The 264,024-nt window shown below is 32.3% G+C and overlaps 11 protein-coding genes and 1 long non-coding RNA gene across 17 annotated transcripts; 4 read left to right on the top strand and 8 right to left on the bottom strand.

Annotated features, from left to right (window-relative positions):
- Positions 1-7,741: 7,741 nt before the first annotated feature.
- Positions 7,742-11,969, bottom strand: ntc (nutcracker). Its single transcript, XM_088231703.1, has 2 exons — positions 11,661-11,969; positions 7,742-9,200 (listed from the first exon to the last, which is right to left on the bottom strand). The coding sequence occupies exons 1-2, from the start codon at positions 11,758-11,760 to the stop codon at positions 8,452-8,454; spliced, it is 849 nt and encodes a 282-aa protein (XP_088087829.1). The 5' UTR covers positions 11,761-11,969; the 3' UTR covers positions 7,742-8,451.
- A 6,338-nt stretch (positions 11,970-18,307) lies between these two features.
- Positions 18,308-29,535, bottom strand: S6k (Ribosomal protein S6 kinase). Its single transcript, XM_088231701.1, has 10 exons — positions 29,250-29,535; positions 28,962-29,002; positions 28,615-28,873; positions 28,294-28,427; positions 25,291-25,482; positions 23,394-23,484; positions 23,060-23,308; positions 22,871-22,978; positions 21,751-21,980; positions 18,308-18,696 (listed from the first exon to the last, which is right to left on the bottom strand). Coding segments are annotated over exons 1-10 (1,413 nt in total). The 5' UTR covers positions 29,358-29,535; the 3' UTR covers positions 18,308-18,695.
- LOC148278252 (uncharacterized) lies at positions 26,474-28,554 on the top strand. Its single transcript, XR_015823241.1, has 2 exons — positions 26,474-27,799; positions 27,917-28,554. It is a non-coding gene; the product is annotated as an uncharacterized LOC148278252 (long non-coding RNA).
- A 2,008-nt stretch (positions 29,536-31,543) lies between the features above and the next one.
- Ripalpha (RPA-interacting protein alpha) lies at positions 31,544-36,032 on the top strand. The gene is made up of 3 exons (XM_088231698.1): positions 31,544-32,016; positions 32,554-32,774; positions 35,142-36,032. The coding sequence occupies exons 1-3, from the start codon at positions 31,927-31,929 to the stop codon at positions 35,473-35,475; spliced, it is 645 nt and encodes a 214-aa protein (XP_088087824.1). The 5' UTR covers positions 31,544-31,926; the 3' UTR covers positions 35,476-36,032.
- A 14,353-nt stretch (positions 36,033-50,385) lies between these two features.
- On the bottom strand, positions 50,386-129,960 carry Mondo (MLX interacting protein mondo). Of its 3 annotated transcripts, none has more exons than XM_088231708.1 (15): positions 129,395-129,960; positions 100,212-100,318; positions 83,142-83,215; positions 62,515-62,640; positions 62,274-62,424; positions 62,095-62,190; positions 61,240-61,863; positions 59,076-59,440; positions 58,179-58,434; positions 57,289-57,401; positions 56,422-56,619; positions 55,490-55,617; positions 55,249-55,372; positions 53,839-53,968; positions 50,386-53,035 (listed from the first exon to the last, which is right to left on the bottom strand). In XM_088231708.1, exons 1-15 carry the CDS (start codon positions 129,721-129,723, stop codon positions 52,905-52,907), a joined length of 2,952 nt encoding a protein of 983 aa, XP_088087834.1. In that variant the 5' UTR covers positions 129,724-129,960; the 3' UTR covers positions 50,386-52,904. The 3 variants fall into 3 exon arrangements, with proteins under 3 accessions (XP_088087834.1, XP_088087832.1, XP_088087835.1); XM_088231706.1 differs by having other exon boundaries at positions 59,076-59,437; positions 129,395-129,938; XM_088231709.1 differs by lacking the exons at positions 50,386-53,035; positions 53,839-53,968; positions 55,249-55,372; positions 55,490-55,617; positions 56,422-56,619 and adding an exon at positions 56,653-56,744 and having other exon boundaries at positions 129,395-129,938.
- Positions 129,961-132,935: 2,975 nt separating this feature from the next.
- Positions 132,936-149,062, bottom strand: LOC148278248 (cGMP-dependent protein kinase 1-like). 3 transcript variants are annotated; one of them, XM_088231710.1, is made up of 11 exons: positions 148,539-148,848; positions 148,055-148,141; positions 147,344-147,558; positions 144,162-144,445; positions 142,555-142,724; positions 139,676-139,917; positions 138,831-138,928; positions 136,632-136,851; positions 136,288-136,519; positions 133,214-133,563; positions 132,936-133,134 (listed from the first exon to the last, which is right to left on the bottom strand). In XM_088231710.1, the coding sequence occupies exons 1-11, from the start codon at positions 148,632-148,634 to the stop codon at positions 132,993-132,995; spliced, it is 2,136 nt and encodes a 711-aa protein (XP_088087836.1). In that variant the 5' UTR covers positions 148,635-148,848; the 3' UTR covers positions 132,936-132,992. The 3 variants fall into 3 exon arrangements, 2 of the variants coding, with proteins under 2 accessions (XP_088087836.1, XP_088087837.1); XM_088231711.1 differs by lacking the exons at positions 139,676-139,917; positions 147,344-147,558; positions 148,055-148,141; positions 148,539-148,848 and having other exon boundaries at positions 144,162-144,300; XR_015823242.1 differs by lacking the exons at positions 132,936-133,134; positions 133,214-133,563; positions 136,288-136,519; positions 139,676-139,917 and having other exon boundaries at positions 136,715-136,851; positions 148,539-149,062.
- A 5,224-nt stretch (positions 149,063-154,286) lies between these two features.
- Positions 154,287-173,184, bottom strand: LOC148278247 (cGMP-dependent protein kinase, isozyme 1-like). Its single transcript, XM_088231702.1, has 10 exons — positions 170,872-173,184; positions 169,020-169,318; positions 168,659-168,942; positions 168,349-168,518; positions 167,956-168,197; positions 167,451-167,554; positions 166,996-167,212; positions 164,413-164,644; positions 162,381-162,730; positions 154,287-160,878 (listed from the first exon to the last, which is right to left on the bottom strand). Exons 1-10 carry the CDS (start codon positions 170,977-170,979, stop codon positions 160,719-160,721), a joined length of 2,166 nt encoding a protein of 721 aa, XP_088087828.1. The 5' UTR covers positions 170,980-173,184; the 3' UTR covers positions 154,287-160,718.
- Positions 173,185-176,835: 3,651 nt separating this feature from the next.
- Sur (Sulfonylurea receptor) lies at positions 176,836-218,236 on the bottom strand. The gene is made up of 22 exons (XM_088231696.1): positions 217,727-218,236; positions 209,286-209,531; positions 208,257-208,613; positions 207,081-207,338; positions 205,788-206,088; positions 202,050-202,228; positions 198,828-199,173; positions 197,955-198,060; positions 196,696-197,083; positions 196,002-196,229; positions 194,016-194,323; positions 192,854-193,021; positions 192,668-192,768; positions 192,286-192,518; positions 191,978-192,199; positions 191,733-191,890; positions 191,444-191,639; positions 189,630-189,867; positions 186,430-186,557; positions 183,760-184,051; positions 180,835-181,034; positions 176,836-179,925 (listed from the first exon to the last, which is right to left on the bottom strand). The coding sequence occupies exons 1-22, from the start codon at positions 218,138-218,140 to the stop codon at positions 179,773-179,775; spliced, it is 5,220 nt and encodes a 1,739-aa protein (XP_088087822.1). The 5' UTR covers positions 218,141-218,236; the 3' UTR covers positions 176,836-179,772.
- Positions 218,237-234,409: 16,173 nt separating this feature from the next.
- Positions 234,410-237,564, top strand: LOC148278245 (INO80 complex subunit B). The gene is made up of 3 exons (XM_088231704.1): positions 234,410-234,669; positions 234,750-235,117; positions 236,967-237,564. Exons 1-3 carry the CDS (start codon positions 234,621-234,623, stop codon positions 237,507-237,509), a joined length of 960 nt encoding a protein of 319 aa, XP_088087830.1. The 5' UTR covers positions 234,410-234,620; the 3' UTR covers positions 237,510-237,564.
- Positions 237,565-242,542: 4,978 nt separating this feature from the next.
- On the bottom strand, positions 242,543-244,742 carry LOC148278244 (BTB/POZ domain-containing adapter for CUL3-mediated RhoA degradation protein 3). The gene is made up of 3 exons (XM_088231705.1): positions 244,318-244,742; positions 243,814-244,073; positions 242,543-243,705 (listed from the first exon to the last, which is right to left on the bottom strand). Exons 1-3 carry the CDS (start codon positions 244,481-244,483, stop codon positions 243,253-243,255), a joined length of 879 nt encoding a protein of 292 aa, XP_088087831.1. The 5' UTR covers positions 244,484-244,742; the 3' UTR covers positions 242,543-243,252.
- Positions 244,743-245,303: 561 nt separating this feature from the next.
- Positions 245,304-246,349, top strand: IFT20 (intraflagellar transport 20). 2 transcript variants are annotated; one of them, XM_088231694.1, is made up of 4 exons: positions 245,304-245,435; positions 245,539-245,693; positions 245,972-246,084; positions 246,219-246,349. In XM_088231694.1, the coding sequence occupies exons 1-4, from the start codon at positions 245,312-245,314 to the stop codon at positions 246,241-246,243; spliced, it is 417 nt and encodes a 138-aa protein (XP_088087820.1). In that variant the 5' UTR covers positions 245,304-245,311; the 3' UTR covers positions 246,244-246,349. The 2 variants fall into 2 exon arrangements, with proteins under 2 accessions (XP_088087820.1, XP_088087821.1); XM_088231695.1 differs by lacking the exon at positions 246,219-246,349 and having other exon boundaries at positions 245,972-246,214.
- Positions 246,350-252,550: 6,201 nt separating this feature from the next.
- On the bottom strand, positions 252,551-262,503 carry LOC148278242 (putative protein phosphatase CG10417). The gene is made up of 8 exons (XM_088231693.1): positions 262,279-262,503; positions 261,149-261,383; positions 259,713-260,029; positions 259,090-259,384; positions 258,381-258,602; positions 255,178-255,318; positions 253,346-253,752; positions 252,551-253,266 (listed from the first exon to the last, which is right to left on the bottom strand). Exons 1-8 carry the CDS (start codon positions 262,387-262,389, stop codon positions 253,078-253,080), a joined length of 1,917 nt encoding a protein of 638 aa, XP_088087819.1. The 5' UTR covers positions 262,390-262,503; the 3' UTR covers positions 252,551-253,077.
- Positions 262,504-264,024: the final 1,521 nt, after the last annotated feature.

Genomic DNA, 264,024 nt, shown 5'->3' with positions numbered 1-264,024 from the left:
AAATCTCGATACACATGCAAACGTCCGCGGGAGAAAGAGGAGTTTATATTTCCTTAATTTATATTATTTATTAGTGAGTACCTTACTCGTTACCACAGTTACGATATTAACTGTCAGCGTTAATATTTATGTAATTTCAAAAACAACTATTGGTCTTTATATTCAAGAAATTGGAGTATTAAAAAAAAAATAAAAATGTGGCATTTTGTAATTATTCGATGGAAAGTTGTTCCAAGTTGCGTGTTTTTATTTTTTTACACGTGTCTAACTAATAAACTAGACGATCGATATCGAATCCACCACCTTTGGTTAGAAGTTAAGACAGGTGTGTGATAACTTACCTAGTTTACCATTAGTCAGGGAGGGATCTGGAGCATCCGCCTTCAGTCTACTGTGGGCGGCGCCCTTGTCGTCTTCATCCGCCTTGCTTTCACTTTCTGCAAACCAATCAACAGCGTATGGAGTGGTTGGCTTTTTAATGATCATGTCAAAATCTTTGTAGACAAGTACTGAGATTAAACCTCAATTTTTTTTTCAAGTTTGAGAAGGGAATATGGAAGTCTAGGCATTAACAGTGAAGATGTATAAAAAAAATGAAATTCAGGGGATTCCAAGGACATTTTACATCACTATCCATTTGGGTGGATCGATCTTGTATGGATAAAAAAACCGTACCGTAAGGCATTTTTTAAATTTATTTACTACGAGTATATAAGATATTTTGTCTACAAAAGTAATTTAAGAGTCCCCAGGGAAACGTGTTCGGGGAGGGCTTTACGGTGTTCAAAAAAAACACTTTTGCCATTCAAATATTTTTTTATTTCATCTTCCCTAATTCCCTTCAGCCAGATAATGATTTCCATTTTGAAATATTGTATATGTGGAAGCATACTCAACAATTTGGCAGAAAAATAATTTTATATTTGGTACAATTTTTATATAAATTTCAGATTATCATTAAAACCACAGAATTGTAATTTTTAAAAGAATTTTACTGATAAATTACAACTAAGAGAATAATATAAAAACAACATTAAAAGTCTAATCCTGCTCCATATCTAAGATAAAAAAGAAGGGGCGTTTCAAATTACCTATTTGGAATTGGATTTTTGTTAGACCGTTTTTGTTTAATTAAATCAAAAATATCAAATTAGTCACTTCAATTTTCCCAAAAATAGAAAGAGCGCTAAAAGTAAAACGTTTTCAAACCATTCCCGACATGAGGGCCACGACAGAGCAGCCGAAGGTCCTTCCGAAAGAAGTCTTCCAGAAATGCTTCCAATCATGGAATCGACGTTAGGATCAGTGCATCGCTAACCAAGGAGAGTACTTTAAAGAAGGCTTATTCAAATTTAATGTAAGCTTATTACTTTGTTCGTAGTCAAATTATTCATGTTCCAAATAACCCCAAAGTTTGTCTCAAATAGCCCCACTAATGTAAGAGTAGATTACATGACGTTGAAACATAAACTCAAAAGCATAGATTTAAGAATAGTCCAGAAACCGCATACGCACATCGAACAGAAGGCGACTCAACTACTCATAAATGAGTAGGTTTACGTTTTGACCCATTAGTTTCTTTGTAGACGTCGCTCAGTACGAAACTCCCGATTTGAATTCAACTATGCCGTGTTGTGTCCTTTTAAAGTGTAGAAATAATGCTAGGATCTTAAAAAAACAGGATGGTATCACATTTCATGTGTAATTAGCAAACGAATATTTAAGTAGCAAATGCATTACTTAAAAATTGAATTATTTTTCCATCTGTCAGATTGTCGAAGAAACAAAATGGAAATTTCGTTAGTGTTGCCAGGATAGTATTTTTTTTACCCTACTTTGCTCATCTAATGCAAGAACTAATGAAAATTAGACCTCTGATTAAACAGCGCCGTGGGGGACATTTGAACGATATTATCTTTAAAACATCAAATATTATTTAACATGATATAAAAAAAAATAGTAAAATAAAATTTGTTTTATATTTTATGTTCAAAGTTCATAAATTCAATTACTCTTATTAAATGACCCTTTACTTATCTACTATGTTGTGTCAATCAATGTTTTCGCGTGCACAATAAAATTTTAGAGAAATTAACAGATTGATTTTTTTTTACCTTACATTTGTGTTATGATTATTTTTTTCCCATCAAGCAACATTACGCGGCGACATCACGAATGCGCGCGGCGAAAGTAGGCCATAGTGGGGTGATTATTGGACACAGTCCGATGTATTCAAATATGATTCTGCGCTCCTTCTGGACTATTCTTAATTCTATGCTCAAAAGCTATTTTCATTTGAAAAACTGATTTATTAAAACAACAGAATATATCTATACAATGAAAGCAGATTTTTAATTACTTAATAAATATTTCAGAATACCAAAAAGTTATACGGTGAAAATTTTGTCAGATTTTTTTAAAAAGGAAAAAAAAATAGACGCGAAAACATTTAGATGGCGGGGTTTGACAGTGACGACCATAAACAAAATAAGATGTTATTAGCGGTGATGGAAAAACAACTTTAAAGAATTATTATTCATGGTGATGAGGATCAAAATATTTTTTTAGTTGCAAATAACCCCCCAGCTTGCGGTTAACATCACGCTAGTCCACCAAGATCAGGTGGAAGTTCTTAAAATAATTATATTAAATAGCGGACCCGACAGATGTTGTCCTGCTCGAACGTTGGCAAAAGACTTTTCATTGATAAGTGGGTACCTAGGTACTTGCTTGTGATTAAATTCCAAAACTAAACATTTTGAACATTCAAAAAATATTGAATTTAAGTAGGTACTTGTTTATGGTTGGTTAATATTTTTTCAAATATGGCATTCTTTTTGCAAACGTCAAACTCCGGTCGTCTCACCAACAAAGGGTTGCACTTATGTAGGAACACGATTTTTAAAAATGTATTGAATTTAATATTATTTTAGTGTTACCAAAAATCAAATAAAAATAAATAAATGGGTAGAAATTATAAGGAATTTAAAGGAAAAATCTGAAAAAAAAAAAAACAAATACTGTTTGTAAACATTCAAAAACAAACTTTTTTTATACACAAAAAACAACATCTTGCCATTTTTTGCAAATGCATTCTCCTCGAATGCAACCCTGGTAGACCGATGAATAAAACATGTATGCTCCTAACTTCTTTTTTTACATATTCGATTAAAGATTTTAATATCTACGAACACGCACAGCGCAAAGATCCATATTTTACTGAAAACCGCACGTAAATCGGTTAAGCCGTTTAGAAGGAGTACGGTGACATCACACGTACAGAGGAATTATATATATATATATAAAGATAATTTGAACAAATGGAATAATTGAAGAAATACGAATGTTTAAACAAAGTCAGAATGGTGTATGTTTTACGTGTTTAAAGTAGTCAATTGAATCAGCCAATGACAGGTCATAAGCCCTGTAAATATCTAAACTTCCATATTCCCTTTTCAAAAAAGACTTTTTAATGTTTCGGTACAGAAATAATCGTAAGTATCGAGATATAATCGGCAGAACAACGCAAGTGACACTTTTGGCGGATTGTGTTTTTTAAGGGAAGTGTTCTTTATTCCCCCGTGTGAGAAGTAGAAGTGTATACTCGATGACGCAAATTTAAAGATTTTTCCGTTTTTATGATTAACCAATATATTTCAATTTTGGGGCTGTTTTTAACGATTTGTAAAGTCTCAATGATAAAATCAAATCTTCTCCACCTCTGCTGTAATATGTTAATCCATATTTAAAAGTATGGTTGTGGGTGCCTTCCCTAACGGTATGAAAATACATAAGTTTAATTCGGGAAATAAATAAAAGTCGTCACACATTTTACTTTTATTTTAATACAATAAATCAATAAAAATAATGTATTCAATACATAAGAATAATCGCATGCGTTTATTTTCGTATCACCAGAAAGCAATCGCCGTATGAACACAATTGAGGACCTCGCATGAAGAGGGGCCAGGTCCAGTTTGCAAAAAGTTTGGGAAATAAAAAGTGTTTTCAAAAATTATGGACGTTATATCTGAGATTACTATTTATACACAACATTAAAATATACGTATTATAGAACAACATGGATAACATTTTAGAGAAGGAATCGTATAGTAACTATATACATGAAGTTCTTTAAACCCTGTCACATCCGAAACCACGATGATCAGTATAGGCAAGAAGACATATTGGCAAATTAAAAAAAATTATTTAGAACGCAGAATTTTTTTAAAAATAAAATATTTAAAAAAAACAAATGGTTGCTTACTTCTGCAGGGGAGAAACGAGGGGGGCATCGCCGCGCGGTTGACGGTATATAAGACTCCCCCTCCCCCTTCCTCGTTTCTCCCCTGCAGAAGTTAGCAACCATCTGTTTTTTTTAAATATTTTATTCGTTCTAAAAAATTATTTTAATGTGCCAATATGTCTTCTTGCTCATACTGATCATCGCGGATTCGGATGTGACAGGGTTTAAAGAACACCCAGTATATATACGGTGAGACTGGACCGCTGTGCACGTGAAAACCAAGAGCCCACGCATGATTGGCGCATTTCACACCACGGCATGATAAAATACAATACGGTGGATCGACATTTATTGTTTTACAATTATTTATTTATTTAATGCCTGGCAAACGCAATAACCACTATTCCATGACACCAACTAATCTCCAGTCGATTTCCTTTTGCAGGACTTTACCTGAGAGCACTGGCTAAATTCAAATAATGATTTTGATAAAATTATCATTAAAATATCTTTTTATTTGATTAATTTATTTATTCACAATCCTCAATTGACGTTGTAATAAAACAATAATGTTTTTCATAGAATAGAATCCTCTCTTACAAGACACCGCCAACACACGTTTCAATAATTTGTCCCACTCTGTTGAATATTGCGTATTGTATCTCTTTCAACTTATTTTTTAAATGTACCTACACTTAAGATAATATTTCGTTTTAGAAATTATCTTTACACTGTATAATATTCACCAGTCTGAAGATATCTATTAAAGGGTGAAAGCGTTAATTGGTCAAACAAAAAGGTGGAAGTGTACCAGGTATTTTTAAATTAATAACTTATATGTAAATAAAAATATCTTTTGTTAAGTTTTACTATATTATTTGAATCGGGTTGTGGTCTCGTGGCTAGTGTTGCGGACTCACGGATCAGAAGTCTGGGGTTCGAACCCCATTCTACCCCAACTTGATTTCCATATTTTAATAGTGACTAATTTATAACTCGTTGAAAATGGCCACCAAAATTGAAATATTTGGGTAAATTATAAGAACACTAATATTTTTTTATATAAAATAATATATTAGCCAAGGCGATATTATTGATAATTTTATTTAAATCACTAACTGTGGAGTTTTATTTTAGAAAAAAAAAATGAAAAATACAAATATTATAAAATTTAAATAGGTACAAACGAATCTAATAAATGTCGATCCACTATAATTTTACCGTGACGTTTAGATTAAGATGATATGTGTGAAATAGGCTATTCTCTGTCGGATACACGCGACTGTTTTATTTATTTGGAAATTATTGTAACAATGAACAGACTTTAAAGCTTAATCAAAAATGTTTTGAGTATGTCCAAATGCTTGAAGACAGGCTGGATTTCCTCTCTAGGGAGTAATTAAGATCTAAATTTGAAAAAATCGGATCTTACTAACTCCCTAGGGAGGAAATCCAGCCGCGTCCACAAACATTTGGGTATACTCAGAATATTGTTGATTCAACTAAATGGTATAAAAAGGAGTATGAACAATGAAAAGTGTTTTCAGGCGTTGCCTAGTAGGTGAAATAATTCCCTTCTCAAAAATGTTTTCCCTCATTGTTGCAACTATAGCATACTAAAACTTTGGGATAGGTTTAAATTTTGCACCTGCCCCCCCCCCCCCTTTTTCCTCCCAAATGTAGAAAATTACTGCCGTGTTAAGGATTATAGCTAATAAAACAGACAAATGTTTTTTTATTTAATCATATGTTCATTCTACATTAATCACTTGTTGCAAACAGGCGGATTTTTTCCGTATTGCATAATGGCAGATAAAATTTTCGCAATAGCTCGCTTGTTTTTCAAAGGAATTGATTATCTCGCCAAAAAATGTGACGGCAAAATAATGGATCTGCTTCCCTCTTTATGCAAAATCCTAAATTACAACTAAAAAAATCCTTAATAACAATTTTAAAAGTGTCTTTTAAAGTTAAAATTCTGAACGTTTAGCTAAATTTTTTTTGTAAATTTATTTATTTATTAATATAAAGATACATACATACATATAACTGATAAAGTTATAGTTATATTTGAATAATAACGTATCTTAAACTCTATGAGGCCAAGAGCCCTGTGTTGAGTTGGGATACAATATAAATCGTTTTGTGGGATAGCGATGATTATGTTTTATTTTATAATACTGTGAAAATATAAAAATAAATAATTGATTTAATAAAAAAACTTTTTTTTTTTAAGTAAAGAAAACTATTTGAGGAAAACCAAAGCAAATTTTTGTGAAATTTTTATGTATTTATGAAAGATTTTATACTAAACTAAAACACATATTTTCATCAAGAAAATTAATTTAACATAAACAAGTGTATGAATAATTCTAATTTAATTATAATAGAGAAACGTAGAACGGGAATAGGCCTTATATTATGCACTTTCAAAATTCTTGCTATAAATTATGTCCCATCTCTATCGCAATAAACAGTTTTATGTTCCCAAACTTGTTGTTCTTCAAATAGCAACTTTTTTTTCCCTTCCAAAATTTGATCAGTCAATTCTTCGCATGACTTGAGAGTATTTGGGATAGATCTTCCCGCTTTTCCTAGATCTCTTCGTCACAAACACAGTGTGGGATAACGAAGTATTGGCGTGGCTTATCTCGAATTCTAATATCGTCGCGATCGTAGAACAACGACGAATGTGCGAAAAAAGTGATATTGACTTTTTTTTTTTTAATATTTGATCTTGAAAAGGTTTCATAAAGGCTTCATATTCCAGCTTTGAAAAAAATAAAACGAATATAATACCCAAGAATCAAAGGATATAATTTTGTACTTATGACAGTGTAAAAAAAAATTTAAACCGCTCTCTTAAAGTTGAGGAAAATCACATACGTCGTTGTTGTACGATCATAACGACATATAGATTATGTTTTGAATATACCGTATACGCATACCATACTTTTATTGTCTTTGTTTATCTTTGCTAAATGTATTTATGTTCTGTTTGTGCAGTTTCTTGTATACATATTTTTTTTCGTGTAAATTTAATAATTGGCTTAAGCCGTGAATGCAATAAATTTAATAAAATCAAATAATCAACACAGGTAAAATATAGCATACCTAATAATAGTACAATATTTTAAGAGATAAGTAAATATCGAATTGATACAACATGTTGCAGCTCCGATAAAATAGAGCCATAGCTTGAAATATTCAGATTTATTATTAAATACGCAGAATGAATTATGAAAATAACGCTATGCTAAAAATAGGCATAACTCTAAAACGGTTAAACCACTTAATGGCGTACATTAACACGTCTTTAAACGCGTTCATTCTTAAACAGTCATATTTTAATTATTTTCTATACGACAATCGAAATTGTATTTGAAAAATGTAATACAATTTCTCGATGAGAGAAATCTAAATATATATGACACATTGGCATTGCTTCGAAGGGTGAAAAGAAATATAAAAACTAATAATGAAAACACGGTATTAAGACAATATTTTATTTTAGTTTTTAGGCTCTCCTGGAAATTCTGCTTTTGAGTTATGACTCTTATGACTCTTCGGATGTGCGCCCAAAATACACATTAATTCTCGGTAATTAAGTATTTACAATGTTTGACACCTTACTCCAAAAAACTAAAGTTGGGGGAATTATTTATAAAATAGTTAACAGTTCAGTATGAGCACATAAAAAGTCTAGAGGTCGAATTTTTAATTTAATATTTCGATTACGTCCAAGTCTTTGTAGAGAAAATAGAAAATACATACATACAAATAAAATGAAAATTCCATCGACACTGGGCATCCCATAGGATAATCATAACACGGGTTAATCACTACAACTAAATCATTTCAAAATCAGAATTTTAGTTAACCAATAAAAACAGTTATTTATTTCGTCGTGCACTTGTCTATTTGTAGCATTAATGGAGGAGGATACAAATAAGTGTTTTTAGTAGTTAACTAAAAAATTCCGATTTTAAAGTTACCTAGTTGTAGTAATTACCCCACGAATTATTATGTTCATTATTAACATAATAAATATTCAATAAATAAATATAATCTACCTATTTACAAGTATTTGTCATTTACCTTTTCCCAAAAATATGATCCGAATGTCACATTATATGCTTTAAAACTTGCGGACTTGAGCGATTTGATATTAATTTATCAACTCTAATAGGTATAATTATTCGCGTTTAAATTATATCATCCCATACTGAACCGAAATAATGTGGCATATAAGTAAACCTATGATGTGGGCGTTTTTCAGCTTTCGGTCTATTTTGTTGGAGTTTGGCCGTTTTATACGACGAGAACCAATCGAGCGACGGTTCCCTAACAACGCCGGGGAAATCGTTACGATACAGAGTTTCCCAAAGGCACGGATCTTCAGCGGCACACCGCAACGCGTGGCACGCGCGCGACACGCGACACAACGAGAGCCAGTCCAAGCGACGGAAGATTTTCAGGAGCAGCTCTCTCGGCAGTCCGGTCAGACTGGCGTTGGCTATTCCCCGGCTGGTCAGCGCAGCTCCCTTCGCCGGAGATATGACAGCATCCTTGAGCTTGAACGTTAATTCTCGGTATCTTTCGAACGAGCGGGTCTCCGGCGATACGTGGCGCGGGATCGGAAGGCACGCGCAGTACGCGGCCATGGGGTCGGCAGACGCGCAGTTCGCCAGCAGGCAGTCGCCCGTCGGGACCAGGATGAGCTGGCAGGAGTAGTCGGCGGCGGGCGGCAGGCGCAGGCGCGCGCTGTAGGCGCCGGGGCGCTCTGCCCTCCAGCTCCCGGGCAGGGCGGAGCCGGCCCCCTCCTGGAGGGCGAAGCCCTCGTCGAGCATGAGCAGGAGGGCAGAGGCGGCGAGCATCTCGGCGGGGCTGCCGCCCGAGGGGCCCAGCAGCTCCTCGCACCGCGCATACATGGCCGTACCGGCGGGATCCCGGACTGCAAGGAAGGGACAACATATTCAAGCGTGTGGAACATACGCGGATATGTAAATAATATGATTAATGAAAAAGTAATAATATTCTCATGCATCTAAACAGTAATAAATGATATAATATGTACAAAGTAAAAGTAAAATGAACCATAAAACAATATTTTTTCAATTCTACGTCGGATTAGGACAATGTTTTCGAAAATATCAAATTAATGATCGTCAAACATTTAATTATTTTTTCATTATAAAACATAATATAAATAAAAATATAGGTGATGCACAAAAATGTCAATGGAAGAAACAAATTTGAGTATTATTATTATTGATAAATTTAATTAGTGGTTCAATACACTTTTTGTTGAGTAGAGAATCTTATCCGAAACAAATCTTTTTACTCTACTGAAGCACAAGCGTAAATAATAATGTAATTCGATACTTTGAAAAATATGTTTATTATATACATATTTATTAGACCTACATATTGTCTTGTTATAACCATGAAACGTAAAAGCCCTCTTAACGTGTATAATAAATAAATAAAATGAATAAATAAATTGATTCGTTTTCAATATTTACATTTTAAAACTTAGTTTACTCTAGATGGTATGTACGTGAAGCAAAGTGGCCCAAAATCAAAACATATACCAAAAGTAATAATATTAGCAGAAATACATAATATATAGACTATTGTCCCTGAAGACACACAGATGCAAAAAGAGCAGATAACAATGAAATTGAAGCTTGGTATTTGCTCGTAAATGCCCCAAACATTATCAAAACACATTCAAATATCGCTACAAAAAATGCAGATAAGGACCTTTTAAAAATCGAAGTAATGTGACTGTTTTGTGTTACTTATATACACAGTAGGCCTCGTGGTGTAATGGTCAGCGCATTCGCCTACCATGCGAGAGGTCTCGGGTTCGATTCCCGACATGGTTGATATTAAATATTTATCTAAAAAGGGTGTTTTTGCACTAAAAATATTTCATAGTCCCTGGACTGGTACCTGAAGCGTGAGACTGGTCATCTTACATTCATGAAACAAAAATAATCAAGATATGCTGCGATTGGTGTACCAATGCAGTGCTCAATGGACCATTAGGTGCTAAAAGGGAATGACGATGATGTGTGGATAGGTTCCAGTGCATTAGATGCATATTTTGGTTTATATGTGGAGCTACCCACAGAGGCAACGTAATATAATAAGGCAGTGAAATAGGATCTCTTCCTCTTTCCTGTTCCTGCCTTGCTCGCCTAGCTCCCGAAACAACAGTCGCGTTCATCGGTCTACAGAGAAGCAACGCCTTCATCACAAGCTACAGTCATATAAGAAATAACTATTCAGCAGTATTATTCCATAGTATAAAACGGAAAAAATCATCCTGAAATATTCTAAATTCTGATAACATATATGAATATTTAACATAGGTGGAATGATGAATGTTTCCATATTACCTAAAGAAAACGATTTTTTTGTCGATGTTGTTATTGTTGAAGGCTATGGATTACCATAGCCTTCAACAATAACAACAAACCATCACGCCGTTTCCCCGTAGGGATAGCAAGAGAGAATAGAACGCCATATCAGTCTGTCTTTGAATTCACACCTCCTATCCTCTACATTCATACATCTCATGCACGCACACCGGTTATTCCTACTCGACATGTTGTCCATTCAAGGATTTGATCGTGCCATGTCTTTCTCGGTCTTCCTCATTTTTTGTATCCATCAACATTCGTATCGTAGATCCTTTTAGCCGTTCTTTCGCTGTCCATACGCTCTAGATGTCCAAACCAACGCAGCACCTCTTTGTTGATTTTGACGATAATGCTTTTCTCAGCCTTCGATAGAGCGCGGATCTCGACATTTGTACACCAATTTATTATATTACAGAAATAGCGCTATATAAGTTATCCATAATAATAATTGACTACAATGATTCGATTTTTAAAATCCCTTATTTCTTGTTCCTGGCTAAAAATGTAAGTACTAAGTAGGCATTTTATTGGAATCTTCATATCATTAACAAGAGATTGAACTAAGTGTCACTGTGTGCCATACGCCATATTATAATACATATGAATATTTGTTTAATTATGTGGGTATATTAGTAGGTACTTTAAATATATTAATAACAAAATGTAGCGAGTAGCGATGTTAAAAAACTGTACGTTAGTTTGGTTAGTCACTTCATTGATTATGAGTCATAGGATAGTATTTAAATATCATAATTAATATTTAGAATGTACATACCTTTTGGAAGAATTTATGAAACGGTGAATGCAATTTCCAAACGAATAACATATTCAAACCAAAATGTGTTTAAAATATAAACATTATGAACGAATTTCGAAATGAATGAGCATGCGGAAATGAATTGTCAAACGTAAAACATAACCACAAAACTTGTAATTTACAAATAACAAAACAACGCACAATTTAAATAATACAAACTTCTAACCTTCGGCACCCATCGCTTCTTCTTTGGAAGACCCAGGAATCGTTTTATTAGAAGTCACAACATTTGATATTACATTTATTTCACTACGTAATTCAGCCATTGTTTTCACTTGATGATTTTCCACAACATAAATCGCAAGAAATACACTTCGCCGGAATTAAACCGGTTAAAATTTCAATGCTCCATTATTGAAATATAAAAATAGAGCGAATTGAATAAGATTAAATTAGCTAAAAGAAAATAAATGACATTATTTACACACTTGTTGACTTCCGACACCGTCAACTGTCAATTTGAAAGGTTATGTTTAATTTTAATGTGTTGGTATCCTTGTGGATGAAAAATTACATATTAAGTACCTACTTGAATCAGGCAATATATCTGTACCTTTGAGCAGCGGCTCCCAATGTTTTTCGGCTATAGAACCCTTATTGATCTACCTTTTCTAGGCAGAACCCTATCTTGACAATGAAAAAGTAAATCGACAAAAATGTTATTTTTACCACCACCGATCACCACCCCACACCTTATTGTTTGCATGTTGTAATGTTCAATTTGTAAAGAAAGGCTATATTTTAAATTTACAATCTTTACCGCGCGTATTTAATGTGAAGAATGAAATTTATTCACTGTTTTACTTATAATACGCCTTAACTCTCGAAACCCCCCTGACCCTTCTAGGAACCGCTGTCTTGGAGGATAAAACACGGGAGTCCACTTAGGCTAAAATTTTTAAATGTCCGAGACATTAATTAATCGAGGACCGAAGTTTCTAACATGTAACAGTCGGCGATAGCCAAGCTAGAAGTAAATTATTATCACACTCTCAAGTAGAAAACAAACGGGTATTATTGGACAAGAATACCGAAAGCTGTAAAAACATATTTTTAACCGAAAACTGTTAACAAAATGTTTAAATTTTTTTGTACAAAAAGCAAGCTAGTCTTATCAACGATATTTTGAGCATGTCCAAATGTTAATAGACAAGAACTGGGTTCCGCCCCCTAGGGAGTTTTCAAGTCTGTCATTAATTTATCAGAACAGAAATAAAGAATGTTTTCAAAGGGGGGGATATAAAGGTCTAAACTTCTAATATTAGCAAATTATTTTAATATCTTTCTTTTCAAAATTCATAGTCAGGTTTAATTTTTACTCTTAAGCGTAAGTTAGCCCTGAATTTTAGAGGAAGTTTACAAAAATAAATATAAAAATGAGCATACGTAAATTTTTTCAGTGCTTTTGCACTAAATTCTTGTACAGACGATCTTTTTTTTAAATTGATTTTTTTATACTATTTTTTGTTCCAGCATTTACTTAGTGGAATAACATTAAAAATAAATTTAAGTTTTTATATTTGATTTCCCTGTCAGGATAATAGGCTTAAATCTTAAAATATTGACTTTGGATCCTGACCCTAAATTCCAAAGATTCTGTAATTTTTTTTAAATCAATAAAATATTATATACGTAATTGTAAGGCCGCATAATGCACTCTTATGCTTGTCCTGTGTGAAATTAAACCAACTATAAAACAATAAATTTTATGTTGACTATGTTTATTTGAATGGTACTTGAGATATTCATTGAATCGTGTAATGCATTATAGTAGGTACTGAAAATGTTAGGGGAGGTGTAAATAAAAAAATGACAACTAGCACATATTTTTTGTTTTTATATAAATGAGCCTTTATGATAATACAATTACAGTAATATCAAAACTTACCAAATCTATTTTACTGCTTAACAATCACGGTAATATCTGTTCAAAGGCAACACACATTGTGCTCATCAGTTGAAAGTATAAGGATTTTTTACATGGAAGCCAGAAGCAGTCTGTGGAAGGTTTTGTTAGTGTATTCAGTAAACCACTAATTAGTACACTTTTTATGATAATCCATTCATAACAAGCTTAATTATTCAGCAATAGACAAAGAATACATAAATAAAAAACAAACTGCAAAATGTTTGTATTAGCAAGCGCAAAATATAAATTATTTGATTCATTAAAACAATTAAATGTAGTAAATATAATAAAACTTTTACAATCATTTATATATTTAATATTCCTTTAAATAGAATGAGAGAAATTTTGAACACAAGTTTCCAAAATAATTCAAAGATGCATTATCTGATGACCGGATTATGATACAGATTAGTAGGAATTAAAACAAACTTCCAGTACAAAATCTAACTTCCAAAATGCTCTTATAAAGATTTGATATTAACAGTTTGTAAACAGTTGCTTAAAATATGAATTTATATTGAAAACCCACAGAAGGATTGGTATCATAAATGTACTCATTTTAAAATTGAAATAAGAAATAATTTCTAACTAAAAACTATCAACTTTAGTGGTAACCAACAAGAAAGTTAAATATATGACTATACGTTAAATTTAAATAAATGTTGGTTAATCAATTCAACTAAAGTCACACCACTCGGGATCCTTAATATTATCTGCTACCAGTGACGTGCGCGTCCATTTCAATATGAGCAAAATAAAACTTATAACTAACTTAATATAATCTGACAAGAATGACCCTACTGAATTCGCATGAATTGGAAAAAATACAGAGATATAAACACAAGTCGAAGTAAGAGAACGATATTATGTATATAATCAACATTGAAACAAATTAAAACACTGTTGTTATTTCAACGGATCGCTGCGAGAACAAACATAACTCTAATGAAGGTTTCTTGGTATACAACACATTTTACTAAACACAGATATATATTTCTTTACACATTATAGCACGCCACCTACTGCATTACACTATTTATTTATGCTATTGAGGAATTCAAATTAGAAAAAATATAGCGCGATAAACTATTATGTAAATAATAGAATTTGTATATGCAAAGTAAAAATCAATTAAACGACACAGCGTCTTGTTATGGTAACATTTTCTTACTGAAGTACATGTTAGCGAATAATACACAATGAAAACCATTAAGTAAATAAATATAGTTATAATACCAAATGATTAATATGTTTAGTCTATTTAAGTTACTCTGCGCAAATTCTGTTGTGATATTAGGGATTTAAAATGTTACATTATACATAGGACATGATCATCATTGTTATAAAGTTACAAAATTATGCTTATTAACACAATGTATATAATAATATGTTCTTATCATATTTTTAAAATAAAATAAATAATTAATTTTAAAGTATCAAAAGTGTTCTTACGCACCAACAACAGGCCTATTTTGTTGAAAAGACTTCTCTTGTTACCAAATTGACATATTATCTGGGCCTTTGGATACAACTTTAAAGAACTGATAATCGTACAATGGTCCAGAAAATCTATACAACGAGGTAAATTAATCATGTGACAGTGTTCATCCCTATAATAGAATTGGATGCAAGTAAGAATATAATTCATTTAGTTTGTAATAGATATAAATTTAAGAAAAGCAAGTCCATATATCAGACAATACAAAGAAATTCCTGTATATACGAGATAAGAGTTGCAATGTTTTAAAGCAGACAAATCAATCCACTTTTTACTTAAGGACAGAAAAAAAGTCACAGGGGGGAACTCTGACACTACAAATGTGTATAACTGAGTTTTTGAATTAAGGCCAGGATCAGTCTGATTCATCTATTTGGAACTTGCTGGAGATACAAAGAATGAAATCAGCACATTTGGAAATGTAACTCAACAGGGGATACAATAGAGGTGTATGGATTCTTGGACACAATTGAACAGGGGAGAAGACCTTCGTATCGAACAATATTTAATACTGGCAAAGCAGAAAGTTGGGTAACTAAAGACTTATAATTATGTATACTTAACACAGAATTAACTAAACGAACCACTATAACCTTTATGAGAGGGTTATTAAAGATATTTTATCTTATTAAAATAGGATTGTAAAAAAATTACCAATGAAGAGCACACAACCTATTCAGCCGTCCAAATGTAATAAAATAATCAGTTAATGTACCATGATTTGAACACTTTTTCAATTAACCGTAATCTGTGGCATCAAAATATAAATACACAGAAAGTAAATGCTCTACATAAATAAAAAGACATAAACTTGTCGTTAAGATCATTTAAAAAAAAACAAATAGTGCAGAGAAAATAGATATACATGTTTTTGAAAAAAAGTTTGCAGTTCTTAAATAAAAGTGATAATATGTTATTGAACAGTTATTCGCCATTCAGTGATAAATCATGGTGTAATTACTATCTTTCGATTTCCAAGGCCATTCAGACGTTGATAGTTTTCTTTTGTCGTTAGTACTGCTGCCGACATTTCAGAAAACGTTGCCTGGATGATGGACGCTGTATATAACATAACAATCCAAATAAATGTATTCGGGAATAAAGATATTGTAAATAAACATGTACATCGTAAACATTGTTTTGTGGGAAAACATAATATAATACAAACTGATTTAAAGTATATTTAACTAAATAATTGCACAGATGTATTTCACACGAGGCAGAATAAAAATTGACTAACTAATCTAAAATTGTTGATTAGAAAACATTAGTCTAAAATACACAAAAACCCAATTTGCCCAAAATCATTTTTAAGGATACTCATTTGATTTTCATGGTGTCATGTAAGTTGATTTTATTATTTAAATTAGAACCTTAATAACACAAAATTACAAAATGCAAAGAACGTATGGTTGGTATTTTAGAAAATAATAGTTGCAAGAAGTCACAAAACTATAATTATAATTTTGAAAAAAAAAAAAAAAAATTCAGCCTCTACTTTAGCCTCAGTTTTTTACAATAATAATAATATGACATAGGTGTGTACTTAAGGTGATAAAACAGTAAACATTAATTTAATATGGTCGAAAAGTTGATACTCACATCCGCGATATGTATTTAACACTTAACTCCGCACCTTAGTCTATGGAGCTTAAATTGAGACATGTTATTTAAGATTCCAACTTATACAGTCTAGAATATGCACAGGACATGAAATAATCGAGAATGGTCCACTAACATTCTAAACAATTTTCCCTCTAGATTTGGTAGAATCAATAATTTATCCTATGGACTTACTTAAAATAGTGCCAAGTTTGACCAAAAATTATCACTTTCACGATAAACTCAAATGTATTGAGTTTATTTAAATTAGTACATGTGTACATAAATATATTGGTGAAAGTTATAATTGAAGGTTTATGACAGCATCAAGTATAGTAACATTTTAGATAACAAAAAGAAAACATCAATGATCAATTAGTAATGTTACCGCAAATGATATTGTACATAACCAGATTACCTTTCAACACAAGAATGAAATCCTATTTGATTTGCACATTATGTGACTTTTATTTAACAATTGTACAGCCGACAATTGTTTTGTGTTGTTTTGTATTATGTTATAATTAGCCTAGAATATAAGACAGTGAAACAGTCAACAGGATATAGTGTGTGCGTATTACTCTGGCTTGATGCAGATGGCAACAAGTCATTTTCTTACTTTGTATAAATCTTCAAACATTTGAAAGTTAATAATATTCTTCCAATTGAAGTATTTACAACAAAAAATATTGACAATCAATTGAAATTTCAGTCTTTGTCATATAAAAAATGTATAACACCCATACTTATGACGAATGGAAGCAAATAATAGGTTTTATTTTCCTTCAGATGTATTTATGTACAGTTATCATCTTAGATTCATTGACTTGTTTCAAAACAAATAAAATATATACGCTGGAGGACGTATTTGAATTAGGGGTATGTACTCCATTTGCAGAAATTTTAAGAAAAAAATTTAACATTAATTTAACATGAGAAATATCTTAAAAACTACAATATAATAATATGTATATTTACAACATATTGCTATCAATCGTGTTGCAAAACAACAGGGATTAAATTAACTTTACTTTGCAGGAGTATTCGCAACATTTGTAGACGGACATAGCTTGATTTTTAGACATCATATTTAGTTTTGTCCTTACAATAATTTTACCTTTTATTTTACATACACCACAATTTTGATTGTTTGTTAAAACTATATTTGATTATAGCGGAACATGAAATCAAAACTTTTGTCATTAATAAAATCTCAAGCGGCGATTCTATGTATGTAATTCATTTCCTTGCAATATTATACAGCAATGCGGTTTCTGTTTTAGAATAGAGATACGAAATGTATTTATATTTTTAGAGAGCACAAGAGACAACCATCTGAAGTCGAAATTGGATAAAAGATAAGACAATTGAATAAAATAAAGAAATAGTGAAACAGATTTTACGGAAATAATGAAGTATGTAATTTTGTACAGTTAAGTAATAATAGAACTATTCAATCAAAGTCACTGAGGACTTTGCAATTATAAAATTTTACATAAAAACGTGTAAAAGATTATCGATACATATTATTCTTCCAACATAAAAGCAATAAAGCACTTGACATAAATATTATTTGAGTATGCAATATTTATTTACAAAATATCAATATACAACTTATTTTATGGTGTAATATCCTATCTCTTTACTTGTTTCTTCTTTGATATAAATTAGTTTTACTATAGATTATTAAGTTTGGGTTATTTGAATATGTAAAATACTGACAAAATAAAATAATAATAGTAATTTATAAGCAATATATTTATGTAATTACTTTCTGGAAAAAGAATGTACGTCATTTTAAAAATTTATTTATTTCACTTACGTAGCTTAAGGCGTTGGCTGCGCGTATTACTTTCAAAATAGGTTAGTTTTTGTTTAACTCAAAAATAAAAACTGTTAATCACTACTACTTTCATTTCACCATAATATGTTTGTGGAATAAATCTATGTTACAAGGTTCATAATATGAATTAATAGAACTGTATTTATTTGGGGTGAATATAATATTGTTGGGTTTGAACACATCTGGCAGTCTGGAACTTACATCGGATAATATGAATCAGTTGTTTATATTCTAGTATAGATATACGATACTCTTTTTCTCAGCAAATATTCTCAAAAGGCGCGCTGGCGGTAGGGGGGGCGACTGAGATTGAACTCACTTCTGTTTCATATTTAGCGCAAAACCTTGGCCTGGAAAGGAAAGAGACATTAAGCTTTCTCTCGGGCTGTAAAATGGTGAAGGCCAGAGAGAGGTGTAAAGGTACGGTGAAGATGATGTGTCGGTGCCACCCTCCAAACAATCAAACAATTGAATAAGATAAATGCTAGGTTCTGACGTTTAAAAGGTTTTCATTTTCTGTCCGACCAAGTAATGTTATAAAATGTTTCACAACGGCCTAAAACTTTAGTAATACATATCATAATTGTTATGTTGTACATATAACTTATATGTAACAGTTCTTCGATGTAAGCTATAGGAACTTAAACTTATTAATTATAAAGGAATTACAAAAATATAAAAATGAAAGATCTTAGAACTCACAAGAACTTAGTGACGAGCCATAAGATGCATCCGAGTACAGCCGAACGTAATCGGACAAATCCCGACCGCAGGTTTCACTATAAATTAACCTTGATTATTGTTTTTGTCCACCTCATGGTTAAATGGTCAGAGTATTTGCCTACCATGCAAGAGTTTTCAGGTTCGATTCCCGACATGGTAGAGGCGGAAAATTTATTTAATAAAAAAATATTTTTACACTAGGATATATCATAATCTCTGGATTAGTAACAAAACATGATCAAGGTTCACATTATTAACCATTATCTATATATATGTAAAAATAATGTGACCTCACAGGGGTTACCCGTGCCGAGGTGCACCATTAGGTGCAGAAAGGGAATGATGGTGATGATTAACCTTGATACGTTTCATTTCATCATCATGATTACTGGACTTTAAAGGATTATAGCTAATAAAACACAGAAATATAAATATACATAAATAAAAAATAAAAAATAATCATAATATGTTTACTCTACATTAATCATTGCTTGTTGTCAAAAAGAGGGCAGCTCCGGATCTGCTTCCGTATTGCGCCATGCATGGTGGCAGATACAAATTTCGCAATAGTTCGCCTGTTTTTTGAGGGAATCCACTCTTGTGGATTAAACAATAACATTTTATTTTCACAAATAGGTGACAAAATCTACAATGGCAAAAATTTCAACTGACCTCCTCTCATGCAAGGTCCTCAATGAGGAAGTTCAGTAGTTTAAAAAAAAAAAAAATATTTATTAATCTATTAAAAAAAAAAATTGGCATCTGTAGTCTATATAGACGCAAATTTTTTTATTTTTTTTATGTATACATATCTGTACCTCAGAGGCAGACGGATGCAAATCCAAACGTCAAATGTTCAACAAAAGCCTAAAGAATCTACTTTCTTTAAGTGATTTCTAATTATTTATAGCATTAATTTGTATTTTTAGTATCTTAACACATTGGTTCTTTCATAATAAGACTTACATTGCTTCAATCAATGGACATGATCATAAACTGGATACGAAAATTCAAATGTTATTTCATCAAATTCTGGATTTGCATCCGTCTGCCTCTGAGGTACAGATATTATTACATCACAATGATTTTTTTTTAATTGGAAATTTTAAAAATCCCCACAGAAATTTTGAAATTACACTCGCAACATCACACGTTCAAGCCGGTGTGTTTTTCTGACATTTAAATGCAGAACCCCGTACAATTCTAAAAACAAATTATCTGAACCAGCTAAGCGTCAAAAAACATGATTTCCCCCGGAAACTGTAAATCTGTCAACGGTTGTTACAATAATATAAGATTCATTAGTTATTGTAAACATGTGTTCACATGAACCTGTGATGTTTCAAAGTTGATGCATTTGTATTTTTTTAAAGGGATAACCCTCTATTGTCAGCAGGTGGTGGAAAGAGGGGATATTGAAGGAGGTAATAAAAATACACAATATCCTGACCAATTGAGAAAATAATCTTTCTTGGATTTTTTTTCCAAATGGCGGGAATCAACGCGACACCAGTTTCACAGTTGGTCATCTAACCAACTGCGCCACGGCGCCTGTCTTTCATTTATATTTAAACCATTTTTATTAATTTTTAAGAAATTTTGTTTTACAACCAAAATTTTATTAATTTAATTTTGTTTTACAACCAAAATTTTATACTCAATTTCCCGTATAACTGAACCTCCTTCTTTTGAAATTGTGAATATGAGGGGCTGTCCAATAAATACGCGAACTGATCCAACATGGCGGCTATGACGCGATCTATAGCCCCGCCCACTAGCTCACGTGTTGCCTAACAAGCCAATGAGCGGTCAGTACTCGTATGACAATGAAGCCGTACGCACTGTGCCTCTAGCGTTTGTTTCGGTTGAGCGTGTTTTAGCTGTCCATTGAAATGGAAATTGACGAAATCACTGAGCAACGACCCAATATCAAGTTATTGGTAAAGCTTATGAGAAGTTCGCAAAAAATTACCAATATCTTGAGAGCTGTTTATGGTGATAGTGCTCCGAAGAAAACATTATTTTTTAAGTGGATAAAGCGTTTTAAAGATGGTTGAGAAGACGCCAAGGATGTTGCAAGATCTGGACGACCTTTAAACTCGTGTTGATGAAAACATTGAGAAAACATCGTGTGAGGTCCCTTGTCCCTTCTGATCGTCGAAAAACTGTGGGGATGATTGCTGATGAACTAAACTTAGGTAAATCAAGAGTGCACACAAAAAACTTGGGTTTAAAAAAACTCCGTGTCAAAATCGTGCCCAAGTTACTAACGCTGGATCAAAAGTTGAAAAGGTTATAGGTGAAAAGGAAATAGGTTATCATGTTATTTACTGGAAAAATGCTGATAGATTCATAAGAAGGGTGATAACTGGTTATGAATGCTGACTTTTTCTGACTTTTTCCTTTCCCAAAATGCAAAGTGGTAATGACACCACTGGGAGGATGTGAAAACAATAAAACAAGTAACAACGAGGAAACTAAAAAGCCTAACTGCCGAGGACTTTCAGGGGTGATTTAAACAGTTAAAAAGACGATAGGACAAGTGCCTAGCAAGGAAAAGAAAGTATTTTGAAGGAGACAAAATGAATGTAGCTGAAATTTTGTAAAATAAAGTTTTTATGACCCTAGTTCACATATTTATTGGACAGCCCTCGTATGCTGATAATTCTAGAGGTACTCACTATAGCAGCGAGCCTCCTTGCACGTCCATCATCTCATCGGTGCGCGGCGGTGGCTGCGGTGGGGGGGGCAAGTGGTGGTGCAGGGGAAAGCCAGGCGCCAGGCGGGGGGATGAGTAAAGCCCCCGGCCCAGTAGGTGGGGGGCCCCGAGCGGGCGGCGGGGGGAGCGGGCGTTCACTACCCGCGGCTGATGCATCTCTTCCAGCACAGAGGGCGCCACATAAGTGAAACCCTGTAATTTTTGCACATTTCACCTACCTTATAAACAATATTTAAATATTGATAGATATATGTATTTTAAACGGAGAACCTTTTTGAGAAGTGTTTTGAACATTTCGCCGGTTGAGAATCTTAGTCCGAAATTCATAATATGGATAAAAAAATAGTGTTGCAAAGTTTTACATAACTATGAATTTAATCAGCAGGGCAACAACCGGCCTTGTCAACTTTTTTACCAACAATATTTTGAGTATGTCCAATTTTTTTTAGACTAAAGCTGAATTATATATAAATTTCTTTTGGATATTTGTAGCACTAACTTTGTGGTTTGTTATATTTTAGAGGTATAATATAAATATAACCGAATTAAACCGCCATAGGAGTTATTAATATTGATATACAATATATCGACAGAGATGCAGAACATTTTATAGAAGGGAACATAGAAGTCTAGGCATTTACAAGGCTTATGACCTGTCATTAGCTGATTAAGTGGCCACTTTATATACTGTGTAACATTCACCATTCTGCCTATGTTTCAACATCTATATTCCTTCGATTCTTCCATCTGTTGATGTTTGTGAAGTTAAATAGCTGAAACCTTTATTATTTCACCTACATACTAGCCAACGCCTGAAAATATTTTTTTAATTTTATGCTTCTCGGACCAGCTGGTTTTTTTTAACAATATATTGAGTCTATCCAAATTTTTGTAGACAAGAACTGGATTCAATCCCCTCAGAAGTTATTAATATTAATGTATTACAACAGAGATGAAGAACATTTTATATAATTCTCTTCTATAAAATTTTCTGTAATATATTGTTTTTTTTATTTTCTTATAATTTTAACACTTGGGTAAAAATTCTATTCCAACATTTTGTTGTGAAAAATAAGGTTTACCTTAAATATCATATTGGCACTTTCACTCAAGGTCGACTCATCGGGAGAATCAATAGGAGTCTGATGTGTGAACCGTGTGTCGAATTGTGAAACATCATCATCACTTGACTAAAAAAACAAATATTCATTTATAGTAAAAAGTAAATTAAACGTCATTCAAATTTGAATATATTTTTATTTAATGCTCACCAGTATTGGTTCAATTGGTGGTTTGAGTCTTCTCGCAAACACGTCCGGCCAACAAACTTGTTTAAAGAAAGGATGATTCCTAATCGGTTCAGCATCGTCCAATCCACCTCCCAGTCTATGCTTTACTTGCCTCTTCATAAGGCGACGTATTAAGTCCTGAGCTTCGGGAGTCAAGTACACGGGAAGATTCAGTTTAGCTGTCAATATTTTCTCAATAGTCTTCTTGCGGTTGCTACCAGTAAATGGTGGCTGAAAAGCAAAGGCAGTAAGAGTGATTATTCCGTTTTTAAAATGGTTAAAATTAAATTATATATTTTTTTTAAATGTTTATTACCTGTCCTGTTAGCATGTCGTACATGAGAGCACCTAAACTCCACCAGTCAACTGCTTTTCCATGTCCACTACGTGTTAAAATTTCTGGAGCCCTGTGAAAAACATAGATAACAATGGATTGTTATTCCAAAGTTATGTAATAGGTGGGACACATATCCAATTGCGTATAACTTTGCATGCATTTGCATAAGAATATTTTGTTTTAATACATAAGTTATTTTGATGTCAATAACCAAATAAAATCTATCAAAAATTATTTTGGATATTTGTAGCACTAACTTTGTGGTTCATTGTTATATTTTAGAGGTATAAATAAAACCACTTTGTGAAGATGGCAACGTGTAGTTGCCGAATCTAGTTGGATGTGTGAATAAAAAGTGGTTCATAAAACAAAGTTATTTTATTTATACCTCTAAAATCTAACGAAATTGTTCAATAATTTTAATTCGGAATTGCAATTTTTCATGCACTGTTTTTTTCATCCACAAACTATGTTTAGTTATTTGTTTCTTGCTTTGAAGCTTTAACTCTTTATAGCATCATGTGACAGTTCTGTTACAAACCATTTCGGAGCTTACAAAACCCAAAATAAACATCAAAGTTAATTTTAAATCAATATTACACCACAGGTACACACCTTACAATGCAATTAAACTATAAAAATAGAGGAACAGAACTAGATCTCAAGCTCACTACACAATATAATGTTTATTGCATTAATAAATTATTATTTTCTATTGCCACTATAAATAATGTAGTATAAAAGCAATAATATTTAAATGACCGCAAAAGTCATAAATTATTTCATGAAGAATACTTCGGTATGATAAATAATTGCTGGAAATTCAACAAAATTAATAACTTATGCATTCAATTTAAAGGTAATACATTTTTCGTAAGACTTGATTAAAATGTAATAAATAAATTGAATAAAAATTCCAAGAAAGAAGTACCCAAAAGAAAAAAAGGGAGGATTTTTAAACTAATCTATAGAATAAACTAAATTATTTAACTCAATCTTGTAAAAAGTTTCTTCAGTAGGTACAGGACGTCCCAGTAACGAGACATAAAAAAAATGTAACCCGATTAAAAAAACTATATACCTTGCAATAAAGATGTGAAGACTGCACATAAACAAATAAATTGTGTAACTGTGGGCTTTCCTTAATCTTACTTTCTTTAACTTGTCTTTCCATTCTTTTTTCTTCACCTATTTTGTATTATATTTTCATACCTAATTGTTCTCATGAAAAATCAGTATTTTGACATTGCTTTCAATTATGTACGGCCGTGATGATTTTGAAAATAATACGGCGGCCCCTGTGGTGAAATGACTAAGATGCTTTTCTCACGCATGAAGGTTTCCGAGTTCGATTCCCAATGAGATCACAATAATTAAATGTGATTTTTCTCAAGCGTGAGTGTTCTGTGCTGTAATTATCCATTGTAATTTGGCCTTCTTAGCCTGTTGCGGTGCAAAAACAAATATATAAATAAACAAACTTTTTAGATACTGTTTCTTATTTGGTTGTTTTTATTTTCAAATTTGGTGGTGTAAATTATTCTCTGTGTCCTTGTGAATGAAGAATACAAATATGCGTGTGAAATAGAACCCGAATCATGGATGAGTGTTTTGCTCGTTGGCTACTCAAATTCCTGAAAAGGGAAATAAAGTGAAGAAAAGTCTGCGTCATTGTGTAGTGGTTGGTACATTTGCCCACTATGCTTGAGGTCCTGGGTTCAATTCCTGAGACAATATCGAAATATCTCATTGTCGCTGAGGCGTAAGACTGATCATCTTACCTTGCAGTGGCCATGCAGTGCCCTATGCACCACTGGGTGTGGATAGGGAAATTACAAGAAATAAAGAACAAACGATACAATACATACAAACTTACATGTATTCTATTGTTCCGCAGAAAGTGTGTGTTACAATTCCAGCTTGGATGTGTTCTTTACAAAGGCCAAAATCGGTAAGTTTGACGTGTCCTTGGGCGTCCAGGAGAACATTTTCTGGTTTTAGATCTCTGTATATTATACCGAGACTGTGCAAGTGTTCTAGAGCTAGGATAATTTCCGACAAATAAAAGCTAAAAGAAGACAAAAAATATTACACAAATCAATGGTATTTCCTATATTCAATTAAGTACAAGGATGTAATATTTTGTTTGCAGGTTATAAGCGAATAAGAAATATTCTAACAGAGACGGAGAAAGTATTTAGGAGAAGAATATGGAAGTGTAGGCATTTACCGGACTAATAACCTGTCATTGGCCAGTTTTATAATTGATTTATTTAGAAATTTATTGCTTATACATGGATTATATTTATTGACAGAGAATCTATATAACAGTAGAGCATTTTAACATGGATATGGAGTATCCTCTAATTAGGTTAGTCTCCATCTAACATCTGGCTCAGCCTGATCTAAGATGAAGATTTTTTGTGTTTGAAATTATAAGAAATAGCAAGGTCTCGGATGCGATGAGGAAACATAAGTTGACGTTTATGATTTACTTCTACGAGATACTTCTCGGACATACCAGACAAAAATATTGTCAACAATTGCGCAAAAAATCTTTAAATTGTTTAAAAACACAAATTTTGAAAATAATAATCTAAGTAATAAAATCCGAACGGGCAGCTAACTTAAGGGACTGATGCCGCTGGGTATTGGCATCGAATTACGTTTACATAACTATGCAAGTGTCTAAGTACGGTCAAACCTGAATATAAGAGAAACCTCTTTGAAAGAGAGCTGGCTTAAGATCCTGTCACTTTACCCCCGAAAACCTCAATAAAAGAGAGAAGGAAAAACTCTGTATAAGAGAGTTGTTCTATCGGAACTGAACTCTATATAAGAGAGCCGAAACCGTGACCTATATGAAAAAGAGTTTGATTTGCTGATGTAGCCGTAGCGTGATTGCTCGGGCACGTGCTGACAGGTCGTCATGTACATGCACCCGAATATGTCACTGCTTCGGAATTCAGCGTAAGTGATTAATAGATCGTTGTCCTTTAGCGTGAGTGGTGAATCGCAATGAACTTTTGTAGCCTCTTTACCTAATACATACGTATGTATTTTTTATATATTTTTTTGTACTTCCTATACATAGTAGTGCATAGATAATAGGAATAGGAAGCCTGGTTATGTCTGCAGATCTCAGTAAAATACAAGAAAAATGTCCTGGAAAAATGTCTTATTTCCAGGTTCGATTGTACCCAATTGGTGTTTTCAGAGGTAACATTGAAAAAGTATAGCTAAAATTGCATTTAAAAAATCCAAGCTTAATGAGCTCAGTAAGTACGGGCTTAGCATGTCATTTTAATTTACAATTTCTTTTGTAGTTTACGAATGACATGTTTCTTTGAGGGTTTTTACTGTGTTTTTTAGATTTTTTAATTTTCTATGATAACATTGGTCAGTTATTTCAGAAAATGTATGTGTAAATAGAGTCTGCCTCGTGGTGTAATGGTTAGCGCGTCTTGGGTTCGATCCCCGACACGGTTGTTATGAAATATTTATTTAAAAGGGTGTTTTCACACTAGAATATTTCATAGTCCCTGGTCTGGTACCTGAAGCGTGAGATTGATCATCTTACCTTCGTGTAACGAAAAATGATCAAGATACGCTGGAATTGGTGCACCAATGCAGTGCTCTATGCACCATTAGATGCGGAAAGGGAAAATGAGGAAAAATATTCTAGTTGTGTATTTTTGTTTAAATTATGACTTTCAGTGTTATGCGACAGATACATTGTTTTCATGTGATAGGTATGTTTGTAAGTTATTTTTTTATTCTGTATGTTTTATATAACTATACGAAGTAGAAACATGGATACTGAGAGTCAGAAAGAAAAAAAGATAAGACGCCTTCAAAATGCGGTGCTGGAGAAGAATACTCCGGATTCCATGGACGGCAATGCATTCTAATGTGTCCGTACTGAATGAATTAAAGATTGAGGATCGACTGTCAACTGCATATTACGGCGACTCCTACAATACTCGTATTTTGGACACATTGCCAGGATAGAACCAGACAGCCCCGAAAAGCTCATCGTGATGGGTGGAATGAAGGGAAGAAGATCCGGAGTTATGATTGAGTGCAGCCGCCATCCTCAGGCATGAGGGAAAGGACGAGAAAGAAAGATGAATTGTATTGTTTTTTATTTGTTTACTTAGTGGCAATATGCAATGGTGATTCTATGTAAAAAATAAGAACCTTTCTCTGGCATAACAAATAATGTTTATAACGAGCTAATTTAGTAGGTCCCATCTTCTTTATAATCACCCAGTTCGACTGCAGTTCTATACCAATATTGAAAAACAGGTATTAAGAAAACTAAAACTACTTAATTATAAACAATAATTAACTAAATATATGTTTCAGTGAACAATTTACACACTGTAACTTTCACTATTTTGCCTATCGTGGGTATACTGGCAAAAGGCTTTAACTCTCAAATCCGTTTTGAGAAATCAAGCATTAATTTTTTTTCTTTTTTATATCTTATTTAAATATAGTAAGATGTTAAGTGCTCATTTAAGAACACGTTTTTGATTTTCCATTTCTTTATTTTATATTAAGTAAATATTAAGTTTTTTTAGCTTTTAGCCAGAATAAAATAGCGGGTATACGACTTAACCTTAAATTTATTTTTAAAACTTCAGATTTATGAAATTTAATATGACTTAGTGTATTTTGCCAGTTTGTAGAGCGTTAAAAACTTTACAAAACTGCATTATTAAGTCAAATTGCATATTTTCGAGTTAACGTTTTTTGTGAGTGTACCCATGCTATGTTTGAGCAGCCATATTTCTTCAGTTCTTCCATCTGTTGATTTTTGTTAAGTAAAAAGATTCGGGCATACACAAAATATTGTTGAATATGAAATACTTGCCATGTTGTATCTTCTAAGAAAATTCCCTCTCGTTCTAAGTGCATAAAAAGCTCTCCACCACTTAAGTATTCTAAAATGAGGTATAATTTTCCACCAGTTTGAAAGGCGTACACCAATTCTACTATGAAAGGATGCTGAAAATAGTAAATAAATGTAATATTTTATGTTCTCATGTTTTACATTGTTAATATTAGTTGCAACCGATAAATAATAAAAAATAAACACAGATGAAAAAAGCGTCAATAAATTACACAAATAAATTCAATAAACTCAAGTAAAAATTTGTAAATATGCATGACCTTCAAGAAATCCTAAAATTACCTTAACAGCTTCTAATATATTTCTTTCAGCTCTAGTGTGAGCTGTATCCTTTTGGTTGCGTACAATAGACGCCTTTCTGAGAACTTTCATAGCAAAATGAGCCCCAGCATCTGTTCCAGTTGTCTTTCTCACTTGAAAAACTTTTCCATAACCTCCTTTTCCTAAAACTTTCCTTAATTCGAAGTCTGATGGACCTAAGCAATTCCTACCGGGGTTAACAGTATCTTCGCACAATTGAATAGTTTCGGAACCCTCGACCCTGTAAAATAATAAATATTTTAGTTCGCAGATATACAAACGCATATTACGAAATCCGTCAAGACACGAAACACAAAATGAATACTCACTCTACTATTGCATTCACGTGGAGTTCTGGTTCATAATCAACCTAAAATAATATGATTACTTATGAAATAAACGTACATTTTCATGCAAAAATAGAAAAACATAAATAACGCACATATAGTATTTTAAAATAGATTATTAACTCCATATGACAAGACCAAAACAATACCAAGGTGATCTTTAAGAATCCCCTAATCAAATAATTAAACGCAGTTTTAATAGCTCAAATATTTAATACAACGCTAAGCGAGATACTTCGTGGATTTTAAAAAAAATATTGTTGATTTTACCTCAACCTCATCGACTTCAATCACATCATCGTCTTCTGAATCATCTAGGGTCACTGTGTCGACATCGTGAAGTTCCAAATCGAAAACACCTGCCATGGCTGATGACATGTGAGAATAAATCTTTACATTTGATTAATGGTATTCCGTTTGATATTTTAAAATGTCTCTTAAATTCTTAAAACAACACCAAAACTTCACAAATATTGAAATATCTAACACAAGACAGAAGACAGGTGGGCTTGTGATGGTTATGAATTGAGCTTGCAATAAAATCGGAGATGCAAGCATGGATATTCATGTCTACCAACACAAAAATAAAATATGCGTTTGTTTTTGAAAAGGTGGGTGAATTTTTTACCATGTAGGTACTTTTAAACGTGGGAGGAGGCTAGAATGCTGGCTTGCGATGGGATCTCCGGAAGCATAGAAATGTCCACATGCACCATATAGGAGCAAATGTGAAAAAAAATAAGAAGAAGGTACTTATAATTTCATTAAATCTTCCATTATAACAGTTAACCTAATCGTGTTTATTAAATTATTACTTTATTGGAGACGGTCTTCGTGGTGTAGTGGTTAAGATGCTTGACTCCCATATGGCAGGTTCCGGGTTCGATTCCTGGTGAGAACACAAAAAAAAGCGATTCATCTCAATCCTGGGTATTCTGTGCCATTGTAATTTGGCCTGTTGTGGAGTACAACAACTATTAATCATTACTCCTGGTTTAAATGTAATAATTTTACTGTTAATTGAATCGGCATTCACTTCGTAACACCTCATTGTAAATATTATGAAAATAAAACATTGTTTTTAGTGCTACACAATTTTTCTTCTTTTACAAGAACACTACTACAGTTTCGGGAAAGCACTCCTCCCATCGACGGGCAAAATAAAACTAATATAGTAAACACAGAATATTGGAAACAGTAGTAGTGTTCTTGTAAAATAATAAAAATTGTATAACACTGATGACAAAGTTTTATTTTCATAATAATGTTTATTTTGCATTTAAATAAAAAAGAAAAAATAGTAAAATTACAATTTATTAAATGCATATATTTTATAACACACACGAACGGTTCTAGACATAACAAATCTTAATCGACGACTCGAGACGAAAGTGATTTTGATGAAAAAAATATTTCTGTGTAAATCGGGGGTTGTATTTTTTTTCAGTATGTAACATCAATTAGTATACTGCTAGGCTCCCGTTCGGGGCCGATATTATTCCTGTCTTATATTTGAAGGAATAGGATACCTCATTTTATTTGCAGACGACTTTAAAATTTTAATAAAAAGGTAAAGGCCCTGCTTTATTTAGCTTTTTTTTATATAAAATTTATTATTATCATTTAAAGTTTTTTCAACAATTGAAATATTCTACAATCAAATTTAGATAAATATGGTGTAATCAAAATAATCTCTTCATATATGTGTAAATATTTTATATCGTTTCATAGAAATTCATTTTATTATTTGCATTAATAATAAAAAAAAATTAAAAATCACAAAAGTTAGATATATTATGGTGATCTTCGTATCCTCTTTGACAAAATATTTATATTCCTCATATTAATGAAAGGACTATTAAAGCAATTAAATGCTGAGGTTTTTTATATTCAGAACGTTTAAATATTTCAATTTATTTATTTATTCAGAACGTTATTTGTTAGATTATAACAAAGAATTATAGTAATATATACGGAATTATATTCCGCAATCTGATCTCAATTTTATAAGTTTCAGCAGTATAATGACATAAATTAGAAAAAGTTCGACATAAACTGTTAATTTATTAAATTTAAACTATCAATTCCCCTGCTCGAACAAATCAATGAAATAAAAAATATTATCTAATATATCATGCTGCGACTTGATGATTTTTAAAAAAAAAAAAATTTGGACGTCCTTGATTTAACAAATCTCATAACTTTTAACTTCCTAGAACTTTATCACTTTAGACAACCAAGGTTTTTTGTAACATTTGGTTTAAGATGGAAAATATGTTTACCCGGCCTTGGCTTGGAAGGAGGCTACCCAATACTTTTCTATGAAATTGCTTCTCCTTCAACATAATGTGGAGATCACCTAGGGGTAGGAAATTACTATAGGCACGATCCCCGAAATGGACGGCCTCCTTTGCTAACACATTCACCTTTATGTTACCGGGAATATTACAATATCTGGGGATCAAAGACATAACATCACTTTTATTGAATGCCTTCGATAACGAAAGATGAAATCGAGTTTTAACGCAGAGCTCGTCCTCGGGATAAGAGTATGTCAGTGGATCCGATAAAATTATCTATTCTAATGAGTGAGCTTTATAATATTTTTGGTTATCTACCCATTCATTATTATGTGGCGGGAAAATACGGGAAACACATAGACAAAAGACAAATTTACTCTGTGCTGGCCAAAACTCAAAACAATACTTCCCGTCAAAATCAGGAAAAAAAGTACTATTATTAATTATCTTGCATTTGACTATTGTTGACTTGTTACGCCCGTTTTAGTTTAGTGTAATTGTGAATTTGTATTTGTATTTTGCAATTTCATAACATTTAATTTGCAACAGCTTTTAAATTTCTGCAGTCAGTGGCCAGGATTTGTTTGCCATGTGTGAATTTTTGATTGTTTAACGAAACAATATACTTAACAATCAAATTAAAAATAATGTCAGACATCACATGCAAATTAAAAAGTAAGGAATCAGTTCTTAGATTCAAGAATGGATCACCAAAGTTAAAAGATGTACTCCGAAAGGTAAATGAAATATATTTTGTTTGTCCTTGTAATTGTAACAATAAGCAGTGATACAATTTTAAATCATAGGCATGTCGATAGTTAACCTTTCTTTTGCTGAGCAAATAATATCCCTAAAGTTTGATATGTGGTTTCTAAGTATAATAGGCGTGTTTACTCAGAAATCTAAACACAAGTAAAGGTTTATGTCTGTCTGGTAAATTTTGCTTTATTGTGTCAAATTGCCAGGATGGTCATTCAGCGATTCTTAATCACGGTTTATTTAATTGATCTATGAACTATGTTAAAAATATTGTGTCTAAATTTCACGTCACTGCGACTTACCATTAATGAGCTTCCTCCTATGCTGAAGCAGGCATGTTTTGTTTGAAAACAGCACGGTTGATCTATATTTGCCATTTATAACATTGTGTCTAAATTTCACGTTGCTATTACTGTTGAGTAACTCAACTTTAATTGTGGGTTAAATTCCGATGTCTGTTTGCTTTTGTACATTTTATTTGGGACTAAAAGAAGTTTCGTATTTATCAATTTCAGAAGTGTAAAGAAAGATTGCGACAAAATAGGGAGAATTTCATAGACAAGCTGCGTAATATTCCGACTGAAGTCGATGTCTTAGACACCCTCACCGACTTCATTAAGGCGGATCTCAAATTAGTATATCATCATGATATCCCTAAGGAGTCTTATTACAAACAGAAATACCAACCCCGGGTCACAGATACAGAGGAGGAGCCCATTGATGAAGAGTTAGAATGGTAAATAAAATGATTTTGCATTTTCTTTTGATATCAAAGTGTGCATAAGTATATTATAATTATTTGATAATAAGGAAAGTTAGTGGTTTTAAAAATGTTTTACAAGCCAGCAAATTGCTGAGCAATTTTTTTGATATCAAACCACGAAGCCAGTGATTTACTGGTTTGTCTTCAAATGATATTTTCATTAAAAAATTTATGCAAAATGCATAAAAATGTATAAACATCTCAAAAGACCCTGTCAGAATTGCTGACAACTTTTGTTTATTACAAATGGCAATCAATATTTTTTCTTATATATGTATTTTATCCCTTTTTTCTTTCCTTGGTTCATTTTTCTCTCTTCTTCCAAACACAGTATCTGATTCCGCATTCCTTATCATTTAACATGATGTATAACATAATGTAATTTTTTTTTATTAAGGTTAATACGTACAAGCCTTATCTCCCAATTAAAAAACAGCTGTTATTTTTAATTAATTAGGTTTTTTAAAAATATTTTATGTACTTACCTATCTTTTGGTATATATTTATGTTTTTTTTAGTAAAACATTTTGACCAATCTCTTCTTTTTGATCAATCTATTTTTTGGTTGGCTGGAAGATGTTGCTTTTAGCAATAAGTTCGCCAAAATACTTAGTCTTTGTACTTGAAGTTTTAGCATTGTTTATCAAGAAACTGTTAATCTCTACTTCTGAAAAGCCTCTGTTTGGAAAAAGGCTTAATGGTAAGCCATCTTCAGGGTCAAAATCTTCCGCATCTTGGCTGGAAATGTCACCCGATTCAAATAACAAGGGCCACGGAGGCTGCATAGATGTTGGGGGGTCATTCGGATTATAGATGCATTTGGATTAGCTGGGGTTTGGACTATCGAGGCCCTGCTGTTACATTGTTCAAATCATTTTTTCATTATTTTTATTAAAAAGGTGATAGTTTTTAAGATGCTCTGTAAAAATGTGTTATCCCATCCCACTTTCTTGCTAATTTTTTATATTAAAAAATCATCATCATCATCATCATTCCCTTTCTGCACCTAATGGTGCATAGAGCACTTCATTGGTACACCGATCGCTGTATATCTTGGTCATATTTTTTTGTTACATGAAAGTAAGATGATCAGTCCGCTTCAGGTACCAGTCCAGGGACTACGAAATATTCTAGTGTGAAAACACCACTTTAAATAAATATTTTATATCAACCATGTCGGGAATCGAACCCGAGAACTCTTGAATGGTAGGTATACGCGCTGACCATGTTTTTGTTCTATTAAGTAAATTTGGTATATTGAACTTAAAAGCCAAGCTGAATAATTCATTACATTTTTGAAATATGCGCCTAATGTTACACATTAATTATCTCAGTTTGAGGTTGATGTGGCTTAACACATTTTTGCATAACACCATCCATTTGTTACTATATGCTCAGTAATAATAAAATGAAAACATTTGTAAAATTATTATTTAAAGTAATAAAGCCCAGGCAAATTAGACCAAAAAAGGTGATCGAGGGAAAAAAGCCTAGAGTTTTAAAACTTGGCATGATTGTTTGTTGGTGTCTACTACATAATATACTAAAAGTCCCCGTGGGTGGTGGGTCCGCTGAGGGTCGGAAGGGGGGGGGGGGTCATAAGCCCTGTAAATGCCTAGACTTCCATATTCCCTTCTCAAAAATGTTTTCCCTCTCTGTTGAAATAAAGTTAAACAAAGCACTGTGTTGCACCTGACTATCTTGAACACCATTTTTTGTGTACGCTGTGTCTGGTTGTGGAGGACGATGTGGATGTTGAAAGGCCGGGATAAAATGCACTTTAGTCTGGCCACTGTCAGGGAACTTGTACAAAAAGAATTCCGCCTGAATATGAGGAACTCGATGCAGAGTTTATGCCAGTAGAAGATGAATTTCGAACTTAAAATTATTCAGATTTTTAGAAAGGGTGCAATTATTTTCATAATAATTATATACACCAACTACTTATTGCAAAAAATATTTTTTTAGCTGTGTACTAGGACAAAATTCTTCCATTTTTTATTTTCCTTGAAATTTTTGTATTTCCTAAAATATTACTCCTGTAAAAAAATACATCTGAATCTTTATATAGATAATTTCAATTACTTTAATGAATTTTTTTCTATATTTTTTGCTAGAACTGATATTTTCGGAGATATTTGTGAAAAGCTACCTTTAAAACCCCCCCCCCCCCTACCCATAGTGGACCCCCTGCCAAGGGGACTTTTAGTATGTTATGCAGTAGATACCAACAAACAATCATGCCAAGTTTCAAAACTCCGGGCTTTTTTTCCCTCTAAAAAAGTCTAATTTGCCTGGGCTATAAGTTGAAGAAATTATTAATAAAGTTATATTTTTCAGGTTAATGAGTAAATATGATAATATATTTGAGGACGAAGAATGTCTCGCTAGTATGTTGGAAGACTTGAATCAAGTTATTTGTCCCATTTGCCAGAAGAGCTCATTAGAAATAAAGACATTGTCCGACGTTGGGGCTGTAGTAAGCTGCAAGTGTGGACTTTTAGTCCGGACGACTAAACATTTGTTAGAAATTAAAGAAAACATAATGTTTTGCCTTGATAATCACAATAGTATGTGTGTCGCCAATCCTCAGTTTTGTATTTTGAATGAAGTAGGAGAAAATCACATTTATTTAATGTGTTATAGCTGTTCCGGTTTCTTTATTATTCTGTGATTATTCATTCCTAGAATTCATGTAAGTTATTATTATTTCATACTTTTAGTTTATAAGTTTGTCTTATTCATAACTTCGGCCCATTTAAACGGATCGTTCATGTTTGTTTATGTGGTAGTCATAAAGAAAACTCAATCCGAGGGTGTAGTGATAGTATGATTTTATTATTTATTTCCCCTTTTAAGGTTGATTTGTGAATTTAGTTAATGACTTAGTCTGTCTTCTGTTTGCTGTTGTTCATTAAACCTGAGCATTATAACATGTACACTTTAAAAAAAAATTATAAAATTCCTTGATCCCTGGAAATTACCTCAAATCTGTTAATCTATTGGACCACAGAAATGTGTGCTTTCATTATTGTAATTTTATCCATGCATACTTTATTTTTATTTAGTAATAGTATCTCAATATTGTCTTTTTTGTCCATTGACTCTAAATATTATTATTTGTATTAAGTTTTCAAATATGTTTTTGATTAATGGTGATATTTAGATTGTCCGTTTGTTTTTGTTTGTTCATATGTACGCAAGTATTTTATTAAACTATGTTGATGTTAATCAGTTTATTGCCATTCGGCAAGACTTTATTTTCTTTAAGATAATAACTAGGCCGGTGGAATTTGTATTTTGTAAGAGAGCGAAAACAAAGATTGATATTTTTTTAAACCACCGTTTAAAACACACGTTTTAAAACACTGATTTTACAAAATGTGTTGTGATTATAATAATAACAGTTTGATTTTTCTTGATTACTAAGCATTATTCTTTTTATCGTGAATATTGCCATATCTGTCGATAAAGCCCTATTTTTAATCCGTATTTAGTTTTGACTTATTCTTAATTTAAAAAAGACCTAATACGTAATTCTTAAGACAACTTTTTCAGTATTTCTGGAAATGATGAGTGCCAAATACATAGTTATTATTTTTTTCAATATATTTAAATATATATAGATAAATAAATTTAATTGAAGTTTTTAAATTTGTAATTTCATTAAAACAACTTATTTTGTTATCACAAAAGTGTCTAAAGGATGGCTAAAATTAAAAGATGTCAGCCATTCATCACATTGCGTGCCGTACGTCCACCAATCACAACGTCGCTCGCCGACTAATCACGGCTGAAATAATGTGTCTACTGCTGACTCGTTGTCAAGCGCGCGTAACTCTTAACAAAGTTACAATACTACTGAAGCTGTTAAACCTTATAACTATGATTCTGATACTGAAATCACTGTCGAAGAAGGTGATGAAGCTTTGTGGATTGCTGGCCCTTTTATACCTATAATACACGAATTTGATGATTTCAAATCAATAAAACAAAATAAATCAAAACTTATAACACGTTGGTCAGTTTTCAAAACTTTATTTACAAAAAACAATGTTAATATACACAGTAAAGTGACTATGTTTGAACAGTTTTATATACACAGTTGGCTACACAGATTTGCAATCTCTGAGTTTACATTGAACGTCTATATTGCCCGGTGATTTATGGCTTTATCCTGGCCTGTTAGTTGGGATCTGAACTCGTGGCGTACAGCTTCACAGACTTCAAGTAGCAGTAGATATTTTTGCACCCCCCATGTCAGCAATCGTCCAATGGACCAAATAAGGTTGCGATTGTACTAATTACTACTAGTAGGTACTCAGAAGCCCCTCTCTACTTTGAGTTGAAAGGGTTTCCCGAGAGATCGAATGGGCTGTTGCAGGCTAGGAATTGGACTAACAGACGACTCTCCAAGATACCCTCAGAGCTGAGAACCAGTTATTTGTGACCAGAATGTTCCAAATAAGGATGACTGTCTCTAGGGCGGTGTGGGGTGTGAGACTGGGATGCCAATAGGTATGGCAAAAAAATATGTAGGCACATTGGGCATGCGCTACAAACTTAAAATTTAAATCTAAAAAAGATATTGCAGTTAAAAGTATTCAGATTAAGATCCAAAAAATATATAAGCAAAAAAGGTAAAAGAAAAAAATTATAAAATTCTACAAATGAATGATAAAAATATACCTTTTTTTTTACTAAAGTTGTAAATAAAAAATAATTAATCAGTACAGAAACAGTCTGTCTTCAAAACATAATTTTATTTCTAATAAGACTCGTTTTAAAGTCAGGCGGTAGCATATAAAATATTTTGGGAATAACCGAAATGTATTTTTTAATAATTTTATTACAATGGTGTGTTTTCTGAGTACGTTTGAAGGAATTGCGCTAGGAGGCGCATACTGAGATGGGGTGTAACCCTAATCCGTGGATACGAGAAACTTCAAAACAAAGCTTCAAACGTTCAAAGTTCAAACGTCAAAACATTGTTTGGCTCTAACCAAACTCTGAACTCCGTGCTAAAAATATTTAATTAAAACTTGTGAATTAATTAATATTTCTTACATTACTCAATTGTTGAATTGACAAAGATGGACAACAATAATTATTACGGAAATTGGTCTATACTCAAATTGAAAGAAGAATTGAAAAGTTGTAATGCCAAAGTATGCGGTAAAAAGACGATCCTCCTTACAAGGTTAGTAAAACATTAAAAAATAAAATTAACTCTACACCTTATTTTTAAATAATGTCAACATTGTCTCATTGTATTTTTTAAAAAGGTTTTACTGCGCAGCAACTTGCCGTGCGAAAAATAACATAAGCTTTTTAAATAAATTTTAAAGTTAAAGTAAAATGATAATAATGTGTATACATTCTCTTTATAGTAATTTCTTAAATGACTTCACTAGTTTCGAAGATACATAAATAATAATAATTTATTTATTTATACATCAACGGTTCAAAGAACCTTTTACAAAAAAATAATAATTTACAGAAATAATCACAGCAGTGCACAATATATCATCTCATGGACAATAGTCATCATTCCTTATTTTAAACCTATATAGATAACTTCTCATAGCTCCGTGTCCGGTAAAAATTTGGGTCGTTTCGAAAGTACTTTGGTGATGATGACGGAAGTTTGCTGCATCAGCCAGCGTTGGGAAAAACATTTTAGTGATTTTAGCTGTAGAAGAAGCGCGGTAATGATCTGCTAATGCGCTGCTGCGTATTTTGTTTTATACAGCGTTTAGCAAAGCTAAGGGGAAATTCTGAGAAGAAAGGTGCCGTTCTTTTACAAGTTGCGGCTCTTGCTCGTTCATCCGCTCTCTCATTTCCTACGATACCAGCATGTCCTCTTATCTAGCATATTTGAATGATCATCCCTCTTATTTTTAGATACTTAATTTTACTCTGAATATCTACAATTAATGGATTTACCGACCGAGTATCAGTTATAGCTAAACGCCCGAACGACAATCTGATAATATTTTTGCAATAACCCATCTCTCTGGTGGTTTTTTTAATAACCATTCGAGAGCTTCTCGTATTGCGAGTAGTTCAGCCTGAAAAACTGAGCAGAAATTATCTAATTTAAATGTTCTGCCTGGTAATTCTTTATCACTCTCAAAAGGAACGAATGCCGCTCCCACTTTGCCGTCGAGCAGGCTACCATCCATAAAGATTCTTATTTCATTGGGAGTATAAGGAGGTATATCTTTGTCAAGTAAAATAATACTTTCGGGAATTCTTTCACACGGATGAGGTAAATCGAAATAGTTTGCAGTTCCTTGATACTTGCGATCATCTGGAATGGAATACAGCTTACCAAATTTCTTGACATTATAAATGTCCTTATGTCTAACAGTCGCTCATGTGTTGTCAAGGAAACGGGGTTTCGACTTAAGTAATCTACATGGGCAACTCTCTTACCAGGTCGGTACTCAATGTCAAAATTGTAGTCTTGCAAGAATATTCACCAACGTGCCACACGTGGATTAATGTCTTTCTTGGTCATTGTAGACCTGACAGCATTACATTCTGTGACCACCTTAAAGTGAATACCTATTAGATAAACACGAAAGTGTTTCAATGCTTGGGTAATTGCCAACGTCTCTAGGTCATAAGAGTGATACATTGACTCATCTGGTGATGTTCTGCGGCTATAATATGCGACAGGGTGCATCTTACCATCCTGATCGCGTTGCAACAAAATGGCTCCATGACCCTTGGCAGAAGCATCGGTGTGAACTTCTGTAACCGCATCTGGGTCATATATCTTTAATATCGACCGATCAGATAAAGTTATTTTTATGCCATCAAAAGCCTTTTTACATTCAGGAGTCCAATTCCATTCAATATCCTTTACTAGTAAGTCGTATAGTGGTTTAACTCGTGTTGCAAAGTTTGATATAAATTGCCTGAAGTAACTGGCCAGTCCGATGAACTGCCTCAGCTGTTTAACTGTTGTTGGAACCAGAGCTCTTACTAAACATTAAATTTTTTTAGTGCCTGGTTTTACAGAACCTGCTGATATTTCTTTGCCCAAGTAATTTACAGAGGTTTGAAAAAATGTACATTTTGCCAAATTTAACGTCAGCCCAGATTTTCTGAGGCAGACAAGCACTTTTTCTAATTTTTCAAGTTCTTCTGCTTCATTTCGTGATGGAATAAGTATATCATCAATGTAAACGAGCACATCATCACCCAGTTCTGCCAATACCTTATTCAATAACCTCTGGAAAACTGAGGGAGCATTAGCAAGGCCAAAAGGAGTTCTCAAGAATTCGAATTGTCCATCAGGGGTTACAAAAGCTGTCTTTGGTATTGAATCATTGTCAATGGGCACCTGATAAAATCCAGACATCAGATCGAGTGTTGTAAAATAAATACATTTTCCCAGGGTATCAATGTGATCCTGAATTCTTGGCAGTGGATAGCGATCTTTTACGGTAATCGAATTTAGTGCACGATAATCTATGCATAGACGGCTGCTGCCATCCTTTTTTTTCACCAGTAAAATGGGACTGGCATATGGTGAAGAACTTGGTCTTATAATATTAGCTTATAACATCTCTGTTATCATGCATTTGACCATACTCATCTCTAGCTGTGAGAGTCTTCGAGGTCTCACAAAAATTGGGACATTAGAAGTAAGATAAATTTTTAAACATTCTACCTTTGAACTGCCTATGTCTTTCAACGAAGTTGAAACACGATCCCCATAGGTCTTCATCAGGGCTCGAAAGGTACCAATACCCTCTCTGGACAGCGCTCCAGTTGAAACACCAGACACGGAGGTGTCGGAGGAGGCGTTGGCGGAGGCCAAGTTGCAGACTTCAGGTGACTGGACTTCAATGTAGGTGATGCGGATTCCAGAAGCATCAGCGATAACTTGGATCCCTGGGTGACGGAGAATGTCCCGCCCAACAAGTAGATCAATCGGGAGATCTTCGTCTCTCATGACAAGTGGCTCTATGCCAATACCCAGTCCAACGGTGCCATTAATACCACTCATCAGAGCAGTTAATGGTTCCAGGTGTAGACCCAAGGCTCGAGCATTTCTCTCTCTTACGAGGGTGCACAAGCTTTCCGTATCAATGATGGCATCTTTCCGTTAATGCAGCACTTAGATGACATTGTCACTAGCTTGTCTACACAAAGATTGAATGGCTTCAGTTTTTTGTAGCAAGTATCTTCAGTATGTCCTTCCCTCTTACAATGATTGTATTTAGACCGTGGTTTACTCTGAGTCGATTTGCACTCGTTTCTTTTGTGGTCAGGCGGCCTCCATGGTGTAGTGGTCAAGACACTTGATTCACGCACGGAAGGTTCCGGGTTCGATTCCCGGTGAGAACACAAAAATTAAAATGTGATTTTTCTCAAGCCTGGGTGCTCTGTGATGTAATTCGCCACTGTAATTAGGCCTCCTGGCCTGTTGTAATGTAAAAAAAAAAATGTAAAAAAAAAAATGTAAACATTTGAAGTGATAGAGGTCCTAAATCCTTGGCCTTTGTCCGTCACATCAGTCTTTTTGTAGTTTGAAGGCACGATGCTGTGGGAAGCCATCGAATGCCGCGACATTTGCGTGACTAGATTTTGCATGGTCTCACAACTTTCAAGTACCAGACTTATTCGTTTGTCTGATATGCCTCCCAGAATTATGTCCATCTGTTGTCTTTCGGGCAAATTTGACCCCAGTCGCTTAATTTTAGCAGTCATGCGTCCAGCATATAACACTAGTGACTGGGCCTGCCTGCTTTTATATTTAATGATGTCTTCAATCATCGTGAAGAAATTTGGTTCATGTGGATATGACAACTGGAAGTCAGTAGTGAAATTTTCCCAAGTGCGCCTCGAAGGTGCCCAGAGATTGAACCAGGCCTTCCCTTCTCCCTCAAGCGCCTGTGTAGCTCGGTAGAGCTTTCGACGCTCGCTCCAGCCCCAGGCATCCGCAACGCTATCTACTTGGCGTATCCACTCACTCGCGTAGCTGTTTTCTCGTGCAGGATTAAAATGTGGAATCGATCCTAATTCCGGGGTTTCAGATCTGCCGCGTTGGTATCTTTTTCGCGAAGCACTTCGAGATCGAGATGGATTACGACAGCGGCTTCGAGATCGAGAGGGATCACGATGGTGGCTTCGAAATATTCTCGGTGGGGTATATTCATTTTGATAGGACAGATTCTCGTCAGAACTGTACCGCGGCATTATTTTGTGGGTTACCATTGCACATTTTTAAATAAACACTGTAAATGTAAGTGTTCCTGTTTACCTGCACTGGGGGGTCTGTAGTGATGCCTTTGGGCTCATTAGGGACATCTTTAGGAATATTGATGATAACCGAATCAAATTATTAAAGGCTAGGTAATAAAAACATTAAAATAATCATAAAATATTTATTTCTTGTAAGAATTTACAATAATGTCGTTTGTAAAACTAACCTCCATAATGTTTGGTGCAAATAAACTCGCCACTCAAAGCGTTAGTAGCACAAGTAGGGCAAGCTAATTTTTGCACACAATGCATTTCATCCATCCATAACTCCAGTTAGACATCTTAGATTTATAACAATCAACGTAATTACATGCACAACAGTATTGCCTATTTAATTAGAGGATATTTGGTTTTACATTTTCTTGACCTTGGAGAGCAATATTCTTGCATGATTTGCTGCCACTAGGTTTTTGTCGTCTTTATCCACAAGAGAATGAATTTCGTCTTCCACTTCCATTGCCTTTTCTATGCCTTCTTTATTAAAATTATTTTGAATTAGGACTTTTAATGGTTCATGATGTTCTGCTTGATAATGTTCTGCTGGAAGATATTCTATAGGTATTCCATCAACTAATTTGTTGATTTTTTGCCAATTTGCATCATATATTTCAATGATATCATTCTTACTGGTACCAGCAAGACGCTCGTTGTTTGCATCAGCTTGTTGCAAAATAACACCAGGAGCCTTCATATGTGGTGATTCTATATTTTTCAAGAATGTGCTGCTATTGAAATTATTTGTTTTTTTTTTTCGTCTTCATATTTTTTTTCTGTTTTTACAGTGATTGTTTTCTGTGTTTGACCTTTTTTTTTTGTGTTGCACTTACGGCTTGTTTAAGACTCGCTTATACATCTTTCATCTACACTTTTTCCCGCTTCCAAAGAAATTTTCATTTTCTTTTTGTCTTCTTTATTATTGGAATCAGGATATCTCAGATCCTTCAAGAGGGACACTACAGATTCAGTAACTTCCTTGGCACATTGATCATTTTGACATTCTTTTGGAAGTAGATCTAGCACAGCATTATGATTCAGTGGGTGTAAACCAGTCTTTTTAAATCCTGCAATTATGTTGTTTCCTGCATTCTGTGATATTTTTTCCGCCAACTTTTTCAAAAGTCTGGGAAACATACTTTTTGGTATGGAAGTTTCTTTTCGTCCATCAGTCGCCTTCCAAGTAGCCAGCAGGTCTCGCCAGGTCATTTTCAATGGCCGAAAAAAAGCCACGTCCAGCGGTTGAGTCAGATGTGTGGAGTTACTAGGTAAAAATATACAAGTAGGGAACGACAATAGTATTTACCCAATCTTCGAAAGTATCTCCGTCAAACCAACCTGATACTGTACGATTATATCTTGCAAGTGGGGGGCCACCTTGGGTCCAAGTGTCTCACATATTTGTAGCTTTGTACACTAAGTATACAGGTAAGATTTCACCAGCTGCTGATCTAGCGGACATGATGGATGTTGAACTTTTGCTGAAATGAACGATTTTCTTTTTCTTGCAGCCTCTTTTTGCGATATATTTTTACGACCTGGATCATCACTTAAATTAGTTTCGTCGTAGTTGACAATATTTGCCGGATCAACATCATGCAAGGAAGCTTCCAAATTATCAAAATAATCAGAAATAGTCCTGAAGGATATTTGGGATCTGCAACATTTAATATTTTGACTTATTCTTTGAGAAATCTTTGATTTGTGGCACTTTAAAAAAACTTCCTGCAAAGTCACGCCCTGGGAAGTTATTTTTGAATCTGGTTATATTTTCCTCACGTCGCACATACGGACGAATGACTAATTTAGGGTGCCAAAAATATAATATAGGGTTTTATTTAATATTCTGATCGGAAAAGGATATAAAATGCCTTTTTAAATAATTTTCTTACACAAAAATGCCCAATTGGGGTTATTCTCAGAATTTCTAATGAAAAAAAAACAATTTAATATAAATTTGATTCTGTATTCTAAAGTGTAATGTATATACTATAAAATTTTGATAAAAATTCTACTGGACATCTATGTACATCATTAAATCGTGCTTGATTTTTTTGAGCTTTTTTCGCTTACTTCTTACAACAGGGTCTGAAGAGACCAGCATCCAGTTAAATATGTCAATATTTGTGTTAATTCTAGATGTTTTTCTAAAGTGACTACTTCTTAGTTTTTTATATTTCTTATGTCCTGCCTCAATAATGTCTGTAGACAGTTGGCCTACTGGTAATGGTAGATATTTCATGATATCTGCCCCGTGTAATAACAATTTATGAACACTGGCACTCATTTTATACCAGCCATAAAGAGAAACAGCCTTTTGAGCTGCTTCAAAACAGTATTTTTGGAATAGCTCTTCATTTACGTAATGCCCACAAGAAATAATGGAAAGCGCATTTGAAAATCTTTCAATTGGTTGTTTATCAATCCCAGTTATTTGGGAAACGAGTGGCGGATTTTTAAGAAACCATGCCGTGTTACCGCTATTACTATTGCCTCCACCTTGTTTTGGTTGGTCGACGACTAGGCCCATTTCTTTGTTAAAATTAGTAGCTATTTTGCTTTTCCTCTCTTTTACTTTTTCTTTTGCGTTTATACCTCTTGCTTGCCACTGCTTTAACTCTAATTTATATGCTATGTGTAGCAAATATTCATAGCATCTAACACAGAAATACCATATTTAAAGGTATTTTCATTACAGACTCTGTTTTTTAAGATTGTTTTAATCATTAGAAGTAGCTAAGCGTCTAATGGGTAACCCCTTCAGCACAAATTTTTCTATTATGAAATTTTCTGTTTCATCGGAAAGAACTTTTTGGCCACATTGTTCTTTAGTATGGCGCAAATTATGACGACTAAGTACACTCTTGGGAAATCTACTTTCAGAAGCCACTTCGCAATAGCTTTTACCACTCTTCAATAATTCCAAGGCATTTTTTATATCATCATCCTTGTATTTTTTGTATATTTTACTATTCCTCGGGTCGGGCTTATAGGTTCGTGGCATTTTCTGTAATTAATAAATAGAATTTTTACTTTTAAATAAGACATTAAAACAATGAACACATTAGAGGATTCAATTTTTAAAAAAAAAACTGAATTTATAAAATCCTGTCCCTTTTCCCCCCATATGGCGTCCCGATTTATTTTATAAATTGTCTGCGAATTCACTTTTTGTTCTAAAATAAATACAAATTACAGAAAATTAAACTCACCAATAGATACTCCTGATGAAAAAATCTTATTCTTCTCACTGGGAAAGCCCTTTTAAAGATTTTCAAGCGTGTTTTGCAAATGAATGATTTTGAGGTTATGAAAATGACACTTTAGACCAATGATACTCAACCTTTTTTTTCTTCGGGCCACATACGTATATTTGTAAAGCTACGCGGGCCGCAACACTATACTGGTATGACAAAAAATATCATGAAACCCACCACCCCTGTTTTTTTGGAAAACCATTTGAGATTTGTAAAAATATAAACAAAACAGAATAATAATAATAATACATATTACTTATCAGCATATGGTTCGTTAAAAATTACAATAGTGAAAAAAATAAGCTTGTTTAGCTTTTATAACAGTTGGAAAGTTACGCAATACTCGGTTCTCTATTTCTTAGTGGTAGATGTTCAATTTCTCTTCAAAAGCAAAAACTTTATTCGCCACCTGCGAAATGATTTTATTTTCGCCCTGTAGGCCACGATTGAGTTCATTAAGTTTTTCTGTGATATCACACAGAAAAGCTAAAAGACACCACCATCCGTCATTATCAAGTTCGCTGTAAATTTTATTATTTTGTTGTAAAAACAAAATAATTTCATGCCTCAAAGAATAATACCGTTCCAGAACTTTACCTCGGCTTAGCCATCTCACCGAGGTAAGTAAAAGAATGTCACTATAGTTACTGTTCAATTCTTCCAAAAGACTTTTAAACTTCCTGTGGTTCAGTTCTTGGGCTCTAATATAATTAACTATACTTATTGCAGTCTTCATCACGGCGTCTATTTCGGCAATGGAGATACGTGCTGATAAGTTCTCTCGGTGTATGATACAGTGGAAAGATAAGAGATTTGTTATATTTCTCTTTCAATTTATTTTGCAACAAATTGCTTTAGCAACAAATCCTTTTTCGGATCCGATCATTGAAGGGCATCCATCCGTGCATACACAAACCAATTTTTTAATATCTATATCATTGTTTTCCAGAAATGTACTGATAGTATTGAGATAGTCCGTGCCTCTGGTTTGATTTTTCATAGGAAGAAATTTCAAAAAATCTTCATGAACTGAATTGTGTCCTGTACAATATCTAACAAAAACGGAACATTGTGAAGTTGCTGAAATATCGGTGCTAGAATCAAAAGCCAAACTAAAATATTTGCATTTTTTCAGATCTTCTATGATGCGATTAAATATGTGTTTTGCAATATCTTCAATGCGTCTAGTAGAATCAGAGTGCTGCATACTTTTGATCTGAGATATTATTTGATTTTTATTGCTAAATTTATTAAATAATACGTTTGAAGCCCTGAGGAAACATTCACAACCTCTGCGTCGGTAAATGGTTTCATGTAACAAATTTCATACGACGCTCTTGTCACAGCTGCGTCATGTGATACCCCCCATTGATATAATATTTTGTTGATGTTGTAAGGGCTTCTTGAAGAATGTTAACTTTTCACGTCTTATTAAAGAGCCACGAGGAAAGGTATCACTAAATGTTTTGTGCTTCGTGGTATAATGACGAAGAATGTTATATTTTTTTAATATAACACTTTCACGACATATCAAGCATGTGGTTGAACCATGTTTATTTGATACAGCGAAATACTCTTCTTCCTATTTGTCTTGAAACACTCTTTTTTCGTCGGACATTTTTCGATTGCATTTCGAAGACACTCCCGCCATTATGGGTAATTAAATTATACAGCAAAGACAAGCAAAAAAAGCTATCGTATCCGTGTTCCGCGTAATGTTTACTTGAAATAAAGCCGCAACACTGTGACTGATGCATTCAACTTTGGAGCTGTCAAAAATTTATGCGTTGCCACGAGCAAAATTATTTGCGCGCATATTTGTCTGTCAAATGTTTGTTTTTTGGGAATAAATCTAGCATGTGCAGTAGCAACACTCTTATACCAGATCTGATGTTGACACGACAACGACCATCCTCTTCGGGTTTCCATGTCTGTAGGTCAAAGTTGAAATTAATCTCAAGATATACGAAATATAGAATGCCAGATTTTGTAAATCATGTTCCAGATAATAAATGTGTTAAGGGCCACACAAAAAAGCTTGGCGGGCCGCAGGTTGAGTACAACCGCTTTAAAATGTTTCCAGTGTTGCTATTGTAAAAAAATATATTTCCCTATGAAATAATGTTGCGGTTTTTGACATATAATAGAATAGTAAAAAATAAATATGTTGCCAAAAGTTCTACCTATATAGGCAGACAGATATCTGTCCCTATTTAGACTTAAGTCCCTATACACCCCGTTTTACGGTATTCCAGAATTTTCAAAAAGCACGAAGATTTTGGTCTTTCACCTGTTTGAGTATTGGAATTACAATTTGCTCCTTCCAAGAGACAGTAATAGAGCCAGAGGTGAATATAAAATTATGGAAGTCCAAAACATACTTCAGAAGTTCATTTGGAAAAAAACAAATGGGATCTTGTCTTTTCCCGGGCAGTTTTGTGGACGGATTTAAGAACTATTTTCAACCCTTCCTGTTTAAATGGAGCATCAAGCCAATGATTTGGAAATGTACACAGCGACGGAATGTTGTCCTCTGAGAATGATACTTCATCCTCATTGGGAACATAGGGAGGAGCCAATTTATTGACGAAATCCTGTAACCAATCTGACCTAGGTGGCTTCGGCGAGGGCTGAATAAAAGAGGACCGAAAGCGTTTTATGTTTTCCCATACTAAAGTCAATGGGGTATCTGGACTTAATGAGGAACAAAATGTGTACCATCCTTAACGTTTCTTACCGCGGAGAAGTTGTTTGCCTTTCGCTTGAATGTTTTTAGCAGACAAAAAATTATCCAATGACATATTTTTCTTAAAGGTTTTCATTGCTTTTCTTTCGTTAACAACATGAGTACAGTCCTCATCCCACCGAGGCGGTGACGGGCTGCACTGCAAGGATTGGTTTTTGGAATACTAGACTCCGCAGCCGCAACTATTGTGTCCCAACAGCGAGGAAAAACAATCGGAGGTACTTTTAGAGTCCGAGCTAGGTTTTAAGGAACTCTCGAGGAATTCTGAAAATTTGTGCCAATCATAAATTAGATTGTACAATATACAAATGTAATTTTAAAAACCGTTTATGCCTATATTATTTTGTTGTGTCATAGAAAACTGTTATGTTGAATGTATGTATGTTTATAAAAGGCATTTGTGCCGTATGTCACAATGTGATAGCATTACTTTTTTGTCAAAAAATTAATTGCTCTATATTCAACTCTTCCACTAAGGTTTGAATATAAATGTTAGGTTTATACTATTGTAAATAAAATATCTTCACCTTGTTACGATTGTTGGGCACGATAAAAACATTCAAATTGTGCATGTTACTGTGTGTTATCTTTGTTATAGTTTTTATTTGGCGTGTTTTTGAAAATAAACTGAACTATTTAGAACTATGCAGAATTTTTTTATTCACAAGCTTATAAAACTATATTAAATAAGATGTATTATTATTATTATCTTATCTCTTTCTCAAATTAATTTTTATCAAATATTTTTGTATACCATATATTATATTATTATCTTGTATGTACTTACTGTAAACTAATTTTTATTATTTGTTTTTAACATTAATTTTTTAGTACCATTTTTTTGCTTAAATTCTTTACAAGTTCTTTACAATTTGCTTTTCAATTCATTCAACATTTTTCTTATATCCATATTTTTTTTATTTTCTTTTTTACTATGCAAAGTTTCACTTTATGAAAATATATCAAAACGCAAAGCATTGCAGCATGCTTTTTTGTTTCTACAGGTATACAAAAAAAAAGTGTTTATTTTTTAAATAATTACTTACTATGTTTGTACTTACCTGTATAATTTTTGTAAATGCCCCTTGGTCGTATTGTAAAATTAAATAAATAAGTCTCAAAATGTTAACAAATTTATGCCATAAAATAGAAGGTATTGTTGACCTAATGCGGTACAGAGTGTATTCAACAATTTAATGTACTTACCACGTAGTTTCTCCTCATCCTTTAACTGGTAAATGGGCAGTGTTGTCTGACATAAAACTGTTTTACACACTAAATATTTTTAAATGTTTATCTCAAATTAAAATTAGTTGTACCTGATGTTCTCATTTCCTTGAACTTATAAAAAAGTAAATAATTTTCCAGTCTTGAAGATACATGCTTAGCGAAGCGCTCATGGTCAATAAAGGACAAATTAATCTAAATCAAGCAGTTTGATGGGTACTTGGCTTTTTATAGCTTAATCATCTGATTTTTTTTTTTTTCGGCTTCCTATAATATGGTAATACTGAAAGCAGGCCCAGGAAGCGAAATTATAGGGATTTTTTTTCATATTTTATTTTATATTTTAAATACTATAAATATATACATAGTTAACAATAACATTTAACAATTGAAAACTCTATATTACTCTATTAACAGTTTTTCAAATTTTAATGAATTGAGACAACAGTGGAAGTATTTATATGTATTATATTTTACCGGTAACTAATGCTTTCAGGATAAATAATACTGTAAAATGTACAATTTACAAGAGTAAAATAATATTTACCAGAGGGAACTAGAGAGTTTCTGATTTCTGAACCAGGTCCGTACTGGTTGAGGTGCTTTATTTTTCAAAAATATTATTGAGTGTTATCAAGCGGAGGCGATACGGTTGGCTGTGGGCCATATACTGCAGATGCCTCCAGAGAGCCTCAACTACGCTCCCCTACTTTACAAGGGATTAGGTTCGCCGAGTCCACGCTGACTGTCAGCAGTTCATTTCAGAGCTAGGGGATGCAAACCCTGACTTAGAAGGATGCGCAGGAGTTGACAGCCGACACAGGCCATCAAAATACTTTATCTTAATTTAATTTAAGATCAAGACAAAACTCCATCTGTGTTTCACATTGTACTGCCCTTCCCGTGTATTAGATTTGGATGGATTATACTAATCATAGATTGAGAAAGTGAGAAATTTACCCATCCATGAGAGAAAATGTGGGTACTAAAAGGTGGGTCATTAGTTTAGGTACTACATATTTAAATTACTATATCCTGGACCATTCAGTATTTAATTACAAAGAAATCAAACAAATTATTGTAAAGATTATTAATTTATATTTTAACAATTTTGTATAAAATCCAAGCCACAATTAAATATTTAAAATAAAAACAAAATTATATTACCCTCTGATTTCAAAATAAAATATAACATCATTTGTTTTCCTATAGTTCGTAACTTACACAATTATAATGGTTGGACGTGACACTAATGAGAATGCTTAAGTAGAACTAGGAATTCCAAAAACATAACTACAAAAACCTTTTAAAATTAGGAAATTTGCAAAGAGAAATAAATATACATATTTATTTCGGGATATAAAGATTCTAATAATTCTTTCATGAGCAGATATCGTAAAACTTTACTTAAAAACGTAAACATTATTATTTACTATATTTTTACAAATACAATTATAATTTTTATCAAAACTTTTGTACGTATGAAATTGCACCTTAAATAATGTGTGGCCTTTTGTGCTACAAGAAACCAAGTTTAACAAGTATTGAACTAAATATACAATGAACAAATCTTAAAACTACAAGTACACATACTGCCGTATGTATAAACATATATTAAAATTTGATATATACTCCCTTTATATTCTTTCAAAATTCTCAGTAAACAAATAATGTGTTTATTTAACACATTTTATGGCACAAAAAAAACATGTCTAACTTTTCTGACTGAATTTTTTAACCCATTTGGAAGACAAGTAATATTAGGATTATGGAAACAAACGGGGCTCGGTGATTCATCTTATGTGTAACTACAATAAGACTATCATACAAATAATTTATACACAATAACATATTTTGGCTAAAACAATATGTGTGCATTTAAATTTTAACACATTAAGTATAGTACGCATACGTTTGAGAAGACCACATTAATTTCTTAAATGACAGTATTATAATTATAATATGTATTTATGTGAGATCTCTAAGGGCTTCTTATATTTTCTAAATGTTTCTGTGAAATTATGAAAATATTTTATTTTTAAAGAGTGAATCGACATTATTATTCAAAGGACTAAGATACCATTTTTTTACTATTAGTTTCAGTAAAAACTTCTCTGGTCATGTTATGAATAAAAAAATGAGTCCAACCAATAAATTCACCACAAAATATAATCAATTGAATCTCTGGATGTAAAAAATAAAATACACTTTCTTTATAACAGCTATTTGCATATAAACTAAAATTTTAAAAAGTCAATTTAGCAATATCAAAAATATAAATTTGTAGTAAAATTTCAAATGTAACATATTTTTCATTTTAACAAGCTATTATTTACACCCACACTTAGAATACTTAGTGTTATCAAACTTAATGTGAAAACGGGTCAGTAAATTTAGGTATATATGCATATGGAATACCAGTTGAATGCTTGTTGGACCTTTTTTGTGAATCAAAAACATTTTCAAAAGTTTCTGTGAGAACTCATGTTAATTTTAGCATCATGATACGGCATGGTCGTAACTGGCTCACCCTAAAAACAGACTCCTCGACGCGATTGTAATATGCGGCGAAAGGTGGGGCATTTGTATTATACACATATGAGGTAGAATAAGGTTTAGTGAGGATACATGTGACTTACAAGATTTGCATACTCATATTTTGCAATATCAAAATAAATATTATTTTGGAAATGCTTTTCAATGGAAACATTCTCCTAAATTGGACACAATAAATTGCACAAATAAACACATGTACTCCAATATTTGGTATATCCGTATGAATATTTTTTAATGTTTATAAAAATATGGGAAGAAAAGATGACTGGGTGAAATAATAGCAAAGTTGTGATTAAGAAGGCTAAGTACAGAGAATGGTGATATAGATTTTAATAAAACAGCATATATCAAGAAAACTTTAAAAAGAACAGGAAATTTGATTTAATTCTGGAATAAATAAATAAAAATTAATATTAAATAATCTCCCAAATAGAGCGTAGACAAAATGTACTTCACTCTTATTCACAATTAATAATAGTTCTTAAAGTGTTAAGGATTGTAAAAATATATATTTGTATTTACAGGGGGTTATGCATATTAATTACAATATAATCATGTATTTAAACTATAAAAAAATATTTAATTTTCAATGATATTCCAATAACATAATTATATTACCTAAATTATATTATTAATATGATAATTTCCAATTGGTACAATTTTGAGCTGATTTTATTTAAATGGACAAAACTACATGATAATATGATCTATAGATTGTCCGATATAAAGTCTTTCCGAATTTTCCCTAAAATTCCCCTCTAGCATTTTTGATAACGCTAAATTTTTCGGAAGATTTACCATGTACTTAAATTTAGCATTTAAAAATTCTTAGGCACAAAGGTGTTGTGTCTGTTAGACATACATACAAACATTCCTATTCGTAATGGTACACATACACACAAATCACAAACACGTCTAAATATAAATCAGGTCACTTAAACATTAAGAACATCTGAAAAGGGCCAAGAACATTTGCGTCTGCAGAAATATGTTTAGTATCTCATACACAAAATGTTGGGGCACTACAGGTTTCATTAGACACTATTTCTTATAACTAGAACTTGGTTCTTTTTTTCTCTTATTAACAGCGGCGCAGGCTTCTTCGGGCAATCTTTCCGGATCTGCGAGGATATCTGTAGAAGTGCAGAGAGCCCTCAGGGAATTTAGGACAGCTAAAATAAAAAAAGTTAAATGTTGTTAAAATGTAAATTTCCACACCAACTTGAAAATGATTCCCAAAATATCAAATGCTCGACCGATTTTTTTATGACTATAATTTCAATAAAAACGCATAAGATTTAAAATATTGAGACTTAGCGTAAAATTTATAGCGGAGTAATTAAAAACTCAGAATCATTTTACTAATACAGTGTTTCATAAGGTTTTTTAAAAAAAAATAATTGGAAATACATAACAATAAAGCTAAATATACAATAATATGGTTACATAATAATAAATATAGTGGTAATATAATAAATTTAAAACAGTATTTTTTTTGATTTTATTTTTTATTTGGTAATTATCAAAATGGCTGGAAAAATAGCAGTATTTTACGGTCATTGATATAAATGACCGTAATTTTACCCCGAAACATGGAGACTTTATTAATTTTATCTAACCCAATCACACAGTTTCAAGTTATTCGAACACTAATTCTGTTAAGTTTCAAATGACCTTAACTGTTTTTATTACAAAAGTACCCGATCACTGGATTTAGAAGGTAAACATCGCAGATAGATATAAGTAAATCTGGATCGATCTGGTTTTCACTGTTTTGTAACGTGTTCTATGAAAAAGCTATTGGTATTAGTTTCCTTGAAGAGTAAAAAGTTATTTACTCAAAATAACCATTCTTTATCATAAATTATGGTATTTAAAAAAAAAAATGTAAATTATCGTAAAATACCAGAGTAAACATAAGAGATGCATAATAATAAAGTGTGTATTAAAAATAAATTAAATGAATATTTGTTACCTGGCCTCATTTCTACTAATGAGCAATGTTGCTCTGCCCACAGGAAAGTGGATCTCTTGAGTTCCTCAGTGCTGGCCTGAGATACACTGTTGTTAAATGATGTTAGTAGAGGCTCCACCAAAAGACTGAACTGTGATTACGAGTTAAGGAATTCTCAATATAAATTGTGTCTATTCTAACTACTGGTGCGAAAGGCTAATATAGGCTGAAAATAGTTTCTAGGACTTGGCGACCAAAACCATCAATAGAAGACCTACGTTGTTTCCTGTTCTGTGAACCCTTCATGTTAAGCACCCTAGCCATATAAAATCTATGCTGATGTCTGAATAGACAAAAGGCTGCTCATCTTTAAAGCCCACTTGTGCAGTTATGGTGTATATCTAACTTACAACTTATACTTGTGAGTCTGTATATACAATTATCAACAAGGCTAGCTTAATTTAAGTTATCAGTAGAAAATGAGTTAGTTATGAATTTAATATAAGAGTAGAAGATAGGCCCTAGAATGGAAGGTTCTGCAGGGGGTTGGACCTACCCCAAACGCCAATCACCGATGCGAGAAGAGAAGCTGAAGGCATAGACACCGACCAGTGGAAGGTGACGTTGGAAAGTAATTAAATACCCAGCGACACCGGGGGATGCCTCGCTATCCCCGCAGCCCAGACCAGAAAAAAGAAAAGCTGCCACTATAGCCATCACAATCCAGACACCGCCGCCCAGGAACGCCGCGCCCACAAGCACCCATCACGATTACACAACACTCCAGTCGCTTCCGGAAGAGCCACCTACGTCGTGCTAATGTCCCAAGATGCCCATGCCGCGCCACTCGCCGCAGCTGGACGCTGCCAATCTAAGCAGTGGCACATTTCACGTTTTGCACCACTACACATCAGCCGCCCTGCGGATGCCGACGCTGCACTCTTTAAAAGCCCACGAAGTAACCGCCTATGTGTGCCGCCGCCCTTAGCATGTCCGGTTGATTGTAAGAGTACTTTGTAAGTAGTTTAAGTCTAGTTCTTGGTTAGATTAGTTCTTATAAAATTGGTCACATATTATTATTTTATTCATTAAACCCAGCCACTTTATTATAGTTAGACTGAATGCTTAACATCATAATTATTATTCTCAATTGAATAGCTGGTGCCCTGCAAAAACCGTAACATCGCTCTTTCAATTTAATACAAAATTTATTTCTTTGATTTTATTAAAAAAAATATATTTCAAATCATATATTTTTGGTTCCAAGACTCAAATTGCTGGGAAATGAGCCCAGGATTTCAACCTTAATATAATGTCAACACATCAAAAATACCATATGAAATGGTCAGCAACGTAAAATTCAAATTTATTCTTCAAAAAAATTAACTCAATAGATAAGGTAGCCCAGTTGTATTCAACGGCAAAGGATACAATCCAGAATTTCCAGTTTTCGTTAGTGCGGTGGCAGACATATTCGTCAAACATTTCCTTCAGCCTTCCTGAGCGCTGTCGCGAAACGGGAGCGCCCGTAGCAGGCAGTAGTGATTGGCAATTTCTGAAAATAGATCCAGGATAAAGGTATTCCATTCCTTATATATCGTTAGTGAAAAGTTTGCATATTTTTGTTTATAATGTGTTTTATATAATATATAGAATTGTACTTCTAGCTTACCCTATGGAATTGTTCAGACCCTCAATCTGCTGTTTCAACGCTTCCATTTCTTCCTTCATTTTACTTCTTTCTATTTGTAACTGTCGAATGTGTTCTGCGCCTTTCTGTAGCATGGCTGCTTTACTGACCTGAAATAACACCCTAAATATAGATAGATAGATTACAGAGAAAACTTTACATAATTTGATTTTAGAAAAAAAAAAAAGAATAAATATAATTTTGTATAATTTACCCCAACATTTAAATTTTGGTGGCAATTTTCAAAGAGTTGTAATTAACTCACTATTAAAAAATGGAAATCCGTGAGTCCGCAACACTAGCCACGGGACCACAACCGGATTAAAAATATTATATATTTATAATATTACAAATTGTCTAAAAAAAACACTAAATTTTTTTTTATTAGTTGGTTGGAAGATATTTCTATTTAATAATAAGCTCGCCAATGTACAAACATATATTATGTACAAGCAGTTAAATAAATATACAATTGAGAATATGTATGTATAATTAAAAAAACATCAACAATGCAATATTACAATGTCCCCTTTTTTTATATCAGGGCTATCCATTGAAGAGTCATATTTCAGAGTCCAAATTTATGAATTTCAAAGTAAGAAGGCCATTGTAATTACAAATAAAATTGCATAACTAGCAAGAAAATTTGTTCACTAACTGTTACTAAATCCGATACAAAAAGGCTTCAAAATGTCACATGCCCTCAAAAATCCTTATTTTAATAAGAATTTGGATGGTGGCAATTTAATTTAAGTGCATTGAATTAATCTGATTGTATGAATCCAGTCTAAAATCACTTTCGACAGGTCATGTAAAAAAAAACACTAATAACCATTTTTCTTCTAACAATATTTTTTACTTCGCTTTGAAAAATCACTCTTCAATTTACCCTACGATTCTCAGCTTAAACACACCTTTGCATTAGGGTTCTGTGATAGCTGGGGTATGAGTGACTGCAGCAGGTCAAATCCGTTCTTTATATTGTATCTTCGTTTCTGTTCCGAGTGTATGTGGCCCGCCCTCCTGTGCTCCCCCCCTCCTGAGGGAGATGGGGACATGGGGGACTGAGGGGAGGGGGCCCCCGTGGGGGAACTGCTGCCAACAGTTATCAGCTGTGAAAAAAATTATATTTATAACCTATTTCACACATATATGAACACCATTACAGAGGAGATGGGGACATGGGGGACTGAGGGGAGGGGGCCCCCGTGGGGGAACTGCTGCCAACGGTTATCAGCTGTGAAAAAAATTATATTTATAACCTATTTCACACATATATGAACACCATTACAGATTCACTAATTACAATGAATCAAAATTTCGAGGTTCAAATCCCACTCTGCCACAACAGGATTTCTATTTTTCCAGCACTAGTTATTTACGTCTTCTAGGAAATGGTCGGAAAATTGAAATATTTGGGTAAATAATAAGAGCTCATGTTTTATTTTTTTTAAAAGTACTTTTATATATTCCAAATATATTGGTATCATAATTATTTATTATTAATGTCATTGTACAATCTAAAATTTAAATTTCATCAATTGATAAATTAAGTTTTGGCACTGTTTTGTTTTAATCACAAGGGCGAAGATAATGGTTACAATAATTTTACTAATATTTAACAGATTTAAATGATATGTATTAGCAGATAGGATATTTTAGTTGTAGTACTAAAGACACACGGGAATTTCTGTAAAAATTATGTGTCTTTTGCACCACCAGGTGCAGATGAGGGTAAAAGAACATTACAATGGGTCATTATGTACAAGGTCTGTTTTTACCTGCGCAGGAATAGAAACGGAAGGAAGGGCTTGTATGATGGCCACAGGGTGCGGAGCCTGCTGCTGATCTTGGGTCAAAGACTGGGCACTTGTCGGCTTGTAGAGCCCTTGTCCTGAAACATAAAACTCTTCTAGATTATTTCCTCCTTTGTTTAGGATTCAGGATGATAATAATAATATTAAAAAAAATATGAGGAAATTCAGTGGCTTTTTAAAATTTATATTTGTTAACAGACTATTAAAATAAAAAATAAATCAATTATGTAACGTATTATCATCATCTTAATGATTTTTAAAGTTTTGTAATTTTAAAATTACACCGTCATTGACATCACGAGTTCAAGTTGGTGAGTTTTTCCAACATTTAAAAGTAGAACCCCGTACCTGCCAAAATAATCTAAACTTTGAAAAACATGGCTATTGATTGGTAATTGTTCACCTAAACCTATTATATTTCGAAGTAGTACATTTACACATTTCACCAACAAGCTACAAAAAGTGGCTTGGTGGGATTTTTATTTTTAGTAAAAATATAACAAGTGCAATTTTTTTAAATTGTAAAAATGTATAATTATGCTATTAAATCAAATAAATTTTTTTAAAAATATATAAATTTACATTTATTACAATTTAGATTTATTACAATTTACAGGGCTTATGAACTGTCATTGTAAACGCCTAGACTTCCATGTTCCCTTCTCAAAAATGTTCTGTGGCAACAAATTTTAATCTGTGATTATTTTAATGTCATGTCATTTAAGAAAAAAAATTAAGGTACAATAAACAATAATAATTTCGTATACTTTTTTTACGCGGTTCTGCTGAGTGGTATGTATACCCTGTATAAAAAGAGTATTATTTTTCAATGATATTAAATGTTTTAGTTTTACCTTTCGTATTGAGCAGGTGTGCCAGTAAGACGCTGGACTGGCTCAGTAGGGGCTCGCTGGCGGCGGCCACCAGGGGGGCGGGGCCCCTGCGGGGGGCAGGGGAGGAGGAGCCACTACGGGGGCGCCGCCCAGTAGAGGGACTGCTTCTCCCCGGGGCTGCACCCAGCACAGTGCCCAGGGTGGCCCCTAAGGGTAAACTGTTGCTGCGGATATTCTCCCCTTTGGCTTGCTTCTGTTGTATGCTGCCTGATGATTGCTGAAATTAAAATATAAAAAAATCTTATTTCTGTGTTTAAAATCCACAATTTAAATTTTTTTAATATTTTTTTTTCCAACATTTGGAATGCCTAAAGTGTTTCTTTTTTTCTGTATTCTCCACTTAATGTTTTTATACACATACTGTTATCTTCAATTTTTTTTATTTATGATTTTAAAAAAATATATATATAAAGGGTTATATAAACAAATTATAAGGTCAAGTCATGTTTTATATCTCATCTGTATGTTGTTTGTGTACAGTCCACTCTTTAATAACCTCTGTTTTATGTGCATGCAACAATAAGTTTTCAAAAGTAATACATAAATTGTAAAAGAACAAATAAATAAATAAATATGAATCATTTTGTGTACACCAAAGGAACTTGGTTTATTTGGTTCACCAACAGGTACTAACTCATTCTTCTTGGATCAATTGGTTTTATTACAATATTGTCCAAATGCTTGTAGACAAAAAACTGGATTTCACTCCCTGATTTTGATCACCAAATGATTTTTCGTTTTAAAAAATAAAATAAACAAAATCAGTAGACTCAAAAGTGTTTTGATTTCATACTAAAATTACAATATGGAGTTCTACAAAATAAACACCGACTCATAAAAAATTTATGATATATTTACCCTAAGTTGAGAACTATTAGCAACTTGTGGCGGTGGTGAAGGCATCTTGAACCTGGTATTTCCTCCCACAGACAAGTTGGCCGCCGTGTTCTGTTCCACATTGCTCACGTATATCCCCGCCTTGAGGCTGATGTGCTGCCGGGTGCTGAGCCCCCGCTCCATGCACTGCTCGTTGTAGGAGGACTTGTCCGCCACCGGCTGCGGGGCCCCCTGGAAGGGTCCGTGCTGGCCGTAGTGGGGGGCGGGCGAGGGTGTGAAGTGGCCCGGCCGAGGCCTGGCGCCCCCTTGCTGCCGCTCCTGTGCGTACGATGTCCTGCACCCCCTGGGAACATTGTAAGAGTCGGCGCGGCTTTGGTGCATACCTGCTGTAATAAGTCATGATTATCAATGTACAACTACAACCTTTATGAGTACGTACATATATATATTTTTGTGAAAAAACTTAAAAATGATGCTCAATAATTTGTAAATACAATGCAAGCTTGTTTTACGCCATTTCGAAATAACACAGTCCAAAAATTCAATAAATTAAAAACAAAAAAAATAACTATGCGAAAAAGTAATAAAACTGCTCTTTTACTAACTTGGCGTATATTATAATATGATAGTAAATAATACATATTTGTTACGATTTTTCAAAAGTATTTTGATTGGTACTGGTGGTGGTGATTTTATTTGAAAAATTAGGGTACAATAAATAGTGAACAATTTATTTTTTTTGAAATCCCAAATTGATTTTTTTTACATGGAAACCTATCCAGCATTGTTCTTTTATTAGTATACTTTTTTTAAATGGTACTGCATGGAACGTATCCCCCAAGTAAAAAGAGGTTCCAGCGTAATAGAGAAATATATATATTTTTTTTACAACTTTAAATTAATAAGGGCATATGAAATCATTATTTTTTAAGAATTTACTATTTGAAATTCCAACAAAAACAGTTCATTGCATTGGCTATGCCCCTAATACGTCACAATTCGGTTAAATTTTGAACACTGGTTGTGACCGTTTAAATTTACATTGAACATGGTCATGAATCTTTACGCCACAATTATCAAGGTCAAAGATGTCGCGGTTTTGTACAGACATAATTACCTTTTCTAACATTAATTTTTCTAAATCCATTTCATATTATCATATTCGTAGTATTTGATATTTCCCTATTATAAGGTTTTTTTATTAAAAAATGCCATGTAATATTATTTTTGAATTATAAAATTATTTAAGAATTAAATTACACATTTTATTTACATGATCTTAATATTGCTACGACTCTGTGTTGTTAAATTACGTATTATATTTTATGTATGTATATGATTTCAACATGGAACTTTCTAGCAAGTGGGAACATGAAAATTAATAATTGTTTAATCATGGAATTGCAAATATATATATATATATATTTTTTTAAATGACGAGTATGTGGAAATTGTTTTAGAGGCGAAGATTACACTTTTTGAAAATAATTAGTAAAAATAAATCTGCTATCTGCATGTCTAGACAGTACTATGAATTTACTGCATAAATAATGGGAATGCTTAGTTGATTGATTAGTATAATACTTGCCTTAAAGTTGACAGATATGCTAAGCTATGATAGGTAGATCTATTGATAAGGAATATTTTATTACATGTCTAATAGGGTACACAATTTTGTTAATTATATAAGAAATTTCATGGTCGACTATAAAACGGATGGCTAATGGAGTTAAGAGAACATTGGGTTGTGGTCCTGTGGCTAGTGTCTCGGACTCACGGACCAATGGTCCAACTTTATTTCCATTTTCTAATAGTGAGTTATTTACAACGCGTTGAAAATGGCACTCAAAATTAAATATTCGGGTAAATCATAAGAACGCAAATATTTCTTTAAAAAAAAAAAAAAAACATGCAGATTGTTACAAGACCCAAAAAAACATTAGAAATATGAAAATAATATTAATTTGTTCTTAGATTTTTTTATTTAATTAAATTATTCACCTTTTGTTAGGTGTCAACTTTGATTCTGCCAGTTTTTTTCCGAAATTTGAGTTGGTTTAACATTTATGATTTAAAGAGTTGTCTGTCTTATTAGGTCTGCAAGTTTAAAATTATTATATAATTGGTTTAACTCCATTAGCATTCCCACATCAATATTGACATAAATGATTAAATGAAAACTTACTCTGAGTTGGATAATTCCTATCTTGAAAACCCCCGACAGAAATATGTGGGTACATTTTTTGATTTTGCATATATTGCTGCTGAGAAGCTTTTTGCATTTGGAGTTGGTTATTGGTCAGCACACTTTGCTGTCCCATCATTGTCCCACTCGACGTATTTTGTTGGGCAATCATATTAGATGGGTGAACACCGTACGGCTGTTGCATCATCATGGATTGTGATTGCCCCGCCATGTTCGATATCACGTTCATGTTGATCTGTTGAGATCCGGCGTTCTGATTACTCACTTGAGGAGGGTACACTTGGCTCTGTCCCCTGTGACTAGATAGACAGTTGTGGGCTGAGGAGTGACTGTCCAAGCTGGAAGTGTTCTGCCCAATTTGGAGTCCCGCGGACAACGACCCCTGGGTCATTATTTGTTCGGGGTGTGCGGTCTGAAGGTGCGGGGGAAGATGCGGAACGTGCTGCGTTTGCATCTGAGTGTTTTGGTATTGGGTAGTTTGCTCTAGAGCTTGCTGAAGGTTAGGGTCCATAAGAGCTTGGGAAAAGTTGTTCCTATACACATGGTCATCAGCTGTTATAGTTTCTTCAGGCACCGAAGGAAGTTTTACACCGGGAATCAAATCTAAAAAAAAAAAACATTTATTACATGCGACAAGAAAATATAAAGACTGCAGTATTTTTTTATTTCCTCAGCAATCACCAGGGCCTCAGCCTTTTTATTATTTAGAGCAAAGCTTTAAATTAATATTTACATAATACACAACAATGTTGTATGGTATTTCATATCCAAAGGCAGACTACATTACATTAAGTAAAATAAAACTGACATCTTTAGCCTTATGTTCGAGCTTACCTAGTAATGGTTCAAAAGTGTCCATAAAATCCTCCAAGTTTGGTTGCAGTGGCCCTAAGCTCGGTTGTATGAAATCAGCAAGACTCGCTCCTCTGGCTAAAATATATTATTTAAATAAGCATATTTAAAAGAAGAGGGCATACTTAATTTGCGATTGAATCGATTAAATATAAAATTACCAATTTCTCTCGTGTCCGGAAAGGCAAACGGTTGATTGGACGTAATTGTAGAAAAAAGAGTATCACTCATAAATGATATGTAGTCTTCATCAACTAGCATATGTGAACTATCTCCGTGTGAATGCCAATCCAACACCTCCATGTCCGAAATCTAAACAGTACATTAAATTATATTCATGAAATGCAAAATTTTCATAACAAAATAAATATGTTAAAGGATCAAGTAATTGTTCATACGTACAACATCGGAAACATCTTTATTCCCACAGCCTAGAGTCCTGTTCCTATAGTACATCCGCCATTTCTTGTACTCTGCAGTCACCGTCTCTGCTCGCCTCTTCCAGTACTTTCCCTCGAGAATAGTAGCCTGAAAAAATATATAAATATTATTGATTGATTTGGTGTTTATTTTGTAGAACTCCATATTTAAACTTAAAATATTATTCAATTATACCATTCGGAAAACTGGGGTTTCGTACTAATAATAGTTGCCACATCATGTTTAACATAAATTTACTGAAATATTTCATTTTATTGCATATTGTCATATTACTGTAGCATCAAAAAATTTTTTTTTTGAACAAAAAGTATTGAATTTACTTATTATTATAACTGAGGTCATTACGCATCGATGCTAAGGTTAAGTTAGATATGGGGTACTCTTATGGGACCTTTCAGTATAAGATCAAATTATTAATTTAAAATGTACTATCAATTTTAAAAAATAATTTACAATGTAAATTTATAAAATAAAAATACATTTACCCCTAGTTTACCGCAGTTGTTAAGTTAGTGTTAAATAAATAAACATAAAAAAGTTTAATAAATATAAATTTTTAAACCATCTTAAATTCAACTACTAAGCAATTTTTTTTTATACCAAGTAAAAAAAAAAATTTGTAATTATGCTTTTCTTCAAAAAACGACCAAGGACTGTTGTTACATTACTTGTCGAGACAATGACAGAGAGTGACATGGCGTTCTATCCTCTCTGCCTACCCCTACGAGGAAACGGCCTGACGGTTTGTTGCTGTAGTTGTTGAAAAAGTTATGTTTGAAGCAAAAAAAAATGTTTGTTAAATTCGATTTTATTGGGACATTTATGCCTATCTTGTCTAAAACCCACAGAGACATAAATTTGGCAAAAAATAATAGCACGGATTGATTCAAAATAAAACAGGCCTGAATGAAAGTTTTAATAAAAAGAAATAAAGTTAGTTAAAAATATAAATAATGTATGGAATTATTGCAAGTTTAACATGAAGTTTTGATAGATAAAATCACCCCAGCTTTAATTTACCTATAAAGGTACGTAATACATACTTATCGTGGCTCCTAATTCTAATAGACGCTGAGTACCTACATTTCAGGGTAGTGGCGAGTTTAAAAAATGATAGGAATCATAACGCATTAAACGACCGTCCAAATAAGATGGGTATAAATTGAAAATCTTTCAAAATCGGGCACTGGAATTATTAGATTAATAATCTCAAAATTAAAAAAAAAAGTATATTCGCCGCATCGACGTCGCGTCGGGCCTAAGGCTCATTTCACATGTATCGTCCCAATCCAGCACGGCGCGGTAAAATTAGGGTGGGTGTATACAATTTTTTTTTTCTTTCATTTTATTTATTTAGTACTCGCGGGTGAAATTTTTTCAAAAGGAAATCGAGTGGAGATTAGTCGGCTTCATGGTGTACTGGTTAGTGCGTTTACCTTCCACTGAGTAAATACAATTTAAAAAAAAAAAAATTCGCGCCGCGCCGGGTGGATTTTTACTGTGGCGTGAAAACGGCCTGAGAGGTGATGCAAAAATAAATTTGCGTTTTGCGTAAGTTTTACAACATGCATGAGCCAAGAAATGTTGAATATTTATTAATAAAAATTGATTTATACTTTAGATGGTGGATAATTTCATTATTTATGGTCGATTTATTCAGAAAATTAATTGGTTTAAATTGAAACAAACATGTAGACGATGGAGTAATAATAATAATCACGCGCACTAAAGCTCTGGAGTGCGATTCTGAACGCTTTCTAGGGGATAGAGAAAGCGTTGCTAGCAGATGATTAGTATGTAAATTACGTGCTAGCAACCCTCTAGAGAGCGTCCAGAATAGCACGGCTCGCCATGGTATTTTCATAGAATTTATAACATTATACACACGCATCTTCAAACACTAACAACTTTAACCTCGCAAAAAAACCCCATGGTGTGGGTAACGCAGCCTAAGTTCAGGCGATCGCAGTACCCAAACAAGTATACAGATTTAATACTGAGTGCTTCTTTTCTCTCCAAATTTTGTTTTATTTCTTTAGTATTATTTATTAATATTTTCTTTTATTTTAAATAAACTTCACGAAAGGCCTTCTACAAAAATAAAAACTATATAAGTACACAAAAATATTTATGTGTTTATTTATTTCATTCAAAAGTATTCACGTTTATTTATTTATCTAATTAAATTTGTAATATGTAATGAAATGAAACATTACATAGTAACACGTCAGATATTATTTGTCTTAGTGATAAGATAGGTTGTTAAGGTTAAACGAAACAGATTTGAAATGTACAAATCTTTGCATTTACGTAAACGATTTAAAATTAGCTAACCGCAAACCAATTTTCGAAAACGCAGTTTTTTTAAATATCTGTTATTTCGATGTACAAATTAAAAAAAAAACTTCCTTCTGTATGTATGCGAGAATCGGTATTAGAAAAACTAAACTTTTCGTTACAATAAAGAAAAAGAGAGAAATAATGCTTTTTACTCCATTTTAACACTGTTAGTTGAAAAGAGGTGTCATTATTACAGTTAAACTGCAAAAAAAGTGTATTCAAAACATAAGATATGTGGGTTCGGTGTCGTTATTACTTATTACGTTAATAATTACTCAAATTCTTTTTTTCCCTTAGTATGAATTATTTGTCCAAAACTTGACCTAGAACAAAGAGAGGTATAAAACGGCAACTCCGAATATTATGAATTTGAGTTATTTCTACCTATGCTGCCTATATACATGTTATTACTAAAATGCACAGTACAAATTATATTGGAGAAAATATGTATACACACTTATTGATAAACAATAAACATATTGATAAACATTTGGTTTAAATTTAATATAACGTTTTTTAAATCAACATCCTGTAGATTTGAAATGCGTTTGTATGAGTTTTGCGAATGCGCCAGCTTTAGTTAAATAACCAGTACGTATGCGTATTTCCTATATCAACATACTGAATATTAAGGTACCTTGAAGTTGATAGTATTTGTAAGATACGCTGGAATCTGTATACTACTCTTCATTTTGAGTCCAGTTCTATGAGAAATGTTCCAATTTCCGCGCACGCGCATTAAGGTTCATAACGTTGTCATATTGTTTTACGAGATAAGAGTATCCAACTCGTGTAATGTAAGAAAAATTAGACAGGTTCCGTGGCGCAGTTGGTTGACAGCCAACTGTGAAACCGGCGTCGCGGGTTCGATTCCCGCCAGTTGCAAGAAAAAGATCCAAGAAAGATTTTTTTCTCAATTGGTCTGGGTGTTGTGATGTATTTTTCATTACCTTCTTCCATATCCCCTCTATCCCACCTGCTGACAAGCCTCAAGCCGGGTTATTCCTTAAAAAAAAATAAAAACGACTCTAAAGCTAGGGTTTCCTAGGACAGCGGTGCCCGTATCTTAACGGCCGTAGTGAACGGTGATGCGGTGGACAGCCGTCGTAGTGGTGACTAGAGAGTGGTTTTATTTTTTAACGGTGTTATCAACACCATTTTTATAGGAAACCACTCTCTAGTCACCGTTACGACGGCTGTCAACCGCATTAATGTTCACTACGGCCGTTAAAATACGGGCACCGCTGTCCTAGGAAACCCGAGCTTAATCGTGTTTAGCGTAACGTTTTCAATAGCGTATTATTGAAATTTGGCCAAAATTAAGGAACATCTAGAGTTTTAAGTACTGCCCTAATGTTTACAGCTTCACCGCTAGACGCATCTGCTCCTGTGCAGCGTTAATTTATGTATGATCAACTATTATCATTATTATTATTACAATAGAAAACATATATAGCATCATTTTCGTAATATAATACTTCAAGCGCTCTTCACAAAGGTGATTCTATGCAATATTGTTTTTGATTAGATATCTACCTATATCTGTTATCATACCAACTAACTGTAGGAACATTGTTAATTTTGCCAGCATCCCTACTAATACTATATTCCCCGCACGCGCCTGCGATGTACGAGGGCGGATTGATAATGAAGTTACCTAGCGCTAGATGGCAGCACAAACACAAACACAAAAAAAGATTTATTTTTTCCAAATTGCGATCTGTCAAACGGCAGCTGTTAAAAGGTCACCCAAATTCATCGATTAGTTTATTTGTTGTAGTCGTTTGAAGTAAACAACTTTTGTGTTTCTTGAAAAATGGAAAAAAGCGAATTTCGTACAGTGATTAAACACTATTATTTGAAAGAGAAAACGGCGAAAGAGACAAAAGAAAAGCTCGATAAACATTACAGTGAGTCTGCTCCGTCAGATTAAATGGTAAAATATTGAAAAATGTATTATGTAACTTAGTAGACATTATAATAATAAATATGTACATCTCCCCTCCCCTCCTTATCCTCTCTTCAAGCATTTTTGTCCTTATCCCGTCCAATTTACAGTACCTTAATGTTCTTAAAATAAATATTTAAAAAATCTTTGATTATTGAGTACACGAAAATAACATTTTTATCTGTATGTATTTATTTGATATGTAATATATTTTCTTTACTAACTTTGTATACTATGTGGAAATCTGTTATTAGTTCTGAGTTTATACACTATATCTGTTTGTTTACTAAAAATATGTATGTAGAACTGTTGATTTCTTAAATAAAATAAAATAATAAAATAAAATAAAAACATTGGATTGCTGAATTTAAACGCGGCCGAACAAGCACTGCAACAATACCATCAACAGGAAGGCCAAAAGAGATGGTTACTGAAGAAAATATCAAGAAAATCCTCGATATAGTTATGAATGATCGCCGAGTGAAGTTGCGTGAGATTGTTGAAATGGTAAACATCTCATATGAACGTGTGTTCAACATTTTGCATGAACATTTGCATATGAAACATATATGATAACATATGAAAAAGCTATCGGCAAGATGGGTGCAGCGTTTGTTTAGTGTCGAACAAAAACGATTTTGAGAGACCACTTCACAGCAGTGTTTGGACACGATAAAGCGTAATCCTGTTGATTTTTGGCGTCGATAAATAACTGTTGATGAAACGTGGGTGCACCACTATACACCTGAACCAAAAATCAATCGAAACAATGGGTGGAAGCTAGTGGAAGTGCTCCAAAGAAGGCAAAGGCAGTGAAATCGGCTGGCAAGGTTATGGCCACTGTATTTTGGGATGCACTTGGAATATTGCTCATCGATTATCTTGAAAAAGGATCCACAATCACAGGAAAGTATTATCGTGCATTATTGTATCAATTGAATGATGCAATCAAGGAAAAACGACCACATTTAAAGAAGAAAAAAGTGCTCTTTCTTCAAGACAACGCACCGGTTCACACAGCATTAGATACGATGCTAAAATTAATTAAAACGAATTGGTTGATCATCCACCTGTTAGTCCAGATTTAGCTCCTAGTGATATTCTCCTGTTTCCAAACTTGAAAAAATGGCCGGCAGGAAAAAGATTTAGCTCAAACGAAGAAGTGATTACCAAAACTAACGCGTATTTTGAGAGGTTCCCGAAATCGTATTATTCAGACGGTATAAAAAAGTTGGAATATCGTCTTACTAAGTGTGTCGAAGTAAAAGGAGACTATGTTGAGAAATAAATGGTTTTTGAAAAAAAAAAAAGTTTTTTTCCTACTTAGATAGCTTCATTTTCAATTCGCCCTCGTATGTACGCTTTGTACTTATGGCGTGATTTAAAAAAAAACAATAATTATTAATTATTTTTCTTTATTTAAAAAAATCTAAGCATTAAGTTGAGTGAGTATGCGTCTAGTAATTAAAAATTAGAAAAGTATAATGTCATAATAATGTAAATACGTATGCTATAGGAACGGATCATTCTCAAGCGCGCACATAAATTGAAAAGGCGGGAAAAACTAATAGTTAAAGATAAAGTTAATTAACAAAGGGATAATTTGGACTTACAACACCTATTTATTGCGTTTTCTGAGAAAACTAAATGAATATTAATTTGAAGCTAAATAAATAAAAAATTAAAATAATTTGTTTGTAAAGCATTATGTATACCTACTAAAAACAAAAGTATAAGATAAAAACCATTGTTATTTAGGAAACATTTATTCAAAGTAATTTATTTACGGCAATATTTATATGTTACTGTTGGCCACTAAAGAAAGAATAGTATAGAAATGATAATATGTTTAATCTCCCAGCAGATAAAACAAAAAGCATAAAAATAATATATTTCATAATATTTTATTTAAATTAATTCTTGATGGAATTCCATTGTAATGATGAAATATCTTGTATTTACATACAAGTTATTAATTTAAAAATACTCGGTGCACTTCCACTTATTTATTTGACCAATTAGCGCTTTCACCCTCTAATGGGCATCTTCAGACTGGTCTAAGTTATTACATCATTATTTCATAATAAATAAAGATCACCCTTTAAGCGGAATCATCATTCCTTTTCCGCACCTAATGGTGCATAGGGCACTGGATTGGTACACCAATCGCAGCATATCTCGATCAATTTTGTTACATGAAGGTAAGGTGGTTAGTCTTACGCTTCAGGTACCAGTCCAGGGATTATGAAATATTCTAGTTTGAAAACACCCTTTTAAATAAATATTTCATGTCAACTATGTCGGAAATCGAACCCGAGACCTCTCGCACGGTAGTCAAACGCGCTGACCATTACACCACGAGGCCGACCGAATAACATATTATACTCACATTTAACTTATAAGGTTATATTTATGTCCAATGAACGCCCGTATTGCTATCACACACACTATTGTATCCTTCGGAAGCCTGTAGAGACACACAGATACTTGGCTATGTATATGTATTTGTTGGGCTCAACTAGAGTTTAGTTACCTATCAAAACATGGCCCAGAATTTTAGAATAAACATTACGAAATATTCTCGGAAATATGGAAGTAAATATGTGTTACATTATGCTCACTCGAAGAGCTTAACCATTTATTGCATCAATTAAGTTATTCGTCCTCGTCTATAAACAATAAAACCATTATGTTCGCTGGCGTTATCTACACAAAATTTTACGAGATTTGAAATGATATTAATGTTTTATTAGCAATAGTTTTTATTCTTAGTGATTAATTAATTTACGATTCACATGATATAAACCGATGTCGTTAAACAATCGTGGTCAATAAACCAAAAGACCAAAACGAAATCGATACTACTCAGTATTACGACTTTAGTTATTCGGTACTAGAGATGAGCATTTCGGTTTTTTATGAGAGTAGCAGAAACAGTTACCGTTTCACAAATTAAGCTGTTGTGTGAAGACGTGAAAACATTGTTGAACAACACTGGTTTAATAAAATGCAGATTTTTTACTCCAAGGTTTGAAGTTCTCAATTCTCAATCCAAGTAGGTATATTAAATCACTTTTATGGCCATCTTATCGCTTAAAATATTATGTTCAAGAATAATTAAAAAAATAATAATTAAACTTTTTTCGTTGCTCAATTTTTGTTAGTTTAGAAACACAAAATTACTAATTTTCCAAAACGTTTTTATAGTTATAACTGATTCATTTTATAGGAACCTTACTTTATGGAATAAAATAAATATTTTTTTGCTTTAAACTTTTATTAAATGCAAATAGAGACGTTTAAATTCACAAATTGTTATTTCATTTATACCGATGATTATGTTTTTATTCGCATTATACGCGTATTATACTGTAATATTATTATAATTAGACATTTATAATAAACTACCCACGTTAAATTATCAATATTGTTTTTAATAAATAAAAAAACTTGAACTATCTTCATCTATTGCGTTTATAAGCTGCAAATAATCATGGAGCTGATTTACCTCATTACCACATGTGAAATTTTTTATATGGAGTATGGATGCACGTGTCAAGAAAATAAACAATTGTTTCTAGTTAAATTGGGCGAGCTTCTTTACTTGAATTATGGGAGACATATATTCAATCGAGAAACTAAATTTGTTAACTTAACTGTTATCATGTAAAACATGGTATCCATTATTAAAGGCATATGTGTTTATGAGGTGCTAATTATGAATTATTATCAAAAATGATTGAACGGCAGCGCCGGCATTTAAAATAAATTGGGAGCTGATTAAGTGCCTCATTGACATTTAAAACTGTAACGACTTCGTGCTGTATGGCTGGACAAGGGCACGGGATTGTGCGGGTGGAGTGGAGACGGACCGAGGAGATTTCAAGCGTAGATGTGTATGTATTTCTTCCTTGAGAGATTATAATACGAGTAGGTAGGTATTAAACAGTAAACAGATTGACAGCCCTTCCGATTGTTCACTATTACAATCTGATTTACTGTCTTTTAGCACCTGGTGCTCATCCAATAATCTTCATCTCAATTTAAGTAGGTGCAAGGTTATGAGAATTTTTCGTCTGGAAAATCCAAACATATACGACTACTCACTGAACGATGAAATATTATCATATGTGTCTACGAGATTTAGGTATTATACTTGACACTAAACTAACTCTTAAAACTCCTTGGGTTTATTGACAGAAGCACAACTGACTTCAAAAATATCAATTCCCCTAAAACTCTCTTCTGTATCCTACCCTAGTTCGCGCGCACATAGTGTATTCCTCTGTTATCTGGTCTCCATATTATGACGTTCACATCAAAAACATTTAATCAGTTCAACATCGATTTTTAAGAAAGATAGGCTGGAGGTTGGGCTTATCCAGAGACCAATATACGTATAATTAGTTAGAAACTAGCTTAACCCTTATACTGCTAAACAACGATATATCGTTGTTGTTAATCCCTATCATAAAGTTCTAACTAGACTGATGCTGACGTCATAATCCCCAAAAGGGTAAATGAATTCGGGAACTGCTTGTTGCACTTAACCGTCAGTGGTATAAAACATTTTCAAAACATAAAAATTACTTATTCGACGGGTTATTATTTACTTTCGTACCTATTTCAGCCCTACGGAAATTTTATACAAAAAATGTTTTCTTACGCGCTGTAAAAATTTAAGCATTAAATTGTACGGCAAAGTTTCTTGAAAATGAATAAAAAATCATTAAAAATATTTTAATGAAAACGAACAACTTTGAACGACGTCACTTGTTCATATGAATCAATCAATGATAAGAGGGTTGTGTAAGATTTCCGGTTTGCTAATCGTCAATGGACCAATCAACAGAACTAACCGAGAAAAAGCGGAAGAGAACTTGCGACGTCACACGCGGATTAATGTCAGAAATACAAAACTTTAAAATATCGTAGCGCTGATAAAACGATACTTAAAAATTGAAAAAAAAAGCTTTGTCTATTAACAATTTTTTTTTTTAAAACCACTAAACATCCTCATTATAAATTTACTTATGTTGTTCAAATTCGCAGTGCTTTTAAGAAAAGAGACGACTAAACACAGGAAACTTCTAGCTAGTCGGGACCTTAAACAGTGAACTTTTTTACATTCCAAAAACAGTGAAATAAAAAATAAATCAATGTTAAAAGTTAGATTTTTAATCACTTATATGATATTTGTGGAAAATAATTATATTTGGTGTTTTCCCCGCTATTAAACCCGATTCAGTGATTACGAAAATATATATGTATTTCCGTAATGAATAACTAATTGAATACTTTACCTTTAATATAATAACTCTTATCTAGTGAGGTCCCTATATCACCGGAAAACCCCATAATTAAGAATATAAACAAATAAGTAAAGAGCCATAAAACATAAAAATAATTCACCATGGAACCTAATGATTGTCAATTAGGACGTTTGAATATTTAAAAAATCATTTGTTAATTTATTATAATGGGTACCCACTTACCCACAGTAATGGGAAATCAAAATGTTTTAGCTGTTCATTAGGTAGTAATTATTAATCTACTAACAAAACGTAATTATTAGTATACAAACTCTATTCTACAAACAAAACGTAAATGAGGTATATCAGCTCTATATTGATCCAAAAATACTTCATAAAAAGCTTCTTCGATTTCGTGCTCTTCGTAAGAGTCATATTATAAATTATTATCACTATCACTTAAAAAAATATCGTTATTGTCATATTCACTTTCGGAATAGGTTGAGCTGCTAAGCCTCCGAGTTTCTCGGCGAGGTACTATTATTTCTTTATCACTTTCACTATCCGTTATCAATTTGAATGATATATTTTGTAAATTTATGCATAATAAAAAGGACGCTTTGCAGAGTTAAATTGTTAGTTAGAGTAACAAAGTAAGATTAAAATATATATATAAATTTAAAAAATATGTAATTTACCTCAGTTGTTTGTAATTTCGGCAACTGTTGTCTATCTCGCTCAATCCATTATGCGTGAACTAGCTATTAGCGAAACGGAATATTTTTCTTAGAAGAAATATCAATTTGTGAGACAGTTGTACAAAAACATATTTTTTTTAAATTTAAATTATATTAAAACAACTACCAAGAAATAATATCACTTCTTTGTACATTTACCGGTTACCTTTAGGTTTCAATCTAAATAACTCCCTACAAACATTTGGACATACTCAAAATATTGTTGATTAAAATAACTTGCATAAAAAATTTAAAGTAATTTTAGGCATTACCTAGGAGGTGAAATAATTTATCCAGATGAAACTTACCGACATCAATAAAGGTTTCAGCTCTTTTAGTTTGCAAAAGTCAACAGATGAAAGAGTTGAGGTAATGTAAAAATAATCATGAATATGTATGTGTAAACATACCCAGAATAGTGAATATTTCACAGTGTGTAAAGTGGTCATTTAAACCAGCCAATGACAGATCATAAGTCCTGTAAATGCCTAGACTTCCATATGATGTTTTTTAATGTTTTTCCTCTCTGTTGCAACAAATTTCAAGATATATTTTACTCAATGTTTGTTTAGATGCATTGATGGAAGTGGTGGGTTTGATAATATATAACAGAGTACTTTGCTCCGCAATCAACAAAAAAACTATAATAATTATTTCGTTTCAATAATAACAATGCGCCTTGAGATTGCAGTACGAGATCAGTTTGTTTGTTTTTATTTTCAATTAAGAAAGGGTTTACAACCGCTGTACGAAAAATTTATATTTGCGGCACGAAATGTCTATCTTGCTCACTCCATTAGGCTTGAATGAGATATTTATGAAATGGAAGATTTTTCTTGGAATTGCTATTAATTGATAAAACAGTAGTGTGTTTGGAAAACAACGTATTCGATAAAATATTTTTTAAATGTATAAATAAGAGGGTTTCTGATTAGATTCTTGAAAAACTGCGTAGCAGCGTAAGGGTTAAATATATCTTCTCTTCAAGACCGGCGAAATAATCCGACCTTCAAGTCCTAATTAAAATTCTCAACTCACTCTTTGATGCGCCTGAACTACTGAGCTCAATAAAATGAAATATCCCAACTAGAAACCTCAGACAAAACTAACTCTTTCATACCGATAACCATAGAACTAACCATGGATTTCATTATCCTATGCCCAGAGTTCTTAGGTCTGCCAAAAAACATATCAGTTTTGATTTTTTTGATAGCAAGTTGTCTTCTTTCAAACGATCACTGAATCAAATCAAATTATAAACACCTCTCTCCCGCTTCCACTCCCACCAAGTCAACTATATACCATTGTGTCTTTCTTCCTTTATAATAATTTTCTAAGTATAAATATGTCAATAAAAATGCCCATTGGGCGTATAAATAAAAAAAAAATAATAACAAATTACGGATAAGGATTTGAAGTTGGGGCGGAGCGCGGTACGGAGTGCGGCGGAGCATTGAATTTGTTTTTTTTTTAATTTACTTCTGCGCCTGGTGATTTGGTTTTTGTTTTTTGGAACGATTTATTTATTTCCATGAAACTGTTTTAGGTGTTTCGGGAGGGTAACTGTTATAAACAAAAAACAGCAGTTACATTTTTTTTACCACCTCCAGTATACGCACGAAATCTCCTCAGTCCGTCTCCACTCCACCCCACACCTACGCAGTCTCATGTCCTCGCCCATCCGTATCTTGAAAATGAAATTTTAAAGAGCAGAGGTCGTTACCGCTGTATAAGAACACCAAAAACTGAACCTAACACGCAAATATAAGAAAAAACGTCTTCGCTCTCAGTCGAGTTTTAAACGGAAAAAAAATTTATGTTTTTCACAAATTTCGTTAAAATTATTAAATGAATTTGAACGGGTGAATTAAAAAGGGAAATGATTTTTAGTTAAAAATTCCAAGATTTAGCGTTAAAGTTATGATTGAAAAAAACACATAAAAAGCATGAATTTTTTGTTTTTTTAAATGATTGATCATATCCAATTTTTAACTATATTTAAATGAAAGAGTCCTAATTGGGACATGATTGTAGAATTTAATTGAAACTTACTCAACTTATTTTGACATATAGTACTTCCGGACATGGCACCAGTTTCAAACTGGATAAAAATGTGATGTTTTGCATGTCCCAAGCATTGATTATTATAAATAAGCTTATTTAATTAATAAAGGCGTTCAATCGTCTATATCCACTGCCATAATCCAAACTAAACCTGTAATATTGGAGGAGAACTATCTGGAAATATGACACAATAACATGTGTCCATGGGCTGAGGATAAGCCGCATGGTATCAGTATTGGAGATATGATATATTATTAGTAGAAGATGAGTTATGCACGGAAAGAACAATAACCAATCAGATTAGACCGGAATTTTCGAAAGTTGGCGATATGGTGCCACGGAGAAATTTAGGGAGGCAGCGGATGGCATAGACACAATTATTGAGAGATACAAAAACAAAAAGAAAATTTAGAAAGTACGAGTTTCAAAATTAAATAAAATGGCGGTTATTTAAGAATGTTTCTAACAAATTATAAAAAAAAATTATAAAGTCGGTAAACTGGTAAAGTATCAGTACATATATTAAGTATTCGATGACGCATTCTATATCAGACTTATTTTTATCATTATAATTACACATTTCAACTACAATATTTTGAGTTTGTCAAAATGTTTGTAGACGAAAGACTGGATTTCACCCCCTAGGGCAGGGGTGCTCAAACGGTCGATCGCGATCGACCAGTCGATCGCGATCGACCGTGCGGAAAGCTAATATCTATATATGCTACGGTACACCCTACCTAGGTAGGTAGGGTGTATCGTGTATGTACGACAACCCTGCATCACACATACTTGCAGCCTCTCAAGTCGATCGTAAGTAGTCTAAAAATATTGAGGTAGATCGCCAGCAGTTCAAGTTTGAGCACCCCTGCCCTAGGGAGTCATTACAATACAATTACAACTAAGGCTGAAGCACATTTCAGAGAAAACTCCAAGAAGAAGTTTAAAAATTGGAAAATTGTTTTCAGGCGTTGCCTAGTATGGGAAATAATTCCGTCAGATGAATCTCTTCGCAACATTAAAGGTTTCGGGTCTTTAACTTCACTAAAATAAACAGATGGAATAATTGAAGAAATATGGATGTTCAAGCATGGGCAAAATTGTGAATGTTACAGTGTGTAAAGTGGCCACTTAAACCAGCCAAAGACAGGTCATAAGCCCTGTAAATGCCTAGACTTCCATATTCCCTTCTCTAAAATGTTCTCCAACCCTGTTGTTAACTAATTTGTGTAAATATACGAGTATACATGGCCGCGTTTCTAAATCTTAATTTACTTCGTTTAATGCGAATACCGAGCATTTTTACAATCGTTATCATGCCTTTTCCGCACATAATGGTGCATAGGGCTCCGCCATTGGTAGATTAGTAGCATCGGATCTTGATTTTTTTAACATGAAGGTAAGACGATCAGACTTACGCTTGCCAGGTGCAAGTCCAGGGATTAAGAAATACTATACTTAATATTTCATTCAACCATGTTGGGAATCGAACCCGAGATGTCTTGCATAGTAGGCAGACGCGCCGACCTTGTTTTCGTTGTTTTCCAACTGAGGACATTGGCGGGCTTATTGCTTGTCACAAGGGCGGATTGCGGTCAGGTGGGTAGTGTCGCGGACTTCGAATCCCGCTCTATACATATATATATATTTGAATAATTTATATAGCGCCGTTTTTGTGAAAATCACCTCAAGGGCGCTGTACAATAAATAAATATCCCACCACGTCTTGCAGCTACAGAGCGCACAGACAGTTGGGATTCTTGTTCCTCGTCTCCAATTATGATATACAGGAGCTAGATTATAGCACGTCTTTCAGCTACAGAGTACATAGACAATAAGAAATCTAGCCCCTATTTACATTTTTTATTTGACAATAAAATTTAGAGATTTAGTGATATTAAAAAAAAAAAAACAAATTTATATAAATAGAAGTTAGATTACGACAAGTCTTGCAGCTACTGAGCGCATGGACGGTTGGAATTCTAGATCTCATTTACTAAATTTGGATATTTGGTAGTTGATAACATTTACCTATTGAAACTAGATTACTAATCGTCTTGCAACTACAAAGTGCATGAACGAGTGATATTCAGGCAACTTAAAATTATCTATAAATTTACAAAAACAAACAAAAACTACCACAAAACGCTCGGGTAACTCATAAGAACGCAAATATTTTTTTTCTAAAAAAAGTTATGTAACCAACCCTAACATTATGTTTAGAATACTGTGTATATTTCTCATCATTTAAAAAGAAAACAATTGATTGAATAAATTTGGCGATCTACATAGAGCAGCTCGTCAGAATATTGCTGAGATTTACCGATATATAATTTAAGTACTATTATTCAATCATACATATACTAGGGGTACTAAGAACATAGTATCTACATATAATGTAAATACACAAGAGTCTAAATTGATTTGCCGAAGTTGTAATAATTGTTAGGCGGATAGGTAATCACACAATAAACTTCGTGGGTAATATTATTAGTTATTTCGACGACCTATTTATTTATTACAAACCGGATAAAAATATATGATATGAAATATTATAATACCAGGATTTTTTTGAAATATATATTACGTGTTATGGACAAGGCTAAGGTACTCGGAAAAAATCGGTTTTTGTTTGTCTTGGAAATGGGATGTTCGATCGCTGATTTTGGGTTATTACCTTTATGAGTCCAATCATCATTGTTGCAAAGTTCAAGAACAATGGCGCGTGATAACTACTTTTAACTACAGTGTGGATATCTGTTAAGGATATTCCATCTTTCCTGCACTTAGCTTCAAGATTATGGCGTTGTAAACTAAAAAATGGGCACTGAAATAACAGATGTTCGATACTCTGTGAAGAAATATCATCGCATGGACAATAGTCATCATTTCCTTATTTAATACCAGGATTGAATAACTAACCCTCGTGCGGATTGCGAAAAAAATGCATTAAGTTGAGTTGATTAGTTCTAAATCTATTGCAACAGAGAAGGAAAACACTTCTAAGGAAAGTGTGCGAGTGTATAAAGTGGGCACTCAAACCTGTCAATGACAGGTCATAAGCCATGTAAACACCTAGACTTCCATATTCCCTTCTCAGAAATGTTTTTTTTTTGGCTCTCTCTAGCAGTAAAGAGTTAAATCCAGCCTGTCTGCAAACATTTGGAAATACTCAAAAATACTGTTGAGTGAATTAGTCCCTAAGGAAATTGTTAATAAAAACGAATAAAATTAGCGATTTTTCATTCATCTTAAATAAATCGATTCTGAATTGCATTGACGTAATATTACTTCAAATTGGCAATATGAAATTAATATAGAAAAAAAACTAACCTTATGCGATAAGAAATAAAATATAATTTAATATCAAGCAAAACCTTCCTGTATCACTATGCCTGATTGACGTCACCGACATTTCGTACACTATCTATGAAAGCTCAAAGCCCGCTCACTACGATATTACAAAACTTCATATTTTATGTTGCTAAGCGAACTATGGATTCATAAAAATATATTTCATCATCATCATTCCCTTTCCGCACCTAATGGTGCACAGGGCACTGCATTGGTACACCAATCGCAGCGTATCTCGATCATTTTTGTTACACGAAGGTAAGATGATCAGTCTTACGCTTCAGGTACCAGTCCAGGGACTAAGAAATATTCTAGTGTGAAAACACCCTTTTAAATAAATATTCTATATCAACCATATCGGGAATTAAACCCGAGACCTCTTGCATGGCAGGCTAACGCGCTGATCATTACACCACGAGGCCGACAAATATACTTACATATTAAAAAAAACATGTTTTAATTTGTAAGGAACGTAAATATAAAACAACGGACCCAGCAACTTTCGGTGGCAACTTTACTGTCATCAAGCGGAGGCGACACGATCGTTTCTTTTTGTCTTACTTTCCTTCTTTACAAGGAATCAGATTCTCGACGTTTTGGATGTTCTATGCTGATAAATCGTCGGTACTTCAAGAACTACTCCATCGAGTTGATAAATCAAGAATAAGGTTATTTTTATCTTTCGTAAAAAAGACTGGTTTTTAAAAATAAATAAGAAACTTAAATAACGTAACATAATTGCGTATTTATGATAATAGATTATCATATAATCTTTACAGATTTTAAGTAAAAGAAATAATGAAATGTCGATAAATGATATAATGATAGGGTACACGTTTTTTTTTATTGATAAGAACAGTGAAAATAATTAATCTCAAAACTGCACGACCGAAAAGTTATAAATCTATTTATTAATTGAAATACTTAATGAGTTAGTTTGGATTTTTTAAATGTTTAAATAAACCAAAGGACGATACGGCGGAAAATTTAAAAGTTAGTAAAAACTAGAATTTCTCTTGTAATGGTACACGCGTCGCAATAATGGAATATTATATATGCCCAGACTAATTAACGCTTTATTAAAAATGGTGTATTTGTTCTATTAAAAGAGATTAAGATTCCACAGCAAAATTTTCTCAGATAGCTGTGTAAAGGTTTTCTTACAGCAATGGCAAGTATTCAAGAAACAAGCAATATTCCCATTATTGGACTTAACGTTATTAGTTATTACTGATATCATCTACCCGTACCACGTGTCACCGGTATATTTCAAACTATTATTATTATTATTATTTATACATTATTTTTTTAAACAGAAATATTTTAAGTTTGTACAAATGTTTTTAAACAAATATAACAAAACGATAAAAAAAACACGTGAGGCCGTAAGTCGTCGTGGTGTTAATCTTTCTTTTAAATGTGTGGATTATATTATTATATTACTTGAAAAATTAAACAAATTTGGTTTCACTTCCAACCTTTTGGAATTCATGCTATTGACATTATCGTCGATAGTATGTCACCTACGGGAACAACACATCTTATGATTACAACACAAATTCTGGAATTCCCCAAGGATCCAACCTGGGCACACTTTTTTTTACTTCTATTTATAAATGATATTAGTGACTCGATCAAAAACTCCGACTACCTTCTCTTTGCTGATGATGTGAAAATTTTCAAATCTATTAAAAGTGCTGAGGACATCTTGCCTCTAAAATGATTTGAGTAATTTATGCCATTGGTTTGTAATTAACAAATTACCTTTTAGCATACCAAAATGCTGCCTTATCTCGTATACTCGCTCCAAAGAAAAATCTCTATTTGCTTACGACATAAACAATGGAGTTTTACCACGCAATTACCAAATAACAGATCTTGGTATTATTTTTGAAGCGAATTTCACGTTTAAGTCCCATATTACTGGTGTTGTAGATAAATCTAGTAAAATGCTCGGATTTATACTTTAAAACTCTAGATATTTTAATAATACCACTGCAATTCGCACATTGTATGATACACTAGTCCGCAGTATCCTAGAATACTGTTCCATAATTTGGGACCCTTCTGAATCGAAACCACATCCTTGAAATAGAGAAGGTTCAAAGGCGATTTTTGCGATACTTCTATCGTAAAAACAAGAATAATTATCCATTCTTGTATCCATCATTGTTTCTAGCAGGGATGCTGGATTACAACACCCTCGAATCTCGTCGTATTTTTTTTTCTTGGGAAACATTTCTATAAGCTGATTTCTGGAAGTATATATAATTCAAATATACTGAAAGAGATCAGTTTGTATGTTCCCAATAATTATACTAGAGCGAGATCTCATGCACTGTTTTACACACCCAGAAGCCGTACAAATGCAAGTCAGACTTCACCCATTAATAAGGCAATTCGCTTCTGCAGATAATATGGATCTATTTTTCTGTACATATCGGCAGTTTAGCAGCTATCTGCTTTCTATTCATTAACTTCTAACTTATATTTCCAGTCTGCATTGCGTAATGGGTTAAACAGTCCGTAAAGTAATGCAGACTACCATTTGTCAAATAAATAAATCAATATTCTGGCTTTATATGACTCTTGTTTTGTGTGAAGTTGGCATTCAGTTTACTAAATGCACAAAGGTGTCACCCGATCTGTTACGTTTAGTGTATTATTATAAGAGTAATATTTTTATGATTTATCCAAATTCGCGAGAGATTTTAGCTGTTGATTCGTTGATCGGTTTCCTTTTGTTCGTTGATAAATTGGAATATCGCGCGGTTACAATATTTTAAAAACATTTAATGGTTTCTCGCAAACGGAAATTCATCCAAAGTTGCTCAAGCTTCAAATGAGTCTGCTGTTTCATATTCAACAGTAAAGAAATAGGCGGCTGAATTGACGTGGTCGTACCTCTTTTGAAGGATGACTTCTATACTGTATCAAATGAATTAAAATAATCGTAAAAGGCTCGCTTTGCGAAAGGTCATCTATCGTTAGGACAGCGTACCTGCCTACGAGGATCTTAAGCAATTAGAAAACTAGCGGAATTTTGAGTACAAACGATTGTCAGAACATCAAAGCAATTCATCAAGTTTAGCACCCTCTGACTTCCATCCTTTTACAAGCCTAAAGAAATTTTTGTCTGAAAAAAGTTCTTAATCAAATGAAAAGGTAAAGAGGACGGGTATTTTATAGACCAACAAGAAAAAAATTCAGTGAGGAAATTTGTTCACCGGAGAAAAATAATCTCATTTTTAAAAAGAACAGTCTTTTATAGCTTAAGCTAACAATTTTACATTGTATCAATAATGTTAGAAAATAATCAACAGAGTTTACTTTAAAACAACAGATCCGACGGTAGCATACTCGTATTAAACGCCAGGACCGAGTTAAGCTCACTTGTACAGCTCCGAAAGAAACGGTAAGGTGCTTCACGAATCCTATTAAATTTTGTCTCATGTTAATAACGTGGTTTAAAATATTTTATTATTTAACACCGTATTTGGAACAAAACGTGTGATAAAAGTAATTTGATGATCGCATTGAGTGTGTCTATTTTAAGTTTAAGCGTCACTGATTCAGGATTCAGAAAACAAAAATAGTAATTTAGAACAATATAGGGAAATATCACTAATTTCTTTTTTTGTTTTTAAAGTAATAAAGGTCGATGAAATACTGTCTAGTGATAAGTTTTTTTCTAATTATTAGTAGCACAAAAAACATTTTTAAATTTGTAATTTTGAATTCCCGCAAAAACGGTCATTCCATTGGCCACGTCCCTAATACGTCACGATTAGTGTTTTTTTTTTTTTTTTTTTTTCAAAAAAAAATTGCTCCTGGCCATTGAAATTTGTTTCGAACATTACCACGAATCTCGACGTCACAACATCCAAGGCCAAACACGTCGCGTTTTTCTAGTAATGTATTTTTATTAAATTTCTTTTTTACATTTATGTATGAGAACATTTCTTCACAAAATCCATATTAATTTTGAAAATACAATTAATTATTCTAAAATGTGATATTTCCCTATTCTCTGTAAGAATTTATTGGTATGTTAAAAAACCGCAAAAGAAAAAACTATAATACACGTAGAGAATAATATTACCTAGCTAAAAAAAAATAAAAACATATTTGATACAAGACATTTCATGATGTTCGTTTAAAAAGTTTTCAGGTATTTGTGTAGGTACTTGAAACAAAATCATTTTGTGTATATTTTGTTACGTAAGATATAATAACGGTAATGAAATATTATGTTAAAGACATCAAGGCTTGAAAAAATAAATATTGATAATTATTATTTAAACAGCTTATTCGAAGAGTACGAAAAAATAACAAAAACGTATGTGTTTATAATAATCGGCATGTCATGTCTGATGTCACGCGGAAAGCATGCTGTTCGTGGATGTAAACCTACTTGAAATAAATAATGTGCCGTTTTATGCATACGTATAATACAATAATTATAACATAATAATGCTAAAACTGTGTTCGAGTTACATCAGTAAGTCGGTCAATAATATTACTAAGCAAATATAAAAGCTGTACCAATCGTAAAGAAGTCATAATATACATATTTGTGCATTGTCAAAATCAAGAGGATGCGAGGAAAGAGGTGTATTTCTCGGGTGCCAACGAGATTTTTAAATACGGTAGTCTGGGCATATACTTTTTTTGGCATTTTGAAAACAGGATGAAATACAGATATCGGGCTATCAAGAAATGAATGATACCACGAGGACCAAGTTCTCGAGAGAGACAATATCTATTGCGGAAGTCCACTTCTTTGCGATTGGTAAACACAAATACGGTGTCGTAGATCGTAGGGATGATTAGACAAATGATATCGGCAGTGCGAGTCTGAGTCGGAAAGGAAATAAATAAAGAATAGCTCACCTCCGGTTTGATGTGCGTATCGACGTCCAGGGGTGATGCAAACTGGCACACCAGGGTGTTCTGTTTCATGATAACTGAAACAAAAACAATCGAATGGGTCCAATTGGCAACGGCACTCGCGCGTTGCTGCAATTCAGCGTGTCTTCACAACCGTAACGATGGGCGGCCATCGCTGCAGCCGCTATCATCCCTTCTTCCTGTGCTCAGCACTTGACCTTGGACTTGCGACCCCAAGAGACCCGGGGCAGCTGGAAGCGCTTGTACATAGTGCCCTACGCGGCCCTCCGCCCTCGCGTGCTGCTGCCCTCGTGGCGGGCCGAGTCCCCTTCATGAACGCTCCTCCGCACCCCGCGCGCTACACCGCGTACCGTGTGGTGCTGGCCGCGAGATGACAACTGACCGATACCCGACGACGATAGGCGACACGGCGACACGGCGAGACGGGACACTTCCAGAGCGTAGCTCGCTCACATTATATTGGTTCGATCGAATGTCTGAAAGTTACACGAGTACCCCCCGAACTGAACCCGAACCCGACTGAAGACGCGAATACTATTGTATTATAAACAACGCGCGTTATGTGTGCCCGGTCTTGGCTCCTTCCTTCCTCCCGTTTGCGCGGTTCGACGAGAGGTGAGTGTGAGAAAATGTCGCGATAATTATTTATACGATTCGGGAGATTTGCGAGAGTGATGCGGAAAGCTTAGGCAAATTTGTAATGTATATGGAGCGCGTAATAAAACGCTTATTAGTACTCGTTTGTCGGTTATCTCGCTACGTTAATGGTTTTATAGTCGGCGGTCGAGCCTCTCTGGAGGGGAGCCAGAGGCGGTGTATCTCTGTATGAATGTGTGTATTTTTGGAATTTACTATTACTTATAAATCCGAGTATATACGCATATTACTCGCAATGATTTGCGTACTCGTTAATTAATCGGCTACTAACCATTGATATACTATTGTTTAGGTTAATAATCAATACATAAATTATTATTTTCATGATATACGTTTAACTAAAACAAATGTTTTACAAAAATAAACTATATACACAATATTATATTGGTTCGCTGTTTTATTAAAAGTGCATAAACTATAAACGTCAGAGGTGTTTTATAAAAACTCGATTTGGGCCCCTTTAAGAAGAATCGAAGACTAGATATTCATTTATTTATTTATTATTCCATTGACTAAAATAGGTACGTCGATGAATTCTAATTTGAGTCAGTTGATTATCCACGTGAATGGTTCGTGTTGCTCTTTAATATTTATATTTCAATAAAATGTATAAAATAAATGTCGTTATCATTTAGCTGATAAAGAAAGCACCGTAAATGTATTAAAAGATGTCGCGATTATTATTCTGTTAGTATTTGTGTAAGTAATATTATAAGTGAAATAACCAACACTGGTGAAACAATTTCATAGCAGTAAAACAAAGTATGACAAAATAGGATTATGGTTATATTGTTGTTTACAATTTACATGATTTAAATCGCTTTAGGATCGCTTTAAATTAGTGTATTTGTTAATGTGCTCACTTCACTTAAACCCCGGTATAATTATGATACTTAACTTCTGCCAAATAATATTTGTACTTATAGGTGATTTCTCAGCACGTTCTTTTTCTAAGGTCTCTTAATTATAGCATATTTGCCAAAGATAGACAATCTATATATATAAAAGGCAATGTTTGTATGTGTGTCCTCGATAGACTGAATAACTACTGGAACCGATTTACTTGCGGTTTTCAGCAAAATGATGAGCTTTTCCATTGGCATATTTATAGCTTTTAAAACCTTCAAAAAAGTTAGGAGCGTAAATTTTTTTATTCACCCTTCACTAGGACTGCATTCGACGAGAATGCATAAATAAAAAAATGAAGGATGTTGTTTATTTGTGTATAAGAAGGGTTGTTGAAATATGTTTACGAACAACATTCGCTTTTTATGGATCCTAATCAGATTTCTTCCTTAAATTCTTTATAATTTCTACCCATTTATTTCTTTTTAATGGATTTTCAGTAATGATAAAATAATATTAACTCACATTAAATACATTTATAAAAATCACATTCCTACATAAAGTGCACCCCTGTTGGTAGAAGAGCGGAGTTTGACATTAACAAAAAGAATTCTATATTTGAAAATGAATTATTTTATGTTTTGGAATTCAACCATAAACAAGTACCTAGGTACCTACTCAAATGAAATATTTTAATATTAACAATTATTAGTTTTGGAATTCAATCACAAAAAAGTACCTAGGTACCTACTTATCAATGATGAGTCTTTTTCCAAGATAATAGCAGGCAAGCCAATGTTCGGGCAGTACAACGTCTGTTGGGTCCGCTACTTTAATATATACGAGTATGTACGCAAATCTAGCAAAAGCAAAGCATTTCCGGGTTCAGCTCATATGATATAAAAAATAATAAACAATGATAAAAAAACCTTTCTTCTAGTAACGCATTTGCAATATTTTAAATGACATTTTTTTGGTGGGTTACGGTAGGTAATATTGGTCTGTCAAATTAAGTACTGTCTATTAATGTAAAAAAAACCTCTGGGTGTAATGTTTAAAAAAATTATAAACGCATATGAAGGTAATGTACTTTTGAATATCAATCATAAAAAAATATATTACAAAACAGAATTATCAAAACGGAAAGAGCAAAAGTCATATTTGTTTCGATAGAAATCGAAAAAAATATTGATAAGTCAAGTGTAAAATGAAATAAGATGGATCAAAGGCCGAACCTATAGTGAACCGGACACATGGAAATTGGTATTCAGAGCATCATTCCTCAACCTTTTAGATCCTACAAAATGTAAAAAAATAAACTAACTAACGTAACGGGATTAGTTGGCGTAAGTAGTGTTACGAGTGTTCGAGAGCGAAATACAATTTTGATAGCGTTATGGGCCCGCCACACACTCGATGAGTGGCATGGGAAGGAGGAAGAGACGTAGTGTGGCAACGTTACTCGTCATGCCGCACGCCATGCTCCTCGTCGAGCCCACCGCTCCCTATTTTTTCGGTTTTTGAGTGCGAGTCAAAGGACCGGCAATATGAGTGCGAGTGGTTGGCCACATAATCGCGCAGTCGCAGTACGCATCAAGCGCTCACACAAGACGCACGCGTCATTTTTGAATGAAGTATATTTCTTTGTATGACATTCATACAATTAGCTATACTAAAAATGCATAGCGCGCACGCTGCCACAGTTTCACCGTCCATTGTATAGCAAAGACAAATGACAAGGGCGGAGCGTCGCGATTAATTGCGCGAGTAAAGCAGCGTGTGGGCAGAGAGGGTAACATCGGGCGGGAGGGCGGCAGCGCGAGAAGCAAAGTGAGGAGCAGAGCAAGGAGCATAGTGTGGCGAGGCTATTAAGCTAGGGTTTCCTAGGACACCGGTGCCCGTATCTTAACGGCCGTAGTGAACGGTGATGCGATGAACACCGTTTTTCTAGGAACCACTCTCTCACTCTTTAGTCACCGTTACGACGGCTGTCCACCGCATCACCATTTACTACGGCCGTTAAGATACAGGCACCGCTGTCCTAGGAAACCCTAGCTTTAGAGAGATAATAGTTGCATGGGATACAAACGGATTTCTGCTTAGGAGTCTGTAACCACCGACGGATAATCGTATTTTCTACAAAAGTTTAACATTAAACTGAAATCACAAATAACTTGGTCCATTGATCAGAAGAACTGAGATTTCAATTCCAATTAACGTTGTTATTTAAATTGAAAATTCATACAATCCAAAGTATTATATCAGTTTATAACTTATTCTGGGACTCTCAAATTACAAAATACAGATTTATAATGATAATAACGAAACACCTACAAAAAAACAAACATTGCCACATTACTAAATACATAATCATAATATTTGGCTGATTTGTATAGCGCCATTTTTGTAAAAAATCACCTCAAGGGCGCTTTACAATTGTATACCTAAACTAAAGTGATATATTATATTTCCAGATTTGAAATTGAGGGTATGATAGCCTAAAGAAGTGGGGTTTTAGTTCGGATCAGAACTGACTGGGACTGTCGATGATTCGTAAGTTTGAAGGCAATTGGTTCCAGGCAGAGGGGCCGGCGGTGGCAAAAGCACGATCTCCAAATCTAGTGTTTGGGGAGCGTCGGATTTCGACAAGTTTTCCTCTTCCTGAATCAAATACTGACCTAAGAGTAGATTTTCTTTCTAAGAGTAGACATCACATAAAATAACCTTTATTGGATATAATAGCACATAAAATAGTTAAACCCTTTCAATAAGTAAGTAGTCTTTGGGAAAGTTTGTTTTTCTTTTATTTTATGCAAATACCGAGAAATGTTTTTTAGTGACTTTTCACCAAACTTTGTTCATCGAAACTAAAGTTAAATAATACATTTTAGAAGGAGCGATTATCGTGATTATGAATGTCAGAGTTAGAACTGTGGCTAAACTTTGGTTGAATTGAGAAAATTCAAAATTCTGATTGACGATAAAAAATATTGTTTTATTGAGTAGATAAATATCAAACGCAGGTATGTCCACAACGTTCACCACAGTGTCCATGTGGACCCTACTGGTTTCTGAATTGAAACAGAGTTTTTTAACAGTATAATAATAATGACATGTTTTAATTTGAAAAGTACTGAAATTATCTTTTTTTTTCTCTACGTTTTGTACAACAATTTTTATTTTTTTAAATGTGTGGACATACTGGCGTTTGATATTTATCAACTCAATTGTACTATACATGTTAAATGAATAGGAGCCTAGAACCCACTATATCAAAAGGCAAATCAAGAATATTTCTTGCCTAACTCTCTGTTCCGAAGAACCTAAATCTCAGTAAAAGTAGAAAAGCTTTTGTGAAAAACAAACCCACATTTTGAAATTATTCAATTAAATACATTATTACTATTTTAATTTTAAGCGAGTAGCTTAAAGACGATACGGTTTGATCTATTCAATGAAAGTTGATTGTCGGCGTATTTCAACTTTTCCAAAACAAATCTAGTCCATTATTGGAGGTATTGAGACTGCACGTTGAGATCTGCCCTTGTGGCAGCTTATTCATCTTTAGTTACGCAATTCAATGTTATCGAAGTAATAAAAATACCAACTAAATGTTTTTTATTATAATTCTTTAATTAATTAAATAGTTGATCGTGATCCCAGAGTTGGGAAACAATGGCTTGAAGAGTATTGTGCAGTCGGATGAGGGCAAAAGGGCCAGGCGTTATCATTGTCATTAAAATTGGAGAAAAATATATTAATGTCTATTTTATTTAAAGGCATACTTCAAATAACATAGACTTAATAATTACCTAAGTAATGCAAGAGCGTTGTTTTCTAAAACTAAGAAAACGCTCAAAAATTTTCCGCTAGATGTCTAAAAAATTTAAACTGTCTTGACCAGATGAACCTAAAATCTAATCAAGCATCGCGGCGTCGCGTCGCTAGATTTAATAAAACATTTAAGTTTGTAAGTGAAAATTCTTGATGGAAGTTCATTGTAATTTATTATATAAATAAAACACGAATGATACTTTAATCCGCAAATTTGGAATATCCAGTGACCGGTTTCATCGCTTTCGCGACATCTTCGAGACTGGTAGACTAGCTAGATTTAATGTTTTAAGAGGATATGTGGTGCCTGACAATTTTAGTGAACTGAACTATAATAGGTATTTAGACATGTCTATTTCCTGTCACTCTCTCGCAAACGCCCCCCCGATACTGTGCGAAAAAGACAGCTGCACGTCGGACTGATTATACCTAACTAACATCGACGCTTCGTTGTCCCATTTCTCTCACCCCAAAACTGAACCGATTTTGTATTTTTAGAAAGAGTATCAGAATGGAATGTTCTGTGCCGGCACCTTTTCGGTTTTTCAAAATTATTTGTGTACCGTACGCCCGTTTTTTATAGGTTTTTGGATGGTCCTAACTCCCACAGGAAACAATTTATCAAAAAAGCAAAACGATAGACACGCCACGCCTATGGTAAATATCTATAGAGTGTAAATCACTGCTCTAGTGACATAATCCAGGGAGAAAATACGGGCATACGTTTGTATTAAGAACAGTCAGACCGCGTTTCCTCTAAACGAGAAGTCTGTGTAAAGGGCATGTACGTACATATGTATAAAAGTAGGAGCAAGGATTTACGAGCGCGTCTAACGCGTGTCGTGTGTAAACTCATAAATCTTCTCTGCCTATCCCTTAGGAAAAATGTGAGTTGAGATGACAGTAGTAGTATATTTACTTATAGAAAAAGGTAGAAAACTCAACGGATTCAAATAGTGAAATGAAAAAGTCTAGACCTCCAAAAAACTGAAAAAGTAAAATGGGCACCCATAGCTAGTGGTTTTTCTGGCATTTTCTTTATTTATTTTTTCCTCTTGTTAGTCTTTTTTTATATTTTAAAAATTTATTTGTTATTTTTGAAAACCAGTTAGGGTTATTTATTTATACATCAACGGTTCAACCTTTTTTTCAAAAAAATGTTTTGCTGAAATAATCACAGCAGTGAACACATTGTGTAATACACAATATGAAATATAATAAAATAATTAAAGCTAAACCATTTAGTGAAAATAAAATATTAAAAAAAAAAAACAAAAAAAGTAAGAAGAAAAATAACATATCTAAATAAAAGATAACAATTAAAGTAAGAAATTCTAATGTTCTAAATATTTATATAACAAAGTAAAGTTGAGAATAATTTAACATAATAAAAAAGTGGTTAGTATTCGACTAGGTATTAATAAAAAAGAAAAATAATGCAACAATAATGCTATATGAATAATAAGTTTTTTAGATCAAGAAGAAAACTTAAATTATCTAAAAGACACCTTTATTTTACCAGTTGGTTGGAAGAAGTTGCCATTTGGCATTAAATCCACCAATGTACAAGTTATATTATGAACAATACGTTAAAATAAAGAAATAAAAAATACGTAAGGAAACAAAATTGATTTTGATAATATATTTTAAAATATTTATTTAAAACTTCAAGTACAAATAATAAGTACTTTGGCGGACTTATTGCTAAAAGCAATATCTTCCAGCCAACCAAAAAACAGACTGGTCAAAAGAATAGTTGGTCGGAATTTTGTACTAAAAAACCATAAATATACTGTATCAAAAAGACACGTACATAAAATTAAAATAATCTAATTAATTAAAATTAACAGCCGTTTTTTTCAATTGGGAGATAAGGCTTTGCACATATTAACCTTTTTTTAAAAGTACATTCTGTTATACATATTCAATAATGAGGAATGTGGAATCAGATAATGAGTTTGGAAGGAGAGAGAAAGAGGAACCAAGGAAAGAAAAAGGGATAAAAATATATATGAAAAATAAAAAACAGTAAAAATTCAGGGAGTTCAGGATTCTGGAGATGTATAACAATGTTTCAGGCGATTCCATCAGACAATACAATTGCCGAGACAATACGAAAATTCGGTAGCAGTTCACAAGTGAGCGCTGCGAAAATGAATACACGACGGCGTTTGTTACAAGCGCATTCACGAAAAATATTATTAATTTTTTAACAAGGTGTATTGAAATTGTTTAAGTACGAACTAAATAATAAAAACGATTTTTTTTGCCGTCATTTTCAGCAGAATTTTTTTTGAGCGACATGTTCACGAGCAAATCGCTATTATCACAATGTCCTGACCGTACTTATTCACACGAGGACAATATGGCACGTGGTGGTGGAGGGGTAATCATTGTTCCGCCGATATAACCTGCCCGTCTATCTCGGTAGCGATGTGACGGGACAATTTTATGCTCTACGAATTCCTGTTTACACGTGGACAATGCTCCTGTGACAAAATAATGTTGTATTTACTTTAAGAGTAAAATCGATCACCTAACGTTCATGTAACAGACGATCGAAATACGCCGAATTCGGTTCACCAACGCAGTACCCTATGCACCACTAGATGCGGAAAGGGCAAGGTGATGATATAATTAATTATGATAGTAATTATTATTAATTATCTTTCACAGTAGTAGCCGCTCGATTGTGGAATAATCTACCCACTAATGTTAGAGACGCCCCTTCTTTATTTACATTTAAGTCAACAAATGTCACTATCTAAATATTAGAATTGTTCCTTTATCCTTCTTCTTTCCTTCCCATCCCCTCTTCTCTCTTCATAGCATAGTGTTAATTTTTTTTAAATATATTTTTATTTTGTTAATCTTTGTTTTTGATTTCTGTATAAAATTGTATGATTCAATATGTCCATGTATTTATAATTTTCTCAAACTGAACGGTTTGGGTAGGTAGGAAGAAATAGCCTTAAGGCAATATGCCTGCCCTTATATGTATATATATATATATATATATATTGTATATGTATATAAAGTGTCAAATAAAATAAAATAAATCATTATCACATTTACTCGTTTGAACATTTAAATTTACATGTAATGATAAAAAAGGCTGAGAGAATAATAAAAAAATATGATTGCGCAGTAAAAGTTATAATTTATATTTAAGCGTAAAATTATAAAATATGATAAAACGATGATTGACATAATCGCTATCAACGGGAAAACAATTTGTCACTTTATCGGACTTTGGATCAGAATTGATTTATAACATTATCTCCTGCTAATTGCACATACTCACCTGCTTGGAAAACTCAAGAATAGAAAGCTTTTTTTAAGACAAATATACAGAAGCATGTCGACCTCGTGGTAAAGTGGTCAGCGCGTTTGCCTACCATGCAAGAGGTCTCGGGTTCGATTCCCGACATGGTTGATATGAAATATTTTTTAAAAATAGTGTTTTTACACTAGAATAATTCATAGTCCCTGAACTGGCACCTGAAACGTTAGACTGATCATTTTACCCTTACGTAACAAAAACGATCAAGATACGCTGCGATTTGTATAACAATGCAGTGCCTTGTGCACCATTAGATGCTGAAAGGGAATGAAGATGACGGTGCAAACTACGGATATAAATGGAAAATCAAAAATCGAGGAATCCCAAGATTTCAAAATTAGATTTGAACATTCTTAGATTCTGGAATAGTAATTATTGTAAGTAATAGCAAAAAAAAACAATTAAACTATAGACACGAGAAAGGCAAATATAAAATATTCGTCACAATTCCCATATCCGCAACGAATGGTGCATAGGACACTGCATCGGTACAGCAAATGAAAACTGAAAATGATCGATATTTGAGTTTGTCCAAATGTTTGTAGACAAAATACTGGATTTCACCCCCTCGGGAGTCGTTAAGTTTAACAATATGGATGTTCAAACATAGGCAAAATGGTGAATGTTACGCAGTGTGTAAAGTGGCCACTTAAACCAACCATTGGCAGGTCATAAGCCCTGTAAATGCCTAGATTTCCATATTCCCTTCTTTAAGGTATTCTCCATCCCTGTTGTAATTTGTTAAAATGATCAGTTTTACGCTCGTATTTCTTATTTCTCTACATCGGTGTGACCTTATATGAAGCAATGTGTAGTTACACTCAAAACATAAAAATCCGCAAATTTCTTTCTTCTCTACCCCTGTGGGAAAATTCAGAATAGCATTCCAGGGCTGGTATTCCGAACGCGTTTACAGCGCGCTATAGTGCGTATTTAGTGCGTATTTAGTGCGTAAAAACGCGCTATACCGCGCTATAATTTCGTTTGGAATACAAGCCCAGGGCTGCTATTCTGAACGGAATTGCGCGCGAAGAGATCGCTCTGTTAGCATGTATTTCGTGCGTACGAGTAAATACCATGCTTAAGTTATCGCGGTCATAAGCCAACGCGTGTGTAATCTCTAAAGGCCGTTTTACATTGGGCATAAAATGGTACAAGATCTTGTGCAAGGTCTTGCTCAGTTTTTTTAACAATAATTATTTTGCCAAATCTTGGGACATTTTGTTAGCTGTTTTACATTGGGCAGTTTCTTGCGCGTAAGCATGCGCAGTACGTAGTGTTCAACGCCATTACAGACTACGGGCTCTATGACATTATTTGACAGTAAAGATCGCAAACCGATCAATTTAGTGACGACGCCGTTACTAAAAACTAACAATATATTATTATTTTTGCGATCAACAACCAACATAAGGCTTCTAAATCAACATGGATTGTGAACATTTGCTCCTAGCAGCTTTTGCAGTATCTGCAGTCTACCCAAAATGTTCTTCCTAAAAAATGCCAAAAAAATCAATGCCAAAAAAAGATTTGATCTAAACTATTTTAATTGTTTTCTTAATGATTATTTATTGAAGGCATAGTTTAACATAGAATTTTAGAACAATGTTAGACTTTTTAAATATTTTAATAACTTTACTCTTCAATCCATTATCCTTAAAATCATTGGAACATATATTATTTAATTGCTTTGTCTTTATAGGAGGTTAAAAAGTATCCGATTTTTATTCATAAAAACAACATTTATTGAGGTACAATTAAATGACACTAATCCCCTTCAAAGTAGTCCCCTTGAGCTGTTACACACTTCTCCCAACGGTTCGGCCACTACCGGAAGCAATGCTGGAAAGACTCTTTTTGGTATGGCGCGCAGGTGGTCCGTCGCAATGTTCATGATGTCTTCCCTGGTCTAAAATCTGGTCTCTTTCAAAGGCATTTTCAGCTGGGGAAAAAGCCAGAAATTACAAGGAGCGAGATCAGGAAGTTGGGATCATTGATCACTGTCTCCAGCATGTCCTGTGCGATCTCCACACGAAGTTGCTTCTGCTCAATTGTCAGCAACTTTGGCACACATTTTGCTGAGACCCTTCTGAGGGCCAAATCTTCAATTAAAATGAAATGAATGGATTCAACACTAATGCTCACTTCATCAGCAAGTTCTCTGATCATTATTCGACGAGCCTGCATGACCAGTGTCCTTACTTGATCAATGACAACATCAGTTTTGGTTGTTGAGGGCCCACCGGATCCCGCTTAACTCTCATTTTGTTAAAACTAAAATCCGACGTTTACCATCTCTTCAACTCCCTTTTAAATAAAACGCATTTAAAGAAAAATGCCGTAAATTTACATCTGAATTAATAATGATTTTTTTTTTAATTTCACTAATCAATTATTCTCTCATTAGCTTTGGTTTATATCCCTAAAAAATAATCAAAATTCTAGAAAACATACAAAAAAATCTCTACTTGTTTATTTAGTTTTTTTCAATAAATAAATCATTGATTTGTTCTGTATTAGTTTTTTTCTCAATTTGTGTATTGGATAAAAAACATCACACAAACAACAACAAACAATTTAATGCGTCATGAAAATTAAAGTTGACAGATGACAGTTAACAATACAACAGTGGGATGCGCGCGCAGATATTGGCTCAAATATTGTATGAAAAATAGGACGTGTTGTATATTTTTGGAATTGGACCATACATTTCATCAAATTTGTGTATTTACAGCACAATATTTATTGGTATGATCTCTTTAACTGCCTTTGAAATAAAACGCATTCAAATATAAATTCAGTGTTATTTGTATTATAATCAATAGATTTTTATCTGAATTTAAAAAAAAAACAATTCAGTTCGGCAGTTCAAGTGAGAACTACGGGACGCGAGAGCTGACAGAAATGTCCGGAGCCACCTTGTGGACACCATATGATCCAACTAGGGAACGAATTTATTTATTTATTGTGGATAACTTATACAGCGCCATTTTCGTAATAAAATACCTCAAGGGCGCTTTACATGGTGATTCTATTGTTAAGTTAATTTAATTGAAGCTTTTAAATTTGTAATTTAATTAAAATAATTTATTTTGTTGTCACGTGCTACGGATTTATTCAAATGATTTAGAGAACAAGTGGGTTTTAAGTTTTTTCCGAAACATCACTTCACTTTCACAGCCTCGCACCTCTGCTGGGAGAGCATTCCATGCCATAGGGCCTGCGACCGCAAATGCGCGCTCACCAAATTTAGTGCGCTGTTTGCGTAGAGGTATAATAACTTTTCCTCTCGCCGTAGACGTAGCTGATCTAAGCGTGAGACGCCTGTCAGCTAGTTCATCTGGAATGCATAGTTCCCTTAGATATTCCGGAGCCGAGTTGTGCAGTGACTTATACATAAGCCAACAGAGTTTGTAAATGGTACAGTCAGTAAATGGTACAAGATGTTTGGTATAGCGTTTTTGTTTCGTTTGGTACAATGGTACAATGGTTTTTGGAATATGGAGTGATGATGAATAGTATTATTTGGTATAGCGTTTTTAGATTATTGTTTTAAAAAATCAAAAGGAATGCTCCGGTATAAAATCCCCTTTTTACATTTTTTGCTAATTGTTCTCTCACTACCTTTGAATTATATTAATATCTAGAAAATGATAAAATTCAAGAAAATATTAAAAAAACATTATATGGGTACTCGTCGATATCTACATACTTATTTGGTTTTTTCAATAAATAAATTGTTGATTTTATAATAATATTTCTTAGTTTTCACTCAAATTAATTAAATAAAATTACACAAGCAACAACAAATAATTTAATACGCCTTGAAAATTGAAGTTGCCAGATGACAGTTGACAATATAACAGATATTGTCTCAAATATTGTATGAAAAATAGGACATGTTTTTGGAATTTGACCACATATTTCATCCAATTTGTGTATTTACTACACAGTATTTATTGGACTAAATTCTGCACAAAATCTTGTACCATTTACTGACCAATATAAAACAGGCTTAAGTCAACACTCGTGTCGGTTTGTTTTTTGTTATCCTCTTAAATAAATACAGTTCATTGCCGAAAAATCGGCGTTTATTATAAAAATAATACAATATATTGCATTTGCAAAATAGTAAGGAGTATTTAATACAAAAAAGTGAAAATTAAATTACAGTCAATAACCATGGCAACTGCTTTTCTTGATATTTGGCTTGCCGACCGCTGCCGCCGGCTAAATGTAATAAATAGCATGATACGTTGTGAACAAACAAATAAAACTTTATAACAATAAATTATTTTACTTTACTAACAGTTTTGGAATATTTTTCATATTTTCACCGGTGAAATTTAAATATGTGATTGCGCAGCAGGATTGTGCGTCGCGAAACGTAAATATTTTGACATTTAATATTAGGTGTTGCCAAGCATCTGGTTGAAGTGTGACAATTAAAAAAAATATAATAATAAAACAAAAATATAATCGCTTATTAGCACGCCGATAGTCATCTGTGATAGAGCTACAGGGGTGGTATTCCAAACGCTCTCGCGTATTTACATACAAAATACACAAGAAAAACTGTTTTCTCGTGCTGCGAGAGCGGTTTAGAATAGCACCCCAGGGGTGCTATTATGGATCTTATCGCGGCGGTAGTGAAAAAAAATGGAATTTTTATTTTTTGCATGGGAAAACACTTTGCTTCATATATGGCCTCACTGATGATGTCAACTGATGTATAAAACTGTTTAAAAACCGAATACAGTTAAATCTATTCAACCTAATTGAGTGTTTTGGGCAATGCTCGCAATAATGTTCTAAATGAAAATCATGTTTGATTTCACGTGTTCATATTTATTTGACGTTTAATCAGCAGTGTGGCCATATATGAAGCAAAGTGTAAACGCATGCAAAAAATAAAAATCGACAAATTACTCCCTAGAGGGTAGAGAAGATTCAGAATGGTGTCACTCCATAGACTATGAAATATTGTAGTGAAAGCACTCACTCCCCTTACCTGAGAACCGTTTTTAAGGCCGTGAGTTTTCCTATCGGTTTCGCGTATACTATAAAATAATTCTTTTCAATTTCATAAATCGCGATTTTTAAAACAGTGCAGTGTAAAAAACATTCATTAAAATAATAATTTTATATCGACCTTGCCAGGAATCGAACCCGGGACTTCAAGCATTGTAGACAAACGCGTCAACCGCGAGGCGGGCTAATCTCATTTCCCTTTTTTAGAAGTTTTACCTAACCGAGAAGAAAACACCCTTCTAGTATTTTGTTTCTATCTTATAATATACGAGGGGTGGTCTCAAAATTCGCGGAATGGAATGGTTGGTTGGTGGAGGGTACTAATATTCTTATGGTGCCACTCCACGGTGGAGGCGGGCTACCGGCATTTTGTCCGCAGCCGCATTGAATAAGGATTTGGAGCTACAGTGGAACCATTCCCTTCAAGTTTTTAAGCCAGAGGTGCGCGAGTCTTATCTCGCGTATTTTGTATGTAAGGTGTTTTCTACGGCCGCGAGAGCGGTTCATCAGAATAGCACCGCAGGAGCCTTTCCATGTAATATGATACCGACTATTTCGTACTTCACTCTGCATATATTTTAAAAAATACTCTAGCTTTCTTTTCTTGATTGCATTTGAGATTTGTTTTTCTTTTTTCATCGTATTTCTGGCATTCTTCTATAGCACCACATTCCAAATGCTTTAATCCTTTCTGTGGTAGCCTATAAACGCAGTAAAAAAAGTACTATATAGCATCGTACAATTCGTATACGCAGATTAAGGTGGAAGTCTCTATTGTTAAGGCTGTAGTCTGGTAAAACGCACGCAAAATGATGAAATCATAAGATTTAGCCATTTTAAAACGAATGTTTTTTTTAATCGCGCAATAATAAAAAACAAAAAACATAAATTAGATAAAAACAATAATTTCTAAATATAATTACTTTTAGACCGGCAGATAACGCCATTTTAAATTTAGACTAAACTTAGTTGTCTGGGATCTCAATAAAGACTAAGTATCGAACTAAAATTTGTTGTAATAATTTGAAGTTAATAAATTGAACATGAAAGTGGCCGAATCAAAATCTTATTTTTTTGTTTTTGAAAATAAATACAAGCATTTTAAATCATATACATTTTTGTGACATTTTCCTTTATTTCTGCGTAAAATTATGCCATCGGTTATACTTTAAAAAAAAAAATATTGGAATGTTTTAGTTGAAACCTTTTTTTATGGAATTGTATTCTTTTTATTTAAAAGAAGATAATTCTGATAATATAATCTAATTCGGCCACTTTCATGTTAAATTTATTATCTTCAAATTATTAATAAATTTTAGTTCAATACTTAGTCTTTATTGAGATCCCAAATACCTAAGTTTGGTCTAAATTTGAAATGGCATAATCTGCCGGTCTAAACGTAATTATATTTTAGTTACATAAAACTTTTAAGTATATTTTTTAACAGAAATACCTTTAAAAATTATTGTATTTTTCTAAATTATGTTTTTTGATTTTTTTATTATTGCGCGTAAAAAAAACAATTCGTTTTAAAATGGCAAAATCGTATGATTTCCTCATTTTGCGTGCGATTTATTAGACTACAGCCTTAAGGAGATCACGCATTTTAAAAAAGCAGTTCATAGCCATCTCTATCATTCTCAACTTTAAATTCCCGAAAATGATCCCACTGATCATTGAGCCAGCATCCCAAATATTTATATTGATGAACTCTTTCTATTTCATTATAGGTACACAAAATATATTCTATTAATAATATATCTAATTTGCCTGCCTCATATAAATTTCGGAGATTCCAGGTTGCTTTTTTTAATAACTGAAACGGAGATTCTTAGCACTTCCTGATTATTTAAGGTAGGCTGGAAAACGGAGGCCGTAGTTTTATTTTTATCAGTCGTAGTAAATAAGTTTCTTGAATTTAATACTGAGGAGGTTTTCCGTTGCCTTCCGCAAAGCAGTGCCTCAGCCGCACCGTTGTGTATTCAACTCCGCCTGTAGGTCTACATGAGCCCGTCCCGGGTCATTCCAGTTAGGCCTCAAATCAGGACTGGTAATGCTGCTAGGGGTGTAAATGTTTTTTGTAGTCGCCCAATCTGGGTCAGACAGTACAGGGTAGGATTTGGAGGCTATTTAGTTCCTCAGGGCTCATCTCGGCATCATAAAAAGGTTCATACGCCTGAAACCGTTGTCTCCTTTAGGAATTTGGTTATTGACCGCCGCCTGATCCCTTTTTTTGATGGCATAAATAAACCAATTTAAAGATCCGAAAAATGTATACGTAGAATATATTGAAAATGAAAAAAAAAATAGTATCTGTCTATTTAGCCACTTCCCATGTATTTCGCGAATTTATGGACCATCCCTTGGATTTATTAGTAGGTACGTAAATGGAAAAAAAAGCTCCATAATATAATTCATTTAGAGTACCAATAGTAAAAAAATGTGGGAAAATAAAATAAAAAGAATGTTGTAAGGACGACGCAACATGGACAATTCATATTTCGAATTGATGTAACAGATCGGGAAAACTGAGGCTCGAACCCCGATCTACCACAACTTGTTTATCATTTTCTTACGGTTATTTACGACTAAAAGAAAATAGCTCTAAAATTGAAATACAAATAAAGAAAACGCTGTTTCTTTTTATTTATAATACAAAAACAAGTCACTGCAACAAAACCCTTATTTTCTCGAAATTTTAAGATTCTTATGTAAATTTAAAGAATACAATTTTAAGACATCGGTTCGGTAAAATAAAAGCATGCGTGTGTTTGTGTGCATGTAAAAGATTACTGTTTTTCACATTCTAAATAAATTCGCCTTCGCAATAAACCAAACACATTGTTGTTCACAAAAGTTGACAAGAATAAAAAATAAAAACGTTTTTTTTTTTTTAAATAAATTATTTATTTTTCACGAATTAGAGCTTGAGGTTATTCAAATGATCTGATCTGAGCCTCGATTATGATGAGAAGTTAAAAATTATTTTCAATTTTATGTAAAAAATAAAATTAAGTTTCTGTATGAAAAATAGATTATGTGTACAATTTTTTTTTTCTAAATATGTTCAATTACCGGTTACCGACGAAGGTACTTTGAATTTTCATACAAACATACACAGTTTCGTACATAAATATCGATATTAGTTTATACCGTCTCAGTTTATACCGATGAAGATAGCCGTTCATAATCGCAGTCCTGGTCAGGTGAGAAAGCCCAGTTTGACCGCCTGCAGGCAATTGAACTGACTGCCAAAAAAAACACATTTAGTTCGAGGTCTGGAAAGCAGTTAGCCTACACAAATCAGGGCCGATATCCTCAAGGGTTTAAAATGTACTTACATTGCATATGCCAACATCGCCAAATAACATTGTTGAGTCGAATTTTGTCTTTCCATCTTAATTTGATGCCTTTGAATCGGTTCCATTTTGGTGACGTAAGCTTTTGTCTGAAAAAAAAAAACAAAATTAATTACTTTTCATAATAACCTACAAACACTATCATATATAACCTACAAACAACCTAATAAAAAAATATAAAATTAATAATGGCATATTATTTAATCTACGTGAAGTTTCTTTCTGCAGTCTCGGTGTAAAAAAGAATTTTAAAATTATATAATATTTGTGTTCTTCTAATTGGCCAAATATTTTAATTTTTGGGGCATTTTTTGCTAGTAAGAAATAATAATTGTGCTTGTAAATGGAAATCAAGTTGTATTGAGCGGGGTTCGATTGAGAAAATTCAGTGTCTTTTTAAAAATTTGTTAATAGACTAAACTAAGCCAAAAAAATATTCCTATTTTTATATATATCGTATTATCAGCGCTATGATTTTTTAAAGTTTTGTATTTCTGAAATAACTCCGCGTGTAATGTCAGAGGTTTTTCTGTCAGTTATTCCGATTGGTTCGTTTACGGTAAGCAAACCTTCACAGCTATCATATCATTGGTTGGTTAATATGAACCAGTGACGTAGTTCAAAGTAGTGCGTTTTTATTACTAATTTTTTTTTCGCACATTTTTAAGAAACTTTGGTTTACAATTTAATGCTTAAATTTTGATCGCGCACAAGAAAATATTTTTTGTATCCAATTTCCCGTAGGGCTGAAGGTCCTCATTACGGGTCTTTGATCCGTGAGTCCATAACACAGGACCACAACCCTGTTCCGAAATATGGAAGTTTGTTAACAAATTTAGAATGTGCAAAGTATGTACAAATTATGTAGTTTATTCCGTGTCTGGGAGGATGAAAAATACAATTCTGTGTTAAATAGAAACAGGAACTCTGGACAATAGAGGTGGTAAAAAGTATACGGAACAGTTATTGAAAAATAGTTATTCTTCCGAAAAATCTGTAACAGTCATACAAAAAATTAAGTTGTTATTTTAAAACAGTTTGGAAATAGCTGAAATCGGTTTTAAACTGTCACCGCAAAGAAAAACTAGTTAAATCAATAGTCGAAAGGTGATAGAGCAAGACCGTGGCTACCCCACCCCTATGAAGACGATAAAAAATATTATAATTAATTGATAGTGAAACAGCAACTCTTACAGCTCCTCCTTTTAAATAATCGAAATGCTCATCTCTATTGGACAAGTGTCGACTCGATGCTACTTTTAGGTAAAAATAAAAAGAGTCGACGTGAAATAATTGTTTAAAATGTAGAAAAACTGCAATATTTCACTGTCTCTGAAGTGGCACCTGAAGCGTATCTAACCTCACCTTCCACGTAAGAAAAACGATCTCCATACGCTGCAATTGGAACACCAAGGTATGCGAAAGTGTTTGCTGATAGGGAAACGATGATCATAAACGTTTGGTTACAAATTCACAGCAGTGCATTGCAGCAAAATTAATTTCAACCCTTGTTAACCTTACCATCGTACCATCGTACTATCGTACCATCCGTACCATCGCGCAACCCATCGGTCGGAGTCAGCAATGCATTGGACATTGGTATAGCGACTACAGCTCATCTTAATAAATACACGAAGGGAAAGATGATCAGTATTACGTTTCAGGGTAGCAGGACAGATTACAATAAAAAACAAGGATATTTTTTTATTTTTTTTACACGAGTCCTAAACATACCGATTTGCAAAAACTAAAGAAAAATGCAATCAAAGGACAAAAGAAATACGATCTACGATGACATCATTGTTTTTATCAATGGAATAATTGTTTTTTTTCTTCTGGTGTACTTTTCTGAAAATCAAGATTTTAGACTTTCGTCCATCGTCATAAATTCTGATAACGTCCAATCGGTATTTCACTGTATCAATTTTGTAATCTATAAAATTTATTTCGACACATTTTTATTCTCTAGTCATGTATCTTAGATAATTCAATACAGGTATACTATTTTAGTAATACAGGTATATATTAAGTCTCGATATCATTAGGCACAGTTAAGTCTGTTACTAAGCGAAATTGGGTCACAATATAAAAACTAATTTATAAAGACTCCTTGGGGTCCAAATAGCGAATCTGTTATGCTGATAAATAATTTGCGAAAAAACCGAAAACACATACTAAATATATGAATATGATATATATAGGTTGCATTGCAAGCTGATTTTTATTGACTAAAATAAAAAAAAAACAAATTTCATAAAAAAGGGTCAAAACATTTATTTTTTAAAACGATTATTAAAGGGACAATTTAACAACAATATTTTGAGTTTGTCCAAATTTTTGTAGACAAGGACTGGATTCAACTCCCCGGGGAGCTGTTTATATTAACATATTACAACAGAGATGAAGAACATTTAAGAGAAGGTAATATAGAAGTCTAGGCATCTACAGGGCTTATGACCTGTCAATGGCTGGTTAAGTGGCCACTTTACACACTGTGTAACATTCCACCACTTTACACACTGTGTAACATTCCACCACTTAAACCAGCCATTGACAGGTCATAAGCCCTGTAGATGCCTAGACTTCTATATTACCTTCTCTTAAATGTTCTTCATCTCTGTTGTAATATAAACAGCTCCCCAGGGAGTTGAATCCAGTCCTTGTCTACAAAAATTTGGACAAACTCAAAATATTGTTGATAAATTACCTGGTCCATGAAGAAGTATAGAAATTGAAAAAATAACATTTTCAGGCGTTGCCTAGTATGTAGGTGAAATAATTCAATTAGATGAATCTTACCAGCATAAATAAAGGTTTCAGCTCTTTAACTTCACAAACATCAACAGATAGCACAATTTAACTTCAAATTTAAGAAAAATAATACAAAATTTGTGTGATTTAAAATGCTTGCATTTCTTCTTCAAAACCAAAATTAAAGTATTTTCTCTAAGTATGAGCATTATAACCTGTACATCTGTTTGGACACAAACTAAAGGTCAAACCGCACTACAACGTCACTACACTTCAGCGGCACTGTACGATAAATATGTATGGAGTACAGCGCCGTACAGCGCAGCTGCAGTGCGGTTTGTTTCATCCAAAACAGTGAAAATAATATTAATGTTAATACTAAATTTTAAAAATAAAATCGCGATTTCACTTTACTAGCGACCTCTATCACCGGGGACGATAAGTAACATGGTTTTGTTCATCGTGTCGATAGTGTCGAAAATATATCATATTTGCTTAAAATTACTATAATGATAATTTGTGATAAAATTCAGCAGGTAACGTATTCTAATATTGGTATATTACCGAGTATCTCTAAACATAAAATTATACGAGATTCTTGAAGGAAACTTAATTGCATTCAATTGATACAATACCTTTAAAATATTATGGTCATTATAAAAGATCCATCAATATTATACTAATTTACATTAAAAAATATTCATATTCACAAAAAATATCGCGTTTTTTTAAAAGAAAATGAATAAATTATTAGGTAATGTAACATTGTTATTATTATTATTATAAATACATTTTTATTGCGAGAAAGAAGATCAACTATGGGATTATATTAAAAAATGTATATTAAATTTTGTTTTAACAAAAGAAAACAGGTACATGATTTCCTGCAAACCTTTAATTAAAATAAAGTAACTAAAATCGTTTTTTATTTAACAATAATTCATTTTAAAGGTTTGCAAATTAATTGGTAAAATAATAAGTGAATTTTTAACTTACACTAATTACAGTGGAATTCCATCAAGAATCGTTAATAAATAACATAAATAGAATATTATTACTAATATCAATGTAAATTTTTGTCTATGCGGAGCGTTACCGCGTGGGTTTTTGTTATGATTTGGATAAATTAATCCACGAAAGCTACGATTTTTTTATCTTTTAACTTTTTGCCTTAACTTTTTTGTCTATTAATGCAATTTTTGCATTAATAGACAAAAAAATTAAATAAGTGCAATTTTTCTGAAATAAAACACCAAAATTGCCTAACTGACTATGATTATAATGATTTTACCCGAGGAAAGCGACATCTATTAAAGTTGATATGAATATGAATTAAGAGTAATGAATTTGTGACGTACGAGTTATGTAATATTTTGTGGACGCTTACTTATTTATGTAGATAATTTTAGTAAACAGTTAAACAACAGATCACTTATCTATGGCAATGAGTCGAGAAAGATAAATTTTAATAAAACCAGACATGGGTGTGTTTTCGTTTGATTGTTGATTATACAGATTTCACCTTGAACACATATTTCTAAATTGACAGATTATTGCAGGATTTAAAAAATATTATTTAAGTTTGGAAAAAAATATCAGGCTATAATATACGAATGATCATAATTATTAGTGTTGTATACTTTTGGCGCATTCCACGCCCAACTGCGTAAATAAAAATAGCAATGTAAGCGAGTTCGATGAATTAACAACAGTAAAACATAACTCAATCAAATATTGATTCTTCTATTACTTAACGTTTTCGGAGAGCAAACGGGTATAAAAGCATGTGTTATGGTCGCTGTGAATCCTCCACAGTGATGATGGACTATGGACCCGAATACTGGACCGACACTTTGAATGTCATATACCCAATATTTTTGGATAATGTCATATTAGGATGACTACTTTTTCGCATACGTTAAAATGATGATAAAGCCGTAAGGGAATCGTGAAATTTCTTAGCGGGGTTTAAATTCGGGGGGCTATTCTGAACCGCTGTCGCGGCACAAGAAAATAGTTTTTTTCGTATATTTTGGATGTAAATACGCGAGATAATACGGCAGCGAGAGCGTTTGGAATACCACCCCTGGGCCCCGATTACAATGTGAAGTTAACATTTATTTTTAATTTTATCTACGAAGTAAAATTAAGTTTTCTGTATGAAAAACAGAATATTCATACATTTTTTTCTTCTAAACGTGTTCAATTATAAGTCACCGACGAAGATATTTTACATGTTCATGCAAATATACTCATTTTCGTCCACAAATACCGATTTTTCTTTATAGACAGTCGAATATAACTCTGTTAATTTCCTATTGTAATCGGGGCCCTGGAATGATAAAGCGGTTTGTTCAACGGAGAAATTCATTTAAGTGCATGTGGCGCAGTTAAAAAATGTATATTTTTCCGGACATATTTATTTATTATATATACGGCCTAAGCCAATTACAACAGTTACATGAAGAAACATAAATGCAAGAAACTGAACAAAAAGAACATAAAACTATTTAGCAAAGACAAACAGGGGCAAAACAATAATTGTATGCAATATATTTAAAAAAAACGAAAGACCTAAAACTTTGAGCTAAGAAAATGAATAATTATAGTCATTTTGTCTTAATCCCATTTTTCGGAAAGACAAGTTTTTTTCTGCATTTGTTGCGATATGAAGATTTTAAATAAAGATTCACGAATACCATTAAAAACAAGATAATTTATTTTAATCCATTATGCATTTAGTTTACAAGAAAAAACTATATTTATTTATTTTAAAACGTGAACAAACAACATGTAAAATATATGAACACAATTTCTTTTTATTATAAATATGAGACACCCATGCTCACATCAAACAAATTGTTTACATAACATTAATAATAAATTTTTTAAACAAAACGAACATAAAATAATATATATACATAATAGTAACAATATTATGAGCTCCTCTTAATATTTAATGATTTGTTACTTAAATTTCTGTCCATTGACATTAAAAATATAGACCTTAGTAAATATATCGTTATGTTGCTGGCATATTATAGATATTGTGGATTGTTTTACATAATTTGCTGACGCATTCTGTGTCGAACAGGCAGATGGCATACGAAATGTAAGTCTTTTAAGGAAATCAGGGTACGCATTCTTATGGGAAGTCAAAATTTATCTTCAATTTTATCTACAAAGTAAAATTATGTTTTCTGTATGAAAAATAGAATATGCTTACATTTTTTTTTTGTAAACATGTTTAATTACCGGTAACCGACGAAGATACTTAGAATTTTCATACAAATATACACATTTTCGTACATAAATATCGATATTAGCTTATAGTCTTAGTATTTACCGATGAAGATAGCCGTTCATAATCGCGGCCCAGAGGGTTCAATTTTATTGTTTATTAATTTATACAATACGAACATAATTGACCGATTTTGAAGACAGTTCCACCCTATGGTAGAGAGGTATCCTAATGCGCACTTAAACAATATTTTTTAAAGTTAAGGTTCAACCGGTAGTCGACCTGTTTAAAAAAATGTTTTGAAACCTTCCTAATCTGTTAATTCTAACGTAAGGTGATCAGTTGGCGCTATTTAAAAGGATTGTATGGTTGTTGAGGATCGGGATAAATGTTTTATATAGTTTTTTATATGTCTGCATGTTTAAATGGTTTCGATACACGCATAAATCCGCCCATTTTATAAGTTTTTTACAGAATTTATTGAATTTGATAATTATACACTAGTTTTGTGCAAATAATTACTCAGGAGTTTGTAAATTTTACTATTTAGTTGAGAAATGGGGGTATTATTGAAAGAGTAGGGAATTTATATAAAACAATTTTTGAACGTTTATATTAAACTGACTAAAAACCTGTTTTAAAATTATAAATAAATAAACACGTCGTAGACGTTTCTTCCTGTGTAGCGTCAAATCCTCCCCCCGCTACCGCAATTGGAAATAAAATTCAGGGGCTTCGGAAGGCGGGGAAATTCTAAAGATCTAGATTTGAGCGGACAACGGGCATATGAAATACCCCACGAACGATTCATGTTTTATTGTGACAAAAACATTTATTTATTTACTTATAGGTTGTTTATTATGACACATTATTTGAGAGATTTGAGACATTATTAGAGTCCCAACTCCATTAGACTAAAAGTCCTGTGTGGAGTTGGGACGAGCAATTAGTTGACACAGATACAGGTAACGTTTTCTACAATGGATAAAACCAGTAGGTACTAATGATTCCATGTGTTTATAGACAGAAAAAAACGTAGATTCATTCATTTTACTTAAAAAATAAAACTTATTACAGTAGAATTCCAAATAGATTAACTTAGATTGACCAAATAGACTGCCAAATATCCAAATCGATATCAGGAAATATATATATTTTTTTCTTAATTTTAATTGAATTAATTAGCTTTATTGGATATGTTCAAGTAAGTTTTTTGTGATTGATGATAATATTTCAAAAGCATGCAAACGAATTTTTATCACGTTGGGTTTAGTGAAAATACGTAATAAGTTATATTCGACCAATACCTATTCTGCCTTGCTAAGGCTAAAAGTTGTATCTGCTAAACTGAAAATTTTACAGGAGATTACTGTTTTATGCTTTGCCAATCTGAATTCTTTATTTTTTTACAAGAGATTATATCATATTTAAGAAGCAGAAATGACTTGATGGCTCAGTTGATATGAGATCGAAAATCTGTTATGAAAAAAAGAAGCAAAACGAATTTTTTTCAGTTACGACTTTTGGCTTAGCAGGGCAGTATAATCTTGATTTCCACGATAGACAATTTTGCGATATTGCGACATGTTATTTTTTATGCTTAAAAAATATAAGTTTCTTTAACTAAGTATTATTTTTAAATATTAATTAATTTATTAACAGTGAAACACAAACAATAACAACAAAAACATATAAAACGAACACACTAACACCATTCACATTAGAACTCGAAACGATAATGGAGAGAAATTTCAATAGTCTAGCTGACTGGATGAAATAAAATAAATTAAGTGTGAATATTAAAAAACATCGTAAATGCTTTTTGGGAACAAGCGGGACTAAAATATCAATATTTCCCTCGGAACTGGCTATATTGAAAAGACCAATGTTACTAAATTCTTGGGACTATTGACTACAAACCTTCATGGAGCTATAAATTTGAACATGTAAAATCAAAAATAGCACCCGAAACTGGCATTTTGCATGGACTTCGTGACCTGCTTCCACAACCCGTTATGTTTGTCGTCCACTACGCTATGATACATTCCCACCTGTCCTATCTATCTAAAAGTGTTGCAATAAAAAAATATTACTTAAATCTTTTTGATAGTAATACTTATGAATATAATTTATATAAATAGTGTATAATACTGTGTTTTATGTTTTTTAACTATTTTGGATTGTATTAACTGATAATAGGATGTGTAGTCACAAAAATGTTATCTTTTTACGTACCGTCTCAAATAAGTTTTCGTAACTCCTGGGAGTATAATACCTTGTTCATGTATTATATGTTTTATTGATAATAATAATAAATAAAAAAACAATAAAAAATATGGGAGTTTAAATTAGTCAATTTGCCAGTTTATGGATAGTTAAAAATGTTAGTTTTTTAGTGAAAATAAATTGTAATTTATTATAGAAATAAAGACGAGCTGTATCTACTTCAGTTTCACCGCTTTCGCGACATCTTCGAGATTGACGTATCATAAATAGTTAACGAGTCTCGAAGATATCGCGAAACCGATTAAACGGGCCACTGGTTATTCCAAATTTGCGGATTTAAGTATCACTCGTCTTTTATATCTATAATAATAATTTTAAAAAAGATTTTTGTCTATCCATACATTTTTTCTCTAGACGCGACATGATTTTTGTGACGTCACTGGGAATCAGACTAGAAACGATCTAAAGAAAGTCAAAGTCTAAAAGCAATTGATCCAGAATCCCATAAAAAAGGTTAATTTACGAAACAACCCTTTCTGCGAGGTTATTGAACCATATGAAAATAGAAAAAAAAAATGTATAGAGGTTTCGTACGAGTCGACAACATGCAGTTGGGGGGTTTCTTTCCGAAAATTGCTATTTCTAAACAAACAGTACGTATCTACCATTCACCATCAATATTAATTACATAGAAAGTTAGACAATTAAAATTCTATAATTAAAACAACGCGTTTAAACAAAGAAATGGTATATTACATTTATTTTTATTACTCAAGAAATCTGTATCACGCTTACCTAATAATAAATAAAAGTTGATCGGCGCGCTTTTAACGCAAATAAAAAAACATAGAAAATTATCATAAAAAATAAATAATTTAATTTGAAAAAAAAAACTGAAAACGAGAAATAATTGTTGGACACATTTTTACACTACGAAGTCTTTTCATTAATCTAATACATCTAGAATCGACTCTGGCATTTTGGAGTGCTTCAAAAACAGACCCATGTTCAACAGAGTCAAACGGTTTTCGATAGGTTTTAGATAAAAGCTAAATGTAGTGTTATGTTGTATTCAGTTGACTTTTCTACGAGTAGTCGAATTGATTGGATATGGTCTCTAGTCCCAAAGCCTTTGCGAAAGCCTACTTGTTTTACAGGTTGATAGGAATCAAGTTTTTGTGTTAATCGGTTTGTAAGAATTTATCAAGGAGTGACAGTAGACTAATTGGTCTATACTTTTCAAGATTGTCACAATCGCCTTTTTCAAACAAAACTTTGATTTCTGCATTTTGCCAATCATTGGGTACTTTTTTCTCTTCTAAACATCTATATAGTAATATTTTTATGGCTTCTGTTAGTTTTCTACCACCAAATTTTAACATTTCGATAGTTATTCTGTCTTCACCTGGGGCTTAATTATTTTTTATATATTTTAAAGCGTATTTTTTTCGTTGTTTTTAATTTCCGGCAATTCTTCAGACCCTACATTCATTATCCAGGATCCAATCTGGGCACTCTTCTTTTCCTTTATAAATGATATTGGTGACTCAATAAAAAACTCCAACTACCTTCTCTTTGCTGATGATGTCAAGATTTTCAAATCTATTAAAAGTGCCGAGGACTCATCTTGCCTTCAAAATGATTTAAGTAATTAATGGCATTGCTCTGTAATTAACAAATTACCTTTTAGCATACAAAAATGCTGCGTTATCTCGTATAATCGCTTCAAAGAAACATCTCTATTTCCTTACAACGCGAATAATGTAGTTTTACCACGCAATTACCCAATTAAAGATCTTGGTATTCTTTTTGAAACGAATTTCACGTTTAAGTCCCATATTACTGGTGTTGTAGATAAATCTAGTGAAATGCTTGGATTTGTAATTCGAAACTCCAGATATTTCAATAATACTACCGTAATTCGCACATTGCATGATTCGCAGCATACTAGAATACTGTTCTATCATTTGGGACCCTTCTGAATCAAACCACACCCTTGAAACAGAGAAGGTTCAAAAGCGATGATTGAATCCATCATTATTTCTAGCAGGTAATTATTTATTTTAAAGAAACAAACAGCCGACAATGATAAAATAACTTTTAAAAAAATACAGTTCAAAGACGGACCAGCAAAGTTTCTAAATAAAAATCATACATATTATTAAATTGTGTTACAACAAAAGGATGTGTTTATGTGTATTTGTATGAGAGTAAGTGTATATGTGTGTTTATGTGTATTGGTGTGGGAGTAAGTGTTCAGGTGTGTTAATGTGTCCATCATTAAATAGTAAGTGGGATCGTATCGCAGCCAGAAATAAGGAGTCTTAATTTATTTTTAAATAAATTAAGGAGCATGTAAAATATATCAATAGATTAAAAAAAGCATTATAGTTAGAGCAAGAACGATAGTGGAAAAGTGTTGTGCATAGTTAGTGCTACAGACTGGCAGATGGAACAAATACTTGTTTCTTGTCACTCAAAAGGGGACATTGAGATTAATTTTGGAGAGTAGGTTAAAAGAATCTACTTTATTTTTTAATAATTTATGTAAATAGCACAATTCAGATACAGTGCGTCTATTTTCAAGGGTAAAAAATCAATTTTGTTTGGCAGATTGGCTGTAAGTACAAAGCGTTTCATTGTTTTTATAATCTAGGTATTTTAAAAATTTTCGTTGAACATTTTCAATCCTTTCTATGATTGTTATGTATTGTGGGCTCCTCACAACGGATGCAAACTCCAAATTACTGCGTACAAAAGTGTTGTAAAATGTTTTTAATGTATTTGGTTTTTTAAAAGGTTTGGAAATTCTTAAAATGGATTACAACACCCTCGAATCTCGTCGTCAAATTTTTCTTGGGAAACATTTCTATAGACTGATTTCTGGAAGTATATAATATAATCCAAATATAGTGAAAGAGATCAGTTTGTATGTTCCGAGCGAGATATCATGCTTTACACACCCAGAAGCCATACAAACGCAAGTCAGAATTCACCCATTAATAGGGCAATTCGCTTCTGCGGATAACATGGATCTATTTTTCTGTACATATCGGCAGTTTAGCAGTTATCTGCTTTCTATTCATTAACTTCTAACTTTTATTTCCAGACTGCATTACGTAATGGGTTAAACAGCCCGTAAAGTAATGCAGACTACGATTTGTCAAATAAATAAAAAGCTATACACACCTCTTCTTGAACGATATGGTTTATATTTGATGTAAAGAGTTCCGCTTAGAATTTTTCTAACTCTACACATTTTAATTAATAATGTAAAAAAGAAGGCGTTAAAGGTAAAATATTTGAGAAATTCAAGTAATAATCTAGGTGTAATGCACGGACGTTAGTATACCTAAAAATAGTTACCGAAAGTATGAAAGTATTAGGAGAAATTGCAAAGCAGGCGTCGCAAACGTGTTCATTCGTATGTAGCCGAAATAAGAGCGAAGTATGATTTTGATAGTGTCAGGGTGAGATGATTTATTATACCTAAAATATTGTTTCTCAATAGATATGATAATATTGTCTTGACCCAACCCCGTAAACAGCCTCGACCGCGCAGGACTCACGCCGGGACAATACGAAAAATCGGCTGCAGTTCACACATGAGCGCTGCGAAAATGAAAACACGGTGTTTTTTACGAGCGGGTTTACGGAAAATACTATTTATTTTATATTAAGACGTACTGGGATTGCTAAAGAATAAACAAAATAATAAAAAAGTCGAGCAAATCGCTATTGTTATAAGGTCCTGTCCGTGCGCGTTCACACGAGGACAATGTGCCCGTGCGCAGTGGTGGGGGGTAATCATTGTTCCGCGGAGATAGCCTGCCCGTCTATCACGGTGCAAATGTCTTGGAACAATGTTTTGTCCTAAAAATTGCTGTTCACACGTGGTCAATGATCGAGTCCCGGGAACAATATTGTATTGTCCACGCGTAAACGGCCTTTTACGTTTATCTTTTTACGCAATAATATGAAAAGCAACAAAGACTGGATTTATTAACGTGTGTGCATTATAAAATGTACTTAATCGATATGAATTTTTAATGAATAAATATCATATTTTTTATGATATGCCATTTGTTAAATAGATGGTGGGTATGTAATGATTATGCTTCTAAATACATGAACCAGGCGGATGTTTATTGAGCTGTGCAAAATTGACGATATTTAATTATATATTTACAATAAAATGTAAAATTTTCAGGCCTTTAAAATTGCCTGTTATGAACACACCATTATACTCATTGATAAAACGCCACAACCGTAACTTTACTGATTCTAGTTCTGCAGACACGACAATAGTCAACATCTGATCTACATTAAGATTTTTGTTGGTTAAGTTACTATATTACTAAAAAAAACAATTCCGCAGATGACAATTAATTCAAAATTGTATTTAAGATACACCGTGTAAATTGCATTATTTATTTCTTTTAAATGGTATAAACATAAATTACATGTATATTACAAATAAAAAATGTAAACGACACATTCATTTTCAAAATTACAATATGATTGAAACTTATAAAATATAAACTAAGTAAAAAGGAAAGAAAAATACAATTTTCGAGTTAGTATATGAACTTCTCTTGTCTAACAGCATCCAAAGAACTCTTTAAACAAACTAAAGAATTAAATATAACTAAACTGTTTCAACAAGAATCCTTAAAATTGATTCATAATTTGTGGTTCATTTTTTATTATTATCGGTATGTTTTATAATTTATAATAATTGTGTCTCATTTATTTACTATTAATGGCATATTTTCTAATCTATTTTTATGATTCAATTTTTATTATTATTACTTGCATGTTTTCTAATTTAAATTTATATTGATTTTTAATAATGTTATTATTATTCTTTGAATTTATTAAGCATCATTTAATGAAATTAAAAATAAATAAAAAACACATGAATAAAATAAGGTCCTTCCTAAACACAGGATTTTCCTAGCTAGTCGGGACCTGAAACAAATAAACTATGTACATTTTAAAACTGTGAAATGCTAAATAAAAAAAAAAAAAAAAAAAATTGAAGACGAAGAACTAAAACTTCAAAAAAAAATTTAGTAAACACGAACACAATACGAGAATATCAGAACAATATCAATTATAAATATTCTAAAACGAGACAAGGACGGTCGAGACTAATAAACCATGGACTGAAATTATACAATAAACTATCTTCCAGATAAAACTAAACAAAAGACTAAGACAACCTTAACATAAGAAGTTACAAATATTATCATTAACCATAGAAAATGAATTTAAGGAAAAAAAAATTTTTTGTTAAATTAATGTAATCCGTAAGGGTTTGTAAATAAATAAATAAAAGAATAGAGGATTCAGGATATAAGAAGGAAATAGTTCAAGTTAAACTAAAACTAAACTAAGTAAAGGAAGGGAAGTGACCGATGGTTATAGTCGATTTCACTAAAGAAGACAAATTGATTATTTACGTAATACAACACTGAGAAGTTTATCTCCTGTGTCGATGCCACTGGTTGCTTATCCAAGGCGGAGATGTTTCTATTTCAGTAGTCGCGTGCAACTATTCTGGTACATATTTCTTCCAAACGCTGGACTGTCATAAAAATAACTAAAAAAACATTTGAAATAGACGAATAGAAAACATTCGCAATAGACCATTCTGGAAAGTTGAAATATTAAGATACTCCAGAGAGGTATCGTACAAAGACGGAAATAAATTGCCAAGACGTGGATAATACTCACATAACACTCGGTTTCTAATTCGCACAAGCAAATTATAGCAGTTTGATTTCAACGGACTAATAAGTAAATAGTTGTATTAGGTACGTTATTATTAAATTAACATTTAATGTCTGAATACGTTTTTTCGGAACAACATTGCGACCAATTTTATTCATTTTAAACTTGCTTTACTTTACTTTAAACATTCAGTTTCTCGATCAGGATTGTAATGCGACCAAATTATATGAAGTACCTATATCAAAATATAAAACGACGCAAGGTGGGAAAAATGCTAAAAATAAAAATATTTCATCAAATAAATAGAAAACAATTTTATTTAACCACTTTTTTATACCTGGATAAAGAAGCTTGTGTAGATTTGAAACCGGTCGATAGAAAAAAAAAGTAAGTTAAATCAAAGTTGTTTTATATCTCTCATTTATCGCACCGAGAGTGTTCAATATTTTGGAAGAGCGTATTAAGCTCTCAAGGACGACAACTATTTTCAAGAAAGGAATTAAGGACTGGACTTAGTGAGAGGGATTTGAGTAGGAAACTCCTTGATGATTTTTCGAATATTTGAGTTTACTGTTTACCATATATATATATTTTTTTTTTTTATGTTTCTGATCTGATTTGTGGTGATATACTCATGTGTCTGTGTCAACTAATTGCAAGTTTCATCTCAACAGAGGACTTTTAGTCCCATGGAGTTGGGACTTATGTCTTATGACTTATGTCTCAAATAATGTACAGTAAACTTATGTATGTAAATAAATATTTATTTTGTTGTATGGAATAACCAGAAAGATAGTGCTTCAAATATAAAAAAAGTTAATATTTAAATTCAACACAAGGGCTCGACCCCTTCTCGGCCTTTCTGACGAGTAAACCGCGACAATATTTCTGTTTTTTTTGTTAAACACGATAAGAAAATAATAATAGCGGCGACAATGTTAGGTGAAATCCGACATGATTTGACGACCTCATTTTATCAGCTCCGAGACTGTGACCCCATCTCCGGACCTTTGGAGACTACCGATAGTGGATATTCATAACAAATTAGCTCAGACACGCTAAGCTATATTCCATACCGCTCTTAACTCTTTACTACATCCTAAACGAACAGCGGCAAGGAAACTTTTCTGCCCGGAAAACGCTTTCAAAAAGGAAAAGTATTTACCCAATGCCATTGGTCGATGCCCAATGACCTAGGTACGTGAAAAATCAACCAAGAGGCAAATACTTTTGTTTTCCCCTGATTTGCATTTATTTAAAACAGGTTGCATTGTAATTTTATACAAAACAGAAAAAAATGGCCGAAGAAAAGACTGGACGATTTCGCCATTTTGCACATGGACAAATGCTAATGTCCCGTGACATTACGAGAATGTTATCTAAACGTTACTAATCGGGAGTCCTTAAAATGTACGAAATTATCTAATTGCCCGACTTTTCCAATTATGAAACAGCGATGGAATATCAAAAAAATTCGCAGCTGCTAAATTACACGGTTAACAAAAGGTGTAAAAAGTTGAACTCGGTTAATAATCTAAGATATCTCTTACAGTAGTGCAGGGTGCTAACCTTTGCAAATGAGGAACTTCAGCCCTACGGGAAATTGGATACAAAAATGTTTTCTTGCGCGCAGTAAAAATTAGAGCATTAAATTGGACGGCAATTTTTTTTTTAAATGTACGAAAAAAATTATAAAAAATATTTAAATAAAAACGCACTACTTTGACGACGTCACTGGTTCACAAGAACTTACCAGTGATATGAAAGCTGTGGAGTATATCCGGTTTGCTTACTGTAAACGAACCAATCGGGAGAACTGGCAGAGAAGAACCTCTGACGTCGCACGAGGAGTTATTTCAGAAATACAAAACTTTGAAAAATCAGAGCGCTGATAATACAATGTATATATATTTTTAAAATGGCTTAGTTTAATAGTACGAGGTTTTCCTGTAATTTGAATTATTTAATTCTAAAAACAGGTACGACGTTTGTTCAGAGGAATTTCTCTTTTGTGGCCCCAAGAATGCTCAATGTCCCGGATGAACATATTAAGTTCTCCAAAACGAAAGCCATTTTTAGAAAGAGTGTACAAGTCTGGATTTTGTCTAAGGGAAGAGACCATTGCAGGAGACCACTGCGAGATATTGCATAGATTGAAGGTGTTTTCCGGAGCAGGATTCTCCTACTACTTTGACATGAATCTCTTTCATGTATTTTTTTCTTTTTTATAATATGTACGTATGAAATGTATGTTTGTTATGTATATGTTATATTTAAATAAATGAATTGAATTGAATAATTTTAAGCGTGTTTGTCCAGATGCCCTTTGAAATTTATGCATGTTTAGGTAATAATATTTATTTTTTGCTATTATTTAATTATGTACGTGCTTCCACTTTCCACTATGGTGTATCCCAACTCAACGCAGGGCCCTTGGCCTTATATAGTTTGGGATACGTTATCATTATATTTTTTTGTAATATGTATAAATAAATAAACAAAGAAATAAAAAACATTGATCTTCCTAATTGGAGGATGGAGGTTCATGACTAACAATTATAGGCTTTATGTAAATCTAACTTTTTTACAGTCCATATTTTATGGACTGAATAATTACTGGACCGATTTACGTGCGGTTTTCAGCGAAATGTAAATCTTTCCCAGTACCACATTTATAACTATTAAAATCTTCAATTTATTAAGTATAAAAAACGTTAGGAGCGTAAATGCTTCTTTTTATCCATCACCACAGGCCATTCAAACACAGGCAAAATGGTGAATGAAATGAATCTGTCCATACGACCTCCTTCCCCCTCCTTAATCTGCATAGAGTTTGTATTCCTTAGGAATATTTATAATAACTTTCCTCTGTGCGCAGCTGACAGAGAGTTCCCCAGGACTATATAACTCTATAACAGCCGCGGGTGGATGGTGGGATGAAGGATCTCCCCTCAATGCTGTATTCGGGCCCACGGTATACAAATATAACTTTTTTCGAAAAACGTACCGATAGAGAAAATTTTATTATGATACTCTAAAAAAATAATTAAATCGATTCAGTTTTGAGGTGCGCAAAACGGAACAACGAAACGTCGATTTTGTCCATTCTAACGAAAGGTCTGGCATGCAGTTGTCTTTTTCGCACAGTATCGGGGAGGCATCTGCAAGAGAGCGTCAGGAAAACCATTTTTTAATACCTATTTATCAAAATTATCTGTCCCCACAATTTATGTAAACCGAAACACAAAAATAATCATGTATACGTACATATCTAATTTGGAGTAAATACATTAATTGTTATCAAACTTTCGATTGTGTTCATTTAATCTATATCCGAGTATGTACTCAAATCTAGCAATAGCAAAGCATTGCCGGGTACAGCTCGTTCATATATAAATGTGACATAATAATACTTGTAATCAAACTATCGGCTATTGTTCGTTATCTCTTTTCTCGTCCTTGAGGTAATTATTCTACGAAAATTGTGCTACCAATTCAATTTTTCCTTATAGATATTTAGTTTATGTTGATTTAAAATTAGAAAGAGTATTTATAACAAGTGGTTAGCAATATTCTGTTGATAATATATTGTGCCGGGTTCATTATCATTATCATCGACTCGGAGAAATGGGAATTGTAAACAAATAACCGTAATTAAAAAGATACTATTTTATATTGATGTAATAATGTCCGGCTATAAGGATAGTAGGTATATACTTTACCCTAGAGATAAAGTACATAATTTAGAATGATAATATCGGTAGTATGTACAGAAAATAGAGATAAAATACATATTATTAACGATCGCAAAATAAGATAGCACTTGTGAAATGGTTAGCTGTCCAATAATAATATTGAAAACATCGGTGTCATGCCCATGAAACGACTGGACCAAGAAAATATGGGAAAGTGTATTTAATAATATAGAGCTGTGTTTTTCAACCTACGGGTCGCGACTGCAGGAGGGTCGCAAAACCATGCTTTGGAGTTGCGGTAGTAAGCAAGGGCTAATTAGGTCCTACACTACGGTAAAAATTCAATTATTTCAGTGAGAAGGCTATGCCTATTTATTTTTCAACAATGAATCGTGGTTGTATTTTTGATACGAAAATAACCAACGTTCAGGATGTGGCGAACGGCACTAATAATTTCAAAGCTTCCCTCGCTGACTCTGGATATTCTGCTTTTTTCTTCACACAGAAGACATCAATCTAATCTGAATTAAATTCCATTTTAAGCATCCCGGCAGCCGCGAGATTTTATAGATCCGGCTGCTGACGGCCCGCAGCACCCGCTCCATACCCTTGATTTTCCGATTAATTATATGGTCTCGATAGAAAGAAAATTAAATACGTCGTCGTTGAAATCGCTGACATACGAGTAATATCAGCTATAATAAAATTAAGGTCCTGGGCCGCGATTACAATCGGAAGTTAAGGACGACATACCTTCACCAGCGGTTTCGAAGATACACTATCGACCCCCCACCTTCAAGTTTTGGGTAGGAACATGGATATGTACCGAGGGGACGCGTACGCCGCGGTACACATATCTACGCACTAAAGTGACATATTTTCATTATGACGTCATAGTTAAGATAAATTCTCCCGATTTAAAAAAAATATATATAATAAAATTTTTGCTTTAATTACGATTTATTTTAAAAATTCATTCGGGGGTGAGCACTTTCTTAAAAGCCTATTTAAAATACGAACGAGAAATAAGTAAATTTTGAAGTGGAATTAAATTCTTACATCAATGTCAGTTTTTAAACCGAACGGCTAGATGCAGAGATAATGTGGCTGGTTGTTGCTATTTTAACATAAAGTAGCATCTAGCCGTTCGGTTTTCAGTAAATTGGGGGTAATTAGAACGCATTTTTATGTACTAAATACAAGCCAACAGAGCGATCTCTTCGCGCGCAATTCCGTTCAGAATACCAGCCGTGGTGGGTCGCCAAACTCTTTTTACTGGCAAAGGGATCGCGTATTAAATAAATTGAAAAATACTGATATAGGGCGATATTAATCCACGCGAAACTGTCATAATATTTGGAATACAGATACGATTTATGGGTTTGAATAAAAATAATTTCCCAAAGGGAATGTCACGTCTATAATCGAGTGGCGCAGTTGGTTAGACAGCCAACTGCGAAACTGGCGTCGCGGGTTCGATTTCCGCCAGTTAAAAGAAAAAAATCCAGGAAAGATTTTTTCCTCGATTGGTCTGGGTGTTGTTGTGTATTTTTCATTACCTCCTTCCATATCCCCTCTATCCCACCTGCTGACAAGCCTCAAAATAGAGGCTTAGCGGGTTATTCCTTAAAAAAATAAAAAATAATGGTCAATAGTTTTTAATATTTTGTTTAAGCCGATCGACCGGCAAACGAAAGCCCGTATGAATTGGCATTAAATATATATTAGTTTACAAGATGTTTGAACGTGTAACAACATGATTGAAGTTTACTTCTTTTTTGTCTTCTTGTAGATCTGACGATCTGTTCTACTCAGTCCTCCGTGATGAGGCCTAACAATCCTTCCATCGCTTAGGGGGTCTGCCAGGTGGGCGCCGTCCGGAAGGCAATTCTTTGGCTGATATGGACACCAGTCTATCGCTGCTCATTCTATTTATGTGGTCTCTCCAGAATGTTCGACTGGATCTGCTCCAGTGCACTATATCTTCGATTTCGCACGTTTCCCATATAAAGTCATTTCTGACCCGGTCGCGCAAGGTGTTTCCGGTAATCGATCTGAGGACCCTCATCTCTTATGTTCTTAGCAAGTTCGTTCTCGTGGTGTCCGCTCGTGTTTCTACGGAATATGTCAAGACACGTGTTACACGTGTCTTATATATTCTATCTTTGCTGTCAATTCGCAAGTTTTTATTTTTTTCATATTATCGCTTTTAGACATCCCGACACTTGAGAGGCTTTGTTGACTTGATCTCGGGCTTCATTGTACAAATCATTATGGCTGGATATATCAATTCCTAAATATCTGCCCTATATAGCCAAACTTTTTTGTTTTAGAAACTGAAAAAGACACATTGAAGTGAAGCTTTGTGATGCAAGATGGAATTTGTATAACATGCGTTGTAAGTCGTCTTCAGATTCAGCTACTATTGCCGCATCATCTGCATAACATACTAGATTGATGACCTTGTTGTCCATTTTGTAACCCAGTCTCAAGCCGGCTACTTCTTCGTCATGATTTCGTCCATTATGAGGTTGAAAAGAAAGAGACTTAAGCTATCTCCCTGCCACTGCTTGCTGATATTTCCTTAGGACAATTCATTATTAGCTTGGACTTTTGCCTTACAATTGGTATACAGATATTGGATAGTCTTAGCTAATTTATCAGAAGTCTCTCTTTCTAGAAGTATCTCACAACATCTTTTAGCAACACCCCGCCAAAGGCCTTAGTGAGATCGACAAAACATATATATGCTTCTTTGTTATATTCAATTGATTTCTCCTTTAGTTGTTTTAGAATGAAGATCGCGTCAGTAGTGGAACGATTTCCCCTGAAACCCCGTTGCTCTCGTCTGTTATTAATCTTTCGTTCCAGCCTCGTTTTAACAATACTCGTGAACAGCTTAAGCATTGTACACAGTAAGGATATACCTCGATAGTTTTCGGGGGTTTTTCTTTTTGCCCTTTTTAACAATTGGTGTTGTGATGGTTGTTCTCTACTCTTGTGGTATGGTGCAGTCGGATGAAATTTTATTGAACAATTTATGTGTTACTATTCCCAATTTCTGGCCAAAGTACTTAATTAGTTCGTTAGAGATGTTGCCAATTTCTGGAGCCTTTTTATTTTTATGTTTCTTTATATGAGCTAGAGTTTTAGTTTCTATAAATATTTCTTCTGTAGTTGCTTCGATAATTTTATGTTTTTGTCTAGTTGTATTTGCGTATACGTTTTTTAAGTACTGTTCCCATCGAGTCATTGAAATTTTGTTTGTCTGTGTGTATTCGTTCACCGGTTTTCTTTGATTCTTAAGTAATTTCCACACTTTTATTTGTGCAACATATAAGTCGTGTTTCATATCTTTTGAGAATCGTACCCAAAATTCTCTTTTAATTTTCTTAATCTCGGAATTCACTATATTCCTTACATTTTTATAATTACGGTATTCTTCGGGCGTAGGATTGCTCTTATATTGTAGATAACTCTATTTTTTGTCTTTGGTTAGGATTTTTACTTCTTCTGTAAACCATAGTAACATGGTTATTAGGGATTTTTTGAGAAATTCTGTTTCTATATAAGTATTGGGTTCTCTCGTCCTACAAAGACTCGATATTGAATGTTTCTATTTTTCATCTGGCTTTATTGTTTTTCGTTGTCATCTTTGATTGAAGTTTACAACATAAATAAAACTAAACCATAAGTTTGATTTATATTTTGCATCAAAATTATGAAGGTACTTTAAGGTACCTAGTACCTTCTGAATTTTCGACGAGTAAACAAAACCGCGACCAAAATACGGTATGCGGTAGGAATTTTACTTTGTTTCAGTATTTTTTCAAAAGTTGTAGATATAATAATGTAGAAGGTAAGATGATTTGTTCTAAGAAATTAAAAGGATAATAGTATAATACATTTACAATATCCCACTAAATTTTATATTCAGGGTGGCCAGAGAAGTGACGTCCAAAGGTAAAATGTAGTTACCTCATGTTGAGAGGTATCCGAATTATCCCCATGTATATTCCGCGATTTTGCGTAGTTTTCGAGTTATGATTTTTTAACTTTAATTTTCGACCGGATCGGTTTTAATTTTATTTTTCATTTCTAGAAGGTTTTTTCAAGGTTTTTATTGATACTCATTATTTTTAAATTGAACTTACACACATAAAATTATCAGCTTCGTAACATTAATAAAAGCGACAAAAGTTCTGACCTTTAGGTTCGAGCGAACCTAAATTCTGCATTTTCTGAACTTTCAAATTAAAAAAGCAATTTCTTAGTTTCCGAGTAACTTTATAAACTGTGCTAGACTCTAAGCTTTGTAATAATACAAAAAAGTCGTACTTAATAGGCTATTATTCGCTGAAATCGGCCTTCAAAGACACTGAAGTGGAAAATTCATCAGTCATTTTTACCTTGTGTTTACTGCTACTCGTGTCGCCATTTTATATCTAACAGTCATTTTTTTAATTTTCCACCTCAGGACTTTTTTTGTATTATTACAAAAGCTTAGAGTCTAGCGCAGTTTTTAAAGTTACTCAGAAATTAAGGAATCACTTTTTTAGATTTTTAATTTTAAGTTGAAAGTTCAAGTCTGACTCGCTAGAACTTAAATTCAGCATTTTAGGTCAAAACTTTTGTAGCTTCCATTCATGTTACGAAGCTGATTATTTTATGCGTAAAAGTAAAAAAAATAAAAGTGAGTACCAAAACAAAAATCTTGAATTTTTTTTTTTAAAAATCAACAAAAAAAACCGATCCAGTCTAAAATTTTGAAAATCATAACTTGATATGATGATGATAAAGGTTTCAGCTCTTTTCCTTCACAAAAGTCAACAGATGGAAGAGTTGAGTAAATGTGGATGTATGGGCAGAATGGTGAATGTTACACAGTGTGTAAAGTGGCCACTTAAACCAGCCAATGACAGGTCATAAGCCCTGTAAATGCCTAGACTTCCATATTCCCTTCTTAAAAATGTTTTCCCTCTCTGTTAAAATAAATTCAAATATGAATAACTCCCTAGGGATGATAACTCCCCAGCCAGTTTGCAAGCATTTGGACATACTCAAACATTGCTGAATTTAGAAGTAATTATTGTGATAATAACAATTGAAATATATTATCGGGGCTCATTTTAAAAAATAAATTTAGAGGTAAATATTAAAACAAATATAGAGAGATAATAATTAATACTAGTAGGCAACAGTTGGCTATCGCATGCCACAGAATTCAGCCCGGGGGGCCGGGCTTCAGTTTTCGGCTCTTCGCGCCTCGATTGAATATGATCTCGGTCACCTCGAAGTATCATCCCTTTAAGCCTCACTTTGATTTTTTGTTGTTTGGAGTAATCTAAATGCAATAAATTATGATCTCTCACTCAAAATAATGCTACAAAAACCACAAAAAAATTACAGAAATATTTTATATCCACGTAAGAATAACGGTTAGTAAGAAAATAACAAGTAATTTAAAAAGATAACAGTCAGCTGTGACCGACTGTTACATGCTGGTACATTTGGCCTTTCGGGCCTCATTTAGTCGGCATTAATGAATATGTTCTCATCGCCTTATTAAATCGGCCCCACGGGCCTCGGTTATATTAATACGAATATATATTAAATATTTACAAAAAAGTTTGGTTAGTAAGCGATTCAAATTAAATAGCGAAGAATCTGTAATTTAAAATAATAACAGCTGTTGCCAACGCAATGAAATTCGACTCCTCAGGGTGTATGTAATCGGCCCGACGGGCCTTAATAAATTTATCCTTATGGCCTTATTATATCAAATATCAGCTCTTACGGCCTTGGTTAACACTTTATATGACACTTATTTAGGTTGATTCACGTCTTGTAAACCTAATAAAATATGTTATTTTTTAAAATAATAAATCGATTGAATTTGAAAAAGCCGTGTGGAAGACTGATTTACCTGATACTCTAGTGCAATAAGACTTATATACATAAGTTATCCATAGTAACAATAAAAACGAAATATGTTATTAGAGAATACAACTTAATTAATTTCGCATTGTAAATAACAATTAAATTTAAGGGAATCTATAAATATTTATGTTCTCTAGGTCATTAAAATTTTCCCATAATATGTTACATTTAAAGGGATCAAAGAATATTTTCACGGTTTTTAAAATATAATAATTTAGATGATGTTTTTATGATAATATTGAAAAAATATACTTTTGGCTCATTTAAAAAAACTATTTAGAGGTAAATATTATTGCGATTATTCATCATCATTCTCTTTTTCCGCACCCTATAGTGCATAGGGCGCTGCATTGGTACACTACACCAATAGCAGCTTATCTTGGTCAATTTTGTTACATGAAGGCAAGATGACCAGTCTTACGCTTCAGATACCAGTCCAGGGACTATGAAATATGCTAGTGTAAAAATACCCTTTTAAATAAATATTTCATATCTACTGTGTCGAGAATCGAACACGAGACTTCTTGCATAGTAGGCAAACGCGCTGACCATTACACCACGAGGCCGATTGTGATAATAGTTGAAAAAAAAAATATATTCTCATTTGAAAAAATAAATTGAGGTAAATATTAATACAAATTAATATAGAGAGATAATTAATATTCCGTTCGAATATTTCGTTTTAATATACTAAAATGACCCTGATTTAGCGTTGATATAACGATAAGGCACACATTCCCGTGCGCGAGTATAAGGGACAGACACAATCAATCAACTCTATATTATAGATAGATGGATAAATTTCGAAGCTTTCAAATGAACACGTGCGTGGGAAAAAGGGACGTAATATCGCAAGAAATTTTAAGGACTCATGTTACAAATAATTGTGTAGCATTACTATCTCTCTAGCGTAACGGGGTTATGGAGAACAATTATGGAGATAGCGATACGGCCCCTAATCGGCAAATGAAAATAAAACTGGGAGAAATCATACAAAAAATGGACCTTTTGCATTATTCGCGTGAAACAAAAACGCCGGACGGGCCTCTGATTGAAATAATAATTACATTGATTACTCTTGACCCCTATATGTTATCAACAAGTTCAATACTTGGGACGAATAAAACAGAGAAAACAAAACTTGAAAAAATATATAATGCATAATTGTTACATAAAAATGTTAATGGAATATTTTTAAAAATATTATTAAAAAGGTGAGAATAATGATTACATAATTTAGAAAGCGTATTGGAAAATATATACCATCCATATGTACAGACACATATTTTTATTTTTTATTTATAAATTTATTGCATATACATGTACATACATGGTTATTAGCAGAGAATCTATCTAACACTAAAGCATTTAAACATGCATACGGAGTTTGCGATGGTCAGGTTAGCCTACATCTAACATGGCTATTCGAAGATAGAGATTTTTGGTATTGTATTTATTTTAGATAGTTGTACAAATAATTTAAAAATCTAGTTATTTCTTAACTAATTAACAAAATATATATATATTAAAATAATTTCAAAAACAAAACATTTTTATAAAATCCAGACGCTTTCCGATAACACTACCCATATGGATGTTTGTTTTTAACAAAAGTCATCGCCATCCCACGAAACGATGCTATAGACCCAGCATCCCTAATCTCTTTTGGCAACTCATTAAACATCTTAAGTCCTTTATGATGCAGATTGTTTTGAGTTGCCTGGATTCTTGTTTTGGGGAGTCTGAAACCCTCACCTCCCCTCGTAGGATAGCGAATTTGTGTTTAAAATTAAAAATAGTTCTATACCAATATTGAAAGATCATTATCAAGAAAACTAGAACACCTTAATTATAAATAAATAACCAACTAAATAAATAAATATAGGAATTAAATAATAATTATTCGATAAATATAAAATACAGATAATCATAAATATATATTAAGAATGCAAAATGAACATAAATATAGTAGTAAATACAACAAAAAAATATATAAATAAATATGTGTACTTGCACACATTTTTCAAATAAATCTATTGCCACACTATTTATGTGTAGTTATTTTTAAAAAATCCATTTAAAATCCTTTGTGTCAATATATTATGCACCGGCGAGAACGCAAGTAAGGACGCTTGTATAAAAAATACAAAATCATCCATTTCTCTAAGAGTATCGTATTATTTTTTTAATACTTTTTAGAAATGCAACCTTGGATATTAAATAAAACAACGTGAAGTTTACAATATATTTATTTCAATGGTAAAACATTTTTTTTTATAATGACCATTATTTCAAAAGGGGCATTTATATATAATATTTTCTCCTAAAAAACTTAATAATAAAGTCTATTTCAATTTCTTCATTAATATTCAGAAGGGTGCCCTTTTACCCTTAAAACTGACACACATCTGGGCATTAAAAAAAAAAAAAAACCCGCTAAGCCTCCATTTTGAGGCTTGTCAGCAGGTAGGATAGAGAGGATATGGAAGGAGGTAACGAAAAATACACCACAACACCCAGACCAATTGAGAATAAAATCCTTCTTGGATTTTTTTCTTGCAACTGGTGGGAATCGAACCCGCGACGCCAGTTTCACAGTTGGCCGTCTAACCAATTGCGCCTTGATTCTATAAGCTTTTGGCATCTTTCTACTGGAATATTGTTCTGCATATTTTTCATATTCTCAAATAATTCATTTAAAATTACTGCAATTTTTTTTCCAAATTCTAATTTTACATCATTCCACAAATTCCCAACAGGATTGAGATCTGAACTGCACGATGGCCAATCGATCACAGTTACAGAATTATCTATAAACCATTTTTTTGCAGCACATTCCGTATGTTTCGGACCATTGTCTTGCTGACATTTCGGAATTAATGGTAAACTTTCTTTAGCATGTGGTAACATAACACCTTTGAAAACCGTCCACGCATTCATGCTTGCCCATAATAGGGGCAAGCTGTGAACCTTTAGACGGTTGTACCTTTGGACAATCATATCTCCGGCAATATAGTAGATGGAAATTTCCCAAAAATATATTGGGATTACATTTTTATCAGCTGGCAACACATTTCTGTCAAACTTTCTTTTATTTATTTATTTACAATACATTAATTTAACATTTATTGAGACACAAGTCCCAACTCCATGGAACCAAAGTCCTGTGTTGAGATGGGACGATGTATAAAACTTTGACAGTCAATACCACCATATTTACTACATATAACAAAAACATTACTCATAGAACATGTTTGCTATTGTGAATTGAATTTATTTGCAACAAAAAGTAAGTTATGATGCTATATTTGCGACTTTTTTTTACAAAATAATAAAGTCTGGTTTTTACTATTTGTATATTACATGCGTATAGTTGAAAGTGTTCTTTATTTGTCTAAGCATGCGTTTGTTACACTACTAATCTCAAATTCAAAAGACTTTTAAAATTTAAATTTTAGATTTTCAGCATACCTATGGACAGATTCTGTAGAGCAGAAGATGGATATAGTTTTCTGTCACAATTGCTATACATTTCAGGGGAATCCAAATCATTTGATTCTGAAGAATTTTATGAATTATACATACATCCAAAACAAAAACTCGATGTAATACGTTTTCGGGTTCTTGCTTTTTTTATGTACCAACCTAACTATATATTTTAAACAAATATTTGTGTTCTTTCATGACAATGTACGATTCTTAATATTGTTCAAACTTTATTTTCATATTTTTTTCTTCTTTAAAGTTATTAAGACAAAAACATATTTTTTTGAAAATCGCTACAAAATAAAATGGACCCTTTCTAGCACTTAAAAAGTTAGTGAGCAATAAAATTATTAATCTGAAACAGAAACAAAAAAATATCTATCTCTGCATACGAGAAAAAAATTAACATGAAAAAGAAAATTATCCAAAGGTACACCCACATGCCTCCTCCGCTTAATCGATGGATTGGTCTTACCCCATGCCACCCCATACCATTATACTGTCACCCGCTCCTTTATCCGTCTTGATTGTATATTGAGAATTAAATTCCTCGCATTTCAATCTTTGAACATATATTCTCCCATCAGATCCAATACGATAAAACTTCGACTCGTCACTGAAAAGAACGCGCTTTTATTGATTAGAACCCCATTGGACGTGGTCTAAAGCAGATTGAACTCTCTACTGTCTTTTGGTTTTATTTACTCACAGGCTTTCTCCTGGAAATTTTTCCATGAAGATCAATTTCTTAGAATTTTCTTCGAACTGTCTGCACACTGACAGATTAGCAGCAACCCTGGGCATGCATCCTCACTCTTACGCTTATTGCCCTTCACATTTACTAGTTAAAAATAGCCACAAAATTGAAATATTTAGGTAAATCATAGGAATGTAAAAATGAATTATTTCTGATAAAAAAAATAATAAATATTGTGTTTTAAAAACCCGTTTACTTTCAATTTGACATTTTTTACCTTCAACTAAGGAACATGGACTTAAACTAATATGTTTCTTGTAAACAGACGGTATCAAAGAAGAATAAATACACGTGAAAATTATCTTAAATTAAACTTAAATAATGTAGCGAGATATTTTTTTTGAAAAATACAATATGTAGGTATTATTTAATGTATGACTATCCATGAAAATGTTATTTATATTCAAGTGACGTTATATTGTATTCTTAGAATATATTTTAGATTATCTATACTGTATATTTAGTAAGTTTATTTATAATTAAACAGTTTTAGTTTTCTTAATAACTGTCTTTCAATATTGGTATAGAATTATTTATAATTTCAAACATACAAAAATCTCCATCAAACAGGCTGAACCATGTTAGATAGTCTAACCTAACCACCAGAAGCTCCATATGCATGTTAAAATGCTATAAGCTTATATAGATTCTGAGCTAATAAATATGTATGTAAATAAAATAAATAAATAATAAAATAACCTATGTCAAAGATCTGCACAAACACGATTAGGTTTAACTTAACATAACAGTAATTTAATATGCAGATCTATAACAAGCATTGTGATTTTTGAAAACATATTATAAAGTTTATTATCCGAGATTTTTCTGCAATTGACGTGTGTATTTCAGCAACGAATAAGTAATAATATATTAACATATGTTTGTGACAAAGTTCAACAGATTAAAATAAAAAACATTAAGTTCTGTAGTCGCATAGTAGCATATGAAAAGATATTAAGTAAATATTAGTTAATCCAAAGTTGCATTTATAGAGTTTTCGAATGATATAATAATTGAAAGAAAGAAAATCGTGATGCAGGCAAACGATATTCACTTCATCTGTCAAAAATTGACAGCTTTTACTACTTGACTTTTTTATTATTATTGAAAAATTTTGTATTAGCCAAGAAATAAAAATTCTTAGATGCCAAATACAATTAACATAAACCCATGAAAAGTTTAATAGCGTAAACAAAGATTGTATATATTTAAATACCCATTGACGTCACTAAACACCTGAACAAGGCTGCTAAAAATAGTGATACTATGGCAGATATGTCAAACCTTCAGTTTGTATTAATAATGACTAAAATTAATAAAAAGTAGACTATACCTGTAGGCCAGTGACATACATTGAAAAAGTTTGTTTAGAGAAGTTTCTATTGATATTTGTTGTTGTGATTGTTCTTCCTTTTTGGAACCAACGGGAGAATTGACGCTGAGGCCTGAAGGCACTTGACCAAATACAGCGACTTTTGACTCATCTTCATTTTCTTCCGGTACAGGCACAGCCAAGTCATCTTCATCATCCTGAGCTTCAGCTTCAAAATGAGAAACCATAAAGTGACCAGAGTGGATGGTTTCCTTCTCTGGTCGACTTCGACTACTTGAACCTTTTGTCATCGTGGAAACTTCACGATATATCAGCTCTCCGCACTGCATTTTACTGAGCAACCCATTAATTTTTCACTGACACCTGATTTTACACTCAAAATAAAAATATCAAACAAGATCGTAGAAATACGCATCTCTCCAAATCCACCATATTATTATGTTGATAAAAAATGAGATATTATTTTTCTTATTATTCCTGCCATGTGTACCTAATTTCATACTATTCTACACACACCACTTACGCTCTCTTTCGCGCACACACTCACACACATGACATGAACCATAGACATAAATGTCTTCTTTTTGTTAAGATTTATGGCTGTAAAAAAAATAAAATTAAAAGTAGATACTTAAAAATGGAACGAGCTTTTCACGACTTTTCATATAATATTGCAATATATATAAACACACAACGTTGGTCAGTGAAAGTGAGAGCTACTGGGCGATTCATGCACCAACTTTTTTTCGTAAAGTACCAACCGAAAAAAAATCAAGTAAAAAAATTGACGCTTTTTAAAACCTGAAAACACAACCACTAAAAAAAATAGAATGAGTTCAGAGCAGTTCAAAGGTAATTTAGCATAAATTTCTTTAGGAGACTACTAAAAAATGTCGAGGAATTTGTGAAGTAGAAATTATATTTCCTTCCTTTTTTGGCTTCTGCAGGCTTATTCTGTTACAATTTCGTTTCGTAAGATCGTTCGTTCATCATATATGAGTCTCACTCTAATGCAATAAAAATCGTATTTTGCTCTCTTTCTTTCGCATACGATTCAAGTGAATTTACGAAACGAATTAGATAGAGAATATGGCCACTGATTCCAAATCAATTAATCTCACCAACTTTCACTTGTGTGAACAAAAATAAACTTAAGTGGTATTTTGTATATATACAACAATGAGATTCCAATACCTACGACAGCAACACCTCATCTTCATTTACAATTATTATGTAACGTGTAAAGGTCCGCTAACGTTGGTGGTCATTCGTTTGCAAAAAGTTCATTCTACAGCGCATTCCCGTGTAGTGCAGAGCTTCTGCGAGCTTTGCTAATAGAACTGCATCCCTTGCCACTGCATAGGATCCAAAAAAAGCTGCTAGCATGGTAGCCGTGGACTATGTGCAATACATACTGCCGCCTTGTAGGGAGTTCTATGCCCGCCATTTATTTACGCCAGGCATGGGTAACTTAAGATTATTTTTTGAGCTGCAGGTCAGCCCGCAGCTCAAATACTTGAGCTGGAGTTATGAATAGGCTTGCAGCTTAAATACTTGAGCTGGATTTTTGAACAGGCTCGCTGATCAGCTTAAATAAATGTGTGGTTCACCAAATCACTGCTAACGCGCTGACTCAGCTGATCTAAAGCGTTGTTACATGTACGATTCCAACGAAACTCACAGAGCCGCCTATAAGAAATTTGAGCTGCAGATCAACAGCTCAAAGCGTTCGAACCGTCTTTTCGAACCGGTTCAAAATTGAGTAACCCATGCCTAACTTACGCGGCGATGTCCAATGCAGAATATTATTATGGGTAGGCAAATATTTTATTAGTTCAGATCTGATAATAAAACAAATCTAGGACAAAGCAATTAAAAACCATTTCATGATTTATTATACACAAACACTAGTAATTTCAAAATACACTTTTTGGTTTTGTAATTTTTACATATGTTTCACCAGCTTGCATTGAGGCAGGAATTTCCTTCCTAATATAAATGGATTTAACCATTTTTATTAATTGGTATCTCAGGATGTGCGTATTTGTGAGAGATGGTCTTATTCTAACTTGCCCTATTGAATAACAATATATAACTTTACATACTTCAGTCTTGGATTTTGTTTTTACTCATATATGTATTTATATCATTGATATGTAAATTCAACCGTGGAATACAATATCACACAGCAAGATATTAAAAATACATAGTCTGGATCACAAAACTTTTTGTAAGTATTACAACACAATTAATTGGTATTCACTTTAGACGGTAGTTTTGTCAAATTGCTGCCAAATGCAAGCATGTAAGATAATGTGAGACAAGGTTTGATAAAAAATACCATTATTGAAAAGAAAATTGAAGAAGTTGCACAAACACTCTTCCACTCCTCCACTCTATTTCCTCTTCTTTTTCAGAGCTCTTTTTTTTTTTCTCATGTCCTATACAATATATTATATTTCTCTTTACTGTTTAACATGTTCTCTCATTATATTTGTGAAAAACTTTAACTGGATGTATGTACTATTTTTTATATTTTGTATTCTAATATAACAACTGTTGTTTTTCCTTAAAAAAAAATAAATAAAATAAACAATGGTGAACAGAAAATTTTTGATCAAAATAAGTTACAAGTTGAACATTGATATACGAATCATATGAAACACAAGTTTTAAAAAGTTTACCACTAGACGGCAGATATAGAGGACCAAAAACTGCCTTATCGGCGAACAAAGATGAACAGTATCACTTGCTGGTGTACGACTAATGAAACACCAATGGCTAAACTGAGTAGTATTGTTTTCGCCGGGTAGTTTAAATGACCTAAATTCAAGTAGAAAGTAAAAGAAAAAGACGAACTGTTGGAAGGATATTAAAAGAAAAACTTTAATGCTGCCTGAGAAACCATACAAATCCAAGAAATGAGTTTTAATTCCAGGAAAACATCAGAAAAACAGCAGAAAGAATGTCAATCACACATTTACCAATATTTAGTATCAAAGTAGGTAGTAGCAGTGTTCTCTCTCTTGTTCTTCTATAAGAATCTTTACTCAGAAGAACAACGCTGTATGAAACAGCTCTGCATCATTGTTCTCCTTTAAGGATTATTGTTAATTTTTTTTACATTGCATTTTGTTATGTAGTTTGATAAATTAACATTTTAACATTTTAAATAATATGAATAACTGTATCTAAGTAAAATAATAAATTTCAAAAATATCTTACAAAAAGTAGTAGTTACATTTTATTGATTTCCTAACATTTTGCAAATGTACCGTTTTTTGTGCAACATTAATGGACCGTTCTTTCATTATACCATTTAATCAGTTAATGGGCCCTGTTAATGTCCAGATTTTCATATTTTTTTCTCAAAATTGTTCTTCACCTCTTTTGAGATACCTTTGATATTGAAGAAATTCCTCGAGGGTTTTAAATCCAGTCCAAGTATTTGGATAAACTTGAAATATGTTATTTGGATGGAATTTAACATTAATTTTATTTATATTAATACCGCAAAATGTCACAGAAAAATAATAACAACTACAATATTGTCCTTTTTTATTTGTATAAATTAAAAACATAAATAGCTTTTACTCTTTCAAAAATCATTATCCCAACCTGACAATTCATCTGGGGGGATATCATCTTTGGTTTGCTTTAGTGTTTTTCTTTTCACAGGGATAAGGGGAGCTCGTAATTTCTTGGCCTTAAGTTTATCCCAGTTAAATCTTGAAAACCACCTGAAAATAATATTTAATCCTCAGTTATTATTTAACCATTTAACAATTAAATCTACATTTATAAGTTAAATTGACATACTTATGATTTTTTATATCACTGATTCCATTTTTAGCATAACCCAATCTTTCCACTGGTGCATCTCTGCACAATTTTTTAATCAGGTGTTCAGTCACTTTAGATATTCTCGGATCAAACTTAACAACTTCTATTCCATTTAATATAAGTTGGTAAGTTCGGTTTCGATTTTGCCCTCGAAACGGTGGTTTTCCCACCAATAGTTCATGAATTAAGATCCCCAATGCCCAATAGTCTACAGCTCGGTCATGTCCATCATCCTTTACGAGTTCAGGTGCAAGATATTCGGTAGTTCCAACAAAAGTATCAGTTTTAGAACCAGCTGATAAAAATTTTGAGCACCCAAAGTCAACCTGTAAAATTAAATCTTACGATAAAGGTTTTTCTGATTAATCGAAACCCAATTTTGGTGACACAAGTTGTTTGGAACTTGAGAAAAAAACTATTTTTATAAACTTATTTTATTTCACAAAAAAACAATATTGATCAAACAATAAACAAACAAACAAGGTAGGCAGAGAGAATAGAACGCCTTAACACTCTGTCTTTGAATACAAATCTTGCTTCCTCTACATTCATACATCTTCTTATGCATGCTCGTCGATTGTTTCGACTTTTGATATGTCCATCTTAAAGTGTTTCTTGGATTTGGTCATGCCATGTCTTACTCGGTCTTCCTCGATTTCTGCATCCATCAACATTCCCATCGTAAATCTTTGTAGCCGTTGTTTCAATGTTCGTTTGCTCTACATCTCCAAACCAATGCAGAGCTCCTTTCTCTAATTTTTCTGAGAATGCCTATCTTAGCCTTACATAATGTACGGATCTCAACATGTGTACCTGAAAGATCACACTTTTACGGCATTCAGCCTACTTTTATCCTCGTTTTTCCAATTTCTTACTTCGCTCCCAAACGAGAGGGTCGGCATCAGGGCTCCTCTGTGAATGGCTAATTTTGCCTCCTGTGACAAACATTTATTTGTTAAGGTTGATTTAAGTGCACCGTTTACTCTGTTCCTGGCACTCATCCTTCCTTTCAATATATTTATTAGTCATTCCATTCCTAGTAAATATACTTCCCAGATACACAAATTTCTCTACCTGTTTTAGTATCATCTCCCCTATTCACAGTGCTCTTACATTTAGTGATACTTTCATTTCTTTTAAAAACCATCACATTCAGTTTGTTGACATTCATTAGCTTGCATACATCGTTGACTTTTGTAACCAAGAATTGCAGGTCCTCTTTGTTGCTAGTAAGAAGCACGGCATCATCAGCATACAAAAGACAATTGAGAGTTAAATCGCCCATTTTCGCTCCTATTCTCAAACCTTTCAGTTATCAATATATACATTGAACAGGCATGGAAAAATCCCACATCCCAGTCTGACTCCTTGGAATGTCAAACCATGATGTGTATGATCCATTTACCTTAACACATAGTGTGCTGTCCTTATATAGAGAAGCAATAGCCCCTGTCAAATTGCGGCTAACTTCATACACCTTCCATAAAATATCTCTGTCAACTCTATCAAACCCTTTTTGCAGATAGACAAATGTTCAGGGAAGCTTTTGGGCTTTTAGCAAGAAATTTTTCTGTCATGTTTCATAAAGCAAATATTTTATCCATACATCCTCTTCAATTCATAAAACTACTCTGTATATCCCACACTCTATCTTCAGTAACTTTTCTTACTCTCTCAATCAGTATTCTTCCTTACATTTTAACAATAGCACTTAAAAGGCTGATTGTTCTATAATTTCTGCATTCCACCTAAGAGCCTTTTCCCCTATATAGCGGCATAACAATAGCCCTTCTCCAATTTGAAAGAGTGCATTTTTCTTCTAAACATGAAAGACAGATGTCCACTTTCGGGTCTGGCCTTAGCGATACCAGGGTATATATAGAGCAGGATTGGTTAGATACACGCATAAAAATGTATTGAAAAACAGATTTACTAATTTGTGTGATAAATATGTTTGTATAATGTTGATTTTTGTGTTGCGGTTCTTGGAAGGACCACCATAATGTATATTTGTATGTTATATTCATTGTAATGTGTGTGTGATGCGCGTGTTGGGACTATCAGTAAAATAGATCGTACAGGTGGAGCGTGTTGCTATTTACGAGACCTGCGGCCCACAGGGTACCTTGAGTGGTGGGGTAAAATGCTACCTCCTCTACTCTTGACCATTCGGCACAGCATTACAGCTAGCTTCGCTGGCTCCAACGCGCGACGCTTTATAACCTGTGTATTTTCCCGCTGTCCCGCTCTCCACTCTGCCAGCCTACTACCTTCACCTTTCTTGATTACTTGGACCAGATGGAAAGATCTTTCCAGGGTTATTGAAGTTGACTTGTAGTCGATGCAGTTGTGCCCTTACCTTCCATTTAGTCTTTTGGCTCTGCTTGGGAGGGTGGCTTCCCGTTTACGCCGGGAAATCTAACTGAGGCAGATGCGGATGACAAACCGGCACAACACGTGATAACAGCGCATATGTCACATTATACCGAATCATATTATTATCATTTATTGTTTGTGCTGTCATAATTGACAAGGTATTACTAATTATCTTTTGTATAAGCCCTCTGGGTGTATGAGTACGAGGGTTGATTAATATGCTTCACCCCTGACCTATTTGAAAATGGATGAGAAAAAGTTTTTGGACCATAACTTTTGACATAGTCTCCCTGGACTTATAAGTTGCTCTTCCTGTGATGCACCTACATTTCTATAGTTTCCTGGTGGAACATTTGTCCAACCTTTACCAAGAGGTCATTGAACGCTAGATCAGGTGAACATAGAAGGTGTTCAACTAATGCAAACCCAGCTTTGGAATAGCAGCCAGTGACACTAACACCTTGTGTGTTGAAGCATTGTCCCAATGAAACAGCACCCCCTTCCCAGTACAGTGGTCAGCGGCATGTTGTAACTAAACCATTGCAGGTTTCAACTTGTTGCTTGTACGCATAATGCATACACATTAGCTTGAATAGTCAACTCGAAGCAGGTCAGATCAATCATCCCTTATACCTTTTAAATCAAAAAAATATGAGTTATGCTTGTTTACTCACCAGTTTAACATACCCATCTGTATCCAGCATCAGATTCTCTGGCTTAAGATCTCTGTATATGATACCGTGGCTATGGAGATGTCCTAAAGCTTCAATGACACAGGCTGCCATAAACCTGGAAGTTTTCTCATCAAGATATTTCTTGCTATTTAATATTGTCCAAACGTCACCTCCCAGTATTGGTTCCATTAAAAAATATATGTACTTTTCATCTTTGTAAGTATTATATAATCTGCAAATATAGTTTTTAAGTGACACTTGTTTCTTTAAAGTAAATGGCAGAAATGCCGTATATAAATAAATAAATAATACGTATATTATAATATTGTTAGAAAAAGTATTACTTGCAAACAAAATTACTATTACAGCATTGCATTACACTTTTTTCGTTAAAAATATATTCCATGTTGCGTTGTTCAACTACGTCCACTTTTCTAATATATTTCAGAGCAAACAACTTTGTCGTGTCCTTAGTAGTGTACTGTAATAATTTAACTCGACCAAATGCACCTTTTCCCAATGACCCAAGATCGGTCAGCTCATTAAGTTGTAAATGCTTGAATTCTGCAAAAATTAACATTAATATTAAATTAATTGAAACACATTGTTTACATACAGAATGATTTTTTAAATATATTATAATATTTAAATATAAATAAATATAATCTGACAAGACAAATATTATTTAGAAAAATAATAATATTTTCTTTTATTTTCCATCATATTATAAAGTCTAGGCATTTATAGGGCTTTGACCTATGAGTGGCTTGTTTAAATGATCACTGAAGAGAATTTTACTCATGATTAAATATAATATATTTTTCAAAGATATTATATTTATTTTTATTATTTACCCAAATATTTCAATTTCGAAGCCTTTTATAAGTCAAATAGCTTGTGTTAGAAAAATGGGAATCAGTTGTTTTTAATCATCTATTCATCTTTATATCCTTATCTGCACTTAATAAGGCACTGGATTGGTACATTAATCAAAGGATATATAAATTGTTTTAGTTACATGAATTTTGTTACATGAAGGTAAGATAGGCTGCCTTTTCATAAAATATTTAATTTAATTTATTTAGAATACAAACAGATTTGCAGGTTAAATGATTATAATTTGAGACGAATTAAAAATAAATGCATAAAAATAATAGGGCCTGCCATTCAATAACATGTTCACATCAAAATTATGATACATATTTTTTTTTTTTTTTTGACACTTTATATACATATACAATAAATATACATATAAGGGCGGGCATATTGCCTTAAGGCTATTTCTTCCTACCTACCCAAACAGTTCAGTTTGAGAAAATTATAAATACATGGACATATTGAATCTTACAATTTTATACAAAAATTAAAAGCAAAGATTAACAAAAATAAAGATATATATATATAAAAAAAATAAAAAAATAACACTCTACTATGAAGAGAGGAGAGGGGATGGGAAGGAAAGAAGAAGGATAAAGGAACAATTTAAATATTTAGATAGTGACATTTCAATCTTGACTTAAATGTAAATAATGAAGGGGCGTCTCTAACATTAGTGGGTAGATTATTCCACAATCGAGCGGCTACTACTGTGAAAGAGGAGGCAAAAAAATTAGAGCGTATTATGATGTTCACATCAAAAATATTGAATCAGTTCAACATCGATTTTTAAAAAAGATAGGCTAGAGGTTGAGTTTATCCAGAAACCAATATACGTATAATGAGTTAGAAACTAGCTTAAATATATCTTCTCTTCAAGACCGTCGAAATAAATCCGACCTTCTAGTCCTATTTAAAATTCTCAACTCACTCTTTGATGCGCCCGAACTACTGAGCTCAGTAAAATTAAATATCCCAACTAGAAACCTCATACAAAACTAACTCTTTCATACCGATAACCATAGAACTAACCATGATTTCCATTCCCCTATGCCCAGAATTCTTAGGTCTGCCGAGAAACATATCAGTCTTGATTTCTTTGATAACAAGTTGTCTTCTTTCATACGATCACTGAATTAAATTCAATTGTAAACACCTCTCTCCCGCTTCCACTCCCCCCAAGTATACTAAATATTATTGTGTCTTTCTACTTTCCTTTATAATAATTTTATATTTATACATATATCCTTAAAAATGCCCATTGGGCGTGTATATAAATACATAAATTTACTTAATTGTAATAAAATAAAGTGGCGATGGTTTAAACTATGTATATAAAAAATATAATGAAAAGTAATCGAAACAATGTTATTCAGATAGATTAAAATAAAAGAAATATGGACGAAACAAGAAGATATAGGAAAGGAAAAAATAAAGAAATTGATGAGGAGTGGTGGAAGATGAATAAAAGAAAGTAAGAGTGGATGAATATGGAATATTCCAGGATAAAAAAACGCATTTAAATACATATTTCATGCCAATGATACCCGTAATCAAACCAGAGACCTTTTGCGTTGTAGGTATACCCACTGACCATAATGCGTTGTAAACCAAATATTGGATAAGTAATATGAATTACTGAATAATGGAAATATTTTCAGGCTCACCATTTGAAATGATAGCTGGAGCTTCAGAAACAATAACTTGTGATATGGGGTACTTCTTTTTCAATTCTTCAATATTTCCCAAATATTCGCAAAAAGGTCTGAAGCAAGTATAAGTACATTACAATATATTATATTATGAGAGTTATTCATTTGTGTGTATTACAAAACGAGTATAATCATTCTGATGTACTAAATGCGACCATAGAAGGTAGGGGCATGACATAATTTTACCAGTGTTTTAACAGTAGGTCAATTTTGAGTTATTTATTAAATTTAGGAATCAAATTACGACAATATTTACTGAAAATTTCACAAATTTATTAAAATGATTTATATGTAATTGTAATTTGAATTATTACCATAATTTTTTACTTTAGAGTAAAATTATTTTTATTTTAGGGCCCAAATTAAGAGTATTTCTTATATCATTTTTTTATTCATCTTTTTAAAAAAGTTATAGGTATTAGATCATTCTGCGGCCAGCATTATCGAACCAGGGATCAAATAAGTATCTATAATCCAAATATACTGAAAGAGATCAGTTTGTGTGTTTCCAATATCTAATACTAGAGCGAGATCTCAAGCACTGTTTTACGTACCCAGAAGCCGTACAAATGCAAGTCAGAATTAACCAATTAATAGGGCATACACATCAGCAGCTAAGCAACTATCTGCTTTTTATTAATTATCTGCTTTTTGTTAAACAATCCATAAGGTAATGTAGACTACAATAATTGTCAAATAAATAAATAAGTAGAAATTGATTTGGCATTCATAGAGTTATAATTATTTGTTACGTACATATATGCTGCGTTTAATTCTAGAATATAATAGTCCAAACTTACTTTCTATCTAAGACAAGACAATCTACTCCACGGTCATTTGCTGTAACAGTGGCTTTCCTGTATATATCCTCCAATAGGGCTTTCTCTCCAAAATAGTCTCCACGAGAAATGTTTTTTATAAAGTTATTTGGTCCACCATTCCGAGATCGCCGTGTGATAGTAGCTGTACCACCACATATAATAAAAAACTGATCTCCTTTCTCACCTTGTCGTACAATGTCTTGTCCAGAAACGAAAAATTTCTGTTGTGGAATAATATGTACATATGTTTAAATGTAAATTTTAAAAGAATGAAATAAGGAAATTCATATTTGGAAAAGCTCCTTGATACGATCAGTGGGGTGAATTCAGATTTTTCTAATTATGTAGGTATACATGCATACATGTATACTGTCTAATCTTTTTTTTAAATATAAAGTTAAAGATATGTATTTGAGTTCCTATTATTAACCCAAATACTTAAATTTTCCGACCTAAATGTCGAAAATAACTTGTGCTGGAAAAATGGGAATCAAGTTATGGTAGAGTGGAATTTAAAACTTTACCACGTAAGACCACAACACTAACATGGGACTACAAGCCGATTATTTATTATGTTGAATTAATAAAGGGTCAATAAATTGTGATTTTTAGTTCATCATTGTCCTTTTCACACCGTATGGTGTATATGGAACTGCATTTTAACTATTTATTTTATAAAAACAAATATATATTAGCGTTCTTATAATTTACCCTAATATTTAAATTTTGGTGGCCATTTTCAACGAGTTATAAATAACTCACTATTAGAAAATGGAAATCAAGTTGGGGTAGATTGTGGTTTGAACCTCGGACCTCCGGCCCGTGAGTCCGCAACACTAGCAATGGGACCACGACCCGATTATTATTATTATTATTGATATACAGTATTGTGTGAATGAATAGAATAAGTGTAATTTTTGACATTTATTACGTAAAGCAACACTCATATGTCAATTTGACAGTTATTTAGAGCCAAAATTATGACTTACAGTTTATTAATCCTTTGAAAGCTCATATTGGTGTTTGTTGGCGTACTATCTGTTGTTTTTTTTTATATTTTCTCAATAAAGGACTAATTTTATAAATTGCTTGCGTATTAAACAGTGTTTTTGAGTTGGTTTAAATCATGGATATCGCGCTGAGGAAAGGGGAAAGATTATAACCTTAAGTGAACATACATCAATGACTCAGAAGGAGATTGCAAATTAATGTTTTGTGAGTCAGGGAGCAGTCAGCAAGATTACTAAGCGGAAAAGAGAAACAGGGTCAGTTGAAGCAAAAATAATTGGGAAATGTGGAAGAAACCGGAAAACTAGTTTCTGAGATGAAATATCTTTAATCAGAAATAGTAAGTTAAATCCCAGAAAAACAAGTTACCAAAGTTCGTCAATGAAATTTGGCAGCCACTGATGATACACGACTCGACAGTATGAAAAAGACTCATTGAAAGAAAAGCAATTCGACCATACAAGAAACAACTATGATGCACGTATGATGAAGCAAAGGCTCATCTGGGCTAGAAAATATACCAAATGGACTGTAGAAGGCTGGAGGAAGGTGCTGTTTTCAGATGAGACCCACTTTCTCGTGCAGGGATATCGCTCAAAATTTGTTAAAACAAGTGGGGGTGAAAAACTTACTGTGGCTCTTATTGACCAAACGGTGAAATATCCTGTGAAGAAGATATGTTTTGGGGCTGCTTTTCGTATATGGGGACCGGATCTTTGATACCAATAGTAGGAATGATGAATAGCCTAAAGGCCCTAAAGTATAAAGCTCTATTGGAGCAGCTTTTGAGCACAAAATTGAGTAAATGTCCTAATGGTGGGGCTGTATTTCAACAGGACTCAGCTCCTTGTCACGTATCGAAGTGAATGCTTAAGTATTTCAATGATAAAAATATAACTCTTTTATACCAGCCTGGAAATTCACCTTACCTTAGCCCTATAGAAAATTTGTGGGTGATTTGTAAATTTAGGATACAAAAATTGGACTGCACCACCAAGATAAAAATAATAGAAGCTGTTATTCAGATGTGGTTTCGAGATGACAAAATAAAAGAAAATTGCGGAAGTTTGATTGATTCCATGCCAAAATGTGTTCGGGCTGTTATAAAAGCAAAAAGAGGACATACATCCCATTAAATAAAAAAATATTTTATGGTTGTACGTCACCTGTAACTCAAAACATTAATAAAAAACGTATTTTATGATCACAAGGAATTTTATTCCATTAATTCGCACAATATTGTATCAATGGCAGAGTACCTAGATTTTTGTTTGTTTTGTAAACATCAGGAAAATCAGTTCCATTTGTGACATGAAAGTAATTATATTAATTTTATATATGAAACCAATATATAAAACAAGAAGTTATAACTCCATGAACCATTTATGTGCAAGAATTATTTTTTTCTAAAAATATTTTAAAATAAAATTAAACTATTAAAAATGAAGCACAACAGTTAAATTTTGCATGAGATTAATTCATTAAAATTATAATATAACTACGTATGTTACTTTTAAAGTATAAATTCCAATAAAAAATATGTGTTCAAAATAAATAACCATTAAAAACTACCCACTATAAAATTGAAAAAAAGATCACTTCTCTTTGTTAAAAACGTAATTTAATTTTTAAGGTTTACTTCCCTTCATACTGCTCATGTATCTAAGATGTTAGTTTTTAATGATTTTTTTTGTATTTTTTTAAATTAAACTTTCAAAAAATAATTGCTGTTGATTCTTTATACATTTTGGGCAAGCAAATATTTTTGGTTTTTGTTTTTACTCGGTCAACATAAAATAAGTACAGTATATGAATTTTAAAGCATAAGTATAGTAAAAATATAAACATACTCGTTTAAGGAATTCTGATAATTTAAGCAGCTCCAATTGATGAACATCTTTTAGTAGGTCTACAGATGAAAGGAATTTGAGTTTGTTAGCCTGCTCCTGTTCTCTTGTATTCTTAGTAATCTTTTTAAAATCGCGCTGATCAAGAACCCACACCTTTGCATTGTTTATTGCTGTAATATTAAAAAAAAATACTAAATACATATTTTTTATCCCATTATTTATTAGTACAAAATATTAAGACTAATATCATATATTAAAATATTATTTTATTGTCTAGATCACATGTGAGCAACCCCCTGTCTTTTTGGGACTTTTTGATCCGGCCATAGGAAAGGTGGGTTATGATAATATACAATATGGACGGGCATGACATACCAATATTCAGGGGGAGTATTTTTCAGGTATTTTTATCGACAAATCCACTCCCCTACAATGACCTACCTCACCCCCCTTTAAATGGCCGCCATTTTTATTTTTACGTTACAATTACGCTAGTTTCTTTAGATAAACAATTGATTGTGATATTTTGATGTATTAAAAGTATAAAAGCAATTTGTATTTTATTACTACCATTTCGACCCATGCTAGAGTTGTATTAGATAACATTTAGTACTTAAAGTAAAAGACTTATGGTAACAATTTTAGCGTCATTTTGTAGATAACATAACTAGCTGTAGAAATAGCATAAAAAATCACCACTTAAAATACTAGTTTTTGAAAGATGTGCGAAAATGCACAAAAAAAATAAATTGTTCGCATATTTTTTTCTGTGTTTGAATGTTTTTAGTTATGTTTGACCGTTATTATCAATAAAATTTGTTTAGTAGGTGCTAGAACAATATGTAATCGTGCGAATAACACCAAATTTATTGTTCTGCGATATTTACGTACACAGTTATTGAAATTTTTGTACATGCACTAGCGTAATCGTAACGTAAAAATAAAAATGGCGGCCATTTAAAGGGGGTTGAGGTAGGTCATTGTAAGGGAGTGGATTTATCGATAAAAATACCTGCAAAATACTCTCCCTAAATATCGGTATGTCATGCCCGTCCATATTGTATAAATGCATTTATAAACTCAAAACATCAAACGCGTGTGTGATATAATTGACGTTTTTTTTCATAATACCTAGATAAATAATATAATCAGGGAGCTTGAGGTGACTTTTTATAAAAATAGTTATTTTAAATAGAACATCTCATTATTATTAAAAAGATGCATATTTTAACTAAGGGTATTGACACACAATCATTTTTCCCAAGTGTTATATCCGATTTTGGAGAAAATTAATTCATGTACTTGGAATGTTATAATAATTTCAATCCAGAGCGTGTCAGTATGTCTTTTTAATTTTGATTTTATTACCGCGATTCATTTTTGACTTTATCACCTTTATTTTGATATTCTAGCCAGCAACTCGGATGACAATTATTGGCAGTTTCAGACTAGAAAAAGGTTGCCCATGCCCGTGTCTAGATCACAAACTGAATTGAAAATTTGTTAGTCTCAAATTTGTACATTGCATATAGGTATCTGAATCTAAAACTATAAATATAAAGCTTGATATCATTTAGTAGGTATATAGCCATTCAAATACATTGTACCTCTAATTGAAGCAAATCTCATGGCTCTGTATAATATTGCTAATTCTCCAAAAACTACACCAGGCCCAAAAGAATTCAATAATTTTCCATTTTGAATAATTTCGAAATCCCCCTCAGCGGAAATAAATAAATGAGATCCTTTCTCCCCCTGCTTGATGAGAAAGCTTCCAGCTTCATAATTTTGGGGGTACATGGCTTCGGTTACATAGTTTATCCTCTCTTCGTTCATCACAATACTCAAAAATTCATTAGTTTTCAATGCTTTTTTTATCAGGGTGATGGATCTGTAAAAATAACAATATTTATTATACCAAATGACCCAAAAACTAGTCGGTAATGCAAATAGTATAATAATTAGTTAAACACTTAAATAGTAAATTAATATTTTGTCAATCAAAAGAGCGACGAAGTAAATAATCTTTTGGCATAGATATCTCAACTAAGATGAAATAGTTATCGGGGAATGTAGAAATTTAGGCATGTACTGGGCTTACGACTTGTCATTGGCTGGTTTAAGTGATCACTTCCCTAACCGTGTAACATTCACCATTTTGTCTAACGTTTCTGATTTCCACATAAGTTATTTTCTTCGTCTCTGCTGAGATATTATTCTCTTAAGACGAAATCCTAAGGGGGTTAAATTCCAGTATTAGCCTACGAACATTTGGATATACTCAAAACATTGTGTCAATCATGCATATGTTTCACATACAAATAATATAATCACTAGATCCTCAACACATAGACAACTTAAACAAATACAAACTAATACCACTTTCGGACAAAGAGATTTTGAGTATTATTTAATTAAAATCTATAACCTACTTCCACTATCTTTAAAACAATTAGTAACGAGAAAATGTTTAAAAAGGCTATAAAAATGGATAGTGGAGCTGGGTAGAAGTAAAATGGATGGTCTCATTCGCCGATACCAATATTGAATCAAGTGCTCCACAAGTGTATAGCTTATGTTAGGTTTTTATTATTTTCATTGTGTGTTTTGTAATATAAATAATATAGATGTACATAAATACCTTGTTTTTAAAACTGCCTGAATATTTGTTAATTATCTTTATTTTTTAAGTTACTCTTCTTTGTTTATTCTCAAATTTAATTTAAAAAAAGTATATCGTTAAGTGTCCCCGGCACGGGAAACCCCAGTGAGGTCACATTATTTTTGTTATTGATTATAGTTTGTAAGCGAAAAATATGAATGAATAGATAAAAATAAATAAAAAATAACTATGAAACACCTCCTCATGATTCAATATCTATCTCTGTTTACTGCAATAACACAGTAGGTGTTACTCTTACCTACTCATACCATATTTTATTAACAGATTTTCTGTTTTGGGCTCTACATGTCGCACGAACGATAAAATAGTCATAACTCAATAAAGCAGAATTTCCAGAAGAGCCTAAAAGTCAAAATAAACAGGTTATCTTAATCGTGAATTTTTCAATAAGTTTTTTTTGTTTTTTTGTTTCACCATTCAAAGCAATGCCAATGTGTCATAAATGCTTAGTTTTGTCTTTAAAAATGATATAACTTTATTTAAAGAAAATCTCGATTGTCATAAAGAAAACAGTAAAAAAATGACACTGTTTGAAAACGGCGGCGTTTAAATAAATGTGACTGTAAGTTTGTCTAAAGTAAAGTTAAAATTATGTAAGTTTTTCAGCATGTTATGAGAGTTTTTTGTACAATTTATTCTGTTAACTTCAAAAAATCATGGGGTATTTGGAAAACATTTGGACACAGAACGATGAATGCAAATTTGATTCTACGCGCCTTCTGGTATGTTATTAGAGTCTCTGTCATGTATTATTTTTCTTCTTATAATATGTACGTTTTGAATTTCAGTTTGTAATTTATATGTTATTTTAAAATAAATAAATTGAATTGAATTGAATTATAATTCTATGCGGCGACCCTTCCTTTTCACCAGTCCAACCGGACACGCTAAGTAAGTATTCTGGAAATATATTCTGCCCAACTTTATTGGTAACCATTGACAATAATTTCAATGACATTTTGCAAATATTTGTTTGACCCCAAATCTGCTTTACTGTGTTTATCTTTCCCATAGAAGTATAATCCGTTTTATGGTACTCTGGGCCCTGATGGGAAGTTAACATATATCTTAAATTTTATCTACAAAGTTAAATTAAGTTTTCTGTATGAAAAGCAGAATATGCATACTTTTGTTTCTTTTAAACATGTTCAATTATAGGTTACCAATGAAGATACTTTAAATGTGCATGGAAATATATTAATTTTCGTACACAAATATCGATTTTTTTTAATAGACAGTCGAAGATAAGTTCCCATTATAATCGGGGCCCTGAGCGTCTAAATCTCAATACTCAAATATCTCACTACAATTCGACCCTTTAAAATCAGCATTTGTGAATTACCCATTAAAAACACAATTTTTTATCCTGATCCATAAATGTTTGAAATAGACAAGACAAGCATTCAAATCATCATAATATGATTTAAATTAATCACTTGTCTGTTTATAGCATTTATGGAGGAATATACAAATATGTGTTTTTAGTAGGTAATTCGAAAATTCGGATTTTAAAGTTACGCAGTTGTGGTAATTACCCCGTGAATTTAGATACTTAAATATCTTAAAAATAATATCCACGATCAATGAGAAACTTCAGCCCTTCGGGAAATTGGATACAAAAAATGTTTTCTTGCGCGGGGTAAAAATTAGAGCATTTAATTGTGTGGTAAAGTTTCTTGAAAATGTACGGAAAAAATAATAAAAAATATTTTAATAAAAACGCACTACTTTGAGTGACATCACTGGTTCATATGAATCAACCTATGGTCTGAGAGCTATGGAAAATTTCCGGTCTGGTTGTCGTTTCTGGACCAATGGGAAAAACTGAATGAGAATAAGCTGAAATGAACCTCTGACGTCACACGCGGAGTTATTTCACAAATGCAAAAACTTTAAAAAATCGTAGCGCTGATAATGCGATATGCAAAAATTGAAAAAAAAATTTTTCGACTTAATTTAATAGTCTATTAACAAATATAAAAAAAACCACTGAACTTCCTCATTGAAAGAAGAAAAAAACCCACAACACACATAAACCTCTACAAACATTATCATTAAAATTAGATTATACTTTCTAATCATATTTAATGTATGAACATTACTGACTCATCATTCTTATCGTATTTTTTATAATTTCCATCTGCATAGTCGGCTTCCTTTGATACGACGATTCCAGGTCTCCTTGCTGATTCCAATGGTTCATCAGATTCAATTTCACCTAAAGTGCTACTTATTATCAATTCCTCTTTTGTTTCTCTTTTGATGATTTCAGAATCACCTGACTCTGTAGGATTTGTATTGGTATGCCTTAAAGTGTTTTCCTGTAATAAAATATTATTATTTATCCGTACTTCTAATTTAATCAAATAAAGTATCGATTCAAAGCAAAATTATTTTTAAGGTGGTACCTAGTACAGTGAGTTGGAATGTTTAATAAGCCTATGTTAATGCGTTAGTGCCTGTAGGCGAACCAAGTAAACATACAAATTTCGTTAGTGTTAGTAGTCTCATTTTAATATTTTATTTGAAAGCGTTCGGTCACGCACACAAAAACAAAGGAAGATGAAATATTATTATAGATTAAATATTATTAATGGCTACCTATGAAGAAGTAAAACATTTTATAATCATTATTTCAAATATCCCAGGATTTTTTTATATTAAGATGGAATCATTTTAATTTACTATTTAAAAAAAATAATGAACATACCTAATTTACACTGTTTTATTTATTTATTATTTGGTATGAGACAACTAATAAATAATGTACGTAAGTATTTAAAATTGGGTAAAGTTTAGTAGAAAACATTTTCTTACAGTTTTTTCTGTTTCTCTATGGGTTGAATTCTTTTTTTGAGGCTCTTGAACTTCTGATTGAAGAAACAAATCATCTTCTTTGATTATCTGAAAAGTATTAAATTTGCGCTTTTTTCATTTCACTCAATAGTAGAAATACAGTATGACTAGTATTTCAATAAAACTGATGAAGAGATAGTTTGTAGTTCGTAGTTTCGCGTACTTACAACGGATCGGGATGTCCAAAGTTTGAACTTCACTCTAGCACAACTCGTTTCCCCTTTTCTGAGATATTTAGGTATATCACGAGAACGCAAATTAAAACTTGTCAAATCAAATTAAAATAATTAAATTTTCATGCTTATGAATCTTCCATTCTGATCACACTATATATGTAGATCGTTGGAATAATTTGTTAATATTATCTTCTTTTAAAGGATGCGTTCGAAACTACATACATAAAACGCAGGCTTTTTTAATATACAAATAAATTCAGGCAACTTACCCTTATAACGTTATTATTAGATATGGTTGTATCTTTACTAGAAAGGCTAAAACTACGCTTTGATGGGAACGAAAATGGCAAGCAAAGAGAAGACATTTTAGTTTTATTTACTGAGACATCTTAAGCGTAAAACAAATCTAATAAAGTAATGTCATTGATTATTGTTATTACCACTTAAAAACATGCTTTACAATGCTACACAAAATATATAATACGCTTGTGTGCCAGTACCGACAGTAAATAATAATATATCAATCACTATTATTTGTCACAATTGTCATTTATTTTTCAAGTCAGATGTTCTAAAATGTGCATTTAAAACCAGATGTTTAGTGTCACTTTTCATTAAATATTAATAAATTTCCGGAATTTTCATGGTGGAACAAATAAAAATCTCATCGGTAAAATTAATGTTATGTGTAACTACAGATACATTATTATTGAAATGAAGGTACTTAAAAACATTTTGAAACTGCGTATATATCTGGAATACCTCTGCATTGGAAAAAAATATTCAGATATAATATCATACATGAGTTCTTCGAAAGAAACAATTTAATGGTGAAAAATCTGCCATAGTCATAGAATTAAAAATAGTCCAGAAGAAGCGCAAAATCATATTTGAATACATCGGACTGTGTCAAAAAAAACCCCTACTATGCCCTACTTTTGCCGCGCGCATTCGTGATGTCGCCGCGTAATGTTGCACGATGGGAAAAAATATAATCATAACACAAATGTAAGGTAAAAAAAACAATCTTTTATTTTCTCTAAAATGTTATTGTGCACGCGGAAATATTGATTGACACAACAGAGTAGATAAGTCTTTACTTATCTACTGACCCTTTGGTCATTAAATAAGAGTAATTGAATTAATGAACTTTGAAATTAAAATATAAAACAAATTGTATTTTGCATAAAAAAGATATTTTTATATCATGTTAAATAATATTTGATGTTTTATAGATAATGTCGGTCAAATGTCCACCACAGAGTTGATAATCCTAGATCCAATTTTCATTAGTTCTCTCATTAGATAAGCAAAGTAGGGTAAAAAAAATACTACCCAGGCAATACTAACGAAATGTTCATTTTGATTTCTTCGACAATCTGACAGATGGAAAAATAATTCAATTTTTAAGTAATGTATTTGCTGCTCACACATTTAATTACACATAAAATGTGATCCCATCCTGTTTCTTTAAGATCCTAGCAGTATTTCTACACTTTAAAAGGACGTCTACAAAGAAACTAATGGGTCAAAACGTAAACCTACTCATTTATGAGTAGTTCAGTCGCCTTCTTTTTGATGTGCGTATGCATACGTCTCGACTATTTTTAATTCTATGGGTAAAAAATCTGCCATAGTGTTTTTTCCTGGATAAATTAAGTTTGTGTGTATTTTTTGTTTTTACTTTTTACTTAAGTTAATATTTTTGGTTAGAGCTAAGTCGTTTTTTGGTGGTAAAGTATATTTTAAGTCCATCAGGTTAACAGAACAAGAAAAAATCTAAATTTGTTCGAAAAATCTCCCTTCATCACATTTGCTCAAAAGTGTAAGGATTATTTCTCTGTCTAGTAAGGAAGTTCAGCGTTTTTTCATATTTTTTATTTGTTAATAAATAGAGTAATCAAAAAACGAATCCAAAAATAAAAATAATAAAATCGTTTGTATTGTATTATCGGCGCTATGATTTTTTAAAGTTGTGTAGTTTTGATATTACTCCGCTTGTGAAGTCACATTTTTTTTCGCTGAGTACCCTGATTGGTGAATTGGCTTCCTGTAAACCGGAAATCTATCACGACACTATCATTGGTTGATTCGGAAGAACTAGTGACGTCGTTCAAAGTAGTGCGTTTGTATTAAAATCATTTTGATTTTTTTTCCATACAAGAAACTTCGCCGTATAATTTAATGCTCTATTTTTTACCGCGCGTGAGAACACGTTTTTATATCCGATTTCCCGTATTACTAAACTTCCTCATTGTTTAATATTCTTTCCCATAAAATTAAGCTAGCAGACAACAAAAAATATTTTATTCAATTAATCAAAATCTATAGATATTTAAAAATATATATTTGAGTGACACGTGAACAATGTAAATTAAATTTGGAACTCACAGTTCTCCTTAGAAAAGGTTTCTCTATTTAGTAAGGAGGACTCTTAAATTAATTTCGAAGAATAATAATAACTAGAACATCAATTTTAAAAAAACAAAGCACGCCAATATGGAAAGAACAAACAAAGACAAACATTTGATTAAGTGATCTACATGAAACAACTAACTGAAATAATTTTTAAATCTTCAGGGAGTTACTTGCTGAAAATAACAAAAAAAAATCGGTTCAAAAGAATAATTACGCGGTTCATTTATTATGTTTATATCAAATTCTGTGCCGAGATGTAGAAATCAAAATGAAATAATCAATTTCCAGTTGAATACACCGGTAAGATAAAACAATCATATTGGTTATCTTGATTTGCCATTATTAATTTTTATAATCTTATCTCCCGGTATTTAATCAATATGAAATAAAAGATGCAGAATATAATTGCTATTAACTAGATTCATTCTACATGGTGATCAGCAATACAGAGGTTTATATTATTATGAAATCTTTATTCCCCACGAATTAGGTACCTAGAGTATTTTCAATTTATGTAGATATCTACTGAAAATAAGCAGAAGTTACGTATTAAAAAAAAACATAAAAACACATTTTTATTAATATTTGACGTGTACAATGTCAAAGAAAAGAATAAGTAATTTAAATAATAACAGTCAGCTGTGGCCGACTGTTGAATGCTAGTACATTCGATCCTTCGGGCCTCATTTAGTCGGCCTTAATGAATCTGTCTTCTTGGTCTATATAAATATATATATATGAAGGGTTCACTACAGTTATTTGTTTGCTTATTTGTTTAAATTTAATGTTGTGCACACAGTGCTATGTTAATATAAATCTAGACAATATTACGAACAAAAAATAAACCTAACACAGCACCAATTACGTACACAACACAATATATGAAACAACTATCTAACAGTACAACAAGATGTAAGAAGAATTTGTGCTTTGTGTGAATTTACTAGTGATTGTGTTTTTATTGTTGTGAGTATGAAATGTAGTGCGTGGAGTGAGGTGTATGGAGTGATGTGTATAAGATGTGGTGTTTATGTAGTGTGTATTCTGGTAGTACCTAGTTTAGTATTAATTGTTTCTGTTTATTTTCAAAGAGGCTAAATGATACTAATATTACAGTAACTTTAAACTTTGAAGTAGGGCACAGATAAGCAAATTCCCCTATGTGCTCCAATAATAACAATAATAACATTAGTAATACTAAACATTAAAATCTATAAGACTCAGCTTCCGTTTGTAGCAGAGAGCTGAGTCGTTAAAGATGTCTAAATCGTACATCTTCTCAATTTTAGAAAAGTTAATAACTGCTCTTCCGAAGAGCGAATTTTGAGCTGCTCTGGTGTTGCATTTGTTGTAGCTCAGTAATACAGTATGTCGAGTGCGACGAATAGGAGTATTAAAGTTTATTTCAGACAGCAAATCGGCACAATCAATCCGATTATTTAGCAAATTATAAATAAATAATTGACCCGCAATCATACGCCGTTTATGAAGACAAGGTAACTTTGAATTACTGACATTAGGGAATTTACATTGGATGTACTTATGAAATTTATTTTGTACTTTGTCTATTAAATTTATATAAATGTTGTATTGGGGATTCCAAATGCAGGAAGCGTATTCTATGCTGAATGTAATTTGACCAGTTCAAACTAACTATGCCATTTGATTCCTTGATCTACATATTACTTTTTCACATTTACAAACTGTGCAATAACGCAGACAGTCTCAAGATAAATTTATTTTTAAAATACAGCTACACGACTAGAACAATTAACGCCACACGCGTTCAAAGCAATGATGACGAATGTCCACAGACAACAATGACCGCCATTTTTTTATTGCATTATCACTATAGTGCAAATTTTTAGAGACTTAAACGCTTATTATCCGATTTCTCATAATTATAGGAATATATTTTGTTTATAAGTATTAAAAAACAATACTCTGATATGTATACTTAAAGTTCATATTATATATATTTAAAAAAATCAGTTAAATGCTGCTTTGCATTATCTAGTTGAAACCTTTGAACGCAAATATCTCAGAACTAGATTGTCAAGAGATTTGGCATTATTGCAGAGGACCCGTCATTTATATATATTAAATACATTAAAAAAAGTTTGGTTAGTAAGCTATTAAAATTTAATAGCAAAGAATCTGTAATTTAAAATAATAACAGCTGTCGCTAACTGTTACAAGCTATTAAATTCGGCTTTCCCGGGAGTATTTAATCGGCCCTATGGGCCTTAAAAAATCTTTCCTCATAGCCTTATTAAATCATTGATCACCTCTTAGGGCCTTGGTTAACCCTTTATAGGGCACTTATTTTGGTTAATTTATATCTTGCAAACCTAATAAAATATTTTCTTTTTTAACATAATAAATCAATTATATTTGAAAAAGCTGAGTAAAAGACCGATCTACCTGATACTCTTGTGGAAATAGACTTATTATTAATACGTACCACTTCGTTACAGGTGTCCTTACAAGGGTTACTTAGGATCTCGGATGCACAATATTAGTTATTTATAATACAAATTGAATCAATATTCACGAATCTTGGCCCCATATAAGTTATCCAAAATAACAATAAAAACGACATACGTTATTAAGAATACAATTTATTTTTTTCGTAGTGTAAATAATAATTAAATTTGAGGAAATCTATAAATATCTATGTTTCCCAAGTCATTGAAATTTTGTCATAATACATTTAAAGGGATTGAAGAATATTTTCACGGTTTTTTTAAATATAATAATTTAGAGATATGGGGGGTGTTTTTGTAATAATATAGAAAAAATATTTTGTCTTGGCTCAGTAAAAAAAAACAATGTAGTGGTAAAACTGGTCAATATTATTGTAATGATAATAGTTGAAAAAATATATTCTCATGGTTTATTTTAAAAATAAATTAAGTTGACAATTAATACAAATATAGAGAAAATTATTATTCCGTTCGAATATTAAAATTAAACAGATGAAAATAATCCTGATTTAGTGTTGATACCACGATAATAAGGCTCAAATTCCTGTGCGCAAGTATAAGGAACAGACGCAATCAATCAATTCTAGAGTATTAATATTATAGAAGATACATTTTAAATATTTTGCTTTTATTATTCATTCAATAATCCATTGTTCTCTTCCCGCATCTAATGGTGCATATGGCACTGCATTGGTGTACCAACCGCAGTGTATCTAGATCATCTTTTGTTGCATAAAAGTAAGATAATCAGTCTTACGCTTCAGGTGCCAGTCCCTAGACTGTGAAATATTATGTCGGAATCGAACCCGAGACCTCTTGCACGGTAGGCAAATTTGCTGACCAAAAGGTGGACAAAATAACATTTAAAAATAAAAAAAATATCAATCAGGTACTATTTAAAATATTCAGGATTTTAATATATTTTTAAAATTTTACGGCTTTATTTGTTTTTAGTTTAAAAAAATATTTTCCCGTCCTTATTTTAGGCACTTAAAGAACTTGTATATGAATTACTAATAAACTAGAATATGTACATATGTAAATGTAGGTAAAAGTATTAAAAGTAATCCCTTTATCGTTTAAATAGTCGTAAAGCTACACAAAAGAGTTTAATATCTAGGCAAACATTGGAGCGGTTTTATTTTCTGATAAATAAGTCTATTACAAACATGAAAAATATGATTTGAAAATTATTACAATATTCACCTTGCACGCCTTTGTAATTCATTATAAGGAACCCCATTCCTAGTAAGATCAGAATATTGTTAGCATTTGTAGAGGATATTAATACGTTTAAATCAAGATTGAAATGTCACTATCTAAATCTTTGAGTAGTTCTTTTCTCCTTCTTCTTTCCTTCCCATCCCTCTCCTCTCCTCTCTTCATAGTATAGTGTAAATTTTTAGTTCATTTTTGTTTTAAATATTTGTATAAATTACGAGATTCTGCATTGTAATTTTCTCAAACGGTACAGTTTGGGTAGGTAGGAAGAAATAACCTTAAGGCAATATGCCCGCCCTTATATGTAAAGCAATTGTATATTTATATAAATTGTTAAATCAATAAAGAAATATTTTAATTTTGCACTATGATTAATTTTTAAATTACGCATTTATCTTATGTTACATATGGCACATCACTAAAAATATTATACAATGGACTTAAACACTACAATGATTTACTGGGGGGCGATTACAATGGGAAGGTACCATAGATATCTCGAATTGTCTATAAAGTAAAATCGAATATGTCATATGAAAAAAAAAAAGATTATCCATGTGAAATAAATTTAGAAACATGTTCAATTATAGGTTACTGACGAAGTTACTTCAAATTTTCGTACATACACATTGTTGTAGAGAAAATTCGGTTTTACTTTATAGACAATAAGGAAATATTACGTTTTTTTTTACATTTTTAAAGTAATAAAAGTCTACGAAATACTGTTCAATTAAGAAAAAAATATTCTGCTAATTATTAGTTGCATAAAAAATAATTTTAAATTTGTAATTTTGAATTTTCCACAAAAACGGTCATTTCATTGGCCACACCCCTAATACGTTACAATTCTTGTTTATTTGTTCCTTGCCATTGAAATTTGTGTACAACAATATCACGAATCTTGACGTCACAACAACCAAGTCCAAACGCGTAACGTTTTCTATGAACGTATTATCATTGAATTTCTTTTTTACATTTAAGTATGAAAAAATTTCTCTACAATATCCATATTGATTTCGAAAATTCAATTAATTATTCCAAATCCATTTTAAAGATTTTTATCGGTATTCGTAGTATGTGATATTTCCCTGTAGAAGATATTATAACTCTGTTATCTTCCTATTGTAATCGTGACGTCACACGAAAAAATATTTGTATCGTATACAAATTTAAAATCAATATAAAAATGCACATGATGTCTATACCAACTACTCGAGACAGCACGATTATATCTTGTGATATGTAAGGAAAACCCTAAAGAATAAGAAAAAAACCTGAAATTTACTGCACTAAAAACGATTGACTTGTGAGTCATGAAAATGCACATTTTTAGCATTTATTACAAAACACATTTTTTACATGTCCGGGCAAAAAAGAATGCAGTTAAATGTGTGAAATAGAATCTTGTCGAGTGTTTTTGACTCGATAGCTTAAATAAGGTAAAAAATCCCATATAAAAACAAGAAAACATTAAAATATAAAAAATTGCCATTCATTTATCCAATTACCCAAATATTAAAATTTTTGAAGCATTTTAAACGAGTTTAGTGATGGAGTGGCTCCCAAAGCGTAAGTCTAATCACATATCTTCATGTAACAAATAAAGTAGAGATACACTGCATTAAGTGTATTTCATTTCATTTCATATCATTTAATTTAATTTAATTTCTTTTGTTTTATTTAATTTTATTTAAATTTATTATTTTTAAATTAATAATAATTAATCTTTACTAACCGAAATATAAGTATATAATGTGATCAATACAAAAAATAAAACAAAGTTATTCACGGTTAAATGGCGGACTTATTGTCTGTCACTGGCAATTTCTTACAACCTGACCAAAAACAAATAAAAAATAAAATAATATTAAAAATTACATTTTAAAAGTACAAAACAAATAAATAAAATTTTTAGAATACACTGACATAAAAACACTTTTTTTACATGTTAGGCCTTATCCACTCATAAATCCGCGCGGCTACCCACCTCCATGATCGCTTACTTATTTTACTCGCCACGAAAGGTGTCCCGCGATGGGGAAATGAAAACTGAAACTTGACGGATACCGTTGGCCAGCCATCTTTGTTGAATACATTGAAAAATTGTGTGGAAAATTATTGTAAAATATGACGAAAAAATTAAAAAGAAATGTCGAATGGTATCCGTCAAATTTGATTTTACATTTCGCCTTCGCGGGATACCTTTCGTGGCACGTAGCTTACTAATTCGCACCATTCGTCACGGGTGCCACAAGTAAAAAAAGCTGTAAATCGAGTTAAATATGAAATTTAATACAATTAGGAGTGCAGTACACTGTTCCAAATGGTTATAACTAAAAAGTTCATCAAAACCGCATACGAGTGCATAATGGCACTCTTAACATAATATTTATTTATTGTTATAATATGTTAAAATTTTAATGAGGAAGTTCAACCCTACAGGAAAATTGTATATAAAGAATGTGTTCTTAAGCGCTGTAAAAATTAGAATATTAAATTTTATTGTATTGCGAAGTTTTTTGAAAATGTATGAAAAAAATAATAAAAATTATTTTAATAAAATTTGAATTTGAATCGAGTTGTGGTCCTGTGGCTAGTGTCTCGGACTCACGGACCAATGGTCCGTGGTTCGAATCCCACTCTACTCCGACTTTATTTCCATTTTCTAATAGTGAGTTATTTACAACTCGTTGAAAATGGCCCTAAAAACTAAATATTTGGGTAAATCATGGGAACGGAAATATTTCTTTAAAAAAAAATGGTAAGTCAACTGATGATTTAGCATAACTCATCGATAAGAAGGGGAAGAGACCTTGAGACGTCACAAGCGAAGTAATTTCAAAAATACAAAACTGTAAAAAATCATAGCGCTGATAATACGATACTCGTACACAAAAAATATACATTTTTTCTAATTAGTTTAATAGTCTATCAACAAAAAAGGATATAAAATAACCACCGAACTTTCTAATGAAATGTGTTTTTTAATAAACAACTCTTGTTATTGAATATATATATATATGTATATTACAGTATAATTAAATATATAACAATGCACTCAATATAATAACTATTTTGAGTTCATTGTTTTTTATTGACCTGTGGTTAAAACTTGCGAATTTCAGAATCTTCATGTCGATTTCCTCAGTATGACGCATTTAGACTTGTGGCACTCTATTGTTCTTAAAATGTAACATGATTAGAATGATAGTTGTCAGGAAAAGTGACGACATAACTTTGTAGTAACGTCAGAGGAGTTATTTATATTGACACACGAAAAATCATTTGTATCTGGCGTGTTAATTTTTTTATTACAATGCTTGAAACATAAATAAACATTAATATATAAAATCAGCATTAAAACTAAAATAAACCTAATTATTAAAGACGTTCTTACAAGGTTACATCATTTTGCAAAAACGTTAGAGATGGGATAAATTGATCAATGTAAATTGACCGAATAAAAAAAAATATTCGTTTGATGTTCATGAAAAAGTATAAATGTATCATTTTTTAGTGAACAATTGTGTTAAACACACTATAATAGGCTTGTTTTTTCGTTTTTTTTTAATCAATTTTCGGAAACGGAGTTTCATGATTGCATGAAATAACCGATAAAATCGATTTGATCAGTGATCAGTAATTTCCCATCACTATTGAAATTAGTTTGACTTAGTTTGTTGTGGTAGAGTAAGATTTGAACCCCGGACCTTTGGCCCGTGAGTTCGCAATACTACCACGAGACCACAACCCGGTTTATTTAATATTATTAACAGAACCTACGACAAAAAAAACAGTAGAAATGTTTTGTAAAATAGATTTTTGTCTTTTAGCTTTTTTTAACATAATACCCATTAGATATTTGTAAGATCTTTTTAGTTTTTTCAGGACACCGATTTATTGAAATCAGGATCGTTTTCGGGCGAGGTTCTATTTTTATGATTTTACCTTTTAAAAATTATTTTTTCATTCGTTTTTTTATTGTTTCTAATTAATATTAATTTTCAACCTGCATACTTGAATAATTAACACAAAATTTAAATTACCTGAAAAGTTTTTAGGCCACTAAAAGTAGTACTCTAGGTATTCACAAAGTTTTATGACCTATAATTGGCCGGTTTAAGTGATCAATTTACACTCTGTGTGAAATCTAGGTATTCACTGGGCTTTATGACCTGTAATTGGACTTTTACGTGTTTAAAGGTACATATCTCCTAAATTCTTTTAGTAAAATAGCTGAAACCTGTATTGATGTGGATGTGATTCATTCGAACTATGTTATGCCATGTAAATGTATTGATTTGGACATTCCGTTAATCTTATCTTTTAAATATCCTTCATTTCTGCTGGTTAAAATTTTAAGAAACTCCTTAAGAACATTTGGATAGTATTCATAATATTATTGATAAATAAAGTGATTATTAAAAAACCTGAAAACGTCTCGTTACATCTCGAAACCAATGAATATCGATATAATAATATTAGTGATAAAAATATTTCCACATTGTTGTAAATAGATATTGTAATAATCGTGATAAAATTCAAACAAGTTGTGATGAAACGGAAATCGAACCTCGGACTGCTAGATCCGTATAATATTATTCACTACAATATCAGAGAAATGCAACCGGACTCAGATACAATTTTAATGACCATGGCAAATTTGATTATAAAATCCATTCACAAACATGTTGATTCGTGATTTAATTATTTCTTAAATTTTCACGGCCGTTCAAATGCATATTGAGTTTTTCTGGCACATCAACACTGACGATGGACTCTGCAATGCGATATAAAACGTCAGCAACGCCACACGGCATAGCTACCCAGAAAAACTCAATCAGCATATTGATTCGTAGAGTTACCTTTAGATTTCATAATAGCACAATCGCCTAGCGCTCTATGAAGGAATTGCATCTTTCCATAATACAAAATAAAATCACATTTTCAGCTGAGTAATAGTAAAACAGTACAACATTATGTATAATCTATGTAATTTATGCACTTATAAAAACTTTTCGCTTCCTATAGTATTCGAACCCGTTGAAAAAAATGCCTTTCACTTATTTAAAACTGTACAATTGATAACCGGTTGATTCAGTTTTACGTTAATATTAGAAATAGGTACTTACACTAACGAAAATAGAATCGACTGAATCAAAAGTCCTTTCATAACACTTTTATATCAAACGTAATACCGGAAAAAAAACCATAAAGGAAGTCTTTGTTGATCTTTCGTTCAAGCGAAAATAAAAGGTTTATTCGAGTCAGATTTATGTTTTATGAATGTTAGATTCGTTTTGCTATAAATACAAGAATTCTATGAAATGTGGCCAATGTGGGTATATTTAAGAATCTAAGTTGTTACGCGAGTAATGGCATGAAGTGTGATGTTCGCATTTAAACCTGAAAAGTAATATAAAGGGTTCGGGTTGTGGTCCTGCGGTGAGTGTCTCGGACTAACAGATCAAAGGCCCGTAGTTCGAATCCCACTTTACCCCAACTTGATTTCCATTTTCTAATAGTGAGTCATTTAAAACTCATTACAAATGGCCCTAAAATGAAACGTTTGGGTAAATCATATGAACGCAAATAAGTATTTATTAATAAAAAAAAATGCAAGTACCGATTTTCTTCACAGCGCTCCGCAGTGCTGGCAACTGATAAACGCTGAACAATTGACAGAAAAAGTAGTGATATATAATTAGAAAACTGTTAAAATAGTTCATGCAAATGAAATAAATTTGAAACAATAAATATAGAAATTACAAGGCAAGATTTACCTACACGCCTCGTCAAAAAACTATCAAAAAGGAAATTTAATTGATTTGGATTTACTTATAAATAATAATCAATAAAATATTAGGTACGATATATTTACAAATATAAATACTGAAAAACATGATACATTTTATTGTTTATTTATAAAAATGTTGTAAATGAAACAAAATCGATAAATATGAAAATCACTGAAATGCATGACTGTTTCACGTCATAATATCGTCGCTTCAGCTCGTTTTTCAAATCTACTGAAATAGAGCTTTTAAGTTTTTTTTACTAAATATTTATAAATAACGATCCCTTAAACAATTTTAAAAACATTTTTTTTTTTCATTTGAATTTTATAAATAAAGGCTTTCTCAGAACTCCTGTACGCTTAACTCAATTTCGTTAAAAATTGTATGTTGGACAAAAACAAACTAAAGCCACGATATATATGTTAAAATCCATTATAAATATTTTAAAAGTAAATATGTTTAGTTAAAATGACAATAATCATAGTTATAATAGTAATAATAATAATAATAGTTTTGATCAAATAAATCAAAAATCGATATCCCATCCTGATGTTTCATCCGGCGGCAGTTTATCTTTAGGGTATTTCTCAAAGTTGTTCAAATCTGTTGGGCTTGTTATCGGCCTTACAAGTGGGGCTTGCATTGTTCTATTTCTAAGTTTGTCCCAGTCAAATCCCAAAAACCATCTGTAAAATGAAGATTACACAAAAATAATAGACGAATGTCAAAAGTGTTTTCGCTTGGAGCATAATTTGATCATTTTAAGCGATAGTAAGTAATGTAATGCGAAGAATGGGTATGTGCATAATGAGGTCATTTCAATTCCTACGATATGTGACTTAAATAAATTTATAATTTTATATATTTATAAATATACTTTCTTTTTCTATATCAACAACTTATCTACCCTCATTTGTGTAAAGGCATTCCTTTATAAAGTTATGAGTAAAGTAAGATTCCTGTTCCGTCCCACCATCGGACCTATTTGCCTAGTGTGAACATAGATTCGGACGACAGGACAGTGAACCGAGGCATTGTCCCAGAGATAGACGGGCAAGCTATCTCCGCAGGACATGTATTACATCCATCACCGCGCGCGGTCGCATTGTCTTGTGAACGTACACGGACAGGGCAGTAGGACAATAGCCACTTGCTCCGCGTGTGCGTGTCGTTCCCGCGCATTTTTTTGGAATCCGGAAGAAATTACAAAATTAATATGTAAATATAGCGAGCACGACTGCTTATGGCGCATCGATTGTCCAACTTATAGGGACGAACAATGCAGAGAAAACGCGGCGGAGGCAATTTTAGCTGCTATAAAAATCCACAGATTTTTTTTTTTTATTATTTTATTCGTCCTCTCAACTATCGTAATAAACCTCGAAACACGCGTCTTAATGTATTCATTTTTGCACCGTTCTGCGTTTGAGCTATGGTCTTGTTATATTGTCTCACTGTCCTGTCCTGGGAGGTTCAGGCCAGCGGTTCCCATTCAGTTTTGGTTATGAAACCCTAATAGATCTATCTTTTTTTGGCGGGACCCCATCTCGACAATAAAAAGTAAATTGACAAAAATTATATTTTTAACATATTATTGTTTGCATGTTGTACCTAATGTTTGACTTGAAAAGAAATACGATATTTTGAATTAAAAATCTTAACGGCACGTATTTAATGTAAAAACTTGAGAAAAATTTTATTTTTATTTTTTGGTTTCTCACCGGGAATCGAAATCGGAACCTTCCGCGTGTGAGTCGAGCGTCTTGACCACTACACGACAGAGGCCGCCTCTAAACGCCTTCGTCAATAATGGACGTCTAAAAATCGTTTATGAAAACTATTCTCGAGTTTTTATCGTTTGTAATGTTTTTAAAATATAAATAAAATATTTATTTACATCTTTTGATTTATTTTGTAAATTATTTTTTTTTCTTTGAATTTTACAATAGGTATACATAAGTTACGTATACTAAAAACACTATTACATTAACAATTAAATCCGCAAAGGCAAGGCCCTGAGTGTGGGCATACATTTTATTTTAAATTTAAATAAAGGCCACTGGAAGAATACGATAGATATAAAAAAGAAAAATGATAAAATTAGAACACATTTTTTTGACAATAAAAATGATAAAAATATAATAAAAGGTTGTATGGGTTAGGACACAATTTTACATAAAATACTTACTTATGATTTTTAATATCCTTGATGCCATTTTTCGCGTACCCCAATCTTTCAACTGGAACTGGTCTACATAATTTCTTTATCAACAACTGCGCTACTTTGGGAAGCTTGGGATTGAAGTCAATGGCGTCGATTCCTCTGAGGATCAGGTTATATGTCTTCATATGGTTCGTCCCCCGGAATGGAGGTTTTCCCACCAGCAACTCGTGGACGAATATTCCCAGAGCCCAATAGTCTACCGCTTTGTCGTGACCCTTATTCAATATGATTTCGGGTGCCACATATTCCGGAGTTCCGGCGAAAGTGTAGGACTTGGAGCCGAGGGAAAGGAATTTGGCGTAGCCGAAATCAACCTAAATAAAGATAAAATAATATTAAATAATACACAAAAAAGGCATTTATGATGGTTCCCGCAATAAAATTTAAAACTTCGATTAATAAAGAAAAAAACAAGTTTATCATTCATAAAAAATACATTGTAGTAATGTGATAATTACAAATTTTTTATCGTCAACTATTATTCAAATAATTCAAAAGTTAAAACGTGCTCATGGTTTTATGATAAGAATTATTATTTTTCCTATAAAGTTCAGTTATATATTTAGACAGTATAATGGCCAGCGCGTTAGCCTGCTTTACGAAATTATCGGGTTTAATTTCCGACATAGTTGATATGAAATATTTATTTAAAATGTGGTTTTACTGGAATATTTTATAGTACCTGGACTGGCGCCTGAAGTGTAAGATTTATTTCACTTTTATTTTTTATGGTTCACAAACAATAAAAAATACATACGACATAGAGGTCAACATTGATACCTGAGCACTCCAATGTATGAGAGTAATAATTTTATTGTCTTTGAATTTCCTAGAGTAAGATTGATAATATTACCTTCATGACATAAAAATTATCAGGATACGCGGCGGTTGGTGCGGAAAGAGAATGGCACGGCTTTTGTTACCTTTTTTCAGATTTATTTGCCACATTTATCGAATTATTTGTAAGGTATTTAAAATAAAAGATTTTTTTAAAATTAATTATATTTTTATTTTTTTATACTTTTTGACGCTTCTTTTTATAGGAAATTATCAAACCAAGGTTAGGTTAGGAAAAACCTTATTAGGATATTATCAAACAAAACCGATCAAGGTTTGATAATGTCCCTAATAAGACGAAACGCGTAACATTGTATGCTCTTGTATATATTTAAAAAAATGAAAGTAAAATTAAATCCAATAATACTATTTTATTGTGGATACTTTAACAATAATTTAAATAGAATAAACGGCATTCACAACAAACATAAATCGAAGTTGTTTTTTTGTATGTTCAAAAGGTTTTTATAAACCAATATAATTTCTTATTCACACTTAACGGTGCATTGTGGCAATTGCAGCGTTTCTCGATCATTTGTTTATTGTTTGCTATGTATTCTCTTTTCTTTATACATATGTCTTTAAGTATATGCATTATAACCTGTACATCTGTTTGCGTTCTAAATAAATAAATAATTTGTTTAATGCGAAATACATAAAATATGTGAAATACGTCAGTGTGCTAAATCTTATTTTTTACCACAACATATCGGTTCCTTAGAACACAGGCATCGCCCATATAGGAACTGATCGATCCATACAATTATTCTGTGATACGACGCTGCTTCGCTTATTTTTACTGACTTACACTTGATGAATAAGTAGAATATTGGATTATCTTGCCTTTCTAATTAAAAAAATAAATAATGTAATGAATATAAATAAATACAAGTCTAGGTATTTATTTATTGTAGAAATTTAAATAATAATTTAACGAATCATGCTTGGTGTGTGCATAGATTATCATCATAATTTCCATAGGAATAGCCGCACCCTGAGGCACTCCAATTGCAAGCAAGTATCTTGATCATTTTTGTCACATGGGTGATCAGTCTTACGCTTTAGGTGGCAGAAGTATGAAACATTGCAGTGTAAAACCACCTTCAATAAAAATGTTTACGAAGATTTTGCAATCTAAAAAATAATTTTAGCTCTTTACCAGTTTGACATATCCAGCGGAATCCAGCATGAGATTCTCTGGCTTGAGATCTCTGTATATAATATCCAGACTATGAAGGTGTTCTATGGCTTCCACAACACAAGCAGTCATGAATCGGGATGTTTGTTCGTTGAAGTTCCGCTTTTTCTGCAGGATGGTCCACACGTCACCGCCTAGGACAGGTTCCATCAGGAAATAGAGGTATTTATTATCCTTGTACGTCTTAAATAGTCTGAAAGAACAACACGTAATGTGGTTTGTACATATATATATACAAGATAGTAAGCAAACTTTAGAAAGATCGTTCATCATTAAAAACATAACATGAAATTCGTACAATGGTGGGTTTTGCCATATAAACAAATTCAGCTAACGACAGTTTAGTCATATTAATATTTATACCTAAACACCGTGAATATTATTCGTGTTTTCATATACACATATTAATATATTATATCCCTGCATGTTTAAAAATGAACAAAGAACTAAATTGTTCCTTGGCTATGTGCTTCGTAGATTACGAAAGATCGTTTGATAGTCCGCATGGGCCTACACTCATTACAAAATACTAGGAGCATATAAGTATGGTGCCTATAAAATGAATCGAACTTATTAAAGCCAGCTTAAAATAAACGATATTATCACACATCGGTTTGAGGTCACCACCGGAGTTTGTCAAGGTTACGTTCTTGCACATTTCCTTTTTATAAAAAAGTGAAATTTTATAAAAAAATAACAGAAAGTGAAATTTTCATTTTAATTAAATAAAATTTTAATTCTTCTGTTTATTTTAATATATTACAACAGAGATGAAGAACATTTAAGATAAGGTAATATATAAGGTAAATAAGGCTAGGCATCTACAGGGCTTATGACCTGTCAATGGCTGGTTTAAGTGGCCACTTTACACACTGTGTAACATTCACCATTCTGACCATATTTGAACATATATATTCCTTCAATTATTTAATCTGTTGAAGTTTGTGAAGTTAAAGAGCTGAAACCTTTATTTATGCGGGTGAGAAATCTCAAGTAGATTTGTATAGATAAAAAAAAACATGAAATAAAATTGATAAAAAAAACATTGATAAAAATAAAATAAATGAAAAAGTGATATGGCATTCTATTCTCACTTCTTACCCTTATGGGTAAACGCTGTTATGGTTTTTATTGTTTGTTATAAAAAAGTTTAGTGCTGAGAAAGTAAACGTAATGTGTACTTTGAAACATGAATAGGGAAATTCGGCCTCCGTGGTTTAGTGGTCAAGACGCTTGACTCACGCACGGAAGGTTCCGGGTTCGATTCCCGATGAGAACACAAAAATTAAAAGTGTGATTTTTCTCAAGCCTGGGTGCTCTGTGATGTAATTCACCACTGTAATTAGGCCTCCTGGCCTGTTGTGGTGCAAAAAAAATGTTTAAAAAAATGTTTAAAAATGTTAAATAGTACTTTTTTTACATTTTTAAAGTTATAATGGTCTATGAAATACTGTCCAGTAAAAATTTTTTTTGTTAATTATAAGTAGCATACAAAATATTTATAAATTTGTAATTTTGAATTCCCGCAAAAACGGTCATTCCATTGGCCACGCCCCTAATACGTCACGATTAATGTTTATTGGTTCCTGACCATTCAAATTTGTTTAGAACATTGTCATGAATCTTGAGGTCACAACTATCAAGGCCAAACATGTCACGTTTTTCTGGTGGCGTATTAAAAAAAAATAATCCCGAATGAAAAATATTCGCTTTGATTTTGAAAATACAATGAATTATTCTAAATCCATTTCATACATTTTTATCAGTATTCGTAGTATGTGATATTTCCCTATTAGTATGAAAATACATTTAAAATCAATATAATCTATGCATCTGGCTATCTGGGACCGTATTACAATCGGAAGTTAACATTTATCTTAAATTTTATCTATAAATGAAAATGAAGTTTTCTATATGAAAAATATAATATGTAAACATTTTTTTTCTAAACGTGTTAAATTATAGATTATCGACGAAGATACTTTAAATTTTCATACAAAAATACATATTTTCGTACATAAATATATATATATAAAATGTTACATTATACCGTCTCAATACGTATAGGTAACGTAGAGTAAGCTAAAGCCATCACAGTACTAACACAGATATAAAGTTTGTATACAGCGTGTTACTTTTCGGTAATTACATGTATTTAATTGACGTCAGGCAAACGCAATACAGAGACTAATCTCCTCTTGATTTCGTTTTGCAGGATTTTCACCTAAGAGTAGCCCCTGAATAAATTTGAAATAAATACAAAATAATATAATAAATGTTAATCTACCCTAATTTTACCGTGCCGTATGGATTTGGACGATTCGTGTTAATTGGGCCAAAGTGTTCACACTATTGTGGCTTTTGAAACCCTTTAGAGACTCACTATTACTTGGCCAGCGGAGTGTACCAGAATTCAGTTACCTATACCGATGAAGATAGCGTTTATAATTGCAGCCCTGAGATGGTTTAACATTTTTTATACAGCAATCCCATTACTATAGCTAAGAATAAAACGATAATTTAAACTAAAGGCTATTGACATACTTGCACACAAATGGACTATTGCATCTAATCATGATGCTCTTCTCATTGAATGCGTGCTCTTGTTGCATCTGTTGTACCACGTCTACTTTTTTGAGACACTTGAGAGCGAAGGTCTTACTCTTGTCCTTGGTGTACTGGACAAGCTCCACTCGACCGAATCCTCCCACTCCCAGTGTACCCACAATTTCAAGGTCTTCCAATTTTATGCTGTCGTATTCTGAACAAAAATACAATGTTAGAGGTCGTCAAATATGAATATTCTAATCATGCAATTCAAGATCTATATTTTACATAATGGTGGATAAAGCTAGAATCGTATGTTGAAATTGACTTTAAAACAGGCTGTTAGATTATTATATCTTCTGTGCCTACCCCTACGGGAAAGTGACGTAATGATAGTACGAGTTGTAGTAAGTATTTTTTTCATAATAGCTTTTGAACGTAATATAATTTACCTGGTGAAAATACCGGTGGTTTTCTGCTAACATTTGAAGATCGCGGATCTGGGTATGATTTTCCTTTTAACTTGTCAATATTTCCCAAGAATTCATTAAATGGTCTGAAAAATTAACAACTATACAATATTTTGCACTACATTATATTGAACTTTTCATCCATTATACAAAAAATGGAGTTTAAATATTAAGCATAGAGATTTTGTGATCTTGGTATACTAAGACAGCACGACTGAAATTGAAGAGGATTCATAACTTGTGATATTTTTCTAGGTTGTTGCGTCGTGTATCATTTTTCCTTCTTGCCGACGTTCCGAACATCGTAAGTGTCCATCATCTGGATTGATGTCGCAAAAAGGACAAATAATACACGCCATAACAACCCAGAAAAACATAATAAGTATATGGAAGGTTGTGAAAACCTACAAACTTTAATCAGGATACACGGCGACTTATTAATGAACATACAATACTAGATAATGTGCATTGTCTAATGTCAACTCACATTCTATCCAAAGTAAGGCACTCTACTCCTGGTGCCTTGGCTGTTACTGTGGCAAGTCTGCGATCCTCGTGCAGAAGAGCTTGTTCCCCGAAGTAATCTCCCCGAGATATCTCTTTGACGAATTCTTCAGGTCCACCATCCGGCGGCCTCTTTGTGATGGATACTGTTCCACCACGGATAATATAGAACTTATCTCCTCTGTCTCCTTGGCGTACTATCATGGTGCCGGCCAGGAAGAATTCCTAAAAAAGTTAAACGAATAGTGACATGGCCGCCGAACGTTTTTTAGTTATTTTTGTTCGTTCAGCGTATTTTAACATCTCATTTTTTCATTACTAGTAATTTTGTAAAGTATAAATGTTATTCAGTGTTTATATATATATATATACATACGCGCTTGAGGAGATCTGATATTTTGAGAAGATCATTTGGGTGGATTCCCTCTAAGATAGGAACTCCAGACAGGAATTTTAAATTGTCTTCTTGTTCCTGTTTTCCACTCCTTAACATAATTTTTTTGAAGACGTTTCTTTGCAAAACCCACACTTTTGCTTTGGTAGTTGCTAGAATTGAAAATAATAATGAATTGAATGATTAAATTTACAAGAACGACATTAGTTATTACTTATGAGATAAACAGCAAAAATTGATCACATTAACTTAAATCTACGTAATTAAAAATACAGAACAATATAAACATTACCTTGAACTGATGCAAATCTTTTAGCCTTATAAAGGATTGCTAGTTCTCCGAAGGCTACACCGGGTCCAAATTTCTTGACTGTTTTTTCATCCTTAATAACCTCGAAGCTTCCTTCTGCTGAAACGAAAAGATGTGATCCTTGTTCCCCCTCCTTAATAATGAGGTTTCCCGCCTCGTACTCTTGAGAGCTCATGGCTTCAACAACAGAGTTAAGCCTTTCATCGTCCATTAGATTTTTAATGAAGTCATTCCCATTTAAAGCTTTTTTAATTAGGGCTATTGATCTGAAAATACAAAGAAAATTATGAGATTATGTGTTTCTTACAATTTTCTTTTTTCGTAAGTAAAGATGATAACTTACTTTTCATCTTTGTCATATTTTTGATATTTTATGTCTGTAATTGCTTGAGTAGAATCTTCTTCTTCTTTTGATGTAATGACTCCTCTTTTTCTAACATTTTCCCTTTTATTTTTAGTTTCTGCTTCAACTATATCTGAAATTCCAACAATGTCCTTTTCGTTCTTCGATTTATTACTGGAAGATTTTTTAGATTCGGTGCTATTAGATACATTTGAAGATATTTTATTTTCATTAATATTTACGTCAACTCTTTCAGTATTGATAGAACTAATGGACGTGCTCGGGAAAGGTTCGATTGGCTGAAATGAAAATGGAATAAACTGAAAATTATGAAATTTTTAAATGTAGTTTAAATGTAGTAGAAAGGATTAAACATACTTTCTGTGTTTAACCAACTAGGCACGTTCAAAGTAATGTTTTGCGACATATTTAAAGGCGTAAACTTTGAATATGAAATATTTAACACATAAAAAGGAAATTATTTTCGAAATAAATATATTATGTTGACAAATATAATAATGTATTTTTGTTTAATACTAAAAACTAAAGTTAAATAGGTTAATAATTAAAAAATGAAATATTCATCGCTACACGATGTTAAATTAAAAATTAATCAATTTAAAGGTTACAACGTGTACTCAAAGAAAAACTTTTTTTGTATTTTTGTTTCCTTTCGAGATATAAAAAGCCGCAAAAATCGAGAGGTAGGTACAGTGAATTAGTTTTCAATATAATTTAAGTAACAAAAATATTTTTTAATTGACAATATTACAGTTTAAGGTTTTTTCCTATTGTATTTGAAAAACAATTTATTTTGTGGATTATTTGAACAGGTTTATATAATAATGTCTGTACCTATGTTAATTTATGAATCTTTACTAGTATTTTGGCCGTTATCATTATTGTTTTGCGAGAGTCAATGGAAAAACAAAAATAAAAAACATTTTGCTTAATTTTTTGTATTAAAAACTTTCCAACTTTGTTGAAGAAAAAGTTAAAAACTGGAATATCGAACATACTTGAATATCTATTACTAAATGCGTAATTAAATTTTTAAATTTATTTTTCTTTATAAAAATGCATAGATACCTAAATTGCCTACGATAAATTATAATTAGAGAAAATCAGAAAGGGCATACATATTTATTTCGTACAAAATAAAATGGTATATGTTAAGTCATTATTTTTTTGTAAAAAAGATGGAAACCCATTTTAGCCCATTTTCAATGGCTGTGTTAGAAAATAAGAAACAAGTGGTGGAACGTGGTTCGAGCGCTACAGGGCTGTAGCCAGGGGTATGCCAGGGCAGACCTGCCTGCCATAGAAGATTTTGAGCCAGCGCTAGCCACTAGCCAGAACTTGCTCCTTAGCAAAATATTGCTACAAGAAACATTTTTATTCTTTTTATGAAAATAATCGAATGTATACGACGATTTTAAGCGTCATAGATAGGTTTCAATAGGTTTTCAATTTTACTATATCATGGTATACCTACCAGGTTATAATATTATTGTTAATGTTTTCAATCTTCATCAATTAAATTATATCAATAAATAAGTGGGTAATGAGCCATTGTTCAAACATGAAACACGCTTAATCAATAACAATTACATTCGATCGGTATTATTATTTCTTGTACGTCAGTCACAATGATTCGGCAGGGCCTATCTACATACCTTCTAACTTGTGAGGTCCATAGGTTAAATGTGTTGTTACATTGAGATACGGAATGTCAAATCACAATACCTAATATCAATTTCTCAACTTACATACGGAACGATATAATTCGACATTGTTTATTCGTGATATTAAATTATTGATTTTTATTAAATAAGTTGATGTTTTTACTTACTCTTATTGTGGGGCGTTTTGCGCCATTTTCTACCACTCCATCTTTTGGAACTTGCGACAAGTTAAACCCCCCTTTGGTAGCAAACTTGAAAGGAGGGCAAAAACGCATTTTGGAATATTTTGATCGCGATAAATTTTAAAATTAATTCACTCGCACTGCCTCACTTAGAACAACACAAACGAAAAAACATCATTTTAATAATTATTTCGGTCGTCACATATGAAAACTGTACATTTATTTTTATTTTCGAATGAAATGACTACGTATTCTGAGGAATTAAGCCACAGAGAAACTTGCGGTGTGTTAAAAGTTGTAATTTTAAACCTACTGATTGCCGACTTAGCCGATTTTCCAGTGTTTCAGATACCTAGTCGTGTTGACTTATCATGCCAGGTGTGTTTAAATACAAGTTGAATGTACGAACTGCTGTCATTCATAGACCTGAGCTCTGATTGTTGCCTTATCAAGAAATCCTTCAGTTCTCGTTTGTGAGGTGTGAATAAATTATATTCATTCAGTTAGTAAATACACAGGTATGTCTCGAAAGACTTGTAATAGTGGCATTGTCTTTACTGTTTTTGTTGGAGAATTTTCAAGAACAAACATTAAACATTTCCCGCCGACTGTTGAGTATGAAATTAGCAAAAACTACTACGCAAAGTTTTATTCAGCAATCAGTATAATACTGAATTTATTACCTCCATGGAAAACGCAAATGTTAACAATTATTATTTTCTCACATGAAATTCTTATTTATTTATTTTTTTGTCACATTTAATGTTATATCTTTTGCATAATTTATGAAAACTTAATTAGTCTTATGTTAAAAAATTGTTGTTTTTAATACTTATTATGTATGACTGTATGTTTTCTGAATAAAATAAAATAAAATAAATATTTATAGGTAGTCAGTGAGTTCATTCAGCATTATTATTATCCATTTTACACAGGTTTTATGTTCACTATTTCATTTTCAGTACCTGGAACTGAAATACCAAAAAAAAAATTAAAAAAGGAAAATAACTGCGTCGTTTGTTTATGTTTTTTATGTACACTGTGGTGTGTTTAGAATTATGTACGTACATAAATAGATACACAAAGTGCTGACAAATAATATCATACACACGATAGAAAAATGTAAAATCTGCGATAAAATGTTTCTTTAAACCCGTTTTTCAAAAATTGCCTTCATTATTATTTTTTAGAATTTCCTTACTTCTCAGAGTTTTAAATTTTTTAATTTTGTCACCATATGTTGCCAAGAGGCCCGATAGTGTTAAATAATATTCAATAATTAATAAAATGGTTCGCCAGTTTGCCTACACGCATGGTTCCGGGTTTGATTCCGGATAAGGTAGAAATTAACATTGAAGGTAGAATGGTGAATATTACATAGTGTGTAAAATAATCACTGAAACTAGACAGTAACCGGTTACAATCTAAAAATCTTACGTCTTACGATTTAGGTTCCAGTCCAGAGACAGTGAAATACTCAAGTGTAGAAACTGTTAAAACCGATATTCACGTCCACTTTAACAGGAATCGAACCTAGGACCTCAAACATGGTAGGCGAACGCGCTAACCACTGCAACTGTCCTACTGTGGTATACTCCAAAACCATAAAATATTTTGGGCTTGAAATAGAAGAAACGTAAGATGGGACACTCATATTAAACACACGGCTAATAAACACTCAAAGTATTTCTTTAAGACTATTAGAAACAGCATAAGCAATAATGATATGAAAAAAAAGTACCGTGCACTTTGGCAATCTCATTTAGGATATGGTCTGATAGGGTGGGGATCCGCTGCAGCTACACATCTTAAACAAATTATCAAAGTACAAATAGGAATCATAAAAGTTTAACGGGAATATTTAGAGCAAGTGTGCGAAGATTTTAACTGCGCCTCTTATGTGGAGCTGAAGAAGGCTGCAGAAAATAGAGACCAATGGAGGACGAGATGCAGGACTTTGCTGCAAAACAATCCCCAGGATTGAGACTGCAAAGAAGAAAAAGTTATTCTCAAGGTATCAATAAGAACCCCATCAACAGAAATCTTGAAAGCCTTTGATGTACTTGAGATATGCTTAAGATACGCTTAAATTATTCAGACAGATTTAAAGGTGGACATTGTCATTTTCCTGCTCAGGGACATTAATATAATATTACAAAGGCAAGATATAATATCATTGTCAACATTCCTCCCTTCAACACAACATTAATTTCAACAAAGGTGTAAGGATTGTTTTTCTGCCCAGTTACTTAATATGCTTCCACATAAAATCAAGTTGACTGATAACAAACAATATTTCAAAAGAGAAATCAAAATCTGGAAGAAAGAAGAATTTTTAAAAATCGCATTGCATATTAAATTTGACGCTTTTGCCAGTGTCATGTTGAATTATTTTATAAAGAAACTGGTTCGCAGTATGCAACCAGGCCCAACCGTCAGGTCTGCAACATAAACAAAGGTAAGTCTAACAGCTCTTAGAAAGTCCTCTCCTTTCTCGTTTAAAAACTAAAAAGAAGAATCCCTCCACAAAATGATCAAATGACATGTGAAAAATTCAAAAAAAGTTTGAACGCTGTACAGTCCTCTTTAGATCAGGTTTCTCTATTGAGGAGTTTAAAACTAATTCCGTATAAAAAATAAATGTTTTGAAATCAATGAAAAAAAAATGCATGAAAAAAACTACACTATGAGGCGGACAGAGAACGGTATTTCTCATCTCCCTGGATACGAGAGTAAATTGAAAATAATGAAAATAAAATTTTCACCGCAATATTAACATAATTGTCTCTGTCACCGTATTGCCTTTATGCAGTAAATGATCTAGATACTATGTATGTACAATTCAGTGATCTATGCACCACTAGGCATGGGTAATGAAATGATGATGAAGATGTCTAAGTATTACCACGAGCATAATATAATGTCAATGAATTGAATTACATGGATAATATTATGGTTTTCCGCAAAATATACAATGCTCATTAGATTAAACTAATAAATTAATATATACGTGTTTTCTTTCGTTGTATTTTGTTATAGTATAGAATAATAAAAATAAGTTGAAAACACCAGACTGCGCTATTGTAACAAGAAGGAAAACTTCACTTATCTAGCTAAATGCAATCTTATCTTTTCAGCGATTAATATTTAAAGAATTCTTTGACATTTATATCACTACACCCAAATGTTGAAATAGTAAACCATTCAAAATTGAAATGAGCTGTACGAGTATATTATTTTTCAGTCATTATCTAAGTACACTAAAATATACGAATGAGATTATCAATGTGATGATAACATTGACGAGTCAGTCCAAAGGAATTGTATTTTTAATGTAGACAATCTCTCTAAAATTCCCATACATACTTTTAATATAATATTTTAATTTAATTTAGTTAGAAGACAATATCTACTCATTTTGTAATTATGAATATTTGAATATTGCGTATTTTAGTTGTGAGTTTACAGAATGACATAATATCTCGGTAGTCAGATGGCAAAAAGGACCATCAGTAATTTTCAAAAATATTCCAGAGAGCTGAAACACGACTCAGTTTCAAAACTTTAATCCACAAACTAAAACCATTTTAGCATTACCTTCCAATAATAAATTATCGTTCAAAATGATGAAGTTTTTGTTTTTTTTATGTGCATTTACTGAAACATTTATGAAAACATCTGAAAACTAAACAACAGAAAAAAATACAGATGGTCCCTTCTGCCACCTGACTACCGATCTGTGGATTGGATCTATAAGGGCTAATGTCGCAAATTTTGTAATGTTATAATTATTTAAGACTAACAAATTAGTACAGGAATGAAGAACATTTTAAAGAACGGAATATGGAAGTCTAGGCTTACGAGTATGACCTGTCATGAGTTGGTTTAAGTGGCCACTTTACACAATGTGTAAAATTCACCATTTTGCCTATGTTTGAACTTCCATATTTTTTCAATTCTCCCATCTGTTGATTTTAGTGAAATTAAAGAGCTGAAACTTTTATTGTTGCGTAAAGATGCTTCTTGAATTATTTCACATAGTAGGCAACGCCAGAAAACAATTTTCCAATTTTTAAACTTCTTCTTGGACCAGTTAGTTTTATTACAATGTTAATGTGACAAACACGACTCTAAAATTGTCTCCAACGCCATTATAATTTGTAAGTCTGACTCCCGAGGGGGTGAAATTCAATATTTTGTCTACAAACATTTGGACAAACATTTGTTTGACGTCTTTGGTAACAACTTTAAAAAATATTTTTTTTTTGTAAAAAAGAGAAATACTTGAGTTCTTATTATTTACTCAAATATTTAAATTTTCAGACCATTTCCTAAAACTCGTAAATAACTTGAAAATGGAAATCGAGTTGTAGAGGGGGATTTGAACCTTGGACTTTTGGCCCGTGAGTCAACAATACTACTGCGGGACAACAAACCGGTTCAATAAAAAGTATTGCAACACGTATACTTATGTGTGTATAAAATATTAAAATATACACGTTTTTTAATTGACAACGATGAGTGTTTTTGACTCGATGGCTACCCTCGGGTAAAAATCCCGAAAAAAAATTGAGTGAAGATAAGTCTGCTTCGTAGTGCAGTGGTCGGAGGGTTCGCTTACCTAGCTCGAGGACCTGTGTTTGATTCCTGGGAGGCTCGACATGAAATATTTGTTTATAAGATGGTTTTACACTGCAATACTTAACTATCCCTGGACCGACAGTTTAAGAGTGAGACTGGCGTGACCTTCCCATAACAGGTGAGCATTGCGGTGGCCTATATACACCATCAGGTAATGTAATGTGGTAATGAAAATTTGATACCATGAAAATAAATTTTATGAAGCGTTGGTGACTGAAAAGCGGGAAATGTGAGCAAAATTATAAAAATACTGGCTATCATGAAGGTTGAAAATAACATCGCAACCTGCGATCCAATGTAACATTTGTTTTGGATTAGAAAAGCCGGCAAGTTTTTCAATTTATATCTAATTTTCCTCACAAGTACATTTGATAAGTATAAAGTTTTACATTTCACATTGATTTGGTAAACACCAAGATTTAAATCCATGTCTCGACAATCGTTGCGTTGATTTGACTAATTTAATTGATTTGTTTAAATCGGTCAACAACTTTTATAATGTGTAAAATCTGATCAACCTTTTCACGGTGAGTTTTATTTTACTAACAAAATAAAAATTGAATAGAAGTTATTTTATACAATCATAATTTTAAGGAATTCACTCCATATCCTTGAAACTCAGTTTGTATTTTAAGTTGGAATTTCGGTTTTTGACTTTAAATGTCTAATAACAAAATTTGTAAAACATCTGCTCATAAATATATGTATTGACGTTTGTACAAATTCGTAATTGACCAGCTATTACAACTATTCAAATGCGCAAATATCGATCTATGATGTATATGTCGAGTATTTATCGCGCAAGTGATAAATTTGCCATCTTGATTTGTTTAAAGTTTGTCAAAAAACAGGATACTCTTTCTGCCTTAAAATATTTTCGAAACGCAAATAAATAAAACACATTTTATTTTGTATGCATTGAGGAGTTCATTTTTTGAGAAATAATCTCTTAATTTGTTTACAGCACTAAGTGGATCGATTCACCTGAAGCCATAATATATATAAAATAGTTGCAGGTGAATTAGTCCATTTTCAGGATATAAAAATAAAGGACTTAAAAGTATAAATGTCAACATAGCATTGATATATTATAAAAGATCGATAAAACAAATTAAATAATATATTTATAATAAATAAAAATCATTCGATTAAATTTAAACATAACAGGTAGTTTATAAATAAATTTAATAATATTTTTATACATTACAATAAATTATTACATCATCATCACTACACACGTAGGTAGTTAGTATATATTTTCTATGTTCATAGTATGTTTAAATTGTTTTTTTTTTTTTAAAGTGGAGATTTGGCAATTTCTAAATCAAGCTTAAGACTAAGAAAATCACAGTAATATTAATTTTACTTAAAATAAATAAAATTCTTACACGGATCATAAAATACACTATCTTCTTTTTGTTATCTTGATTAAATAGAAAAAAAGAAACATTCTAATCCACGTTTATGAATGCACCGTGTAAGAACAATTTAGTATCATGAATCACTCAAGTGTTTAAATTATTAAATTAGTTTTTATTCAATGAGGCCAAAATGTGGATTTTATATTTTTTACAACGTACGATAGTGAAATTCCTCAGATATGCCATTTTAAAAGCCTCAAGGAAGTCAACCTTGTTACGATTTATTAAATATACGAGTATTTATGTTTATATTTATTTAATGACATGGAAAAATGTTTTTTTTAATGAAATATAATCGCAAGGTAACTCAATTGATAAAGAACGAATAAAGTCATATTAAAAAAAAAACTTTAACTATTATTACTAAATTTGTCAGAAATGCAGTTTTATATGTATTTTAACTGTATTTTTAAAATAAAGATGTATGTTTAATATGTGCCTGTGTTTATAAATTTAGTGTTTTTATTTAATATTTTTAAGTGTTATATTTTCTCAATTTTTAAAATGGTTTTTCAAAAATTTATTTTATTATTTTGTTTTGCATTTTTTGTTTCTTTTTTATGTTATTTTGTAAACTTGCCAAACACAAGAGACATACTCTTTTTTGGCAAGTTCAACCTTAAGTGTTCCATTTTTTTACTGAATATATTGTTTATTTATGCTAATAAAGGTTTTTATTAAAAAGAAATATATTTTACAGATAAATAGTTAATAGTCACTTAGTTATATAGGAAAAAATATATCTATGTATTATAATATCATAAATCCATTTGTAACTATGTTTTTTATGAACTCATCTTACATTACTGAATTAATTAAAAATATATATCTAGAGAGATTTACTCACTATCGTATTTGCAATCAAATTAACACAGGTCCAAACATAATTCAGTGGCCGGTGATTAATCAAATAAACACAATTAATAATTATATGTGTACATTCACAGTTCCAGAAATGTCTGTTCGCTCTAAGAATATAAAAATATAATGTAGATATCCTATTTTTAGAATCCTAAAAAAATACTGATACAGGTATTGTGACGCACCTAATTATTGGTGATTTTAAAATTACATATTTAAAAAAATATATTTATACAATTAAAAGCAACTTAACATTAATCCACGTAAATAAAAATGTACTAATTTATTACTGTACTAAAAATGACGAGATTGAAAATATCACTTTTAGACTAGGTAAAACAATATTAATATACAGTTTTTGTTTTCTTTTACAATATAAAACACAAATCAAGAATGAAATTTTTTAGAAGTACGCAATAAAAAGTTATGAAAGAGTAATTATATTCATGATTACATATATACATTATCTTCTTTTTTTACATCGGAAGATGTGGACATCACCTGACGCCTCCAGGAGACCATAACGCTAGCCAGCACTTTCACCTCCTTTTACGTCGATTCTGCGACCCTAGTTCTGCCGATTTAAGCCAAAGATTGCAATCGGCGGCCTTTCAGGACGGCGTGCGGCAAGACCTCGTATGTATCAGCAAGAGGGAAACATTGGTCAAGGCTCTGGTGAGGCATCCGCAACACGTGTCCAAGCCACGTTCGCCGCTGCATTATTATAGGAGGGTGCTGCGTCCGTTCTCGAACTTTGAAGTTAGTAATGAAATCAAATCACCTTGTATATACCATTCTTCTCGGGAGCTTACTCCTTAAAGTCGGAAGTCGGAAGTTTGGTGTTTTGAGTTTTGCTACGTTGGATTTGTACCCATATTTATACAAGAGTTAAATAATCAGCTTTTAGTTTTGACCGAGCAAAGACTAGACTTCCAGACAGCACACATCGTGTTTCACAAAAGTGATTCCAGAAATTCATAGGCAGGTTCCGAGCTCATTGTGCATGCCACACTTCTTTAGTTATGTCAACTCCCAAGTATTTAAAGCTGTCAACTTTGTCAATTCTCTGCCCATTCTTATATTTATTTAACTTTTTGTACATAATGTTATTTGTACATTGGCGGGCTTATTGCCAAATGGAAATTTATTCCAACCAATAAAATAAAAGTTTTATTTTTATAATTCAAGTTACAGAACATATTCAATAGAAAACAAAGATTAAAAAGCTAAAGATATATAAAAATTACCTTAAATCAAAACTATTACTCTATGGGAAAAAGGAAAAAAAAGGAAAAAGGAAAGGGGGAGAGATTAAGGAAGAGAAAGGAGATGTTTCTTTAGACGTGATTTAAACAGGTATAATGTAGTAACATCTTTTGATGGTGGATGGGAGATGATTCCACAGTCGAGCCGCATGGACACTATATGAGTAAAAGAAGAAAGAGGAATTGTGGATTGGTATTAAGAGAGTGCCTTGAGAATTAGAACGAAGAGGTAAACCATGAACTGATAAGCGTTTAAATTTCTCACGCAGGTTTATAGGAGCGTTAAGACTATGAAGTACATAGAACAGAAGTGAGAGGGAGTGAGAGGGAGTGATAGTCTCTCCGCTGTCTAATTTTGAGCCATTTCAGTTGCCTACGATAATCAGAAATGTGGAAAATCTTATTGAGAGTGGGGTCAGGGTAAGGACGAGATTTGTTGCACATAATTTGGGTATTTTTGGTATTAAAATTTATAAAGCAGAATAAAATAATAAAATAAAAAATTTACGCCTAAATTTTCATCGGAGAATCATGTTGCGGGTTGAAACGTGCATTTTTCTCGTAATCAGAGTCTGGGGGATTTGAGAGTACTAGCTGCTTCTTGAACTTTCAAAATTAAAAGGATGTCCGCGGCGGAGATGGCGAATGTTAATGTGATATTGTTATCATTATTATTTATTGTTGAGCGGTGGAAGTATTTATTCCAGGAATGGTTCGTCAGCAGCCCTCAGCATGGAAGAGAATATGCTCATAGGTCGGGACATCAAGTCCTTGGGAGAACCATCCTCTACAATTCTCCCCTCTTCCATAACTATCACCCTGTCGTAGTCCATGATAGTTGACAACCGGTGCTGTAACGTAAAAAAGACAATACACATATATTATTTATTTACTATGGTAAATTATTTATATTTATTATAGACAACACATTACTGCTAAGTGAGATGATATCGATTGAAAGAGTGGAGAAATATTTATTGATTTAAACTTAAAACTTGTGTTCATGGATTTTACTATATTTTTATAGCATTCCCTGGTTAAAAGCTAAAAACACCAAATTTTTTTTTTCAAAATTGGACCAGATAAAACAATCAATTAAGATAAAAACGTAACTTTGGTATTAATTTTATCATATTTATTTTAATGTATCTATTTTGGTCCAACTGGCAACAGGTCTTAAAACAAATGTACAATAGAGAAATATCACATACTACGAATACCGATAAAAATATATTAAATGGATTTAGAATAATTAATGGTATTTTCAAAATCAATATTGATATTGTGGAGAAACGTTTTCATATATAAATTTGGAAAGGGATTTTTTTAAATACGTCACTAGAAAAACGCGACATGTTTGTCCTTGCTAGTTGTGACGTCAAAATTTGTGACAATGTTCTAAACAAATTTGAACGGCCAGGAACAAATGTTGATGAACAAATGAATAAATAGTTCAACATTATGATTATCCTCTGTGCCAAGGAAGGCGGACTTCATTGGAGCATTTATCCTTGGAGATTTGCAGTTATTTTTTGTTATTTCATTCCCGGCGAGTCAATATGAAATATTTTTAATAGGATGTCCCTGGACTGGACGTCAAGTGCGAGACAGATCACCTTGTCTTATGTATCCAATTATTAAGATGCTCTACATTGGAGTACAGATAGGAAGAGATGATGTTTATTATTATTTTAACGCCTAAAATGTTGTTCCACCAATGTTTCTGAACGAATAGAACGCGAACGGTGAAATGAGTGTACCGCTACGGTGATGTTGGTGGGCGAGTGGCGCAGGCCGAGGGCGAGGGCCGGCAGTAGGGCCGCCTCCGTGGCGGGGTCCAGCGCCGCCGTGGGTTCGTCCAACAGCGTCAGGGCTGAGGGCCGCAGAAGGGCGCGCGCCACACACAGCTGTTGACGCTCCCCGCCGCTCCACCCCGAGCCTCCTTCTGTTATTATCCCGTCTGCAACAAAACATATTTTTTAATTCCTTATAAATCTTCTTATTGAATCTGTTAAAACACTAATAATCCTTTTACTGTGACAAGATTAAATAAAAAAGTTTCACATTTAAATAAGTGATGTTAATTACGTGCTTATGGAATTAATATCTAACTGTATAGATGCTCGTGAAATCCTTACGTACGAATAAACCCTAATGTACCTCGCCGTAACTTGCGTACCAATCCTGTCTTTGCTGTGGGAAATTATAAAACTAACATCGGATTCATTTCCCCTCTGCCAAGGATCCTCAGAACAGTGAAATAAATCTCACTAAACGGTACTGTCGATGTGTTCCTAAGCAGGGGCAGGCATTTAAGAAACAAGCGGTATTGTCTCTCCTGACTCACGATGTCACACTTTTCCGCCTAGATTATGCTATATACATACCTTTTGTTAATTATACACTTTGGTAAATTAAGTAGATTTTAGGAATTTTTAGATTAAGTATAACTCATAAATGCCAATCTATTAGGGCTTACTTAAAACCGTTGAATGGCTTAAAAAAAAAGTTTTTGTAATTAGATTGTACAAGTGAATAAATATTTTTTACTACTGTTTGTGCAATTACAAACGACATACGACATGGGACCTTCATTTAATTTTGCCTCAACCCGCAGTGAAAGGGGCAATGAAAGCAGTAAAGCTAAATTTAATTACGAGTAGAATCGCAGTTTGTGACATTAACTTTTTTTTTAAAGTCTACTCGATTTTTCTCAGAAAAAAAAGTTTTTTTTTTTTTTTTTAGTATGAGCAAAACCGATAGGAAGACCCTCGGTATTGAAAACGGTTTTCGGGTATGTGGAGGAAGTGATTTCACTGTTGAAACTTTGCAAAAAATAACGAAAAATGTCTTAAAAATAAAAGATGGATGTAAATATTTAAGGCGATCGTTATAAAGATTTGTTTAGCTGTTATAGTGCTTTAAATGTATTAAAAAAAAAAAACGAAATAAAGAAAAATTCATGCGTTTAAATATGATATATAAATGCTGTGCAAAATTGTTTTATTTTCTTTGAGGCCTTTTTCTTTACCAATATAATTTCATTAAAATTACGATAGAAAAGATATAGAAACAAATATACCTTTGTATTAAAAAAATGATTTATAAATATACTACTTGTTATGAATTGCGATTTAAAATTTAAAAAATATATATTTATTAAATACAACCTTATAAGTTACCGATAATGTACTTAATCAATAGCTTACACCACTGTGGAAATTTTTTATCGACTGTTTTTACAATTTTCGTTCATATGTATTCTTATTTTATGTATACAATATTGTTGTTTTAGTAAAAACTGTTGTTTTTTTCCCAAATAAAAATAAATAAATGTTAGTATAATATGTTATTCGGTCGGCCTCGTAGTGCAATGGTCAGCACGTTTGCCTACGATGCAAGAGGTCTCAGGTCCTATTCCCAACATGGTTGATATGAAATATTTATTTAAATAAAAACACAATCGCTAGTAAATTCACACAAAGCACAAATTTTTCTTACATCTTGTTGTACTGTTAGATAGTTGTTTCATATATTGTGTTGTGTACGTAATTGGTGCTGTGTTAGGTTTATTTTTTGTTCGTAATATTGTCTAGATTTATATTAACATAGCACTGTGTGCACAACATTAAATTTAAACAAATAAACAAATAAAGGGGTGTTTTTACACTCGAATATTTTATAGTCCCTGGACTGGTACCTGAAGCGTAAGACTGATCATCTTACCTTCATGTAACATGAATGTGTAAGATACGCTGCGATCGGTGTACCAATGCAGTGCCCTATGCACCATTAGGTGCAGAAAGGGGGTGGTGATGATGATGATGATAATATGTTATGGGTTTACTTGTTAATTTTAAGTAATTTAAAAAAAACTAAGAGTCCGGCGATATATAATAAGAAACGTGTTTTATAGAAAACTTTACTAGGATTACGGACATAATTAGAACTGAAAAAACTGTCATAATCATAACCGGATCTTTCTAGCAAGTCGCGATTTTTTTTAAATTCATAAACCCTTACGGGTTACATACATAAAATTCACATTCTACTGTTAATAATAATATTTTTAACATCTTTTGTAAAGGTTGTTTGATAGTTTATTGTATAATTTCAGTCCATGTTTTATTAGTCTCGATTGTCCTTCTCTCATTTTAGAAGGTTGGATATGATATTTTTCTGATATTCTCGTATTGTGTTCATGTTTACTACAGCTTATTTAAGGTTTTAATTCTTCTTCTACAATTACATCAGTGGCTAATTTATGAATAAATTTTAAGGATTCTAGTTTTAAGAGTTCAGTTACATTTAATTGTTTAGTTTGTTTAAAAAGTTTTTTAGTTGCTGTTAGATAGGGTAGGTCATTTACTAACTTGAAAATTGTATTTTTCTTTCCTTTTTACTTAGTTTATATTTTATAAGTTTCAATCATATTGTAATTTTGAAAATGAATGTGTCGTTTACATTTTTTATTTGTAATATATGTAATTTATGTTTATACCATTTAAAATAATTTTATTTTGCTGTCTTTGTAGTCTGTTTATATCATTTTGATTTCCTGTTCATTTATGATTTTTTATATTTTTTTAATAATTGAATTGTATATAAAAATCAGTCATTCGCTGAAAATGAAATAGGTACCTAACGGAAATATTTGAAAAAATATATACATATATATTTCTTACCCAATCCTCCCGGATAAGCGGCGACGGTGCTCTTCAGCTGCACCCGCTCCAGCGCGTCCCACATCTGGCCGTCCGTGCAGCCGCCCGCCGGCGCGAGGTTGTCCCGCACGGGCCCGCCGAACAGCGCGCCGTCCTGCGGCACGGCGGCGAGGCGCGCGCGCACGGCCCGCGCGGGCGCGCGCGCCAGCTCGACCCCGTCCACCAGGATGGCCCCGGAAGTGACGGTCACCATGCGCAGCAGCGACAGCAGAAGGGACGACTTGCCGCTGCCGGTTCGGCCGCATATCGCTACCTGTTGGGTATAAATATTGTGTGACATATTTTGATTGACTCATACTGTACTTACTTAGGTTTCGTTTCAATGCTGCAATCATAGAATTAAGAATAGTCCAGAAGGAGCGTAGAATCATATTTGAATACATCGGACTGTGTCCAAAAATTCCCCCACTATGCCCAACTTTCACCGCGCGCATTCGTGATGTCGCCGCGTAATGTTGCACAATGGAAAAAAATATAATCATAACACAAATATAAAGAAAAAAAAAAGCAATCTGTTAATTTATTTAAAAAAATATTGTACACGCGGAAATATTAATTGACACAACAGAGTAGATAAGTAAAGAGTAATTTAATAAGAGTAATTGAATTAATGAACTTTGAACTTAAAATATAAAACCAATTTTATTTGACATAAAACGGATATTTTTATATCATGTTAAATAATATTTGATGTTTTAAAGATAGTGTTGGTCAAATGTTCACCACAGATTTGTGTAATCCTAAGTTCCAATTTTCATTAGTTCTCTCATTAGATGAGCAAAGTAGGGTAAAAAAATTTACTACCCTGGCAACACTAACGAAATGTCCATTTTCTTTTCTTTGACATTTGACAGATGGAAAAATAATTCAATTTTTAAGTAGTGTATTTGCTACTTACACACTCATTTGCTTATTGAAATTGTATATGAAATGTGATCCCATCCCGTTTTTTTAAGATCCTAGCAGTATTTCTACACTTCAAAAGGACACAACACGGCATAGTTGAATCTGGAGTTGCGTACTGAGCGACGGCGACGTCTGCATATAAACTTATGGGTCAAAACGTAAAACTACTCATTTTTGAGTAGTTTAGTCGCCTTTTGTTTAATGCTCGTATGCGATTTCTGGACTATTCTTAATTCTATGGCTGCAATGTCTTTTTTTCCAAAGTTATCCGAAATAACTGCACAGTCGACAGTAATTTTTTTTCACCTGAATCTTAAATTTATGAAAAACATTGATCAAATCAATATTTCACAGAGCGATTGTTATATTTCTTAGTTTTGAACGCATTCCATGCGAAAGTTTTCCGCACCAAAAAACTTTTTTTTTTCTCCTTACGTAAGTTTCATTTATCAAAAATAACCGGGTTAAGGTCCTGTGGCTAGTGTCGTGAACTCACGGATCAGAGGTCCGAGGGTCAAACTAACTCTACAAAAACTTGATTTCTTTTTTCTAACAGTAAATAATTTACAACTGAACTTGTTAAAAAGGGTCTTTAAAATCCATATATGAACAAAAAAAAAGAATTTCCCTTCATGTCAATCATGTAAAAACGTATACCTATCAACATTGCCAGGTTTAATGATACGTCGCGCGGCGCAGTGATTTCAATGAGGAACTTCAATACTACGGGAAATTGGATACAAAAAATGTATTCTTGAGCCCCGTAAAAATTAGACTATTAATTGTACTGCAAAGTTTCTTAAAAATATACGAAAAAATGATAATAAACATTTTAATAAAAACGCACTACTTTGATCGACGTCACTGGTTCATATGAACCAACCAATGATATGATAGCTGTGAAGGATATCCAGTTGGCTAACTGTTAACGAACCAATCGAAAGAACTAACATAGAACAACTTCTGACGTCACACGCGGAGTTATTTAAGAAATAAAAATCTTATGATACGATATATATGTAAAAAAAATAATTAATTAGTTTAATAGTCTAATAGACTATTGTTAATAACATATATTAAAAAAAAAAAAAGAACCTGAACTTCCTCATTGTTAATTTAAACACCCCTTTTGTAAATAATATTATAAGGAACATTAAAATTGTATTCGAAAATTGTGTTTTCGGGAATACCACGTTTATCCTGAACATTTAAAGACAAATAATAATTGGCTGTAATCAATCACGTTAAAATTTATTGCCAAACTTTCACGGTAGCGATGTATTTGTTTGCGCCTATTGTTTTTGTTATGACCAGTGAATAAAGTTTTGCCAACTAAGCTACAACTTTACTCTCATTAATGTAACCATGGCTCCCAATAATTAAAAAATAAACCGACAAACTTAACACAAAGTGTTGTCAAGTTAAATTTATTTCAACAGAGAGGGAAAACACTGTAAATGCCTAGACTTCCATATTCCCTTCTCGAAAATGTTTTCTCTCTCTGTTGAAAAAAAATAAATATGAACAACTCCCTAGGGAGGAAATCCAGCCAGTCTGCAAGCATTTGGACATAATCAAACATTGTTGTTGTCAAATTTTTCTAGCGAATTCGACTTATCTTTTCCCACATGACGGCGCATAACGACATGGTAAGAAAAAATTGCACGAACGAACTTGGAGTCTCTAAAATACTTTAGGTTGTAAATTTCATAAATGATTTATTACCTTCTGACCGGCCGGAATATGAAGATTTAGGTTTTGGATAATTGGTTCACTGGAATTTCCATATTTCAGAGATACTCCTGAAAATATTACTTCTCCTTTCGATGGCCAATCCTTTGGAAGGCCGCATTCTGTAATAGAAAAATATATTTAATAAAAATACAGTTTGATATTTTTTATGTACCGAATAAATATTTAATCGACAAATATATTTTTATAAACACTAACCGACTTTTCTATGCCTAACGGTTTCTAGATGTATCCGTCTCTTCGTCTGGGCACTAATTACACCAATATGGATAGCTCACAATACACTTTTACTATAGTAGTAGTTGCACAAAAATATAAAAAGAACCTGCTCGTAGTAAACATGCTGTTAATAGCTAACACTAAATTGCACTGATTATATATTTTTCAATGTGTGATCTTGTTGAAGAAATAGTTTAAAAAAGAGGAGGAAAGGAAGGGAGGAGCACGAATTTATTGAATAAAGGGTGAACATTACAATGGAACATTGTAAAATGGGCTATATTGAAAAATTTTCTTTATTATTGAACAAAGGGGCATTATTTTTCAAGGCCTTCCGAATGTGAAATATTTCCATGTTATTTGCTTTATTATTTGTAAGTAAGATTTCGACTCCTGTACCTTTACTAAAGTCACGTAGACGGCAAACATGGAAAAGTCGGCTGGTGTATTCAATACAATAGTCAGTATTCACAACAATTTACTAACATTTAATGCAATGTTTGACCGCAAAGCTTAATTAATATTATTAATATTTTATAAATTGAAAAAAAAGGTCCTTGATTCGTACGCGAATACATTTGAAATGCAAATAAGGAAAATAATTATTTATGAGAGAAAGACCTTCTACTTTTGTACTAAAGAAACCAGAAAGGCTGGAATGAATATTTACGCTCAGAGCAGAGCGTGTAATTTGGTAGATTGGCGGAACACCGCATAAAAGATGAATAAACATGTCTGCGTCAAAATACGAGGAAAGGGAGAAAAGTTCAACAATAAAACATCGTCTGTCCGACGCATGACGTTACGACTGCTGGATGCTATTTTCAGATGTACTGAATAAAAAACATCGAATTCGCTACTTCCCTTTCCACCCTTTTTTAAACACATATCGACGATAGAAAGGAAAAAAGTTATCAAGCGACATCTAGCAACATTACAAAAGAGACAATCAAAGTTTTTTAATTCATAAAAAAACCTCTTAAAAAAATTCTGAAAGTAAAAAACAAAATTGAAATACTCTTTTGTTGAGGCAACACTTACGCATTAAAATAACACTATAACTACAGAAAAATATGCGGATAATTTATTTATTAAATATTTTGAATGGCCACCATTTACTTTAATCGTCTCTTTTTAGAGTTTTAGTATGCTCAAAAAAAATTTTTAATGATTTCTTGTGCAATTTTCCCTCATTTTTAAAGTATCGCCGTCCACAAGTCTTCGTCATTTTTAGACACCATTTAAGTTTTTTTCAATCAAGATGCCACCACCAATTTTTTATTAGATTTAAGTCTGAGCTCTGAAGTGGCCAATCTAATAATTGAATTTCCCATACATAATTTTTCATGGGAAAATCCGTTTTTTCGCCAAACCGACCAATCCTTTCTATAATTAAATATATGAAAGTTATTTTTGGTAGTAAGGATAAATACTATAAAATAAAGTGGTCATTAGTCGATTGGGTGATTTGACTCTGCATTATAATATTAAATACCTTTTTGGGTAAAAGGGCGTAATATAAAGTTATTTGTTCGCCGACAAAAATACTGATGTTTTTTAACAATACGGCATAATCAGTATTATAATAAATGAAACATGTAGTGCAAATATTAAATACTCCATATAAATCACACAATGCATTTTGCTGGATTTTTACCAAAATTTTCAAGTGAAATAAAGTATGTTTTAGGAAATTAATCTACCTACGGCCGGCTAGTTGCGTGAAAATCTTTAAAAAAAACCTTACATATTTTGATCAAAAGCTTAAATTGGAAAAAAGTAATTTAATTCAACCATAAAAACATTGCTGATAATGTATAATTTACTTAAACTATTTTACTAGGCCGTGTCCGAACAGACAAAGAATACAGTAATGTGTTTGAAATAGAACCAGAATCCTGGACGAGTGTTTTTGACTCGATAGCCGCTCTCAGGTGAAAATCTTGAAAACTAAATCGAGTGGGAAAAAATTCGCCTCGTAGAGTAGTGATTGGCGCGTTCGCTTACTATGCTTGAGGTCCTAGGTTCGATTATTGGTAGGGTTGACGTGAGTTATTAAAGGTGGTTTTACACTGCAATATTTCATTGATCTTAGTCTAGCACCTGAAGCGTAAAACTAATCAGTTTACCTTCTATGTGACATAACATATTCAGACGCTACAGAAGGGAGATATCACATACTACGAATACAGATAAAATTTACGAAATTAATTTAGAAAAATTAATTGTATTTTCAAAATCAAAATGGATATTGTGGAGAAATGTTTTCATACATAACATCAAACAATAAATCATAAAAAATATGTTCTTAGAAAACCGCGACATCTTTGGCCTTGAAATGGTGACGTCGAAATTCGTGACTATGTTCTATAAAAAAATCAAACGGTTACAAAGTTCAAAATTAACATGAATCGTGACGTATTAGGGGCCAGGCCAGAAAAATATACTTCTGTTTTCTCTACTGCAATATATGTATGTACTATATATATACTCATATAATTTCTACTAATATGTTAGATGACTGTTTATATTTTCTTATTCTTATTAATTAATTTATATTTTTTGCTGCTTTAGTGAAAAATACGTGTCTGTTCTTTATATTTATTTAAAACATGTAAAGCCTACAAGGCTTTTAAATAAATAAATAAAATAAAATTTACATAAAATTATAAAATAAAAATAAAAGAAACCATGATATTTCCCTATTAGGGTGAAAATGCAATGCCAATGGCAGCATCTTATTCGCATGGAAATTTGAGGTTGTGGGTCAATTCCTGGAAGGGTTGATATGAAATGTTTGTTTGTAAGCTGGTTTTACAGTGCAATATTTCACTATCCTTGGACTAGTACCTTAAGCGTTAAGACTGATTACCACGCAGCATTTCTTCCACTAAAGTATCATCAGGTGTGGATAAGAGTGTGATTATTATTATTTACACATGGAAAGCAGTTACCAGTTGTCCCGTATTCCTCGACGGGCAGGTTGGAGTATTGCTGCACTCTCTCCACGGCGCTCATGTACATTTCCATATCGGACAGGAACTTGACAACCCAGTTAAGGTAAATCGGTACCAGGAGGGTGTAGTTGATGGTCAGCCCCACGAGGGACGGCGTCACGCCCGAGGGGTACAGCTTGGCGGAGAGCAGGGCGGCGTTTATAGCGGCGAACACTATCACGGCGCCCAAATAGTCCTGAAACCAAAAAAAATAAATGGATCTAATGACGTATAATTCAATAAACACGTTACTAGCGCGAAATCAATACGCGGGTAATTGCCTTACGTGCCTTTATTCTCAAACGGACTTTTGACATGATCAGACGTGATGCTAGGCAGAGCTATGTAGTCAAAAATGCTTTAATTACACTGCAACCGTGGAAAAAAAACAGAAACGTAAAAAAAATATAGGCGCTTAGTTAGTCCAGACGGCCAACTGTGAAACTGGCGTCGCGGGTTCGATTCCCGCCAGTTGCAAGAAAAAAATCCAAGAAAGATTTTTTCTCAATTGTTCTGGGTGTTGTGGTATACTTTTAATTACCTCGTTCCATATCCCGTCTCTCCCACCTGCTAAAAAGCCTTTAAAAAGAAGCTTAGCGGGTTATTTCTTTTAAAAAAAAAATACAAACCATTTTTTTTTCAAGGAATTTCTTATCATTGGCATATTAATACCTACATTGATGTCCTATAAGTAAAAGAAGGAGGATATAACGCTGTGGAGGATACCCGTTTTTGGAATACAAAAAAGTTTGTATCAATCAATATTCGTTTTTGGTGGATGCCATTCAGATTTCCTTCAATCCTTTATTATCCACTTATTTCTTTTCACTGGATTTTGGCAAATGCAAAAATAATATTAACCCACGTTTATTATATTTTAAAAACGTATTCCTATCAGTGTAACTAAGAATTGTTCCACAATTGCGCCGCTAGCCGTAGATTGACGTATTAAAAAAAATAAAAAAAATTGAGTATCAATTTATTTGATATACGTTAATAAGGAAACAAACTTACATATTAATCACAACCGATTTATTTCGTATCAAATTTTATGAATAAATTGAAAATGTCAAATTTAGGTAAACAAAAAATAGTAAGAATTGTGAGCAGTACACAAAAATATAAATGATTATAAGGAAATTCCACAATTATGGGAAATGAATTTCATCATCATCATTCCCTTTCCACACCTAATGGTGCATAGGGAACTGCATTGGTACACCAATCGCAGCGTATCTTGATATTTTTTTGTTACATGAGGGTAAGGTGATTGAAGGTAGTATTACGCTTTAGGCACCAGTCCACGGACAAAGAAATATTCTAGTGTAAAAAAAACTTCTCAAATAAATATTTCATGTCAAAAAAAGAAAAAAATGAACTGTATTTTCAAAATCAACACAGATATTGTGGAGAAATGTTTTCATACTTACATTTATTTTTTTTTAATATCATGTCTTTATAAAAACGCGACATGTTTGGCCTTGATAATTGTGACGCGAAGGTTCATGACCATGTTTTATTTCAATTTTAACGGTCATAAACAAAGTTCAAAATTTAACCAAATCATGACGTATTAGGGGCATGGTCAATGGAATGGACCATTTTCTTGGGAATTAAAAGTTACAAATCTTGAAATATTTTTTATGCTACTAATAAGTACAAAAGTTATCTATTTACTCGACAGTATTTCACAGACCCTTATTAATTTTAAAACGTAAAAAAAGTGATATTTCACTTCTATACCAAACAAAAAAATACATGTAGGTACTTACTAGAGCTATTCCAAGCCACCGATTACTGGAGTTGAGAATGATAAAAGCGTTTGTATTAATATCCATCTTGGCCCAAAGCATTTTCGTAAATCTGTCTTGTTGTCCATATGCCCTGATGCATGAAAGGCCCCCGAGTGTTTCTCCAAAGTGCGAGAATATCGGAGACTTGGTTATGGCATCCAATCTTTGTAGTTCTCTAGAAGATTAGCGGTATGTTTAAATTACGATATTAACTAATTAGTATAATTATACTACATAAGAACGATGTGCAGAGTTTTATTCGTCTTACCTTGCAGAACATCGATAAAATTTCTGGATAATGTAATACAGTACGCAAATAGGAATTGCGATTACTAAAAACCACGGAGTAACAACAACGTTCATCAACGTGGCAGATAAACACAGTAGCAAAAATTGGAGCAGTCTTTGGATTGAGGTGGCAATTTTCTAAAGAACGGGAAAAATGTGAAATTGTTAAAATTATGTACATTTAATTAATATTTTTTTAGAAATTTGTGATACTTAATTATATACCTTGTCAATAATTCCAATGTCCGTTGAAAATCGATTGATGATTCTACCGAGAGGAGTGGAATCGAAAAAGGACAATGGATACAAAATAATATTCTCCAAGAGTTTGGCGTGGAGAGTTTTTCTCGCTAAAGCTCCAGCATACTGACCGATGGCATTTGAGGCGAAAGACATTAAGATGGATGATACAGACAAAACGGAATAAACCAGCAAGTATTTTTTTACCTGAAAGAAATCGATTAAGTATTAAATAACAAAGATCGTAAATTTGTATAATTTTGGTAATAATTAAGGATAATATTTTTTCTTACATCTTTATCACTTATATTAGAATGATCTCGAGGATTTGAACCTTTGCCGGTCCATTCGCTAAGCCAAACGTCCGTATAGACTCTCAGGCCCTGCCAAGCTACAGAAGATATCAGGTAAAAGGATCCTGCGAATACTCCGCACGATTTAAAGTATTCCAAGTAAACTCTTTTGGGGATTTTTCCATATTCTCGTTTCTCATCCGTCACTAGTCCTTCGGAAGCAATTTCTGCAGCTGAAATGTCAAGTTTAATCAAAAGGGATAAATATTGCTAACGGGTAATACTCTTTAAGTATGTCATTATCACATTGAAAGCGGCGACCTTTATATACGGTAGTATATATATTGCGGCCAATGTTAAAATATAAATCAAAATGACCTACTAAAGTCATCATCCTCCATGAAGTCATCACTGTTGGCCGACTTGTTTGATATTATTCTCCGGATGGGAGTGTGTTCCCGATCATTCGAAGGTAGGGAACATCTGAAATCATTAAACAGTTTAATTATGGTTTTAAATGAGTTTAACATTGCAAATTGTTTTAGGTACATTGTAAAATTACGCTCACTTTCTCTTTGTGGAAGATCTGGAGAGGAGTCTTTTTATTATACTCTTTTGCCTCGTGATTTGCAACCCTTCAGATTGTGATTCTATCAACTTTTGTGCCGAAATTGGGAACAGATTTCGGAGTAAATATTTCTGTTGGGTTCTGTCACCGTTCTGTTGTCTAGAACACCTGTCATAAATTAAATTGGTTTTATTATATCTAGCATATTTACCATGGAATTGAGAATAGTCCAGGAACCGCATACGAGCATCAAACAGAAAGCGACCAAACTACTCATAAATGAGTAGTTTTACGTTTTGGCCCATTAGTTTATTTGTAGACGTCGCTCAATACGCAACTCCTGATTTGAATTCAACTATGCCGTGTTGTGTCCTTTTAAAGTGTAGAAATACTGCTAGGATCTTAGGAGGAAAGAAACAGGATGAAATCTCATTTCATGTGTAATGAGCAAATGAATGTGGAAGTAGCAAATACATTGCTTAAAAATTGAATTATTTTTCCATCTGTCAGATTGTCGAAGAAACAAAATGGACATTTTGTTAGTGTTGCTAGGGTAGTAAATTTTTTACCCTACTTTGCTTATCTAATGAGAGAACTAATGAAAATTGAACCTCGGATTAAACAACTCTGTGGTGGACATTTTACCGAAATTATTTTTAAAACATCAAATATTATTTAACATGATATAAAAATATTCGTTTATGTCATTTAAAATTCAAAGTTCATTAATTCAATAACACTTATTAAATAACCCTTTACTTATCTTTTCTGTAGTGTCAATCAATATTTCCGCGTACACAATAAAATTTTAGAGAAATTAACAGATTGCTTTTTTTTTTTAACCTTACATTTTTGTTATGATTATATTTTTTCCCATCGTGCAACATTACGTGGCGATATTACGAATGCGCGCGGCGAAAGTGGAGGATTTTTTGGACACAGTCCGATGTATTCAAATATGATTCTACGCTCCTTCTGGACTATTCTTAATTCTATGATATTTACATAATTGAATGAATCGCATAATATGACAAGAATCACTATCCGTGGCATCTGAGCGATAAGATTTTGACGATTCGATACGGCGATAAATAGATAATAATATATTTAATGATTTATCTAAACGTGTTCAATATTTAGCTTAAATTTCATTTCTCCTTACCCAGTTATTGAATCCACTTCTGACACAGCACTGAATTGTATGGTGGGTGTGGATAGTTGCCTATGTAGAGATGTTGGTTTTACTTTGTGCTTAGTAACTTGAAGAGAAGTCGATCTCTCAGCTGTCTTATGTTTCCTGGATCCAATCCTGACCGAACTTTGTACATTTCTACGCCTTGTAGAAGACCTCTTTGGTGCGGAGTTTCTCAAAATTTCGTCGTCACACTCGTCAGTAGGCAGGAGGAGATCGTGAGTGAAATACCTCGAGCCTTGTGGAGTGAATCGTTTTTTTAGGGGAATAAATGATGCCTGTGGAAAAAAACAACGAAAGTAATTTACGTTAACATACGAGGGTTGTGTAAAAAAAAAGGTTTTTTTTTTTTTTCAGGTTTAATGCATTTTTTATTTGAACTGAAAAATACATCATTGGAAAGCTCAATTTCTTAACTATTTTTCAACATAATCACCAGATTTTTCAACGCATTTTTGTTGACGACTAATCAACTTTTGGAATCCAGCTTCAAAGAAGTTCGCCGCCAGTCTGTGGAGGAATTTGGTGACTCAAAGCGTTGTCCACCCAAGTAGTGCTTTAATTTTGGAAACAAGTGGAAGTCACTCGGTGCAAGATCAGGGCTGTAGGAAGCCTGTTTAACGAGATCCCAGCCAAAATTTTCGATTAAATCCTTGGTTTGGCGAGAGACGTGCAAGCGCGCATTGTCGTGGTGCAGTCTAACGCCTTTCGTCAGTCTTCCTCTCCGGCGATTTTGGATGGCTCTTCTGAGTTTTTACAAGGTCTTGCAATAATTTTCCGAATTTATTGTGGTCCCTCGAGTCATAAACTCAACACAGTCGGTCACCAAATTCCTCCACGGACTGGCCTTAGAACCTTATTTTTTACACAACCCTCGTATTTTAGACAAACTTTGTATTAAAAAACTATTTGACATAATATTTGTAACCTCATTGATCTATTACGCATGACGTTTTCCTAAGAATAAACTTTCCCCTTTGGGTAGAGCCTTCTATATCTCTAAAATCTTGATTGCCCACATAATAGCATACAAAATTCGATGTATTTAGGAAAAAGATAGTGAATAAGTTATTCGTAAATACTATCATGTTCTTGTGGTCAAATGCCCAGCGCGTTTGCTTACCATGCAAAAGGTGTTTTAGATTCAAATCCTAGCATGGTCGATTTGAAAATTGTGTTTTTTCTTCAGAATATTTTATAGCCCCTAACCAGTTAACTTGTATCTTAAGCGTAAGTCTGATTATCTTACTTTCAAAAAAAATATCAAAAGAAAGTTATGGGTCTGCAAAGTGCGCCCACCGAGGGTTACACCCCTGGCAGCCTGGTCAGCCCCTAGCTACAAGGCTGGATATAAAAATAAAAAAATATTGAGGCATACAAAAATTCATTTTTAAATACCAAATATTATTGTTAATATTACTTACTACTGAATGTACAAGTATTTAACAAAATGATAACTAATAATATAGTTCATTAACAAGCTAGATCACAAGCATATTATTATGTATATTTTTTTAAAACGACAAGCAATTATCTTTTAGCTTTTCTTATGTTATCTTTAATTTTTACTAAATTTACATACTTTTGTTTCACTGCTGCACTTGAATGTAATTTCTAATATATGTAAAAGCCCGTAGGGCGTGTAAATTAATAAATAAATAAATAAATAAATAAATAAATAAATAAATAAATAAATGAATGAATGAATGAATGAATGAATGAATGAATGAATGAATGAATGAATGAATGAATGAATGAATGAATGAATGAATGAATGAATGAATGAATGAATGAATGAATGAATGAATGAATGAATGAATGAATGAATGAATGAATGAATGAATGAATGAATGAATGAATGAATAAATAAATAAAATAAATTCATTTAGATTGATGTTCAAATATGACCACACGAAACGTTAGATAATTTATTAAATAAAATAAGTTTATTCTTACACAGCCATCATCTTCGTCTAGTTCGTTGGGTTCCCGGAGCTGACGGCTTAGCTTGCTGGCCACGCGAAGCAGCCGCCAGTGTCCCCGCGCGCCCCCCGGGGCAGGGCCCCCCGGGGCCGAGCCGCCCCGCAGCAGGGAGCGCCATTCCCGCGCCAGCTCGGGTCGCGCGCTCTCCACCTCGCGGAGCGTCCCCACAGACTGTACCCGACCGTTTTCCACGTGGATTATCTGCATATTTAATTTTCAGCATATTGATATTTTATACATACACAAGTTCCAGGAATTGGTAAATAAAAGAGTTTTTTGTTAATTTTCGCCATTAAAATAGCATCCATCTTAAGCGATGCACACATGCCAACGCTTAACCTATTCACCCATACACTTTTCCTAGTCTGGTGAACGAATGGCTTTCAATTACTTTGTCGGATTTTCTTTTATTTCATCCTTGCTCGAAAATCTCTTTACACGAAGGAGTAATTGTTTTGGGAAAAAGCAACTATTTTGGTATATTTGTAAATACTGTAACTTTTTTGTTACAATGGCTGTTGTATTCTTTTTATAAATAAATAATAAAAAAATAACATATATAGAAATTGTTACTAACCGTCACAATACATATTTTTTCAAATTAAAAAATTACATTTAAATATATTTTTTACGTCAGGAGAAAAACAATCACAAAAGGACCACTAACCTGATCAGCCATGGGCAGCAGCTGCAGGCGGTTGGTCACCATGATCACCGTCCGGCCGTCCCTGAGGCACGCGCGGCGGACAGCCTTCTCGAACAGTCTCTGGGCCACGGGCGGGTCCAGCGCGGCGAGTGGGTCGTCCAGCGCCAGCACGCCTGCGCGCGAGTACAGCGCGCGCGCCAGCGCCACGCGCGCGCGCTGGCCGCCCGACAGCGCGCGCGCCGGCGCCCGGTCGCGCTCGGCCAGCGCGCCCAGCTCGGCGGCCAGCGCGCACGCGCCCAGCACGCGCCGGTAGCGCCGCGCGCGCAGTCCGCGCCCGAACAGGATGTTCTCCCGGATGCTAGCGCTGATTAGCCACGGGGACTGGGAAACGTAGGCCAGGGAGATATCACTACAAGGAGATTGTATTTATTTATTTACATGAGTAAGTTTATTATACATTATTTGAGACATAAGTCCATGGGACTAGAAGTCCTGTGTTGAGATGGGACTAGCAATTAGTTGACACAGACACATGAGTATATCACCATAAATATAGGATCAAAAACAGTTTTTTTATTTTTTTAATACACATATATATGCCACATCAATATGGTAAACAGTAAACATTCGGAAAATCATCAAGGAGTTTCCTACTCAAATCCCTCCTACTAAGGAAAATCCAGTCCTTAACTACCATCTTGAAAATAGTTTTTGTTCCTGAGAGCTTAATACGCTCTTCCAAAAAATTGAACAATCTCGGTGCGATAAATGAGAGATGTCTCTGAGCAAAAGTCGTACGGGTTTTGGGTATGACATAATTCTTGCTCTGGGAAAACCTCGTACGAACATTTTGCTGAGACCTCTCTTTATTGTTCGACCAGAAGTCTGTAAGTGCTTCTTTTAGGTACACTTTTTTCATATCCAGCACCTTTATGTATTGGAACAGCTGTTCTTACGGGTATGTTGGAGGGCCACGGGCGGGCTGGTTCAGTGCGGCGAGCGGGTCGTCCAGCGCCAGCACGCCGGCGCGCGAGTACAGCGCGCGCAATTTTAATTGTATTTTTATTATTTTTATATTTCGTAATTATTTCAACAGTTAATTAAAATTTTAGGCCACAAAGTTAATGCTTTGAGCCATAAAAAATGCATTTTTTAAATTTTTTGGTAGGTACACAAACTGTGGAAAACAATTTAAACCCGCGCTGTGCCAGGGGGTACCCTGCAAGACATTAGATAATTATTATTATAAAAAAACTGTATTATGAACTTTATTGACCTACCTTGCTCGAGTCACATTTCCCTTCAATAAATGCATCTCTCCAACTAACGCCGAAAGAAAAGATGATTTCCCACTTCCAGTTTTTCCAACTACTATAGTCAATTTTCCTAAAAATAAAAAAAGACTATAAGAAAAATGCATGATATCAATGTCTGTCTGTTTAATGCGCACCCCGGAAATAATAAGGTTATCAATTAAATATTGTTATTATTTCAAATACATTTATTAATATTCCAAGGAAAAAAAACTGGAAGTATTCCAGTTTAAAGATTACATTAAAAACATTAAATTAAACATGTGCTCAAAGTGATACCAAGAAAAAATAATATTTAAACTAACCAAAAACCAAGGGTAAAAAAGTCATATTTAAAGTCTATCAGTTTTTACTTAAGTGAAAATAATATTTGAAATGAAAAAAACATACTCAAAGTTATAAAAAAGTAAGAATTTAAATAAGTAAGGATAAAAAACATACTCAAGTGCAAAAAACATTTTTAAAAAAAAAACGAAATTCCAGGTATTCAAAAAAGAGCTTAAACAAATTTAAAAAAAACATAAAAAATAATAACAAATGAGAAAAGTAATGTTGTTTTTAAAAAGCAGTTATAAAAGTAATTTAAAGTAGTTTAATAAATCTAAAAACATGATCAGCGTAGGTAATTCAAAGAAAAAAAAACGGTTTTCACAGTATTTTTTCAATTGTAAAAAGCGAAGATTCATTAATTACGTGAAGATTTTTTTAACTATGATGCTGTGGAAAAAAAGTAGACGCTTTATTGCCGTTAGGCAATTTATATTTTTCAAGCAAGTATGATTTTATAACGCGTAATGTAAATATTTCATGAAAGTAGTAAAATACTTTTAATATTTATACCTTTAGCAATCTTCAAGCCGTCTGTAATAGTGATTCTAGAGACAGCTTCATCTCCGCCTCCCCAAACAAAAACACATTGAGTGAAAGTGTAATCATTCTGATTAATGTTGTTTTGACACTCGTCTAAGGATTCTGCCAAACTTTCTTTATCTGAAATATCCTTAAACACTTCATCATTTTCAGTTTCTTCCATTTCCTCGATGTTATCAAGAGAATACAAAGGTTCCTTTACGATTTCTGAAAGATAGCTATTTCTGTTGTCATTATATTCGTTGTTATTGATTGTGACATCTTTTTGATTTATTTCAGGAAGATCCAGAAATTCTGCGAGCCGGCGTGTACTTACCTGAAATTTTAAGCATTCTAAAATTATTCCAATGATAAATGATCATATATGTATCACGATTAACTGACATTCATACCCTTATCCGCACTTACCATCCGTTATCCGGTACATAGTACATATCTCGAGCATCTGTTACATAAAGTTAGCTGATGAACTGAACAGTCTTACGCTTCAGGTGCCAGTCCAGGAAATATGAACTATTGCATTGAACATTACACAAAAAATGAAATCCAAGCAGAAAATTGGAATTAAAACTTGATGGATAACCCCATCGTTATCAGAAGTTCCTGTCTTAACAATTAACCAACTGTACAATTAATGTATACTTGCATTTATTCACACGCAGAAATATACAGATCACTCACACCACACTAGAACTATCTCAAAAAAATCCCTTACTGTCCCCAAACTAAGGACCACGTCGGCCCAGCGCTACTACTACTCAAGTCGAATAAAACTATACAACCAACTTCCTACATCAATTAGAGTTATAAAACCACTACAGAGATTTTCAAGAGCTGTGGCCATGTGGATCTTGGACAAGGCACTATGCCCTTCAAACAAAGTTTCTTATTTAAGTATAAATTTTTAATGGAGATACGAGTATGTGTATACGATTATTTTTATTTAATTTAACATTTTTTACATTTACATTTTTTTTTTGCACCACAACAGGCCATGAGGCTTAATTAGAGTGGTGAATTACATCACAGAGCACCCAGGCTTGAGAAAAATCACATTTTTAATTTTTGTGTTCTCACCGGGAATCGAACCCGGAACCTTCCGTGCGTGAGTCTAGCGTCTTGACCACTACACCACGGAGGCCGTGTATTATGTGCTTGTGGGAGGTATAGTGAGCGGCGATAGCGGGGTGGTCCGCTGTCATTCGGGTGAATACAAAAATATTTAAGCGAGTGACCGCGGATCACCTTGCTGTCGCTTCTTGCTGAGCTGCCTGCGGGTGCGATACCCTACCGTCTTGGTACGGGTTTACCTACATAGATAGATGTAACAAAAAAATAATATTGGAATTATACACACCACCTTTTAATCTTAGGGATTATATATAAATACTTTTTAATGTAAATCCGCATTGTATTAATATTATTTTTAATATGTATAAGTGATTTTTTTCTTAATGCCCAATAAACATTTTTATTATTATAGATGAAATATTGCAGTGTAAAACCCATTAAAAAATATTTTATTTTAGATCTTGCCAAAAATCGAACCCGGGACCTCAAACGTGATAGGCGAACGCGCTTACTACACTGCGAGGCGGAGTTTTCTCCACTCGATATCCTTTTTCGGGGTTTTGGTACGTGAAAGTAGCCATCAAGACAAAATCACTCGTCCAGGGTTCTGGTTCCAATTCATACTTAGAACTTTATTCTTTACCTGCCCGAATACAGAGGTCGAAGGTCAACAAATACATTTTCTTCAATGTTTACTATAAAACTTGACTTGACACTAATCTTTAAAACTCATATCGAGAAACATTAAAATCAAAAAATATGTTTCTTTCATTTTCTTTTTATTTTTTTACTTTTTAAAACATGCGAGTTAGTATATCTTGATTTTTTTATATATTTTTTTTTAAATAAAGAAATATTTGCGTTCTTACGATTTAACCAAATTTTTAATTTTTGAGGGCCATTTTCAACGAGTTGTAAATAACTCACTATTAGAAAATGGAATCGAGTTTGGGTAGAGTGAGATTCGAACCACGGACCTATGGTCCGTGAGTCCGAGACACTAGCCACAGGACCACAACCCGATTATTAAAATTATAGTCTTTTTAAAATCTAGTTGAAACAGAACTTGTCTAGAATTTTGTGTTTTTCATACGCCCGGAAAGAGTCTGGCATACCTGGATACATGTATTTATTGTATAGTTCAGTTTGTATAATTTATATACGTAGATTGGTTTAAAAAATGTATAACATACACGTGTACAAATGTATTTATAAATTATTGTCCAATCAATACAATTTTAACAAAGGTAATTTAGATAAGACAACGGAAACGTGTAGATAATTGTTGATTTCGTAAATTATTACACGAACACTTAAACAACTGGCTCCAAATGATAGAAAACCCTTTTGATAACATTTTCACTTTAATTTTTTTAACAGTTTTGGAAAATGCTAAAAAAATTAATAGTTTATTATTAGTAGCAATAAATGTCCAAAATGAAAAAGTTTAGCCGTACGGGAAATTGGATGTAAACAATATTTTATTACGTGCAGTAAGAGCTGTAAATGCGCATGGAGAGAGGGCCAGGGCGTTTATACTTTAAGTGAAATAAATGAAAATAGAATTAAATTTGTTTTAAAAAAAAAAATTAAACTTTAGTTTATTGTGTAAAAAAAATAAAACCAAACAGTTCATAACATTTTTGTTTGATTACTTTTTTTTTGTATATTTTGGTATCAAAAAATACTTAATTTACTTATATTTTATTTTTTACTTTTGTTTTGTTGATATATGTATTCAAGATTTTTCTTCATGTGTACATTATATTGGTTCCTAAAATATTTAAAGAGAAAAATCCTTGCAAAAAACTGCTTTTGAAGTTTAGCGAGAATTAAATTAATGAATGTTCAAAAAATGCTAATGTAAAAAAAAATTCAATAAAAAAAATCAATAAACAAAAAAATCAGAACATCAAATTATACGGCAAAGTTTCTTGAAAATGTATGCAAAAAACAATAAAAATCGTTTGATAAATATGAACCACTTTGAACGACGTCACTAGTTCTTATGAATCAACCAATGATAAGAGAGTTGTGAAAGATTTCCGATCTGAACCACTCAACTTCCCCGAAAAAATTACGACTTATAAATCGTTTATAGGCAGATTTTATTAAACTTACCAATGCTGAGATGATTATTGGCACAGTGATGGGGAATATGAACAAAGGTACTGTTAGTTGATTGAACAGAGCAAGTCCAGCGAAAACATTTGCAGGAGTCATTTGTTCTTCCTCCAGGAAGAAGTAAAGTCCAAATGTCACCAAAGTTATGAGCACGGATGAAGCGTGCGTCAAAAATGCTGAAATAAAAAAACAGTTTTTATCCGCTTACAAATAGGAACGTCAATTCCTAAATTCACTATTCGTTTTTTTGTCTTAAATACGTATGCTTTTTAAAACATTTAAACATGTTTACAAATTACATTATGTTTAGCACAGGAAAATAATAACAAGAACGTTATGAAGCAGCACTAAAGTTTGATCACAAAACACAGCGAAAAGCTACATCTACAACCGGTATTTTCTAAATTTTATAGGCCTTACTTATTTACTAGGCGTAAGTTTATATCAGGTTTAGAAGGAAGACCCTTAATTTTCTTTAATAATCTAGCTTTTACTTGCGCACTAAGCACAGTAATTGCTAATAAAACTATGTCAATCAAAGCTAAACTGGCAGTGCACAACGGAGTTTTAGTCGTATGGAAGTGGGACATGGAACTGGCAGAGGATGGAAGAAAGCTGAGTGAACGCAGTTGAAATTTTTATTTTTTTATTTTTTATTATTTATTTTACTAATTTTTTCTCGCCCATAAGGCTTTTACATACATGAAAGTTATATAATATATGAGTATATAAACAACAAAATTTAAAAAAAATACAATATAAAGCAACAAAAGATAGAACAGTGTTTTGAAGTAAAGTTGGTATAAAAAAAAGAATATGAGTATATAAACAACACAAATTAAAAAAAAAAACAATATGAAGAAATAAAAGATAGGAATAGTGTTAAGAAGTTGGTATAAAAATAAAAAGATGAGTGTATTAACATAAATAAAAAAAAATACAATATAAAGTAATAAAATAGAACTGTGTTTAGAAGTTTAGTAGGTTTAAAAAAATATATATTTACTAATATTTTTTTATTTTCAATTTTTAAATAAGCTAAAGAAATGTAGTTAAAGGTTTAAAGCAGCTAGGTACATAATGTTATCAAATACAATATGAACAGAATATTAAGTTCTATTTGATATGGAACCTATACATTAATATTTTTAATTTACAAGACTCGCGTTAAATATATCGATGATGTTAGCATATTGGTTCGCAAGTACATGTGCAATGCAAATGCAATATCTTAGACGAATGTGTGGGAAATCAATGTATGATAGGGTTACGAATGATGAAATCAGGGGAGAGTGTAAATCAGAGTCAAGTTTTATTGATAAGATTAAAAAAGGGTCTGCAGAAGAGAGATGGTTTAGTCATTTAGAACGAATGGACGACGAAAGAATAGTAAAACAAGTATATATGGGGGAAATAAACGGTAACGTGAGACGAGGACGATCAAGGAAGACGTGGCATTATCAGATAAACCGAAATCTTAAGTCTGGTCATGTCAAAAGCAGGCAGAACCGAAGGGCAAGTATGACAAGATGTATGAATGTGGAAGAATAATGTATGCCAGGATAGACGTGTGGGGGGGTCCATTCACTCTGTCTACCCCTACGCCGAAATTGCGTGATGGTAGTAGTAATATAACTTTGTCATATCCGCCTCGCAGCAAATAGTCTCGTATATACTGTAGTATATATGTTCAAAGTGTACTATTATAGTAAATATTCAATTAATAGTTCAGAAAAGTTGATGCATGCCACGGATTGGAGAACCTTACTGGATGTCAAAAATAAAAAATAAAGAATAATTTAAAAAATATATATTTATAGATGACAACCATGAAGTTTCGCATAAATAAATTGTCTATGTTTTTATGAATGTATGTATGTGTATGCGCATGGGTGTATGTACGTGTGTGTGTATGTACATGTGTATATATGTGTATATTTATATATACATGTGTGTATATGTGTGTATGTCTGTATGTATATGAATCAAAATGTGTATCCGAATAAGTGTATATTTTGTTTGTCTGTGCTCTATATTAATTTGTTAAATATTATAATATATAAAAATGTAATTGCCTAGCTTGGAACGGGGTATGTACCCTTGTTAGCTGGGCAAAGTGAATATGGAATTGTATTTTGATAAAGAGTGTGAATAAATAAATAAATAAATAAATAAAATAAATAGTATATTTAGAAGTAAAAAAAATATACTTTTATCACGTAAACTAAAATGGGGAAAATTTAATGTTAGTTTTGTATAAAAAGGATTTGGTAGCGTAGTTTTTAACTGAATTTGAAAAATAATGTTATTTATCACAACTTATGCGCTAAAACAATTCACACTTACAAAATCCTCGACATAAATACTTCAACTTAAAGCAAATTTAAACAAATAAAAAACCTATTTCTATTGTCCATTCAAAGAACAAGTAATGCAAAAATATTTTAAAACGCTATAAAAAATGGATCATGGGAGTAGGTAGAAATAAAATATATCTGTCATTCGGCCAAACCGATTTTGATATATCTGCTCGATTACAAAAGTGAATTACATTTTTTTATATTTTGCATATTTAATATTTAATACATGTATTTGCAATTTAGTTATCTTCTGTCTTTTTGTAAAGTTTTCTAAGAGTTTTCTCATATTATCGACAAAAAGTATATTGTAACGTTTCCTCCGCACGCGTTATTCCAGTAAGGATACATTATTTTTAATGTTTTATAATAAGTAAAAATAACAAAGATAGTAGAGTTTCCTCAGTTTCATTTTGGGGATAACTTTTCCAAAATTACACACCTATTTAGAGATTTAGAGCTTTTCAGAAAACGGTCGGATGAGAACCCTATTCCAAACCTACCTAACGGCTTTATATCCTTCCGGTAGGGTAGCCTTAGAATATTCAATTTATAGCAACAAGTTGTGTAGGAGTGGAGAATGTATTATTTAATAGCGGCGCTAGCGACGAAAATAGAAATGAATTATTATTTTGAAAATTATCGTTTGTTCATTGCTTAGGACATATTTTACGACACGGCGATGTTATGACCCGTATAAAATCCGCCGCAACAATGTTTTTGATACATGTTGATAAACACAACTTAAAAAATACGTACATTGTTGATCATTAAATAATATAAATTAGTTATTGTAATTTCTAGTACTATAAAACATTTCCTGTTTAGAAGATGGGGTTTTATTGTAAGTTTTGTGTGCAATATTTAGGTCACTATAGCGACATAGATACTACGATATTATTTTTTTAGATGGAAAATTTATTTTCATTTAAAATTCCCAAAAATAATACGGTTTTATCTTGATCATCTCTTTTGTTTGTTGTGATATATTTTATTTACTTGTAATATTTTTTATTTTTAAATAAGGGTTTACGTAAATGTGAAACTAAACTCTAAAATGAAACTAAAATAGTAAAAAAAGCACCAGAAAAGTTTATAAAACATGGATTAGTAATAAAATTATAGTAAGTGATAATTATTTATTTTATTATTAAATTATTATATTATATTATATTATTTTGTTTTGCATTTTTTGTTTCTTTTTATGTTATTTTGTAAACTTTCCAAACACAAGAGCCAGACTCTTTTTTGGCAAGTTCAACCTTACGTGTCCCATTTTTTTTACTGAATGTATTGTTAATTGTTTATTTATGCTAATAAAGGTTTTTATTTTAAAAAAATATTTAAAAAAATATGAAATTGTTTTTAATTTACTTACTAATCAGGGCCCAATATACAGACTCTTTGTTCAAGAATTCCAGTTCCTTGTTCCTGGCTTCCAGAATCTTCTGTCCGTAGACAGTTTCCCACCCGTACATCTTGAGAATCTTGATCCCCTGAAAGACTTCGTTGATCTTCATCATCCTCACGTCACTCTTCTCAGCTGTCACCTTGGAGTTAAAAGACATCTTCTTGCCGATGTAAAACTGAAGCGGGGTCATTGTGAAGATACAAAGTGTTGCTCCGATAATCGCACTCACCCCGAGCTTCAGATAGAGCAGAAACATGAGAACTGCTATCTATAAAAGAGTTGGAAGTTTTATTGTATTTAAATATTTTTTTACTTAGTAGATTAGAATGATTAAAATTTCCTACAAGAAATAAAAAACGAGACAGATATGAACAGTAAAAAATAAGACCAATGGACAGTGCCTTTACGGTTCAAGGAAGAAGTAACAATTTGAGATGGAACGTTCTAGAGACTTTTTATATAAAACTTTCGAATCAAGGTCAGTTAAGAAATATGCTTATTCATGTTATTTATTAAATCGGCATTCTCTTCGCTACACTTAATTTAAAATTATTTTTAAAAAACTTGTATAACCTTTTGTATCACCCGTCGATAGGAGGAGTGTTCTTCCGAAACTATAGTTGTGTTCTTTTAATAGAATAAACGCGTAACACTAATGACAAAGTTTTTATTTTAATAATAATTTACTTATTCTTGGTAGTAAAAGCCAATAAAATTTAAATAGCCATAAAACCGATTTTATTTCATTGATGTACACGGCATAATGCCTTTTTGTGAACGTAAGCTATAATATACATTGAACATTTTAAAGTGTCAGTCATTGTTTGATAGTCATTATTATCGTTTTTTTTTAAATTGGGTTACGTGTACTGAGTGAGTCTTTGGTTTGTTTCCTAACTGGGTGAACATGAAATAATTACTTTATTTTTAATGTATTTTGAATTTATTTGAAATAATACCAGAAACGTAAAACGAAATCATCTAATATTAACATTTTGATAAGAAAATGATCCATAATCCAACATATAAGCAATACTTCCACGTTTAAATAAAATATTAATTCTGAAAGGAATGACCTTTAAAAATGTCTAGAAATGATTTATGAAGTTTAAACTTTGAACAACCTCAGAAGTAAAGGGGTATTGGGTGTTCCACAGCCTTCGAAGCAACCAAAAATAAAGTTTGTGTAAATGACACAGATGTAAAACAATAGGCCGTTTTCTGTTTATTTAGCAAAACAATTATTAAAATCCTGCCTACTTTTAACGGAATGGCCCAAACATAATGTCCGATCCAAATAAACGACATTATGTTAAAAGAATCTTCAGATATAAGATTGGTGATCATGCTCCCGTCCGCACTATCATCATCTCCAGCGTTATTTTGTTGTTTTTCTTGTATAACTTTCCCATTGGGCAATTTTGTTTTTAAAATAGTTTCATCTTCAGGAATCATCGGCGTAAATGTGTCAGAGTTAGACCATAGTGCCATTTTCATACATTTGTCGTACACTAATGACTGGAAAAAAAAATCAAAATCAATGTATACAAATTATTTTATAACTATGAAATATGTTGGTGATAATTTATGAAAACATGCAATGTCATATAAAATATAAATATTTTTTTTTTTTTTGATTTTAATAAAAATATACACTTTCAAGTACAGTAAATGTGAATATAAAAAAATCACGTGGATACAGTACCTGTATAATATATACAAAATTGTTTTTAAATGTAACTAATTATTGATTTATATTTTAAAGCTATAATTTCTTTATTGACAATTAGAAGAGATTCGATGAATCATATATAAAAAATAATTAATAATATTAATTATTTATATAAAAAAAAAAAAAAAAATAACAATAATAATAATGATAGTAAAAATTTTAAAAAAATGTAATTATTATTATAAAAATAAAACATAATAATAATAATAATAATAATGATAGTAAAATAAATAAATAATGAAAATAACAAAAATAAGAAAATGTACACAAAATTACTAAATGTCTGTCCGTAGGCCATTAATTATTTTTCAAAACACAAGAACTCAATTTTTTTACAATGGTACTACAGAATATGATGAATTTTCTACTATAAAATATAATGAAAAGATGAATAATCTTAAATCCTGTTTTTGTTACATTTAAATACAAATGGAAACGTGCGTTGTCTAAGCGTATCGATTTGTAAAATAATGTAACGAGTCAACCAAAGCCAGGTCAGATCACTGGAAAATGTTTTAGGAAAAAAATAACCAAGAAGTAATTACGGTATATTAAAAAAATGCAAATATGTTGATTTGTGTAAGAATATAATATGATAAGTGATAATAATACAAATAATAAAAATAACGGAACGAAAAAAATATAATTTCAATGCATATTTTTTTGTGTAAATCTTTGTTGACAAACATGTGAAAAAGTTTTACCTGCAAAGCTGATTTTAATCGAATTCCTTCGATATTGACCAAGTGGGTCGAGGACTGGGATAATGTACCCTGCGCAATCGCGGCCAGGAATACCAAGATACCCATAACGTAGCCATTACTGAATAATTGATTGAGTGATAGGAAATATTTCCTTTCCTCATGGGATCCATTGACCTCACTGGTACTGGTGCCATAGACGACTGTGTAGTCTATAATTACGGATATTCCTAATGGGCCGATGAGGCCGGCGCAGTCTCCGAGCAACTTGTACAGGCCGCCCCAAAAATAATTTGGCCATATAAAACGCAAGAAGCACTTCCAGAGCGAAGGATTTATTTTGCGAGATTTTGCATCCACCTGAAATTTTCATATATACCAATTTCGTTTTAGTTTATACTGAAAAAAAATTACAACTCTAAAGAAGAGAAAACTAGTACCCGCCAAGATAAAATACAGCTTAGATAATATGCAAGTTTTTTGGTATCAAAATTGTGTTATATAGAATTATTTTTAAAAAATCCCTAATAAACAGAGGTTTTTTTTATTTATTGACTGGTTTAATTTAAAGACAGTTATAAAATTGATTGGTCGTAATACGATTAGTGGTGTAAACGATCTATAGTGTAAGATGTAAGTTATTACAATTTTAACAATCCCCAAAATAAATCAGAAGATTATTTGTAAATATGTTAGTAAGGATTTTTCAAAATATAATTACAATTGCGCTATTTTTGTTGATAACAAAACAGTCTTCACAATGATAGCTTTTTCGGTCGCCTTTTTTTAAAGAGAATAGAAAAAGATATCAATCAATCATGATTAATATTTATTACCTATACTTTTTATAATTTAGAGCATCAAGTATTAGAATAAATACCATATTGAATGGTCCTATAGGACTATATATTATATACTATATATTATATATAAAGGAGTTTTTTAAACTTTATTATTTTTTCGTTTCGTATCTTTTTTCTGACAAATGTAAACCGGAATATACCCAAAAATCATAATTTAAGGATTGCTTACCAACTCTTTGTTGTAAACGTCGTAAAATTTCCTGAATTGCACTTCAGCACTCTCTTCCCTCGGTAGAATACCCAAGTCCTCGATTTCGATAGGATCTTGATTCCCTCTCCACAGTAAATTATTCAACCACCAGAAAGTCATTTGCGAGAGAGCATTCGCCAAGTTGTGCCTATAGCAAGGCAACTCAGAAACCTTTTCCGCGTTCGGTACATTACTCGAGCCAGAGGCATCCTTGTGTAACGTGAGCTAAAAATACAGCGGATATTGGGAACAAAAATAACAAAAACATTTTTTCAAAAATATATTAAACGCCTTATAATATTTTGAGAACTGTATGAGTATTTTTTCATATAATTTAATTTAAGTTTTTTATTCAAAATATTGTCAATTAAATTTAGTTCATAGCCATTATTGAAAGCAATACTCTTTATAGTATTTAATTCTAAGTCAAAATTATTTTTATTTAGTGGTATTGAAGTAAGCCGATGTATCATAGAATGGAAAGCAGAGTGTTTATGTGATAAAGGATGATTAGAAGATTTATGGATGACCGTATCAGTATATGTCCAATAAAAATGAGAACTGGCGTAGAATTTTGTACATTAATTCATTTTCTAATAATATAGCACAAATTTTACCTAACAATATTAGGTTAGCTTTTTATACTAATAATAACATAGGTAAAATATTAACAAATTGTAAAGAAAAGGATGATAAATTAAATCATTCGGGAATTTATAAATTAAATTGTTTAAATTGCCCAAATTTCTATATTGGAAAAACTTCACGTAAATTTAAAGTTAGAATCAAAGAACATATAAGATGTCTGAGTAATAATAATTTTTCAGAATTCGCAAATCATCTTATATCCGAAAACCATGAATTTAATCAAGAAACGGGTGTAGAAATTTTGCATGTCAATAAAAATGGTTTTCGTTTAGATAATTTAAAACGATTGGAAATTAGTAAATCAAAAACTTCAAATAATAATCTATCAATCAATTAAATTTAACTTCGAGTCCTCTTCCCGTTATGATTTATTTTATTTTCTTTCTCTCTCTTTCTTTCAATTTTCAGTCTCTTTCATACAATATTTTATTATATAAATAGCAACGCGTGTAATTATAAGTTAGTTAAATTCCTGACGATGAGGTAGTAACCTCGAAACCGGTCGAAGTGTAATTAAAAAAACTTAAGTGGTTTATACAAATTTATAAACAAATAAGTGTAATATAACTTTAATAATTTTGATATTTTTTGTTGACATTTCTTGATAAAACTCCATAACTGTAATTTTGATAAAAATATTGTAAGGTATAGCTTTAATTTTGTTGACAACTTCGACATATGAGAATTATTCTATTTTCCAATATTATTAAAGACCATAGAATTATAATAGTCCAGACCGCATACGCGCATCAAACTGAAGCCGACTGAACTACTCATAAATGAGTTATTCTGTAAACGTCGCTTAGTACGCAACTACCGTGATAGGTAATAAAAAACTCACACGAGAGGTAGTAAAATAAACCAAAGTAGGGCAGAAAATGCTGAACACTCCTCTAGTGGAACGGAGGGCCTGTTGACTACTGCCAACAGGCCGACTTCTCCTGAAGAGTTTTGAGTGGTTTCCTCTCTACATGAGCAAATGCTGAGATGTTCCTGATTGGCCCACATTAGTATATCCCTCCTGATCCCAACAGTTTAGATAAATTTAAAGAAATTTAATTGCAGAAAAATCCACTTTTGAAATATAAACCTTGTATATTATAAGCAAGGTAAATAATAAAGCAACTCCCATATAAAAAAAATATTTTAAAAAGTACGCAACTACCAATTTAAATTCGTCCATAAGTGTCAAAATACTTCTGGAATTAAGAGTGAATATGGTGGGATCACATTGCATGTGTAAGTAACGAATTCACAATTAATGTGATTTAAGAATTCGATTATTTTACCGTCTGTCAGATTGTTAAATAAAACAAGGTAGACATTTAGTTAGTATTGCGAGGGTAGTCGATGTTTTTACCGGGCTTTTTACTAATAAACCTTAGTATTATATTAAACGGTACTAATTAACTTAATTACCAAATGATTATTTAATGGTTTTTCTTACGTTTGCCTAATAAAAGTACAACAATATTTTGAGTTTGTCCAAATTTTTGTAGACAAGGACTGGGTTCAACTCCCTAGGGAGCTGTTAACATTAACATATTACAACAGAGAACATTTTAGAAAAGGTAATATAGAAGTCTAGGCATCTACAGTACAGGTTTATGTGGCCACTTTACACACTGTGTAACATTTACCATTCTGCCCATATTTGAACATCTACATTCCTTCAATTCTTTCATCTGTTGATGTTTGTGAAGTTAAAGAGCTGAAACCTTTATTTATGCGGGTGAGATTCATCTAATTGAATTATTTCACCTACACACTAGGCAACGTACGAAAATTTTTTTATAGACCAGTCAGTAAAATATTTTTTGTGGTAAAACATAACATAACATTACATAAAATTATCTTATATCTGTGTTTTGATAATATATTCTTCGCAGTCTGGTAACATTATGCGGCCACTTCACGGAACTTCACGCACGCGCGCAGGCGCGATGTCAGACTTTTGGACACAGTGGGATGTATGGAAACATGATTCTACGCGCCTTCTGGTTTCATTTATGAAAATGAATGTTACTCTTTCATTTTTTTTATTTTTTTTTATTTGTTTATTTTTCCATACTGTTTACATAGAATTTTCTTTATTTATATATATTTACACAGAATTTTTATTACGGAATACACTTTAAAAAATACACCTTAAAATTAAGCTATACCGTAATTTACATAGAATTTTCATTACAAAAATACACTTTTAAAAATACATCTTAAAATTAAGCTATTCCGGAAATTGGACAAAATGCCCACAAAGACTTCAGCGTCTGGGTGGATGATTAACACAAATCTTAAGTGTTTTTATGTACAACACGAAATAGAATAGTCAGATAGTAACCACGTCTCTCGTTCACAAAGCATGACCAGTATAAGTAAGCATTATATTTCAGGTGCCTGTCCCAAAAATCACTCAAAATGTTACATTAATTTCGAAAGTTATTGTACCCGAAATCGAACACAGGATCTTAAGCATGATAAACTATACAGTCAACAGTTAGTAGTGTTGTGATCATCATGGACAAACAATAAATAGGAAATTCGTTTCCAGATGATAACATTTTTATAACTGTTACACAGTTTCATTGTCACAATATTGTTATTATTTTTTAAAGATGTTACAAAACTATGTTATATATTTATGTACTTAATTTTTAAAAGTCTTTAGTAAACATCGAAAAAGCGCGACGAGGATTCTCTAAACCTAAAAAAGCATTAAGGTGACCGTTTGCAGTGAAAATGCTTGAAGTAATTTGAACTTTTTAAATTAAAATTTCAATATAACTTTTGAAGCAAATGTATTTACTTATTCAAATTTAAATAAATATCAGTATTACTCTGATCGCACCGCGACTACGAAATGGTTTTAAAATGTAAATTTGGCTTATAAACCTCCCCTTGCTTGAGAAAGTTATTTTTAAAATAGGTTAAAGTGAATTGCAATGTGCGTGTCAAAGGTAAATAAAAATAGAGTAATCTCGTTTAAAAAGAAAGCTTTAATAGTCACAAAATATAGACTTTACAATTAACTAATTTTCTGATCTATTATTAGTGGTAAAAGCTTTAGGCGGAAATTACTTTTACGTAGACTTGATGTGTAATTTTGTATAATTCTTAAAAGAAAGAGCTAACCGCGAAAGCTTAAATTTAAAACGAGTGTAGGTATCTACAAAACACAAAGTGGGAAAAATTTAATTTGTTAAATAGAAATATATCTCTGGACGAGTGTTTTCGACTCGGTTGCTACTCTCATATAAAAAATAATAAAAAGTAAATCAATTGGATATTAGACATGTGTTGGTTGGCCCGTTTGCTTAAGGTATTGTATAAGAATAGGGAAATTTAAAATACTACAAATACCGATAAAAATATATGAAAAGAATTTAGAATAATTAATTGTATTTTCAAAGTCAATATGGATATTGTGGAGAAATGTTTTCATATACAAATTTTAAAAATATATTTTCAAATACGTCACTAGAAAAACGCGACATGTTTGGCCTTGATAGTTGTGACGTCAAGATTTGTGATTCTTTCATATGTTGATGTTTGTGAAGGTAATGAGCTGAAACCTTTATTTATGCGGGTGGGATTCATCTAATTGAATTATTTCACCTACATACTAGGCAACACCTAAAAAAAATATTTTTTCAATTTCTGTACTTCTTCATGGACCAGGTGGATTTATCAACAATGTTTTGAGTTTGTCCAAATTTTTGTAGATAACGACTGGATTCAACTCCCTGAGGAGCTGTTCACATTAACATATTACAACAGAGATGAAGAACAGCCAAGAATAAGCCAAGAACAACAAGAATAAGCCCTGTAGATGCCTAGACTTCTATATTACTTTCTCTTAAATGTTCTTCATCTATGTTGTAATATGTTAACATAATGTCTATATTTGAAAATATATGTAAATGCAAGAACACAAATGCTATTTCGTTTGTATTCTAAGGTTTAAACATAATAATTTGAAATGATATATTTTTCTAAACCAATCGATTCTGTGTAAGTACACACTATTTGGAAATAATTGTTTAGAAATTTATAGCCAATACAGAGTTGTCTCGAAATGAGTTACCTACATTTTAACGGGGGCGCGTTTTAACGAGAGTCTTAAGCGATACTCAAGGTAGGGGAAGATTTTATTATTTACTTCAATATAAATCTCCCGTCAGACTTTGAACTAGCCGAATATTGCGTATTTGGAAATAAAACGTTCGCAATTAAACTCAGAAGAGAATACTTGGAAATACATTATTAATTACAGTAGAAGACATTTCAGAATACAAAAAATAGTTTGATTCATTCTTAATACAATATATATTATATTAGATAAAGTTTACCAATTTGAACCCTGCGTTTTACATTTTTTAAAATGAAATATTAGTGTTTTTATGATTTGCCCAAACATTTCAATTTCGGGACCATTTTCAACGAGCTGCAAATAACTCTCTCGTAGAATTAAGAATAGTCCAGAAGGAGCGTAGAATCATATTTGAATACATCGGACTGTGTCCAATAATTCCCCCACTATGCCCTACTTTCGCCGCGCGCATTGGTGAGGTCGCAGCGTAATGTTGCTTGATGGGAAAAAAAATAATAACACAAATGTAAGGTAATAAAAAAAACCAATCTGTTAATTTCTCTAAAATTTTATTGTGCACGCGGAAATATTGATTGACACAACGGAGTAGATAAGTAAAGGGTCATTTAATAAGGGTAATTGAATTAATGAACTTTAAACTTAAAATATAAAACAAATTTTGATTTACAGAAAACGGATATTTTTATATCATGTTAAATAATATTTGATGTTTTGAAGATAATGTCGGTCAAATGTCCACCACAGAGTTGTTTAATCCGTGATCCAATTTTCATTAATTCTCTCATTAGATGAGCAAAGTATGGTAAAAAAATTTACTACCCTGGCAAGACTAACGAAATTTCCATTTTGTTTCTTCGACAATCTGACAGATGGAAAAATAATTCAACTTTTAAGTAATGCATTTGTTATATACACATTCATTTGCTAATTACACATGAAATGTGATTTCATCCTGTTTCTTTCCTCCTAAGATCCTAGCAGTATTTCTACACTTTAAAAGGACACAACACGGCATAGTTGAATTCAAATCAGGAGTTGCGTACTGAGCGACGTTTACAAAGAAACTAATGGGTCAAAACGTTAACCTACTCATTTATGAGTAGTTGAGTCGCCTTCTGTTTGATGTGCGTATGCGGTTTCTGGACTATTCTTAATTCTATGAACTCACTATTAGAAAATGGGAATCAATTTGGGTTATAGTGGGATTCGAACCTCGAACGTTTGATTCGTTAATCCGAAACACCAGCTAAGGGAGCACAAATCGATTTTTAAAAAATATCTAAAGGTATATTTTTTATTTACGTACAATAATAAAACTAGATTTCTAGAAATAAGATGCACAAAAAAGAAAGACAAATATAAAATATCTACTAAAAGAAAAGAAAGCTATAGTAAGTAATTTAGACATTTTTTCCGGGGAGAGATGTACAAAACAGTACGTATCGTATTACAAGGAAAATTTTAAGGAAAACGCAGTATAGGAAGAAGATTTGGCGGCCTCCGTGGTGTAATGACTCAGACTCTTAACTCAGGTACGGAAGGCTCCGGGTTTGATTCCCGGGGAAAACACAAAAAAAAAGTGATTTTTCTCAAGCCTGGGTTTTCTATTCTCTAATTCACCAATGTAATTGGGCCGTCTGGTCTGTTGTGGTGTAAAAAAAAAAAAAAAAAAATATATATATATATATATATATATATATATATATATATATATATTTATAAGATCCAAAAAAATTAAGAGAGAGATTCCACTGTAGCTTCTAACCCTCAACCTTTACCGCAGAATGGCAAAATAATTTTTATTATTTATTTTTTATCTATAAGGGTGTTTTCATCATTATTTTTTTTTTTTTACCGCACCCAATTCGCACTGTATTCGTAAAGTGATAAGTCAAAATGACTTTTTAAAAGAGGCAATATAATACGAGTAGTCACACTAACACTCTTCTAAGATAAACTATAATTATAAAAAATAGATTCTAGATTTCTAACTGTCCATGGGCTCTATAGCTCTCTAGATAACTCTATGGATAACAATAATAGACAGGGTTATAATATCAGAGTAATAGTTCGCTAGAGAAGCCTAGCCTTATTGTACAAAACAAAAGCGTTCTAAATGTTTGGTTTAGTTTTTAATTTAACAAAAAACGTAAAACGGACGGTTTCGGTTTGCGCTTGCAATTCTCGACCGGAGTACCTACGGCCCGCTGTATTGCTGTAAACTGTAGCTAACTTCGTGGTTGACAATCATCGAATGGTGTTTGTCCGTATGGGACTCTATTAGCCAGTGGCGTATTTTTACTCTAAGGTTATAATCAAACCTATTGACCCCTTTATCCCAGGTGTTCATTCATATGTACCTACACAAAATTAAATATTTATTTACTTACGTAACATGAAATTTAAAAGCTGCGAGTTTATTTGTTAATTACTGATAATTCTAAGCATACCTATAAGTTTTTTTCCCGCCTTATGTTGGTAGTCGGCATTACACAGAAAAGTTCGTTTTTTAGTATGACAGCTGGCTTCTGTCTGGGTTGTTTCGTTCGAAGCGAATACCCATCTTTCTTATAAATTATATTTTAGACAAGTTTTAAATATATTTTATTATAATTAAACTAATACGTTGTTTTAATAACTGTAAAATGTTTTATGAACTTTATCGATTTGAACAAAATTGCATTTATTTTTAAAAAAAATTATTGCATGTATACATATTTCATATCAGATAATCAATATAAAACTAGTGCATTTAAACATTAATATAGAGTGTCGATTTCTTATCATTTCGAGACTAACTGTGCATTAAAAATTAAAGCTAAATATGTTTCAAAGCTATAAAGATTCATAAAAATACCATACATCTTCAAACGATTTATTTAGTACATAAAAATATTTGTTATATCCACAAGACCTAATTGTTTAGCCCAGGGGTACTATTCTGAAACTTCTCTAGAGAGTGATTAATTTGAGGATTTTTATTTTTTGCATGCGTTTACACTTTGTTTCATATCTGGCCGCACTGATGCCTGAACCTCAAATAAACATGAACACGGGAAATCAAACATGACGATTTTTAGTAAGAACATTATTGGGACCTATTCCGTTTTTTAACAGTTTTATACATAATTTGAAGTTTAACCACCATTGTGGCTATTATATGAAGCCAAGTGTGGTCGCATTCAAAAAATAAAAATCCATAAATTAACCACTTTCTAGGGGGTAGAGAAGATTCAGAATACCACCTCTGAAAAAGTTAACAGAGCCGAAACAGAAAAAGGTGTTTTCAGTTTTAGTAATTGGTCGTTATTTACCTTCCAAATTAAACGAATAATAATATTATGTAAGCAGTTACTACTAGGTATGTATATTTTTTAGAGTTGTATAGATAATGTATGTATGTCTCAAATAATGTGTAATAAATTACATGTGTGTAATTAAATAAATATAACATATAGGTTTTTAATATCGTAAATATGTAAAATAATCATATAAATACAGTAAAATGTTTATTATTGCGACATAAAAACGCAATAGTAAATTAGTTTATATCGCGAAGTCAGTGGTGCGTATAAATATCCCAGAATCTTTGCTTTTATAAATGAGTTTTTTTTTAATTAGTAGAAAATCATGAAGAATAAAAATAAGTTCGATCACTTACCTCAACATACAATGATAATGCATCACTCAACGCCAAGAGAATTAAAACTCCAGCCAAAACGACAGCCAGTGAAAAAATGGCTTCCCTCCATGTCAAATTCAGGTGGGAGAAATGCACGACTCGCAAGATTCTCCATACTGCCGCCATTAACCAGAACCCGATGTCGATTCCGAGAAACGAAGCCAGTCCTTTAGTCTCGGCTGCATTGTGGAAGACCAGATCAGCGATCACAGCTAGAATTGACATCACAGGGGCGAGGAAATGGCGGACCGGTACATGTTTGCTGTCCAACACCACGCAACATTCTCCAATCTCGAGGGTATGTAGAATCATCAAGCATATTACCAGGAGATAGCGAACGTAATGCCCTGTCAATTTTCTATAGCGGATAGATCGCCTGTCAAGAAAACACATTTTACATAAATAATATTAAACATATTAGATACGTGCATCATGCAAGATTGTTATTTCAGTTTATAAATTAATATTTTTTATACCTTTTATAGATATTACGAACGTGTATAAATAATATTATATCACGTTGCTTACTGGAACGAAGAAAACATATCTATTAATTACATTTTGTTTTCCTAATTTTAGTTTACTGTATTTTTGCCGGTTCGTCTCCCGGCGTCTACCGCAGGCACAGGTAGGGTAATAATATTATTTATTAACACTTAGCAAACAATACCGGGGTTCCTAGTGTCAGGTATGTATTTCTTCTTGCCCCGTTTTGAAGCACCGTGCAAATACTTCCATTTCCGACAGTATATATTGTAGTGTCGGTAAACATTGGCCCGAAATCTGGCAACAAAAATGATTGAAACCGATCATTTGCTCAAAATATACTGTCGGAAATGTAAGAATTTGCGCGGTTCTTAAAAACGGGGCAAGATAAAATATATACGTTACACTAGCCTGCGTGTCCGGAACACCAAAAATAAATTAATGTCACGGAAAACCTACCAATTATTGACTTTTTGTAATATTCCGAATACAACAATACTGTCTTTCTTTTTGCAGAACTCCACTATCTCCACCCGTCCCTGCCCAGAACTCCACTAGCCCACGCAAACCCACCTCCCTCCATAACTATCAAAAATATTATTTTGTTTTTTTTTTGACGTCTGCGTTTTTCGAACGTTTTTCAAATAACTTATTTCCATAGATACGCTCGGGTAAAAAAAAAAACACATTCCTACCGGCAAGGTAAGCACTACAAGTAATGTTTTTCTACAGTGCGTTCGAATGTTTAATAAGCCTGTGTTAATGCCTGTCGGTGAACCAAGTAACCATACATTTTTACTGTAAATGATTTATATGAAAATTTATTGCTGCGCGCACACAAAGCGAAGGTTATTAATGTTTTAAATGGACTGCAGAATACTATTATTATTAAGGATAATTTATATAGCGCCACTTTTGTGAAAATCACCTCAAGGGCTAGAAGGTAGGTACTAGTGAAAACTTCAACCTTGAAAAAAAGTTCGTTGTGTTGGTGTATCAAAAGTGATTCCTATATAGAAACAGTAAGCCTAAAAAATGAATTTACAAATCAAGATTCTTTATTATTATATTTTTTACTAGTTTTTTGTCTGCAGTTATTAAGAAATATTGAAAAAGTTATTTTATATTGGATTAATGGTTGCATTGAACTTTACAACAATGGTGATTGGACTCATAAAGGTAATAAACCAAAATCAGTGATCGAACATCCCATTTCCAAGACAAAAAAACGATTTTTTTTCCGAGTACCTTAGTCTTGTACATGACACGTAAGGCTACTAAATACAGGGGTCCAAATATATATATATAAAAAAAAATGGTTGCATAGGTAGGTGTTATAAATTAATTGTTCATAGATAGAAAAAATGCTTCTAATGTAAACAATTAACGAATCGGGTTGTGGCTAGCGTTGCGGACTCACGGATCAGAGGGCCGAGGTTCGAACCCCACTCTACCCCCAACTTGATTTCCATTTTCTAATAGTGAGTTATTTACAACTCGTTGAAAATGGCCACCAAAATTGAAATATCTGGGTAAATTATAAGAACGTAAATATTTATTTAAAAAAAATAAATTAGATGTATTTTATTTTGTAACGTAAAACTACAAATATTTCTAAAATGTCTACATTTTATTATGAACACACACTTGACTGCGCTTGTGTGTATGTCTATATGCATAAATATATGTACATATATCTATCCCGTACACTTTAGTAGAAAACTGTGACAAGGGCAGATTTATCTAGGTATTAACACACATTCGAGCATTAACAGGATTTAACTGGGGTACATTATTTACAACTAACCTTATGTTAAATTATAATCATATGTAGGTACCTAAAGGTAAATGCGTAACTTACAAGCAACAAATAAAAATATAGGCACCTCTTAAGACCTGCATTATTTCAACTAAAATTTATTTTACTTTGTTTTAAAAGCTAGCGTCTTCATTTATTACGTTAAACTTTCAGGAAAATCATCGTAATCAGACTTTATTTAATTTAGTTATTAGTTTATTTGTACATTTAATGATGACAGTTAATGATGACAGTAAGCTTGATAATGTACATATAAAAGAATTTTTAAATATGATGAATATTTTTTTCTCCCTATTTTTATACAAGCGTCTTACAATGGCTCGACAGAATAAATCGCCAAAATATAAAAGTATGCTGAATTAAAGTTTTGAGGTAGGGGAAACGTGTACAAAATGATCCCTTGAGGTAAAACGATCCTTTGAAATTTAAGTGAAATTACTAATGCAATCTATTATTTATTTCTATTAACATATACATAACAACGTTTTAAACATTTGACAGTAATGGCGGAGAGATGCGTGCAGTGAGAACGAGTGTGCGTAAAATATTATAATTTTCACCTGTCTGATCTAAGGTAAGTCATTTTTAAACATCATATCAAGTTGTAATACAGCACAGTCTTTATATTGCACAAACAGTATTATAAAATTATACCTATTTCCTTCATTATTCATATGTCAGTTTACTTATATTTTAGTTTTTTTATTAGTAACCAAGGGATCATTTTGTACACGTGGTAGGGCAAAACGATCCTTTGGTAGGGTTTTGTCAAAATTTGTTCAAACATAACGTGTTGAATAAAACATGTTTTCTATCCACACAATTTGATAAATTGTGGTAGATAGAAAAATGATTACACTCTTCAAAACGGGTCGAATTATTAAAAAATTGTCATTTTTTATTTATTACATATCAATTCTCCCATAGAAGGATCATTTTGGACACGTTTCCCCTACCGAAAAATATATTTTAGATATTGCTAATCTATTATTTAAAAAAAACTGAAGTTTAAGAACAATTTGTTGTTTCTAAAATTAGAGTTTGTGGCGTGTGTGGGTGTGTGTGGGTGTGTGTGGGTGTGTGTGGGTGTGTGTGGGTGTGTGTGGGTGTGTGTGGGTGTGTGTGTGTGTGAGAGAGTGTGTGTGTATACTTTTAGCTATTTCATTACTACGAGTAAGTTCGCACTTTTGCGACTGCCTAGGCGTGAGTCACTCGTCGAATACTTACTTAACGTTCTTGTTTTCCCTGTCATAATTTGTTTAAAAAGCAAAACCTTTGTCAATACTATTTTATATTTGAGAGGAAGTGAAAAACTAAAAACTAAATTCACCGAATCTCATGTTTTGTGGATATTAACTCTGGTTCAAGTAACCTGCTTAAGGAAAATACATTTAAAATTAAATCTTCAAAGAAAGCTGCCGCTGCAAATCACATGTAAAAATGTACAGATTTTTATTTAAAATGGCTAAAAACCCAAGGTTTTTCTTCTTTTAAACATTAGAAAAACTAAAATAATCTTTAAAATTAGAGTAAAAAGAACACTTGAGGTGCCTAAATAATAATTATTTTTGTGAATTCGCAAACCATCTGATAGAAAATAATCACAATTTTAATAGACCCTGGATTAAAAGTTTTTCGTGTTGAAAATAAAATTTTAAAATTAGAAAACTTAGAAATCTTAAAAATTAAAAAAAACGATTCATAATAAGATTTTTTTTAGTCTACTCCTGTCTAATTTTGAGCAACTCACATTACTATCATTTCAAGACAAAAAGACTTGATTTATTAGTTTCATTGGCAGCATACTGATAAAATAAAATTTTAAAAAAATTATTAGTTAAGTGTACCTCGAGAAAGAAGCTTGTATAGCTTTGATACAGGTCAGTAGAAAAAAAAATAAGTGGGTAAAAACCAAGTTGTTTTATAAATTTTATTTATCATTATTATCATTCCCTTTTCGCACCTAATGGTGCATAGGGCAATGCATTGGTACACCAATTGCAGCGTGTCTTTATCATTTTTGTTACATGAAGATAAGATGATCAGTCTTTACGCTTCAGGAACCAGTCCAGGGACTATGAAATATTTTAGTTACACCCTTCTAAATAAATATTTCATATCAACCATGTCGGGAATCGAACCCGAGACCTCTTGCATGGCAGGCCAACGCGCTGACCATTACACCACGAGGCCGACAATTTATTTTATTAGCTCTTCTTATTCTTTGTCTTCTTGTAGATCTGACGATCTGTTCTACTTCGACTATTCAGTCTCCCGTGATGAGGCCCAACTATCTTTCCATCGCTTAGGGGGTCTTCCAGGTGGCCAATTCTTTAGCTGCTATGGACACCAGTCTATTGCTGCTTATTCTGTTTATGTAATCTCCCCAGAATCATCGATTTCGCACGTTTCCCGTATGGCCATTCATTTTATTTATTTCGAATACAAACAGAGGTTAAATGAATATTTAAAAAAATTATATAAAATACATAGTAGGGCCTACCATCCAATTAAATGTATTCACTAAATAATACTGTAATAAAGCGACGACAGCTTAAAGTTTAAACTATATAAATAATAAATATACTATATATTAAAATAAGATAAATATGGATAAAACAAGGAGATAGTGGGAAGAAAAAGAAGAAAATTGATAAGGAGTGGTAAAGGATGATTAAAGGAAAGTAAGAGTGGAAAATTGCATTTGATTTAATGATCACATGAAGTATGAATCAAGAGCAAGAAAAGAAACAAAACGTCTATTCTCTGTTTTCTGAATCAAGCCTATCAGTTCTTTTCTGTACATATTGTATGGAGTGTTAAATATATCAAGACTATTACAATTTTTGTTAAATGCTTCACATATACGAGGGATCGTAGAATGTTTCCGATGATTAGTTTTAATTTTACGAATATAGAAATTTCTGATCCAGTCGCGCAGTGTCTCCAGTAATCAATCCGAAGACCCTCATCTCTGATGTGTTTAGCAGGTTCATTGTCTCATACATGTCTTATATATTCTAACTTTGCTGTCAATTTGCATGTTTTTATTTTTCCATATTATCTCTTTTAGACATCCTGCCACTTCAGTTTCAGTGCTGCAGAGCAGCGTTTATTTTATAATTTAAAAATACATAAAAGAATTTGTTACCCACTAAGTCTAGAGACTTTTCGATGGGACACATTTTTTTTTATGACAGGTTATATTACATTTATTTTATTTATATTTTACAAATTTATTTATAAACAGGCACTATAACGTATCTAGAAGATATTTCTTCAGTTATTTTTTTTTCATTTGAAGATCTTTCACGATAATGATGGTTTGTGGGAGATCATTGAACAATCTTAGAACAACGCAATTTAATGTTCGCTCTCCGAAGTAATTTGTAATTCGGGGAACAAACGGGGAGCCCTTAGTTTTTAATCTAGTGTTGTGAGTGTGGGAAACTCTTTTTTTATATTCCGGATCAACAAAGTGATCTATAATCAATTTGTAGTCACAAAGTTGTTTTACCGGCAGGACATTACAGAAGACTGAGAGGCTTTGTTGACTTGATCTCGGACTTTGTTGTACTAATCATTATGAGTGGATATATCATCTCCTAAATATCTGAAACTTGCGACTTGTTCCATGAACTCTGATTATACTAAGTTTATTACGAATTTTGCGAAAATATTGAAAAATTATTTACGTCGATTTTTTTTCGGAATTTTTCGTGCAATCTACATACAATAAATAAAACTAAACTTAATAATAAGCTTACACAACACCGAAGTAAAAATTTTCAGCGTCTATTAATTATTTTAAATATGGGTGAGATCACTTATTTGATTTATAAAAAATACGTAAAAAGTAAATAATTTACTGACAAAAGATATTAAAATACCTGCCCAGCGCTATTGCTAGTCACGGAATTGAACAAAACGCAAAGCCATTATTTATTACGATCCAATTTAAATTTCGATGATCCTCATAATACTCCATTCAAGCTTACTAAAGAGGCATTTCCCAAATTTATGGCAACGTTTCTAGTCATAAGCTGAAGGGGATGAAGGCGTGTAAACCAAAATTATTGGGGGATGAATTATTATAGTTTTGACGCACAAGTTAAGATTTATTGTGATATCTACATTGAATGTCCGTAAAATGCATTATGTTGCATGGTAAAAATATTTTGTTTTGATGTTTTAGGGACTTTAATTAGAAAAAAAAAATATTTTTAATAATTAAAACATTTAAGTTTGTAAGTGAAAATTCTTGATGGAAGTTCATTGTAATTTATTATATAAATAAAACACGGGTGATACTTTAATCCACAAATTTGGAATATCCAGTGACCGGTTTCATCGCTTTCGCGACATCTTCGAGAACAAGTGAAAATAGTCCAAAATCAAATCTACACAACAGTTTTAGTTTCTTTGACAAATGATAAATAATACGTATATTTATTTTTTTGCTATGCATAAATAATTTAATTATGTATTTGACGAGTTTCAATGATTTTTTAAGTCTGGCTGACCACACAACTAAAAGTATGCATTTTGTAGAAAAGAGCCAGATCTAATATTAAATAATACCTCATTCAAATTTGAATGTATAAGGTGACATTTGGTATTAAAACATTTTTTGATTACAGGGAATTTTCTAATTTATTTACATAAATTATCCACTTGAATTTATTTATTTTATTTTATTTGGAACTTTACATCTATTACACAAAAAAATAAGTAGAAATATATTAACACACAAGAGCCAATTTAAAAAATCCACTGTAAATCTAATAATACATAATATAAAGAAAAGAGTTAACGTAATTGTATGTGTGTGCCGTTTGTATTCATGTGTGTGTATGTGAATGTGTGTATGTGTGAATGAGGAAATGAGGATTAAGATAATGAGGAGGAATGAGGATTAAGAGAACTAGATTTTTGGAGTTATTAACCTTCCCATCAGCATTTATACCGTAAGATTTTTCTGGTGCTATGGGTGTTTTCTGAAAATTGAGAAATGCCGTTTTTGTGATCAACACTATTTTCAGAAGGTGATTATTACAGTTTTTGTTTTAAATTTTATTATTAATTTATTTATTTCGAATACAAACAGATGTACAGGTTAAATGAATATAAATAAAAACTAACAAAAATGTATACATAGTAGGGCCTGCCATCCAATAATATGTATTCACATAATTATACTTCAATAAAGCGACGACGCGCGACGGTTTAAACTACATAACGAATAAATATACTATACGAGTATATTAAAACAAAAGAAATATGGACAAAACAGATAGTGTGAAGAAAAAGAAGGAAATCGATAAGGAGTGGTGAAAGATGATTGAAGGAAAGTAGGAGTGGAAAATTGCATGTGATTTAATGATTAAGAATACACACACAAAAACTCGCACACATGCACTTCTACATGTATTAATACAGTATTGGATTTTTATAATTGTATTTATGTGGAAAACTGATTTGGTTTTATTTTATGTTTTTATTTAATGGTGTATATATTTTTTGTAGTGCTGTTATTTTTCTGAATAAACGAAATTCAAATTTAAAAATAGCAAAAAAAGATACAAAAGGTCTATTCTTTGTTATTCTGAATCAAGCCTATCAGTTCTTTTCTGTACCTATTATATGGAGTGTTAAATATATGAAAGCGGCCTGGCTGTTTTTAACAGATCATATAATTAATCTTACGACATTCGATAACACCTCATCACATGTTTTCAAAATTGTGGAATTGTCGGTTTTATGCATTACGTTCAGTTATTCGACCGATCATTATTTTACACGGTAGATGATGATAATCCCAGAAAATCCCCCCATAAAAATAAACACGTATTCGCATTTATTTCAAGCGACTGCGGCGTGATGCAGTGTGATTAATTTATTGGTTCAATTGGTTTAGTGATTTAGCGAGAATTTGTCTGGACGGCTGTTTCCAGTGGTTTCCAAGAACTGGAGCTAACTTGTACGGGTGATGCCGCTGGACGCTGGCGCTGTATTCTGCAGTCGTAACTCGTGACTCACCGCACGGTATTTCCAAACGGAGACTAAATATTTGTAATAACACAATTTTCCCCATGAATATTTCTTCATGGTACCTAAGTATAAATATTTTTATAACGTGCACTCATCATTCGATATAGGAGTAATATTCGAGTATAAGCTAATATTTTCAACATGTTTTGAGTTTCAGTCTCCACTTACTGATTTTACTTATTTGACTTTAAAAACAAATTAAATGTCTCTTGTAGAATGGTCTATAGAAAAAATTATCTAGGGCAGCGAAATGTAATTTGAAAATGAAAAAATAAATATTTTTGTAGCATAATTATTGTCCGGTTCATTTGACGATAGTAATTTGTTTACACATTTTTATTCAGTAATATACTTCATCTGCACAGGGTATAATATTAAAAGTTATTTCTGGCGTAAAACAGAGTTCAATGAATTGAAACTAGGTATTCATAACTTCGTCGGGAAATTATGCTTGCCACAAGCTCGTTACTAAAATTATTATTACAAGTTTAATCTACCAAGTATTACGTATCCACGTTATTACACTGTAATGATGCCGTTAAGAATCCTGAATACGTTTGAAATATTTAGGATCATTTTCTTTACTTTTGTACTAATAATATAATACATAGTGCTATACACTGTGAAGTGGATCTAGGCTTTTGGGAGGCTGAAACTGGTTTTCCAAAATTAGCCACCAATAGATATAATATGTTTTTATAAATAACTATAGTTTCGAACTATATTTTTTCCCACCGGTGATATTTGCAAAATATTACAAAATCTTACAAAATGAGGAAGTTCAGTGCTACGGGAAATTGAATTTAAAAAATACGGTGCACGGTAAAAAAGAGAGCATTAAATTGTACGTCTACGTTTCTCGAAAATGTATAAAAAAAAAAAAAATGATTTCAATAAAAACGAACTATTTTAAATGACGTCACCATTTTTTCAGAATCAACCAATGATATGGTGTTATGATATATTTCAGGTTTATGGGAAGCCAACTGACCAATCAGCAGAACTCACAGAGAAGAAGAAGAAAAGAACTTGAGACGTCACACGCGGAGTAATTTCAAAATAGCGAAACCTTTAAAAATCATAACCCTGATAATACGGTACATCAACATTAAAAAAAATGAAATTGGCTTATCTCGGGTTCGAACCGTTGCGTCAGTAGGGTTGCAGTGAGTCACATCTCGCTGGAGGGTGTGATTCTAAAAAACGTTGTGAACGCCCAGTTGCATTCCACCGGCAACACCACTAACTTATTAGCGTCCACGTCCCGAACCCTGGGCAATGGGATCACACACATAACGGTGTGATCACAGCGGATAGCGAGAGGATGAAAGGCGAGTTTCTGGCGCCTACAAACCAGAACCAACCGGCTAAGGGAAGGTAACCCCGACAGAAAATTCCACAAGAGAAGGTAACGGGAAACCATTCTCGTCATATTTTCGCAGGAATTACTATTGCGAGTTCATCCAATAAGCAGTTGTCCTGACTGCGGAATATAAGAGTAGCGTAGGACCGAGATGCTTTCGTTGTCGTGATCGACAACGTTGGGGGACCTGACAAGGCACCGCAAGAAGAAGAAGAAGTTTAATAGTCTATTAACAAATAAAAAAAACCGATTAACTTTCACATTTTCTTCATTGATTGACTACATTTTTTTTGTTCATTCAAAAGTCTACTATGTAAAAAAAAAACAGGTTCATTCGTGTATTTATTAAATTGATTATCCACATAGGTTGCATATGATCAAAACTTCACATGATTTTGTAAAATGTTTGCGTAAAATATGAATAAAAAATATTTCACTGTAAACATGAAACAGGTGGGAAAAATACACATCCGTATTGTTTAAAATCTTGTCTTGAATAATACGTAATACGAAACTCGTGTCTTCGCGTTGCGTATTATTATTGCAAAAACTATCACTGTCCCAAAATGTAATCTATTCACTTTAACTCTTGCAATGTAGTATTTACTTTTAATAAAATAATTACATAACCCTGCCCTATTGTTTAATATTAGGCTTTAATAAATAATTATTGGATTTATTTAAATTAATATATAATTTATATGTTTTCGGGTAAAAAATAAGTTGATTTAAATAAATCAAACAAAAATATAAGTAAAACGTTACTGATTTATCGTTTTTTTTTAAATACCCAGTGTTATTGCTCTTCCCGAAATTGAAAAAAAACCTTAAAGAACATTTCGATTTCAATGATCTTTATAATACTCCATTTAATTTTACTATTTCGATGAGGCCCATGTAAAGTCTAACATATGCTATATGCAACAGCCATAGGGAACAGGAAACCAAAATGACACAAACAAAATAAAATATTAAAGTTAGTATATGACCTCCCTTATCCAACACCAACAGATGACTCTTTAAAAAATTAAATGTCATTAAAGTTTTTCAACTAGAATATTTAAAATTTATTCATAAATAACTGATGCAATTGCAGACAAAGAACACTAAAACTTGATTTTTTTATTAAAATAAACATGTACACAATACGAGAATATCAGAACATCGAGACTAATAAACCAGGGACTTAAATTATACAATAAATTACAAGACAAAACTAAGCAAAAGACTTGGACAACATTTTTCAAAAGATGTTAAAAATTTCATCTTGACAACAGAGCATGAATTTAAAAAGAAAAAATATTTTGTTGAATGAATGTAATAATCCGTAAGGGTTAGTAAATAACTTCAAGTAAAAAATAAAATAAAAAATCTTGTTAGTATTTCAATTTACATATATTTTTAATCCGTACTATTTTTTATTTATTAATTTAGGTACGTAATATTTTTATGCCTATAAAAATCTCCTACTGTACATTTCGCGGTTTTGAAGCTTAGGTTTACCCAATAAAATGTATATTTAAGTAGATTCAATTTTGACTGGAAAAAATATGTGTATTTATTTTTAAAGTACATTTTTAAAGCATTAACTATATACGAGTATATTGATTTAAATAGTTAAAATATGCTAAGAATATAACTTACTCCTGGTAACCGATGCGGTTGACATATAGAGCCAAACACGATAACAAGCAAGTGCAGGCAGTAGTAAGACCTATTCCCACAAGATCTATCAGGCAACCAGTACCTTGGACTCCTCTCTGGTCTTCCATAGTCAGGGTATGGCACATTACATCCATCGTGACAATATGCACTCACATGGTATTACAATTATTAAAGCACCAAAAAAGAAATGCACTCCTTCGAATCTGTGCGTAATCGATTATACTATGATACAAAATTTACAAAATTTACGTATGTGTAAGCTGAATAAGTATGTATGTGTACATTATCATGAGTAATTTATACTAAAATAATACAGTGAACGATTATTTATAAGTCTGGAAACATCCATAAGAAGTATCGTATTTCTTCAAGCAATACAGCGAAGGCAATATTGATATCACTTATACGATTTCATGGCACCTAATTATTTCACAAATCCACATATTTATTAGTAATTTAGTGCGTTATTTGCACACACAAGCGTGGAATAAATATTAAAAATCCATTATGATATCATCCTTTGTTTGTTAAAAATTGAAATAAACAGTAACACGTTTGTAAATAATGGATAAATCGAAAACACTTTTACTTTCACTCGCGTTATTTACGAATAAACACCGAAAATTCTAAATAATGACAAGAATATATTATTCTACAACAGTTTCGTGAAGTATTTTGATGCTTCGAACCCTACTGGGACACGTCGGATCCGCGCGGTAGGTGAAGCTCAATAAAGTTAAGTTTCTCGAGTTAGAGTTACCCCTTCTAGTATTATCGGATAAAGCTCTAAAGAGAGAGCCAAGGCGGGGAAGATATAAGTTTTCCGCGTTAGACTTACACAGCGTTTACCGAAGCTTTATGGCTTTTCCAAATATGAATTGTAATAACATTTTTTTTTATGCGTGCGGGATTTATAGTTTGTAATTATATTTTCGTGGATTTTATTTTTACGGGCTGAGTTTTTTCGCAATTCGATTACACTAATCAATTTAATATTTCTGAAAATAAGGTAAGTAAAGGAATATTACAAATACATTATCTTCTATAATCATATTTCACCTCACTTTAAACGCAATACTCTTCGGAAGGATAGTAATGAACATATTAAATTAAAAGAAAAATAAGTTATTCTGTTAAAATTATTATATTTATTGATGTATACAATAAAAATATTGGATGAATCAAAAATTATTTTTATCTGTGTTCGGGCATATACAGAATACAATTCTGTGTGAATAGAACCAGAATCCTGGTCGAGTGTTTTTGACTCGATGGCAACTCTCGGGCAATAACCCTGAAAAGGAAATCCAGCAGAGAAAAGTATGCATCGTGGTGTAATGGTTGGCGCGTTCACCTATCATGCTTGAAATAAATTATAGAATCTCTTGTTGGTAAATAAATCTAGTGATTGTCTACAAAGATTTGGACGTACTAAAATATTTTTGATAAAACGACTGGTATAGCAGTTGACAAGTATTTTTAGAAGTTACCTACTAGGTGGAATAATTAGGTAAAATTATTAGGGTTTAAATAATTCATTGATATTCATAATTAAGAAGAAGAAATTATGACCGAAAAATTAAAGAAATATGGATCTTAAAAAATGGGGAGAATGGTGAATGCTACAGTGTGTTAAATAACTACTTTCACTAAGTAGTTTATGACAAGCTATACATCATATTAATGTATTTACATCCATAGTCTCTTATCAAATATGTTCTGCATCTTTGTTGAATTGAATTCTCAAAAAATTTTTTTTTTCAAAGACGTTTTGGCGTTCTTACAATTTATGAATATTGTGACGTAGGTAACGATTTTACAAGTTTAGCGGTACCTACTAAGAACCGGATTTAAAATGTAATATGGAGAACTTTTCACAATTTCTTTAATTCTCCTTGATGTTTTTTTATGACTGTATCACTTTTATTAGAAATAGTTTCGTAAGGTACCAATCATACATGAGGCTTCAAAATATTTTGATAACGTATGTATATCTGTCGGTGTTCCCCAGGTTTATTTATCTGTTGATGGGTCGCGGAGGTCAAACAACCGAATAATATTGTAATGGTCGTCCTTGACACTGATACGACTAAGGACCGAATTGTTTTAGGTAAATAATAATCATCTCTGACAGCGTCGACCGGCAATTTGAACTGGCAATCGGCGTTTGTCTGAACATATGATATTCTGATTCGATCAGACGGATTTATTTTTATAGTTAAATGTGGTCTCCGTGAACGGGCGGAATGAAGATTTCTTTTTTTACAGTGTAAGTAAAATCAGACTCCCGCGGTGCTATTCTGAAGCGAGAGCGATTGGAATATCAGCCCTAGACGACAAGGCTAAGTTCAGGTAAGAACCCTAAAAAAGACAATCAAGTGGAGATTAGACCGCCTCGTGGTTGGAGAGTTTGCTAATCATAGATAACGTCTTAAGTTCGATTTCTGACAGTCCCTAGACTTGCACCTTAAGCGTCTTTAAAAAATCTAGATACTCTGCGATTGGTGTACCAATGCGTTGCTTTATGTACCATAAGGAAATGATGATAAAAATAAATTGTAATAAAAAATGAAACATTCAATTTTTTTTTTATTGTAGGTATTCTTTTAAATAATGAAACGTAAAACCTTTACAAAGTAGTATAACGCTTTTACCACAGTCCACAAGGCAGACCTAACATATTTTTTAAATGATATAAATGACCAATAAATTGGAAAAGTCCAATTTAAATTATATTAATAACCTGTCTACTTTAATTTATTTGATACGAGCTGAACCCGGCAATACTTTGTTAATGGACAAACAAAATGGAATTTTCACCCTTGAAAATAGACGCACTGTATCTGAATTATGCTATTTACATAAATTATTAAATAATAAAGTAGACTTTTTTAACCTACTCTCCAAAATTAATCTTAATGTCCCCTTTCGCGTGACAAGAAATAAGTATTTATTCCATCTGCCAGCGTGTTGCACTAACTATGCACAACACTCTTTCCTCTATCGTTCTTGCTCTAACTATAATGCTTTTTTTTCATCTATTGATATATTTTACATGCCACTTGATTTATTTAAAAATAAATTAAGACTCATTATTTCTGGCTGCGATACGATCCCACTTACTATTTAATGATGCACACACTTACACACACCTGAACACTTACTCCCACACTTATACACATAAACAAACATCTACACTTACTCTTATACAAATACACATAAACACTCCCCTTTGTTGTAACTCAATTTAATAATATGTATGATTCTTATTTAGCAATTTCGCTGGTCTGTCTTTAAACCGTATTTTTTAAAATTGTTATTAAATCATAGTCGACTGTTTGTTTCTTTAAAATAAATAAATTAATAAATAAAAAATAAAATGCTAAATTTGAGTACATACTCGTGAATACTTTAAGTAAGTACATACATATATTTAATTAACACAATCGAAAGTTTGATATCAATGATTTTATTTAGTTATTATTATTATTATTTTTGAAAAAAAAATAATTTTCTATTGTTATTTTTGTGTTTCGGATTACATAAATTGTGAGGATATGCGGGGACAGGGAATTTCGACAAATAGGTATTTGAACATTGTTTTCCTTGTTTTCCATTGTCTTGAAGATGCCTCCCCGATGCTATGCGAAAAAGATGACTGCATTTCGGACCTTTGATGCTTAATTCGAGGCGACCTCCGTGATGTAGTGGTCAAGACGCTTGACTCACACATGGAAGGTTCCGGGTTCGATTCCCGGTGAGAACACAAAAAATAAATGTGATTTTTCTCAAGCCTGGGTGACCTGTGATGTAATTTACAACTGTAATTGGGTCTCCTGGCCTGTTGTTGTGCAAAAAAAAAAAAAAAATTAAAATAGACAAAATCGACGTTTTGTTGTCCCATTTTCCGCACCTCAAAACTGAACGGATTTTGTCATTTTTTTTAAAACAGAGTATCAGAATGAAATTTCAGGATCGATACGTATTTTTCAAAAACAGTTATCATATTTGTATACCGTGCGCCCGAAGACCGCAGATAAAACTGGACGTTTTTAAGGGTTTTTGGATGGTTCTAGTTCTTATAATAAACTATTCACCAATAAAGCAATACTATTGAGACACGCCGATGGTAAATATTTGTAGTGCCATAACCCAGGGTGGAAATGCGGAAATACGTTTGTAGAAAAGTCAGACCATGTTTCCTCTACAGATAAATTAAGTATACTTCAAAACTTGCTTCATAAAGCTTCTACGTAACCAAAGAATCGGGTTCGGTTCTCTTAAATAAAAACATTGACCTATTAGTACACATAAACGCACCCTGAGCCCTCTAAAACTATGACACTTAACTCTTGCCCCAACACTCAGTCATTGCCACTGCGTATTTAGTCTTCTTTGACCGCCAGCCGGTTCTGACGTGACTTGATATTTTATTTGAAACCCAAATTTCTGATTATGCGTGAAAGCGTGTAAAAACTATTCGTATAAAAAGAAAAGAGATGGTGTAACTTTGTGTAACAGGTGCTTGTTTATGATTGAATTCCAAATCTGAAAATAATTAATATTTAAATATTGAATTTAAGTAGGTACCTATATAAATACTTGTTTATAGTTGAATTCCAAAACATAAAATAATTCATTTTCAAATATAGAATTCTTTCGAGAGCTTAATACCAAAATATTAAACACTCTCAGTGCGATAAAGGAGAGGTGTCTTTGAGCAAAAGCAATACACTCAAAAGCACCAAAAGTAGACCAATTTATTCACAATTTATGTATTTATACATTGTATATTCGTGAACACTAATCTTTCGATCTCCTCCAAATTGAATAATAAATACGCTCAATTTTAAGGTATAAAGTAAATTTAAAGATTCAGTTTTGGCTCTAACTAGAACAGATAAATTCGGTTTCCGTTAAATATTAACTCTTGCTCGGTCACTACTTGTTATACCTTTATATAATTACTATACCATACTTTAATTTTATTTTGTTAAATGTGTATGTGAGATTATAATTTTATTATGTTTAATAAGGCATGATTCAAATTTTAATAAAATGTATCACTCGGCACATTATGTTTAATGTAAAAAAAACGTACATTGTAAAATAATAAATAAATAAATCATGGAAATAGTGAAATGATATAATGTCATCACAAATTAATATTCAGACCAAAATTATTTATTAATAAAATATACGACTTAAATTTTTAAATGGCACCGCCATTTACCAAGATGATATAGGTATATAGGAGGCATTGCATTTATTTGTTATTGTCTATGTCCCGTCATTTTTTCTATGGGTACTTCTATTCCAAATACAAACGTCAAATGTGCGTCAAAAGTCAAAAGTTTTGGATGTATTAGAGCGTCATAATAATGTTTATATAATTTATTTTGTGTCTTTATTTACTAACATTTTAATACGTCACTAACTGCTTAGCGTTTTTTTTTTAAATATTCGTACGGTCTTAATTTGTTTTACCGATGGGTAAAAGAAAAGATTTCTTGTTACTTGAAGATAATCCCAGAGACAGTTAGTATTTTTATGATTGTATTAAAAATAGCGTTTAAAAATATTTAACCTTCAGATTATAATAACTATGATTATTTCAGATGAATTCGATCAACCACAAAAGAGGCATAAACGGCACAAACACAAAAAACACAAGAAAAAGAAGGATCAAATTGATGATTTCGATAGCGATGCTTCTATAGATGTCTCATTCGAAGATGGAATTGATGCCAAACCTGCTTTCAAAGTCAAGATTAAAATGAGTAAGGATTCTACCACAGCGTCTGCTGCAGATTTACTCAAAAACCAAATAAACAAATATCCCGAGAAAAAATTGCCAATACCCATGTCTACAAGTATGTCTCCTAAGGTTGCTCCCAAAAAGAAAAAAGGAAAAGGCAAAGACAGTGGAACTTCAAGCGAAGAAGAAAGGTGGTTAGATGCTATAGAATCAGGAAAACTTGAGGAGGTAAGATTTGTTGGACAAAACACAGAAAATAAACAATAAATGTTTTTTTAAATATCAGCATTTCCCTTTGTTATTGCAGGTTTTTCTCGAAGGTAAGAAAAGTTTAACACAATCCTTCAAAAGTTAAGATTGTTCTGCTTTATCTGTTTTAGTTACATGAAATGTAATCCGATTCTACACATGTACCCTCGAAACAAATTATTAAGTTTTTCACATAATCTTTTTTAATTGTGAATTTGTCGCATTCAGTACAGACTTGCTTGGTAAAAAAAAAAAATTGAAAAAAATGGGAATCAAGTTGAGGTAAAGTGGGTTTCGGATCTCTGATCTGTGAATAAGCGACAACGGCCACAGGACCGCAAACCGAGTTAATAAATACATAAAAAGCATGTGCGGTCCGTCCAATGAACGAGTGGAAGCATTACTTCCATACGTTCATAGAATTAATTGAATCATTGCTTCCCTTAAATTACCAAATAATCAATTGTTTGAATTATTTTTAATAATAATTTACTATTTAGTCATTTTACCTAATATAGAATTTGTTAACAACCACCATACAAAAACATGTAAATATAGCGACATGCACCCCGCACAACCGTACATCAATATGAAGAACTACGAATAGTGCCTGCGATAAACATCTCGCTGCATGCAGATCACAGGGAATCTGGTTCGAATATTTGTTCCAGGCTACTATATGGAATTCATTCAATCAATTCATTAGGGATTTTGAGTATTATTCAATTAAAATCTATAACCTACTTCCACTATCTATTAAAACAATTAGTAACGAGAAAATGTTTAAAAAGGCTATGAAAAAATGGATAGTGGAGCTAGGTAGAAGTAAATGGATTGTCTCATTCGCCCAAACCAATATTGAATCAACTGCTCCACAAATGTATAGCTTATGTTATGTTTTTGTTCTTTCATTGTGCATTTTGTAATATAAATTGTATAGATGTACATAAATTAACTATAAACATAAATACGTAGTTTTTAAACTGTCTGAACATTTTGTTAATTATCTCTGTTTATTAAGTCTTCTTTGTTTATTCTCAAATGTATAAATATTTTTTTTAAAAGTATATTGTTATATGTCCTCGGCACGGGGAGGTCTCATTATTTTTATTATTGATCATAATTTATAATGGGAAAAAAATATGAATAAATAAATAAGCTGGAAAAATATTAGGATTGCTAATCCTTGTACATTTTTCATACATTGCAATGTGACTGTATTTCTTTTATCTACAACGCGTGTTTTGATGCAAAAAAAAAAAAAAATCTTTTCTGATTCTAAGAGTACAAAATAACATGCAGAATGTATTTAATCTATCGTATTGATTTGTTTTTATTTAGTCTTTTGTTATTATTTTAGTAGCATAATGATAAAATATGAATTAATATAAAATAATTTCTGGTTGTTTTTTCTTTCCTTGCAACTGAAACCGAATATTTTTCACAGGATAATAATATGTATGAAATAAAAAGTATTTTCTGTAGCTGCATTTTAATCAAATAGAAATCTACGCTATAAAATATTTTGATTTAGTTAGGTAGTTTATAGAAGTATTTAGTGATAGAGGTGGATAAAAAATATAATAATTTATTACTGATTGTATTCTTATTTTCGATGAATTGTATAGTATTATTATTACCTATAACATGTACTAATTACTTCCCTTATCAAAAACCTCACCACATGCCCCTGATACAAAGTAACGTTATAAATGTTTATTATGTTCTGATTTACACTGTGTCTATATATCACTAATATGTTTGTTCTTCAACCATTATTTTGATCTTGTGGGTAGTTTACTATTTTTAAAACAAAGGTTATTTTCAGGTGGATGATGAACTTAAGAAAATTAAACCAAAAGATCCAAAAATGATGACAGCTCGACAGCGAGCAATGTACGAGAGAGGTACTGATAAGGAACCTAGTCCGGGGGGAGAAGTATTACTTGCACTTCCTTCCGGATACAAAGAAAAAGTCATGACTGCTGAAGCGATTCAGAAAGCCGCTTTGAAATCTCAAAAACGAAAACAGCTCGCCGATGAAAAACGAGAAAAAGATAAGAAAAAAACAATGGAGAGACTTCTAAAAAAGCAGGAATCTAAAATATTAAAAGGTATTCCCAAATCTAAACCATACAAAAAAATAGTACCCCTTATTACTTATAGAAATTCTGTTGATGGTGTAGCGGTGTTGATGCCACCCGGTGTAGACTACCCTATTCAGGCCAAATACGCAATGGAACCACCCAAGCCTAAAATATGTGGCATTCTAAATTGCTACAATCTGAAGAGATATTCATGTTCAAGAACTGGGATACCCTTATGTAGTTTAGAATGTTATAAGAAAAATTTGATGAACATTGTTGTTTAGTCTAATATTATTTATTGTCTATAATTTAAAATACACAATGCAAAAATTTTACTGATATATATTTTTATTTGTTAAATTTTGTGTTCTTATCCAATCCCAATCCATTTAGAACTAGATGAGCGTTTTGGTTCTAACCACAAATATATGAAATAGTTCTAATGTAAAAAAATAATTGTTTTTGCAAAAATGTAACTAATGAATCAATCTTTAGAAAATTTGCTTTTGTATGCGTAACATGAAGTTTTCATATAAAATATTTGAATGAGAACATGTGAAATATGTAAAAAAAAATAATTACACTGTACAGTCCTCCTTAGAACAGGTTTGCCTAGTGAGGACTCTTTAAACTAATTTTGTATAAAAAATATTTCATTTGGACAAAAAAAAGATTCTCACTCGTAATAAAATTTTTAATTAAAAAAAAATTATATGCTTTATCTGCTTGGGTTTTTTTAAATACATGTTTTGGTAGATGTGATGATTAAGTAATGTTTCCAAGTAAAATATAAAAATAAAAGCTTAGGATATATTAAGTAGGGTTTTTTCCAGATAGTAGCTCCGCCACCACTATTCTGTACTTTATTAGCCCTGGCAAATATTTACATTTGCTTAATAGATTTATGTGGAGGGTAAACAGTCCTATATTTCAAACAAGAATTTAAAAATAAAACTCATTTTTCGGGTTTAACAGTATTTTAATATTTTGTATTATCTCATTTGCTCTTAACCCATTGCAACACAAAGCCGGCGAATCACCGGCCAAGGTCAATTTGTCACTGACTTACAAAGCCGGCGATTCGCCGGTTTGTTTTGAAGTTATTTGTTTTACATTAAAACTGAATGACAATAACTTTATTCATAAAAATTACATAAATAAGTATATTTCGGTTACTGATTTCATAATAAAATGTAATAATCACAATTTATTTCACATTATTTATTACAAAATATTAATTTAGTCTTAATGTTATTGTAATAAAAAAATATGTCTAAATAAAATAGTGTGTTGTATTTGTTTATTTATTCATATTTTTTGCTTACAAACTATAATTAATAATAAAAATAATGTGACCTCACTGGGGTTTCTCGTGCCGAGGACACTTAACAATATACTTTTTTAAAATTACATTTATGAACAAATTATGTCATTTTTAGTAGTGGTGCAATGGGTTAATCACTAAAGAATCTTTTTTGGTATTGACAAATATAAATTATTTGTAATATCCTATGATATTTCATGTTCCCAAACATTGTTGATGATTTTAATCAATTCCCGGGTGTTTTTGGCCCATTTCTTTGCAATTTTTTGTTTCATTATTGCTCATAAATTTTCCATCGGGTTGTTCCCAGGCCAACTCGATGACGTAACTCCAAAATACTCCTTGAATTCAGTAACCTATTAAAAACATATGATATTACAAATCAAGTAACAAAAATTTATATTAATAAAATATAATTATCTACTCACTGATCAAGCTCGATGGCAAGCCACAGAATCATCTTAGAGTACAGGATTTGAACTGAATTGTGTTGTCTTCAACTGTGGGAAACACATGATTTTCCAAAACGGTTTTATATTGTATAGCATTCATGGTGCCTCGGACTATCTGTAGTGGACCCAAACCATAAGCTGTCATGTACTGATGCTTTTGTTTTGCATGTAGATTGGATCTCTCAGTGTATTTCAGCAGCAGTAAGAAAATGATTTTGGTTATTAAGCTTGGCAACCAGCCGATCTTCTCTAGGATTTGTCATGTGCTGCTGACTACTTCCCTTATTTCGCTCTATAGAACCAATTTTTAAAAAAACTTTCTGACGGAACACTACGAGAAACCAATTCTACAAAAATTTCAGGATTTAAAAAGTTTTCCTGTAACAGAGTAATAATTTTCGATTTTATCACGATATACATTTGACCTAAACTCTCCATATTTTCGTAGCAATGTTTCTTCAGACGTAGCTTATAAAAGACTGATGTAGCTTTTAAAAATGTAATAACTTGAAATGTGTACCCAGTATAGTTTTAAACGATACTTAGAAGCCATTGTTAAATAGTAAAATAATTTCTATGAAATATGGTGAGGTAAACTGGGAGATAGGAATAGCGGGTTTGGCAAACTTTTTTTTGTCTATAGGTGTAGTATTACAATTTCAAAATGAATTATTTTAGTGTGAACACTTATACTAGCAAAAATAGGATGTAAATTATACTTAATTTATAATTAAAACACTTAAATAGGATCATTATATTCCAATAGCTTCTGCGTAAGATTTTTATTTGCTCATTTGTAATGTTTCTAAAACCCATCTGGTTCTTATACTTCGTATTAGTCTGTTAAAAAATAAATTATGCTCTCAAAGTTGCTAATAAATGGTCCAAAAATTATTAATGTTTTATTTAAAGATTTGGCCAAAAAAAAATACTTAGAATTGTTTATTTTTTAACAAAGAATCCTAAATAACTGCAGAAATATCAAAGCCACAGATGCTACTATTTGTTACTACTTACTCTTTAAAGAGTTATCTTTTATATTGGGATTTAAATCCCAATATAAAAGATGGCCATCAGCGAATGTTTTCTGCAAGAAATATGTGCTTTGCAATGCCTTAATGCACGTCATCCTCATTACGTGTCTCAAAAAAACTGATTCCTTGTAAAATAGGTAAGTGTGGTTAAGGCTTTTGGGAGCTTTTGGGTACTTTCCATAAACCCATACTAAAACTAACTTTGATGGTATACTTTAGTATTGATTTTTTATATTTTTATACCATTTTTGGCCAATTCACAAAAATATTGAAATCCTAGTGCGATTCCGCTATACACGATTCTCGACATCAATTTCTAAATCAAAGTAGTTTTTACTTTACTTAATGCCAATGCAAAGAAGACTTTTTGAACTTGGTTACAAAAAACTTTTTAAAAAAAAAAGTTAATATTTCAATTTTTAGAGCGCTTATAAATCTTGACATTGGGAGGTGTGGTGCAAATAAAAAATCGGTACCTGCAACACTCGTGTGAAACAGCTATCATCGACGGTTTGAGATTATATCTGCCTCTTTAAATTTTTTATTTAAACATCAATTTATTTTTTGAAAGAAAATGAAAGTATTTATTAGTTTTTTCGCATTATTAACCACGAGGAGCCATCCTTCGCTTGTTGAACCCGCAGTATAAAAGTTTGGTTTTCTCACAGAACTTAAGTGTGAAAGATTTGAAACTTTGTAAAAGTAAGAAAAATTCAAAGGGAAACTTAAATTTATTCTAATTTGGAGAACCTTGTTAGTTGAATTAAAACAAACATTGACTCAAATTGGTTGCACCTCTATCGCAGTATTAGGATCGCGGGTGCAACGTTTTCGTTTCCCTAGCATTACGCTGTCATTTACCATATTTTAATGATTTTTTATGCCTTGGATATTAATGCACATTGTGTGTGATCAGTGATTTATATTTGATAGATTTTTTATATTGACATTTCCCTTTTTTTTTACAAATTAAAAGAACAGTTACAGAGCAGCTGTGCGAACACTTATGAACCAGCACAAATATCAATTAAATAGCATTAGTTTCAGGAAATACTTCTGCTGGCAACCTCGAGGGTTCAAGAGACATTTTTGAAGAATCATCATTTGACTTATTGTATGCGTCGGGTGAATGGTTTACCATACGTTGCTGAAGATTCATTATTTTAGCCACTGTAAACATCTGAAACGCACACTCTTTTCCCTACATTGTATAAGAGATTCTCTCTGATGAAATATTGAAAGCAGATATATGCAAAAACAAAATTGTGTACTGAATGTAATTCAGGAGCTATTTTTTTATAATTTCAAACGCTTTCTTAGGACTTGCAAGAAGATTACGCTTCACTTTTGTCACCGCCTTTCCTAAACTGTGAGGACTGTTGCATGTCGCACCTGCCTGATGTAATCTGTGCTTTCAGTATTTGATTAGAAAGAACCTTTTATACAACGCAGGAAAAGATTACGCGTTTCAGATGTTTTTTCTTTTTAATTTTCCAGCACAAGTTATTTATGACTTATAGGAAATGGTCTGAAAATTTAAATATTTGAGTAAATAATTAGAACTCTTTCTAGTATTTCTCTTTTTTTTAAATATTCTTGTAATATATTAATACAAGCAATGAGTCTTCAACGACGTTTCTAAAACTCTCGAGGTTGCCAGCACAAGTATTTCCTGAAACTGACGCTGTCTTATCAAAGATATTTGCGCTGGGTCATACGTGCTCGTGCCGCTGCTCTGAAAGTTAGGTAAAAAAAGTTACACAATATCACTATTTGAGGTAAGTCAGAGCAATATGAATGAGAATGGAGACGAGTGTGATCCTTTAGGACGATTGATGGTAAACACTACATCAAAAACATGAATGACATAGCCGACCTAGATAATATCGCAAAATTGGGAGCGCGATAGAAGAAGATGATGGCAGTAATGTAAAAATATTTTTTTTGGCAAATACTGACGTAATTGAAAATAATAATTAGCTTAGGTGATTGAAGAAGTGTACTAATTAGTAATATACATTATATGATCTTTCATTTACTGAATATAGGTATTTATAATGACATTTATGTTCGCTTAAGTTAGACGCGTTGCACCCGCGATAACTTCAAAAGGGAATAACCTATTGCTTATTTTTCATTTCAATAATATTTTAAACTATTTTTCAGTATTGAATTATCATTAATGTTTTATAATTAAGAGACTTGTGGTTTTGTATCATGATCTGGAAAGTTAGGGCCGATTTTCTTGCACCCGCGATAGCACTTTGAACCTCCCTCGTGATTTGTATAATCCATTTGAATTATTTTACACAAATCAAAAGAAAACAGGTTAAAATGTTGCCCTTCAAATAATCATTTCATTAAAATTGTTTGTACTTTATTGGTTAGAAATCTTTAAATGCGTTTAAACGTTGCACCCTCCATAATGGAATCATCCCCCATTTATTTATCTGCACTGGATAAAATGTAGAGAAAAATATTTTTCTACAGTTTAATAAAAAAAGACATTAATGACAAAGGACTATTTAATATTATTTGCAATATTACATTTATTGATAATCTAATTTATATAAATGCAACAATGATAATATAATACATACATTGAGAATAAATGGTATTGCATATAGGTTTTTAACACTATAAAAACTAACATTCCTTCACCAATTCATTATTCCTGCAAAAATCATGCTTTCTGTGTTCAAAATCCGCAACATACTTAATATTAACATTATAATATATCCATTTTGAAACATCAATAAAAATAATCCTGTTACAATAATAACTACAAGGATTCTAGGTGGATAATTTTCATCTAAAACATATCACAGTTCCAGGGACCCTGCTTACATTTAGAGGTGTAAATAAATGGGGTAACAAGTGAAGTTTGAAATATCATTAGGTGTGAAAATTTTCTAATTTCTACAACAAGATTTTGGCAAACATTTGAGCCGTAAATTTCCATGTAGCCCTAAAATTTGCACACTTGTACACAGTCAAATAAGTGTCTGTTTCCCGGTTTGTATAAATCTCTCCTTAAACCAGATCGATATATTCAGAATCGTCGGGGTGAAAACAGTCTATGAAACCCGCGATCCACTTGTACACTGTAGAGAGAACGTCGACTGATCCAACAGGGGGTAATCTGAAGCAGGGCACTGACTCAGCACAGATTATTCTGTTTGCTGTTCCGGAGTCGTGCCAAGCCGGATTCTAAACGCTACGATTGATTATTCTGCTTATTGGAGCGCAGGCGAGCCAGTCCTGTGCGCTCCTCTTCCTCATCGCTGGTGTACGACATACCGGCAACGGCTCCTCGAGAGGAGGTTGCCTGCATCAGGTCTTGGTCCGGCCCATTCCTGTTTTCGTACAGCAGTATGCTCAGGGTCTCTTCATATATCCTCGCTTCGGGAAACTCCACCTTCGTGTGCTTCTTGTCTGTAGCATAAACAATTGAAGTACAGCAAACTTCTGCGCGGTTCTTACCGTGTCCATAAAAAGACCAACAACATATCTCATTAGAGCCGATCACATCTTTTATAAAAAGAACTCTACCGCTGAATCTTAAGGACAGTTTATCGAATAATTCAATATTTTTTAGTAGATTATCATCAGAAGTACTTGTGTACGAATACTTATTATTGTGTCTATTGATGAGCAACTTGACCACGGGCTAAAACAAAATAACAAGATTTGTAAAACCCGAGACTGTAGACTCAAGGTGTAATACAGAGATAAAATCTTGGAAATATTTTTTTAATTTATTTATTGTGTTCCTTACCTTCGTCGTGGAAGTGATGAGCATTTGTTCCTCTTTTTGTGAGGTTATTAATGGAACCCTGCAAATAGGTTCAGCATCTCTTTCTTTCTTTGTCAGAGCTTGCTGACAAGACTCTACCAATTCTTCGATCAAATAGTACTTAGCTTCCGCCAGTAACTCTGCAACTTCCTTGCAACTATCTGGTAGTGGAACAGTCCCGTCCCGAAGGTAATTTAATATAGTACCGAAATGTTTCCCACACCGATCGATCAGTATCCAACCTGAACATAAACATTATTAAGGTAATAAGTAAACACATTTAAAACAAAATCAGAAAGATAAAAAGGAATAACCAGCGTAATAAAACCTTGTCATGTTAACACAATGCATGCGACAATTGTAAGGTAAACCAGACTTAAAAACTTAAAATTTTACTAATCTTTTGCATAAACTAATTTGTTGACTTTTATAGTATTTATGATTCAAGTATAGTACGGAAAAAAATACACAGATTGTAAGACTTACCTTCAGAATCAGTAAGAACTTCCATTCTCCCACTGAACATAGCTCTCAACATGGTATCATTTTTGGTAAGAGTTCCTATTGTTGTATAATATAGATTACCTCCTACGTTGAGCTTAACGTATTGAGATGGATTGCCTTTTATGTAAGCCTTGTGGTCGCCAGACATGGTGACAATCAAGGTTTCAGTTTGCACCGAAATTTTGACTGAGTTTTTTTGACCGACTTGAAGGAGCTCAGTAGAGCTCAAAAAATTACGACCGTAGGTACCGAAAGATATGAGTCACGAATTAGAAGTATGACATATCAGATTTAAAGACCAATATAATATTGAAAACTCATAACAATCACTTTTATTTTATATATTCATAACTTATAACACGCAAGGAGATTTTTCCTTTCCGATTTATTGATTTCCAACAACACCCTATTTCATAGTCATTAAATGTTGCCATTATAATTATATGTTGACGGTAAAATAACTAAATAATTAATGCAGATAGGTATTTTAATTGAGTATACTGCTGCAAATGCAGAAATTTAAGTTTTTTTGTTTTTGTCGAGTTTGTTATAAATTTATGTAGATAACAAAAGTACAAAACTTCTGCTTAGCTGTTTTTTTTTTCTCCGTGAATAGAAGTATTTTTTTGCACGACTCATCATAAATTGGAAAATACAATAAATAAAATATTTTGTATGCTTAATTTTGTATGCTTCATAATTGTTTCACGAGATAAAGATTAAATTTTATTTTTTCCGAAATAGAAAACAAAAAAAAAATATTATTTTGTTTTTGTATTTTCAACTTAATCGCAAATAACGCCAGGATAAATTCATCAGCTAAATTGCCCACAATCATAAATGTCATTGTTTTATGTGCCGACATTGCAAGAAAATTTACAATAACCTACCCCATTTTACAAAAAAATATTTTTAAGACACTAAAACATATATTATATTTGACTTGACATTTTTGACATAAGATTGTTTACAAAAAATGGCGGACGAGCTTGCAAAGGCTGGCCTGTATTTAGATGAATTTAATAAAATAAGAATTCTTGATTCAACAGTATCCAATCAAACAAACGATTTGATTGAAACAAGCAAGTTTTTTAAAAGCAGTACGTGGAAACTTGTCGGATTTACTATTCCAAAGTTGCAATGATAATATAGTACTTAGAGATGCAGGTTTCTTAAGCATTATTTTAAAAATATTATTTTTAGATGTTACCTCTTTGGAACAGACGATCGACGCATTTATAACTGTATTAGAAGACCTCGGTTCAAATGTAGATAGAGAAAAAATTCTTGCAATTGGAGTAAGAAATTCTCTTCAGTCTGTTACTAAGGATAGAGATGAACAGCAGCAAAAATTGCAGGTATATTTAGAATAAGATTGGAATAATTCTTATTTGAAGTTTGTAAAATATCAACCATTTACAAAAAATAATTTACTTCCACTACTTTTAGTTAGGTTATAACATTCATAATAATTCTTCAATCGTGATTTTTAAAACATTAACTTGATGTTTTTGGGACACGTGTTCACCATAGTTTAATGTACTTATGCGCTTTCTAAAAATAAACAAGTCAAAGGCATATTTTGCTCTCGAGTATTTCATGTAGATAAAACGAGCCTTAATAAATACTGTTTTAGGGTCTAATTATGGAAAAAACAATGGAGTTGGAAAGGCTGCAGTTAGAATACCATTCTCTTCAGTTGGTTGAAGTTGAACAACAGGAAACCATAGAGTACTTAAGTGAAATGCGGTAATTTAGTAGTTTAAAATAAGAATGTTCCTATTTTAAATTTGTTCTTTGATTGATTGATATATTTACAAATTTGAGTAATTATGTAAGCTGTTACACATTGCCCAATTTATTGATTTTTATTTTATTTCTAGATATGATCAAAGTGGGCTGTTATAGTTTTATTGATCCTAATTTTCCTCAACTTCTTTTCATAAGAATTATTGAAGTTCTACCATTGTTTATACATTTGTGATTAAATAAAGGATGCAAATTAAATAAAAAACATTATTTTTATACCATATGTTTATGTATTCAAAAAATAAAATGCTGTTCCAGTTTTTTTTATAAATGCTGCTGAAAAATAACACAAAATTACGAATAATAAAGCGAGTTATAAAGACTAGGGAAATCTATTTTAATCTCACCAATCAAAAATAATATTTATTATTTAAGCAGATATACAACTTTTGTAGTATTACAATATGACATTATTTTAAGTTGCATAATATTATATTATCTGTAACATTTTGCATGCGTATTATTCTATTTGATATTTAGATCGTTTTAATTCTCCAATTGTATAAAAAAAAAAAAACATAAAATACTTGACCAAAAAGCAGATAAGATTTAAAATGACTCAACAAACTGATCAGTTCCAGCTGATAAACTATACATTGAGCACTAATAGTTTTACAAACTTTTTGTTGATTTCTTTTTGTTTAAATAAATAATGAACAGCCAAGATATTGTCACTAATAATAAAAATAATTATATATTGTAATACAACAAAGTGCTTTTTATTTAGGTGCATAAAAAATAAGAAAAAGTTCCAGAAATTCCTTAAAACTATTGACTGTATTTTCCTTTAAAAAAAACATTTACACTACGTCTGCCCGATAATCTAACGAGTTTAGCTACACACAACACTGAGATCACTATAAAATGGAATTCGGCCTTGAAGTAAATGGTTTGTGTGAATAAAATACTATTTAATATTACATGAGTAGAAACAAAAATTAAATGCGAAAAACGAATTTTGTCAAAAGGACACTTGTAAATAAAATATTTACAAGCTTTCTCTACATTTCCGCATTGTGGTTAGGTTTAAAAGAACACAAAACGCCACAATCAAAGTCACAAAATAAAAATCTATTGGAATAATCTGAATCGGCCAACTCAATCTTACAAACTAATTACAGAGAACTTTATAGAATTCGAAAGAAATCAATTAACATACGACAGAACACTTTCATTGATGAAAATATATAAGATGCCCAAATATTGTTGCCTCGACTGAAGAAAATTATAATAGCATTTTAGTTTACGCTGCATTCTTCTTATCAATTCCAAACTTTATGATTGTAATATTTTACAATAATAAAAGGAAAAATCACATATAAATGTTACTCCTACTACATAAAATTAATTCATGAGAAAGGCACTAATACAATTATTATGTTTGTCCACGCAAGAGGCGATTTATGGATTCGACATTTAAAAAAAATTGCAATACATTATTAAACCGTTTATCTAAATTTCACATTACTTCAGCAAAAAAAAAACATGAAAAAAGTGTATGCACAGAAGTAATTGACCAGGAGCGACAAAAATAAAAAATATATATATTGGTATATTTAATCATGAAAATGAAATTGACCACTCGCTAGAAAGAAAAAGGGTTAAAATTTCCAATAAACAAAAAAATATTTTAAAAATCCAGTTATTTTAATCAAAACAAAAATTTCTGCCACAAATCAATTAGTCAGATTTTTTATGCATTGTTAAATTCACACACAACCAAGTTTATTGATTGATGCAGAAGAAATTTATCATAAAGTTTTTCTTTACAATATACATTATATTTCCAAGTTTTTACGATTAGTATTTAAATACACTTATGGTATGATTTTAATAAATAGCTAATGTATGTATGATAAAATTTACAGGCAGAGTAATTTTTGAATATGTCGTTTTTATCTTTTAAAAAATTGTGTAGACATGACATGCTGAAAATGACATGAAAAAAAAAACTTAATCACAGATACACTGAAATAAATGAAATTCTGAAATACTTAATAAGATGAACCACCCTATCCAAAATTGATGGTACATAATATGTATGCTCATGTAAACTCCGAGTGGCATTATTAACACTCAAAGCACATGGTTTTTTCTTTTTAGTATTTTTTATTCTATTAAAAACGACGGAAAAGGGGGATTTGAAGACAGTGTAATAAATAATTCAAATGACCAGTTTTCCAATAATAATTATTATGTAATTTATGTTTTTTATAATACGCCTCCACCCGTTTGCGAGTGATTTGTTCTACTAACTATACATGCATTATATTTGGAATTTTGTGTATTTTTTTCTTCAATGTAAATTATGATGTTCAAAATCTCTTATCATTATTACATAACATCTATTTCTCGTACAAAATAACATTTAATTACAGATCACAATAATCATACTGATGAATAACTTAGTGTAAGCAAATGGGCATAAAGAAAGCTGAAATTCTTACAAAATCCTCAATTCTTAAATTAAGACTATGACAAGAATGTACATTTTATGTATTTTTTTTTTAATGTTGGTTATTTTTATTTTTGGTACAAATAAAAATAACATGCTCCCTTATACACTGGAAGACTAATCCGAGCATTTCACAATAATATTTTGATATACACAATTTAGACCTTTTCATAACAGACAAATCAATTTGAGGCATATTCATAAAAATACATACTACTAAAAAAATTGAACGGGAGACAGATTCCATAGCTAGGACATATGTATTGACAAGAATTAGGTTGTTTTAATATTGTGTAACTATTCAACTACTTTTCACATATTATCAAAAAAATAGTAATGTAGATTTCTGCAAACCAGAATGATACTTAACCCTTTGGACGCGGCTGTAAAATTGTATGTTGTTACCCGACGTTCCATACTAGATTTCCTTCCGTTCAATGCGAACGTAAGCAATGTTGTTATGCTAGCCTTTGGCGGTCGATAAAATCATTAACTTGTATCCTATGACGTTTCAACTCTGATAAGTGTATAGGATATTTCATGCTACTAATGCCATCTACGGTTTATTAACGAAAATTATGTCATTTAAATTATTTATTGACAATTCTTGATGGAATTCCATTGTAATGATGTAATAACTTATATTTCCATATAAGTTATTAATTTAAAAAATACTTGGTACGCTTCCACTTATTTATTTTGACCAATTAGCGCTTTCACCCTCTAATGGGTTTTATATAAATTACCCTTACACTGTATAATATTCACCAGTCTGAAGATGCCCATTAGAGGGTGAAAGCGCTAATTGGTCAAAATAAATAAGTGGAAGTGTACCAAGTATTTTTTAAATTAATAACTTATATAGAAATATCATCATCAGAAAATTATGTGTTTGTTTACTAAAAATCCAGATCTAAGAGATCACTTATTCGAGTCGCAAACCTAAGAAAACAGCTAATTAATTAAAAATTCTGGCAGGCTCACTTCGACCAATAGTGTCTCGCCGGGCTCTTCCCAGTAACTACGTCAGTGTAGCATAGTGCGCGGATATGATATACACAGCGGTGAATATTTTAATTTGCAATCTGTTTACTTTCGAATTTGTGAAGGTCCCTAATTCAATTTAGTTAAATAAGTGACATTACAAATAATTTTATCATAATATTGTGTAGTGGTGGGTGTTTTTTGAGACAAACGTTTCTTCATAATAATAAAAATACGTATATAGTTTTATTCCACTTTTATTTTTAATTTTTTACCAGTGACCGGGTTTCGTCGTGACCGACATCGTCAGACTGGTGGGAGAATATAAAAAAATATATGTTATATAAAAGTGCTAGCAGGAAAATTTGTGTCCGAAAAACCTTTTGTTGGTGAACCGTTTTAAAAATTATGTTTTTATTAGTAAATAAAAAACTTAAGAAGTTTTAATAATTGTTAAATACATTTTGAGTATCAAAATTACGAACGATTGTTTTTTTTTTAAAGTGACATTCTAAAAATATTGTATTTATAATGACGTCACAAAATTTGGTTGACGAAGAAAGTGCCGAAATAATTGGAGAATTGGACTTCGATTGCGAAATATTTTCTGAGGATAACACAGAGGTAGGTGATCTTGATTTCGATATGGAAACAGAATCTGTTGAGGACTGTGTCGAAGAAAGGGAAAAATTAAATTCATGGAAATCTGGACCTCATATTCCCATAATACATGAATTTGATGATATCCAATCGGGTATTACTGTCAACAGCCTCTCCAGTAATTCAATTGAATGTGATTTTTTTTTAAACATTCAGATAATGAGCACTATAGTTTCAGAAATCAATAAATTTTATGGATATACATATACAAGTAAAGAACAAGGGCCAAGTTCTTGCACACACAAATGGAAAGATATCACTGTTCCCGAATTATATATTTTTTACGCAATGTCTATGGTGATGGCGAAATGTAAGCATTTATCTATTGAACAGTACTGGCGTACCGATGACTTGTACTTTTATCAAATTTTTGAAAAAACAATGCCAAGGTATCGGTTAATTTTACAAATGTTGCATTTCTCTGATCCAAATCGTCCTCCGTCTTCAGACAGTTTAAACAAACTTAGGATATTAATAGACCATACAAAAAAAAATTCAAAGAGACGATGGTTTCACATGAAAATTTACGCATAGATGATAGCATTCAAAGGAAGATTATTGTTTAAGCAATATATTCCGTCACAACGACACCGGTTTGGAATTAAATTATTTGTGTTGTGCGATGTGACAATCGGATATATTTTAGATTTTATCATCTACTGTGGAGAAGGAACGGACCATAGTAGATGATCAAAATTTTGAAGTGTCCGGAGCTGTAGTCACAACACTTTTAAAATATTATATTGGAAAAGGGTACAAATTATAGTGTGTTAATTGGTATTCAAGTCCTGTATTATTTAAATATCTTCATGCAAATAAAACTACTGCGTGTGGGACCGTGAGAAGAAATTGGAAAGGCTTACCACAATTTAGAAAATTGAAAAAAGGGAAGTAGAAGCTAAAAATGATAATCCATTATTAGCCCTAAAATGGTGCGACAACAGAGAGGTCCATATGTTGACAACAATGCACGATGACTCCATGGAGCCAACTGGAAAACTGCATTATCGCACAGATGAGCCCATAATTAAACCGATATGCATAATAAATGTATGGGAACAGTGGATAAAGCTGATATGATCCTTAGTAATGTAACATGCATGAGGAAATCCTTAAAATGTTACAAAAAGGTATCATTTCATTTTATAGATTTGTATTTATTGAATTCCTTTTATTTATTTAAATCACTAACTGGCAAAACAATATCATTTCCAGATTTTCAAGAAAATGTTACTACGCAACTATTAGCGAAATATAAAATACCAATTATAAGGAAACCACATCCCACAGTTTCAACAAGCCGGACTCCACACAGAATTTTTCCAAGGGATATAATGGATCACATTCCCGAGTTGATTCCGCCGAACCCTAAAAAAAAAAACGCCGCGATGACGTCATGTTTGTGGGAACACAAAATTAAAAAAAAAAAAAAATTAACTCGATACTTTTGCTCTCCGTGTAATGTAGGATTATGTCTTAAACCCTGTTACAAAATATACCACACGTGTGCAAAATTTTAGGTCCGTTCCGTCAATATACATCAATTTCACCTTATAAAATGTTATTATCAAGTGTTAAAGAACATGTCAAGTGTCAAAAACTATAAAATAATCAGTAAAACCCGTTTTAATAAAAGCTTTCTAAGTGTCATAGTACAAACAAAAAATATGTTTTGTTAAGTGGCGCAGTATTCCAATATCACTGCTGTCCGGTATCATATGACATTCAAGATGGCGGTAAGTAATTTACTATAAATCTTTGTTATTCGCGTCGCCCCACAAAGGTTAAATGGTGTGGGATTCTAGGCCTTACACACTCTTTAGGTATGATTTATTAAAGCTACTTTTGAGTTATTCCATAAAACAGTTAACCTAAATAGAAAAATATTATTGGCATTAGAAATTCATTTAAAAGAAAGAGCAGGATTTCATGTACAGAAAAAACAATAATTTATGTTTTTTTTACTATGAAAACAGAGCTAAATAAATTGGCCATTATAATTTATTGCTGTAATTGTATACCACAAATACATAACTGGATGATGTTTTTTGGTCAAGATTTATATTTTTAAGAGGTTTAAAAAAATGTCGCAATTTAGATTAGGTAAATACATTAATAACATTGATAGTCAACTTGCATTTTTTTACAAACATTTGGTACCAACTAAAGTATCACGCTGTCTGCTAAAAGTATTAGAATTATTATTCCATAATGTATCATTAAAAATCTAAACATTGATTTAATACAAAGCTAGACATGTATATTATATTATATACTGTGAAGCGCTAACTGTAGTGGCTAATACTATTTTATTTTTCTCTTTCGCTCAATATTGCATCCGTAATGTAAGCACGGAAAAAATGGAGCCAAAGTAGTCTCCCAACTTGTTATTTAAATAGATTTAGTTGACACAATAGAATTTATCACTCCCATTTATGCCTAACTACATACACCAGTAGCTGCTAACATTTTCAAATATTCTTAACGTGTTTTTAATGTTAACACGGATTGAATAATTAAAGTGGATTATTGAAAAATGTTTCAAGGGTGGAGAAAAAACTCGTTCTATATGCAAGACAGCATCATTTTCATGATCAAAACACATTGGGAAGGTTAAGACATATTGAGGAACAGTTAGAAAAAAAAGTGAATAAAATAATACATCTCATAACCACCACAAAAAGGTTAGTACTGACGGTTTACTGCAAAATTGTTAACACAAACAGAATAAAAGATGGCACAGTCACTCAGGAAATACCACTGTAAGTGCACAAATATGTCTATTTCAGTACTTAAAGCACCTTTGATAATGATCACATGTATATTTTACGGTATTAAACACTGGAGGAAACAGAGATAATGTCTTCAGTCTTAGAGCGCTTAGCTTGATTTTCGTCCGTGGTCTCATCGTCAGATGGTCGCTTTTTCGATGCACTGTAATTCAATTTTACAATCACAGCTGTCATGTTATCACAACCAGTTCCGTCTCCCGCTGTATTGGGGGACAGGCAGCGATCAAACATCTGCAATGGAAAATTGTACATGAATAACCAAACTAAAGTGTATATTGCTCCTAGAAGAATATTGGGAAGTAATGATTACCTCTTCGCAAATTTGAGAAAGCTTTTCCACTCCTTTTTCTAACCTTAATCGTACAAAGTCCACAACTTCTTGGCTTGTCATGGAATTCCAAATACCATCACATGCCAATACGAGGAATTCATCTTTTGGTTCTATTGTCAATGTTTTTACATCGGGCAGTGCCGTAATCATCTGTTCTTTAGGACCGAGATCTTTATTTTGTTTGTAGCCAAGATCTCCGATGGCTCTAGACAGATTTAGTCCACCATTAACTCGTCCATCACTCGAGACTTTCCCTCCCGCTTTGTTGATTCGATTTAGTTCTATTTCATCTTCGGGTTTATGGTCTATAGACATATCAACTGCTTTTCCATCTCTACAAACTACACAACGAGAGTCTCCGGCATTTGCAACATACAGTTGATTTTCTGTAAACAAAAACAATAAATTATAGAACACATCAATTATGATCAAGAACAAAAAAAAAATTATGTAATAGCAGATATATATCAATAGACAGATTTTTAAAAGTCTTTTTAAAATTATTACACTATGCGTAAAGCAATTACTAGGACCCCGACAGCTTCATAGCAATTAATTTTTTTCCAGTGCCACGTCATGGTAAATACAGTGAGCGACAATGAAAGGTCCACACTTAAAATTCAGGTAAAATTCAATAATTATAATTTTTCCTGGAATTGACCATTGAACCCCCGGACACTTTCTATTTTTTATAAGGGCACTTCAGACATTTGTCTTGCAGTAACATACATTTTACCCTCAATTTCGTATTTAGTTTAATTTAAAACCTTTGATAGATAACGCCTCTTGTTACATATGTCCGGGCGCAACAAATGTCGGTGGAAATTAAAAGCCTTATATTGACTCTGGTAAAAGAAAACATTTCTGTGCGCGAAATTGCTAATAGAGTGGAGTATAATGAAGCTGCTGTGAGGCGATTTTTAAAAAAATATTGTCAAACTGGTTACTTTACGGGGAAATCAGGCAGTGGAAGGAAGCGCAAGTTGTCTGATAGAGATGAGCGTGTAATAAAACGACTAGTTTTAAAAATCGTTTCGTATCTGCATCAAACATATTTGCCGAACTGCAGGAAACAAATTCCATGCAAGTGAATGTTTGTACAGTTCAAAGAAAAATGAATAGATTTTAGGTTTAAAAGATTCTCGTTATTACTTGGGGTGGCAATGATTGAATTAGTGTACAAGTTATACTAAATAAGTTGTAAAAACAGTATTTCCTTTGTTCATAAAAATATTTATTTTTTTTATTGAAAAAAAAGAAATATTTGCGTTCTTATAATTTACGCAAATATTTAATTTTGAGGGCCATTTTAAAACGAGTTGTAAATAACTCACTATTAGAAAATAGGAATCAAGTTAGGGTAGAGTGGGATTTGAACCACAGACCATTGATCTGTGAGTCCGATACACTAGCCACGTATTATAAGTCATAGAGATTTAATCCAACTTCTTATAATTTAGTCTCTTTAATGCTTCAACTGAAGCGAATTAAAACGAAATAATATTATATTTTACTGAGTAACACCACACTTAGCCAATGCTTTTGCTATGAACCGTCCAGCTCTCAGTGATAACTTAAACCAGCCAATGACAGGGCATAAGTCTGTAAATGCCTAGGGCTTCCATATTCTATTTTTGAAGTTACGAAAACATACACAATATATTGTTGCTTGAATGCTGAATGTGCGGGGATTCCCTTAATGGATAGAAATTTTAAAACAAAAACATTAGAAGTTATTGTTATCGGCAATGGACCATGTTGGTTCAAAAGGCAACCTGTCAAATTCTGTAGGAAATAAATAAATTAGTTACCTTTTAATAAAGCTACTACGGCCGTACATCCACTGTTTGATCCAGACTCATTTTTTATCATCATTGAAAAGGCATCCATTACTTCATCATCATCCTCATCTTCTTCTCCATCATCTTCACTGGTATCCTCATCGTCAACTTCTAAAATAAAATTAACATCCTTTATATCATAAAAAATGTTATTACTATTCCAGTTATTATTAGTACATAATACAATATATTATTCTTTCAACCAGAGGCCCCAGTGTTGTGGTATTATTACACAAATAACATTTTTTTTGTATGGTTTCTTCCAGTATCTTCCTTTTCATTTAGTGATTCGGGCCCTTCTGCTTACACAGTAATTTTACCCCCGTAAGCTTAAACTATAAGAACTGATAGTAAAATAAACTTCTAAAGATTTTTTAAATTTGTTTTGAATTGAATATTTCAAAAGACAAGTTGATCTTTTTTATTAATTACCCTATGTTGCACATGCAAAGCGGCAGAGATAAATAATTTCTGTACTATGACCAAAATTAATTTACCTCTATATTAATTTTAAAGATAAGGTTTTTCAATTTCTTTCCATGTTTCCTCTAAATTTGTTTTCAAGATAATATTTCTCTACATATTTCATTTGTTATTATATGTAAAATGGTATATTTATTATTTGCCGACAAAATTTGAATGACTTGGAGACATTTATAGATTACCTTAAATTTAATTATTTTTCATCATCATCATTCCCTTTACACACATAACGGTGGATAGGGCAATTCATTGGTATCCAATAGCAGCGTATCTTGGATCATTTTTTTGTAACATGAAGGTAAGATGATTAGTCTTATGCTTCAGGTGCCAGTCCAGGGACCATGAAATATTCCAGTGTAAAAACACCGTTTTAAACAAATATTTCATGTCAACCATGTTGGAATCGAACTTGAGACCTCTTGCATGGTAAGCAAACGTGCTGACCATTACACTATTGGGCGATTTAAAATAGGCCATTAGAACAGATTCATCAAGACCCACAGGGCTGATTAAATGAAGCCCGATTTATTACCGAATTATTGCTAGTCTACATTAATAAGGTATAATTTTTTTACTGAGAATGAAGGCCTTCTTGTTTTGTGTAGAAAATGCAGCCGAGGCAGGTAAGAATTTGTATCATGTGCTATTCCCCATTAATTTTATTATGATCTATAAATAAATAAATCAAGAATGCGCATAATGATGTTGTTTTCTTTGTGTAATCATATCTCTCTATAGGCAAAATATTATTGTAATAAAAAATCTGTTATATTAGTCTATGATGAGTGATGCTCGGTGCTATAATATGAAATCAACCCAATAAAAATGTATCATCTATTTCAAAGTTGATTGTTTTACAAGTCATCAAATGTTTGGACACATGTTTGTAACATATAGTTTTTATATCACTCTGTTGTATAACATAAAATTATAAATTGAACAATTGTGATTTAATCTTTACCCTAATTGAAATAAACTCTGGTCCCAAAACATAAATAAATTCTGTTCATTTAAAAACTTTTTACAAATAAAAAAAAAACGATTTGTCCCAAATTTAAAATATTAAATTGAAACACTGGCGTAGAACAGAAACATGATTTTTCTCATTTGAAGTACATACGAGGTGTGTTCAGAAAATAACGGGAATTTTTTAATTTTGCGGGTGAAGAGTCTAACAGTCATTTTTTATATTGTGTTGGTATACATGCCCCTATTGAATGATAAAATTTTCTGCTGTATTTATTGTTTACTTTGACTGTGGCAGTAGTAAGGTCAGATGTGTTTTTATGAGCTCGGCGATTTTCGTTTCTTAAAAAAATAGATCAAAGAATTGTATCAAACTTTGTGTAAAAAATTAAATAGTGTATGAAATGTTAACAAAGGCCTATGGTGAGTCTGCTATGAGTAAAACTATAGTTTACGAGTGGTATAAGTATTTCTAAGATGGCTGTGAAGACGTTGAAGATGACGAAAGGCCCGGACGCCCCAGCACATCAACAACCGATGAAAATGTAGAAAAAGTGAATGAAATGGTTATGAACGATTGATGAGTTGGCACATTGATTTTATCATGCCATGAAATTTTTTCGAATATTTTGAGTCTGAAACGGGTGGCAGCAAAATTTGTTCCAAAATGGTTGCATTTTGAACAAAAACAGCGGCAAATGGAAGTTGCTCAGGTGTCACTAAATGAAGTCAACGACAATGCAGAATTACTGAAACTTGCTATAACAGGTGACGAAACATGGGTTTATGGATATGACGTTGAAACTAAGGCTCAATTGTCCCAGTGGAGGCATTCTGGAATGCCAAGACCAAAAAAGGCTCGACAAGTGCGGTCGTGATGCTCACTGTGTTCTTCGATTTTAATGGCATGGTGCATCATGAATTCTTGCCACGAGGTCAAACGGTCAATAAGGAGTACACCTACAAGTTTACATGAAACAATACAAAAAAAATGCCCAGATTTGTGGCAAAGCAATTCACGGCTTTTGCACCACGATAATGTTCCTGCTCACACTTCATAGATAGTTCGTGAATTTTTGGCCAAAACAATACTTTAACGATGCCCCAGCCCCCATATTCGTCAGACATGGCTCCATGTGACTTTTTCCTATTTCCAAAAATAAAGAAAACCTTAAAGGGCCGTTGTTTTACAAGCATATTTGACATTAAAAGCGCATTGCTGAAAGAGCTACAGGCTCTTCCAAAGATCGAGTTTAAGAAGTGTTTTGAGGATTGGAAGAAGCGCTGGCACATGTGCATAATATCTAATGGGGACTATTTTGAAGGCGACAACCTTAATGTAGACAAATAAATAAATATTTTTTATCAAAAAACTAAAATTCCTGTTATTTTCTGAACACACCTCGTATTTTTCATACGATTCGTCCCAAATTTGAAATGTTAAATTGAAACACTAGGTGTAGAAGAACAGAGACAGGATCTTTCTCATTTGAAGTACATATTTTTTGTTAAAGGGAGTTAAAAGGTACCTATTAAAACTGAACAACATAACGACTCGAAGGGAAATTGACAAATGCAGCTTGATTAAAGAGATACATTTTCCTAAAATCAATTAATAAAAAAAAAAGGTAAATACAAATGATTACATGGACAAAAAACACCTGTACAGTTACCATAACTTGCATAGTTTGAATTATGTTACAATAAAACAAAATAATAATTACCGTCTGATGAATCTCCACCAATGCCATTAGTGGGTTCTTCCTCGTCTGATGAGGTTCCTTCCTCTTTGCCTTCAAAAGTCTCATCATTTGAGTCACTTTCATCATCTTCTGAACAGTTTATAATTTGTAACAGATCATTGTACATACTGGCTGCACGTTTAGTTGGGCGTCCGGAATTTTCTGCCGCTGTGGGTTCTGTGCTTGAAACAGCTGCTGTTTTAACTGAAAGATAATTTTGTAGATAATTAGTATATGTATATAACACAATTAAATCACATTTTTTTGAAAATGATATTATGGAAATTAATGATTCAGACTTATTATTCACGAAATTAGCTATTCTTTCCATTGAATGGCCATCCCCTCAATTCTCCTCTTTTTGATTTCTATTCATCTTTACTTATTTCCTTTTTTATAATCAACATATTAGTGAAATAATTGTGATTATATTTTGTGTAAATTACTATAATATTTTATGTACTTCTTAACCAAATGTAAAAGCCCTCTGGGCGTTTATAAATAAATAAAATAAGCCAAAAGTATTTTTCATTCACAAAATGGATTGCTAATGAAAACATTTTAAAAGCTATTTCTGATGGTAGAAGATGTGAATTAAGTCATAGTAGACCTTGAATTCGTGTGTCTATGACTTTATTTTTTGAGGTGGAGAATAAGATTAGTATTACTCTTTAGTAAATTATATTATTACCTAAAGCTTTTCCCTTTTTGCTTGGAGAACTATTCACTTCTCCATTTTCTTGGGATGACGACGTGACACTATCTTTTATTTCAACCTTGGAATTGGAAACCTCTCCATTGCATTGTTCTTTGGTGGGAGAACAAGCTGCAGGTTCGTTGGAGTTGCTGCTACCAGAGGGAGTCTCGCGCACATCTTCCGAACTATCTGGGGCTTCTGCTGGAGCACTCTTCTCACCAGTATCGTCTGGCGTTTTCACATCCAACCCATCTCCATTTGATTGTTCCTCACCATTACTTGTCGTAACCTGTGTAACATTTAAAGAACAGAAAAATACATTACATATAACAATATTGAGGATTATCAGCATTTTAAACTTGAAAAGGATGAACACATAACGCAAACAACGATTTTGGCCATTTCAACCAGTTATAATCAACTGTACCTACTAGAACATGGAAATTCATAATGCAGCGCCCCTGACATCTGATCCGGAGTTCTTGACATTACCACAGAACCACAACCCGATTCGTTTTTTATTTTTGAAAATTCTTAAATCCAAATTTTCTACTAAGTAGGTTAAGAATTGACATCCTTAAAAATAAACCTAAGATCGAAAATGATAATATTATTACCTGAGCTTCGTCAGACTTTTCACCTTCATCTGAATCTTTGACAGACGAGGAAACATCAGAATCTTCATCTTTAAATGTTTGTTTACTCGAACAGCCAGCACCGGAGTCACACGAGGCTCCTGGCTTCCTTGACCTTAGAGATGGGGAGACAGGCACTTCAGAAACTTTACCGAGCTTGGCTAACATGGGATTTGTCTTTCCCTCGTATTTTTGCATTATTTTATCGAGGGGCATTGATGCCTCCTCACACAAGTTATGCACTTCTTCTTCTTCATCTTCATCCTCCGCGTCAATCTCTGGTTCAGTTTCGTCACTCTCTAATAAAGAAAATGTAAATTACAACAAAATAAACAAGATATAAATAAATATTTTTGTATATAATTTTTTATTTCCTTTTTGTTTCCTTCACGATTATTTGATGTTAAATACAGGTTTTATTAATAAAAAATTGATTTAAAAAAAACTTAATCCTTGACTATTGAAGTCGAATGGAGAAATACAGTGAAAGCACTCCCTCTACACATCGAAAACCGTTAAGACAGAGAGTTGTTTTCACTTGTACTCTGAACAATACTTTTTTGACAAAATTCAAGTTGTTTTCTTTTTTTCAAATTTGGTGTTTTGTATAAAAGGCTTGTCGTATACTGTCATTATTGCTCGTCACCATATTGCAATTCATTTTCATCATTGTTCCCTTTCCGCACCCAATGGTGCACAGGGCACTGCGTTAGTACACCAACCGCGGCATATCTTGACATTTTTGTAAAATGAAGGCAAGATGATCAGTCTTATGGTTCAGGTGCCAGTCCAGGGACTAAGAAATATTCCAGCATTAAAACATCTTTTCAAATAAATACTTAATGTCGACCAAATCGGGGATTGAACCCGAAACCTCTTGCACGGTAGGCAAACGCGCTGAACATAAGATCATGAGGCGGACAAATTATAAATCCAATTACATAGCCGTAACAAAAACTTTGTTTACTTACTAGTATAATATATAATTTGTAAATAAACATATTTAAACAATACAGTTCTGTGTGTGAAATAGAACCACAACTCTGAACAAGTGGTTTCAACTCAAGTAAAAATTCCGAAAAAGGCAATTAAGTGAGGATAAGTCAGCCTCGTAGTGTAGTGGTTGAGGCATTAGCCCATGCTTGAGGCCCTGGGTTTGATTCCTGGAAAGGTATTTGTGAAATACTTGTTTTAAAGGTGGTTTAACACCAAAATGTCACTGTCCCTGGACTGCTTCCTGAAACGTACGATTGATTACATTCATGTAACTGATAATCTAGGTACGCTGCATTTGGTGTTCCAATGTAGTGCCCTATGCACTGGGTGCGGATAGGGATATGATGAAGATGACGTTTTAAAAGTAAATATTGATTTCTACTGGGCTACGTTTGTACAAAAAACTACATCTTTTTCCTTACTTGCTAGATCTTTTAGAAGTTCAATAACATCTGGTTTGGCTATTGTAGCATCAAATCCAAGAAAGGCATCTTCTAATGCCTGGGTGAGGTTTCCATCTTTGTAGGCCTGGGTATCTTTAATGAACTGTGGAAGCTTCATGGAGCAATACTTAGCTACTTCGGAGCCACCGTGCCCATCGTATACAGCAAATAGAGAGGTATTTGCATCATAATCCAGAATATTATTGTGAGCATCCTGTGTGCAAAAAACCATTAACACTTTATTAAAAATATTAATTAAAATATTTTTTTCAATATTTTATAAAAACAACAGATAAACATCAACCGTGTCAGGGCAAAGGCTTCAAACCACAATTCTAGAAAAAGCGCTTTCATAATTTTAAATTAATTGCGTAGGTCTTATACACATTCTGGGAAAACGATTTGAACTGCAAACATCTAGATGACTCTTTTCAATCCTTTTGCCAGAATGAGTATAAGACCTACGCAATTGGTTAAAAACACATTTGAAATAATGAAATGAAGCCTTAGTCCCGAACATCTTCAATATGTTAACAAAAGACTATAGAGACTAAGGAGTATTTATATAAATACTGTTCTGAGAAATATATTAAGATGATAGGTAATATAAATAATAAATACTCTTAAGCAGTTTTTGACAAACTGTAACAGCTTGGAAAAAGGAGGAACTTTTATTAATTCAACAATATCATTGAAATTCATGTTTCGCTGTTTACACAAGGTCAAAAGCACAGTTCGGAGGAAGAAACATATTTTAGTCAGAATGTTGGCCGAAAATAAAACTAAAGTAATAAACGTCTAAATATTTTCTTGAAATGACAGCTTTTACAAGTACAATGATTAAATCTAACAAAAATCTGACACCGCCGAAATATTTAGAGTTAAATGAAAGTTAATGGGCATAACATACACAATAAACATTGAGAAGCAAAGCCACATGTCTAAAAATATTACTTAGTATTTGGTAACAATAAGGGGGTTTTGTCTTTAATACAAAGCGGCATGGGAATCGACCAACTTAACTTTAAGAAATACAAGATTTAAAAAAAAGGACACGTTTTATAACTACAGTAAATAAGAATATAGTAAAAACGGCGGGATTTGCTTACCTCCTGACTAATACGCCATCCCTGCATTGAACTGGAGCCGCATGATATTTTTGCATTGTTTTCGTCACTAGACGATTTAGTAGTTAACGGCTCGGATAAATACGCACCCATTTTGCACAGTACACAAAACAAACAAGTCTAGAATTGATTAAATAACGTTTAATATTAATAATACCGCCAATCACCCGACAACCGACATCTACCTCGCACGCTTCCAAAATTACCAAAGACTAAATTGTAAATTGCATTGAACCAACATTGAACCATAAACTTCTCGATGGTGTTGCTACTGGGCAGAAAAACACAGATTATATAGTACCAGAAAAACATATAAATTGAAAAATAATAAATGGACAATACACCAAACTATTTTTAAATAATAATTTATGACATCAAAACGTATTCTCAGCGGAGATATATAACTAGTTATTTCATAGTTAGTATTGAATTGGCGTCAAACATAATAAAACAGTAAAGACAATCTTAAAAACAACAAAATAATATTTTAATTCATCAAATTAAACTGTAAAAATGACAAAAGAAACATTAGAGGTAAATTCAATAGATTAAACACCCGTTTGTGAAATTGAAATTCGAATATATTCACCGTACAACAAATACTGTTAAGGGGGAAACTCACTTACTTCGACAACTTGAAATTTCTTAATTTGGCAATCTAGCGGCAAAAAATATAAGCTTTTAGAATCAACTCAAAAATGAAACCATTTTAAGGTCATTCTAGTTTGGCTGAGTTTTCAAAGATGTCTCTAAAAAAGCCCTGTTAGCGACAACCGACAACTTCACTCACCAGCAGGCGGCCATTATGTTTTGCTCGACAACAGGTGAGTGACAACTCACGAAAAGCTATAAATCAATGATATGAGTCCAAAATCCGCGAACTTAAGCGACATGATTTTTCCTTTCGATACATAAATAAATGTCAAAAATTAATATTTATTTTCAAATAAAACAAAACTTGAATTTTCGGCATCGATTCGCATTACGCTATTAACTTCATTATTGTTTACTTCATTTCATTTCGTTTCCGTAAGCCACATGTCTTTCGCTTTGGAATTCGTACCAGAGCAGTTTACAAGATTGGACTTTCTGTTTTCTTAAAATGGTTGAAAGCAGTTGTGTTATTGGGTGTAAGTGTAAAGATCATATTTTGTCTCGACATTCTTTGTCATCTTACGCAAAAAAATAATCTCCCTTACATGAATGGGTATGAAGAATTGGACGTTTTAATCTGTGGGAAGCTTTACGAAACCAAGATTCTAAAAAAAAAATTTTCATTTGTGCCACACATTTTCCGAGTACATTTAGAAACAGGAATGGCTGGATATTATTTTTTGCTTTACCGGACATAAATTTGCCTCAAATTGGATCAGTCTCTTCTCTTTCCCTTATAAATAAGTTTATATTTTCATTGTGCGTTTTATGTTTAGTTATGTTTATTTTATGACGTAACTGTTCGTTATATTTGTTTATTATTACCGTAAATACACGACATGAATATTTCCCCGGAGTAAAATCCTTGTTAAGTAATAACTTACAGATTATTTTAAACAATTTATATGATTTCAGGTTTGCCTCTATTTTCTGGGCAAAATAAGAGTTCTTCTTTATTCAAGGCCGTTTTCTCATTGTAAATATTCGTGTTTTTACTTACGTTTGTTGTGTAAGTTATGTTTGTTGTATTACTATAGTTTTAAGAGATTGTTTTAGTATATTTGGATACGTTTA

The sequence above is a fragment of the Micrasema longulum genome, unplaced genomic scaffold (genome assembly GCF_059751315.1).
Source record: "Micrasema longulum isolate JH-2025_06_02 unplaced genomic scaffold, ASM5975131v1 h1tg000904l, whole genome shotgun sequence".
NCBI lineage: Eukaryota > Metazoa > Arthropoda > Insecta > Trichoptera > Brachycentridae > Micrasema > Micrasema longulum.
This window is presented reverse-complemented; position numbering and strand designations above follow the sequence as displayed.

What these genes read in the sequence shown, in the direction of transcription:
- ntc (XM_088231703.1), bottom strand. Translation starts at nt 11,760, where the DNA reads ATGGCTGAATTACGTAGTGAAATAAATGTAATATCAAATGTTGTGACT. An exon ending in AGAAGCGATGGGTGCCGAAG is followed by an intron (nt 9,201 to 11,660) that starts GTTAGAAGTTTG and finishes CCTTCCTTGCAG; the next exon opens with TCCGGGATCCCGCCGGTACG.
- S6k (XM_088231701.1), bottom strand. Translation starts at nt 29,357, where the DNA reads ATGTCATCAGCCATGGCAGGTGTTTTCGATTTGGAACTTCACGATGTC. An exon ending in CACCAATTGAACCAATACTG is followed by an intron (nt 22,979 to 23,059) that starts GTGAGCATTAAA and finishes TTGTTTTTTTAG; the next exon opens with TCAAGTGATGATGATGTTTC. An exon ending in GTGCCAATATGATATTTAAG is followed by an intron (nt 21,981 to 22,870) that starts GTAAACCTTATT and finishes CAAAAATTACAG; the next exon opens with GGTTTCACTTATGTGGCGCC.
- Ripalpha (XM_088231698.1), top strand. Translation starts at nt 31,927, where the DNA reads ATGTCAGACATCACATGCAAATTAAAAAGTAAGGAATCAGTTCTTAGA. An exon ending in TAAAAGATGTACTCCGAAAG is followed by an intron (nt 32,017 to 32,553) that starts GTAAATGAAATA and finishes TATCAATTTCAG; the next exon opens with AAGTGTAAAGAAAGATTGCG. An exon ending in ATTGATGAAGAGTTAGAATG is followed by an intron (nt 32,775 to 35,141) that starts GTAAATAAAATG and finishes TATATTTTTCAG; the next exon opens with GTTAATGAGTAAATATGATA.
- Mondo (XM_088231708.1), bottom strand. Translation starts at nt 129,723, where the DNA reads ATGCAGTGCGGAGAGCTGATATATCGTGAAGTTTCCACGATGACAAAA. An exon ending in CTAATAGTTCTCAACTTAGG is followed by an intron (nt 58,435 to 59,075) that starts GTAAATATATCA and finishes TTTTAATTTCAG; the next exon opens with CAATCATCAGGCAGCATACA. An exon ending in CACAGAACCCTAATGCAAAG is followed by an intron (nt 55,618 to 56,421) that starts GTGTGTTTAAGC and finishes GTGTTATTTCAG; the next exon opens with GTCAGTAAAGCAGCCATGCT.
- LOC148278248 (XM_088231710.1), bottom strand. Translation starts at nt 148,634, where the DNA reads ATGTCTTCTCTTTGCTTGCCATTTTCGTTCCCATCAAAGCGTAGTTTT. An exon ending in TCCAGCTATCATTTCAAATG is followed by an intron (nt 136,852 to 138,830) that starts GTGAGCCTGAAA and finishes TAATTTTTGCAG; the next exon opens with AATTCAAGCATTTACAACTT. An exon ending in AATAGTAATTTTGTTTGCAA is followed by an intron (nt 136,520 to 136,631) that starts GTAATACTTTTT and finishes CTATATTTGCAG; the next exon opens with ATTATATAATACTTACAAAG.
- LOC148278247 (XM_088231702.1), bottom strand. Translation starts at nt 170,979, where the DNA reads ATGCGTTTTTGCCCTCCTTTCAAGTTTGCTACCAAAGGGGGGTTTAAC. An exon ending in AAATATGACAAAGATGAAAA is followed by an intron (nt 168,943 to 169,019) that starts GTAAGTTATCAT and finishes TTGTATTTTCAG; the next exon opens with ATCAATAGCCCTAATTAAAA. An exon ending in TATCAGATCTCCTCAAGCGC is followed by an intron (nt 168,198 to 168,348) that starts GTATGTATATAT and finishes TAACTTTTTTAG; the next exon opens with GAATTCTTCCTGGCCGGCAC.
- Sur (XM_088231696.1), bottom strand. Translation starts at nt 218,140, where the DNA reads ATGTGTTTTCTTGACAGGCGATCTATCCGCTATAGAAAATTGACAGGG. An exon ending in GAAGTGGATTCAATAACTGG is followed by an intron (nt 193,022 to 194,015) that starts GTAAGGAGAAAT and finishes AATTTATGACAG; the next exon opens with GTGTTCTAGACAACAGAACG. An exon ending in AGATCTTCCACAAAGAGAAA is followed by an intron (nt 192,769 to 192,853) that starts GTGAGCGTAATT and finishes TAATGATTTCAG; the next exon opens with ATGTTCCCTACCTTCGAATG.
- LOC148278245 (XM_088231704.1), top strand. Translation starts at nt 234,621, where the DNA reads ATGGGTAAAAGAAAAGATTTCTTGTTACTTGAAGATAATCCCAGAGAC. An exon ending in TGAAGATAATCCCAGAGACA is followed by an intron (nt 234,670 to 234,749) that starts GTTAGTATTTTT and finishes TGATTATTTCAG; the next exon opens with ATGAATTCGATCAACCACAA. An exon ending in AATCAGGAAAACTTGAGGAG is followed by an intron (nt 235,118 to 236,966) that starts GTAAGATTTGTT and finishes GGTTATTTTCAG; the next exon opens with GTGGATGATGAACTTAAGAA.
- LOC148278244 (XM_088231705.1), bottom strand. Translation starts at nt 244,483, where the DNA reads ATGTCTGGCGACCACAAGGCTTACATAAAAGGCAATCCATCTCAATAC. An exon ending in AGTTCTTACTGATTCTGAAG is followed by an intron (nt 244,074 to 244,317) that starts GTAAGTCTTACA and finishes GTTTATGTTCAG; the next exon opens with GTTGGATACTGATCGATCGG. An exon ending in TCATCACTTCCACGACGAAG is followed by an intron (nt 243,706 to 243,813) that starts GTAAGGAACACA and finishes ATTTTGTTTTAG; the next exon opens with CCCGTGGTCAAGTTGCTCAT.
- IFT20 (XM_088231694.1), top strand. Translation starts at nt 245,312, where the DNA reads ATGGCGGACGAGCTTGCAAAGGCTGGCCTGTATTTAGATGAATTTAAT. An exon ending in AACAGCAGCAAAAATTGCAG is followed by an intron (nt 245,694 to 245,971) that starts GTATATTTAGAA and finishes ATACTGTTTTAG; the next exon opens with GGTCTAATTATGGAAAAAAC. An exon ending in GAGTACTTAAGTGAAATGCG is followed by an intron (nt 246,085 to 246,218) that starts GTAATTTAGTAG and finishes TTTTATTTCTAG; the next exon opens with ATATGATCAAAGTGGGCTGT.
- LOC148278242 (XM_088231693.1), bottom strand. Translation starts at nt 262,389, where the DNA reads ATGGGTGCGTATTTATCCGAGCCGTTAACTACTAAATCGTCTAGTGAC. An exon ending in TGGTGGAGATTCATCAGACG is followed by an intron (nt 255,319 to 258,380) that starts GTAATTATTATT and finishes ATTTTATTTTAG; the next exon opens with AAGTTGACGATGAGGATACC. An exon ending in CGTAGTAGCTTTATTAAAAG is followed by an intron (nt 253,753 to 255,177) that starts GTAACTAATTTA and finishes TTTTGTTTACAG; the next exon opens with AAAATCAACTGTATGTTGCA.